The sequence below is a fragment of the Micrasema longulum genome, unplaced genomic scaffold, assembly GCF_059751315.1.
Source record: "Micrasema longulum isolate JH-2025_06_02 unplaced genomic scaffold, ASM5975131v1 h1tg000662l, whole genome shotgun sequence".
Taxonomy (NCBI): domain Eukaryota; kingdom Metazoa; phylum Arthropoda; class Insecta; order Trichoptera; family Brachycentridae; genus Micrasema; species Micrasema longulum.
Genome location: NW_028277858.1, coordinates 491,263 through 723,676, shown reverse-complemented (window position 1 = coordinate 723,676; position 232,414 = coordinate 491,263). Strand labels below are relative to the sequence as shown.

Below are 232,414 nucleotides of genomic sequence, written 5' to 3'. Positions count from 1 at the left end.
AATTACGAAGTCGTTATAATGGATACCAATATTTATCTGGGTTCAATGATAGTAAACAGAGGAGGGCGCGATGCTGAAATCGAGAAACGAAATGCTTTGGCTCGCTCTGCGATTGAAAAAAGTTTGTCAATGACTTATATAGTGTTACAAAGCTACAATAACAAAAATAGTCAAAACGATTTTTTTTCTATATTATGGTACGCCGCAGATACTTGGACCCTGAGAAAAATAGAACGAAGAAAGATCGACGCGTTCGAAATGTAGTGCTGGCGTAGAATGCTGCGGATACCATGGACACCCCATAAGACTAATGTGTCTATATTCCGAGAACTGCGTATTGAACAGAGTCTTTCTTACACTGTGCAAATCTCTGTTCTCAGGTACTTCGGCCACATTGCGAGACGAAGAGACAATATAGACAAATTAGGGGTACAAGGACGAGTCGAGGGAACTCGATATCGTGGAATAAGTCCTACCAGATGGACAGACTTCGTGACAGAAACAACTGGCGTCTCTCTTCAGGAAGTTGAAGATAGAAGCGGATGGAGGTGGACCGTAGCGAAGTGCTTTTCTCCCACCAACGTCAACGTGACCACAACTGCTCCGCCAAGAGCAAACGACTAAAAAGAAGAAGATCGAGTTTTTTATTATTATTATGCCGTGTGTCGTTCGCACTCTTTGCTGACGTTTTGTATCGCATTATGGCGTCCCTCGTCAGGGTTGGAAAAAATTTCGCTGAACAATATTTAGATATAATTACTAATTACCTCTTTGATCCAATGTTCGAAACAATCGAATCCTGCTCTACCGCAATTTCTTTTTTAAAGCACAAGTTGTTTACGACTTTTGAAAAATGCGACTTCAAAATTGAAATCTTTAAATGTGTATATGTATGTGTGTAATGCATGTATGTATCAATATGTGTAAACTAGTGAGTTTATATTTTATTTGTCTGTTCTTTCTATTAACTTGTAAATTATTATATAAGTATTAAAATGTAATTGCCATCAAGCTCCGAACGTGGTATGTACCCTTGTTAGCCGGGCAAAATTTCCAAAAAAATGTATATTTGATGAAACGAATAAATAAATCAAATAAAAAAAATAGTAATAATAAGAAATAAAATATTTTTTTTTGAAAAAATCAATAAAAAAGTTACACGTTATGACAATTTATAAGGGAACTGTTTTTTTTTATTTGTACGCGGTCTGACTTTTTATTTGTTTAATTATTAGAGTGTACACGGCACACGTGCCGTTTATAAACATAAATACATTTAACATAACAGTGTTCTATTACAAAATTATGAAATAATAATAGAATAACAATATAATACATACTCGTATTACACTGTTGTTTTATACATTATTCTATTTAATAACTTTGGCATTTTAATACTTGACATTCTTAGGTAAAAAAAAATATTTAAAAAATAAAATAATAAAAATAAAGATAACGCAGTATATTCGAAATAGCAAAATTCATAAATCATTGATTTGTTGGGATTGTTGCAATGCTTTCTTTATTTTCGTATTTTATGCCTGGATTATGGCACCAGAGCAGTGTTTTTTTTTTTACAAAATATAAATGTTTACCATCGGCGTGTCTATATTTTTTGTTTTTTTTTTGATAAATTGTATCTAACGGGAGCTATTACCATTTAAAACTCAAAAGAGCGTCTAGTTTTATCTGCCGTCTTCGGACGTACGGTACCTATACAAACGTGAATTTTGAAAAACGGAAAATGTACCGATACAGTAAATTTTTATTTTGATACTCTCTTTAAAATAAAACAAAATCAGTTCAGTTTTGGTGTGCGGAAAACGGTAAAACGATACCTCGATTTTAGTTAAGTATAATCAGTCTAACGTGCAATTGCCTTTTGCGCACAACATCGATAGATTTCCGGAAAAACTAAGTTCAAATTTTTATTCATCAAATTTCTCAAACCCGCGTATTCTTTTAAATTTTGAAGCACATTTCCTTTTTTTTACACTCAACCGACAGATGCGACGCCTACTTCCAAAACAAAAAAGGGTGGTCCGTTCGGGTACTTTCGGTCTCACTTCGGCTAAGTTCGTAAATCATTCATCAGCCGAGCGTGTTACCGCGAGGTTGTGTCGCTCGCCGTCTCGTTGTGCGCGTATTTCGATCGAGTGTTTACTAAAGTGCATTGTCCATTTTATCTTCGGATTAATTACAGGTATAAACGACCGAGTTTATTCATTCAAATATGTGTGCAACGCGGTTTTATTTTGATGTGATGGTTTGATTTGGTTGTATTTTGTTTGCGGTGAACGCCCGGCTGTCATCGCTCTACTAAAATCGATATGGAGTTGTATGTCGAAAGTGCTCTCGTATTTTTATGCCCTGCAAAATGTCAATCACATTAAACAATTTGATAAGAATATGGATGAATTGATCATGTTTCAATCTAGCGTTTTTGATTTACCCAGTTTACTTTCGTATTTTTTACATGTTTACAAAATACACATAAAAATATGAAGTTATTGGAAATATATGTTATGCATTTTAAATTCATTGATTTATGAATGCAATTTTTACGTAATTCTATATACCTACCTACTTATATTCTTTTAAAGTTGAAAATTTAATATGGTTGATATTTATTAGTTTTAATATCAAAACATTGCAACGGCGTGTTTCAAAGCATTGAATAATTAGTTTGATAATATATTTTTTATCCAAGTAATTATTAGCCAGCGAAATATTAATTCTATCCCATTATTGGACATCTGTATCAAACATGCTTTGCACAGCATGTGAAGCACGCCAAAAATAAAAATAACAAACTCTTGCAAATTTTAACCGTCGGCGTCGAATGGGTACACATTTGTTTTGATATAAAACCAGTTTAAGTTTGTCTAAAAATAATTATAGTGTAAGTGGATGTTTTAAAAAAACCTTACTTACTCGTTTTTATAAACCTGACTACAAAACACATTTTTACCAATCAATCATGTATGATTTAATAAATGTTGCTGTCATCTCTCTCGGAAATAAAATAAAAACCTCCAGTACATATGGGTCTAATTCATTTTCAGCGTCAACTTATTAATTCTTCTGTCAAAACGACGTAAAAAAAACACAACGTAAAAATATGTAAATACTTACCTACCTCTATATTTTAGGTAAATTTATTCGGAAATTGAATTGAAAAATATGTTCGCAAATTTAGTGGATGCTTCTGAATTCTAAACGATACAGCAAATCTTGGGTAAATTCAATGAAATACATTACTATACTTTGAACTATAAAAAAACTGTATCCAGGCGGATGAACACAGAATACAGTTCTGTGTATGAAATAGAACCAGACCCTGGACGATTGTTTTCGACACTGAATAAGGAAATCGAGTGGAGATAGGTCCGGTCCGCCGCGTTGTGAGGTGGTTGGCGCATTCGGTTACCATTTTTAGGTCCTGGCTTCGATTCTTGGCAGGGTGGACGTAAAATATTGATTAAGGTTGTTTAAACTGCAATATTTTATGTTCCTGAACTGGCCCCTCACGTAATATACGATCTAAATACACTGCATTTGGTTTACCAATGCTGTGCCCTATGCACCACTGGATGCGGAAAGGGGAATGGTGATGGTAATAATATTATTGACACTTATTACTAACGATAGTTAATAATATGTATGATAAAAACTAATGTACTGTAATTATTTGTATTTTGTATTTGTTGTTACGAATATTCATTATCTTTTGTTTAAATTAAAATGAGAATATCTATGAATGTAGAGGAAGCGAGAAATATATGCAAAGACAGAGTGAAATGGCTTTCTATCCTCTCTGCCTACCCGTACGGGGAAACGGCGTGATGGTTTGTTTTTGTTGTTTGTTCAAATTAATGATAAATAACAATTCCGAAACATGCAGCCATCGATATAATCGTAGTAACAATTTAGTTGTATAAATACGCTGTGAATTATGAGTCACGCCATTTTCATTTGGGGCAAAACTGTCGGGGTCTGAAATTAGGTGAAGTTTTCCTCCGAAGGGATGATCTACACTTACCCATTATCTAAATCGGAGGAAAACAATGTTCGAAAGCGGAGCGTATTATAATCGCGACGTTTATGTAAATGTGAAATGATTTGTACCTTTTTCGGTGTGAAGCTGTTTTCATTTCCACCATGTGCTTTTGTAAACCTTGAACCCGAAGGGCTCGCCCTCCCCAGCCCACGTGGGTCGCATTGCGCATGCGCGGGAGCGCTATAATAATTCCCCGTCACGTGTTGGCTTCCGAATGTTTATTCAGATATATAAGATTTTTCAGCACAATTACGTACATTTTACGAAGAATTTGTTTGATTCAGCACATTTCTCTTTGTAATGATAGTAAATAATATCATAACAAGTGCGATGCCTTTTAATAGTAGGATTTTATTATGATTTTTACTTACAACATACGTTTTCATCAGATGTATTAGTTATATTAGGGTTCACTTTTTTTATTTATTTGTTCATATAAAAATACATATTACAAAAAAATATATAACGTATCCCTAACTCTATGAGGCCAAGAGTCCTGTGTTGAGTTGGGATACAACATAATAGAAAGTGGAAGCAATGCTACAAATAAACATTATAGAATAAATATACATTTTAATAAACATATCGACAACACGCTTAATAGTACATATATATAAATCTATGCAATGTCTTGCAGCAGTCTCCTGCAATGGTCTCTCCCTTTAGACAAAATCCAAACTTGTACACTTTCGCTGAAAATGGCTTTCGTTTTAGAGAACTGAATATGTTCACCCGGGACACTGGACACTCTTGGGGCCACAAAAGAGATATTTCTCTGAGAGAAAGTCGTACGTGTTTTTAGTATTAAATAATTCAAATTATAGGAAAACCTCGTACGAGAATTCTGCTGGGATCTCGTCTTGCAACCGCATGACCAGAAATGTGTCAATGACTCTTTAAGAAAAGTCTAATATCCAGTACCTTCATAAATTGAAACAATGTCTCAGATGGGAAATTGGGAACAATGTCTCAAATGGGGGACATCGAAGTATCACTTTAAGAATTAAGTTTTGTACATTTATTAGGGGGTTCATGATAGACGCCGTGCAACCTCCCCAGCCCACTATACTATAGGTAGCTACTGACTGGAAAATAGCAAAATACACAGTTTAGAGAGTGCCAATGTCCAGAATGTTCCTAAATGAGTAGAATACGTGATACAGCTTTCTAAATAAAGCATACTTTCAAAACGTTAAGATACATATATACCTCGCTCATTGAATCCACTATATCTTACGGAGTGCGTGTCTAAGGTCTCACCTTCCAGTCTCATCTGGGTAAAATTTATTATATTTAGGTGAGACTGTTGAGGGGGATTGTACCGGATAGCATAATACGTGAGGCGAAACATATGGGCGAAGGTGTATATATATATATATATATTTTTTTTTTTTTTTTTTTTTTTTTTTTTTTTTTTTTTTTTTTTTTAATTCTGTAATGTCCTGCCGGTAAAACAACTTTGTGACTACAAATTGATTGTTGATCACTTTGTTAATCCGAAATATAAAAAAAGAGTTTCCCACACTCACAACACTAGATTAAAAACTAAGGGCTCCCTGCTTAAGACTTAGTGGGTAACAAATTCTTGTATGTATTTTTTTATTATAAAATAAACGCTGCTCTGCAGCACTGACACTGAAATATTAAATACTTTAGCTAAATATTACTACATATAGTAATATCTTTCTCCCGTTTTAAAATTTTTCTTGTTATATTATTTGAAAACCTTCGTACCTGTACAGGTACCTACCGTATCGTTAGTGACTTATTAGGTAGATATTATTATTTGTTAGAATTCTCTTTTAGTTTTTTTTTGTTGAAAATTTCATTTATAAAGGACTAACCCGCTAAACTTACATTGTAGAGGCTTGTCAGCATGTGGGAAAGAGAGGATATGGAAGGAATTTATAAAAAAAATACACCTCAACACCCAGACCAAATGAGAAAAAATCGTTCTTGAATTTTTCCTCGCAACTGGCGGGAATCGAACCCGCGACGCCAGTTTCACAGTTGGCTATCTAACCGACAGCGCGGCGCCAGTTCATTTGGAGTATTCCTCAATGTGTCATATCATTTTTTCTCATTAAGAGAGTCATGGGAATGCTCAGAATTATTTGCTCATTAGATTAGTTTTTTGTTCATAGGCATCTAATTTTAACAGGCACAAGCGTTCCTGCGTATACCATCAACCATTATTGAACTTTTTTGGAGTTTCATTAAAATATTTTTTTATAATAATAATTATTGAACTGTAGCCTTAGGCCACAGTTCGTTGACTAGTTAGTAACTTCTTACAGTGATCTTATTATTCATTTAAAATTAATAACGCTGGCGATTTCAATAATGGCTAAAAATGGCGGGTGTTTATTACAACGAAGAAATTGGGAAAACGTCTAAATGTTGAATCATCGGACTGTGTTTGATAAATATTGAGTATCTATACGTATAATCATGAAATAGGAAGGGAAGTCTTCGGGTTTGAGTTATGAGAAGGCACGTATATTGTCGAGGGGTTAATGCAGGAGGGGTGTCAACCTGCAGTATTTTTGTTTCCCTGTAAATACCTACAGTAAACTAGGGTAAAACTTTTGACACGCTCAAGTGGCCTTTCAGTTAAAGTAATGAAAAAGTTAATGCGTGGATTATAAAATTAACTCATTACATGTTTTAAAATTGCGCATATACATATTGTCTACCGTTATTTTATATACCTATAACAAACTAATTATAGGTTCAATTTTAAAAAATGATGTCTAAATGTTTATAGACAAACCTGCTAATCCCAGTTTTGTAATTACCAAAATACCCCATCTTGTCGTTTCAGCTTGATACATTTTCTTCCATATATAACATATATATATTTAGTTATACATGCCCTTCAGCACGTGGATTCTGGAAATATCATATTTTGCTCCATATTATATAATGTACATGTACACTTACACATATGCTTGTTATAACTATTCTTTCGTCACAGCTTTACATTAAGATGAATTAATTTTAGAAATCTTTTCAACATCTTCCTACTTGATTACCTACGCCTCACTTAGGTTTACGTTATTTTCTAAAGCCGTACATGGATATTCCCATATATAGTTAAGGTACATACATGTATATTTATATATCGAAGTGACGAAACTGTTTACTACTTAACCGAAATGAAATAAATGTCTCCATGTTTTACGGTTAGATTCTTACCAAAAGATAATTATTAAATTTGGCTAAATGATTTGACTAAAAGTAGTTTTACGGACTCTTGAATAAGATACCCACACGCTTCGAATTTACCCTCGAGCAGAATTTGATTGAATGAATTGAATACTCTTTTTTTTTGACAATAATTTCTACGTACCAGCATAAGAGTATTAAACACAGCAGATATCATGTCTTCCGAAAGGCCAGTTGCACACAATAAGTTTAAAGTTAAATAATAACTTTCAGTCAATAATCAAATAACCATACAAAATATAGCCCATTATACGTAGTTTCATTGTAATAGTTATCCTATACCTAATAAACTCACGCTTCACGCTCCTCTCTTCCTCCACTCCCCTGTTTTTCAGTTATTTCTCCCACAATATCAAATATTTTCATAAGTTATAATCAGTGCACGTTAGTGTTAGCTTCTAAAAGCATATGGTGAGGGCGTACAGTGGGATTTGCGTGTTAGTTTAATTGGTATCGTGACGAAGAGAGGATTACGTCTCGAAACCAGTAAACATAGAAAAGTCGTTAAGTGGTTATATGCAACTATTTACTAAGATTGCATAAATAATAATTATTCTGTTTTTGTCAAAATAGACGAAATAGGTTGTATGAAAAAAGAATGATAAAACAACCTGTTTTGACCATTTTGAGGAAAAACACATTTAGCTCTCAACATTTTCTGCCTCAATTTTTTTATGCAATCGCTCCAACTAGTCTAACCGTTTAAATGCCAGACAAATTTAACAGATTTTAAAATGATTTAGGGAAATAAAAATACTGTCAAAAGGGATCAATTTTATTAGAGGATATCATACGAAATCAAAAGTGGAATGGTCTCTCTTTATTTAAGGCAGTGTGTTAAATTGGTGGTAAAAAATAAATCCCGGCATTATTATGGACCAACACTTAACGTGGCAAGAACAGATTACTGAGATTGGGAAAAAGTTTTATCGTACCCTCCCATTCACTGAAAAGACTGAAATTAATTTTCTTCCAGGCACAACAAAAAAAAATCTCTCGCAATCTATTCTATTGTCTTCTCTGTGTTATGCTAATATTTGCTAGCTTGACGCCCATACGGAACTCATAGATCGTCTGGAGCGTTTGCAGAATTAAAGAAAAATGTTAAAAGTTCTTTTAAAAAACACGCACTATCCTGGATTCAAACTAAAGATATGAACTCTTTTTTTCTATGGTATATTTTGTAGCCCTTTAATAATAAGGAATATTTTTATGTTTTTTTATATTTTTCATTTCCTTTTTTAATTACTATAAAAAAATACCATATAATCTTTTACAGAATATTTTATTTTCTCTTTCTTATGTTACACAAAAATATTATAACCGCCTATTTATTATAGGAGCAAAAATTCATTAACATTTTCTTGTATACCCACGAACAGGCCATGCCTTTGTGGGATTTTCTTGTTTACTATTTTTTATTAATATGTATTTCATTGCTATGTTATTATCCTTTATTTTTGAATACTCTGTCTTACCTCTTATTTATATTTAAAAAAAAAACAAAAAAAATAAATTAAAAACAAATAAAAAAGCATCCGCTTTATTTTTCATCTCAAAAAGTATGACCACGTATCACCCCTTCATCATCACGATTATAATTTTTCAGCTATTCCTTTTCTGTTCAAGGTGCTAGACTTTGGAATTAGCTACATCTTCATATAAAAAATGCACCTTCTCTAGCCAACTTCAAAAAACGTCTGAAACATTACTATATATCGTTCGAACCCCGACCTCCCTTAATTTGATTGCTTTTTCAAATATATATTTTGATTCATTTTCATTCCTTGGTTCCTCTTTCTCTCTGCTTCCAAACTCTTCACCCGATTCCACTTTCCTCATCCTTTAATATGTATAACATAATGTACTTTTATTTAAGTTGATATGTGCAAGCCTTATCTCTCCATTAAAAAACTGCTGCTTTTAAAAAAATAATTGGTTTTTTTCATGCATATCTCTTGATATTAGTAAAAATAGTTTATTTGTATAATTTTTGACCAACTCTTCTTTGGACCAGTCTGTTTTTGGTCGGCTGGAAGATATTGCTTTTATTGATTTATTAAATATATTCTATATGTTTACTTGCAAATGTTCATATTACACTGTATGGTACAGTGTAATATGAACAGCAACAACGCGGAGCACGAGATATATCGCTTGTAGCGCAAAATACTAGTAGGTTGGCAATCAATATCTTTATTCCAGTTTTGGATTTTTTTCCTTCCTGTAGCAAAAGTAATCAAGATACACTGCGATTAGTGTACCAATGCAGTGCCCAATGCACCGTTAGATACGGAAAGGGAATGCTGATTATGAACCATGTGGCTGGGTACACCGTAAACCGTTTTCATATATACAAAGAGAATCGTTCTTCTAGTCAAAATATTGTAAAATTATTTATTTATCTATTTTATACTTTTACATTGTTTGTATTCTTTTTTTATACAGAATAATGTTCCTTCACTGGGATGTCCCGTGCCAAGGGAAACATTTTACAAAATGTGAAACATACCTAAGATTAGCTATTTAACAAAGTTAACATAATAATAACAATAAAAAAAAACGTAATTAATCCAATTAACCTAATTATAATTAACATAATGAACAATAAAAAACAAAAACATTCATAAAAAACATAACCAATTTTAAAAAATCATAAACAGTGCATACATTTTACATATTTGGCTTGATCCACTCGTCGATCCGTGCGCAACCCACCTCCACTATCCATTTCTTAATAGCAATTTTACATTGTGAGAACTTACTAATTGTCCTTATGAATAATGGTAGTAAATTGTACACTTCAACCGAGTAGTAGGTCAATCTTCTTTGACCGAAGGTTGTATTTATTTTTTTATTTTTTTGCAGCATCAGGGTGGAGTATCTAGTAACTCTTGTATTTGTAACGGAAGGTAGAGAATAATGTTTACGTGCGTATAGTAACAAAGTTATTATCAAATGTCCATCATCCAAATGCTAATCGTCTGCTTTTGTATAATTTTAATTTTGTTTATCATGTTTCAGTGATTTGGTGGATTGGTCTGTGAGACCAGGCCGCTAGTGGGGCCCTGCGCCTCGTGCCAGAGCAAGCCGTTGGTACAAAGAGCATTACCAATACCGTTCTGTGAAGTGCCAAGTGTTGTGCAGTGATCTCCCTCGAGTGTCGTGTGGTGGTAGCAATGTGGAACTGGAAGATGTGTGGGAGGAATGTGATGTGGCTGACTGCCTTCATAGTCGCAGCTATGATGGCCAATGGTAAGACCAATTTATTCGCATTGCCAATCCGTTAGTTAAATAAATACCTATATAATTAAAACACCTGTCATTTGAAGAGGTAAAAAAATATTTCCCGAAGCCATACTCGACGAGAAAAATATACGGAAAAAAACGTTTGAATTCGTTCTCGTTTCGAACGCACGATTTAGAGCAGGCGTCATTTTTGGTCTGAGTAGTCACGAGAGTCACAGTGTTCGTTCGTATGTATCGGAAACGAGAGTGAAATACGATTTTGATTGCGTTAGAGTGAGATAGATATATGGGATATTAATAATAAAACAATGGATACGAACCAACTTACGAAACGAAGGCATGCCTTGCTAAGGGGTGTATAGGGGGGGAAGGGGGGTAGTTTACTTAAATAATAGGGAAATATCACTTTTTTTACAATTTTAAATGACTTAGAGTGTATGAAATACTGTTAAGTTAAAAAAATATATATTCGTATTAGTAGCATAAAAAATATTATAAAATTCATAATTTTAAATTCCTGCCAAAACGGTCCATCGCATTGGTCACGCCTAAAATACGTCACGATTCGATTAGATTTTGAACTTTGTTTTTGACCGTTTAAATTTAAGTAGAACATCGTCACGAAGCTTGACGTCACAATTGTCAAGGTCAATCATGTCAGGTTTGGTAGCCACAATTTTTAACAATTTTCTTTTAAAAGTAATGTATGAAAACATTTCTCCATATTGATTTTGAAAATATAACTAATTTATCTAAATACAATTCACATATTTTTATTGGTACGTAATTTTTCCCTATTGTTAGATTTTTGTATAAAAAATGTCAGATAAAACTACCCATTTTGCACATTTTGATGAAAGTGCAACAATAATGTATTTAACTTTTAGCTTTTTTGATGTAATCGGCCATTAGTTGGCTAATCAGAATGATGACATTAATCAGACGAGCCGAACTTTGCGGCATAAATGATGACATCATACTTGATGTGTGTTCGCACGAAAGCTTATGTGTTATGGAGGTGCCTTCAAAATAACATAATTAAATAAAATACTTTTATAAAAATAAAATAAATAAAACAACTTTGTTTTTAACCACTAATTTATTATTATTATTTTTTTCCACCAAACGGTTTCAAAGCAAACAAGCTTCTTCGTCAAGGTTTACGTAACTAAAAAATAAGTGGTTAAAAACAAAGTTGTTTTATTAATTTTATTATAATGAAAGAAAGTTAGTTCTTAAAATATAAACTTTAAAATAATTTTAACTAAGGAATAAAGTAAGAGTATTTACCTTAATTTTTTTAATAAAAAATAAAAAAAACTTTAGTATAAGATAATGAAACATTGACAACATAGTGTTATTTTTTCTGATTTTCGCATACAATTTAATTTCCATAACATAAGAGCCATTTATCTCGTTTTATAATCTTAATGTGTAGAATTAACCGTACCTGTTTTGGTAGATACCTGCATGTTTTGCTTATTACATGTATCTACTTCTTTATTGTTAAATTTTCATGAGTCAGTAATTTTCTTCAGCTCAACTGATGAGTTATGTATTACTAATGTGCCACAGTAATCCCACGTTTGCGTGACTAAAACTTCTGAGTTAGGTCCATTTGAATACCCACAAACGAGAACGCTCGCGTAGAACTCAACTGAAAACGAACAACTTACGAAAATAAAAATTACCAGACAGCCATAATACAAGTCACAGCAGTTGTTTTAACGACTTAGTGATTAATGTGAGGGCATCGGTATAAACGTATAAACACAGCTTCACAGCGAGCTGCCAGATTCAATTCTTGCATGAAAAGGCGGGCTATGCTGATGTCGTCGTGCAATCTTCGTCCTCGACTGCAATTCTCTAATAATCAAATGAGATTTTATCGACGCCTGAATGTTTTCCCGCCAACACTGTTCACTACCGCAGTGACGTCACGGGAGGGCGTCCTACCACGCTGGAGTCACTGACATACCTCCAGACGTGGGTCTGCGTATTCTGTCTCCGTGTGCGAGAGGAATGTGAAGGAGAGAGCTATAATAAAGTCAGTTGCGGCAGCGATCGATAGAATCCGCCTGCAGGAAGCAGGAGACAGCCGCTGCTATTTTGAAATGGAACCAATTTAATATTGAATCGTGGGTGCGCTGAATTCATTCAGATACTACTCCTATAATCCGTGCTATATCGACAATAGCTAAATTGGCTAATTTAAAGGACAATGAACAAATGTCTTAACAATATCATAAGGATCTTACGAAATATACTCCCACCCTATGGTCTATTTTTCCTAACCGTATTATCTCTGAAAAGTACGTGGTTAATTTTAGGAGGAGACCTAACAAAGTCTTATAAAATCTGGCTGTATAAAATTTCATTTGAATTCAAATTTCAAGTGGCTCTATACAAATAAAAACGTGTAACACGTCGAGTGGACATATTTATCACACTGCTGGCATTGCAATGAAGTATTAATTATCTGTTTTTTAAACACTTGAAATATCTGCATTTCGATGTTAAAACTACAAATAATTAAGGACTGCTGACCCTTCTGTTTACCGAGATCATTTGATCATTAGATCATTAGACGTCACCAATGGGATCAACTTATATTAAAGTTGAACACACTTTCACTATTATCTAATTAAGTTTACTGTGGAATGGTACCCTTATGAAACGATATAATATACGAGTTGTTAAGTAGTGAGTAGCTATTATAGAACTCCTACTCTATTATGGTCAATCAATATACAAAATGTTCATTTAACCTCTGAACGACATGTCGTTAACAGCTTGAACTTGTTACATCTTTGTATTTGAAATGATGACATGACGTTTTTAGTGTTACAATTACAAAATTAGATTAGATTTACATAGAAAGTTGTACTTTTTAGCTGCTGTAAATTTAAATTTTATCAATTTTCTTGGTAATAATTGGCAAAGTACGACGTAGATACTGTCAGAAAATTTTCCTGAATGGCGAAACTGAAAACCTTTAATAGCGAGGTTCATGTAAATGTGCACCCCTTTCATTTGAAATATAATTTTCTTGATGATTTTCATAATATTAAGTCTTCAATTACTTTAACAGTTTATATTTTAATCAATCAAAGTTACATCTTTAATTTATAAAATGTATGTTTTTCTAACTGCGTTGTTGGAGGCTTACAGGATTAGCCGTTAAAACATATTTTACATGATATTTATTTACATAACTTTTAATATCATGTTAAAACGTATGATACTTATTTGATATGTTTTTGCTTGTCGTACTGCCATTAATTATTCATGATTGGTGTACTAATTAATACACCCGCATTTCCTTTACGCCCCAAAAACATAAACCGCCTTCTTACAAAAATGATGCACTCTCGCTTTATATAGGAATCGACACAAAGTGAGTTTACCTCCCGTTCCCCCTTTGCGCTATATTTAGCAACCTCTCCCTTTCTTCATTCTTTTCCCAAGAGGACTCGAAGAGTGAGCTTCAATGGATTCTCTGCACGTTCTAGTTAATTCTTCGTGAGAAATTGAACGACTCACATATTTCGGGTATGCATTTTGTTAACCGCACGATGAGCTGTAGATTAGATTTTTGATAGCTTCATTGATAGAGTTATGATAGCAGTTTATTTTCTCTTATGTATAGTGAAACTGCTAAAGGCATTGCTATTGATTGTTGGGCTTTTTGCCAAAATTGCTCCATACGAGCTGGTATACTTATGTACAATATAAACGAACCCAGACACGAGATAGATGTAAACTAAAAAGCGCAAGTTTCTTCACTTCTATAATTGAGTCGTTTTACCGCATCGTGCCGGTATCATATAGTTGAATCGTTGGGATTTTTCATGGTTATGAGTTTCTTATACTAGCATATTTATTATTATACCTACAGTCGTACAACTGTATGGTATAAAAATATAAACACGCAACCGTGCTACTAAAAACAAATCCAATGTTTATAATGGTTTTATAAGCATATGGTGTGACATAATATTTCATAGTGATTAATCAATTCATGGTTATTATTATCTAGGTACTTATATTGCTGTTGGTGTGCATAGAAAATGATTGCAAACGATTATTAGATTTATATAAGTTATGATATTGAAAATATATCCAAAACTGTTTATCATTAGGTTGGACCATGTTATTTTACGTTACCTACATTTTGCATACGATGGTATAATGTTCTCAAAAGCAAAATAAACCCATCGCCCGCCCACATATGCATTCTGATAAGTAATACCTTTACATTAAATAAAAATAATAATTAGGTTCATAATATTTCACTCTTATTAGCCTTATTACAGATTAGAGAATTGACTTGTTATCAGCTGACACTTGAATCGATTCGTCGCATCGGAAAATGATACTGTTTTATTTGTGATAAAATAATTATACTGCTGTAAATACGTTTGCCTTTGGGAAGGCAGCCCGTAATTTATGATTGATAGCATAAAAATAGTTTTAATTGTGTTATATTATAATACAAACTTTTGATATGAGATCAGTTCCTGAATGTTCAAGAGGATATTACACTCTTATTGTAAATGGCGCCGGATGTAGGCGATGCGCTTCTAGTCACCAGCACCACGCATATTAAATTCCGGCTTGCCTTTATGAATATTTTCTTGGCGTGCGGGAGCCTGGTGCGTATTAACGGTGTAATATTATTATGCTAGTCGTATTCCTTCAATCATTTTGTAAACTTTTCCACTGATTAAAATGAAACTAGCAATTTTGCCACGCTTTTCTAAATATTGATAATTTTATACCAGGAAGAAGGAGGAAGTTCAGTGGTTTTTTTATTTGTTAATAGACTATTAAACTAAGTCAAATTTTATTTATTTTTATTTTTATATATCGTATTATCAGCGCTACGATTTTTTAAAGTTTTGTATTTCTGAAATAAATCTGCGTGTAACGTCAGAGGTTCATTTCCGCTTATTTTCATTCAGTTCTTCCCATTGGTCCAGAAGCGACAAGCAGACCGGAAATCTTCCATAGCTCTCAGATCATAGGTTGATTCACATGAACCAGTGACGCCATTAAAAGTAGTGCGTTTTTATTAAAATATTTTTTATTCTTTTTTCCGTACATTTTCAAGAAACTTTGCCGTACAATTTAATGCTCTATTTTTTACCCCGCGCAAGAAGTAATTTTTTGTAATCAATTTCCCGTAGGACTGAAGTTCCTCATTAAACCAGTTAAATGTCATCGAGCTCGGGAGATCGCGAAAGCGATGATGCTGGTCACTAAGTATTATAAATGAGTGCATCACTCGTCTTTTGTTTCTATAATTCATTATAATGAACTTCCCCAAGAACTTTCACGAACAAATTTAAATGTTTAAATTAAAATGTTATTGCACATATTCATATATTCAGTAAAAGGAGTCGTTCGCAAATTACTGTTTACAAATTCGCTGATGAAACAAAGTACCAAGAAAGTTGGTGCAGTGTCTAATATACATAGAGGATGTTTAAACCCTTGCCTTGTTTTGTAATTAACTAGTTAAATACACACTCATGGGGCTAATTCGGAATCCTGTTAGTACTAGCACAAGCTTGTGCTCAGTGTTCACTTTACGCTAACTTCACAATACTTTCAACACTCAACTTTATGAAATTAAATATTCTAAATGATTTACGTTCTTGACGGTCGATTTAAGTTTTTTATTGAGGCATTTCAGATTGGTTATAAAAAAACAAGTCACTCCAGCTTACTCTGCAGCAATTATTCAAAGACTTCGATCGGACTTTGAATCGCCTGCACAAGCTGCGCTATTCAGCGCGAATCAAATATGTGATGTCATTAATTCACCTATTTTAAGTAAACTCACATTCAAGAACATCGATGTTTATTCTTCATTACTCAGAAATAGAATCTGGAAATTCAGCAAATCCCACCCGCACGAACTCGATTGCATAATTAAAATTGGTGCAGACATGAATTAGTCGAGTAATTAAGCCTATTGAAGAAATATTATGTAAAAAACACATTGTAATTCATATGTTGTAAGAATTGCGCAAGCCCACACCCCATCAAAATAATATGATGAGTTTGACATATTTATTTTCATGAAGCGGTTGGTTTTTGATTGCACGCTGACGTGTAGCGCTTATGGTAATGACCCCATGATTCAAATAATAGTTGTAATGTTGCTCGTTTGTACGGCTGAATGTTGGGATACAAATTTTGACGCGAACAGGCGTGACATCGTTTAGCGTTTCTCACCGAAAAGGGATTTATCAGCACCAAGGAAGAGACTAGTTGTGAGTCATTAGTCCACGCTGCTAATGGATGTTCCGTGCTAAACAATCATTACTACTTCCTGACACTTGACGAGAAGTAAAATTAGCTGGCAGTAGTTTGGTCCGTGACTATCGGACCGCGCCACCTGCTACCTGCTCCCGGCTGCGGCTCTCGGCTGGCTGCAAACTTCAATAATTGGTATTCTATTCATTATTCTATCCTCACCGTCCTTCGTGCGTTTTATCACAATAGATTACGACAAGCATTCATTGTTTAAGAAAAAAGTTTGATTATCTATTTAATCCTCATGGTATTATAATGATGTAACAGGGCCACTTCAAATATCAAAATTCGTTTTTTTTTTTGCTATTGTATTTCTGAAAAACTTAATCTAGATGTAAGCACTACTTTTTATGCTTATTAATTTACGATCATGTAATTTCTGCTGTTTTTTCTAATAAAATATTTACTTAAAAAAAAAATAAATTGCATTCTTATTTTGCAGCCATTTTTAACAAATTGTAAATAACTCATTATCATCATTATGGTATTCGGCCGAATACTGCGTACTATACGGCCGAATACAGGATACCAAATCATGAAAAAAGGACGCAAATATTACTAAAAAATTTATCTATTTTGATCACAAATTTAATCTATCAGTGGTAAGTTGTGATGAATGAAAACATTTTTTTCAGCATTTGTTTTTAGCAAACGATTGCGCTTTTCCTCATAAATACGAGTAATACCTCGCGAGATCTTGTTACACAGCAAACACACTCACACACGCCAGATTATTACCTTCACAACAGATCTCATAATATTCCCAAATACGCAATATTTTATTAAATGGTGCCATGATGTACAATGAACAAATAATGAATAATTATAAGGACTATTAGTAACACAATAATATAATAATCACATTTGGCTGGTTTATACAGCGTCATTTTTGTGAAAAAACACCTCAAGGGCGCTTTACAATTTAAGTGACATATTATATTGCCTGATTAAAAATTGAGGGTATGATAATCTAAAGAAGAGAGATTTTAGTTGGGATCTGAACTGACTGGGACTGCCGATGATTCGTAAGTTTGAAGGCAATCGGTTCCAGGCAGAGGGGCTGTCATCGGCAAAAGCACGATCTCCAAATCTAGTGTTTGGGGAGCGCCGGATTTCGGCAAGTTTTCCTCTTCCTGAATCAAATGCTGACCTGATGTAATAATGAACAAATAACACGTGTCGCGACATGATCTACAAATTAAACAGATACATACTAACATTCAGCCGCCGAATATTCGGTGCTTCGTGGCGAGAGCTTGGCCGGATATTCGGTTTTCGGCCTAATCACTATTCGTGGCATCTCTAGTTAGAACCTCGAAACCTCTGGTACGTAAGTACGTAAGTCCGCGACACCGCCACGGGACTACTTAATATTTATAGATTAAAGTTTTACATTAATAATAACTACATAAAACATTCCTTCGCAATTTACAATATATAATGGGTTAAAAAAAACTTTATGCAATATTTTAATTTCGGGTTTTTCTGTCTTCTTCTGGACCTAATGATTCTTACGGTATTAGTTTTTAAATTTTTAAATGGGTATTTAATATTAATTATTGGATCGGCATAAACTTTGTGGAATAACATGATTAAATATATAATTAATAAAACACTTTGTTTTTAGACCACTTTAGTTTATTTCAAAGCACTACTAGTTTCGGAAAGCCTAGATCCTTGCATCTACAGGTGTTATTCTAAACTAAGGGCGCGTCCATGGTTCGGGCCTAACGCGGTGGCGACAGCGGGTCGTTAATTTCAAACATACGAAAACGTATGAAAAACGCCACACATGGCCATAGTACGAGGCCTGTGGCGGGCGCGACAAATTAATTTTCGAGGCCTAAGCCTGTGGATGGAAGGACCTGTGTCTTCCGAATTTAGTAGTTCTTTGAAATAAATTCAAGTGGTCTAAAAACAAAGTGTTTTGTTATTTATATATTTAGTTTGCGTATTTCATATTAATGTAACCGGCATTCGAACGCGGTACTTGGTGGATAATCTAAAAAATGTATAAGCATATATTTTTATTGTAAAAACCATTGGATCTAACGGAAGCACACGTGTTTATATACCTTCACGTGTATCACTGCATCCATTGTTAAAAAAGTAATGGTTAATTCATGTACGCTTCAGAGGCTTCGTGATCAGTTCAAGATCGGTTGGACTTCTATGTGGATATTGTGGGGCAGTGACCTTTGGCTCAACTCCATATCCACCCCTGGCCAGCCAGAGTATCTTCACCCCCACCCCCACCCAGCACCCCTAGACGGCCCACCGGGATCTCTATTGCAATGAGCCAGATAAATATTTACCGGTGTTTGTTGATAGTCACCTTAAGTTTTCATTCGAAAAGTTGAATATTTGCATGAAATTTTATCGATAACATGATGTTCTGGAATTTGTACCATGGTCTATTTCAGACGACAGTAAAAATCCACATAAAACGATAAAATAACATGTGGTGGATTGCTATTTATTGTATTATACTTAAATATTTTTTTTTATTTATTTAGTGGCAGGCAAACGCACTAACCAGTACACAATGAGACTGACTAATCTCCACTCGATTTTATTTTTTTTACCAGGGAGTATGAAAATAAATTAATAAAGCGAAAATTGAAAATAATAAATAAGTATCCACCCACCCTTATTTTTCTGTCCCGTGTGGATAGGGACAATACGTGTGAAATAGGCCATTGACAGATTTCACATCAGTCCAGTCGTACAACTCAACACGACAAGGTAAAATTAAGATAAAAGTATTCAGAATTAGTACTGAAAAATATTAAATCAAAATGATTATAATTAATATTAGATTTTATTTTTAAATGCCTCCAACATTGAATGCAAGTATCTCAAGGTAAACTACAGTATCTCAAAAAACGCAACTTTTCAGGAAAGATAAATTAGTGATTTTATGTACTTTAAACATCTTGTATTTTTCAATGAGAGGCTTTAGAATAAATTTGTTTTCTAAAATATATTGAAACACATTACAAAAATACACATTTTTTTAATCTTTGGGAGTACTGTATGTTTTCTTACTGTCTTTAACCTCTAATTTGGCGTAGAGTTGCAATTAGAAGTTAATGAAAATTTGATTTCGACGTAGTAGTAATAACTCAATTTCATCATATTTGGAGTTACCGTAGTTTACCTCCCGCATGCAGAGTTTTTTATGTTGCTGGTAAGTTTTTCCTTGATGGCGACGAAATGATCGAGAATTAAGGTATCTTGCAACAGGCAATACGTGAACAAACGCACTACCCGATGAAATATGTAATGAAATGATAATGTACTGCGTAACTGGCAAAAGTAACAACATTTTTAGATGGTGTAAGTTCGACTTGATTATATCGGCAAACGTCGGCAAATCTCTTATCGTCCCTTTACAATCGACAGCCGGAGTCACTAGACATCTAAAAATAGTCATAGGCGGGAACCAAGAACCAAGAACCAACTACGTAGGTAACGAGTAACGAGGAGACCCGTAAAAGTACGGAGAACTTGAAATCGGAACTAATGCTAGGCACTCCTACTAGTACTACGTACTACTTACACTCTCGTTAGAGTTCATTTTCTGGATTCCACCTTAGAGCCGTAGATCTTTAACATGAATACCTAATACAAACTTAGGTAAGTTAACGATTTATGTGTAAATTTTTAAATGGATGCGTGGTTATACTTTTTTTCCATACAGACGTAATCCTGTATTTTTTACCTGGATTATGGCGGTAGAGCGATGATTTTTTTACACACTATAGATATATAACATTGGTGTGATCTTATCATTTGTTTTTTGTTGTCATTGATAAATTAATTTATTTAAATCTATAAGTCAAAGAATAGGTACTTTGGTGGAATTATTGCTAAAAGCGATATCTTCCCGCCAACCAAAAAAACGAACCGGTCAATAGAATAGTTGGTCGAAAATTTGTACTAAAAACCAAAATATAAACCTAAGTATTAAAAGATACATACATTAACAAACCTTAAAAATAACAGCTGTTTTTTAACCGAAATAAAAGTACATTTTGTTTTACAAATTAAAGCATGAGGAATGTGGAATCAGGTAATGAGTTTGGAAGGAGAGAGAAAGAGGAACCAAGGAAAGAAAGGGAATATTTTTATTTTTTTTACTAAAAAAACAATGATGTCAGGGAGGTTAGGGCTCTTAGGATATATGGTAATGTTTTAGGCGTTTCTTTTAAAGGAGCTCAGACCATCCAAAAACCTTTAAAAGCGCCCAGTTTTATCTGCCGTCCTCGGACGTACGATATTCAAATATTATAATTATTTTTGAAAAAAAAAAACAAAATATGCTGACCACAGATCATTGGTGCCGGCATTGAAAATTTCATTCTGATAACTTTCTTAAGAAAATAAATAAATATATAATTTAGTTTTCGGGTGCGAAAAACGTGAATACGAGACCTCGATTTTGACGATTTTTTATATTTTTATGCATAATCAGTCCGACGCGACGTGCTGTTGTCTTTTTCGCACAGTATTCAGGGAGGCATCTGCGAGAGATGTGATAGAAAAACTGTATTACAATGTGATATCTATTCATCAAACTGCTCTTCGCCGCATATCCTCTTATGTGTCGCACCAGAAAAGTTAAGTTAACCTTTAAGGTTCCAGCTTTTTTTTTCACAAGAGGAAACGCATTCATTATAACGTCTTCTAACCTAAAAATACTTTTTTTTTAAACACAGTTTGTATTTTCGTGAGAGAGAAGTAAAAACTTTACTTAAAGAACATATAATTTGCTTATTTTTTTTCACATGTTTTATTGTAGTTCTATGAAATGTGCATGTATCATGAGATTTTATAAGAAAATAGTAATACTCACAGTTTCTATTATGCAATCGCGAATTTATCGATCTGAGAAAAATGCATCAAATCCACTTCTTTTGGGTGTCAATTGACAACTGATGGAGCCGTATGCGTGATTTTGACAGTAAAAAATAGCCATAACTGTCACAAATCGGACACATATTTATTTATAGATAACAATCACGTTCTTATATTCTTTAACCCAAAAAGTGCATGACACCTGACACTAGATTATGGAGAAGTATTTTTTTGGATTGCAACATTCCTTGCATTGAGTATTGCGTTATCGTTGTACATATCGCTTATAATATAATTTTCTTTAGAACCGGTATGAAATGTGACAGCTAAAGCTTTCAATGCATACAATGCTGTATGGTATCGACTATCGACTGGCGTCACGTTTTGGCTGAAAAGTATCAACATTCTCCTCACGGTGCATTTCTACTGACAAAAGTATCATAACCGTCAGTCTGAGGTTTGAGCCTCATCGAATGGGGAAGTTCAGTGGTTTTTATTTATTTATTCCCTTTCCGCACCTAATGGTGCATAGGGCACTGCATTGGTACACCAATCGCAGCGTATCTTGATTATTTTTGCTACACACGAAATTATGATAAATATATTTTTATCAAGCAATCTTTAGTTTTGGTGGCACATATACCTTAAATTTATTCCTTTTTGCGAGTCTAACCAACAACTTTTTAGTTTAGCCGTATTTATATAATAAATTATATAAAAATATTAGTTATTATACAGGGTGTTCTTTAAACCCTGTCACATCCGAAACCACGATGATCAGTATGGACAAGAAGACATATTGGCATATTTAAAAAATATTTAGAACAAAGAAATTTAAAAAAAAAGAAATATAAAAAAAAACAAGTGGTTGCCTACTTCTGCAGGAGAGAAGTAAGGAGAGCGCGGCCGTATGTTGTCGGCGTATCAGACTCCCCCCTCCCCCCCTCGTTTTTTCACTGCAGAAGTAAGCAACCGTTTGCTTTTTTTGATATTTTATTTTTTAAAATTTTATTCGTTCCAAAAAAATATTTTAATGCGCCAATATGTCTTCTTGCTCTTACTGATCATCGTGGTTTCGGATGTGACAGGGTTTAATTAACACACTGTATATTATAATTACAGTGGAATCCCATCAAGAATTATTAATAAATAGCACAAATAGAACCTATCCGTATTCATGAAAAATATTCGTCTTTCGCCAATTTTCGCATTATATTTTTTACAAATTAGTTTAAAACTGAAGTTTCGAAAGAGGAAACTCCACCACGCCATCGAATTTCACAATAAAATCAGATATTTTGACAACTAATCATAATAAATATTCGCATATCTACGAAGTAAAATGAGCATTTCTAGATAACCTACTTACTGATCATTTAAAATGTTAGTATTTAAAAATATACTTGTTATCTTTTAACCTTTCTCCTCTTTTTGTTTTGTTACAACAACTAGTGAAATGTATAATCCGATTACATGAACTGCTGAAATGCTACACGCTACTGTTTATTAGTAAATATAACACTTCGAATGAACCTCTTTTTCCTTGTATACAAGCAGAAGCTCCTGCTTGTTTTGTTTGGAAACTTCATAAGAATTCGTTTGTTTTATTGCGTATGTACAGTATGTAGTTCAGAGTAACGTTTATCATTTCTTAAGATGGGTTAACCGCTGGGTATCCGGTTAGTCATTTCAACAAATTTTACATTTTACGTCAATCTAAATAATTTTAAGGGACGTATGCCATGTATACATTGTAATTTTTTTATTAGATATGGCATGCTATATTTGTATGCACCCAAAGACCCATTGCGGGAACTTCAGTGTGTTGCGTGTTGGCGCTCATAATTATTTTGTCAACGAACGTATTTGCCTGTTTGCAAAATTTGCAGCATTTTCGAGTACACATATACATTCATAATTATATTTTACTGACGTTTAATTTTCAGTACAACATTTAATAATTACGAATTTTTACAATCCGTCTTTTTGTAAACGTGTTTGCTTTATACAGTATTAAATGGGGTGTATTTGTCAATTGAATTACGAGTACCTATAGGTATGTTTAATATATATATTTATATATATATGGGAGTTGCATTATTTTTTACCTTGCTTATTATTTTTTACCTTGCTTATTACAAGGTTTATATTTTTTCAAAAAAGGATTTTTCTGCACTTAAATTATTAAAAAAATTTGCTTAATTTTTGGGATCAGGAAGGATATTATAAAGTGGGCCAATCCGGAACTTCTCAGCATTTGCTAGTGTGCCTATGGGTATGTTAACCGTCTTTTGAAAAATCACTTCTTCATATTAAATGTATTTCCTGCTTAACTTTTAATTTTAACTTTTAATTTTAATTTTTAATTTTAACTTTTAATTTCAACTCTTAATTTTTACTTATTCATATGTACATATACTACCTGCATCTCATTAATTATTGTTGGTTGTGAATTTTTACTAAGAAATATAAATGTTCATGGAAGCAGAGAGAGAGGGGAGGAAAGTAGAGTTGGAGCCATACAATGTCTTCTCCCTTTTATGTACTTTTTATATTTTCATATATTTATTTTTTTAGAATTTGATTATTTTTCCCCTCTCCTCTTGCATTCATAATAAACTAATGCGAAATCTGTAATTGGTCTTACTTTTTTCAATAGTTCTTTTTTACCTTGTATTTATATAAGGACTGTATGAAATCCTTAATAAATAAATAAATATTAATATATCGACGGTCCCCGCGTTATACTATTGAATCTGCATTTTGCGAGGTTTACAGAGAGCAAAAACAATATCAGATACTGTAATGTAGAATTGCCAGATACGTGTCTATTGTATTTTAATATAATACTCGATGTTGAAACAGTGTTTTATTTATTTATTGTTTACTTTTTAGCATAAAGACTTCACAAATTATTTACTATGCTCAATGTTTTTTTTTTTTGTAAATTTATTAATATAATTTTAAGTTGCTAATATTCCATGCGTCCATGAGCTTTGTAGCTGCAAGATGATTGGTAATCTTGCTTCAATATGCAAATGTTATTAACCATAAAACACTTGAATTTTAACAGTCCATGCGCTCAGTAGCTGCAAGACTTGTTATAATCTAATTCCTATTTTTAAGAAACGAGTTTTAAAAAAAATATTTTTTAAATTTTCATATCATTCAAACACTAAACTTGTCAAATTAAAACATAGTGTAAATGAGGGCTAGATTACTTATCGTCCATGCGCTCTGTAGCTGCTAGACGTGATGGGATATTTATTCATTGTACAGCGCCCTTGAGGTGATTTTGACCGGTTTCAAAGCCACACAAGCTACTTTGGTCGGTAGAAAAAAAAAGCTGATAAAATCAAAGTTGTTTTTTTTCATTTAAATTATTTATTGACAATTCTTGATGGAATTCCATTCAAATGATGTAATAACTTATATTTACATATACGTTATTAATTTAAAAAATACTTGGTACACTTCCACTTATTTATTTTGACCAATTAGTTGTTTTATATTTATATAATTATATTTAATACATCCAGCATGTTATCAAAGCACATTTTTACTTTTGCTTTTTTTGTTAGCGTTATTAATGAAGTTTCATTGAACTCCAGTTTTTTATAATACTTTGATGATAAGATAAATATCATAAAAACTCCCACGCGTTGTTTTAAAAGTTTGTTGTGTAACGTACCCAGACAAAAATAAGATGTAAACAAAAAAGTCTATAAATAGTTAAAACAATAACGTTATAGGATTTTGGTTTAAGACTGGATAACACGAAGTAAATAGGAAATAAATAAAATAATTAAAAACATCTACAGGGTGTTCTTTAAACCCTGTCACATCCGAAACCACGATGATCAGTATGAGCAAGAAGACATATTGGAACATTAAAATAAATTTTTAGAACGAATAAAATGTAAAAAAAAAAAATATTTAAAAAAACAAATGGTTGCTAACTTCTGCAGGGTAGAAACGAGGAGGGGGGAGGGGGGAGTCTGACTCACCGTTACCACGCGGCCGCACCCCCCTCGCTTCTCCTCTGCAGAAGTAAGCAGCCATTTGTTATTTTTAATATTTTATTTTTACAAATTTTCTTCGTTCTAAATATTTTTTTTAAATATGCCAATATGTCTTCCTTGCCCATACTGATCATCGTGGTTTCGGATGTGACAGGGTTTAAAGAACACCCTGTATAATTCACTACGTAGGATTTATCATTTGACAAATTTAATGACATACTTACCTTATCCGGGTAACTTTTGTCATCATCATCCAGTTTTTTTTCTGTCCTTTTTTTACCGGGTCACGCGTTACTGAATTTATTTGGTGTCGAGTGTATTGATATACTGCTTTAAATTGACACAAGTTTATAGAGTACTTATTGTGAACTTGCCGGTAATTGTTATAATTAATTATTCTCAGAAAATACGGTTAATAAAAATATTCGTGTAGGTCGGGCGCTCGATGTCCAGGCTGCGGCGGCAGATGTCGTAGATGGCCTCGTTGTCGAACATGAAGGCGCAATCGGAGTGCTCGAGGGTCACGTGGGTGGTGAGGGTGGAGTTGTAGGGCTCGACGATGGCCATCGAGACCTGCGGCGCGGGGTAGATGGCGAATTCCAGCTTCGACTTTTTGTCGTAGTCCTCGGAGAGGCGCTCCATCAGCAGGGACGTGAATCCGGATCCGGTGCCTCCGCCGAACGAGTGAAAGATTAAGAACCCTTGGAGTCCAGTGCATTGGTCGGCCAGTTTGCGAATTCTGTCGAGTACGAGGTCTACGATCTCTTTACCGACTGTGTAGTGACCGCGCGCGTAGTTATTGGCGGCGTCTTCTTTCCCGGTGATGAGCTGCTCCGGGTGAAAGAGCTGGCGGTATGTCCCGGTCCTGACCTCGTCCACCACGGTGGGCTCGAGGTCCACGAAGACCGCGCGGGGCACGAACAATGAACAAAATGAATACGTATTTAGTTCTTCCTAGAATGTCACAAATTGTGAAAACAAAGTAACGTCATTCCGTCGCGCCGCACAAAAACTTAAAAAATAGCGTACGAACAATAATCAAATGACTATTCAGTAAAAAGGGTCAAAACATTTCCACCAAAGACCTTTCCAACTTTTAAACTTTTCGGCTTTGCGTCAAATCCCAGAGCAGTAAGCCGCGGCGAAAACAAAAACTAGAATAATTAAAAAAATAATGGCTTATTGAATATTTTATTTCGACAATTTATTACTTGCATGTGCAATGGATCCCTCGTTAAAACGATAATTATAATACATGTACCTAGATTGTATAATTATGGTTTCCGTTAATATTAAAATTATAAAAAGGTGAATAATATTACTTTGGTATATTATACCGGAATTAAACTTCGAATCAAAACATAAAACACTATCTTAAATTAGCTGTGTAGGGTATGCCGGATGTTATGAGGAATAAACATTTAGGTGCTCAGGCCTTCTGAAACAGTGGGTCTCTACTGGACATGGTAGTCATAAAGCGCTCAAATTGATTATGTTTGAAATTGAGAGTTCCACCAGAAATGGCCGGTTTCGGGTCACGGTCTGGCACCCGAAACTGCTGTGAGCTGTGACTCGTCACATCACACACCGAGCGGACTAGTCACTAGTCACTGGACACATGTGTCATTTAACCGCGAGATAACAGTGCTGGATGAGCGAGGAATAAAAAAACTTTATTTCAAATGAGAAAATATTTTTCAAATTGCACCGTACCTACCTGAAATTTTTAACAAGGATATTTTTGGCGAGTTTTTTTGGTCCCAAATCAGTTTGGTAAGTGGCCACTTGAACCAACCAATGACATTTCATTTAAGTTTTGCCAAAAAGAAAATAAGAGGCAGAACTCTTACGCTCTGGAACGACCGGTATTTACGTGAAACTACTGGACAGGCAACTAAAATATTTTTTTCAACAATCTTTCATGCTTTTGATTTCAAGAAAACGCAGCAAGTTGGCTACGAACTGACTCAAACCTTTACAGGCCACGGATGTTTTATGAGCTATCTTCACCGTTTCAAGCTCTCAGAAATCATTAGCTGTCCATGTGATGATGAGACGCCCCAAGATGTCCCACATCTGTTGATGCATTGTCCCATTTTCAGCTTAGAGCGAATGCTGCTGGAGGCGCGATGCAGAAGTTTCGATGAGGATCTAGAAGATATCGTAACAGTATTAAGTCATAAGGACTTTTCGCATGAGGTCATATCATACATGGTAAAAATAGTAAAGGTGATTGTTAAAATAAATAAAAATAGGACACAAAATGCCGAACGCTCTCAAAGTGGGACGGAAGATCTGTTGATGACTGTCAATAGTCCGGATTCTCCTGTATGAGTTTCCACTACCAGATTCTCACCCTATAGTTAAAAAATTAGAAGTAACATACCTTTTGCAGTTAAAATAAGCCTTGTATATAACTGTAGCTGCTCGTCAAACTATTATTGACAGTTCAATTCCATAAATTAAAAAAATACTTACTTGTTTATTTTTATTACCTTATGCTTGTTTTTTATTTTTTACTATTATATCAAATTGCATTGTAGTATTGGCAAATACGCATTTCATAGATACATATTTTTATTTCTTATTTTTGCGTGATAATATATGCTTGCTTGTTTATTAATTTAACTTAAAAATGTCTTTCTTGCCTACCGTAACACTTTATTTATTTTTATTTGTTTATAAATTTGTATAAACCATTTTATTTTTTTTATTACACTTCGACCGGTTTCGAGGTTACTGCCTCATCGTCAGGAATTTAACGATGAGGTAGTAACCTCGTAGTTAAATTCCTGACGATGAGGTAGTAAACTCGAAACCGGTCGAAGTATAATAAAAAAATTAAAGTGGTTTATACAAATTTATAAACAAATAAGTGTAAAATGTCATACCACAAAGTGAAAAAATGTTTTTGATAACAATAATACTTGATTTATTGTTTGCTTTACAGAATTTATTTCATAATTAACTTTGCTGGACATGTTTAAGTAAGTTTTTAAAATTGACATGTTATTTATTATATTTTAAAAGCAATGAAATCCGGCACTCATTAATCTGGATAGTATAATTTTTACTGTATTCATATTTATTTGGATGGCCGGTATCTAATATACATCTTAGAATATGAATATTTTTTGTGTTTTTATTTGAACGGGGCTCATTATCTAATGTTTCGAGGAATGGGTGTATATTTGTCACCGAGGTCACTGTAATATATATTGCCAATATGGTGGTATCTTTACCAATATATATTTTGGGGCAGTTAGTCTGTAATACATATTGATATTGTTTTGATTAAAAATCTTTTTAATTTTTTTTTTTATTCAATATTGAATTAATTAAATCAATAAGTCATTTCGGCTCTGTATTTAACATCGCTATCTGCTGCCGGTGGTCAAGCATGACACTTGATCTGAGTTAATTTTTACCAACTAAATAATGATGATGTAGAAGCCACTATGGAGTGTTTGCACACTGCGATGCCATATTATTATTACCACCATTGAGGTTTTTGTTACCATAAACATGAAAAATAAGATATGTACGCAGAATATTAATCACATACATTATATAGTAAGGAAGCTTGCGTAGCAGGTGCATAAATTCCACATTATTTTAGTATATCTTTGTAATGTTAACTTTTAAAATTTGTCATTCATCCGGCAATGGATATTTCTAAAAGTTTCATTAACCTAGCTGAATAAATGAATGTCAGTACTACGTCGGAAATATGTATTTTTCGTTAACTAGTCAATTGTTTTTTTCTCAAAACTATGATATTATTGCTTAGTTCTTTTTACCACCAAGCGACGTTTTGTGTGGTATATTCTTTATTTTTTTTTTGAAGTTCATCAAGGATACATAAAAAACTTACAATTTGTAACTTAGAATTGCGCTGTCCTAGTTCATGTATGTTCAATAGACCATTTTTAGAAAATTGAGTTATAAATGCCAATACCTATGTTCAGTATCTTATTACGCGTCCATGTAGCTCAAGAATTATTTTTTCCGTTATTAAATAGTATTTTCAGCATTTTTTGAGTGCCAATCTCCACTTACTGATTTTACTTTAAAAACAAATTAAATGTCTAGTAAAATTTGCATAGGGCAGCGATTGGTTTTATTCTTCATAAACTCGTATATCCTCAATTACAGAACTCCACCATCTTTCATAAATTATATGAAATAAGTGTGCAGCTCGATTAAATCAATCAATATTGTTTTGACAAATTACAACAGGGGTGGAGAATACCTTAAATAAGGGAATATAGAAGTCTAGGCATTTACAAGGCTTATGACCTATGTGAAATAATTCAGTCAGATGAATCTCTTCACTACAATAAAGGTTTCATCTCTTTAACTTCACTAAAATCAACAAATGGAAGAGTGGAAGAAATATGGGTGTTCAAACATAGGCAAAATGGTGAATGTTACACTGTGTGTAAAGTGGCCACTTAAACCAGCCAATGACAGTTCATAAGCCCTGTAAATGCCTAGACTTCCATATTCTGTACTGTATGTTTCCTAAATAAAAGAAAAAAAAATAAAATTAAAAAAAATCACTTATTTAAGGTATTCTCCATCCCTGTTGTAATTTGTTAATCTTAATGACTCCCGAGGGGGTGAAATCCAGTTTTTTGTCTACAAACATTTGGACAAACTCAAATATTTTAATTTTGTTTTGATTACTTATTATTTTATTTTTTGTATTGTTTAAATGGTTGCCTTATGTGGTTAATACATCTAATTGGATGGCAGGCCTAATTATGTATTCTCTTTCTTCATCATTCCCTTTCCGCACATAATGGTGCATAGGGCACTGCATTGGTACACCAATCGCAGCGTATCTTGATCATTTTTGTCACATGAATGTAAGATGATCAGTCTTACGCTTCAGGTACCAGTCCAGGGACTTTAAAATATTCTTGTGTGAAAACACTATTGTAAATAAATAATTTGTATCAACCATGTCGGAAATCGAACCCAAGACCTCTTGCATGGAAAATTTTCGGATTTGCGTTGCTGAAAAGCTTTGGGAGACTCTGATTTATATAAATATTCACGTAGACCTTTTCTTGCGTATAAAGTTCGTCCTTGATAGCACAATCACATTTATACCTGTAAAATTGATTTTAAACTGGTTCATGCAAATTGTACATAAATACGTCATTTTTTATGTCATTCATAAAATGTATCTTCTCACACACATTTACAAATACTAAGTATTTTAATCATGACTATAAATGAACAATAAATTAACTTTTTAATGTGGAATAAAGTATTGTCTTGCTTCGTTTTATTTCTTACGTAATATTTCCCTCGTAAAAGTTTCTATCAAATAAGTATTTTAGGTCAAATACACGAATACATACCTTACCTACAAGCATACCTCAGTTATTTCTGCATAATGTATTATGTATGTCCATTCGTCCATTGTGTTAGGATCTGTAGATCTACCTGCAAGGAGCATTCATCTCTCGCACACCTGGCGTTCTTCGCTTTTTTATATTATATTGTTGTATCGCAGATCCTATTTTTTTATTACCTACCTCTTCTGTCTTCTTCTCATACTTACTACCTAATATGCAGAATAAAATTCGACAAATTTTTAACGATAATAAAAAAAAAACTTTTAAAGAATATTTTATTTTGTCTTTCTTATGTTACACAAACATATTATAACTGTCCATTATTTATTATAGGAGCAAAAATTCATTAACATTTTCTTGCATACCCACGAACAGGCCATGCCTTTGTGGGATTTTTTTGTTTACTATTATTATGTATTTCATTGCTACGTAATTATGCTTTTTTTATTACTCTGTTTTATCGCTTATGTTTATTGTAAAAAAACAAAAAATTTTTTTTTTTTTTTTTTTAATTAAACTTTTCATTTAAATAACAAAATATGAACAAAACCTTTTGAAAGTAGTTATATACATGTATATCAAGGTATGAACTTATTTAACAACTTGCCTCACGAACTAAACAATTTTATTAACGCCTTAACGAAATTCAAGCTAAAGTTAAAAATATATATTTTTTTATTTTTACATTTTTAATTTTTATTCTTTATTCGGATAACCAACAACTACATTTATCATATATAAAAAAAAAACAAATAAGCCAGTTACAGGTTTTCACAAGTAGCAACACAGTTAATTGCAGTCCTTAAAATATGGCTCGATTAGAATGACAGCTGTCAAACTAATTTCATTAGTGAAGGGAAATTACTGATCACTGATCAAATCGATTTTATCAGTTATTTCATGCAATTATGAAACTCTGTTTCCGAAACTTGATATAAAAAACGTAAAAACAACCCTGTTATAGTGTGTTTAACACAATGGGACCGCGGCCCGGATTACTTTATGGATAGTTTAAGATAATAAAATAACAATAAGGCAATATTTCTTGATGGAATTAAAGAAGTCTGAAGTCTGAAATTCTCGATACACCTAAAGCGTGATAGTTTTTTTGTTTTTGCCGTCTCGTTCGTCCGATTCATCTGTTTACGGCCGTCACGGCCGCGGCCGTTCATCCTTCCGTATTCCGTACAGACTACCGAAAGCACGTGAACGGAAATCCAAACACTCTCTTATAATATTCGAGACTAAGCCAAGCCACTATACCAAATTATTATCTAATATATTTTACATTCTACTGTTGTGAAAGCCAGGGGCGCGAATTGCTTTTATTGCTAGTCGGTTACGTAGTGCTTCACACTTCATATTCATAGTATAGTAAGTATGCAAAAATAATTAAATTGATGAAAACTAAGGTAAAATAAAATGTCAAAACGTAATTTGAGAAGGGAATATAACATAGATAATATGTAGGGCTAGGCATTTCGTCACGTTGGGAAACAAGGTTCTATCTAACAAAATATGTTTTTTTACTTTAAACTTTTATTATATTTATATTTAAATATCGGTTCTATCTGCATCAAAATTTTAGAGAAAAACAAAATCAATCCTTAATTATTATTAAGTTCATTAAGACAATATTTTACCGGTTTCTAGACGTACCTGCATGCCGTGTTGGTTTTATATTTTTGTGCTACAACTATGATGAAGGCGTATAGTGGGTTTTGGTTGGTTTAATCGGCGTCCTGGCGAAGAGACGGGTACGTTTCGAAACCGGTAGACATAGAAAAGTCGGGAAGTGGTTATATACAAATATTGAATAACATTTAGTAAAATGTTTGACCACAAACTTAATGCTTTAAATATTAATAAAATACTGTATCCTCGCTGGGGCAACCCGTGCCGAGGACACTTGACAATGTACTTTTTTCTTTACGAATAAGAATATAGATAGAAAACTTAATATTGATACAAATAGAAAATTTACAAAATTTCAAAACAATTTTTGAATTTTTTATTTTATTTAACTTTTTGTACATAATGTTAATTGTACATTGGCGGGCTTTTTGCCAAATGGCAATTTCTACCAACCAATTAATAGAATAAAAGTTTTAGTTTTATTATTCAAATAAAAATATATTCAATAGAAAATAAAGATAAAGAAATTTAAAAATATAAATGAATGTATTTGTGTATAAATTACCTTAAATCAATACCATTACTCAATGGGAAAAGGAAAAAAGGGGAAAGAGGAAAGGAGGAGAGATTAAGGAAGAGAAAGGAGATGTTTCTTCAGACGTGATTTAAACAGAGATAATGTTGTAACATTTTCTTTCTTATGTTACACAAAAATTATAACTGTCCATTATTTACTATAGGAGCAAAAATTCATTAACATTTTCTTGTATACCCACGAACATGCCATGCCTTTGTGGGATTTTTTGTTTACTATTTTTACTATTAATATGTATTTCATTGCTATGTAATTATGCTTTATTTTTTTAATACTCTGTTTTATCACTTATGTTTATTGTAAAAAAACAAAAAAAATAAAAATAAAAACAATCCTTGATGGTGGATGGAAGATGAAAGTTAGAGAAGAAAGAGGAATTCTGAATGGGTATTAAAAGAGTGCTTGAGAATTAAAACGAAGAGGTAAACCATGAACTGATAAGCGTTGAAATTTTTCACGCAGGTGTATAGGAGCGTTAGGACTATGAAGTACATTGAACAGAAGAGAAAGGGAGTGATAGTCTCTCCGCTGTCTAATTTTGAGACATTTCAGTTGCCTACGATAATCAGAAATGTGGTCATATTTCCTAAGACCAAAAATATACCATATGCATGTATTCTGAAGTCGTTCAAGTTTATCGAGTTGCTCACAGCTTAAATCAGTCATGGAAACATCAGCGTAATCTAGAATGGGTAGTAGTAATGCTTGTACCAGAGTGCATTTAGTTTTAATGGGTAAGAATTTTTGCAACCTTCTTATGAGTGTAGACTGAAAAATTTAACTAAAAAATTTTACCCATTGTTTTAAAATCCGATACACATTTTTTGCTCTATCTACCTATGTATTTTATTAAATTGGTTCATCATAACATCTTAAAAACTAATATTAACATTTGATTACATCTTATTAAAATATATATATTTTTAAGAACGCGTTTAGCCTTTATGTATGTTTCTGAAGCCTATACATGTAAGCATGTTACTGGACCTTCGTTTTCTATATTTTCAAGTCATTGCACGCCCTTGGTAGAAGCCGAGGATAAAGGAGAAGCACATCCGTCCCAACCTCTTCCTCCTCTGTCAAGATTCAATCAACCGCTTCCTTAATAGAAGTGCCGATCATTATGTCTCAAATTTGTATTGTCATTTCTGTAATGCTATCAGATGATTGTCCCATTCGAGTATCATTAAAATTAATAATCAATTACATTGACAATCCATAAATTAATTTGAATTTTATTTTGACACGAATCGACTCCTTAATTGCGACGATATTTTATTTTCATTAAAGATCTGTATTGTTTTTTATGTTTATCACCTGAATAGCTACTAAGTGCCTGAAATTGTTTTCCTTTAAACACATATATATTTTTAATGAATAACTGTCATTGTCGTTATTGTTTCAAAACTTTGAAATAAATTCTTCACATTTTTTAAATAAAAGACACAGCTTTAAATAATAATGTACACAAAATTCAAAAACAAGGCAAGGACAAAAACGATTTATGAATCAGGAACTTAAACTATACAAAGTGTTTTATTTACCCAATGAAATATAAAAAAAAGATTTTGCCTTTGAATTGAAGTAGTTTCTAATAAACAATATAAAAAAAATGATAAAATTAACACTATTAACGAATTACATTCATGTATAATTCGTAAGCCGCGTAAGGTAGGTTCGATAACGATAATTCAACCATGATGGAGGTCCCGGGTTCGATTTCTAACATTATCTATTTTTATTTATTTATTTTATTATTATTTAAAAAAAACATGTAATCATTAACAAGATATTATACTCCCAGTGGTGGTATTCTGGATCTTCTCTACCCCCTAGAAAGTAATTAATTTGAAGATTTTAATTTTTTGAATGCGACGACACTTTGCTTTATATAATGGCCACACTGATGATTAAACGTTAAATGGTGTATAAAACTGCTTCAAAAACGGAAATAAAACTAATACGGTTTGGTCAATTCAACCTAATTAACCAGTTTTTTGGGCAATGCTTAAGGTCGCAAAAATGATCTAAATGAAAATCATCATGTTTGATTTCACGTGTTCATGTTTTTTGACGTTTAATCACCAGTAGGCAATATGAAGCAAAAATTAGTCGCATTGAAAAAATAAATATCCCCAAATAAACCACTCTCTAGGGGATAGAGAAGATTCATAATTGCACCCTAGGGCCCCGATTACAATTGGAAGTTACCATTTATCTTCAATTTTATCTACAAAGTAAAATTTAGTTTTCTGTATGAAAAGCAGAATATGCATACAATTTTTTCTCCTAAACATGTTCAATAAAAGGTTACCGACGAATATACTTTAAATGTTCATGCAAATATACTCATTTTCGTACACACATATCGGTTTTTCTTTATAGACAGTCGTAGATAACTATGTTAACTTCGCATTGTAATCGGGGCCCTAGAGTTAGATAAAACTTAAGAGTTATTTGGGGCGGGACATAAGAGAAAACATTTTTGTGGTCATCATATTATCAGTTAATACAATCCAAAATAGTAAGAAAACATAACATTAAAAACATAAAGCGTAGTATTATACACTATCTATATAAACTGTATTAATAACTATGACTATAAAAGAGATTTTGTAATTTATTGTAATTGCTACCCTTTTAGATTTGCTATTCAACTTTTCGTTTTTTAGTTCATTGGTCAGCTTATTAAATTGGGAATGGCCAATATTTTCCAGAGACTTTTTGCCGAACTTCGTTGAGCGAAATTTAGATACATGAAGATTTTTTGAATTTCGTGTATTGTGGTTGTGAATATCATGATTAAATGTGTATTTTAAATTTGTGTGAGCAGAAAAGTTAATGATATTCAAAACAGTGTTGGTGATGTCATGCAGTGCCATTGCCTTGAAAGGAAGTATTTTTGTCCGTCGGTGAATATGTAACGGATGATCGAAATACAAAACAAAACAAATATGTATTTGGTGTTCAGGTGCAGTTCCCTATGCAATATTGGGTGCAGAAAGGGGAATAACGAAATATGACATAATTATTTTTCTTCATCATTCATTTAAAGTTTTGTATTCAGAGATCTTTCAACTTTCAAGAGAGATGGGAAAAAAATAATACCCCAGGGTTACAATATTAATATTGATAATTTGAATATAAATTCTGTGGACGAAATAAAGTATCTCGGGGTCTACTTGGATAGATATTTGAATTTCAAAACAGATTCTCAATATGTAACAAAAAAAAATCATTTATGGGCAGATTACGAAATGTAATAGATATTTTATTTTATTTATTTAATAGCATAATTATACATTTTTACAATTTAAAAAAAAAATCACTTGTTATATTTTTACTAAAACTAAAATCCCACCAAGCCACTTTTTGTAGCTTGTTGGTGAAGATTATATTTATACTGACTAAATAATATTATTTACATTTATAAAAACAATGAATAACAGATAAAAATTAACAGCCGGAGAGATCAGAATAAACATGTTTATACAAATAATAATATATAAATTTATTTTTTAAATACAAGAAAATATATGAAAAATTAAAATATTTACACCTAAGCTACTAAAAAGTAGTATTCATATATATAAAAATTAGTATTCATTTATATAAAAAGTAGTATTCATATATATAAAAAGTAGTATTCATATATATAAAACAATAATATGTCCACACATAAATTACTGTTCTTCTATTCTTTTTTATGTAATGAAGGAGAAATTAAAAATGTACAAATTATTCAAAATAAGGCGATGAGGATTAAACTCAAAATAAATATCTATTTTAATGTAGAAAGAATGCACAAAGAAATTGGTTTGCTCACAGAAAAGCAAAAAATTAAATATAATATAGCAATTTTTATACACAAAATAATTAAGGGGATGAATTAAATAAAAACAATAATAAAATTTAACCAACAATGTCATACATATGAAACAAGGGGTAAAATACGATAAGATTACCAATAAGGAGAAAAACATAATCTCAAAACTCATTGTACAAGGGATTGAAGCTGTACAATTAGTTACCTGAAGAAATAAAGGAAATAGATAAAATCGAAATATTTAAAATTAATTTGAAAAAAATATGTAATTGAAAATTTTTGATTAAAAGTTGTAATATTATTAAAAGTTTATATTAGTTCTTAAGATGTTATGAACTAACTTAATAAAGCATAAATAAATAAAATAGAGATGAGGAATCTCTTTGAAAATTGAATAGGGTAAGCGTAAAACCACCTCTAGAACCAATAATTTATATCAACCATGTCAGGAATCGAACCCAAGAGCATGGTAGGTGAACGCGCCAAACATTATACGAAACGGACTTATCCCTACTCGATTTCCTTTTTCAGGATATTTACCTGACAGTTAAGTAGGCATCGTGTCAAAATCACTCGTACATGATTCGGGTTCTATTTCGTACACAGAACTGTATTCATCATCCGCCTGCACATGGAAAAATCATGTACTGTATGCAATTTATTGATTTAATAAAACGTTTTGATATTACGAAACTTGAAAACCTTCACTCAGCAAAACAACTGTAGTATTCGATAGTAAACTGAGCTTCGAGAAAACCCACGTACGATAATTTGCATCGATTTTCGAAATAATATCAAAGTATAATATTATTATTATTATTCGGAAGACGCCAAAAGTTTTTAAGGATTTCAGATCTTTTTTCGATTTTGACAGGTATATGAGATCGCGGCTGCGCTGCGCAGCTGTCACTATCGGTCCAATGAGATGTCGAGATTTCAAACATCTGTTGCTTTGTACTCGCTACTGATTGGTCCGTACGCTTTCCTGCGCGTACGAACAGGTGGCGATATGATGCACTAAAATCTCTTCCCACTATTAAAATAACTTATACTTGCAACTTGTTATATTCATCTCGTGGGAGTAGTAAACAAAGTGAAATACAATATCGGTATAACCTTGTGTCTATAAGGACGCTATCTATAATACTACACTTTGGAAATACGAGAGGTGGTAAAAGCTGTGCATTTGTCTATTTTAATTATCCCAATAAATTATTGTTCTACCTGCCAATGCCCAATAATACTAATGTTATAGAATTGATTCTTGATTTATAGTATATCCGTATCATAATCTTTATTTTATTGCCACTAATAAAATATGCATAATAGTTGAATATCGACATTAAAGTTTTTGATTTAAAAATAAATAATAACTTAAGATACAATGCGTGTAATAGAAAAGATTGAGCTCGCAACCGGCCTAGGAATTGTTGGATCAACTTTTAACACGATGCGTGTTGTCCGAAACTATATTCTATAATCGGTCAAAACGAAATGCCGATTATTTAACTTTTGTCGGAATGTATAATGCCAGTACTTCTACATTAGTGCGAATCCTGGCACCTTACCAAACCTCGAAACACCAAACTTCTGAGTGTTGAGAGTTAAATACGAGAATATCAGACAAATACCATATACAACTTTCTAAAACAAGACAAGGACAATCAAGACTAATGAACCAGGGACTGAAATTATACAATAAACTACCAGACAAAACTAAACAAAAGACTCAGACAAACTTTTCAAAAGATGTAAAAAATATTATTTTGAACAACAGAGTATAAATGAAAAATGTATATATTATTTTATGTAAAATGGATGTAATAATCCGTAAGGGTTAAATTTTCAAATAAAAAAAAAGCTCGAGCAGAATATTAGGCATATGGTGGTTCGATTTAATAACTAACAATGAAGTCCGCGAACGGACGCAGCAGCCTGCTATATCTAGCGTTTTGAGGGTGCGGCAGTGGACCTGGCTTGGACACGTACGGCGGATGCCTCAGCCTCAGGAGAGCCTTACTCCGAGTTGCCTCTTCTTCACACCTGCAGACTGCCGTCCTGGAAGGCCGGCGATCTTTCGGCTTTATTCGACGGAACTAAGGGACGCGGGATTGACGTGAGAGGAGGCGAGAGTGCTGGCTAGCGATAGGGTGTCCTGGAGCCTGGAGGCGTTTGGTGTAATCCAAATGCTCAACTTTAGCGCGGATGTAGAAAAAGAAGAATGTTTATTGAATAATATACCTACCTAGTTCCCGTTACTTTTCATGAATTCTCATTTCCAAAAATGCGTTAACTTTTCATAATCGATATTTCCTTTAAAATGATCCTATCTTATTAATTAAATTATCCGAGTTAATGTTGTCCCTCTTTTCAATCCGTGCCTCATGCCCGAGGATGGTAATTTCGCCTGACTCAGACATGGCTCATCTGTGGACAGTTTCCCTCCATCCGGGACGGTCTTGTGCTCTTCTGTAGGCATTCGTCAGTGATTCTAATAATCCAGTGACTAAGCCGCTCCTCTCCATCTTGCCGGTTAAAGTCCACGCGACCTTGTCCCTTCGACACTTCCCAGGAGGATAGTTTTCTCCAAAATATCAGTTCCCCCTGGAAATATGTGAAAAGAAATTTTACCTACCATTGTACTCGTATCTTTATATATATAATTCCTCTGTACGTGTGATGTCACCGTACTCCTCCTAAACGACTTAACCGATTTACGTGCGGTTTTCAGAGAAATATAGATCTTTGCGCTGTGCGTGTTCGTAGATATTAAAATCTTTAATCGAATGTGTAAAAAAGGAGTTAGGAGCTTAAACGTTTTATTCATCGATCTACCAGGGTTGCATTCGAGGAGAATGCATTTGCAAAAAAATGGAAAGATGTTGTTTTTTGTGTATAAAAAAAGTTTGTCTTTAAATATTTACAAACAGCATTTGTTTTTTGTGGATCTCAATCAGATTCTTTCCCTAAATTCTTTATAATTTCTACCCATTTATTAATTGCTATTGGTTTTTTTGATTTTTTTATTCAGTACCTACCTGCTAATACATTTTTCATTAAAATTAATTCCAAAATACATTTCAAAAGGCACGCAGTACTTACCTACTAACATATTTTTTTAAATAAACATTGTGTGAAGGGATATCCATTTACTGTAGAATATCCAACATAAAATTTTAATGTATTTTGATTTCGGTGTTAAGTAATGAATAAATAGTTTTTTTTACAAAACGCTTCTTTAAAAAGGTCAAGTTTAATTTTTTTAGACGATTTATGCGTTATTCCTCATCAACCCACATGTGCCTCCGTGCCTCCGTGCCTGTGCATCCCGTGCCTGAGCTCTGTCCACTCGTGTCGGGAACTTGCAAGTTCACCCGGTTCTCACGGTGACTTGACACTTGACTCGTACAGTATACAAAGTATGTATTGTAGGCACTCCAGTGGAATCGTCCCTCATGCATCAGTAATCATAGCATTTACCCGTGGATCAGGTGCCAAATGAAGGTATACTTACATAGCATTATGCATGTCGCGATTGAAAGGCGTGCACCACACGTGAAGACACGATATAACCCGATATTACCCATGTATTGCGTGCGGCGTAATAAGTTTTCTATTTACATTGCAAAAGCTCATAGTTCTTTAATAAATTTGATACAATTTCACCAAAATGTTAAGTTAATTTGATTTATATGAAGTTGTATATCTATTTATACTTTTACATTGTTTGTATTCTATTTTTTATGTAGAATAATGTTCCCTCACTGGGGTGTCCCGTGCCGAGGGAAACATTTTACAAAATGTGAAACATGCCTTAAATTAGTTATTTAACAAAGTTAACATGATTATAATAATAATAAAAATACGTAATTAATCTAATCAACCTAATTATCATTAACATAATGAGCAATATAAACTAAAATAATCATAACTAACATAACCAATAGAACAAATTTCATAAACAGTACACACATTTTATCTATTTGGATTGACATATTTACCATGTGATCAGTTTTAAGGTTTTTTTGCATCACGAGTCAGGAGTCCCAATTACAGTCAATATTACAACACATAACACCCAGAGAAAATTCATATTATTATTTTTGTGTTTCCACCGGAAGCAAGCGACTAAACCACGGAGGCCGCTAAAGGTTCTAAACTAGGGCAAGTACCTACTTCGTCATAGTAACATAAAATAGGGTGTGCGGTCTATGCTAATAGTATATAAAGGGTCCTATGTATGCATATCGCTAGCTCAAAGCAACAGTGAGAAATCCCTGAAGAACATTTTCTCAGATAATCGAACTTTGAGGTGTGCAAAGGGTCTGACTGAATTAAATTATTTGAAGTAGATTATGAATACTATATTTTCACATAGGTTTACTATCTAACTTCAGCATTTTATTGTCTGAAAGCATTCATTTATATATTTTTTAACATATCAGTATGCGTATCTTGTTTTGCCGAATATCAATTATTGTTCTAGTGTTCTCTTTCTGAGCTTTAAAAATCAATATAATGTCATGCAGAAAGCTCAGAATAGGGAAACGAGGATAATATTGAGATGTGGCAGATATTTTTCATAAATAGTCTACATTTGAAACCGCCATTGATAGCGTTTTAGTTTTCTGACTTTTATCAAATTTTTCACAATAACTTCGTGATAGGCAAATTTTGGCAGCTAACTTTTATAAATGTTTTTTATGAATACCTAGTCTACAAAATAACATTAAATGTAAAGCACGGGGAGACGTGGGTGACTGTCAAAAGTCTCAATGAACTTTTTTTTTTTTTTTTTTAATATTATTTTATTGCATAATTATTTCAATGTATATATGTATAAAGAAATAAATTTAATGTTTTAGTAGTTTTATGATGTTTCAAAGATAAGCTATTCATAAATAATACTTTATATCTATTCATCTAAAGTTTAATAAGAAATTAACTTTTAAAGTGATGAAGTGAACAGATTTAAAATGGTATCCGTAAAAAATACAGTTTGTGGCATAAAAAAAGGTATTATACTTACTTAATTTAAAATTCTAACATTATTTTATAGTTTGACTCCTAAACTATTTAAAAAATATATTGAAATGTGTCAGTAGCAACATTGGTAAAAACCACTTATGGTATGCCGTTGTTCTACCATTTTCCATAGTGCGGCGACATACATACATGATGGCTAACCATCACGAGATGAACTTCAAAGTTAGGTTTATTTAGTACAATTAAATGGGCAAATGTAATATTAAAAGGATACGAAAAAAGTATACCCAGTGTACTGATTTTTATATTGCATATAATACTATCGACGGTGGAAAGACAAACATTCCTTTGCGACAAAAACTAATGAAACTTTAATTGGCTCCTCTGTAAAGTTGCTACATGTCGCTTAGGAAATTTTACCTTTGCACCATCGTTATAGTCTACAACACAATAATTGTGTTGTGGAATTATTCCTTGCTACCCATATTAGAAGCGCTTTCAGTCTATAACGATTGCCTTCCTCTGCATACTGATTTTACTCGATTGAATACACACAAGACAAAATAGACTTGTTATATCGTTGCTACTGATTTTCAAGACGTGTTTAAAATTTCATATCATGCTAACATTTCTCGCCACTAGTTTTTTTTAGTTTTATGATGTCATTACTATGTCGGTTATAGGTCAATAGATGCATATGTGACTTCACTGTTTTGTTCGTAAAACAAGTTTTATTCTCATCTTAAGTTATTTTGATGGGAATTAATTATGTGCATAAGACTAAATGTATTATAATTTAAGCGTATAAATTAAGAAAACTACAAACCTTTATATAACTACATTTATTAGACTAATTTTCTTTTTGATTTTTGTGTACAAGTATTTATTGTATAATGACAATAACAATAATAAAAAAATCATTATTTAATTGTTTTCATAAAATATTGTACAAGAAACAATTGATTACCTACATACTTTAGTGCTCTAATTTACGTACGTAGATATGCTTATTTACTGGAAGTTTTTAATTACTTTTAATTATTGCATTTATTATCTTTACAATAAATACACGACTTCGGGAGTCGGGACAGATGAGTCGAAAAGTAAAATAAATAATAGTTGTTAAAATAATTGATAAGTGTTATGTGAAATACTGTCGAATAATATGACATTTTTGAAATGCATGTTTATTTATTTATTATTTTATTTTATTTATTAACATTTATTGGGCCTCAAGTCTCAACTCCACGAGACTAAAGTCATGTGTTAGGTTGGGACAAATACCACAAAATAAAACAAAACAAAAAAAAACTCTTCTAAAAATACATTTGGATAGTTTCCTTTTGAGATTGGGACCATACATAAGTAGGTATATAAATAAACGGTTTTTTGTTGAATTATTGTCTTAATCTAGAAACAAGGTAACTTGGTAATTTTAAAACCTTGAATTTATAATGCTCGGCGTTACTCACATTATGCAAAATTTGTAAAGTACAATACGTTTTTACTGCAGGTAGATTTTTGTTTTTTAAGTTAGTTTTGAAATATAGGTATAAATATATTGTGGCCGCGGATATTTAGTCAACCATCTACCCAAGTCCCATGCAACATATCCATAATTTATTTAACAATTGTAGTCAGCATTACTTAACTGTATGGGAAAATTATAATTGAGAGAATAAGAAAGGTGACGAAAGATACAGTGCGGGACGTGCAATGATTCTTCACGAGTGGACGTGGATGCACGGATCAAATATTTGCGCTACGAATGCTAACGGAGAAGTTTTTAGCGATAAGTCAGAAACTATTCTGCGCATTTGTTGATTTGCAAAAAGCGTATGATAAAGTAGATAGACTAAAATTTTGGGGCATGTAGGAAAAGTATGGAGTAAACAATAAATTTATACGAACAGTATCATCTCTCTATGAGGAGAGTCCAGCGTGTGTAAGAGTTAATGGGGGATTCACATCTTGGTTTGCGATCTCCAAAGGCGTGAAACAGGGATGTGTAATGTCACAGTGGTTGTTTAATCTATATACATGGACAATTCTACGAAAGATATAGAATGTATGGGCGTTGGAGCGAAAATGAATAATTTTACCGTAAGCTGCTTGTTGTACGCTGATGATACAGTTCTTTTGGCAAGCAGCAACGAGGATTTACAACAGTCTCTAGAATATATAATGTATGCCTGGAGAGCGAATTGGTGATGAACGAAAGTAAGTAAAAAGTTATGGTATTTAAAACGGGAAGTGAGTAAACAACGAGTGTCTTGAATAAGTTGAAGAATATGTGTATCTGGGAATAATCACTTGATCCTCAACACATAGAAAACTTAAACAAATACAAATTTCGGACAAAGGGATTTTCAGTATTATTCAATTAAAATCTATAACCTACTTCCACTATCTATTAAAACAATTAGTAATGAGAAAATGTATCAAAAGGCTATAAAACAATGGATAGTGGAGCTAGGTAGAAGTAAAATGGATTGTCTCATTCGCCCATACCAATGCTGATTCAACTGCTCCACAACTGTACAGCTTATGTTAGGTTTTTGTTATTTTCATTGTGTGTTTTGTAATATAAATAATAAAGATGTACATAAATACCTTGTTTTTAAAATTATCTGAATATTTGTTAATTATGTTTGTTTTTTAAGTTAGTCTTCTTTGTTTATTCTCAAATGTAATGTCAAAAAACTAAATTGTTAAGTGTCCTCGGCACGGGAAACCCCAGTGAGGTCACATTATTTTTATTATTAATTATAGTTTGTAAGCGAAAAGTATGAATAAATAAATAAATCTGTTTTCAAGAGATGGAAGAGAAAAAAAAGATGTCGAAAGGAGAGTGAATGCGGGCAACAAAACAAACGGCGCACTAAGCACAGTAATTGCTAATAAAAATATGTCAATCGAAGCAAAACTGACAGCGCACAGCGGAGTTTTAGTCCCAATACTTATGTATGAAAGTCGAGTGAACGCGGTCGGAATGTGATCTCTTAGACGGATGTGTGGGAAATCAATGTATGCCAGGGTTACGAATAATGAAGAGAGGGTGAAAATCCGAGTCAGGTATAATTGATGAGATCAAAAAAGGGTCTCTGAGATGGTTTGATCATGTAGAACGAACGGATGACGTAAGAATGCTAAAATAGGTATATATATATATGGGAAGAATGAACGGTAACATGGGACGAGGATGACCAAGACGTGGCATGATCGGATAAACCAAAATCTCAAGTCTGGTCATGTCAAAAGCAGGCAGACCGAAGGGCATGTACGACAAGGTGTATGAATGTAAAAGAGGCTAGAAATGCAAGCCAGGATAGACGTGTATGACGGTGAATTCTCTCTGCCTACCCTTACGGGGAAATGGCGTGATGGTAGTAGTAGTAGTCAGCATTACTTTACGGGTTATTTAACACATTACGAACGTGAATTGTGAATATCGGTCAGAATAACATTACCAACGAAAAGTTAATTAGTATAAAGCAGATAGCTGGTAAACTGCCGATGTGTACAGAAAAATATGTTCACGTAGTATGCGCAACCTAGATTCAGCAAGCGAATTACCCTATTAATGGGTGAATCCTAAAATTTCCTATTGTCCACCATATTTCATGAATTCCTAAAACATATACCTAAAAGTGCTCTATGTGATGTTTTGATGCAGTGATTTTAATAAGTATGTTGGATGCTCGATACCTTCGACCTCGGGACTGTACACAAGGCCTGCCCTCTCGCGATACGCGTGTTCGAAGAAAACAGGGAACGTTTGATTTTAGGTAAACTAATTGACGTTATGGTTATGAGTGTCAATCCTGGAATTAATGACTTACGATTTCCTCTCTTTGGCACTGGTCCAGAAAAACACTGTTATCGTTTGCACTGGTCACTTTTAACGTTTCCTTGTATGTTGGTGATTCGAAATCACTGTCACGCTCGCGGTACGGTTTTCGTTCTTGTCTTTTATTGTTGTGTTGTCACGCGTTGCTTTCTTGACTCGCCGTCAGGGAGGAGTAGGTACATTGGGATTCAAAACGAGGACCACCGGAATCAAAGGAAGGAATGGCTTGACACTTGAATAAAAGATAATGAATCCGAAACAAAGTATGATTGTTAATACAGTAAAACTACAATTATCTGATTCAATAAGTGCCAGACGTCCGGATATGCAGAAATGCGAATAGTTGGATTAACCATTAAATTAAGGCAATGTTTTGAAAGAAAACGCAAAAACTACTCAGAGATCACTTTTTCATTGCTTTTAAAATAAAACAGCTTGGAATCACATTAGAAACTTACTTAAACATGTCCAGCAATGTTATTGTTTTGACGAAGAAACTCGTTTATGAGCTTGTTGCTAATTATTTTAATAACTCTTACTGATAACGATCCCGATATTTGGCAATCTGGATCACTGGAGTTCGGATAAACGGTGTATATTTTTGATATAACGGATTTATCATATTACTGCTTTAATACATTATTTTACAACTATTAGTAATTTGTATTTTCTTTCGATTTTCCAGACATTTTTCTATGTAACTTTATAGGTATTTAGGAGTATAAATTAGTAATTGCAGTAAAAAAAATAGGTTTTTACTAGAGAATATGGATATTTTAAGTGTTTAATTAGACTATCAATCCTCTGCATCACCTTTTGAATCGGCATAAATGAATAAACGGGAATGCTGAAACTCGAAAACGGTCTGGGTGCAGGTGCGAGAGGATAAATATGGCGCATTATTCACAAAACCATATTTGGCCAAGAAAATTTCCAAGAAGTAGACCTCCTTCGGAATTCACACCGCGATTTCATTCCAATTCCCGATCAGCTTAATAATTAAAATGACAGTTGAATTCTCGTTAATTCAGCAAAATAGTATAATTTGCATATGCATTTTGTACCATAATGGATGCATTAAGAAAATAGAAAACGGGATGGCTGAAAATAGACTAACACTTAATCCATCTAAAACGGAACAACTATGGATGGCTTCAGCCAGACGACAGAATTTGATTCAGGATACGGCACTACTTGATGTAAGGAGTACCGCTTTACCCACCGTTAAACTACTGGGAGTCATCCTTAATTCTGACCTTTCTCTTGACGCTCAAATTAGTAGAACGATAAGTTCTTGCTTTTACCAGCTGAGACAGATTAAATGCATACGCAAAAATGTGCCAGTTGATGCCGCCCGTCAATTAATAAATGCGTTTGTAGTGTCTAGAGTAGATTATTGTAATGGTATCTACGCAGGTCTACCGATGAATAAAATGACTCCCCTACAGGCTGTATTAAATGCCGCAGCGAGACTTATTTTTGGAATCTCTAAATTCAGTCATATCACTCCACTACTTCGGGAATTGCACTGGCTACGTTTTCCACAGAGGGTGGAATACAAACTCTGTTGGCTTATGTATAAGTCACTGCACAACTCTGCTCCAGAATATCTAAGGGAACTCTGTATTCCAGATGAACTAGCTGACAGACGTCTTACGCTTAGATCAGCTACATCTACGTCGAAAGGAAAAGTTATTATACCTCTACGCAAACAGCGCACTAAATTCGGCGAACGTGCATTTGCGGTCGCAGGTCCTACGGCATGGAATGCTCTCCCAGCAGAAATCCGAAACTGTGAGAGTGAAGTGATGTTTCGGAAGAAACTTAATACCCACTTGTTCTCTAAATCATTTGAATAAATTCTTAGCATGTGGTGGAAAAGTAGTATGAAAAAGTACATTATTTTTCTTAAATTAAAAAGTTAAAGTTAAAATTAAATTTATATCTTTATATAATCACTTTGTAAAGCACCCTTGAGGTATTATATTACAAAAATGGCGCTATATAAGTTATCCATAATTATTATTATTATTAGTACCTTATCATTGCCATTAATTTCATAGAGAACTGCCACATGAAGATGGAGAATTCCTAACCATGATGATTAATCTTTTTTCTTCTCTGTTTTTATCAAAAACAATTCTTAAATAAGAAGAATAAGTTATATGTTAACATTATTTTATCCTTATAATATGTAAAACATTCAATGGCATTTTGTTTGTAGATAATCATAAAATAAGATTCTGTGGAATCATTTCCACACCTCACATAAAATACAACGTGAGTCACAGAGCCAACTTGATGACTAAATAGGACTTAAAGAAGAAAATGATGGTACATTGTCACCCTAATAGGAACGGTCTTTGGATTATTGTATTCATAATTCGTATAAGTACTCGTAGGTGTGTCGCTAGAGATGAATCAAGATTAAACGTCGCAGTAGATATTATTATGTTGAAAACGGCTTACTGTCCTACAAATTATTCATCATCACCTTTACCCTACCTTTATCTGCACCTGATGGTGCGTAGGGCACTGCAGTAGTAAAAAAATGTAGCGTGTCTTGATTTAATTAATTTTTAAGATTTGTCGACTATAATTGGTAATATTAAGTGATACATTATTATAAAAATAAAACTTTGTTATTAGTGTTACACGATTTAAAAAAAAAAAATTTTTTTACAAGAACACTACTATAGTTTCGGGAGAGCACTCATTCCATCGACGGGTGATATGGGAGGAGTGCTTTCCCGAAACTATATTAGTTTTTAAATATTTTTTTATTGAAAAATTTTATATAAGCATTCTTTTGAAAAATTATTTAATTCCCGTCAAACTGCAAAAGCAGTTTTTCTGCAGGGAAAAATAACACCAGTGACACTACTCAAAATATTTTTTTTTGCATAGTCACTCTTTTTATAAAAGTGTGATATGTCTTTTGTTATTATGGATAAATTATTAAGCGCCAAAATTTATAAATATTGATTTTAATTTGTATTTTAAAAAATTTTAATTGAAAACAAAACTTTTTTAGGGACATGCGTACAACAATATTCATTTACAGACGTATTTTTATTTTAAACTATAATATTATTTACAAAAGCAGGATAAAAATTATAAAATTATAAATTATGTAATTAAGGATAAAATTATAAACAGAAAATTGTCGCAAAAAATAAATAAATTATTATTAACTTCCTTCTATATTCTAAGCTATTATAAGTATAAAAAAGTACATATTGTACATAATATGATACAAGGTAAAAAGTTGGAAGTATTAAGAATTACAAATAATATGTAAAACAGCTTAAAAGTATGTAATTAAGTATTAAAAACTACATATAACTATATTATAAAAATTAAAAGGTTAGGAAATTAATTCAAAATTATCTATACACAATACAATCTATAAGGAAATACAAAAGTTAAAAAATTTCATGTATGTACATAATACGAGCTAAAAGAGTATGAGATGAAATGTTTAAAATTACATACATAATACAGTTAAAAATAATGAAAAAGTTTAAAAATACAAGCTAAAAGTTTATGAAAAGAATATTAAAATTACATATATATATAATTAATAAAAGCTAAACAAGTAAAAAAAGCATAAAAATCATTTAAATGTAATAAAAATGACATATACAAGCTAGAACGGTGAAATGTTAAAAGTTATATACTTAAGATGCGCATTTTCTGGATCAACTAATATTATTTATTCGAAGTATTTCTAAAAAAAATAATTCTTCAATTCGCACGTCCAGTTTCTGTATTTTGAAATTGGTACTTTTAATCTTTGTGGCAATTTATTAAATTCTTTGAAGCCTATGTATTCTACCAAACTTCGAAGACTTCTCAGGTCCAATATAAATGTTATTTTTTGATCGAGTACTGTACAGGTGGATGTCGCTATTGACAGCGGGCTTTATAGTTACCGTGCATTGAGTCGAATTGTAAATGATAGTGCTAGTTATCTCGAAATAGCGAAGCATGCTAAAAGGCATATTTTTTTGTTTCAAAATAAATGTCACTTGCGGTAAGTGAAACACATTTCTGATCGCTCTATTCATAACATGCACCCCCGATTTCTTTTAACAATGGAAAACTAATATAGCGCATCCGAGATCCTAATTAACCAAGGCCCTAAGAGCCGATTAACTGAGGCCCGTAGGACCGATTTAATAAGGCCAAACGGACATATTTATTAAGGCCCGCAAGGCTGGTTAAATGAGGCCCGTACGGTCGACTTTACAAGCGTGCAACAGTCGGCGATAGCTGACTGTTATTATTATAATAAATGACAGATTCTTTGCTATTTCATTTTAATCGCTTACTATTCGAACTTTTTGCGTTTTTAATATTTTTTTTGGTTATTTAATTTATCATATTTGTAAATTTTGTGTTGTTTTTAGTAGCATCATTTTGAGGACAGATTCTTCTTTATTACATTTAAATTGCTCCGAGCAGCAAAAAAATAAATTGTGAGGCCCAAATGGTCGATATTTTAAGGTTCCTGAGATTCTAATCAACTTAGGCCCGAAGGGCCGAATTTCCTTGCATCTAACAGTCTTTTAAAACAATACCTACCGCATATCCATGTAAATTAAAAAAATGTTTACATTTCATTCCAACAAAGTAAAGTTAGTTATTTAATAATATTACTTTTTATCTTTAATTTAAAATTTATTATAACAGATATAGGAATAATTGTACAGAAGGGAATAATATGAAAGTCCAGGCATTTACAGGGCTTATGATTTGTCATTGCTTGTTTTGAGTGACCACTTTACACACCGCGTAACATTTACCATTTTGTCTCTTATAAAATGATTTGAACCTTTGTTGATTCAATAAAATACTCCGTCTTTTATACGGTTGTTGGGCTTTGTTTACACCTCTCTTTTCCCGTATGTCCCCTTCCTGAAACACTCGACTTGAGAACAATAAATGGAGCGTGTATTGTTTAAACACCACTTGTCTGTAGGTCTGTACTGGCACTCCACTGGTATATTATGGTGGGTATATGGACTTTGGAACTTGTAAATAATGTGTTTTTAAAATAAAACAAACAACGCTTTTATTCCTTTGAACACCGTCCTGCTTAACAGCATACCTATTTGGTTTTCTGATCCTTTAGCATGTCACGCGTTTGTTTCGTTTGTTCGTTCGTATTCCACATAACTATCGTTATCAATGGCCATGTGGCCATATATGAAGCAATCTGTAGTTTCATGCAAAAAAAACGCAAATTAACCACTCTACTTTATTTATTTATTTATTATGGATAACTTATATAGCGCCATTTTCGTAATAAAATACCTCAAGGGCGCTTTACATGGTGATTCTACTGTTAAGTTAATTTAATTGAAGCTTTAAATTTGTAATTTGATTAAAATAATTTATTTTGTTGTCACGTGCTACGGATTTATTCAAATGATTTAGAGAACAAGTGGGTTTCAAGTTTTTTCCGAAACATCACTTCACTTTCACAGCCTCGCACCTCTGCTGGGAGAGCATTCCATGCCATAGGGCCTGCGACCGCAAATGCGCGCTCACCAAATTTAGTGCGCTGTTTGCGTAGAGGTATAATAACTTTTCCTCTCGCCGTAGACGTAGCTGATCTAAGCGTGAGACGCCTGTCAGCTAGTTCATCTGGAATGCATAGTTCCCTTAGATATTCCGGAGCCGAGTTGTGCAGTGACTTATACATAAGCCAACAGAGTTTGTATTCGACCCTCTGTGGAAAACGTAGCCAGTGTAGTTCCCGAAGTAGTGGAGTGATATGACTGAACTTAGAGATTCCGAAAATAAGTCTCGCTGCGGCATTCAATACAGATTGTAGGCGAGTCATTTTGTTCATTGGTAGACCTGCATAGATACCATTACAATAATCGACTCTAGACACTACAAACGCATTTATTAATTGACGGGCGGCATCAACCGGCAAATTTTTGCGTATGCATTTAATTTGTCTCAGCTGGTAGAAGCATGAACTTATCGTTCTACTAATTTGAGCGTCAAGAGATAGGTCAGAATTGAGTAAAACTCCCAGTAGTTTAACGGTGGGTAAAACGGCACTCCCTACATTGGGTAGAGCCGTATCCTGGATCAAATTCTGTCGTCTGGCTGAAGCCACCCACAGTTGTTCAGTTTTTGATGGGTTTAATGTTAGTCTGTTTTCAGCCATCCAGTTTCCTATTTTCTTGATGCATCCATCAATTAAATTGACAAGCACACTTCTCTCGCCTGGTTTGCAATAAAAATAAATCTGCGTATCATCTGCATAGCAGTGCGACCACAATCCACATTCTTTGATAATGTTCTCTATATCTTTAGTGTAAAGGAGATAGAGAAGTGGTCCGAGTACTGACCCTTGAGGCACTCCTGTAGACACCCGAAAGTTGGTTGAGCTTTTACCCTGGAACACGACTGCATATTCTCTTTTATTAAGATATGAACTGAACCACATATGTGCCTGATCACGGATACCATAAGTTTTCTCCAGACGTTCAAGCAAAATATTATGGTCTACAGTATCAAATGCAGCACTCATGTCCAGAAGAGCCATCAACACCAGATTACCAGAGTCCACCGACGTTATAATGTCAGACAGTACTCTTATCACTCCCGTCTCCGTGGAATGAAAACGTCGGTATGCCGATTGCCTTACCGAAAATAAAGAATTCCGCTCGATATAGTTAACGAGCCTGTGAGAAACTATTTTTTCTAGTATTTTTGATACGATGGGAAGATTTGAAATAGGGCGAAAACTGGAAAGATCTTCCACATCTAGTTGGGAATTTTTTAAAAGTGGAGTTACATTTGCTTTTTTTATGGCTCTCGGAACAATGCTGCGCTCCATGGATGTATTAAATAAATCTGTTAAAAATGGAGCTAATACGTTAATGCATTTTTTCAAAAGCCATGTTGGCATCGGATCTAATATACATTGTTTGTTGGGTAATGCCGCAACAATTTTTTTAACCTCATTTATAGACGTTGGTTCAAATTTACTGAATTTTTGAAGGGCATTATCTAAAATTACAGGTTTTTTCGCTGAACTACACGCCAGTCTGATTTTTTCGACTTTATTTGTAAAAAAGTCGGCAAAATCAGTGGCAGTAGCGCTTGTGTTAGATGTCTCTGCTATACAGTCACCACGAACAGATTGAAGGCTTCGCCAGAGTTGTTTTGGAGACTTTTTCTGTTCAGTGATTTTCTCCCCACAGTTCAGTTCAGTTCAGTTTTTTCTACCCCCACGAGAAGATTCATAATAGCACCTAAGATGTTCTGAAATCTTTATTATTGACGTACAATATGTTATACCACGATTCGCATTTCTAGTGTTATGTTTTAGACATAATTGAATTTAAATAATATTTCGTGTTTCAGCTTTCGCCGAGGACGAAACAGTGGGGCCGATCTTCGTGAAGGAGCCCCCGAACAGGATCGACTTCTCCAATACTACCGGAGCCGTGGTAGAGTGCCGCGCGAGGGGATCTCCGGCTCCGGACCTCATCTGGGTGCGGGGTGATGGAAGCGCTGTTGGGGACGTGCCTGGACTACGACAGGTATACTGTTTTAAAATAATTGAAGACATTTGAATAATATACATTATCGCAATGAGGAACTCCAGCCCTACGGGAAATTGTATACAAAAAATGTTTTCTTACTCGCGATAAAAATTAGAGCATTAAATTGTACGGCAAAGTTTCTTGAAAATGTACGAAAAAAATATTTGCATAAAAACGTACTACTTTGAACGACGTCACTAGTTCACATATGGGATGGAAGGAGTCTCGGACGTGCATAGTCGCTCAATAGAAATTGTACAGAAAAGTATTATTAAGATCATGTACAAAAAACATAGACTATTTCCTAGTAATGGACTATACGTAGAGAGCGGACTCCTTAGTTTTAGAAAATTATGTATATTAATTTTAGTGCCTAAAATATGTTTACTTAAATAGAGAATTATTTAGCAATAATTTAAATCGGAATAGCAGCAGATCCGATAGTGTACTGTCAGTTCCAGGATGCAGAACTAATTTCGCACAGAGGCACTTTTACATATTGGTCCAAGATCCTTCGTTCTTCTACCTAAGGAATTACAAAACATGAAAACACTGATACCGTTTAAAGTAGGTTTGAGGTCTTGGATTAGCATGGAAGGAATAGATAGACACCTTCTTTTAAAAAAATAAAAATATTAATAAATTTCATAAAAGGTACATGTTTAAAAAAAATTCTATTCAGATCTACTTTAATGCATTTAGTAAATGTTATCATTGTAACACTCCAAAAAAGAGACTAATTCTTGTGCTTGGAAAGTGACTTACACTGTTGTAGTTGTTTTTTTATAAGAGTTTATATAATTTTGAATATACGAGTATATGGGAAAAAAATAAAAACAGAATATATAAAGAAAAAAACATAAAATAATAATACATTCATACCAGTTAACATTTAATGCAGTTTTTACACGTGTTCACAAAATTTCTTTAGATTTATTTGTTGATATATTATTTTTATTTGTTTTTAGTTCATTGGGGGAGATTATTATATTTTTTTACACCTTTGAAGACAAAGCTATTTTGACCATGACTTGTTTGGAATTTAGGAATTTTAATATTATTTTTGTATCAGAGTGACTTATTCATCTCAAATTATTTTATTTTTTCTTGTTTATAAATTTGTATAATGGAATTTAATTTATAAAGAGTGGCTACTGTATAAACCTTAAATATGTTATAAAGACTTTCCGTATTAAAATGAAAAATAAAATACATACTGCAAATAAATCCGGCTTTTGTTCTATCAGCATATGTTAATCTTGTTTTTTTTCTTCTTTTTTTTTCATGGTTATGTCATACCATATTTATTTTCTATAAACCTATGAATCAATACAAAAGGAATGGCCCACTCTCAGACGCTGAAGTCTTTGTGGACATTTTTTCCATATTATGTTATAGCTTAATTTTAAGATGTATTTTTTAAAGTATATTTTTGTCATTAAAATTCTATGTAAATATATGTATGGAAAATAAACAAATAAAATACATATATGAAACAACCAATGATAAGATAGTTATGGAAGATTTCCGCTTTAGCGGATTAATTAATTAGTGTACTGTCGGTTCCAGGATGCAGAACTAAGTTCGCACAGAGACACTCTTTCCATGTTGGTCCAAGATCTTTTAATCTCCTACCCAAGGAAATACAAAATATAGAATCCCTTCCAAAGTTTAAAGCGGCTTTGAGGACTTGGATCAGCATGGAAAATACAGATATACACCTATTGTGAAAGAGTCGTACAACAGCATATTCTAAACGTTGATGTCTTAATTACATTATTTATGTCATTTTCCTGTTATTTCTGTATGATTTTTAATGGCATTGTCATATATGTGTTTGTATACCAAAAAATTCACCAAAAACAATAAAAAAGGAATGGCCCACGCTCAGACATTTAAGTCTTTGTGGGCATTTTTTCCAAATTTAAGGCTATGTTTATTTTTAGAATATGTATTTTTTCTCTTTTTCTCTTCTAATAAAATCTGAAGAGAACTTGAGAAGTAAAACATCACACGCGCAGTAATTTCATAAATACAAAACTTTTAAAAATTCATATTTCATTCATATAAAATTCATTCAAAAGAATTCATACATATGTTTTTTTTTTGGCTTGGTTTAATACTCTATTCAGAAATATAAAAAACCACTGAACCTACTCATTCAACTGTCTATAGGTTATGATTGAAAATATTGTTAAAAACTGTTTCCTTTTTATTGGACTTAGTGTCCAGGCTGTCCCATCGATGGGACTAAGATGACTCGCGGATCACAGGTCTGAGGTTCGAACCCCGCTCCATTACATCGGTTAACTACGGCAATATTGTTAATCGAATAGAACGCAAATATTATTTTTTTTAAATGTGAATACTACTAGTAAAAGGAAATCCATCCCTCGAAGTTAATTGAGACTGTATGTGTACATTGTGTAGTCATCATGATTCTCTTTCCGACAACATATAATTTGAAAAAACATGGCGAAGTCCCTTGTTCTTTTTCTTCCAACCGAATTAATACTTTTACTACTACTTATATCACGCTCAAACGAAGAGAGGATAGAGAAATGATGATTAAAGCTTTGTATCCAAAGGCCTGACCGCCTGCCTCATTTTTTCTTTACACCGCATTACATTTTTTGATTTATTCATGCGTTTAAAAATTAAAATTCCTAAAAATATGTTCAGATTATCCAACTTCTGAGAATAAATAATTGTAATCTTTCAGATCTTTATGTTTTATGTTTTGATCGTGAATATGGTTTGGCTTCAGTGATTAAAGTTTGTATTATACAGATCTGATTTTGACTCACAAAATATTATTGTGTAGTGTAAAACACACATTTTATGATGCCTTGTACATGCGAATGGATTCCTATGAGGGAACATTATCTTTGATGTAGAAAAAATAATACATGCATTGTGTATGAATAAATAAATATAATGCGGAATTTCAGCCCTACGGGAAATTGGATACCAAAAATAGTTTTTTACGCGCGGTAAAAATTAGAGCCTACGGCAAAGTTTCTTGAAAATGGACGAAAAAAACATTATAATATAATTTTATTAAAAATAACTACTTTGAATGACATCACTAGTTCATATGAAACAGCCAATGATAAGAGAGTTATGGAAGATTTCCGGTTTACTTACCGTCAGCGGACCAATCGGCAGAACTGACCGAGAAGAAGCGGAAGAGAACTTGAGACGTAACACGCGGAGTCATTTCAGAAATAAAAAACTTTAAAAAATCATAGCGCATATAATGAGATTCTTAAAAATTAAAAAAAAAATGTATTTTTGTCTTATTTTAGTAGTCTATTAACATTGGTTTTTTTAAACCACTGAACTTCCTCATTGAAACAGAGAGTTAAAAGGTTTTTGGGAAAGGAATATGGAATTCTAGGCATTTATAGAGCTATCATTCGTTGGTTTAAGTGGCCACTTTACACGCTGTGTAACATTCACTATGTTTAAACATCTACATTTCTTCAAGTCTTCTTGTATACAAACATTTGGACATACTTTAGATATTGTTGATTTCCAGATTGTCTACAGGATTTTTTATTTAGAATTCTGTAATGTAATACAGCCATAATACTGCGTTCTTAGATGTTGACATTAGTTAGTCGGGAATGTGTGTCGGCCGGTATACTAGGAAAACATATTTCACGCATGTTTTTTGGGTTATTCATCAGATATTCTTCGTTCTACGAAGCTTTTGTAAATAACTTATGAGATAAACGAAACACGTCCGTGATATACAATAAGCGGTTCTATTATAAATGCATTTATGTAAGAAAGCCCTTACAGTTATCTACATCTAAAGAGTACGCGTTTTGTTAACAATGTCAAGAATGTTACCTATTGTCCTTATAAATTTTAATGAATCGTAAATACAAAGTTTTTTTTTTCTCTTGACATACCGATAAATATTATTTTAAAGTCATCGACATCATTACTTGCTTTATCTTCGAAAACTTTTATTTTATTTTGTTTAAGAAACTAACAGTTTACGTTTTAGCAATAAAGGAATATTGCATAATAATTTTGATGAAAATATAACTAAAATGTATTATTTTCGGGGTAGTTTAATTATTTTGTTTATAAACCAACGACAGCTTACGTCTCAATATGCATCTTTTAGTTTTAAAATATTGAAATGCAACCAAATTTTTTTATTGATATTTTTACTAAAATCATTGAACTACGGAAAATTATCAAATCGTCGTTATCGTAGGACAACGACGGAAGTGCGAAAAATGCAACATTAACTTTCTTTTATATTTGATCTTAAAAAGGCTTTATAAAGGCTTTACAGGTTTGAAAAAATATATATAACTAAACCAAGTATCAAAGTATATACTTATAAACTTATTTATTTATTTTATTTTATAAACATAAACGGCAAATCTTCATTTTACAAATATTTATAATATTAACATATTTAACTTAATTTTTTTTTTTTTTAAACATGAATTTCTTTATACCCAAGATTTATACAAGATTTTTATTATATTTAAAATGAGAAACATGCTTGGTGTTAAAAATTATTGAAGGGGGGTGCATTTAAAAATGATAAGGTTTAAAAAGTGGAGAGTTGAAAAATACACACATTTAATGATTTTTTTAAAAATAATTTCTTAAAAATACTATTAAATACAGTGTAGTGTAAGAGTCACTAAGGCCCTTTTCGCACATGCCACGCCAATCCACCCGGCGCGGTAATTTTACTGGGTTCACCCTACAAAAGCGTTGTGTATGCTTTTGTAGGGTGAACCAGCCAATGACAGGTCATAAGCCCTGTAAATGCCTAGACTTCTTTTTTCCCTTCTATAAAATGTTTTTCATCTCTGTTGTGATATATTGTGTAATACTTGATTTATAAAATCAATGTCTATTGGCCTTCCTGAATAAATATAATAAGACAAAAACAGACTAAACATCGGGGATTAAAAAAGTTCACAAATTACCTACATTGAACAAGAATTGTAAGAAACATGAATTTTCCTATAGTTTTTTTACGGATTTTTGTAACCTACTTATTTAATATTCAATAATCCGGACAAAGTTTCTATGTAGTACAGACTACAGACAGTATGTACAAAGGTTGAACAATAATGACAATGTGTTCTATAGACCTCACGGTACGTAGCACTAAAGACATGCGGTAGAAGATAATGGATGTTGAAGAAATGTTCCGTATGATATGCTACCTGGTCTTAAACAAACATATTTTGACTAATAATAAAAATAATACGAGTTCGTCTACAACGTGGTGTGTGGCAAGAAACTCCGATGATTCAAAAATAACATTTGTTGTAACGGTCGCTTAATCCGTAACAATAGTATCACCCCTATTAAAAGAATACCACAATGTTATGATAATATTTCTATTTTCTGTCAGGGCGGATGAAGTATAGTGAAACCTCTCATTTCGAGAATATTCGTTCCAGAATCTCACTCGTTAGCGAAACAATTTTTTCCCATGTAAATCTATGTAAAATACAATAATGCGTTCAATGCCGAAAAAATATTTTTTATAATATTTTCAACGTTTTTTTAATATTTTTTTTATTATCTACAAAATAGTATTAAATTAAAGTCCTGCTGAGTTGCATACATACAACTCGTCAGCAGGTTCTTATAAATTGCATCGATTATTCACACTTAACCTACATTTATTATTAAATTAACCTATATTATACTTAGCAATTGTTAAGGAGCGCAACAACCTGGAATACGATTTCGATTTGCAAAAAAAATCGAAATAACGAGTTTATTATTTATGACAAATAATAATAAAATAAATACTAAAAAGCTGTCTAGATAACGTTACCGTTTCGTAGACACTCCCTTTGAAGCATTTACATAATATCTTCTTAATTTTGTTTTTTACCTTGTTCTTGAGGATAGTGCAAATCGTTGATGTAGACCGACTGTATGTGCGCGCTAGATCAGCCACGATCACACCTCGTTCTCGCTTTTCTATGATTTTACGCTTCATGTCTACAGTTCCTTTTAATCTCTTATGGCTGTCTTCTTGTGGCCTTTTCTTCAGGGACATTTTTAAGAGGGTTATTAAACTTTGCACAAAAAAAATACAAATAATGTCTGAACATAAGTTTGGAAAAATGTGTGATCCCATGCGACTCTAACGTGCTAACGGAAAGAGTGCTAACTAGAGACTGACGAACTGGCACGGAAGTCCCGGCTCACAAGTGAGTGTCGTGAAGATGGGACTTCTCCTTTCTGCGTCACTCGTTACACGAAATATCGCTCGGTAAGAGAGCATTTTTTTCAAAATCTGTTTTGCTTGTTATGAGAGGTGCTCGTTATTAAAGGTTACACTGTATACTACAGTTCTGTAGAACCCTGAACGAATGTTTTTGACTCGATGACTACTCTTAGGTAAGAATCCCGAAAAAGAAAATCGAGTGTAGATAAATCCGCCTCGTAGAGTAGCGGTCGGCGCGTTCGCCTATCATGCTTGTGACCCTGGGATCAATTCCTGGTAGGGTAGAATTAAAATATTTGTTTATAAAGTGGTTGTACACTACAATTCAATGTTCCTGGGCTGGTACCCGGAGCGTTAGACTGATCATTTTACCTTCAATGAAAAAAAAATTACCCAGATGCGCTGCAATTGAAATACCAGTACATTGGTCTATCCACCCCAATCCACAAATTTGGATTAACAACTAATCGCCGCGCCGCCGCCTGCATCGCTTTCTCGAGTTAGATTTTTTGTATCACTCGTCTTTCATTTCTATAATAAATAACAAAATACTTCTACCGAGAATTTTCACTAATAAACTTGAAATTAAAGTAATTTTATTTTTTCTTTATAAATAAAATGTTCGGAAACGATTGACATTCACCTTCTACGCAACAAAAAAACGTTTCCTCGCTTTCTTGAAACTTCTTGATTTTTATTTTTTATCATCATAAAAATAAACATATGTCGGCCTCTTGGTGTAGTAGTCAGCGCGCTTGCCTACTATTCAAGAGGTCTCGGGTTCGGTAAAAAAAATGTTTAAAGGGGGTTTTCACACTAGAATATTTCATAGTCCCTGGACTGGTACCTGAAGCGTAAGACTTATCATCTTACCTTCATGTGACGAAAATGATCAAGATATGCTGCGATTGGTGTTCCAATGCAGTGCCCTATGCACCATTGGGTGCGGAAAGGGAATGGTGATGATGAGATAAACATAAATGTAGGTTATATAAGATGTATAAGCGATAGCTCTTTTTTTTACTGTGTCACTGCGTAAATACTCGGACAAAAAAAAACTTATTTTAAATACACAAAAGAATATTGATAGTTCAATCTCTTGAAAAATTCATTCAGTTTTTTTTTTCAAATGCTTCTTTTGTTTACAAAATACTGTTATAATTACTCTGTTCAGTTTGTGTATAAAAGAGAAATAAAAAATACAAATTAATAAAAAATAATATTATGTAGGTAATTAATTTTAATGATATTTGATCAAAATAGCGTGACTAGGGAAGATAGGGAAAACATCGTCGTAATTTGTTATAATGTTCACTAATAAAAAACATGATGGTGGAAGCTGTAATTTATTATATTTTTAGTTACAAAGCTCTGGTAGTAAAAACAACAGTTCTTTGACCTCACTTCAAGATGCAGTGATATAAGATATTATGTATACACAAAAAGGGTCATAGAGATAAGCTCTCTGTCATAAAGATTACATCACATTGTTATCTTGCATTTTCTTTGTTTTAGAAGGAATTCCTTTACAATGTTTGTATTGGTGAATTATGAGGCAACTCCTTTAAATTTGATAGAAAATGGCGACTAGAATTTTTTCAATGCAGTTGTTACTTTACAGATCTACAAAGCATAACAATTAATGTTATCATAACAATCCTCCTTTCCGAACCCTGTGGTACATAGGGCACTGCACGGGTAAACCAAATACAGCGTATTACGATCATCTGTTACGTAAAAGTAAGGCGATTAGTTTTACGCTTCAGGTCCCCGATTCCAATGGAAAGTTAACAATTATCTTCAATGTTATCTTTTTTAAATTATTTATTATTATTTTTTATTTATTTTTATTTATTGGGGATATCAACAGTAATACATGTAACAAAAATATAACAAATAAAATATACAGAGAATAAAACCAATGACAGATATCCACAGAAATACATTAAATACACGTACAATACATACTAGTGTGTTTGTGTGAGTGTAAGTGAGTGAGAGGGTGGGTGAGTAAGTGTTATATTGGAATGAGGGTGGACATTATCATATTATCATATTTATCATATTATCAACGTTGATAAATTACCTGGTCCATGAAGAAGTATGGAAATTGAAAAAATAATATTTTCAGGCGTTGCCTAGTATGTAGGTGAAATAATTCAATTAGATGAATCTCACCCGCATAAATAAAGGTTTCAGCTCTTTAACTTCACAAACATCAACAGATGAAAGAATTGAAGGAATATAGATGTTCAAATATAGGCAGAATGGTGAATGTTACACAGTGTGTAAAGTGGCCACTTAAACCAGCCATTGACAGGTCATAAGCCCTGTAGATGCCTGGACTTCTATATTACCTTCTCTTAAATGTTCTTCATCTCTGTTGTAATATGTTAATATAAACAGCTCCCCAGGGAGTTGAATCCAGTCCTTGTCTACAAAAATTTGGACAAACTCAAAATATTGTTGATAATAGCATCACTTAAACGTCACTGTCCTTGGATTTTCATTATTTATTATTGAAGAATCGAATAATTTAGATTCAGAATTGAATTTATAATCGATATTGTTTATTTTAAAACAAGTTTTAAGCGTGCAAAAATGTATTATTTTTGAGTATAATATATGTATATGCGAAGTCCCAGCACTGGATTTATACTCGTATATTATTTAAAAACATAATCGCAGATTTCTAATATAAATAATTAAATACTGTTTACAAATGAATCCAAGTTTTTACCACATAATGTCAAACCTGTTTTTTATACAAATAGTAATATTGGTAGATTATTGCTTAATATCAAATATAAAAATAGTTCATTAACAATCCAGGTTTGAATTTATTTCAACAGAGGGGGAAAACATTTTTGAGAAAGGAATATGGAAGTATAGGCATTTACAGGGCTTATGACCTGTCATTAGCTGGCTTATGACCTGTCATTGGCTGGTCATTAGCATAAAACCTTTATCACGTGGGTGAGATTCATCCGGCTGGACCAATTCACCTACTAGGCAACGCCTGAAAATAAATATAAACAACTTCCTAGGGAGGAAATCCAGCCAGTCTGCAAGCATTTGGACATAATCAAACATTGTTGAATTACTACCTGGTAAAAGAAGAAGTATAAAAATTGGAAAATTGTTTTCAGGTGTTGCCTAGTAGGTGAATTGGTTCAGCCGGATGAATCTCACCCACGTGATAAAGGTTTTAGCTCTTTTACTTCGCAAAAGTCAACAGATGGAAGAGTTGAAGAAATGTGGATGTTCAAACATGTACAGAATGGTGAATGTTACACAGTGTGTAAAGTGGCCACTTAAACCAGCCAATGACAGGTCATAAGCCCTGTAAATACCTAGACTTCCATATTCCTTTCTCAAAAATGTTTTCCCTCTCTGTTGAAATAAATTTAAATATGAACAACTCCCTAGGGAGGAAATCCAGCCGGTCTGCAAGCATTTGGACATAATCAAACATTGTTGAACAATGCAGGTGTTTACCAATTAATATGCAATTCTTGTATTTCTGTTTACGTTGGAAAAACAAAAAGAAATTTTGATATTCGTGTTAAAGAACACGCGAGGTGTCTTCACAGTAACAATTTCTCCGAATTCGCAAATCACCGTATCAGTTTTAATTGACTTTTAATTAACTTACTTACAAATAATAAAGCATTAAACATAAGTAATATGAAAATATTTTACATTAGAAAAGCTTTAAAAAATATTGTTCCTTTGGTCAATTATCAAACAACCTTTCAATACAGCCCATTATACGATGTTCCATTGAAACGGTCACTCTATACCTAATAAACACACGCCCTTCCCTTCATCCCCTCCCTCTTTTTTAAACTATTTCTCCCACAAAATCAAACATTTTCATAACCTAATCAGTGCATGTAAGGGTTGCCTACTAAAATGCATGGCATGTTGGTTTTATATTTTTGTGAACGTGTATAGTGGGTTTGATCGGTGTTCTGACGAAGAGACGGGTACGTATCGAAACCGGTAGACATAGAAAAGTAGCTAAGTGGTTATATACAAATATTTAATAACATTTAGTAAGTAAATAATCATTTGTTGGGAAGCACTTGGTGATGTCATTACAGATAGATATATAAATGGCCTTCTGAAATTTGATTTCTGAACCATTAATTAAATATTGTTAGTCGGTATTTTCGTATGAAAAATAATCCAGTATTTTTTTATATTCGTAAAGCTCTCCCTCAATTCCATCATTGTATTCAGAACCCCTTAGCATTATTACGACAATATTGTACATTTTGCTATTTCTGCGGTAATTTCTTTGTTATTTAGGGTGAGCCATGCACAATGCATGTAGTTATAACCGGTTTTCATTAAAATGATATGCCACGATCAGAGGGAGAGTGAAACGATTCATATTCGTACGTCTTTTAATTTTTTTAAACGCACTCAATCCAAAAATTTACAATATGTTTTATTGCGTAGGTATATAAGTGATATAATATTAACATTTTGTTTGGTGATATAATATCAACATTATGGATTCAAACTAAAGATATGAACTCTTTCTTTCTATGCTATATTTTGTTGCCCTTTATAATAAGGAATATTTTTGTGTTCTTTTTATATTTTTTATTTCCTTTTTTAATTACTATAAAAAAATAACAAAGAATCTTTTACAGAACATTTTATTTTTTCTTTCTTATGTTACAAAAAATATTATAACTGTTTATTATTTATTATAGGAGAAAAATTCATTAACATTTTCTTGTATCCCACAAACAGGCCATGCCTTTGTGGGATTTTTTTGTTGACTATTTTTACTATTAATATGTCTTTCATTGCTATGTAATTATGCTTTATTTTTTGAACGCTCTGTTTTACCTCTCATGTTTATTGTAAAAAAACAAAAGTAAAAATAAATAAATAATAATAATAACGATGCTTCATTTTTAATGAAGCAGGTTGCCCCTGTTTAGAGAGGGAAAACAAAAATATAATACGTTTTATTGCAAGAATGAATGACTATATAGGTCAAGGGTGGGGATACATGGGTTCAACGAGAGCCACAGTCTGGGTTTTCATTTTCATCCATTATATAAAGAGCTACACCATTTTTCTCATGTATATATTATATTATTTCGGTAGTCAGGTGGCAGAACCATCTGTAATTTTCAAAAATGTTCAGAAGAGCTGAAATAAGACTCATTTTCAAGACTTAATTCAGAAACTAAAGTACTTTAGTGCTACTTTTGAAAAATAAATTAAAATTTTAAATGATGATGTTGTTTTTTTTAACTAAGCGTATTTACTGAAATATTTATTTAAACTTTTGAAAAATAAAAAATTACAAATGGTCCCTTCTACCACCTGACTACCGATTTAATGCATTAATTTCAATTTATTTACATATTCTATACAAATCTTAATTGTGATATAAAGTATCAAAAATATATCCCTAAAATTTGGTGTTAAATTTGTTACAGCCGTTCGCAGCAATGAGTAATTTCAGTGAATTTTTTCAATTTTTTATTTGTTAATAGACTAAACCAAGCCAAATTAAAAAAAAAATGTACCTGCCGTATTATCAGCGCTATAATTTTTTTAAGTTTTGTGATTTTTAAATTACTCCGCCTGTGACGTATATCGAGCCATAATCGACAGAACAACGTAGGTGATATTTTTGGCGAGTTGCGTTTTTTAAAGGAAAAGTGTTCCTTATTGCCTCCTTCACAAGAGTTAAAAACATCATAGCTGTATAAAATTCACCTGCCACATTTATGTATATTTATTTTTATTTATTAAAAGAAAACAACAGCAATAATAACTACAAAAATACAATATTTACAAATAAATCAAAATTATAGGCCAATTATAATTTTATATGTATTACTCCGCATCATTCCACTCGTTAAAAAAATAAATACATATGTGTTGACCAGGCGCGTGCGGTGACTTTTATCAGTAAGAATCCTAAGTGAAGCATGTGGACATCACCAGACGCTTCCGGGAGACCTTATCGTTAGCCAGCACTCTCGCCTCTTCCTTAGTTCCGCCGAACAAAGCTGAAAGATCGCCATCGATGGTCTTCCAGGACGGTCCCCGTAAGTATGCAAAGGAGATAACAATATAAACAATAAACATCAAAACACCTAAAACAAGACCCGAGACAATCGTTCATAAATTTGGGCCAAGTGTCAATAATGCGCTACTTCAAACTTTATGATAAACGTTATTAGAGTCGTTTTTTCTTTGCATTATACAAGTTGGATGCTTCTTATCTCTCCGAGTCTCCGAGAAATCTAAAACCTTATGAACCTAAAGCGCACGCGCGAAAATTTGGACAAATGCTATGGAAACTAGACGCAACTCGACAAGCAGCATCCCGCGTATAGAAGATATTGTTTGAATCGTGTGTGCCCGAACGTTCTCAGTGAGAATTTTAGGAATACATATTTGAAGGTTTTATTTCGCATTTATAATGTTTTTTTTGTAAAGTTCATATTATTTTTTTAAATTTCAAGGGATGCGCCGCATCCTCAGTATCTATAGACGGAACGCGCCTGGTGTTGACATATTATTTTTAAGCTAAGCAAAATAACGTAACCGACGACAATGTAGGCGGTTACGCTAGCTCGCACCACTAGGCCGCCGTTATAGGCAAAGGTATTTAAAAGATTTGGATGTCATTTCAGTATTGGCAGTAACCAACCATTATAAATCCCATTTACTGAATTATTAAAGAAAATATATATGGAACAAAAATTAAAAAAAAAACATTCTCCCGCACAATTCACTATTTGTTGCTTACGTTATACGTTGTTCTGTCGATTATGTCTCGATATTAAAAAAATCATAAAACATTGTAGGAAATTATTTGTAAGAACTTACATACTAGCTATTTATTTTTACGTAACATTTTAGGCCAATCACTGCTTGTTGTAAGTATTCTACATTCCGATGAATAGAATAATTATCATTTAATTAATCATACAGCTGTGTCATTTCATCTGTTTAATTAAAATGCATTAACTGGTCTACTTTGAAAATACCTATTATATTATTCAATTGGTATATTAGGTATCGTTTTGTTATTTCAGTGATTTTTTTCGTAAAATGCATCTGTTAGCTGTTTTTTTATAAATTTCTGTCAATCCATATTACATTGATTTTTGTCATAAGCATTTTTTTCTACAAAAGATTTTAGCAAGTTTTTTTTTATATTATAACAATTTAATATTATATATCAACGAGGAACTTTAGCCCCACGGAAAATTTGATACAATAAATGTTTTCTTGCGCGCGTTAAAAATTGGAGCATTAAATTGTACGGCAAAGTTTCCTGAATTTGTGCGAAAAAATAATAAAAACTACTTTGAATGACGTCACTGGTTCATATGGATGAACCCATGATATGAGAGTTATGGAAGATTTCCGGTTTGCTTGCCGTGGATGGACCAATAGGAAGAACTGTTCGAGAATAAGTGTAAAAGAACCTATGACATCACATGCGGAGTTATTTCACAAATACAAAACTAAAAAAAATCGTTACATAAAAAAAATGGAAGTGATTCTAAACGAAAATATGAAACTAATATTATTCATAGATGGCGCTTATATATTTTTTTATTGAAAATGACATTTTTACGTTTATTTTCAATGGAAATTTTACAAAACTTGGTTTGCGGAAATTTTACACTATATTCATTATAACAAATATAATAGATTTATAATTTAGGCCCTTTTTACAAAATGGTGTACAAAACAAAAAATAAAATAAGCTAATTTTTGTTTTGTACGTTAGCGTGTTTTCATACGTACGGGGCTCTCCTTTTAAATGTCAGTAGAACTCACCGATGAGAACTTGTAACGTCACGGGCTGGGTAATTTAAAAATATACAAAACTCATTGAAATTGAAATATATTTTTTAAATCTTTGTCTTAGTTTGATCGTCTTTTAACGAATAAAATATAAATTAAACCGCCGAACTTTCTCATTCGTAGTTATATGAGTAAGCATCATTGATTGAAAGTTCAACGATAAAAATCCCTCTTGTGGCGATTATACCTATCTTGATTTTATGATTAAAACTTTAATTTTTTTTTCTAGGTTCTTCCAAACGGAAATTTGGTGTTCCCACCTTTCCGAGCTGAGGATTACCGCCAAGAAGTTCACGCTCAGATTTATATCTGCCTTGCACGAAGCTCCATGGGTTCTATACACTCTAGGGATGTTAACGTCAGAGCAGGTAAAAACTATAATTCGATCCATTTAAATGGGAACATTTCCAGTCAACGAATCAATGTGTAGATTTCACGGGAATATTTCCAGTTTAAAAATGACAAAATTGGATATAGCCTAAGTTTAAAAATTTCAACACGTGAATATTTCCAGATAAAAATTCTTAAATCGGGAACCCCAAATAACAAAAGTTTAATCTTGGGAATATCTTTAGTTACTAAATATGTTTGCATTGGGATTTATCTCAAAATGACTTTTAATGAAAATTTTAAAATGTAAAGCGGTGTATTATGTTGCGAAAGAGTATTTTACTTTTTCCTTTATTCGTAACAGGTAGTATCAACGCTTTCAAATTGATAACATGAATACATATTCATTTATCCACTAATGAACAGAGAATAAAAAAAAGTGTACTTATTTTGTAGTGGAAAAAGTGTAATATTTTCTCATAAAATTATTCTGACTGATCAATTTGCAAGACAATGCAGACGCATAGTAATATTATACGATTACTTTCTATTGGAACATGCCTCTACTGCATTATTTCCTATTTTTTATAATACTGCCATTGTTTCTCCGCAGCTCACTTTTGTTTCAGGTCGCCTCAGGTCATTATCGCCATTGTTGTATTATTTATTATTGAATATGTTGTTCTGATCATTTTATTGTTGAATAGTTGTATCCCAGCACTACGATACGGACGTGAATAAAGAATATGCCATAACCGGAAACAGCGCAATTTTGAAATGCCAAGTTCCATCATTTGTGGCAGACTTTGTTACTGTTTTATCTTGGCATACGGATAAAAATGAAGATATTTATCCGGGAGATAACTTCGGTCTGTTTTTATTTTATTTATATCCATAAATTTCCCATCTCCCGTCACTAAATCCTATCCACACTATGTTAAATCCTTAAATTTTAATAAACCCGAATTAAAGCAAATTATTTATTTATCAGTCGTCCAGCAATTCTACGAAGCTGAAGTGAACAACGAGTATGTGATCCGAGGTAACGCTGCCGTCCTGAAATGTTCCATTCCTTCATTTGTGGCAGATTTTGTATCAGTATCGTCGTGGCAGGATAACTCCGGGAATATATTCTCTATGGATTCTGATTCTACTTCTACAGATGGTACCTAATAATACGGGTTATATTCTTTAATCCTTTCATCCTTACCTTTTCCGCGTCCCACGTCCCACTTCGATTTATCTGCTAAATTTTCATTCAAATCCTTTAGTTGTAAACCAGTACTACGAGGCAGAAGTGGTATCGGAATATGTGATTCGTGGCAATACAGCAGTTCTGAAATGCAACATACCATCGTTTGTAGCTGATTTTGTGAAAGTCGAAGCTTGGGTTGGATCAGACGCCTCGGAGTATTTACCTTCGCAGGATATTGGTAACGCACCGACGATGGCTAATTTGATATTCCCATTCCTCGTATCCTTTCCACAACTTCCGATCATATTATATATTTTATTCGAATTTCGCAGTTGTCAACCAGTTCTACGAAGCGGAAATTATGACTGAATATGTTATTAAAGGAAACACGGCTGTACTGAAGTGTTCCATACCTTCGTTTGTTGCTGATTTTGTAAAAGTAGAGTCTTGGATTGACGAAATAGGCCAAATACTTACGGTATCTGACGATCTTGGTAACGATGAATTCAAATATACATTGTTATTCCTCAACTCCTTTCCGCTTTCAGCCTGATTCCTCATCCGTTCACCTTTAAACATCAATTATTATTGTATTATTTCAGTGGTTTCGCAGTTTTTCGTTACCGAAGCGGAGAACGAATACGTGATCAGGGGAAACGCCGCTGTCATGAAATGTAAAATACCTTCATTCGTGGCAGATTTTGTTTACGTGGAATCTTGGATTTCAAGCTCTAATGAAATTTATTCTAGATCAAATTCCGAAACAGATTATGGTAATTTTTGTCGTTTAAAACACTCCCAATCCTATCCTGTTTCCAAAAATCCTATTATTTCAGGAGTAGGGTAAATATCCTCTGTTTCTGATGTTTAGCTTAGATGTTTTACTATATTTTTGTATTATGAATCGCAGTTGTTGCCCAATCATACGAGGCCGAGGCGGATAACGAGTACGTTATTCGAGGGAATGCGGCTATAATGAAATGTGAGGTGCCGAGTTTTGTCTCGGACTTTGTCAGTGTCGAGATGTGGACTGATTCCCAGGGGGGCTCTTATTATCCTGGCTCTGATTATGGTAACACACGTACACCCACCATCACTCCCCGCTTCCCCCCCAAGACCATCCTTATTTGGTTTTGTTTTAGCGTTAGTTGATAGGGCAGTAATAAATAAGTACATAAATTATTATTAATTTATTTAGCCGTTCACCAGTTCTACGAAGCGCGTGTTAACGACGAGTTTGTCCTGCGCGGTAACACGGGACTACTCAAGTGCATCGTTCCCTCCTTCGTGGCAGACTTTGTTCAAGTTACTAGCTGGCAAACAAACGATGGTTCTGTCTTTGTGGCTAACGCCACTAATGCTGATGATGGTAACATGTGAAACAATTGAAATTACAAATCCACAGTCCATTCCGATCTCCCATTCCACGTGCGTTTTCCCCCCTTTTTAAATAATGAGCTCTTCAAATATTAACGAATTTATTTTGTGTTATAGTTGTTCATCAAACATACGAACCTCGCGTGATAGACGAGTATGTCTTGCGAGGTAACACGGCCATAGTGAAATGTATGATACCATCTTTCGTGGCCGATTATGTCCAAGTAGTAGAGTGGATCATGAGTGACGGGGAATCTTATAGTTCTTCTGCCACGCACGATGGCGAACCCGATGATGGTAATACGACCACAGAGATTTTCTTCGCCCCTCCTTACACTCCCCTTCCTTCCTTATTCAGTTTTGTTCGGGTTTTTAAAAGATAGGGACTTTTTAAAGATAGATATTTTAATCAGCCTTTATTTTGCGCTTTTGCAGCCGTGAACCAATATTACGAAGCGCAGGTGTACGATCTTTTCGTTATCAAGGGAAACGCCGCAGTTTTTAAATGTCACATCCCATCTTTCGTCAGCGATCACGTGGAAATTATATCCTGGCAGGATACTGCCGGAGGAGAATATGCTAATCCTCCAGATTACGGTACACGCTGGTTGCAATTTAAAAATAAAACTATCCATCCTATAATCACTTCCTATTATCCCTTTTCGGCAACCTATATTATTTGGATATGTGATCTGAAAACGCTATATTAGATTCAACATTCTTAAAAACAACTAACGTATAAAACGTACATGTAAAAATGTTTCGTTTTACCTACGATAGTCATTAATAAATTATTAATCTTGGTGTTCGTAGGTATTGTAAAAAAATGGATGCCTATATTTTTTACTTGCTTTATATATGGGATTTTTCGTGGTTTAATAAACGGTTATTTTTTTAAAGCGTTCTAGTTCCGAAATATTTGTTTTTCAGTGGTCGCTCAGTCATACGCTGTAAGCTTAATGGAAGAGTATGTTTTGAGAGGAAATGCAGCCATCTTGAAATGCCATATTCCCAGTTTTGTCGCTGATTATGTTGCTGTGGTCTCTTGGATTGAGAGCGAAGGGGATGTTTCTAAGGAAATCTTTCCGGACCCCAAAGCAGATCCCAATGGTTCATTGATTTTATCTATTTTCTAAATTACGAATATCCCTTTCTTCCCATTTTCTCAACACGTCTAATTTTCGAGCAAAATAGTTCAGTATTATTTATTATTATGGGGTTGTCAAAGAACTTGCATATTCTTTTATCTTCTTGTCTTCAGGTTCTAGATGCATGGTATGAAATTTTGGAAAGGCAAAAAAATCGTCGTTTTTTTCGCATCAAGAAAAAATAATTGCGACTCCATCCAATTTATATCGATTTTTACTTTCTCCGATATCATTTTACATCGCATTTGATTAAAATACACAATTAATACTTACCAACTTATATAATCATTCTGAAGCAGAATTACATTATTTTTACTCTGGTTTGTTTAATACTATTTAGTAGGGAGACAGATACTTTGTAAATGGTAAAGCTTGTGTTATAAAAAAAATAAATGGAATATGAGAAAAAGGCTTTTGGCTTTTATGTTTTTCAATCGTTTTATAATGTAGGTACCTATAGGGATTATCATTTCAAATGGAAAATAATGGGTTGCGTGTTTTGAATTTTTTCAATGAATAAAAGTAGCAACTAGCGAATATTTCGTGCGACTTTTTGAAATAAATATAGGATTGTTTTTATACAAACTCCCTGAAACTTATCCAATAATTATGTTTTTTCCTTTCGATCCATAGGCTTTACGGCCTACCTAATTCCTGTATCCTTTCTACCTTTAGTTTATAAGTGCATGATAATGAAATATTTAAGATGATACTATGTTTATTTGGACAAGTGATTAAGTTTCATCAATTATAATAATGCTTTGCAAACTCTTACACTTGATATATTATAAAATGATGAGTAGAGAGTTAGGTATTGACGTATTGTCAGTGTGGAGGTGGAGTCTGATGGAGTTAGGCACATGTACGGAAATATGTACTATGACGCGTTTTTTGTATAAAAGTGGTACGATGCATTCGAAATTAACTACGAATCTTTAAAAGAACATATATTAAAAAATCTTCTCATCGACATTTTAAATTATATATTTATTGTTACTCTAAACTATAAGGTACATAATCAATACCTTTAGAAGTGTCATAAAAGTTTGAATTGGCTTTTAAATAATGTAAAACGATTATTCAAAAAGTTCAAACAAGAAATCTTGTACTTATTGGATTTCGTAAAATAAAATTTACTGTAAAACTTTTTCGTGAATCACTGAAAAAAAAATCTAACATAATCAATTGATACAATAAAATCATGTTTCCATTTGACAATTCGAACTTACGGCCCACCCCGAATATAATCAGTCTACTAAAAATAAACTACCTCATTTAATGATTTGAATCTAAGAAAATATTTTTAAATGTCACTAGTCCAAATAACATACTTTTATAATAATATTTTTCAAATAAATAAGCTATTTAAAGTAAATATTTTCATTACATTCAAATGAATTATATAATAACACAATTTTTCTACGCCATGAATACTAATTATTGTTTTTTTCTTCAGAGGGAAAATATTTGGTACTACCATCAGGAGAATTGCATATTCGAGATGTTGGCCCGGAAGACGGTTACAAGTCTTACCAATGTCGTACTAGACACAGGCTTACCGGGGAAACTAGGCTAAGTGCCACTAAAGGAAGACTCGTCATCACAGGTGAGATCTATTTTCAACTACCCACACTGATCTTCTTTATTTTTGTGCAGTAATTGCTAAAACTGACCAAGGACAAACAACTTAAAATAATCCATAAAATGACCCAACACTCCTCTAACAGTAGTAACAGTTTCAATCAATGACTTCTAATTAATCGATGGCATTTCGATTCGTGGGCAATTGCCTTTCTTTCATTTACTCTCTAACGGACTTTCGTCATAATCATAAAAATTCCATCGTGTTTTATGAGAGAATTCTCTAAATATACTGCAACTGTGAAAAACAACAGATTTTTTGTTTTATTTCATAAATAAAATCCAATTTAGTGTCTATTTATTACGCGTCAGTGGTGTCGACAGCGTAACGCATTTGTATAAAAACTATATAGACACATTTAAATTAACAGTAAATCGTGTTCTTAAATACTTCGAGGCATAGATAGATCTGTATAAATATGGAAAAATATCTTGAGAGGTCTGAGGTTCAAATCCCACTTTAGCACAACTGGTTTCCCATTTCTAACATAGTTAATTATTTGCAGTGAGTTTTTCCTCTTGTAAGCTTATTTCTTAAAAATTATCTTATTGTCTGAATTCTTCTTTTATCCAGCTTTCCAGAATTTTACATCAAACTTGTTGCAGTTGAACATTAGTACCGATATTTTTTAAAATCTAATTAATAACTAAAACTCAACACTGGCAAAATATACTCTTATTGGTATGTCTGCCAAAAAAAATAACAAAAAAGTCTTACATTAAAATTGACTTAAGAAAATCGATGCTTAGTGTTGATTTAAAAATTAAAATGTTTTTTTTTTTGTGCAGCAAATGAGAAAATTATTTATAATTTATTTTCGCAACAAAAAATAAAAATTTAGTTCAATTACGATTATTTTACATCTTTTTAAAAAATATATATTTATTACCTATTGTCTTGGTCAGTTTTAGGTTATTGCTAATCAAACATGTTTTTGTGATGAATGCATTTACAAAATTATTTTTTTCCTTTTTCTTACATTAATTACTGTTAAATTACATTAATGATTGAAATAACTGAATTATAATTAAATCAGGTAAATGCCTTTTGATCATTTTGACATTTGGTAAATGTTCAGATTTAAGAATAGTTTTTATAAGCACTTCTACTGCATATTTTGCATTTTTTTCACCCATTTAGTTTTATATATGTAGCTATACATGGACATTTTGAATAATAAAAGTCTACGTACTAGGTACTTAATTAAAAATTTTATAATTTATTTTTAAATTAATAATAAACACAAAACTCATTTTATCTTTGTTAAATAATCACACAATTCTGTACACTTTGCATTCCTTGTTTAGCTGAACATTTACCTTTATTTTATTGTTGAAATACTTACGATTTTTATACATTTTGTATTGGGCACATTTCACACAATATATGAATTAATAAAATAACATTAAACTGAATTATTCGTGAATCTACATTGTGTTTTGCCCAATATATTTTTTAAATGTAAATCAAATTTATTTATGAAAGTTAAGACATTTGCTGCATAAATTTGTAAAAGACTTTAACATCAAATTTATAGAAATTCTATACAAGACATACTTCTAAATAATGTACCATTCAAATATTATCAGCAGATGTGATGATTTTCATTTTTGAATTAAACATACCTTTAAATCCTGAGATTGCGGACTAATAAAATACTATACTGTAGATATTTTCATAGGATCAATGTTTTTAAATTAAGTAGATATGTATTTGTAGAACAAATTATTAAACGCCAATAAATCATTTTAGTATTTAATTAGTCCGCAATTTCTTCTGAATAAACAAACGTTGCCTGAATGTTGGGATAGGGTACCCTGCAAAATTGACATAATTATGTACAAGTATTCTTAAAATAATACTTTTAAACAAAGGCCTTCTGTCTAAGATAAACTCATCAAACTAATTTGCTATACTTATTCAAATAGAATACGAAGAAAACAATACAATCCTTTTCTCCTTTTGAACATAATCCTTTTCATACAAATAAAAGTAGTCAATGTTAATTGGTCAGTCTCCTCGGTGAAGTTTGTGGTTCTGGAAACTTCCTAGTCCCTTGATTTAGATAAAGGTAAGTGTATTTTTCATATTAATATGGCTTTATTTTACCCTCTCCCAACATTTGAACAGAACCAGTTGGCCGAGTTCCCCCGAAATTTCCCAACGCACAAACAACAAGTGGCTTTCGTAGCCGAATCTCTGACAATGTCACCTTACTGTGCCCGGCTCAGGCTTTCCCAGTGCCCATGTCTCGGTAAGCCTCGCCATTACTTTTTTCATCTTTCTATTGAGTTAGAGACTCTCACCCCATCTCTTGGAAAAGGGTTTTACGGTCTCGGTACGTTGTTAATTTTTATATTTATTACTCTACCCTAGAACCAATGGGCCGAGTTTCTCCGAAGTTTGCTTCTGTTTTGACGGGAACAATGTTCAGTGCAAAGGTAACGGATCCGTTCACATTACTGTGCCCAGCGCAAGCGTATCCTGTACCAGCATTCAGGTATAAACTTTTTAACAATGTAGTTTACAGTAAGCTCCACGTGTACAGAAATGACATATATTTCTCAAATAGAAAAATATTTTTGTCTAAATTATTTACATATTTTATCCCTTTAAATTTCTATTATATTTTCTTCATAGAATAAGAAATATTTGCATTTTTATGATCTATGAATATCCAACACTAGCCGCGAGATCACAACCCGGCTCAGATATAATCGTAAATTCTTTTCTGCAGAAAAATAGTTTTTTCACTACCTCGATTTTTACACAGAACCAATGGGAAGAGTTTCACCCAAATTTCCAACTATGGAACGAGGACGCCTGTTTGATTTCCCCTTTAATTCAAGTGTAACACTTATGTGTCCAGCACAAGCATTCCCTATTCCCGCATTCAGGTAAGAATAGTTAGTTGTTGCTCCTAAATTCATAACTTATTCTCCAGAACCTGTTGGCAGAGTTCCTCCAAAATTCGCCTCAGTATTAAAAACTAGTGGATTTGATACCAAAATTGGTGAAGGCTTAAGTATTCAATGTCCGGCACAAGCTTTTCCTGTTCCAGCGTATAGGTAAGTTGATTTTTAAAAATTTACCATCTAGAAGGTTCAGCGCTCTCTAATGCGAAAAATCTGGTAAGCATAAAATCAATGAAATTGAAATTATAAGAAATAAACATTTATTATGCCATAACAAGACAATAGAAATGATCCATCATGATTTCCTCTAGAACCGGTTGGCAGAGTTCCACCTAAATTTCCCACTGGCGACACAAGTAGAGCATTTCGCAGCTTCCAAAATGAAAGCCTAACTCTCTTATGCCCCGCCCAAGCGTTTCCAGTTCCAGCATTCAGGTAGCGTTATATAAATTATTTGTCATATTTTGGGTACATTAAAGAAGAATTATCTTTTGACCAATAGAACCGATGGGTAGAGTTTCACCAAAATTTCCATCCGTCGAAGTTGGAAGAAGCTATGTTTACGATTACAGTAAGAGTGTAACTTTACTGTGTCCTGCGCAAGCTTATCCTGTTCCAGCATATCGGTAAAAAATACTTTATTATTTATAGTTGAAATATGTTTTGAATCCCAACATTTTGAGTTACGTTAAAGACAATTTGCTACATAATAAGTTAAAAATAATTATGTTTAGAACCTGTTGGAAGAGTATCCCCAAAGTTTCCTACAATGGACAGAACTCGAGGATTCGATATAGCGATAGCCAGCAGTCTCACTCTTTTATGCCCAGCACAGGCGTACCCGGTACCAATGTTTAGGTAGAGTAAAATGCGAGTCTCAAATTTACTTTATTACTTTATTCAGAACCTATTGGTAGAGTGCCACCAAAATTTCCTACTGGGGATAAAAGTAGAACATTTGACTCTGTCGGCGGCAGTAGCTTAACCTTGCTTTGTCCATCTCAGGCATATCCTGTACCAGCATTCAGGTATTATATCTCAAATATTTATCTTAAGATATATTTATCCATGTATTGGTTTTATATTATGAATAGAACCTGTTAGCAGTGCGGCTCCTAAAGTCCCGTCAAGAATTATTGACTTAATAGAACATCCGGCAAAATACAGCATTCCTCTTTTATGCATTGCTCAAGCTTTTCCAGTTCCGGTTTTTAGGTAAATATCTGCAATTTTACTATTGCAGTTAGCTTTAATCCTCTTCCATGCGAAGTATTTTTGTTTTATTAATTGCACTATATTTCTTTCTTAACCGCAGAACCCGTTGGTTCGAAATCCCCATCATTCACATCAGACTCCAAACTTGCGTGGTTTGTTAAGAACATTAATCAAGGATTTGCACTATTGTGTCCAGCTCAAGGTTTTCCTGTTCCACTATTTAGGTAATTTCTTAACATAGTACCAAACATAATGTCAACCTCCTTGGGATGTTTCTACAGTATGAAAATGGCAATGGATATTAGAAGTTGAAGACAATATTATTGCTATTTCAGAACCGGTAGGCCTAAAATCTCCAACTTTTTCAACAGACTTCAAACTTGCGTGGTTTGTTAAGATCATACATCAAGGATTTGCGTTACTGTGTCCAGCCCAGGGTTTCCCTGTTCCACTATTTAGGTAATGTTTTACTGTAATTGTAATAACTAATGCACCGAGTGAATCCCACAAACAAAGAAATGGAAACAGATTATTTAGAGGTTGAAGCTAATTATGCTATTTCAGAACCAGTAGGACTGAAATCGCCATCATTTTCTACTGATGATAAGCTAGCGTGGTTTGTGAGGAGTGAAAAACAAGGATTTGCTTTGCTTTGTCCCGCCCAAGGATTCCCTGTCCCTTTATTTAGGTAACGTCATTAAGCACATTCTTAAGTATTAACTTCTAAACTTATAGAACCAGTTGGCTCAAAATCACCCACATTTTCAACTGACAATAAGTTTTCATGGTTTATGAGACATTCTGGTCAAAATTTTGCGATACTTTGTCCTGCTCAAGGATTTCCAGTACCCTTATTCAGGTAACTATAAAATTTTCCCATGCCTTTTTATTTATAACATATTTAAATTTATTTTCTATAGAGCCAGTTGGTACAAAATCACCCACATTTTCGAGTGATGTAATGTTTTCGGGAATATCTAGAAATCTGGGATATGGTTTTTCCTTATTATGTCAAGCCCAAGCATTTCCAGTTCCATTATTCAGGTTAGTCTGTTTTATGCTCTATTCCAAATTGTGTAAATATGTGAGCATTTCTTAAAATCTTTTTCACCACTAACCAGAACCTGTGGGGGGCAAGGCACCTACCCTATCCAGCGATGTAAAGCGCTCGTGGATAGAAAGGCAACTTGGTTTGACGTTTGCATTATTTTGCCCGGCTCAAGCATTCCCTGTTCCTTCATTCAGGTAATCATTACTCGGTGATGTTTAAGTAATTGTTTTCTCACTTTTCTATAGAACCGATTGGTGCTAAGGCTCCGACATTCTCGCTGGAATTTAAAAGTACGGCTTTGTCGAAAGAATTCGGGCATAATTTTGTTTTGCTTTGTCAAGCTCAGGGATATCCCGTTCCATCTTTCAGGTGATATTTGCACTATTATAAAAATTGAATGAAATAAATAAAAAATATTGGGTCAATTGTGAAATTTAAAACAGAACCTGTAACTGCACGGGCTCCAGCATTTCCATCTGCCGCCACCTCCTATTCTCAAATGATCGCTGCTTTCGGCGGCATGTCCCTTTTGTGTCAAGCCCAGGGATTTCCTCAACCAGTCTTTAGGTGTGCATATTTTTAAAATTGTAATCTCATTAATATCCAATTTACAATGATATAATTATTTCCGTGTTGTTAAATTGTATCAAAGAATATGTAACTTGTATCAAAAATACATTGCATATTATGTTTCATCGAGTTCATACAATTTATTCATACACTAGAATTTAGATTTACATCCTTTATAAGGAGGTGGCAGTTAAAGTTTGATATTTAATAAGATGATATGTTTGAACTGTTGTCTTATAGCTGAAAACTCTCATTTAGCAATATTAAAGATAAGTTATACAATAGACAATATTCTGGGTTTTTGTAGAACCCGTTGGTGTTAAAATGCCAACTTTTTCATCCGAGTCCAAAGGCAGCATTTTTATTAAAGACCAAGGGCAAAGCTTTGCATTGTTATGTCAAGCGCAGGCCTTACCCATCCCCATATTTAGGTAAGAAATGTTATACTTATGTTTACACTTCAAATATTTACCATTATTCTTAAATCAACCAACAGAGCCTATGGGATCCAAAAAACCAGCATTTTCAAGTATTTCTTCATCTTTTTCATACACTTTTGAGTCAAAGTCGGGATTAAACCTCTTATGCCAAGCACAAGCCTTTCCTGTTCCTGCATTTAGGTAAGACGTGTCAATATTTTACAATACAACCAATTTTTATTTACCTCTTTCGGCGGCCTCAATATCCCAATCTTTTGTTAACGTTTGTTTTGTCATTTTTTCAATCGACTCATTCAACGATGTTCATTACATTTTTATTCAGAGCCGGTTGGAGCTAAGGCACCGACTTTTTCCACTGACTCCTCTCTTTCTCGAATAAGGCGTTTAGAAGGGCAGAGTTTCGGTATGTTGTGCCCGGCTCAAGCGTTTCCTGTCCCTTTATTCAGGCAAGTTAAGGACATGAGAACTCATTATAAAATATTTTTGCCCCAGAACCAATTGGAGTTAGAATACCGACATTTTCCACTGAATCTATGGGAAGTATTTTTCGTAAGTCATTTGGCCAGGGATTCGCTCTTCTGTGCCAAGCTCAAGGATTTCCTACCCCATCATTTAGGCAAGTTGTTTTTTTCTTGTTTCTTCTAGAGTTTTCTTTAATATTTTATTTCTTTAGAGCCAATGGGTTCAAAGGCCCCCACTTTCTCTACTGATGCCGCAAGTATAACATTTATACGGTCTGTGAATACTGGATTTGGTTTATTATGTCAGGCACAAGGTTTTCCAGTTCCATTATTCAGGCAAGCACTCATCGCAATATCTTAAATAAATTACTTTTTTCAAATAGAACCTGTAGGAGCTAAGAAACCAACATTTTCTACCGATTCTAAAAGCATTACTTTTGAGCGTTCTGTGGGACAAAGTTTTGGTTTACTTTGTCAAGCTCAAGCGTTTCCCGTTCCATTATTCAGGTAATTACAATATGCATAAATATTCTCATTTTGTTGACAAATGGGATATTCTACTCCTACATTCAGGCAAGATAGGAAAATACTAAAGTCTAAGTACCATAAATAAATTTATTTAGAGCCCATGGGGTCTAAAGCTCCAGCATTTTCCACTGATGCCACAAGTATTGCTTTCCTTCGTTCCGTGAAGACCGGTTTTGGATTATTATGTCAAGCGCAAGGGTTTCCCCTTCCACTATTCAGGCAAGTAGAATGGAATTTTTTGATACTCTAGAACGACAATATTTATCTATTTACATACAGAACCAGTAGGAGCAAAGGCACCAACATTTTCTACGGATTCTAAAAGTAGTACTTTTGTTCGCTCCATCGGCCAAAGCTTTGGGTTGTTATGCCAAGCACAGTCTTTTCCAGTTCCTTTATTCAGGCAAGTCTTTTTATTAATTTTCAAATATATTGTTTTATTTCACTGATATTCACAATGCAGTAAATATTCAACCAGCAATACAAGTGTAATTTTATTGAAAAAAGTAAAATAGGAAGCTCTTTTGCAGGCTGCTTTCTCACTTCATACAAGTATACCTAATACCTTCAGTATTATATCGAATTCTCCATCTGTTTTCTTCAGTGGTTATATTCTTGTTTTCAGAACCTACAAATAATATTGCTCCTAAGATTGTGGGTGAGAAGTCTCTAGGAAAGGTCATGTCCGCAAAGCGCTCTAGTAATATCTATATGTTGTGTCAGGTTATTGGATACCCTTCACCTATTTATAGGTTTGTGCAATATTATTATCCCGTGTTTAGCAGGGTACCTTCTCCTATACTTTAGTCCAATTATGGTATTATATGTCAGTGTTCGTCTTTGCAAATTTTCACACCCTGTATTGCAGAACCTACAAATAACATTGCTCCTAAAGCCCTCGGTGATAAGTATGAAGGTGGAAAGCTTATGAGTCCACGACTAGGAGAACAGGTTTTTATGATGTGTCAAGTTGTTGGCTATCCTTCTCCTATTTTCAGGTTTGTATAGCTTTTTAGATTGTAATGTCCAGTTTTTTTGTGCGCTTAATATTAGTATTTATGATTGCTTTGTGAAGTTCAAACTTAAAAGTATTTTATCCCAACATTTGGTATATAATGAAAAATTGTTTTCTTCCAACCGTGTGATTTTACATGGGATTTTCTTTTTCACAGAACCTACAAATAATATTGCCCCGAAAAAACAATTGGGTGATGTTTTTCAAGGGTGGAAAATTATAAGTACTCCTCGATCAAAAACAGTTTACTTAACTTGCGAAGTGGTTAGTTATCCGGCCCCGTTATTTAGGTTCGAAGAGTTTCTTTTAATTGCCTGTTTGTTTTTTCTCCTTCCTAAAACCATTTGCAATAATGCACATTATTGAATATAGTTGAAATTATTGTTTTGAAGGTAAGTTAATAAACAAATACCAAATTTAATAAACAGCTCTAGAAGGCGTAATCAATTGCTTCTTATTTTGTCTATCAAAATTCTATATGAATCCCAACATTCAGGCTGATATTGTTTATGTTCATTGTCTTCATGCAAAGTCTTGCATTCCCGTAAAATTGAATAGAATTGGTAGTGTTTTGTCATTGCAGAACCAACAGGTAGAACTGCTCCTAAGATAACTGGTGACGGTCTTAATAAAAACGTTGGTCACAATGCGACTCCTCTTGTTATGTTATGCGACGCTCAAGCTTTCCCTGCCCCAAATATGAGGTACAACATGCACTTTCCTTGTGGGATATAGTTTTGTATTTTTAAATGATCTTCATTTTCATTCACCTCTCCTTTTAATTTGAATAACTCCGATAATTTTAAATGAACATACTTATTCGTATACTGTACCACCTCCTTAATACTACTTGTATCATCAACCTGTGTTTCCTGAAAGATATCTCACGCATTCATCTAATCATCAAATATATTATTCAAGTAATTTAAGAAAAATCTTATTTAAAATGTTGTTTTATTAGATTTTCATAATACATAAACATGATTTCTTTAAACAAAACATTGTGTGGTGTGTTACAGACACTACCGTGTGATTTGATGAAGGCGTGATGATGTCTCTTCCCTCTGTAGACCCTTGAGCTCACCCCTCGGTAAGTGAACGGGTGGTGCTTTAAGCTTTTTGCCATTTTAAATTGATTTAGAAATCTCTTGGTGAAAGATTTTTCGGCATCATTTAACAAATTCCTTCCCTTTTTTGTTAGAGACATTTTAAATCACAAGTTTTCCCCATTATCGTTATGGTGCTTCTAACCCGCTCACTGCTGTTTATTTATTTATCACATATTTGATGTTTGTTTTGTAAACTGGTAAGTATGTTTATGTTACTCACTTTTAATTGACATAGCTGCCGTATTAAGTCTAAAAATAAGTAGTTTACTGTATATGTCATTTATAGTAAGCTTCTTTAACCTAAATGCTAGCTTTTTTCTGCAACCTTCTCAACATTCAAGGCGCCGTTTCTTAATAGTAGAGCAGAATAAAATAAGTTTTCCGTTTTATATGTATAAAAAGAGCCAACTAGTAGTGTGGGTCCTTCTTTGACCGGTGGTCGTCTGCAGGACGTTGTTATGAATCTGGGATCACCTGGAACTATCCTGAGTTTGAGTCAAGCATTTCCTGTTCCGAGCTTCAGGTATTTATGTCTCAAAACTTGGGGATAAATTCATGGGTTCAAAAATAATTTTAATATATTTTTCACGGTACTCTCCAACATTCAGGTGTGTATTATTTATAAATATTTTATTATTATTAATTGGTATTTTAAAGAACCAACCAGCAGTGTTCCACCTAAATTATCCGGAGATCGTCTTCAAGAACTGTCAATAATGGTAAAAGCTCCAGGGCCAATTTTATGTCTTAGCCAAGGGTTTCCTGTACCGAGTTTCAGGTAAAAAAAATACACAAACACGTAACTTTTTTGTTTTATAAAAGTAATGCTGTAAAAATTATTTACAATTTAAAACCAGATCGATTTTTATTTTATAATGGTAGCATATTACCAATCCTGTAATCTAATCTAAATTAATTGCAACAAAGAGGGAGAATATTTTTGTGACGGGATTATGGAACTCCTGGCATTCACTATGTAACATTCACCATTCTGCCTATGTTGAAACATCCATATTTTCTCAGCCTGTCTACAAAAATTTAGGCATACTGAATTTTTTTTTAAAGTTTTTAATTTAAGCTATGTGTTTGTTTATTTTTACCAAATACCTAGTAATACATTTTGGACAAAGTGGGGTACTTAGGTATGTATTGGATTTTTTTTGTGATGTGAAAACCTTTTATGTCAGAAAAAATAAGCAATAAATTAATTTGCCCTTCAGTAAACTTTCATTTATAAGTAAAAATATTTTATATTGAATTATAAAGCTTTTATTCTAAAAGTAAAGTTGGATTACAGTCCACAATTTATATTCAAGAACTTAAATTTATATTCAGTACCTTCACAAATAATTCAAATACAATTTTTAAATTAGGAAAATCGGTAGATGGAATTAAATGTGTATTTCTTTTGTTTCAGATGGTATAAGTTTATCGAAGGAACATCCAGAAAACAACCCGTTACTTTGGATGACCGAGTAAAACAAGTCTCGGGAACCTTGATTATTAAAGAAGCCTTAGTCGATGATTCTGGAAAATATCTTTGTGTTGTCAATAATTCGGTTGGAGGTTAGTCATATTTATATGATATTTTCACTATTTATTGTTATATGTATATCGCAACAGAGACAGAAAACATTGTAGAGAAGAGAATATGGAAGTCTAGGCATTTACAGGGCTCATCATCTGTCATTAGCTGGTTTAAGTAGCCACTTTACACACTGTTTTAGTCACTATTCTGCCTATGCTAACTCTCAAATGAATGTTTAGGAAACCACTGTATGACAGGGTTACGAATGACAAAATCAGGTGAGAGTGCAAATCTGAAAGAATGGTAAAACCTCAGATCCTGCCTTTTCGCTCTATTGCATAGAACAATAACATTCCAAATTTTTGGTTTAACAACAAACGTGTAACGGACGGTTTTGGTTTTTGCTCGCAATTCTCGACCTAAATACCTTCAGCCCGTTATATTGCTGTAAACTGTAGCTAACTTCGTGATTGATAATCATAGAATGGTTCGTGTCCATATTGACGACTATAAGCAGGTGGTGTATTATTACTCTGAGGGTATTAGTACTCAGATATATATGGCAACATAGGACGAGGACGACCAAGAGAGACGTGGCATGATCAGATAAACCAAAATCTTAAGTCTGGTCATGATAGAAACAGACACATCCGAAGCGCATGTATGACAATATGTATAAATGTGGAAGAAACTAGGAGAGTATGTCAGGATAGACGTGTGTGGCGGTCCATCCTCTCTGTCTACCCCTACGGAGAAATGGCGTCATAGTAGTAGTAGTAGCATATGCTAGAACATTAATATTTCTTCAATTCTTCCAAACATCGAGACACACTCAAAATATTCCTACTTTGAGGTTAGATTCTTTATTAAAGAATGTGTTTTTAATTCATTAATTAATAAATTTTAATGATACATACTTCATTTAATTAAAAATGTAGTCTTCTTCTTCTTCTTCATTGTCTTGCTCAATGCTGAGCGTCATGGTCTGTTGGGATGTCAGGCTCTAGGTATATGATACACCTGCATTTCTACCGATTCCGAGCCGAGTTAAGGACAGTGTTTAATAAGTATTTCGTTAGTTCCTTTATTTGCTCAGTCGATCTTATAGGAGGCCATCTATTCGTAACATACAAATATAGTATTCTGTAGTTTAAGTTTTTTAAATTTAATTACATTTTTTTTTGCGTTTAGGTGAATCCGTTGAGACTGTTCTTACCGTGACTGCGCCATTAAAAACAACAATTGAACCTGCTACCCAAACTGTTGACTTTGGAAGACCAGCTCTATTCACGTGCCGATTTGAAGGGAATCCAATCAAAACAATCAACTGGCTGAAGGATGGAAAGGACATTAACCATCATGATGCTATTCTTCGGTATAATGACTTTAATTTTTGATAAACAAATGCCTTTGCTTATAAAAAAATATGTCCTCTTAAAACCCTGCAATATCAAACCTTTGTTTTGCAATTTTGTTATTGTGGATTGAAATATTTCTTAGTATTTTATGTGAAAATTAATAATGTAATTAATAATGTACGCATTCCTTCTTGCGACTCATATTTTTTTTAAACTTTTATTTTATTTATTTTTCAAAAATATTTACAAAATATTCTTAAATTAAAGTCCTGCTGAGTTGCATACATACAACTCGTCAGCAACATACAACTCGTCAGTGTATTTATGTCCTTGATTACAAATTCATCAGAAATACTAAAACTTTAAATTTAATTACTTTTTACTTTTAGTATAGCTGTTTCTTTTCTAAACATTCAACGTTATTGTTTTAAAAGTATTATTATGTAATGGAGAATAGATATATTTATATAAGGTAGCAAACTGATAAATTCATCACACTATTTTTTACACAAAAATTATTGAATATCTAACAAGTCTTTTTATCTAAACTTCAGAATTGATTCCGTGAAGAAAGAAGACAAAGGAATGTACCAGTGTTTTATCAGGAATGATCAAGAAAGTGCAGGAGCCAGTGCAGAACTTAAACTTGGAGGAAGATGTATGTTATCCATTATTATTTTCATCAAGATTTTTAAAACAGTATTTTAAGAAATATATTTTTACAGAATGAATGTGATTTTAGTCGAACCACCTCAGATCCGTCACAGTTTTGGAGAAAGGACACTGAACCCAGGACCCGCTGTTGAGTTGAAATGTATTGCTTCTGGAAATCCTACACCCGAACTGTCCTGGGAACTTGATGGACGTCGGCTTCAGAATACAGAGAGATTCCAGGTACTATACTAATCAACTAATATTAGTATATTGTCGTTTCGCCGGCAATATCTGTTGCGTGAATCTGGGATCTTTGATCCGTGAGTCCACGACACTAGCCACGGGATCACAAGCCGATTGCTGGCTCGATGACGATGTAACCACTTAATAATGACTTTTTAATGTTTACCTGTTTTGAGATGCACCTGTCTCTTCTTCAGGGCTATCACCACATTAAAATGTAAATACTAAAATATGCCATTTTTTGATGCATTGTTTGTGTAAAATAGGAGATTTCACACAAAATTTAAGTTTTGCAAGGAGATCGGGGGATTTCATTTTATCCTCTATTAATTTATACTATGTTAGGTCAACTTGCCCATCACATATCGCGTACCACATCTGAGGACTTAAGTCTCCTTGGCAGAACCCACATACGAGGAAAAGTTGCAAACAATACAATAGCAGTTAGTCAAACATAAGTCTCCTATTTTGAAGAGAGTTGATTCTATGGTACTGCATACTTTTACTATAGTTAGCGAAGTCAAGGTTCAACCGGTAATCAACCTGTTTAAAAAAATTTATGTTGTATCTATTTTTTAAGGTTGGCCAATATGTGACCGTTGATGGAAATGTGGTCTCTCATTTAAATATCTCTTCTATTCACACAAATGATGGTGGTTTGTACAAGTGCATCGCTACTAGCAAGGTAAAAAATATTTTTTAAATATTTATTTTGATGTCTTTTGTAACTATATACATGTAATATTGTTGTGTTATTTGATTGGTGGTAATAGTCATAACTAACTTTTCTATGTGTTGATTGTTTGATCATTAGTTATAGTTAAAAGTCAGAAGTAATACTCAATGAAAATGAAAAAAGAATAAAAATTTGTATTAACCTTGTGTGGCTATGTTGTCACATGAGTCTAAATAGAATACAAAACTTAATACACATATCTCTCTTATTTTTAAAGTCATATTTTGCTATACCAGTCCTAAATGTTGTGATTATTTTTATAAATTATAGTAAATATATTAAACACTTGTGTCATTGTCACTTACTAACGTGTCTGGCTGGATCAAACCCTGCTACTCCAATATGCGGCTACGGATATCGCCTTGTCATTTGTCACAATAAGGTCTCCAGGAGTGCAGCTTTCTCCCATGAGCGGGCATGTCAGTAGGCGACTGTCGTCCCGGGTCGCACCGCAGTCACACAGGATGCCATTACCAAAGAGGTACCTCCCCACCTTTGGAGATTCATACATATTATGTATATTGGGTTTTTTAAAAATATATAGCTGTATTTCAAAATATCTTGTCCTTTTCTTACTCTTACACGACATTACAGCAACATTTACATAGAGATTTTTTAGCATAGTCTTAATTGAATACGTTTTCAAAATTTAAAACTATTAAATACTTCTGATTTTTAACTAGGTATTAATTGTGATCAAACGGATCAATCAGTCAGCTCTAAGGGCCGTTACCATTTTAAAGTAGGTATGTAAATATGGCTTCAAAGCATCCCTTTTTAAAATTATTTTTACTGTCTTAAATTAGGTTGGAAATGCAGCACATTCTGGTCGAGTAAATGTGTATGGTCTTCCATTCATACGCAAAATGGACAAACACTCCATAGTAGCCGGTGATACCCTCATTGTGCACTGCCCTGTTGCCGGTTATCCGATTGATTCCATCGTCTGGGAGAGGGACAACAGAGTACTGCCGATCAACCGAAAGCAGAAAGTATTCCCCAACGGAACCCTCATCATCGAGAATGTGGAAAGGACAAGTGACCAAGCGACCTATACCTGTGTTGCCAAGAATGTTAAAGGATACAGCGTTCGTGAATCTCTCGAAGTCAAAGTAATGGGTAAGTTGTTGTATTCCATTTATTCCTTGAAAATTTCAGAGAAACTAGTTTCATGGTGTATTGTAAAGTAAAGAATTATGTGGTTTGATACCCCTTTTTGAATTTTTTGAATATTCAAAAAGTATATTTGCATCAGCCTCGTGGTGTAATGGTCAGCACGTTTGCCTACCATGCAAGAGGTCTCGGGTTTGATTCCCGACATGGTTAATATGAAATATTAATTATTATTATATAAGCGTGTTTTTACAGTAGAATATTTCATAGTCCCTGGATTGGTACCTTAAGCGTAAGACTGATCATCTTACCTTCATGTAACAAAAATGATTAAGATACGCTGTGATTGGTGTACATATGCAGTGCCCTATGCACCATTAGGTGCGAAAAGGGAATGATGATGATATTTGCATTCTCTTTGACTTTTTATCTGTTTATGGCAGGCAAATGAAAAAAATAGTTTTGAGTGAGAAATAGAACCAGAACCCTGCACAAGTGTTTTCCACTCGATGGCTATTCAGTAAAAATCCTGAAAAGGGAAATCGAGTAGAGATAAGATAAAATGGACTAGCACCTGAAGTGTAAGATTGATCATCTTAGTACACTGCTGGTTGGTAATAGCAAAATGATGATGATGTCTTTTTAAAACAAAGCAGTTGTTTCAAAAAAATTTTTTTAGTAAAATGCAATTTCAAATAATGTTTACTGCGCATTAAAAAATTTAAAGCAAATATGTATTGATGAATTCTTAGTTTCAAAACAGATTGCTGAATAGTCAAAATATTTTGTTAGTATAAAAATAGAATTAAAATTGTCTATTCGTATTTGAATTTGATTATTATGTTTTTTAACAGGTAATTTTGATAAGAAAAATGTCTAACCAGAGGATCTTCTGTTCGTGTGACTTATGTTTTTAAACTTTTCTATTTCAGTGTCCATATTTGAATTTTTTGATAACCAGGACTTTTAACATCTTTTCAGCATTTTCAGTTAGTGGATTTTTCTATATTGAAGTGCATATGTGTTTTTTTGTCTTTTTTACAGTTTGAATAGTTGAAATTGATACTGCGATAATGTTTCAACAAAATTATGTCCCGCCAAAAGTGTATGAATTAGTATACATTTTCACCCCCTACCAATCCAAACGTAGTTTATTATAATTAAGTAGTAAATATATAACCGAAATTCACAGAAACCTGTTCAAATTAAATTATTTTTGTACTAGTCCCCCCTCAAATTATACCATTTGAGTTTGGTTCGGATCCCGTGGATGCGGGTGATATGACCACTGTGCAATGTGCAGTTAGCAAAGGAGATATGCCTGTAGACATATCTTGGAGCTTGAATGGAGTCACTATCAGCCAAAACAACATTCCCGGAATTGTAATAACAAAAATGAACAAAAAAGTGTCTGCCCTTAGTATTGATTCTGTAAAGGCGGAACACCGGGGAAATTATGTTTGCGCTGTGAAGAATATTGCTGGAACTGCCAACCAGTCGGCTATTTTAGATGTCAACGGTAGATCCAAATAGTTTTTATTCTTCCACATGTAGTTCAGTGTTTTTTGTACTTCGTAAAATTTAATACTTCTATAATTTAAATCCCGACATCCCTTAGTTTCTCCTCAGGTAATGCCTTTTTCTTTTGGAGAAGAGGCATCTAATGCCGGTGACATGGCAGCTGTGCAGTGCATGCTAACTAAAGGCGACATGCCGATTGATATAACTTGGATGCACAATGGGGACGTATTGAAATCTGCAACTAATGGCGTTACTGTTGTTAAAATGAGTCAAAGACTGAGTAGCCTCAGTATAGAATCAGTGACAGCAGCTCATCGAGGAGTGTATACTTGTGTTGCTAAAAATATCGCTGGCTATTCAAATTACTCGGCAGAACTATCTGTTAATGGTACCTTGTCATCACCTTTATAGATAGTGAATTTATTATTTTTATTTTATATGAATTCCTTTCTTTACTGTGGCATCATTTATGTATCTATGGTAAAAATGTTCTAAATCCCAAAATATCTAGAGCATTTCAAGTATTTATTGACACAATTTTTTTATTTTTAATATGAATACATTTTTATTTTGTAATAGTACCCCCATCTATTCACCACTTCGATTTCGGAGATGATCCTATCAATTCTGGTGACACAGTTTCTGTTCAGTGTACAGTAAAAGGTGACTTGCCTCTTTCCATTCAGTGGTTGATGGAGAATACTCCATTAAAACACGGAGACATAGGAATATCGATCAATAAAATCAGTCAAAGAATTTCAACATTAAGTGTTGATTATGTAAAAGCTGAGCACAGGTCCTCGTATACTTGTGTTGCTTCAAATGCTGCCGGGCAAGCTAATTATTCCGCCAACTTGGCAGTCAACGGTATAGTACAAATTTATTGTGGTTAAAAAATTAATTACTTTATGTTACATACCCAATTTTTATTTATTCCCTCCTTTATACCTACACTTATCAATACATATCTTATATTATGGTTTATTTATTTAGTTGCTCCACAAATCAACCCCTTTAATTTTGGTGATGAGACGTTAAATGCCGGTGAAACTGTTTCTTTGACATGCACCGTCAGTAAAGGCGATTTACCTTTGGACATTTATTGGGCTTTGAATGGCAATAATATATCTACTGGAGATAGTATAACAATTGTAAGGACAGGGAAAAGAATTTCTATTCTGAGTGTAGATTCGGTTCAAGCGATTCACAAAGGAAGCTATACGTGTATTGCCAGCAATGCAGCTGGCAAATCAGATCATACAGCGCATCTATATGTCAACGGTAGTATGACTTTGGATGTATAATAGTTGGTGCTTTTTTCTGTTTTGGTTTACATTGTACATTATTATATTTTTCCTTTAAAACAAATGTAGTCGAGTTTTCAGTATTTAATTTGTACTATTTGTATACTTAGTTGGTCCACAAATCATGCCTTTTAACTTTGGTGACGAACCTGCAAATCCCGGCGATATGGTATCCCTTCAGTGCACAGTTAGTAAGGGAGACTTGCCCTTGGAAATTTTCTGGTACTTGAATGGAATCAAAATTAATAAGCAGCATGATGGAATTTCCATTATAAGAACAAGCAATCGAGTAAATACATTAAGTATTGAATCAATCAAAGCGGAACACGGGGGCCTGTTTGCTTGCATCGCATCCAACAAGGCTGGTTCTGTTAATCACACATCAGTGTTGGTAGTTAATGGTACAAAGTGTCTACAGTTTTTCATATGTATTTTAGTTTTATTTATTTCTTTAAATTATTTGTATTTCCCATCCCTTCTTTCTTAAAGTTTCACCCCAGATGACACCATTTGATTTTGGTGAAGAAATACTCAACGCTGGAGATACAGTATCACTAACATGTACAGTCAGCAAGGGTGATCTCCCACTTGACATTACATGGGAATTAAATGGTCAGGTATTGACTACTGGCAATGGAATCATGATAGCGAGAAGTAGTAAAAGAATTTCAATGCTTAGCATTGATGCAGTGCAGGCAATGCACCGAGGGAATTATACATGCTTGGCGAAAAATGAAGCAGGAATGGTTTCACACACGACACATCTTAATGTTAATGGTATTCAATACTTTCAGTGGGATAGATATACTAAATGGTTTTTTATTTTATCATAAAACTTATGTATCTAATTATTATATTTTGATAAATCTGTTATTAATCCCTCCAGTTGCCCCACAAATCATTCCTTTTGACTTCGGCACTGAACCGGTGAATGCGCTCGAAATGGTACTAGTAACATGTACGGTCAGCAAAGGTGACCTTCCTATTGAAATAGGTTGGTTTCGTGGTAATAACAGAATTCTGAATGGTCAGAATGGTGTTTCCATTGCTACATCGAAACGTTCGAGTCAACTTAGCATTGAAAGCGTAGCTCATGATAATCAAGGCTTGTACACGTGCATTGTCAAAAATGTTGCTGGTTCCGTAAATCATTCAGCAGAACTTTCCGTTAATGGTATTTTTCCACATTTGTACTATAGACAATATATAAGTAGTAAAATTATTTTTTACATTATTATATTAGTTTCCTCAATTGTACCTTCTCCTCTGCAAATTTGGCGGGACATCTATGATTGGCAATATAACATATAACTCGAAATTATGATTTGTTAAACCTTTGTTAAAATAATTTATTCTGCGAATAGCATTAAACATCGCCATATTACCTTTTATTTGATGTATTTACTTAATAAAAAAACGAACACCGGAATATACATATTTACGTACCTACACTGTAATCGAACTGACGTTATTATTCACAGTCGCCCCCATCATATCACCCTTTGAGTTTGACGAATCAGTTTTCTATGGTGAATCAGTTCAAATAAATTGCCATATTCCTAAGGGTGATAAACCACTTGCACTTACATGGAATTTTCACGGAAGAGAAATGTCTTCCCACCTTGGTATATCCACAACTAAGGTGGGGGACCGCTCTTCCGTTCTCACGATCTCTTCCGTTATGGCGGGACACAGCGGTACCTACACGTGTACTGCCACTAATTCTGTTGGCACCGCCAGCTACACGGCCTCCTTAAACGTTCAGGGTATATTATTGCACACTTCTGGCTTTTATATTATTTATTATATGCTTTTATTATTTGAGTTATATTTTATTTGCATGACTTTGTTTTAAAAAGTTGAATTATTTTTTTCTTCAAAACCTGCATTATAGGGAAACGTTTTTTTACGCTCGTACCGAATGACAACTTTGACATCATATTTTTTGTTAGTATTGCCACACATAGTCCCATTCGAGCTGGAGGACATGGTTTATTCCGGAGAGTCTGTACAACTCCAGTGTCATGTATCCAAAGGGGATATGCCCCTACATATTTCTTGGAATTTTCACGGAAGAGAATTGTCATCTCACCTGGGTATAACGACAATGAAGGCGGGGGATCGAACATCTTTGCTAAGCATTTCCTCAGTAACAGCAGCTCATAGTGGAATCTACACCTGCACAGCGACCAACAAGGCTGGTACCTCCACACACTCTGCCACGGTCCATGTCAATGGTACATCACACTTAGGCGTCACTTCCTTACTTGACTAACCCAGGCTTTGTTAACTGCACTTGCACGCTTCTCACGTTCTTATATTTCATATTATATGTATTGAATTTTATTATCACTTCATCAGCAATATTTATCACATTTTCGTATCACAGTTGCACCTTATATCGTCCCATTTGAAGCTGATGGGTCTGTGTTTGCTGGGGAGTCTGTGCAGTTAAACTGTCACGTATCAAAAGGCGATACGCCAATAGACATTTCATGGAATTTCCATGGTCGTGAAATGTCATCACATTTAGGAATAACAACTACGAAAATGGGTGATCGAACATCATTTTTATCAATATCAACCGTTACTGCTGGCCACAGTGGAAACTACACTTGCATTGCTAAAAATAGAGCGGGGTTTATCAGTTACACAACCTCATTACATGTGAATGGTACAAGTATTTTGCATATGTTTTAGTAATAATGTTTTAGTTGTTTATTTTTATTAAATTTTCCTTTAGTTAAAGATTATGTTTATGAAGAAACCTTCTGTGATCCTGTTATTTACATGCACCTTATATATTTTCTACAGTTGCACCAAACATATTACCATTCGACATAGATCAGGCTTTGTTTTCTGGGGAATCCATACAGCTTTCCTGTCATATTTCTAAGGGCGATATTCCGCTTGACATATCTTGGAACTTTCATGGTTTGGAGGTATCGTCTAATTTGGGAATCACTACCACCAAATTGGGAAGTAGAACGTCTATTTTAACAATTTCTTCAATTACTGGAAAACATAGTGGAAATTATACTTGTGTCGCTAAAAATAATGCTGGAACAGCGACTTACTCGACAACTTTACAAGTCCATGGTAGTCATCTTATTATCGTTGCGTGCACTCTTTTGATTTTTTTTTTATCAATATGTTTTTATTTTTGTTGTAATGGTCTTTATATTCCTCCCCAGTTGCCCCCCACATAATGCCCTTTGAATTAGATGAATCTGTTTTCTCTGGAGAGTCAGTACAAATGACTTGTCATATTACGAAAGGAGATACACCGATCGATATCTCTTGGAACTTTCATGGCCAAGAAATGTCAACACATTTAGGCATCACTACTACCAAAGTTGGCGACAGAACATCGTTTCTTGCAATTTCACCAGTAATGGGAAGCCATAGTGGAAATTACACGTGTATCGCTAGAAATGTTGCTGGAATTGCTACATATACTACAACACTTCGTGTTATTGGTATTTTTGCATACTAAGTATTATTGCCACAATATCCTTTATGCTTCCTAATATTCATACGAATTTATTGTAGTAAATACTACCTGATTGTGTACTTGTTGATTGGTTCTTCTATATTTTGCATGGGTCAGAATAATAAATTCCAATAACAACTAATGCTTTGAAGCACTCATTGCTTTGAGATACCTACCTGAACAAACATTATATATTTTTACATCTAAAATATACCCCCACAACATATCTCCAAGAATATAGAAATTATAAATTATTTAGTTAACCTTGCATCATTATTGTCATTTCTGCAGTTGCTCCTTACATAACTCCATTTCAACTGGATGAAGCTGTTTTTGCGGGAGAATCTATTCAACTCAACTGTTTTGTCTCAAAGGGGGATAGCCCCCTCAATATTAAATGGGTTTTCAATGATGATGTGAACTTGGGAAATGTCAATATAGTCACAGCTAAAGTCAATGATAAAACATCTTTACTCACCATTTATTCCGTAACTGGGAGACACAGTGGAAATTACACTTGTATTGCATCTAATGCGGCTGGAGTAACTCACCACACGGCTTACCTTCATGTTAATGGTATTTGCACTCCCAAAATGTTATCAATCCTGAACAAGCTTTATTTATTTTTTGCATTGCCTTTCCCCCGGTTAAAGTAATTTTGGTTTTTGATGATGCAGTTCCACCCACATTGCAACCCTTTTCTTTTGGAGAGAAAGCCCTTAACCCCGGTCAAGTGGTAACTCAACCTTGCTCGGTGATAGAAGGTGACCGTCCTCTCAAACTATTCTGGCTCTTTAATCACGAAGCAATTAAACCACATTTGGGCATTACCGTTATTAATATCGGAGATCGTAGTGCTATTCTCAGTATAGGATCTGTGTCAGATACACACGCCGGGTTTTACACGTGCAAGGCAGAAAACTCTGCAGGAAAAGCTCATTTTTCTTCAGAATTGATCGTCAATGGTATTTTTTTAAATTCATTATTTCAAATTTTCATAGAATTTTATTTCTTTAATTTTTATTAAATATTGATTTGTTCCACTGCAAATTCCCAATCCTCGAGCGGAAAAATATTGTTTTAATCATATGACATTCTTTTTTTATCTATACATAAGAGTATTGAGGTATAACGATGATGCTTTTAGAGAATTCTCTAATTATTTTCCAAAAATAAAACCATACAGTATTATTTAAATAAGATTATTATTAAAAAAAGAGCAATTCCTGCCTCGTTACATGGCTTACCCAGTGAGTCAGGTAATTAGGAGATAAAATGATTTTTATAAATAAAATTAAATATTTCGTGATATTTTATCCTTCATTCGATTAGTCAGACATAATTAATTGGTACAAAATGATCCAATGTTTTTTTACATTTTTATGGTCAGGTCTTCCTAATTTCGACTTAATTGATTTAACAATATTTTGAGTTGAATCCAGTCCTTGTCTACAAAAATTTGGACAAACTCAAAATATTGTTGATAAATTACCTGATCCATGAAGAAGTATAGAAATTGAAAAAATAACATTTTCAGGCGTTGCCTAGTATGTAGGTGAAATAATTCAATTAGATGAATCTCACCCGCATAAATAAAGGTTTCAGCTCTTTAACTTCACAAACATCAACAGATGAACGAATTGAAGGAATATAGATGTTCAAATATAGGCAGAATGGTGAATGTTACACAGTGTGTAAAGTGGCTACTTAAACCAGCCATTGACAGGTCATAAGCCCTGTAGATGCCTAGACTTCTATATTACCTTTTCTTAAATGTTCTTCATCTCTGTTGTAATATGTTAATTGAATCAAAATGAATTGGAATTTATACGACATTAAACTATATGATATATTTTACTACTGTCTTCTGGAAAAATTAACTTCACTGTGTTATATTCCACAGTTCCTCCAAAAATTGTTCATTTTACTTTTGGCGATGATCCTTCACATCTCGGAGAGTATGTTCAAGCAGCTTGTACCGTAACTCACGGTGACCTACCGATTAGTATCACTTGGAGTATAAATAACAACATTATATCTTCTCGAAACTCTGCATATTCTATATCTAATTCTAAAAGAAGTAGCATATTGGTAGTTGACGCTGTTACTGCTAACCACGCTGGAAATTATACATGTGTTAGTGAAAATAAGGCTGGCAAGGCATCTTACACAGCTGTTCTTATTGTTAATGGTTTGTTTATTTCAATCGATAGATTTTAGACTCAAAAGAGTTTTTTTTATTTAATGCCACTAGTTTCTTACATTAATTTATTTTCGATGTTTTTTTTTCTTTAGTTCCTCCTAAAATAGCTCCATTTACGGCGGGAACTGATCCGGCTTTTCTTGGGGATTATTTTACACTTCAATGTTCAATTACCCACGGAGACCAGCCCATCAATATTTATTGGTTGATCAATAGTCACGCCATCACTAAAACTTCCGGCGTAAATATTAATCAAATGAGTTCAAGGAGCAGTGTCCTTCTTATTGATTCTATAACAGCTGATCATGCGGGCAACTACACTTGTGTCGGAAAAAATAAGGCTGGTCTAGCGATGCACTCGACACACTTAATAGTAAATGGTTTGAATTCTTCCTTAAAATTTTCAGTAATCATTTTTATGTTTTTTTTTCATAGTTCCTCCATTGATAGTACCTTTTACATTTGGTGATGTTGCATTCAATCCCGGAGATGCCGTTCAGGTTAACTGCCTCGCCACTAAGGGAGATGCTCCCTTAGATATATCGTGGACATTCAGTAGTGACATAATGGACTCATCACTTCCCAAGGATATTATAACTACTCCCTTGGGTCCTCGCTCTAGTGTTCTGATGATAAATGCAGTTACAGCCAATCATCAGGGGAATTATACGTGCATAGTCAAAAATGTCGCTGGGAGAGCAGAACTTGCTGCAACTCTTGTTGTAAATGGCATGTGTTCTATTTAATTAACACGACCCTGATACAATATTATCAACTCATAACCAATATATTATATACCTAATTAACGTCACTATATGATTTTGTATTCAACCAGCACATAATCAATTGCTGATATACTAATATTTATAATTTCTTTGAGCACCGAACATCACGGGAACACCACTACGATAATTCAAGCATGTTATTTTCTCTATCGTCGGAAAACTTTTAATAATGGGGTTTTATTTCCAGTCCGTCCTCGTATTGTACCATTTGAATTTGAATCTCCGATTTTCGCGGGCCAAGCTGCCCAAGTCACTTGTCTAGTTTCTGAAGGCGATCTTCCTATGGACATCAGTTGGAGCTTTCAAGCTTCTCACTCCGGTTCGCAGAACGGAATCACAACCAATAAAATAGGAAACAAAGCTAGTTTACTCTTGGTAGATCCTGCCAACTGGGGGCACAGTGGAAATTACACCTGTTCTGTGAAAAATCCTATTGGGGTTGTAAATTATACTGCCAGTCTGGAAATTCACGGTATTTATTTCTTGAGAAATATTCGTGATATCCCAAGAATCTGTATGGCTTAGCAATGCATGATAAAATTATTTTTGTTTTTTAAACTAGGTTCTTTGATAAAGTCGAGCAGACTGATGCTGAAAAATGACTTTTAAATTAGATTCCTTAAATAAATGCAAACCAAAACATCCATGCTAAGTAGTGTATATTAACCCCCTTCTTGTCTACTCCAGTTTTGCCAGAAATAGAACCATTTAGTTTCCACGCACAAGGAGTAAATGGTGGAGCGAGTGCGCGCGTGATGTGTACTATTCTGGTGGGCGATCTTCCCTTAAAGATTTACTGGTTAAAGAATGAAGAAATCATCCCGGCTCATTTCAAAGTGACGCAACGCGTTGACGATTTTACTTCAATCCTGTCATTGAGACAGGTGAGCTTGCTCGATGCGGGAAATTACACTTGTGTCGCTTCCAACGAAGCTGGAGAGTTCCGCTATTCTGCCATATTAAAAGTTAAGGGTTCGTTTCATGACAGCTTCTTTGCTTAATTTATCGCACCTATTATGTGATTTTAATTTTCGTTCACTGGTAGCTTTATGTGAATAATCATTATGCTTTGGAATTATGTCTAACCTTCGCAGAGTTGCCTCAAACACAACCGATGTCTTTTACGTCCGAATACGCATCTGAGGGAGATTACGCGCAACTGACGTGTATCGTTACTAAGGGGGATCTCCCGTTAAAATTTGACTGGTTACTGAACGGTAACCAGATCGCAACTTCCTCGGGGATAAGCATAGTGAGCGTTGGCCAGCAGACAAGCTTACTAATGGTTCAGAGTGTGACTTCGCGCCACGCTGGTAGCTATGTGTGTCGGGTTTCCAACCCGGCTGGCCATTCTATTTCTACTGCTTCACTAGTCGTGAAGGGTAAAATCTTTTATCTCCTTCATTAATTTATAGATGTTTCTTTCAAAATTTGATTTCCTTTGGTTATTGTTTTTTTTTAATTATAAAAAAATTGTATTTGAATCAGAAAATCCACACCAAATTTTTTGGATTAATTTAAAATATCACCAAAATTCTAATGCGGTTTTTTGCCAGCAAAACATATTCTTAGTACTGTTGACTTTACATGCTACTCATATGATGTCAGGGTTTCCTCCTACTCCCATTCCTTTATTTTATGTTCATATTTGTATATTTAATGCTTGCATGCAATTTGTCTATTAACTAACCTTAGTGTTTAGTAGATCTTTATTTTCTATACACGTAACTCTACATAATTATTTTTGTCTCTTTGTGTCAGTTCATAGACAATAGCTTTTTATTTTTATCATTTCATTCCCATTTTTGTTAATCCCTTATTTATCTTTTGGTTAAATTTGTTTACGTTGGTGTATGTATTGCAAATAAAACTATGGAAACAAAATATTTTTAAAAAAATTACATAGTATGCAAACTTTTAAAACACTTCTAATTTTGTCATTGATATTTTTAAAATTATTCTTGGCCCAGCTTAGCTTACTTTGCCATTGAGAGTTAAGCAAGAAACGTAATATTATAAAGAAATGAAATATAAATATCTAAATATTAATATTAACCAATTCAACAAACACTATATAATGCCTATGAGCTTATTCTGGAAAATTTCATCCAATAATATTTTGAAAGTATTGCTTTGCTTGTTGCCAAAAGTATAATTTTATTTTCAAGTTTTATTTGCAAATTGGTTTTTTGATGTTTTGCAACACATGGAGGGTTATCGATTTATTTTCAAAGAATAATTTAAAGACTAATGTTTGATGTATATGCAAATATTTTAACAATCAATAGCCCTTCATAATTGTAGTAGTTAAAAAATTGATAGCTAGATCAGGAATTTAAAGAAATTTATTAAAACCTCCACTTATCTTTGAAATACATACTTTATAAATTAAAAAAAAAACTTAACTTGGATCTTTATGTGTATTGTTTTCAATTAAATCTGCTTTTTAACTTTGTATATTTAAAAAATATCTATTTATTTTCATGAAATAATATTTTTTCTTTTTTTTTTTTTTTACACATTTAAAATTATTTTGATTTACACATTTAAAATTATTTTTGAAAAGTTAACTTAGTTTTAAATCATTAGAAATAGACTAGGGAAACAACTAAAGATATTGATTGATTCAGTTAATCACATTAAAATAATTACTCAATTAAATATGTTCATATAAAACCCGATTTGTTAATAATGACTTTAACATAAAAGTCACAAATAAAAAATAAAAATTCTACTTGAATCAGTGAATATTTTTAATTATGAATGAAACAATCTGTTGAAAAATATGTTTTCTACAGCATGATTATATGTTGCAGTTCCCCCTCGTTGGATTCTTGAACCAACTGATAAAGCTTTTGCTCAGGGTTCTGATGCCCAAGTAGAATGTAAGGCTGATGGCTTTCCGAGGCCTCAAGTTACATGGAAGAGGGCCGAAGGTATATTGTCATTGTATTGACAGATTTAATCAAAATAATAAGTTACCGACTCCAAAACATTACTACATTTACTAAAAACAAACGTTAATATTGCAGGAGACACGCCTGGCGATTACAAAGACCTTAAACCGAATAATACAAATATTAAAGTTGAAGATGGTACATTGTCTATTTCGAATATCCAAAAAACAAACGAAGGCTATTATTTATGTGAAGCTGTCAACGGAATAGGATCTGGTTTATCTGCAGTAATATTGATTAGTGTACAAGGTCTGTTTTTTTGTTTATGTTGCTCGTAAATATAGATTACTATTAATAATGAAATGTATATAATATAAAAAAGAAATATTTATATATATAAATTGCAGCCCCTCCCCAGTTTGATATTAAACAAAGGAATCAGACAGCTCGTCGCAGTGAGCCGGCTGTATTGCAATGTGAAGCTCTCGGAGAAAAGCCTATCGGAATCTTGTGGAACATGAACAACAAACGTCTGGACCCCAAGAGTGACAGCCGTTACACTATCCGAGAAGAAATCCTACCCGGAGGAGTACGATCTGACCTTTCAATCAAGAGGACTGAACGTGGAGACAGCGCTCTATTTACATGTGTCGCTACAAATGCATTTGGTTCCGATGATACAAGCATCAATATGATCATTCAAGGTGGGTTCGTTCACTCTCCTCATAATATTCAAATAAGTTGTGTCATTGAAAACAAAGAAATGATAATGAGCTTTCAATCTAGAACCCCCTTTAATTTTACACAAATTATTTAGATTTTATGAAATGTATCAATTTTAATATTTTATAAAAATTCAATTACCAATTATATTTATTAGCAAATTATTTTCTTTTACCATTGAAATATAAAATATGTTGTTTCTTTTCATTCAAACTTCTTAAAACACCCACTTACAAAACTTATTTCTTTAAAACTAATTGTTGATATTGTTTGTAGATGTAGTTTGACAAGACAGATCAGATGTCGCCTTAATTATAATCATTGTTAGTAATCACTGGAAGTTTAGGATGTTTATGTGTGGTGTAATGGTCGGCATATTTGCCTACCATGCAAGAGATCTCAGGTTTGATTCCCGACATGGTTGATATGAAATCTTTATTTAAAATGGTGTTTTCACACTAGAATATTTCATAGTCCCTGGACTGTTACCTGAAGCGTAGGACTGATCATCTTACCTTCATGTAACAAAAATGATCAAGATACGCTACAATTGGTGTACCAATGCAGTGCCCTATGCACCATTAGGTGCGGTAAGGGAATGATGATGATGTGGGTTACACATACACTAAAGCTTTGAAATATTATTATTTTTATGTCATACCACAAATATGCCTTTTTTCTTATTTTTTAAAAAATATTTTTTTTATTTATGAAGGTAAATATGAACAGAAAATATAAAAGGAATAATAATGAAACCCACTAATAATAATAATGATTATCTTATTATTTTGAATGTAATTTATTACAGAGGTACCTGAAGCAGCTTATGGGCTCAAGGTTCTGGACAAATCTGGACGTACTGTGCAGCTATCGTGGGCGGCTCCATATGATGGAAACTCTCCCATCAAGAAGTACCTGATTGAATATAAGAGATCTAAGGGTTCTTGGGAAAAGGATATTGACCGGGTACTCGTTCCTGGAAGTACAACTGAAGCCGGAGTGTTTAGCTTGCATCCTGCTACCACCTACCATTTGAGAATTGTGGCTGAAAATGAACTTGGAACCTCGGAGCCTTCTGACACAGTTACCATCATCACTGCTGAAGAACGTAAGAATTCGCAATATACAATTTAAATTCTCGAATTACTGTCTTAAATGTCAGAGTCTTTGATTAAGAAAATATACACACGTGAATACCATATTATTTTACAAAATAAAATAAAAACATTAAATAATATTTGTCCCATCTTGTGTAATAATGAAGTTCAAAGATTTTTCAATTGATTCTCATAAATCATTCAAATTAGTCTGTAAAATTTCTTGGTGGTGTTAGTTTAATTCTTTAATACACTTAGTTTATAGATCAACAACCTATTTTATCACTCTTGTGACATCTTCATACTAGTATGGGTTTTGAGAAGTCAAAACTACATGGGCTGTGAAATTTAAGTTTGTAGTTTGTGTGAGAGTCTTATAATATTAATCTTATGAAAACAAGCAGTAGCATATTTGACAAAATCCCCTTATTGATAATAATTTCTCTGAAAAAGAAATATTTTGCGGAATGTTACAGAATATACTTTTAATTAATAAGCTTCATTAAATATTATGATATATGTATGTGATATGTATAATGTTAAAAGTTCAAATGATATTTTGATATATTTTAGTACTAATACGTGAACGTTGATAATTTTTCATTATTTTACTTAGTTTTTTATGGTTTGATTCTTGTCACCAGCCCCATCTGCTCCTCCTACTGACCTGAAGGTAGAAGCATTGGATCAACACAGCTTGAAGGTCACATGGAAACCTCCCCCACCTCAAGACTGGAATGGTGATATTCAGGGGTAAGTAATATAATTAGCTGTATTATAAAATAAGTAACTATTATTGTTGAATGGATGAGTATTGAATATAATAATGGCGTGATTATTTTACATGACCGTCCTTTATTGAAAGTCAAGATTGATAATTATTGTTAAAAGAGGATATTATATTATGTTATTATAATGTTTTATTTTTCTTCCACAGATACTATGTTGGCTACAAGCTCTCTTCCAGCGACAAGGCATATGTATTTGAGACTGTTGATATTTCAAAAGAAACCGGCAAAGAGCATCATTTGCAAATTGGAAACTTGAAGTAAGATTTTATTTTTTGACACCTGAGTAGTGTTTTATTTATGTTTTATATACTGATTAATGTATATGAGATCATATTCACTATGGAAATTGTTTTGCAGGACTTACACTCAGTATTCTGTGGTTGCACAGTCATTTAATAAGATGGGCCCTGGACCAATATCTGAAGAGATGAAGGCATACACAGCTGAAGGAGTTCCAAACGCGCCTCCTCATGATGCCCTATGCACCACCCTCACGGCCCAGACCATTCGAGTTTCCTGGGTTAGCCCACCACTTGCTTCTGCTAACGGAGTCATTAAAGGGTACAAGGTTATCTATGGGCCCAGTGACAGCTGGTATGGTAAGTATTTAAGTTATAATATCAAAATACCATAGAATATGCAATTTGAACCTCTATTGAACCTATGTATTTCTTTTGTAGATGAGAAGTCCAAGGATACAAAAATCACTTCTAGCAGCGAAACTATATTGCACGGATTGAAGAAATACACCAACTATTCCATGGAAGTTTTGGCTACCACATCTGGAGGGGACGGTGTACGATCCACTCCTATCCATTGCCAGACTGAACAAGATGGTAAGATTTAATTTTATAAAATTTTACTGAAATTATCGCAATTGATAACATTGTTTATTCTTTAATTTATTGTAAACCTTTTCTCACAGTACCTGAAGCGCCTACAGCTGTGAAAGCCCTCGTTATGAGTCTGGATGCCATTCTTGTATCGTGGAGAGCCCCAACTCAACCAAACGGCATTGTAACTCACTACACTGTTTATACTCAAATGCAAGGATCTGAACCACTCAGCACCAAAGTATGTATTGTATAAAAACATCACTTCTGTTTTATTTTCAAACAAATCTTTCGATGTTCCGACAGTTATATATCGATTTTAGGTACCTGCCTTGCAAATGAGCTATTCTGCAACGGAGTTGAAGGCTTCCCGTTATGACTTCTGGGTTACAGCTTCCACAGTAATTGGCGAAGGACAACCTTCACCCACCGTATCTACTAGCCCAAATACCAAAGGTAAATGTTGATTATTTAAAAAATAAATAAATAAAAATAAAAGGTATATGTATAACACTAATTATTTGTTACCGTTTTGTAGTTCCTGCGAAGGTTGCATCATTTGATGATTCGTTCACAGCTTCATACAAAGAAGATGTCAAACTCCCGTGCTTGGCTGTAGGAGTTCCCCCACCCACTATTACATGGAAGGTAACTTCAGGAGATTTATACAATCTATAACCTTATTTACATTTTGTAACAAGTTCCTCTAAATATATTTTCTTTATTAATCTCCAGGTAAAAGGTGCACCTCTGGAAACATCAGATCGAGTTCGTCAGTTGCCAGAAGGATCTCTATTGATTGCAGGAGTTGCAAGGGACGATGCTGGGGACTACACATGTCTGGTTGAAAACCAATTCGGAACTGATACTGTTACACATAAACTCACTGTTCATGGTAAGATAATCAAATTTAAAAACTCGATCTTACACCTACTTGTTTTGAATTAATTTAAGTAAATATCTTGTAAATTTTAATAATATCTTTATAATTCACATTCATTTCAACCAAGGCTTGTTTAAGATTACACTTGTTAGTAATTTCTTTGCTATTTCATTAAAAAAATCATATGTCATCATATGTCATGCTGTGAGTCAATTTTCCCTATAAGTAGCACAATGGACAACTTTCCAGTGACAAAAAACACTTATTGTGATTTTAAGTTTTTGTTTTCATTGTAGGCATAATAAAATTAATGCATAACAGTAATGTTACATACAAAGCGGTTGATTCACAGCGATGATTCATGTGATTCGTAGTAATGAAATCCTTAGAGCTCTTTACTGTGCCATAGCTAAAATGACTGTGAATATGTTATGTAGGTTGGTTTGAATAATATAATACTGTATTATTTTAGCTCCACCATTCCCCCCGGCTGTAGCTCTGTCATCCAGCAGTGTATCTTCACTTTCTCTCCGACTTCGTCCGGTTAATGGTACTCCTATTCACGGATATACTATCCACTACAAGCAAGAATTTGGAGACTGGGAAACTGTTCCGGTATTAAAAATAATATTATTTTTAGACGTACGGTACGATGCTGATTTGGTCTGGATTAAAATAATGTTTACTTATAATTCCTGTAATTTTTAGGTATCAAGCCAGGCAACCACTTACACACTAGAAAATTTGTACTGCGGATCTAGATATCAAGTTTATGTAACTGCTTACAATAGGTGAGGTGTTATTTAATGTTTGTTACAGATATTTTGATATTTTTAATGATTCTGTTTGAAATATTTTTTTCTGTTTAGTATTGGAACCGGTGAAGCCAGCGACGTTCTTAATGCTCGTACTCGTGGATCTAAGCCTATTGTACCTAGAGCTGCCGATTTCATGGAAGTAGCAAGTGGAAGTGTAACTCTTCACCTTAAGCAATGGCAAGATGGAGGATGCCCCATGACTCATTTCGTTGTTGAAAACAAAAAGAAGTAAATATTGGTTTCTAAATCTCTTTTTGTTAGTTAGACTAGTTTAGAATTAATATATATTTTTTTTTAGGGGTGCCGCTGAATGGAATCAAATCTCTAACAGTGTGAAACCCGGAGGCAACTTTGTAGTTTTAGATTTAGAGCCAGCTACTTGGTATCTTCTGCGGATTACAGCTCACAACAACGCTGGTTTTAACGTAGCTGAATATGAATTTGCCACATTAACTGTCACTGGAGGTTAGTATATATGATTTAATGAGAGCACATACTTGTTTTATGATAATACATTTTTAAAAAATGCAAATCTTGAGCTGTACGATTGATATCTTTTGTATTTTAATATATATGTTTTTTTTCAATATTAAGTTTTGAATCAAATGTTATAAAACTTGAATAATGTTTTCTATACCATGCAACCGTACCTGAATAAATTCATTTTCATTAACCGCAAGCATTATTATTTGGAATAGACCCTTTATATCCATTTGTATCTTGGATCCAGGTGTCGCTCGAAATTAAAATGTTTTCGCATATTTAGTTAATGCGGTGTGAATGAATTTCAGGTACGGTTGCACCGGCCCGCGATGCACCTTCCTTGACAACAGAAGAGACAATTCGGCTTCTCCTTTCCAACCTTAACCTCGTAGTGCCCGTCGTGGCGGCCGTCTTGGTCATCATAATAGCTATTGTGGTGATTTGCGTCGTGCGAGGCGGGCGGGATTCAGGCAAAGGTTAGACAAAATATTAGTTATATTTAACTTTATTCAGGTACTATTGCTCCTCTTCCCGGAGGTGGGATCGTGGGGCTCGCTGAAGGACAGATTCCTGTCTGGCTAAAGGCGTGGCTGGAACCGGAAGTGCTGGTCCCGATCCTGGCCACTATTGTGGTGCTGGTGGTAGGAATAGTGGTGATCTGTGTGACTCTTGCGAGGAGACATCAGCCCCACCGACTGCGAGGTCAGAAGGACGTGTACTGTATGTATGCTGTCGCATGGCGCCTGCGAGCTTTTTCTTCCTTTATTCATCATATCATACATTCATCTATGAGAATATTCATATCGAATTTCAATAACTTTGTTTTAGGTACCTATTTACTTTTTGTGAATAATTAAGGATTCAATTTTTCTTTTATTTGTCAATTATTGCATATGGGATCATGATATAAATATTCTCATTACATTGTTTTATTGAAAGAGATTAATATGATGCAAAATTTTATTTAACCAAGTGTTTTTATACATCAGAAATACCTAAATAGTTAAAATAAAATTTTAAGAATATTCGACATATATATTCAGATTATTTATCTGATAAATTCACATTTACGTTTTTAATTGATATACAATATTAATTTTGCAACATATTCAAGAGCACTTATTTACTTATTTTAAAGTAAATCATACTATTTGAATGAAGATTATAGCAAAATGAAAACTCAAAATTATGCTTTTTAAAATGTATTATTTGATGTACCAAATTTTCCTATTCAGCTTTAAATCACAATTTGTTATTTAAAAATTCATATACATAATCCATTTTAATACGTGATAGAATTACATAGGTATCATTTGATTCATATGTATTTTAAAACGTTTTAACCTGCTTATATTCTTTAACAAATATTTTCTAACAGTTGCTATTACTGACCATTAATAAAAAATTTTAAAGTAAAAAAATACAAAATCTTAAAAAAATAATGAATAATGAGTGCTCACTAGTCTCTTGAAAGTCATTAACATTTTAAATTTCTGTGTTTAACATTTCAATTTTCTATATGTTAGTTGGTTTAATAAATTAACTAAACTTATTTATAATCCAGACTACTAGAGACTACCAGTAATAATATCATAGGGTGAAAACATTACTTCAAAATAAAGATTTAGATTTAGAATATAGAAAGTTTAGAAAATACAACCTTTTCAACTTAGTTTTATTATATTTAAAACTGAATTGAATCAATAAATTAATGTAGAACACAAAAAAACTCAAGCATAATTCTCAAATAAAAAAAAACGCACATTGGTGTACATGAAATGTATATGCTGATAGATTTATTTTTTAAAAATTTGTTGTTTATACTATAGCTACAAAATATTTTTTTTTCTTACTCCGTATGAAATTTTTGAAAGAACAATCTATAGAGAAAAATAACAAGTTTACTTCTGATAAGTTGGTTGAGTGACATCTGGTATGGAAGCGTAGTGCAATTTTATTTAGGCGAATGGGTTCCAACAAAGCAATTCAAAGCGTTGAATGATTTTTTATTAGAAAGGAATATTATAAATCCTTTTGAAAATCAGCATGATGAGCAAATGAACATTTTTACATATTTCCAAAGTATACATTAGAGATATTTTTACCATTCAGTTTTATATGACCATTTTTATTTTTTAAGTGTTTTTCTCTTCATCCATCATAACTGTTTTGCCGCATTTAACCCTTTTTCATTGTCACTAAATTAATGTTTAACCATTTTTAACATAAAAAATATTTAACATTTTTAATTTGTAAATAACCTTTCTGTTTAATGTGGTTTACATTGAAATAGTGTTTTGTTGGTGTTCCTATATTGTTTTAGTAAACTCCGTATACAGTAGGTACTAGATTTGATACTCTTCATAAACATTTTTAATATCGTAAATTGATTTAAATCTCAAATAGTGTTTATTTCAAGTAGTTTTACATTTATAGATTAATAGGTATAATTATTTTAAAAATTCTAGTTATTTAAATAATTTCAGTTACAAAACTGTATGTTGAATGGAAATATATCTAAATTAATAATTAAATTTTATATTATTATACATTTTTTTAATATGATGAATAATAATAGATAATCTAAAGTGTTAATGTGCTTTGAGGATTTTTATTTTAATCTGTGTGTTTATTATAATATTTGCAATTATGGGGAACAGGAAACCAAAATGATATAAACAGACTACAACGACATCAAAGTAAAATATTGAAGCTAGTATATGACATATGAAAGAACTCTTTAAAAAAACTAAACAATTAAATGTCAATGAGCTTTTTCAACTAGAATCTTAAAAATTTATTCGTAAGTTAGCCACTGATATCATTGTAGACAAAGAACTAAAACTTGAAAAAAATTGTAATAAACATGGACACAATAAAATAATATCAGAACAATATCACATACAACATTCCAAAACGGACAATCCAGACTAATAAATCAGGGACTAAAATTATACAATAAACTACCAGATAAAACTAAACAAAAAACTCAGATAAACTTTTCAAAAGATGTAAAAAATATTATTATCAACAACAGAGTATGAATAAAAAATTATATATATTTTTTGCAAAATGAATATAATACATTATCCGTAAGGTTTAGTTAAAAGATAAAATAAATAAAAAATATGCACCATGAATTAAAAATGAAATTTTACAAATTAATTACCTAATAATGTTAGTAAAGTTCTCTTATTCTGACGTATTGCTATAAAACATAGCATTATTAAATACTTCAACTCTATAAATTTTGCTTGCGCGAAATTATAAAAGCTCTGAGTAAAACATGAGATTTTCATTTTTAGGGAAAAAATAATCGCCCTTGAAGTGATCACTCACGAAAACGGCGCTATAAAAATTGTCAAAATTTATTATTGTAATACAGAATAAACAGTGTGTGAATAATGAACTGATAAAGTAATACCATCTATGAAAATATGTAATGTTTTTTTTTGGATTATATGTGGATGCAATCCAGTGATTAAATTATTCAAATATTTTTTTTTGTGTCGTCTTTGACTGAAATTCTGATTGTGATGGACTTCAGATGATGTAGTGTACAACCAATCTATGATGAACCCATCGGGAACTTTGGACAAGAGGAACCAGTCCTTGCGAGATGAGTTGGGATACATCGCTCCTCCAAACCGCAAACTGCCTCCCGTACCCGGATCTAACTACAACACTTGTGATAGAATCAAGCGCGGAGCTGTCATTAGTAAGCTGCTTATAATTACCTACTTTAAATTCCTTACTCATTAAAGCATTTTCAACAGTTGAATATAAAAATCTAAAAAGGTTTCATAGAAATTGCCTAAAATGTAAGCAAAATTTTATTGAATCTATTTCTGAACAGACCTTTATTTACACATAGCAGATGTTAAAATTAGAATTCATAATCAAACCGGTTTGTGGTCCTGTGGTAGCATTATGGACTCGCGAATTAAAGGTCCGAGATTCAAGTCGCACTTTACCACAACTAGATTCCCATTTTTCCACCACAACTTATTTTTAACTTTTAGGAAATGGTCTGAAATAATAAAAACTAAGACAGCCCCCTTAGTGCAATGGTTAAGACTCGGAGGGTCCCGGGTTAAATTCCCAGTGAGATTACAAAAAAACGATGTGGTTTTTCTCAAGCCTTGGTGTTCCTCACGACGTTATTCGGGGGTTTAGGATCACAGAGGGGTAACTACAAAAACTCGAATTGTGAGTTAAGGTCAGTTTCAGTAACGCCATAATCGTATTTTCTGAGTTTCATAGGATCAAAATCTATATTTTACTTGTGTTTATCACAAAACCATATTTTTGTAGTAAACCTACTTGTGATCCTAAATCCTGAAATATGATTATGGCATCACTGAAACTAAGCTTAACTCACCACATACAGTTTTGTAGTTACCCCTTTGTGATCTTAAAACCCCTGAGTTGGGTCTTCTGGCCTGTTGTGGTGTGAAAAAAAGTCATATTGTGATCCTGTAATCACATTAATGATAAAAAATCTTATTACGTAATGACAAAGTGATATGTTTATTATAAATATAATCTTATAAAAATCATATTTCCTATAGGTACTGAAATTTCTTATGTGCCTTAAATAATGTAGGTACTCAACAAGGAGCTTTAAAATCATATTTTCTACTTATAACTGCCATAACAAAATAGTAAACATAATATGCATCTAATAATGTATGTTACTAAATTACTGTATTTATTATTTTTTATATTCTATTATAAAATTATTTATGTGAATGTATGCACTCGAAAATAATTATAGATTATATTACTAACACAATTATATCACTAAATTATAAAAAAAATAGTTATATTGTTTGTAAAACTAAACTATTTAGTATAAATATTGTTGACCGAGTATTACACAAATGTGAAAATAGTCAGCTGATTTTTTTCACTACCTACTTTCTTCAAAACAGTAGTTCATATAGTATTATTTACAAGTAGTTAATGGCCAACTAACAATGTATGATGGACCACAAAAAGTAAGGTAACATGCATGCTGCATAAATTACATTGCTCTGTAAATGCCTAGACTTCCATATTCTCTTTCTAAAATGTTCTCCATCTCTGTTGTAATTTGTTAGTGTTATTACATTTAGTTTTTTATTATTTTATTACCAAACTAATATTAAAACTATTTTTATTGTATTTTATTTACATATTATTGAGTTGTATTATTGACCAAATCGTCGGGATTGTAGAACAACGACGGATGTGCAAAAATGCGACACTGACATTCTTTTATATTTGATATTGAAAAAGTTATATGAAGGCTTTTTTTCCAGGTTTGAAAAAAATATTTTATATAACTAGCCCAAGTGCCAAATGGAATACTTTTGTACTTATCAAGTTTTGACAAAAAAAAAAAAAAATTGAAACTGCTCTCACGTAAAGTTGAAGAAAATCACATGCGCCGTTGTTCTATGATCTCATTGAATCGAAAGGAACATTATGTATGTAGATATAATATTGCTTTTCATCTTCCGATGTAGGTAGTCAGTATGTATTTTTATAATGAGAATTTAGAATGCACTGATTTCAAATAACAAAAAAAATTGGTAAAAATAATTTATTCTGCGTGATCTTAAGTCAGAATTTTATTCCTAAATATACAACCTAAATAACTTATCTCATTTACAAATTGAAAACAGAAACCAGTTGTATTACCATTAGCAAAAAAAAAGCAAGTTGCATATTAAATAGAGTATTTGATAGATTCCATTGACATTTAACTAAACTTCATTACCTACTTTGATGTTTATTAATTGCTGAAATTAATTTATGTTGATATAATAATGCATAAACATAATAATATACGTGTGATTTTTTTTTATCCAATCTAGTATAAATATTATAAACATAATTATATTAGTTTAATTTTTTCTCTATATACTCCTAAATTTAATATCACACTGCCTATTTTTAACACAATTGCTATGCCCATTGCTTTTATCAATAAATAATGTTGCAAATTTTTTAATAGAGAACAATCTTGTTAAAATTTTATTTGACCAAAAGCAACTGGCATAGAATTGTTTGCTACTTCCAAACGGTGGTCAGTAAGTGGCATATTAATATTATGTATCTGCAGTGCTTTTTTGTTGTGATAAAACACAAAAGTTTTGTTTAAAATTGGAAAAAGTTGTCATTTTGGTTCATTTCAAGACAAAAAAGCACTGTATATCTCGTATACATATTTGGTTGTTGTGTTGCCTGTTATTTAGTTTTTGTTGCTCTGATAATTGTGGCATTAGGTAACTCTATGAGATCTCCTCACTCTACTTGGGACCCCAGGAGACATCAGTATGAAGATCTTCGCAGTTCTGGAAGGAATATGAGGAAAGGACCTGGTGATTGTAGACCAGGTGATGCTTATCATTTCCCATTTGCAGATATGTTATATTATTTATTAAAAAAAATATTTATTAACATAATTTATTTAACAAAAACAAATGTGCATATAGAAATTGCAAAACATTTTTTCCAAAGCCTTATAAGATTATCAAAATACTTTAAATTTTAATGCTTCTATTTTATACATAACCATTACACCTGGAAAATCATATTTTCATACATATAGGTAAGTGAAATTGAATGTTCTGAAGTAATATTGATTTATTTGTAAAATAATATACAATCACGCTTTGATGTTATTCTGTCATATTAGAACTCATCATGATCATCATCATTCATTATTTATAATTGTCATAGTTTGTGTTACACCCTTTTTATGATTGTTTTTTATTTTATTAAAAGCTGACTATTTTTGCAATATGAAATTTACACATATCATATAACAAAAAATCTTGTATTGTTTAAACCCATTTTAAATTATTCATTTTTATCAGTGGTCTGTTGCAAGAACTTACCATTTATTTATGTTATTTATTCATACAAATACAAACATATTATAAAAAAAATACAATAATAACGTATCCCAAACTCTATGAGGCCAAGGGCCCTGAGTTGAGTTGGGATACAACATAATGGAAAGTAGAAGCACGTACACATAATGAAATAATAGCAAAAATAAAATATTACTACTTAAACATACATATAATTTAAAGGGCATCTGGAATACACGCTTAATAGTACATAAATGTATGCAATATCTCGCAGCAGTCTCCTGCAATGTAAAAAAAGTTAATTTTCGTAACTATATAAGTATATTCAAGAAAAAAAATTTTTTTTATAAAAAAATGTTTTGTTGAATAGAAATTTATCACAATGTAAAAAGTGTATTTTTGTTGTCACGATTCTTTTACATATATTTTTTTACAATAATTAAATTTAATGTTTATAAGTTTCATAAAATGCAACGTTGCATAATACGTATGTATTATGCAACAATATAATATAATAGAATACATAACAATATCTTAAAATAATATTATGTTTATTTTAGTAAGTTCTTGCAGAAAACTGACAGTATATAATGCTTTTAAAAAATGTACTCTTGATTAACCTATGTGATATAACAGCAGGTATGGAAGATGAGATTTGCCCGTACGCTACTTTCCACCTCCTTGGTTTCCGAGAGGAAATGGACCCTGCCAAGGCTGGCCTGAACTTCCAAACATTCCCCCATGGTAATGGAATGCCCCATGCTGGCACCATGGGCCCCACACACCATAACTCTCACAATATTCACTCTCGCTCAGGATCCCAAAGCATGGTAAATGATCCACAACATAGTTTGACAGTCATTCATTTTAAATTTCATCAACTGTCGTAGAAAAATTAAACTTCGTTTAACATCATATTTCAAGATAAAATTATTTTTTGAGTCTTTCATATCTACATAAGTATGTATTATATTTAATAACAATGGCTGATTCTTCACATTAGTTAAGAACATAAAATTGGTTCGTATATTTAATTTACGGATTTATCAACATTTTATTTTCCAGCCACGACAGAATAATCGCTATGCTCGTAAGAATTCCCAAGGCGGTAATAGCTCCATATATACACCTGCCCCCGAATATGACGATCCAGCCAACTGCGCAGAAGAAGATCAATATGTGAGATTTTCCACTTTCTCTTTTCACAATTTAGTGTAAAGAAGACAAGTATAAAATTATCTTTTACTTTATCTTACATGTTGTGTTTGGTAGGTTTGTAGCTATTAAAAAAAATTCTTAATCTTTGTACGTGAGCCTAAACTCAAATTTTTTTTTCTACCATTTTATAATTATTTCAATTAACAAACTTGCACTTGCGTTTAAAGTTCAGTACATTCAAATCTTTAATAAACGTAACAAAAAGTTTTTGTATAAATAATTCAAAAGTGCGTACTTATACAAGCAAATATTGTATGTTTACTTGGTTCATTGACAAGCACTAACACATTAATATAGGTTTATTAAACATTAAAATGCAGTGTAAACACATATAAGTTTGAAATACTTGATGATTAAAGAAATATTAAAGAAAGGGCCTGTGAGCATAATATATTCACTTTTAATTTTTGGAAAATTCAAAAATTATTTCTTGTCAGTGTTAAAGTTTTTTAAAATGCTAAAAAAATATGTTTTATTGATAAAATAACTTATATTTAAATATAAAGTTACAAATTAAAAATACTTGGTACACTTCCACTTATTTATTTGACCAATTAGCGCTTTCACCCTCTAATGGGCATCTTCAGACTGGTGTTTGTAATGTAATGTAATCTATTTATTTTAGATAGTTATACAAATAAAATTTGAACAACTAGTTATACCTTAACTAATAAACAATAGATATACAAAAATAATTTTAAAAACAAAACTTTGTTATAAAATCCTAATGCTTTCCTATGACATTCTATCTATCTATATGGATGTTTGTTTTTAACAAAAATCATCGCTATCCCACGAAACGATGCGATAGACCCAGCATCCCTAATCTCTTGATTTCAAAAAGAAGAGATCCACAGTCACTTAAATATTATAAACACTCTAAAATACATTGTGTGAGCATGAAAGATATTCAAGAATTTATGTTAAGAGATTAAAATTTAAACTCTTAATTATCTTATAATGGATAACTTATGTAGGTGTAAATTTTGTAATAAAATTCCTCAAGGGCAATATTGATTTTAATTTGGAAAAACATTTTGTCATAATAGGTTTTAAGTTTTTTCCAAAGCATCACTTCACTCACATATTCACATTTCCGCCAGGAGAGCATCAAATGACATAAGGACTACGACCTCAAATGCATGTTCACCGAATTTAGTGCACTATTACCACTTATCACTTTTTCTATTACTGTAAACATAGCTGACCTACGTGTACGACGTTTGTCGGCTAGTTCATCTGGAATGCATAGTTCTTTCAGATATTTCGGAGGAGAGTTGTGCAGTGACTTATACATAAGCCAACAGAGTTTGAGTTGAGAGTGGAAAATGTTGCTAGCATAATTCCCAAAGAAGTGGAGTGATATGACTGAACTTAGATTTAATATATCTTTGATGAAATCTTCTTCTTGTTTCTCTCGACTGCTGAATATAGGCCTCTTCCCAATTTTTCCATGTTTTTCTGTACTGGGCACTCTGTTTCCTTGTTTTATGAAATGGTACAATGTATTCTCAGCGCAACCGTTATTCCCGTCCCGCATATGGCCGCGCTGGAGGACCTGAGTATGATGACCCCGCATCCTGCGCTCCTGAGGATGATCAATACACCGGACAATATGGCACCCCCTATGAACACTATGGATCCAGACCTAGCTTCGGTAATTATGGAAAGATGAGAGATATTCTAATATTTATATTTAAATCGATCAGTATTATGAAAATAAGACACACATAAATAAAATGATTTAGTTGTAATGAAAATGTTTTACATTTTTAAAGTATCTCGATGTTAGTCACATACTCGAAAACCATACTTAAATATTATGATAGACACTAAAAATGTGTGCTGAAAAATTTGGTGATGTGAAAAATCTGAATAATATTAGTGATGTTTTAAAATCAACAAATTGTTTTCTTCCATATAATTGGGTGAAATTAGATCAGTTGTGCATTTTTCAAATAGACATAAAAAATAAGCCTTAATCAAATGTAAATTGTATAAGTAATATACCATATGCTTACATTTAATACTAGGATGGACATAGGCATCATGAGTCTTTTAATGAATGCACTAGATTATTATGTATAAGTAGAGAATATCAATGAAAATAATAATGTTTGTAGCCGGTTCTGGTCGTAATTTGAGTGCATCTCCCGAGCCTCCTCCCCCCCCACCCCGCAACCAGCACCCCACTCCAGGCGGCGACCCCAACGGTTCTTCTTTTAATGACTCCAAGGACTCCAACGAAATCTCTGAAGCCGAGTGCGATCAGCCACGAGCACTCTCAGGTAACAAAAGAGCTAATCCAGCACAGGTAGCGAGAGGGTAAAAGGAATTCGTGTTAGCTTAGTCAACAAATCAATTTTAATTCAAAATACTTTGCGAAATTCACTAATTTATCGCGAAAATAGGTGTTAATATTTTGATAATTGAACCTACTAAGATAGTTGAACTAACTGTAGTTGGAGTAAAAATAATTTTCTCACATAATATTTCATACAAGATTGAATAAGTTTATTTTGTTGTATTAATAGAAAATATTTTTCCTAACTAAAGGTGCAAAGCAATTTTTTTGAGTGCAAATAGTTCATTAAATTATTATTATCCATTGATTTTTTACCAAATTAATTATGGATTAGATATTACAGTTGAAAATAAGACTTTTTAAGTCCTAAAAAATATGATGATGAAAACAAACTTAATTGAAACCTGCTTTTAGTATAGGTATTTCCATTTTTGTAATCATTTTGGAAAGGTTCATTCCATTCTTGTCATTTGAAAATATAAATTCACCTCAAACTCGAAACATCTCACATTGGAAAAGTTATATTTTATACTACAAAATTGTTATTTTCCTAAGTTTTGAATTATTATTCTTTATCACAATAAGATAAAGATTTAGTCAGAATTAGATTCAATAAACTTTTAGTATTGTATGCGATTGATGCTTGTAGATATTATTCATATTGAATATATTCAAATAATTTAATATGTTTTTGTTGCAAGTGGCTTGACTTGCTAACTTGCTTGTTAAGCTTATTATTTATTGCCTGATGAATTTTATTTATATTTATTTTAATCAGCCATTGTCAAATCCCTTAAACATAAATATTTAAGGCAAATCAATGGTTTGTTTGTATACGCTTCCAATAAATTTCAATTTGTGTTGTCGATATGAATTTGCTACAAATGATAGCAAATTTCACTATAATTTTACAAGAAAAGTTTATACCGCTTTATTAATATTAATAATTAACATCATACATTTACAAAAATATAATTGGACTTTCCTCTGTGTGATTGACTTTATTATGCTAATGATTTATCTGTTTATGTTTATATTAACTAATTACACATGTTATGAGAAAATACTTTACATTTTCAAAATTTACACTACTCAACTCAACACATCTTTTTTTTATCAATAACATTTATGTGCTTTTATTTACATTTTCTAAAATAATATATTATGATTTCTATTGGGAAATATTACTATCATAAAATGAATGTGCCTAGGAGTTTATGTGTTTGTGACTAAATGCATGATTTTATATATAGGCATGGATTAAGTAAGTGTACATCCATAAACATATATTTTTGATTGTTTTTTCTTTTTATTTACTTAATCCGTGCTCAGTGTTGAGTTCTATTTTCTATTGGAGCAATGTTTTGTGCTGTGAATTACGTATTTATAATAGTGGATGATTGAAAATAATGAAATTTGAAAAATTGAAAATAATATTGTTTGTTTTATTTTGCTTCTTGTGACAGTGATAATAGCTTTTTTTTCTATTGGCAATGAAGTTTTACTTCACATTATTATTTTAAAATTGTATACGAGGGTTGATTGACAATATTATAATATAAAGCAAACGCATGGGAGTCTTCCTGGAATGATACTTTACAGAATGTTGACTATCAATCAACCTTTGTTGCAGCTACATATCTCAAAATGGTTGCTTTGAGGAAAAAAAAATATTTTAAAATAAATTACGTAATATTACATTTCCATAGCTTTAGCAATTTATCAACATTATAAATTTGATTTGATTCTCTCTGTAGGTCAGGCAGTATGCAGATTAGTAAATATTTTGAGGAAATGTAATTTATACTGTTGCTAATTTGCTGAGGCAAAAGAATATTGATTTAGTGAATTGAATGCTATGATTATTATTAGTATTGTAATAAAATGTATTTTGTGATGTTGTAATTTTACAGTAAGAGCGCACAATCCCAAGGATGGCATGACCACCGAGGAAATGCGAAAACTCATTGAAAGGTCAGTCAATATTGACAACCTTTCTTACATTTCTTTCTTTGCTTTATCTAATGTCGCGATAAGATTGTCTTTCCGATTGTACATCATCATCATCATTTCCCTATCCGCGCCCAGTGGTGAATAGGGCTTTGTATTGGTACTCCAATTGCAGAAGGTAATACATTCACTTAAAGGACCAATGTGTCAAATGGATTTTTTGAGGATTATTCATTCTACATACTTTTGAAAATCACTTTTGAACTAAAATATGCAACACTTGGAATTGAAAATTACCTGTTATTTTATTATTTGATAAAAGAATCGTATGTGTAATAATCAAAGTCTAAATATTTCACATTAAGACCAATTTTATACTGTTCACTGTTTTACAAGAAAATAACATTAATTAATGACGTTGGGTAAAGCAAAATATTATTTATTATACATAACTTTCCTTAGAAATTTGACTACACAAAATAAAACAAAAGATGGCCGTATAGTAAAAACATGCAGTAAAATTTTACTTGATTTTAGAGCATAAAAATAAAACTTTATCTTGTTTAATAGCGATTCGTGGAAAGTTTTGTGTATAATAACTATTGGTGTGTGTAGTTACATAATTTATTACTTATTTTAATCATATTTGTCATCTTTTATTATCTTTGGTTCCATGACAAACCTTTTCAAGGAAACCGTAAGTCTAAGTGTTGCATGCCGTAAATAACCGCTTATATTTCCCCGATGCTTTTAAGTTCTTTTATATTTTCTTTTACCATTACATATAAATATATCTAATAATTTACATGAATTAATTTTATTTGTTTCACTAACCCGCCTTAATGTCTATTCTGTATTCTATGATATGTTTTTACATATACCTACACAACGCCAGTAGCGATACAATAGGCATGACATAGTAAATATATCCAGATATATATATTTTCACCAAATCTTAATATAATTGTATTATTTCAAACTGTAACCAATCCTCCATTTATTTTGCCAATGTAATTAAGCAAACAAGTTATTAAAGCTAAATGTATAGCCCCTAGGCCAATCGGTAGATCTAAATTATCAAATACATATTGGAGAAATACTAATCTATCAATTGACCTTCCATTAGATCACTGGCTTGGTAGAAGAGACACTCGCAGTTCACAGGATAGTACGTGCAGTAATGTTGAGAAAATGTCCTTGTATTGTGATATTAATGTTTGCAGAAACGAAGCAACAAACCCCCACCAACAATTCCAAAGCAGCGGGGGACTCACAACCTACGATACTGTGGCAGTGTAATCTGTAAGAGAAGAATCTTCCTCTACACCCCCGCCATACAAGACCTGCGCTCTTTACAATTTACCCGTCAACAGGAATGTTTAACATTCTGTTGAAAATGCCACATTATTTAGGTATTATTTATAATAATTTGCTAGTTTTGTTTATGGCCGTTCTCGCATGATCTTTCCGAATATAATTTGAATTTCAGTTAGTAATTATCGCTGGTATTATAAGATATACCTATAACCATTTTGAAATACTATTCTAGTCTCTCTAAACGTTAATATTAACTACATCTATATGTAGTGCAATCATCATTGTATCGATGTATTCACTCTAGTAAACTATTAATGAGTATTAACCATTCTATATTAATGGTATCGTAGTGATGTAATGTAATAATTCTTGTCTGCCAATATGAAGCTGTACTTGTTCCCTGCGAGATGTGTTATGATATTCGAGATGGTTGTGTATGGCTTTCCAAAAGCGAAATTTTGTTATTTAACTATTGTTTTATGGTTAGTTAGCTTTATTTGTACTCATTTGACAAGTGGCATTATACATCAGTAAAAGCGCAACTCGTACTGAAAGTTGTGCCATACTTTGTGTTGTATATTTTAAAAGAGATAAGTGAATGTAATTTTATTTCCTACCCTATTTTATTTTAAGATTTTATATGCCATTGTATATTTGTTCTCAGGTGCTTATTTTGATGAGTGTGAAGGGTAATTGTATAAAGATGAAGTGGCCAAAATAACTTTATTATTTTCAAATCTCTGAGTAAAATCATTAAAAGTGTTAGAATGACTTCAGATTTTACTTTTGGGAATGCTCAGTATGTTTAATTGAAAAATTTCCTACGTAAAAATGAAGTTTTTTGTTTTTCAAATTAGTAAATATTTTGGCCAAATCATTGTAAAACAATTTGTGTAAAAATTAGGAAAGGGTAGTATGATATTTATCTTCCGGGATAGGGATTTTAAAATCATAATAACATATATGAATACGATTAATAGCTGCAAACTTGTACGATAATGTAAGTCCGCTTAATTTACACAAATATAATACTTCTCTTGTTTTCTTTGTACAAATTGAGCTCAACATTAAATATGTGATATTTTCATTCAACTAGAGAATTGTGTCACTTTTGATTTATTTACCAAATCACAAGTTGCTGATTTGTGACTCTATTCAGTAATTCTCCATTATGTTTATTGTCTCGGTATTTTGGATATTGTTTTACATATAAAATTAAGAATAATATACGTAGAAACTATCTTACTCTATATAAACTTTGTAGCTTATGTATAGTAAATAAAGGTGTAACTGGATTATACATTTGAAAAACTCACTCCCATTTGTTTTCAGTTACAATATTGAAATAGATTTTTCTACTAACCATTATTGACGAGTTACGTTTGTTATTACAAACTAATATTGCATTTATATGAAAATGTATTTGAACATTAGCCTTTTGAGGTTGCAAAAGCATTTTTTGATTAATGCTTACCATATTTATAATACTATTATAGTTTAAAACAAAATATTCATCTAGGTTAAGGAATTAGGAGTTATTACGACATCTGGTCAAGATGCATGCGAGAATATTTGTATAGAAGTAAAAGAAATCCTCAAGTCCCCATTGGGTGAAGTAGTGATGTGGATGCGGTACTTCCCAAGTCCGTCACAATATAAGAAGTCTGAATGAATTGCTCTTTCATAACTAGCTTGTTGTTAATACCTTGGAAGTACGAGATGAGGTTTATATTTAATCCCTAATCACTTTATTCATATTTTAATCTCTTACATAGCGACATTAGCTAAGATATTAATATTGTATGTCATAAAATATACTATGTATGTCAAATATACACAAATAAATGTTTTTCAATGAGTGTTTTGTCGTAGATAATTTAAGGAGCTTGCTATTTCATGTGTATTTTGAGTCTATATTTATGACCTTTGTATATTGTTTCTTGTTCCTTAATAGTTACGTTGCTATTGATATTAATATTGAGGGGTTTAATTTAACCTTTTCATTTCACTTTGGATACAAACATGAATATATCGATCCGCACTATGTAATGGTTCAATAGATGAAATCTCACTACCTCGACAGATTTCTACCTAAACCCCCCTGTAATTTGTACTGCATCAACTAGAGTCACTGTTTGTCTGAATGTGATTAACCTTTTATGCAATTTGTACCAAAGTGTTTTTGTAATTTTATTTGTCAATAAATCAATCAAATAACTAGATCGTTTTATTTAATTTACAAAAGAAAAAAACATTGCAATATTGGATTTAGGTGGTACAAAAATGTGCTCAGTGGAATGGTGAGGACTGCAAAGGCAATGAAAACGTATTTTAAGTTAATAAACGATAATATATTTTATTTGATGTACGCTATGGATTTACAGTTGACATGTTGAAAAATTTTAGATTGTTTTTACGCTGTAGCTTTGATGATTTCCTCAGCGACTTCTACGGCGATTGCTGCTTCAGCTTTGGCCTAAAACAAACATATATTACATGAGAAACTATCTGGATGTAATGAGGACCATGATTCGACAAAAAAAGATTTGTTATAGAAACATTTACAAACACGCATACATACTTATAAATCGACCTATGATATAGCCAAAATATCATAACCGTCAAAAACGATATTTTGCAGAAGATTTTTTTCTTCTTAATTTAATAATTATTAAATTAAGGAATAAACTTTGAGAACCAAATTTTACTTTGTACATTTATTGTATTGATATCATTAACTTATTACAAAAATACTACTTGGGAGATAAAAGGCGGTTACGTTCTTTTGCCCATACATTTTTGTTAACCTTTGTTGCTAATGAAGTTTCGCTCACCATAAGAAAAGTATAATAACAATATTCAGCCATTATTAACTATGTTTATTATCATCATTTCCCTTTCTGGACCCAGCGGTGCACAGGGCACTACATTGGTAAACCAAATGCAGCTTTTTTTCTAATATCTATTACATGAAGCTAATGTGATCAGTCTTACGCTTTATGTCTTACATCCAGGAACAATAAAATATTGCAGTTTGAGCTACTTTTAACATCAATATTTCACATCCACCCAGGACCTCAAGAATAGTAGGCAGTCGGGCCAACCACTTTACAACGAGGGAGAGTTATCTCCACTCGATTTCCTTATTCAGGGTTTTCACCCGAGAAGCAGCGATCGAGTTGAAAACTTTCTAGCGGGGTTTTGGTTCTATTTCACACAGAGAACTGTATTTTTTTATCTGCCTGGATACAGACAAAATTATGTTTTCTTTACAATAAAACGCTGTACGATGATTGTACGCATAGGTACATATCGAGAGGGGGTTAGTGGTGGAATTGCTTATATTTGTCCTATTCTTATTACGCGTGATAGTAAAAATCTACCTGACAATAAAATAACAGAGGCTGGATTCATATTTATTGAATTATGAATATTTTTATTTATTTGGCAGGCAAACACATTGAGTAAACCATGGGGTCGATTAAAATTCACTGTGTATTTTTGTAGGGTTTTCACCTTTAGAGTGATGTATTATTTATTTAGTGAAGGTGAAAATAGTGGTGACTATTAACATTAATATTAACAAAATAAAAAATTAAAATCACCCATATCAATCATCCCTAATTTTACTGTGTTGTGTAGATTTGAAAGATACAGACATTTAAATTTTGACAACTTTGTTTTAAGGCTGTAGTCGGGTAAAACGAACGCAAAATTAGGAAATTATACGATTTTGCCATTTTAAAATGAATGTTTTTTAAAAATCGCGCAATAAAAAATAAAAAAAAATCATATATCAGATAAAAACAATATTTTTTATAGGTATTCCTATCAAAAAATGTGCTTAAAAGTTTTATATAACTAAAATATAATTACTTTTAGACCGGTAGATTACGCCATTTCAAATTTAGACTGAGCTTATGAATCTGGGATCTCAATAAAGACAAAGTATTGAACTAAAATTTATTATAATGGTTTGAAGATAATAAATTTAACAAGGAAGTGGCCGCGGCAGAATCTTAGTTTTTTGTTTTTGAAAAGAAATATAAGCATTTTAAATCACATAAATTTTTGTAAAATTTTCCTTTATTTCTATGTAAAATTATGCAATCGGTAATACCATAAAAAATTAAAAATTATCGAAATAGTTTATTTAAAACCTTTTTTTATAGAATTGTATTTTTTAATTTTTTTAATACCATAATTCTAGTTGTAATATTAAATTTTAAACAATATCTTATTTGGGTTTTTACTACATTCAGACCGGCCCTTTGGCGGCCACAGACGGACGTGTTTTCTGTGCTCTACATTTTAATGCTTTTTAAAACTTGAACTTATTTTGAAGCACTATTATACTTAATCATGTTATTCCACAAACTTAATGCTGATTCGATGAATAATATAAATAGACCTTTGTCAGATTTGGTCAAAGAGAGAAAGTATACCTAAATATTTAAATTTTCAGATTATTTCCTAAAAGTCGTAAATAACATGTGCTGGAAAATGGAAATCGAGTTGTGGTAGAGTGGGATTTAAACCTCGGACCTTTGGCCCGCGAGTCCACAATACTACCACTGGACCACAACCCGGTTCGTTCTTGTTATGCATATATTTAATTAAGCGTCATTAATAATCCCACATCTTTTTTTGTCAATGGAGCGTTTTGACATAAATATCTGGAGCATAAAGCCTCAGATAAACTTTATTCGATCTACAACACAAACTAGAAAACCATAAGGTATACATATACTTATTGAACTAAAATTTCATCAAATAATACAGAATATGTGCGTTTTATTAATAGAATATAAAAGAAATATGACAAAAATGTTCTTTGACAACGGTTCTTGCTGAGTATCGTAAGCGACACAATGTGCATTTAAAATAATTTTACTGATCCTTATGTTTTGCCTAGTCAACATTGTAGATCACTGTAATTTACGATAGGGTCAAAAAATCAATATTGTGTGTAATATTTTTTGTAATTATCAAATTGAGGCGGTGCGTCTAGTCATTTAGGGCGCTTGCGATAAATAAACACTATTCGAGCCAAATTGTCGGTTACGATGTTTTGGTGATCATGGCTCGATATATACATTTGACAAAGAAGCACAATAAAAAAATAAAATACAAATTGTCATCTTGGTGGTGAAAAGAATAGTATGCATTTATCTCTTTTTCAACAGGTTTTTACGAAACGTTTTCTTTCAAAATCAGTAGTATATAAGTACGGTATTTAATATTTCACAGTTTCATTAATCCAGCTTAATAAGTGTCAATATTATGACAGAAAGATGTATTTTTTGCCAACTAATGTCAACTAAACATATTACAACAGAGATGAAGAACACTTTAGATAAGGGAATATAGAAGTCTAGGCATCTACAGGGCTTATGACCTGTCATTGACTGGTTTAAGTGGCCACTTAACACACCGTGTAACTTCATCTCTGTTGTAATACGTTAATATTTTTCATAACTATACAACAAGAGGATCTAAAAATATAAGACTGGAAAAGAAATGAAAAGCAATGTCGCAGAACTGCCTTATGTACAGGGGAATAAAGTTATTTGAAAAAAGCCAGAAAGCATAAAACATGAAAATAGTGCAAATATATTTAAAATAAAATGTAAAGACTGGGTTATTTATATCATAATTGGTGAATACACATAAGTTAATAGATAAGTGTACATATAAAAGAACAGTTTGAATATTAGGATAGTAAGTAAAATTAGGATAGTAAGTGTAGAATAGTAATAAATAATGTTAGAATAAGTATAGATTTCAATATTGTGCTGTACATATTATATTAGACTATGTTTATCATAGAAATAAATAAAAAAATAATGATATTAACAGCTCCCTAGGGGGTTAAACCCAGCCCTTGCCTACAAAAATTTTGAATGAACTCAAAAATATTGTCAGTGTCAACCAAACAGTTTTTTTAAATCATGATATTGTGGCTCAGTTTTTGTCACCACTAAGATGACAAAATATCTGTTTCTAGAAAAGTTAAAGATTCTTATTTGTTTAAAATATTTAACGTGTTTTCATTGGCTTGTTTCAATCATATGATGTCGATATAAGTAGGTAGAACATACTGAAGTAAGATACAGATAGTATATAAGTTAAGTATACCGTCTCGATACAGACAGATGAAGAACACGTTCATAATCGAGGCACTGGAATAAAACAGTAGATGGCCTTTAAAGACTTTATTCGCAATTTGACATTTTGTTGCTCTAAACATTCAATTGTCTCGTGAGCTGCATGTGCACTTGCATTATCTTGGTAGAGGATGATTCGTCATTCGGGGTTGGTTTTTTGAAGCTCAGCGATGACTTCCGGCAAGGAAATGGGTGTATACCAATCGGCAGTAACAGTTCTTTGGTCTTGCAGAGGAATTGTTGCTACATGACCTGCTTTTGAAAAAAATGACGCAACCATCTTGTTGGGACACACTTCGAGAACGGATGACTTATGTCGACTTTTCTTCACTTTGGAACATCCAAATAGACGGTTGGCGTTTATTTTCGGGTTCATTCTACGGTTGTCTTTGCGATTGGTATACACTCATTTATTTATACAAATATTATACAATTTATTGTTTTTATATTCATATTCTGATTTGTAATAAATTAAATCCGTGGTAAGTTGGAACATAACTCAATTTTTTAAAATACTTTTTTAAAAGTAGACCTTTTAATGGAAAAATCATGAAATCTGAGATTAAAAGTAATGGCAACCCAAAATTGTGTACTTAGGTACACAGGTCATGCTTAGGCATGGTCGAAATGGATGACTTATGAACACAGAAATAGATAAAGTTTGTAAACTTACAATATCTGTTGACGCTTGGTTTAGTTCTTGTTGAGCTTTAGAGAGGGCATCTTGAGCTGCTGAACGATCGATACTTTCTACAGGGTGAGCTTCTTCAGCCAATACCTGCAATTACAATTCAGGGTTAATTAATGTTACTTTTTAAAAATATGATGTTAAGTAGCTACATAGCTTCTTCTTTACTTTTATCTTTGGTAGGGGCTCAGAGGTACAATTACCTGAACAGAAGAATCTTCATTGATGGTAACTGTTCCTGATGAAACGAAGATTTTGTTTACTTTGCCATCATTTTCATATACCGTGACAATACCTGGCTTCAAGACAGCTGTAAACACAATATAAATACATTATTGTGAGATTTTATGAATGTTTTTTCAAAAAATATGGGTTAATATAATAACACCTATCAAAAGAAGAAAATACCTATAAAATAAGTTAGTGAAGCATGTAGTTACTAATTTAAAAAATATATATATATCTACCTACACATACTGAAATTTTACTAAGAAATATGAATACAAACAATAAACTTTAAAAGGAACTATAGATTTTTCAAATTATTATTTTTTTAAATTGTAATTTGACGAATCGTAACTATTATATTTCTTTAAACAAATAAATATTTGTATTCATATGATCAATTAATCTTTTTTCTTATTTGTCCATTTTTAAAATGTTAACATTCTATAATTACAAAAAATGGCTGAATTTATAGTAAAGCAAAAACCTTACCAAGGGTAGGCACGTGTTTCGGAAGAATACCAAAAGCTCCACTGAATGAGGGAACATCAACTTGCTTTACATTCGCGTTGTCATAAAATACCTGAAAAGAAAACCGCATAGTTAATCAATGTTTTTAAAACTATCTAGAGCCTGACTACAAAAGGGATATAATATTAGAATAGAATAGATGATTCTAAAAGGTGTAAAATGATTTAAGTAGTTTAAATATTAAAAATATTTGCTTAATATCAACACTAGTCCAGATGACGTATGTCCCAAACTCAAAAAGTACAAGTATTCAAAAGGCCATGAAAGTTTATAAAGTTAAATTTGATAAGTATTTCATTACATTTCACCATTAATGGCTTTAGTAATAAGTAGTGGTCGAGATCTGTCAATATAACTTAATAGAAATATTAGTTGAATTTCTTCGACTTCGAAACTTATTCTCAATTGAAAATGACAGTTTACGAGCCAAATTCTCATAATTTGCGGGAGGTTTTAATTTTTTGCTTCAATAAGAAGAAATCTGCAGTCGAGGCTCATCAAACACTCTCAAATACTAATGGTAAGGGCAGTATTAGTGAAAGAACATGTTGTGAGTGGTTTTTACACTTCAAGAACGGTGATTTTCACATCAATGACCGCCATAGCGGTGGAAAAGAGAAGATTTTCGAAGATGCAAAATTGGAGGCATTACTTGATGAAGACTCGTGTCAAAGTCAAGAAGAATTAGAACGATCATTGGGAGTAACTCAACAAGCAATTTCAAAGCTCTTCAAAACCATGGGAATGATTCAGAAGCGAGGAAATTGAAAGACAAACGGCCACAATACAGTGAGAGACACGATAAAGTGATTTTGCAGCATGTCCCATGTTGAGAAAGTGGTCAAGACATACTCGGAAACGTTGAAATGGTAAGTCTTAACCGGAAACGGAAACTCGGAAACGTTGAATCGGTAACCGCACCCGCCACAGTCTCCAGACATTGCTCCCTCAGACTATAACTTGTTTCCATCAATGACACAAAGCCTTGTTGACCAGCATTCCGGTTTTATGAAGAAGTAAACAATTGTATCGATTCGTTGATCGCTCCAAAAGATGACCGTTTTTTTCAACACGGGATTCGTACACTGCCCGAAAGATGGGAGAAAGTAGTGGCTGGCGATGGACAATACTTTGAATCATAAATGTAAAACGGGTTTTTACAATATGGCCTCAATTTAAAAAAAAAAAAAAAAAGCAGTGGAAGTGAAATTGTAAATCTATGTACAATTTTTAGGATTAAAAATGAGCACATACAAAACGGCTCGCAGTTGGTGTCACATCATTTTGACATCAAACGTCGTGCCCGCCAAGTGCACTTCTAGCAAATATTGCGCACAAGTATGGTGCGATAACGTAATACGAGCCGTTTGTCCTATAGGGCGCGAAATGTTTTGATTTTAGGTAATTCAAAATATGCGTATTTTAAAAATTAGAAAATTTATCCGATGTCGTGTAGAAAAACTATTACAGGTGCAATTGTAAATTTTGCTCATTTAAAGAAATTTTAAAATGCAAAAATACACTATTGTGTCACGGTTGCGACCATTTCTGTTTTGCATGACTCTTGCGAAGCCGTTTTTTTTTTCACTACTCCTACGTAGTACTCTTATTCATCCGTGTTTCTACACGGATGAATAAGAGTAGGTTTGAGTCCATTCAAAACAGACGTCGCCGTCCAAATGCCCTAGGATTATCGGGTGTTACGATACGAGTAGCATCAGAGTAGATATCTAAGTGGACTCGGATCGTGTCAATGCGGCTTTAGTACACCGAAACAAGATATTTATTATAAAAAGTATTTATTGAAGCATAATGACAATAATGTTAATATTTTGATACTATTAAGGAAATCTATAAGAATTCTAACACCTATTTCAGCAGGTTTCACACTCTGAAAAGCACTGTGAGAACAAAACATTTACAACAGATAACAATCTTTGGACTCATTTAGCAATGAAATATGTTTCTCTTACTTGATTGGCAGCAGCAAAGGTAAAGGACATTTCATCGGCGTATCCACGACTTTGGAGGGCACGAAAAGCCCCAACACGCCCTGCCAATAACCGAGCTCCGCGAATTGTGAACGCCATTATCAATCTGCAATAAAAACAAATCGACTTAGCATTTTGATAACTTTGTGCAATAAGATTCAATGGTTATCACTATGGTGGAAAAAAATGACAACTGTAGACAAAATCAATAAATTCAGGAACTGACAATAACAAATATTGTTACAAACATAATAATGAGTAGAAAAATGAACCATTCAAAATTTATGCTACTATGATAGGATTACATTAAAAACATATTAAAAGATTAAATACATGCCTAGAAACTTTTTGTAAATCGTTATGTAATACAAATTTAAGGTTATGTTTTGCCCATAGACAGGAATAAAAAATATTCAACTAGTTATAAATTGAAGACTTTACAAAGAGGTTGAGAATAAAAACACATTTTTTAGTTACGAAATATAAAATAACCTACCAAATCGAAAATAGCCCGGTTGACAGAAAGATGGAGAATGAATTGTGAAGATAGTTGCAAATGACAACCCGCAACTCAAGGTAACCAACGAAAGGAAATAAAATCCAGTGCTGTAAATGGATTAAGTTAATTTGAGTTCAGTACTTACTTATGCAGCAAAAATTAGGACCACATTTTTTTTAAAGGGTGATGACGTCACATCATACGTTACAAGTCCTACTGCATACTAAGCTATCATGTGAATTTTTTTCAGGTGGTTTTTTTTAAATTTCAAAAAATTTCACAAGTTATTTAAATCGCGTATATACCTACATACAACAAGTATTGTTGAAAGGCGTTAAGTGAAAATATAATTTGATAGGTGCGTTTTTTTAACAACGTTTATATACTTTATAAGGTATTGTCATATTTCCATGTTTTTTTTTTCATCCTTGACGTACATTGCCAACAGTTTGACCGCCTTTTTTTACCTAACGGGTGTGGAATTAACATAGGATGACGAAAAGGAGTTGGCTAGCGGCAGATAAGCTTACAGGTAATTTATGGACCCAGTAAAGTAAAGGTGCATAAAGCACTGTGTTGGTACTCTAATTGCAGTGTATCTAGATTCTTTCTGTTACAGGAGGTAAGGCAATCAGTCTTACGTTTCAGGAGCCAGTCCAGGAACTATGAAATACTGCAGCGTAGAATCACCTTTTACAAATAGTTCACGTCCACCCTGCCAGTATTTGAACCCTGGACCTCAAGAATCGTAGAAGAAAGCGTCAACTACTACACAATATAACTATCAATGTATAGAGATAAGATTTAAAAACAAGCGCATGTAAAGCGTCTCGTGAGTCACGTTACTTGGACGTTACACGTCATTAATATTTATTTATTTAACTCAATATATAATACAAATACCTACATAGTTTACAAAAAATGTTTATACAATAGGCACATTTAATAACATTTCCTTTTTATTTATGGATGTAGCCACTCCATTAGCCCACAGGCACGTTCCGGAGTGTGAGTGTATTTTATATGTATATATTTATTAAATTAAATTGGTATATTAAATTGTCTTTAACATTACGCATTGTATGTGTACCTCTTAACTTAAATCAATAAGTAATTTAATGTTATTTCTTCTTTTACATATTATTTATCAGAAAACATTCAATATTAAAGTTTTTGTAAAAGGAGATCAAGAGATATAAATAGTTTGTATTGAAAAACTGAATCCTATTCGATCACGTAAATGTCACCCATTTTGTTTGTTTACATGGGAACTCACGTAAAAAAACACATACAGTAATGATTGATATCAAACTTTCGATAGTGTTCATTTAATCTATATACGAGTGTATACTCAATATAGCAAAACATTGCTGGGTTTAGTTCGTAGTTACTAAGTTAAAATTCCTGTAGCGCACATTGAAGAACTGATACATATAAAGTGTGTAACAAGTTTATGTATCTTTAATTATGTTCACTTTATTATCATATCAACATTTTTAATCGATCAACAATATAATAAAAATCCCTCTCCTCCACTCCTTTACTCTATTTCCTTATCTCTAACCTTCTTGCTCTATTTTTCTCTTGTCTTTTGTTATATATTATTTTTTCTCTTCACTGTGTAACATGTCTCTTACTTGTACTATTAATCTGTGATGTCTCTCATTATATTTGTGGAAATTGACGTAAATAGTGAGAAAACAAATCTACGAATTTTTTGTTTTTAATAAAATTGTTTAATAAACTTTTTATTTTTTACGTCTCGGAGAAACAGATGTAATCGACATCATATTTACACGGGTTTGCAGGATATTCCTCTCAATTAAACTGGAATTGAATAAAATTAAATGAATTGACAAATCTTACATTTTTGTCTGTACTATTTTTATGTTACAACAGTTGTTTTCCTAAATAAATAAAAAATATATACATATTTATAAATTATACGTGTAACATACCAACGAGCCAAAAAGCGCTAAAAATAAACAAATTTACTCATTAAATTCATGCCTTTTATTTAATTGCGTATTTTAATGAACAATTATTTAAATGAACTCGTTAAAAGCGCCTATTTAAATAATTTCCGATTTCAGCCGAAACTAAAACAGAAGCCGAAATTAGGTTTCGGTTTTGGTTTTGGCTGAAAATCTTATTTTGGTCAATCACTAGTAGTTATATACTAATATTGATAAGACAATATTTTAAAGAACTAAAACTACTTATTAAATAAACATTATTGGATAAATACAAAGTATAGATAAATATAATAATGAAAATACGTATTTTTAGTTCCATTCTACTTTTATTTATAATTTTCACCAGTGACTGGGTTTATTATACTAACAATACATGTCGCTTGAACATAAATGATAAAGAAATATACATAATAAAAACTAATAATAATAATACACAAGAATATAATTCATACGTGTACCAATTATATGAACACTTTTCACAGATAGTCATGTATTTATTGGTGATTACATATGTATATTTCTCTAAAAATCTCTTACTACACTATTTTATGTAAACATTTATTTTTCTGTTAAAAATTTACGTAGCATTTTAAATTCCTAATTTATAAACTAGTTTTTTCGTTATTTTAAAACTTTTAAATTAAATTCCATATAAATTTGTATCGCACAAATGAAAAGATAAATAAATCATTTATGTAAATATCGGACTTGGAAATAAGCTTGTAATATTATTATATTTCCAAATGTTATCTGCACCTGTCTACCAGTTGTCAGAATTAGGCCAATAACCCACGGTAAAAGGTAAATCACTTGCACTTTTATTAGACACACTAAAAAACATCACGTTCATTAAGCTTATTATAATCGTAGGTAGGTATATTGGCATTCACTCTCTTGAAAATGGAAGCCAAGAAACGTGGATTTTATTTTTTTAAATACCAAAAAGTTGTAAGTACCTACATTTACTTAATATTGAAGTATTTTTATATGCATAAATTATCTTACCACTGTGATATTCACCAGTTTGAAAATGATCGTTAGATGGCGAAAGAGCTAATTGGTTAAATAAATAAGTGGAAGCGTCCAAGTAATTTTAATTTATAACTTACTAGCTTTTATCCGCGGCTTCGCGCACGTGGTATAAGAAAGAAATTATTTAGGTAATTAATTACTTGTGTCGTTTACCAATAAGAATTTTCCCGATGGAATGATATATTTTATCGGGATTAAATGTAGCTTGGCATAGAATTAACCAGGAGCATAGAATCATATTTGAATACACCGGACTGTGGACCGAAAAACCCCCCCACTTTGCCTCAATTTCACCGCGCGCATGCGTGAAGTCACCGCGTAATGTTGCCAGATCGTGAAAAATACAATAATAACACAAATATAAGATTATTATATTTATATGTATTTCTTAATTTCTCTAACATTGTATTGTACACGCAAAAACATTGATTGACAAAACAAGTAGACAAAGTAAAGGGTCATTTAATAAAAGTAATTGAATTAATGAACTTTGAACTAAAAAAATAAACAAATTTTATTTGACATAAAACGGATATTTTTGTGTCATATTAAATAATATTTGATGTTTTAAAGATAATGTCGGTCAAATGTCCGCCACGGCGTAGTTTAATCCGAGAGGTCTAATTTTCGTTAGTTCTCTCATTACGCGGACAGGCGCCGTAGTGCAGTTGGTTAGACGGCCAACTGTGAAACTGGCGTCGCAGGTTCGATTCCCGTCAGTTGCAAGAAAGAAATCCGAATAAGATTTTTTTCTCAATTGGTCTGAGTGTTTTTGGTGTATTTTTCATTACCTCTTTCCATATCCCCTCTATCCCACCTGCTGACAAGCCTCAAAATAGAGGCTTAGCGGGTTATTCCTTTTAAAAAAATAGATGGCCAAAGTAGAGTAAAAATTTGACTACCCCAACAACACTAACAAAATGTCCATTTTGTTTTCTTTGACAATCTGACAGGTGGATTTTTTATTTTTTTAAATAATGCATTTGCTACTTACATATGCATTTACACATGAAATGTGATCCCATCCTGTTTCTTTTTGATCCCCGTAGTATTTCTACACTTTAAAACGACACAACACGGCATAGTTGAATTCAAATCTGGAGTTGTGTACTGAGCGACGTAATGATCAAAACGTAGAACAACTCCATAAGGAGTAGTTTAGTTGCCTTCTGTTTGATGCGCGTATGCGGTTTCTGGACTATTTTTAATTCTATGTAGCTTGGTCTTACAACTATCGCTATGAAAGACATACGATTATCCGTTAGTTTATGGTGACGTAGCATCGTTATTCTGTTTGTTATAAAACCAAAACGAAAAGCAAACCCAACTAACTATTATTCTCTACCTTCCATAACTCCTTTCACAAATACAATAGTTACTGGATACTCCACCCTGATGCTGCAAAAACAATTAAAAATCCATACAACTTTCGGTCAAAGAGAATCAGCCTACTACTCGGTTTAAATGTACAATTTACTTCCATTATCCATAAGGACAATTAATAAGTAATCACAATATAAAATTGCTATTAAGAAATGGATAGTGGAGGTGGGTTGCGCACGGATCGATGAGTGGATCAAGCCAAATAGGTAAAAATTTGTGTACTGTTTATGAAATTTGGTCTACAGGTCTATATCATTTTCGTTTTTATTGCTTATTACGTTAATTAAATTAATTACGTTTTTATTTTATTATTATTATGTTAACTTTGTTAAATAACTAATTTAAGGCATGTTTTACTTATTGTAAAATGTTGCCCCCGGCACGGGACACCCCAGTGAAGGAACATTATTATGTATAAAAAAAAATAATACCAACATTATAAAGTATAAATAAATAAATAAACCAAAAATAATATATTTTTTTTTAAAGCAAGCCAATGAGGAACTTCAGCCCTGCGGGAAATTAGATTAAAAAAATGTTTTCTTGCGAACGGTAAAAATTGAAGCATTAAATTGTACTGTAAAATTTCTTAAAAATGTACGAAAAAAAAAAGCACTACTTTGAATGACGTCACTGGTTCATATGAACCATCCAATGATATGAGAGCTTTGAAGGATATCCGGTTTGGTCACCGTAAATGAACCAATCGGAAGAACTGTCATAAAACAACCTCTGACGTCACACGCGGAGCTATTTCAGAAATACAAAACATTACAAAATCATAGCGCTGATAATACAATATAGAAAATAAAATTGGCTTAGTTTAATATTCTATTAACAAATAAAATAATAAAAAAAGACATTGAACTTCTTCATTATTGAAGTTCGAAGAGTTCATTTCAAAATAATTCTTGTTGAAATCCTCGTACTTATTTTCAAATAATATTGCTTATTGTTGATATACTTGTGCTATATATTTTTCTCATCGTACCCTTTTCAAAATTTAATGAAAATTAATTAATTATTTATTTAACATTTTATGCACGTATACAATTTACATACATGGCCGGGTATATTTCCTTAAGGTAATTTCTTCCGACCAAGTCAAACCGTTCAGTTTGAGAAAATTACAAGTGCATGGTCATATTATAGGTAAAGAATTTTATTATTTTATACAAAATTTAAAACGAACTAAAAATTTACACTGTACTATGAAGAGAGGAGAGGGGATGGGAGGGAAAGAAAAAGGAGAAACGATCAACTCAAACGTTTAGATAATGACATTTCAATTTGGGATGAAAAATAAGTATCCTATTTTACTTTTCACCTCTCCGCCTATCCCTATGCAAAAAAATATGTCAATCGGTTGCTGAAGGAAACAAAAACAAACACACTTTCGCACTTATAATATTAGTATGGATGGATATTAAAATATAAGTTATTATGTACATAATTCCAATGGATTTCTATCAAGAATAAATTGTCAATAATTAACATGAACCGATTTTCAAGGGTTGTTCAAACTACAATATTTAATTGTTTTGGACTGGCACCTGAAGCGTAAGACTGATCGCATTACTTTTATGTAACATATGATCGAGATGTACTGCATTTGATTTACCAATGCAGTGCCTCATGGACCCAGTGGTCTGGGTGCGGAAATGGATGGTGAATATAATCTTTATCTCATGAGTATATTCAGGTAAATTTGTGGTTTTTCTTCATGATACTACTACTAGTACCTACGTACCTAATTGAAATGAAAAGTTTCCAGCTTGTATACTCGTTTCAAAGGCCTTGATTGCAATAGGAAATAATAATTACCCACAACTGAATCACACCGTAAAACTACGGGATAAGAGATATTTAAATCGTATCAAATTGAAGTCTTCATGCATTCAATTTATTCAACTATAATTAATGAAAGGATTTATCTGCAACCTTCAAAAATCTCTTTATTTTTAATAAAAGACTCCCGGCACGTTTTGAGGTCTTTAATAAATCATACACATAGTTTTTAGAATGACTAACTTTGAAGACAGTATATTATATCAACGTTCATCAAATGAGGATCATCGATCAAATTGTCTGAAAATAACGAGACAAATAATAATGGCGTATAACATTGTACATACAAAATATAATGTGATGTAAGTTTTAAGTATTAGTTATATATGATATTTGAGCGTGGTGACTGTCAGCCTATACAAGAGCCGGAGCGTTTTTTTTAGCTTTTATAGATAGTTTTTGAAATAATATTTTACACAATAAAACGTCAATTATCAAAAAATATTCGACCCGATAAACTATCAACTAATAGTTTCCCATCGGGAGCTCAGACATTAGTTTGAAATATTATTAAATATGAGAATACAGACAAAATATTGTAGAAGTAAGAAGTAAGTACAAAATAATAAACAAGTATATTTTATGGTTTTGATGCCTTTAAAAGAAAAATTGTACCCATAAAAAACCATTAAAAAATATTACAGAATAAACATATCCGTATATATTACGTTTTTGATATTTAAAAAATGAAAAATAGTACCTACTCTAAACTGCAACTAAAACAAAATAAGTAAATAACAACAACAACATCAACAAACCATCTCGCCGTCTCTTTGTAGTGGTAGACAGAGAGGATAGAACGCCACAACACTCTATTCCATATCATTATGTCTTTCCATACAGACTTCGCTTCCTCTACATTAATACATCTTATCATAAAAATAAAAGCACAAAAAACTATATTTAAGAATAAACATTTACATATTATGATTTTGATGCTTTAAAATAAAATAATATTCAAAACTTCAACTAAAACAAGATATGGAATTTTTAAAAATACGTCACAAAAATTAATTAAATTAATATCTGCAGAAAATATTTTAAAATTAAATAGTTAGTACTGATAAATGAAGGAAATTAGGAAAATAGAGAAGGAAAAAGGTGATAATTATAAAAAGAAATAATATATTGACATAATATGCACGTAAAAAAAACAAAAACCCAGTTTGCCAACCGAAACGCGCGTTTTACAGCATTAAAAAAACAGTAGATTGGCAGTTGGAAATAAAGACGTAAAAAGTAAAAATAAAAGCAGGGAATAAAAAAAAAAACATTGTAAAACAAATCACAATAACGTACAATATTTTGTATTTTATATGTAGTATGTACCAAGGGCGAATTGTCCATATAATCGATTACGCGCAGCTTACCATTAATTTGACTGTCAATAATAATGTTTTATAGGAGTTTTAATTTTGGAAAAATAAACATTTTTTACAAATTAACGTCACGTTAAATATCTTTCTCAAAAAATAAATATAAACATCTAAAAGCGCATCCAGTGCATAGCCCGTTCCCAATATTCCCAGTGAATTGCCGATTACTGCTGCTTATTGCTCCATACAAAATGTATACTGTATTTTAACATCGCAAAAGCAGTCGGTGTTCTTTTCCTTCTTGAGTATGCTCGAAAATTACATATATTATTTGAGATTATTATTTATTTTGTAAACGAATTTAAACTGTATTTATTAAATGGTATGTATTAAATAAGCATGTTAGATTGTTCTTAGAATTTTGACACGGAACCTAACCCTTTACCTTCCATTATGTTTGTGTTCATTTTACGCCGATTTTTTTACGCCAGTGTCTCTCGCAACGGAACCCCGGCGTAAAACGACGTTTACCTGTATTTTTGTTATAATTATTTTTTTATACATTTTATTTTCATAAACTTTTGCACGTACGAACTGTATTAAAATAATAAAGAATATACCTACATATTTCGCTAAGTTATTAATTGTTGTTTAGGTGTATGGTAATAATTGTATGAATGAAAAATAATGAGGTATTTTGTCTTCTGTTGTCAAGGCGAAGCGGAGAGATGAAGTTGTTTTCACACAAAACCATAGAAAAAGAAGCCGTGTATATGGTTTATTAATTACATGTATGTATGCATTGCATGCACGTTACACAAATTATAAAAAAAAATACAGCTTACCCATAAAAAAAGTCACCCTTCGCCTCTGAGTACTGGTGGATTTTTGAAAGCTGGCGCGTGCGCTATACTTACACATACGCATTGTGTAGTATCCGTGAATAAGCCCATGGTATGACATCACACGGCATACGCATTATGAAAATAATCTCCTGTCTCTCTCGCGCTCAGACGCGCTTATGAGCGTGACATAGACAACTATTGCTTTGTTAGTTGCTAATGATATGTTAATGAAAAATACACAGGATGCTTCTGCGTTCGTCTGAATTTTGCTGCGATTCTTAATAGTAAAAATATAATAATATGTACGAGTATTAAGTTATGGATAAAAAACACTAGTTTATAAATATGTAGGTATTTCATTAAATCAAATCATGAATAGGTCGATTTTGTAGTGATGACGCTATCGCAAAACTTACACAAAAACATTTTGATTTGATGATTTTAATAATCTTGATGTTGTAAAAAATCTCTTTTGGATTAGAGCGAAAAAAAAACAATTACTTAAAAAAATGTCATATATTTACGAGTATTTATTTTTAAACAAGCGTGTTTTTTATTTAATATTTTGTGTGCATCATAATAATAATAAATAGTGTTATTAAAATGCACAGTACAAAATATATCGGAAAAAATATGTACACAGGCTTATTAATAAACAATAAGTCTTGTTATTTATATACTTAAAACAATCTACACGATTTCGCATTCAAGTTCTTGAGTAATTTACTTTTAAAAAAAACATTTTGAAAAATTTAAATTGCCCCTTGTTCTCGGAAGGACTATAATTAGTAAAATGCAACATTAAAAAAATATTTGAAAAATAAAAAATTATTTAGTTATTCATTCAAAATTGCAAAATTAAATATTTATTTACTTATTAAGGCTTTTTAGGCTATGCCCGTGTCAAGCCACAATAAATAACAATAAAAATACATAGTAAAATTAATTAGATCAAATTATAATGACATAGAATCACAATCTAGAAAAAAAGGTAAATGTTATAAATAATCAAATTCCAAAAAATACAATGGAAAAAAGATAATCAGAAATAATTTTTAAAATATAAATTATACAAATTAAGAATCACACATAATCAAATATACAAAATAGTGGTATCATTAAAATCAACAAAATAATAGTAAAATATAGTAGTATTAAAAAAATAATACAAAATTAGAGCATGATTTAAATCAACAGAAAAAGAATATACATACATAAAAGCATAATTGAAATGATAATTGAGTTATGTTTTCTAGAAATTCACTCAATTATATTATATATGAAATATAAGGAATAGGAGCAATAAATCATATGCCAAATAATAGTACGTACTAAATTAAATTATACAAAAAATACATAATAAGAATGAAACAAAGTATAATGAAACAAAGTATTTTAGAAAATGAATATTACATTTTCTTAACCCATTGTATTTTTTTTCATTTACGCCTCTCTCTAATCCAACACCGAATTAAAAAAAAGATAGCACATTTGGTTAAAATTTAAAATATTTTTTTTAAAATCAACATCCCATAGATTTTTAATGCGTTAGTGTGAGTTTTCTGAACGCGCCAGTTTAAGTTAAACCACCAGTATGTACTAAAGGAATTATTTAAAAAATATTATTAGTTTTTTATACTTTGAAAATTATTTACGTTCACCTCTAATGAATGCAGGGTCTCAAACTGAAATTACAGGATGACTATTTACGATCATTCTGTTGATATTTTTTTTGTAGCAATAATAATAACAATAATAAAAAAATAATACTATGTTGTAGTGTATAGTGCGGCACTGCTATGTTATGAATAATTCTACTTTATTTCATGTATCATGTATCACATAGCGCGGTGTTTAGTGATACAATCTACAAAACTCATCACACAAATACAATAGCAGGGCATAAGAAAGAAAATATTTTTTTAAAAGGGATATATCTTTTAGAGCCTTTTTCTATTGAAATCGCCATGTTGTGTCAATATATGGAAAGGCGGATTTAGTTATTTTGTTACGTACCATTTTTTATCGCAAAAAAGATACGGATCGAGGCGGATGGTAGTTGTATGTTCGTGTTAATAAACCCATAATAATTATAATCTTTATTTTAATAAGTGGTTACTCACATACGTTTTTTCCTTTACAATTTGGGCACGTTTTATGAAATCATGTTTTAATCCATTTGATTGTCGTGACATATAAATATTAACGCCATAATAATTGTGTTGCGAGTGTCAAATAAAATTATAAATCATGATTTCACAAATAGTACATAATATTTAAGACAAATACGCGATTTAGTCTCTATTTTATGTCTCTCCATTAAGGTATAAATTAGAAAAAAAACTTAAGATTTTAATTAACTTTAAACTATCGATCCCCCTGAACTAATTAATGATAATTCATTAGTGTGAATTTAATTAGTAAAAACATTATCTGTTCGAAGGACAATCGGTGATTAGATGATTTTTTTTTTTTTTTAATGACTGGTTGGGTGCCCTTGATTTTTAAATTTTATAACGTAATGCTCCTTATCTAGTTCGCGACAAACACAAGCAGCGCGTTTTTATATTGACAAATCTAGTACTAATTATTATATTGACTAGCCTATTCAGACTACATAATCTTGGCAATGAATTTAGCTCTATTGATATATTTTCTTGTTCAATATCAAAATTTAAAGAAAGGCTTTTATTAAAGGTAAAATAATTCATTGGGTCATTTAGCAATTTTGTGCTCGAGTCCCATTATTGTTTTTTTTGGTTTTATCTTATATGTATATATATATAATTCCTCTATACGTGTGATGTCACTGTACTCTTCCTAAACGGCTTAACCGATTTACGTGTGGTTTTCAGATAAATATAGATCTTTGCGCTGTGCGTGTTCGTAGATATTGAAATCTTCAATCAAATATGTAAAAAAAAAGTTAGGAGCATAAATGTTTTATTCATCGATCTACCAGGGTTGCATTCAAGGAGAATGCATTTGCAAAAAAATGGAAAGATATTGTTTTTTTGTTCATAAAAAAAGTTTGTTTTTGAATGTTTACAAATAGCATTTGTTTTTTGTGGATCTCAATCAGATTCTTTCCTTAAATTCCTTATGATTTCTACACATTTATTTCTTTTTATCGGGTTTATGGTAACACTAAAATTAAATTAAATTCAATAAATTTAAAAAAACCGTATTCCTACATAAGTACACCCCTTTGTTGGTGAGACGACCGGAGTTTGAAGTTTGCAAAAAGAATGCCATATTTGAAAAAATATTTATTTTATGTTTTGGAATTCAACTATAAACAAGTACCTAGGTACCTACTAATCAATGAAAAGTATTTTTCCAAGCAGGCAAGTCAACGTTCGGGCAGGACAACGTCTGTCGGGTATGCTAGTGTAAAATATAATTATAAAAACATTATTCAATTTAAGTATGTAGCAGAGGCGGATTAACTGTCAACAGGCCTTTTAAACATTTTAAGCGCATTTGAACATTAGAACATTTAAGAACATTACTTTTCAATTTACAAGTTGATCTCCAGCGGTAACGAGTTGTGACTGTTGACCTGACCATTAGTATAATATTACGATGACATGTTACTTTGTTGTCATTTACCTAAACTGAATTATTAACTGTTGGGTGTCGTGAATAGATTATCTAAACATGGACGAACTTTCGTCCAGACGTCTAACAAAATACTTATAATAAATAATCATTACTTTTGACTTATTTTAAAATTTGTTACATTGATGTTTTTTTAATTATTTTTATTAAAAATTACCGCCTTTTATTGTACACAGTAATACAAAATAAAAAATACCTACTACATTGGCACACGTGATGATAAAATTAAAATAAAACAAAGTACATTAATAACTATAAACTATACAAACCAAATACAATTAGAAAATAAAATGAAAATGTAAAAAAAAGAGGAGATACAAAATACGCTTGTATATGAAGAGAAAACTAAACACAATTAAAGCAAACTTAAAGTAAAGTGAGATTCTAGACATTTTTTGATTTGTGAATCACCCGTGTTAAAAATATATAAACAAGATTCCCAAGTTTATTAGCAGTTGCCTTGTACGTCTTTGAAGTAGGGTAGACTGGGAACGGTTGTTCCAGGGTACGGCTGTGACAGTCGTCGTATTAGCGAAACTATAAGGAATAGCGGGAAGGGTGCAAGGGGAGTGAAAAACGAAGTGCCCGTCTGAACGTTTTCCACAATATTATGTCAGCCATCGCGCGACACTAATGTCTGCAGAGGCCGACATGACTTTTTTGCAGTAAAAAGTAAATTAGTTGTTATATGTGTACAGATAGAGTAATGAGTGTTTTTTTTGTTTTAAGTTTAACATTAATAGTTAAATAACAGTTATTAGTTTGTACGTAAAGTATTTTTGTATTGTCATTGGTCGCGCCACTTACCCGTTAGCAGTAGCACGCTCAAAAATTGCTGATTCGTTGGATGCGTTATCCTTTGTTCACTTTACCACAGAACCCTAAATACAATGATTGCAATTCCTACCTTATTCTGGGTTCTGGCACCTCTATTGCTGTTACTTCTTTCGCAGCAGTCAGGATCAGATATTACCTTGATGTCAGGGAGAAGGGGCACTTGACGAATTATACACACAGTAGATTTAATACTTATTGATGGCAAAATATATTTTTTAGCAATCGCGATGACAATATGAGAAATCACATGTGCACACGGTCGGTTCAGTAGTTGTTCTGGCACCGGAACAATATAGGTACCCACGGTAGGAAAAATGCAACATCTTAACCGGGGTCCCGTAGGTAGTAAACAAATCCGAACGCCCCATCCCAGCAAATGTGGTAGACATATAATATATATATCAATGTGTGCACATGTGGCGTAACCATTCATGGCGGTTGTTTTTTTGAGAAGGAGTGCATTGGGCACTGTCACAACCGCCCCTGGGGTGTGGTCGGTTGTGACATTTTTGAGTTTTTTTTCTAATTTGCTCCTATGAGTTAACCACTGTATTTAGGAACTGTACACTTTTCTATATAAAACTCCTTCCTTTCAGCTAATTGGCATGCACACAAAATTATGGGTGACCAAATGAAAATTGTCACAACCGTACCAAGTCTACCCTACATGAAACCTTGTTCATCGCACAATTTCTGGGCAATCAAACAGAGAGTCGACTATTTTATATAGTAACATTAAAGTCCGTATTAATATTGTGGGTTCTTATGATTGTTCTTTGTGTCAAGGTGGATAAAGAATACAGTTTTGTAAGTGAAATAGAACAAGAACCTTAGAGGAGAACATATTCAATTGAAAAGAAAATAAACGACATTAAACATAGAAGTCTTTCAGATGATATTGATATCGTGTTTCCGGATAAAAACAACAAAGAAAAGAGTGCTCAGATATCTAAACATCTATTCACCACTCAATAATACGATAATTTTAGTATCGTTGTTTGTTTCTGATAGACCCAAAGCAATTACGAAGATAGGAAAAACCCCAGCGAACTGGTAGAACCAAAATTAGTAAGTAAAATTCCCTTTCAACAAATTTTAGTAAACGCAAATCGAGACTTAATCGATGACCCGAAAGCTTTTATTGTTACCCAATGTGTTTTGATTGGTCCGTCGGGAAGTGGAACATAATGGATTTTCATAATACATTTACAAGTCTGAGAACATGATTACCCTGGATTTGCGAGCAACGTGACTTTTACTTTCGTTATGTCCAAAATAATAGTCATTGGCAAACTTGGCCGTTTTGTGCAGAATCGATTTCAGAAAAGGCTATGATTTCAACCTCACGTCGATGTTCATTTTTGTGTTTAAAAATTAATAATAGCATCTGACGGTAGTTGACATCTACATTTTAAATGAAATTTGACATAAAGGCTTTACTTTCCAAAATAATTGAACAAGAACAATATATGCATACAAGGGATAAAGGTTATTTTATTTGAAATTTATTTATGAACCATTACGGGTTATTACATTCACAATACGAAAATATTATATCATTTTATATTTATATTCTGTTGTTGATGATTATATTTTTTCCCCTTTTGAAAAGTTTGTTTGAGTCTTTTGTTTAGTTTTGTCTGGTAGTTTATTGTATAATTTGAGTTCTTGATTGTCCTTGTCATGTTTTGAAATGTTGTATGTGGTGTTGTTCTGAAATTCTTGTATTATTTCCATATTTATTACAATTTTTTTCCAGGTTTAGTTCTTTGTCTACAATAATATCAGTGGCTAACTTATGAATAAATTTTAAAGGTTCTTGTTGAAATAGTTCATTCACATTTAATTGTTTTTTTTTAAGTTCTTTAGTTGGTGTTAGATAAGGGAGGTCATATACTAGCTTCAATATTTTATTTTGCTGTCATTGTAGTCTGTTTATGTCATTTTGGTTTCCTGTTCCCTATAGTTGTTGCATAACACATATTTTAGAATTGACATAGGCTTCATACATAAGATATTTTTCCGTTTTCGGAACAAAATTTTTGATTTTTGGAAAAAGACTCTATAATGTTGCATTAAATTATTGGTGTAAGCTGTCCATGTCAATTGTCTGTCTATTGTTAGATGTTAGTTAAATACTGGAAATTAAGTGATAATTGAATGTAAATAAAAACTATTTTAAATTATGTAAAATAGTACAGGCTATTTTTATTAAGCAGGTTACTTTTTTTATTTTTTTAAAAGGAATAACCCGCTAAGCCTCTATTAAGAGGCTTTTCAGCAGGTAGGATAGAGAGGATATGGAAAAAGGTAATAAAAAATACACCACAACACCCAGACCGATTGAGAAAAAAATAATTTTTGGATTTTTTTCTTGCAACTGGCGGGAATCGAACCCGCGACGCCAGTTTCACAGTTAGCGGTCTTATTAACTGTGTCACAGCGCCTGTCGTATATTATATAACTGAAGTACTATTTTATGATAGAGAAAATCCAAAAGAAGTTTCTGAGATATCTCTACATGAGAGAGTGTGGGTATTATCCTCGGCTCTACCCGACCGAGTTTCTCCAGGGTATGCTTGGCTACAACAGTTCAGAGACTAGAAGGAATGTGTATTTGACTACACATTTTTATCGATTGTTGCGCGGTATGATAATTCTGAGATTATGATGAGCATTGGTTTGTATGTTCCTGATAATTACCTAAGACAGCGTCAGAATAGTTTGTTTAATATTCCAATATACAGGACCAACCTGCCTATGGTTATGCCTGTTGGAAGGACTACCGCTATGCTGAACAACATCGCTCTGGATATTGATCTGTTCCATGTATTCGAAGGGGGTTTCCGGAGCAGGATTTCCTTACTATTTTGACATGAGTCTCTTTCAAGAATTTTTTTATTTTTTGTAATATGCACGTATTGAATATATGTTTTTAATGTATGTGTTATATTTAAAATAAACGAATTGAATTGAATATTCATACGTTTAATATTTAGACTTAATGTCCCAGAGGTTTAAAAACTTAAAAACGTTTTATCTCTAAACTTCCTTTTTGACATTCATCCTTTATATCCTGTACCCTTCAAATGTATAAAAGTGAAACAAAATTTCTAAAAAAAATGTCCAACCGGAAAGTCTCTACACTTGTGATACTTAAATCCATACATTTTGAATAACCAGTGACCAGTTTCATAGCTTTTGCAACAAGTCTCGAAGATGTAGATTGTGCAGTGCAGATGATAAAACACTTTTAAATTTTCCATGTGAATATGATGCTTTATATCACAAAATAAGCCGCATCTTCGGAGGACCAATGGTTAAACCTGAAGATGTTAGAGCGCTCGCCTCCTACCGAATAGCCCGTTACTTAATGACTTTGGCTTGGAGGGATTTAGCAATATGAGTACAGTGTACTCAGTACACTCGCCCAGGTTGCAGTGACGCCAGGAGCTTATATCTAGCACTAACCTAATTTTTTTAGAAAAATAGTTACCGGCCTTTTATTTATATAATTCCTACGCATACACCCTATAATTATTTTTTATGAAAGCCTTGATGCAACTGTATTATTTAATTAATAAGTTATTTTCATATATCGAAAATAACGTTCAAAACATATTTAATATTTTAAGCGGATTTTGATACTTCTAATGATACTCGTACATCTTTTATGGATGCGAATCCTGGCACCTTACCAAAACTTTTAAAATCCAAACTTCTGAGTTTTGGGTTGGTATATGATAAGCGTATAGACATATTTATTATATTTTAAAAGGGTTAAAAAAATGTTTTTAATATCAAAGTTTTATTTCTTTTACATTATGGCGGAGGGTTGAACGCGCGTCTAAGGAAACCTACCTATTACTACATACTCGTAACATTACAGAGTATGAAACAAATCAAAATATTACCACCACCAAAAGAGTTTAAACAAATGCATAATCTATTGTTGCTCGTAAACAAAAGAAAAAAATCACATCTCTTGAGACATCACTTTAGATCATAACAATGCTCACAAAATAATTTTCTTCTAGCTAAGGTCAAATTAAATTGAGACAAATTAGAGACAACACATTTAAAGTGTATAGGCTGTTCAGTATATGGTAATTAAATAACAGTCCGTGATTAATTAAATTTTGTTATGATCGCTATAAAATAATTAAATTGGTTTTTTGGTGTCCGAAAACGCCCGTTGTTTAGATAAATCTGAATCCGCGGGCGACCTTTCACATCATCCGAAAATTACTAAACTGTTGATTACATCTAATGACTTTTTTTTATTTTTACACATATACATTATTATGATAATTGAGGGTATAAGAAGCAAATTTAGAAATCTCCACCAAAACGGAAAACTAGTTATTGATGCCAAAATAAACTATACATAAAAACCTACCCACCTACAAATAGCGTAACTCAAAACCGTCTCTAAATCTTGTAAAAACAGATTTCAATTCAATATATGACACCGCAAAATGTCAGCATTCTCCATTGAGTTGGTAAAGCATAATTAGAAATCTTACTATTCTTTTTTTAAAGTTTTTCGCAAATATCTCAGTAACTCCTTCAATGGAGATTTTTCAGTTTGCTTCTAATACCGGTTGAGTTATCTATCAAAAAAGTTATTTTGTCTCGTTAAATGAAATTCTAGTGTTAGTCTACAAACATTTGAACATACTCAAAATATTGTCTACTGTAGGTATATTGATGTTAGGAAATCAAAGAGATTCAAGGAGCATGCAAATTTAAACTAGATTGGAGGTTCAACGTATTAGAATGGTATTTAAAGAATTGAACTAATGTTAAAAGTTTTCTTTGTTCGGTTATCGTTTTTGAAAGTAGAAGATCACTTGGGAATGGTGTTTACCTTTGAGCAAAATTACTTTTTGATAGGAAATGAATCAACAAACCATTAGTTGTAATTGTTTTACATCGTAGACGAGTTAATCTTTGGATTTAGTTTAACTTAGTCGGAAACCAACCGAAGAGTTTGGTTTTAGATTGTTTTTAGCACCTTCACGTAATTATAAACTTCACAAAATATGATGTATACTATAATTTATACGGTAGATGAGAATTACACTGATTAGATATATTTGTAATCTTTCAACTTATGCTAGTGGGCAAGGCAAAGGGACAACGTGGACCTGGCAGAAGGCAAACGTCTTGGAGTGAACCGGAATTAAGTGTGTGGAGTTGTTCCGGGAGCTTAAAACAGAGAGGCCTTTTTAGAAGTGATTGCCAACGGCGGGAACCCTGAGAGAACAAAAGAAGAAGATACTTTTTACAGTGTGTTTATACATTTTATTGTATTCAATTGTAATTGAAAGTAATAAAAAAAATATAAATGTGACGCTTCCGTGGTGTAATGGCTAAGAAATTTGACTCACTAACAGAACACAAAATCTTAACATGATTTTTCTCGAGACTTGGTGTTCTGTGCTGTAATTCACTTTAACAGGTCATTTTTCATTACCGAATATGTTTATTATACGTAGCTGTACGGGAGCGAATGATGGACTTGGAAAAACAGGGATGAAAGTAGGCTAAATGCTGTCGAAATACGATCTCTCAGGCGAATGTGTGGTAAAACTATGTACGACAGGTGCACAAATGTTGAGATCCGTACATTATGTAAGGCTGAGACAAGCATTATCGACAAAATCAAGAAAGGAGCTCTGCGATGGTTTGGACATGTAGAACGAATGGACAGCGAAAGAACGGCTAAGAATATTTACAATGCGAATGTTGATGGATGCAGACATAGAGGAAGACCGAGAAAGACATGGCATGACCAAATCCAACAAATACTTCAAGATGTACATGTCAAAAGTCGGAATAATCGGCGCGCGTGCATGAGAAGATGTATGAATGTAGAGGAAGCGAGATATGTATTCAAAGATAGAGTGTTGTGGCGTTCTACCCTTACGGAGAAACGGCGTGATGGTTTGTTGCTGTTGTTGCTATAGTTATTTAGTTTAAGGGGCGAAAATTAAGAACATGAAGATTTCCAACTTTCACTCTTCATGTAAACATTATATTTAACTAGTACCTGTATTATTCAGTTACTAGTTAAATATGATATTACGTAACTATAAAAAGTTAACAAATTAAACCATGTCATTAAAAAAATAATGGCGCATCTTCGCAAAAAACATGGGTTTATAATTCACTCGATACGTGGTTCCCAGTGATCATCTTGACTTATGTCTCACAACATATATCATGTTTTGATGTAAAGACAATTCAATAAAAAGACTTCGCGATTTTGAGTTGTATGTAAAGCTACAAAAAATTAAATCAATGATTTAAAACGTTCAGTGCGGTAATCGACTATGTAAGTACAGGCAGGTATTCGCGCTGTCACTCTCTTAATGCGGAAAATGACAAATAATCAGCTATACATATCTATCGTTCTTTGCATGAAACGATTAATCAGGATATTGTTAAGAGTTTTTCAACCTCTTTAAAATGGCGGAGAACATCGAAATCAGTTACTCTTGCAGATAAAATCGTGGCCTCTCGAATCACAATACTTCGCGATAGGGACTTCAAGGCTGCCGGAACATCGATTATCCGCAAAAAGGATTATCTCTTTAATTCAACACCGCTGCCCAATAAATTAAATAATCCACGGTGGCTAATCACGTCATGTCAGAGGTTGATCGAGAAAAAATTGCCAAGCCATATCGCGCAGAATTAATGGTTTCAAATTGTTTCGTAAATTCTTAGAACTGGTATTGTTTTTGTAATTGGATACATTTTAGGTTCCCGTCAATGATGAAATATTTTATTTTAGAATTCCACATGATTATATTCATTACACATTACAAGATGAATATTTATTGCCTAGATTTGCAAAATCCCACAAAAACTAGGGTTTTTTTAAAATTTAATCGAGGAAGGTATTATAGGCGGTATTTTTAAAATTTGAAATGTCGAAAAATAAATAATACGAGCAATCAATATTATTTTGTTAGTTACAGGCGAGTAAGGCGTTTTAGATATACCTATAATTGGTTAGAGTATTGTTGCATTGGGGAGGCACTAATAAATCAATATTAAAACCTCTCGAATCTGCTCAAAAATCAATAATTAAAATAATTTTAAAAAAGCCCTTCAGGTACTCCAGCGTCAATTTATTTGAGGAATTTGAGATCTTAGATATAAGGCAATTATATATTTTTAGAATAATAATGTTTGAGAAAGCAAATTATTCTATCGAATCCCAAAAGGAACACTCCTACACTACCAGAAGCCAAACTAGAGGATGGGTCATGGGGTCTACCACAAATTCTGAATTTGGGAAAAGAAATTTCAGGTTTCTGGGCCCCAAAATATTCAATTTTTTACCCAAAAATTGCAAAACCATGACCCGGATTCAATTAAATAAATTAGTAAAGAATTGGTTACTGGGTTTAGGTAGAGAAAAATTGGAAAATATACTCAAAAACTTTTAAAAAGAATAAATGTTATAAATTAACTAGAAGTAAGTATTGTTTTTGGTTATTTTGCATAAAAATGTCTGCCTTAAAACAGATTGTACCTAGTTAGGCAGATATACATGATCCAGAGAAATATATTACCCAAGGGTGTATGTAGTAGCTAAAGTAATTGTTATTTATGTCAACAAACCGTAATTATTATTAGTACTTGTTCTTGTAGAAATCAATCATTTAAAAAAAACTAATTTCAAGTTAATATTTAAAACATAAAAAATTAATTATTTCAATGCTTAAATAGTATTTATTCGATTTAACTTTACCTAGAACGAAATAAATATAATATATGTTTGTCTCACAGAAAACTCATAGTAAAAGGTAAACAAGCAGTGGAGGTAAACTAAATTAAAATTGAAGATATGAAATTCAAAAAATATTTTTAAAAAATTGTTGCTACAAGAGGGAACACATTTTTGGGAGTATGGAAGTCTAGGCATTAACAGGGCTGATGACCCGCCAATGGCCGGTTTGTGTGGTCATTTTACACATTGTATAACTTTCACCATTCTGCCTATGTTTAAACATCCACATTTTCTCAACTCTTCGATCTGTTGACTTTTGCGAAGTGAAAGAGCTGAAACCTTTATCGCGTGGGTGAGATTCATTCGGTTGAACCAATTCACCTACTACGTGCCCAGACTAAAAAATGTTTTCCCCTCTGTAAACTGTCTGCAAACATTTAGACACACTGAAAACCTCGTTAAAATAAAAATTTCCCGATTCTTGATAGGAAGACCCTTGGTCTTTAAAACGGTTTTCAATTGGAAGAAGTAACGAGATCCCATATACATAATAATATATATGGTTATTTTTAATTTATGTTTACCTACCAACTACCAACCCTTTGTCCTAAAAAGTAATGGTATTTTTTTGCTCATAATGTTTTATGCTTATTCAAAAGGGTGGTATAACAAAACGCACGTTTATGTCAGCTAAAACAATATTTAATGATCAAAAATGTTGATTAATTAATTTTATTTATTAAAAACCTCATAATGATTATACTAACTGTGAGCCTTTGTTGAACCCAGAAGTCTTTTCCATTCTCGTCAGTCTACTGCTTTTATTTATTTATTTCAAATTACATTTGTGTTCATATTCACTTACCTATTTGGCTTTTAAGGCTGTGCTTGTAATTGTAAATAATTAGCAACAACAAAATTTAAAGAAACTTCAAATACATAATAATTACAAATAATATGATTTAAAAAAATACTATGTGATACATTCATTTTTTTCTTAAATAAAACAAAGACACACGGTTAAATGGCGGACTTATTGCCACCAGCAATTTCTTACAGTCTGACGAAAAACCAAATAATAAAAAGAGTAAAAATTTTTTTTTAACAGAAAATGAAATAATTGTAAATCAATGAAAAAGTTAAGAAAATACAAACAGTAAAAACATTATATTAGTTGGGGTGTCTATTGCTTACGTTAATTGACATTGAATACATTTTAATTTATTTAATTCCATCTTCCAAATATTCATTTATACTCTAGTAACACTTTTAACAGCCTTGAAAAAAAATTTAAAACAAACCTTTTCTTTAATTTTTTTGGGAAGCTTATTACATATTTTTACTTCCATGCAAATAGACCTTCTTTGTAAGAACGATTGTTTCGTCAATTGGATTTTTAATTGACTTTTATTTATGGTGTTGTGAGTGGCTTCTTTCTTGTGTACTAAAATATTCGTACAATATAAATAATTGTTTATATAACCCTAACTTTGTCAACCTCGTGGAGCAGTGGTTAGCGCGTTTGCCTACCTTGCAAGAGGTCTCGGGTTCAATTCTTGGTATGTTAACATGAAATATTGATTTAAAAAGGTGTATTTACATCGTAATATTTCATAATCCCTGGACTGGAACCTGAACCGCAAGACTAATCATCTTACTTTCATGTAACAAAAAATATCAAGATAAGCTGCGATCCGTGTACCAATGAAGTGCTCTATGCACCTTAGATGCGGAAAGGGGAATGATGATGATGATAGCCCCAACGGATTTTTATAACTATAAATAAATCATGTGACACAGCAGCATCAAAATTAAAGATAATATCAAAACTGCCTTCGGTTTTTTAAAATTAATAGCGTTCCTGATTAAAACATTTACACGGAAACTTATGTAATCGGTTTGCAAATAAAATGACACGAAAGCCTTGTTAAATAATGAATGGAAGTTTAACATTTACGAACAAGTCGATATTTACTTAACAATATATTGTAATATATTATGTTTTATTAATGTGTTATTTAGATAATCATCTGTAAGTTAAAATGTTTGAACTTATTGGTTTGAAGAGGTTTTCTCTAGCAGACGAGAAAGGTTTAGTTAATTAATTAATAAATCTTGTTTTATTTGTGTTTAGCGTACACCTTGAAATTTCGATATTGGTATTTTAAAGCTTTTTTAGTCTGATAAAATCTAAGGAAATCATACGATTTTCCCATCTTAAAACGCCCTTCTTTCAAAATCACGCAATTAAAGAAAATTATTTAATAAACAACAGGTAAACATAATTATTTTCTAAGACATTTCTGATAAAATAGTAAAAAGTGTACTAAAATATACTTACTTTTCGACCTGCAGATTACGCTTCTCGCAATATAGACTAAACGTAGGTACATTATTACTCATATCAAAACAAAGTATTTGAGTAAAATTTATTACAATAATTTGAAAATAATAAATTGAACATGGAAGTTATTAAAGAAAAAAAAAATGGTTCCTAAAAAAAATAAAAGTATTTTACATCGGACAAATTTCATATCATTTTTCTTAAATTCCAGGTTAAATTAAGCCTTTTGTAAGCGTAAATTAAAAATAAAAAAAATCAGTTCATCATCATTCCCTTTCCGCACCTAATGGTGCATTGGGCACTGCATTGGTACACCAATCGCAGCGTATCTTGATCATTTTTGTTACAAGAGGGCAAGATGTTCAGTCTTACGCTTCAGGTACCAGTCCAGGGACAATGAAATATTAAAGTGTAAAACACCTTTTGAAATAAATATTTCAGGCCAACCATGCCGGGAATCGAACCCGAGACCTTTTGCATGGAGGCAAATGCGCTGAACAATTACACCACGAGGCCGACATTTTTGTACAAACCTTTTTATATTTATAAACCATATTATGTTTTTATTTTTACTAAATTTCAAAAGCATCTTTTAAGCAAAACTTCAATATTTTTATCGGCTATTCAACGGTAATAATTATTTTTTTATCACATTACAGCCTTTATAATATTACCGTAATTTACTTACTTCTAACAATATTTACTTTCCCAAATACCCCCTAAGTATTCTTTCATCATTATTACCTTTGCGCACGCACCTAATGGTGTATAGGGTATTGCATTGGTAAGATAAATCAATTATTCCATCGTGTAAAATAAAACTTAATGTTTATTTTCGATCCTCTTTATCAAAAAAGTACCGAGACGTTTTCGATGTAATAATTTTCTGTAAGACCACATTTAGAAAGCCTTTAGACTCTTATTGTCTCTTTCAGATAGGCACCATGTCTCGTAGCCGTACATTAAGACACTCTATACTTAGGAAAAAGGGTATAATGATAAAACAAAATATTTAATTAGTTTGGTACATAAATGGGCATTGTTTACGTTGTGTGTCTTGTAAATACTAACAATGAACTATGAACTTACACGTGTCAGTGTACTGTCACGGACTAACGGATCAAAGGCCCGAGGTTCGAACTCCGCTCTACCATAACCATAACTTGATTGTCTTTTTTCTAATAGTGAGTTATTTACAACTCTTTGACAATGCCCCCAAAAATTTAAACATTTGAGTGAATCATAAAAACGATTTTTTTTTATTTCTTTTTTTTCTAAAATGACGTAGGTGTAAGTATTTATTCAAATATCCGAAATCTTTAATGCGTTTCTTTCCATAAACTGAATATTACGCCTTGGAAACCGGCTATGTGCCTTTATTTCACTAAATACGTTTTTTACGCCAAAAATTGCAAACAAATATTTTTTACCAAACGTATCAATTATTTTCATAAAAATATTACAGTTAAAGTAATCATAAAAAATCAATGTTTCCAGACATTTCTATTCAAGGGCGCGATGTTTATTGTTTCTCCTAAACGTTTTTAAAAAAAACACAAAGCCAATTTCCTAGGCGCAACAACGATAATGTATAAAAGTTTTAAACTTCTTTTGACTTTAAATTACATTATGTCAAACTAAAGTAGTTAATCCAACACGCTCAGATAATGTACGGGTGCGACAACCTTTTAAAATTAAAATGATTGTTTTATTTTATTTATACAAATTTATTGTTGTATTGGTTATAAGGCCGAATTATTTAGTATGTACTGTTACATGTTTGATAATTCGGCCCTTCGAGGCTCATTTAATCGTCTCTCTCGGCCTCATTTCATCAATCGTAATTGAAGCATTTACCGTATTGCTTAGATATAATACAGTTTTCTAAACATAATACACAACAAGGTTTTAAGAAAAATCTTTTTAAAAGTCACTCTGTTTCAGATCTATTCAAAGTACCTAATATCCTAACGATGTACGGACAGCGAAGTCACCTGTTCATAGGACCAAGTGTCTTCAACGGCTTGCCGCAGGAATCAAAAAATAAATATATAGAAACAAAAAATGCATTATGAACCGATCTGAGCAATTAGTGGCATACTTAATTTATAATAAATTGTATTGAATACCTACTGACTCGACTAAAAAATAGTAATTCCTGACTCGATGCATGGCTTCCTAGTGAGGCAAGTAATAAGGAAATATCATGCTTTTTTTGAATTTTTAAAGAAAAAAGGATCTATAAAATACTGTAACTGTAAATTTTGTAATTTTGAATTCCCGCAAAAACGGTCATTGCATTGGCCACGCCCCTAATACGTCACGATTCATGTTCATTTTTAACATTATTCCAAAGCATTCAATTTTTTATAGAATACCGTCATGAATTTTGACGACACAACTATTGATGCCAAACATGTCGCGTTTTTCAAGTGACATATTTTTGTATATTTCCTTTTTCAAAGTTATACAAAAACATTTCTCTACAATATCCATATTGATTTTGGAAATACAATAATTTATTCTAAACCCATTTCGTATATTTTCATCTGTATTCGTATGACGTAATATTTCCCTATTAGGAAATACAATGATTTTTTAAAAATAAAACAAAAATTTAAAAAAAAGATCTGTGTTTGAAATAGAATCAACCCTAGACGAGCGTTTTAGGCTCTTTGGCTTCAAAGAATAGATAAGTTTGCTTTAAAGTAACGTAATTGGCGCGTACGTCCACCATGTTTGAGGTCCCGGGTTCGATTTCTGGCAGCGGGGATGTAAAATATATATTTTCATGGACTGACCCATGAAGCGTTGTAATAAAATTGAACCAGGTAAGGTGCGATTGGAGTACTAACGCAGTGGCGGATAGGGAAATGAAAATAAACTTTTAACTATTTTATTTATTATAACAATTTTATATACTTACAGTACTTATATGTTCTTTCGCTGTCCATTCGCTCTACATGTCCGAACCAACGCAAAGCCCCTTTCTTGATTTTGTCGATAACGCTTATCTTGGCCGTACGTAATGTCTGAATCTCGACATTTACATGATATTATCTCCAGCATTGTTTATTCGGTTATTTACCATGCAATAGTTGTCAACACCTGTATATGAATATAAATATGTACATCACACGCTGCGGTGACCTTGAAGTAACCAATAAGGAAATGACCATCTCACAGTTTTGGAAAACGTCGATCGTGACCTGGGACTCCGCTAGTGCAAATGGACGCCATACGTTTTGCAGAAAATCCTTCAAATGACTAATTACAGCTCATTCACGATCAAGAAAAAACCCTCTTGTATTTCTCTGGCAAATTGATTTTTTACTCCATATGTGATGATTATATTGTATATTACAACGTTACATACATTATTCATGCTAAATGAGACTTTGGTACCTACCCATGATGAAAAAAATAGCATTAGCGTCAAGAATTCATAGTTAACTAACAAGAGCAAAATGAAAACGAGATGCTAAAGAGCACATAATATTTTATCAAATAGTACTCTTGATGGATGATAAGCTTTTATTTAGAGATCACTTAAATACAATTGTGGATAAGGCGTATAGACTTCTAGGGTTTATCTTACGAATCTCCAAGCCATTCTCATCACCAAATACACTCAAACTTCTTTACTATACTTATGTGCGTAGTCAACTCGAATTCGCTTCATTAGTATGGTCCCTCAGTATAATGTATATGTTAATCAAATTGAAAACATTCAAAAGAAATTTATAAGGATCCTGGAATATCGTTTTGGCAACATTGAAAATGATTACGGCGCATCTTTGATTAATTTTAATATGGAATCACTACAAAAAAGGCGCCTTACATCTGATTTAATTTTTCTTTTCAAAATTCTAAATAATATGGTTGATTCGCCGTATCTTTTACAAAATATTGGTTTCCGTTGTCCTCTTCGCTATACCAGATTAAATTCCCTTTTTTAATTCATTCATTAGACGTACTTGTAGAAATTATAATGGACTAAGAATTGATGTAGACATTTTTAACTGGACGTTTTAACCGCATTTATACAAAAGATTTCTTCATGGGGTCGATTATTTGGGATAGTTGCTGAATGTGCATCTTGAGTGGTTTATGCTATATATGTGTGCCGCATGTAATGTAATGTATATGTGTGTGTATGTTTTATATGTGCGTTCATGTGTGTGTGCGTGGATAGCTCGGAGTGTGCATTCGGTATTTTTATTTATTTTAATTTATTACCTCCATGGAAGACGCAAATTTTAACAAGTATTCTTTTCTCACTTGAAATTCTTATTTATTTATTTTTTTTGTCACATTTAATGTTTATATCTTTTGCATAATTTATGAAAACATAATTAGTCTTATTATGTTAAAAAAATGTTTTTAATACTTATTATGTATGACTGTATGTTTTCTGAATAAAATAAAATAAAATCATCAATAAAATAAAATCAATAAAATTTATCAATAAAATAAAATCAAAAAATAAAATCTCTTTCTCTTATATCACTCAAATTACATACATTAATATTATTATTATAAATTAAATTTCTCTTTTGAAATTTTGTATTACTACTAAAATCGCTTTAATGAAATTTTATCGACTTCTCTTTGTTTAAAATCTTTTCCTTATATTGCTTTTTCAAAATTTAAAGATTACTCGCTATACTTGTTATTCCTTCTTTATTTTTTATTTTTTCTCTGCTGCCATTGGCATGTTTTAATACTTTTAAACTACTTTTAATTACTTATAATATATATGTTAATAAAATCAATATATTGCTGCTCTTACTATAATGTGTCATTATTTTGAAAATGTTTTTTAAATTGACCTAAATTTAAATTTACTGTCTTATATTTCACTTAAAGATTCTTCTTATCGTTTCTTTGAATCCCTTAAAATAAATATGTGTTTATGTTTTTCCTTTTTTAAAAAAAATGTTATTACTATTTTATTTTATTTTTACATCTGAGCATGTTTTTCATTCTTTATTTCCATTCTTAATTCTTAATTACTCTTACAAATTTTCTTCATTTTTAATATTATTTCCATTTGTAAATACTCACTACAAACTACAAACCTTAAAATATATTTTTTTCACTTAAATTTTAATTTTTAAACAACTTTCATTTATGTTTTCTTTTTCCTTCTCTTTTTTATACTTTCATAATTAACCTTACATTTAATTGCTTTTTAATATGGAAACTTCACTGGTCCATTAGAATTAAGTCCAATTGTGTAAAATATTAAACTTTGTAACTGTACTGTATGTTTCCTGAATAAAAGAAAATAAAAAAAATAAAAAATAAAATGGGAGAAATTTTTTAATGAGGAAGTTTAGTGTTTTTTAAAATTATATTTTCACTCTAAGTCACTAGTAAGTTATCGTCGGTGAGTTGTCTTGACTGGACAACCATTCTACCATTGGTTGATTCGGAAGAACTTGTGACGTAGTTTAAAATTAGTCAATAATTCATAGCATCTTCAACGTACACTGCGCAAATATAGCGTGCAGCGTTGGTAGCTGTATTCTCTCGATTGAACGCGAAGAGAAAGAGGTGTCGAAAATGCTCAATTTCATCAACTTGACATTAAAAACAATCACAATATCTCGTAGAGTACAAATTTTTATTTGGAATGGCGTATAACCTTTAGCATTTTTTTACGGTTAGTGCTCATTTTTAAATTTGAAGAAAATGGATACAAGTTATTTTAACACTTAATGTGTACTTTATACTATATTTCAATCGATAATAATAAACAATACATTCTGTATATTGTGGTACGTACGAGTAAACATTGTAAATTATTATAATATAGCTACAATAAAACGCTATTTTTTTTTTAAGTTGTCCATAACTGTAAATCTCATGTTAACTCTCATTAAAATACGCACGGATATTGAAACACATTTAATAATATTATTGCAGTAATAATCAATATTCAGAGTAGATTATTTTATAATATCGATCAGGTCATGTAATTAAATAACTCTATGTTGGCATTTTAATTAATGGTATGAAAATGACCCAAAATCGTAAATTAGTTCAAATCAACCACAAAAAGAAAGTGAAATTAATTAGACTAATTAAAATAATGATTATAGTATGCTAATTGGTATTAATTTAAACAGAACACGAAGATGCTGCGGTAAGTGTTTTGTGGTTATTTATTTTATTTTATTACATCAGAAATATTTATTGATGTGTGTAACATCGTAATATAAAAAAAGATCAGAATTGATTCATGCGCTTTCGGTGCAAAAATTGTATTTTTTAATCGGCATCTGGTAACGTTGCCCGTCTAAACATGGGTAAAAAAGACTAAGAGTTTTTCCAATTACATTAAATTATGTGAAAATATGGATATACTAATTACGGAAAATTGTGAAGGCAATAAAAAAATTTAATGGTATATTTTACATACACAAATATTATTTATCGTATTGAGTGGTATTAAACTTAAGAAAAATTGAAAACAAATAAACAAATGTTTTCAAAAACAAATTACAAATTAGTGTAAGTTGTGAACTCACGGATCAAAGATCCGAGGTTCGCAATCCGTTTTTTATTACCATTTAAACATAAAATTTTACATTTATACAAAGTTGCTTGACTGTCTAACTAGGGTTATTTGCCCAGTTTTAAGACAGTAAAAAATAGACACATAATAATTACATAAAATAAATAAATAAGGGTAGTAGACATAGTAAAAAAATAGTGAAAAACGCAGTGAAATACGTTGTAAGAAAACAAAGTAAAAAAACATGCTTAAAAAATGTAGTAAATGCACCGTAAATCTTATTTAACAACCTAGTAAGAAACACAGTAAAATGCATAGTCAAAGACAAAAAATATATTGTAAATATGAATAGCAAAAAACACAGTAAAATATTCAGTAAAAATAAAAAAAAATTACGTATAAATGTATATATAGTAAAGAACATAATAAAAAAACATAGTAAAAACAAGAGGCTGACTAGGCGTATCCACGCCTCATGGTCTCTTTATAAGGCACTTTTCTTTGTTCTTCATGTCTCCATGGCGTGCACTGCAGGATGTTGCTCTTATGTCTTACAAAATATAAAGTATTATATTAAATATAAAATGATGGCTTGATTCATCGGTCGTTGCTCTATTTCAGGTGAAATTATTGCACGTCTGTGTGTCACGATCAACGGACTATGAACCACACATAAATAACTACTTTCTCTGTCTCTTCGTCAAGACACTAATTACACAAATATGCAAATCCCATTATTCACATTCACGATAGTAGTTTGCAAGAAAATATATAGCCAACGTGATGATAGGACACATGCTATTTGAAGCTAACAGTAACGTGCACCAAACGTTTAATCTTGTTGTAATAATAGTTGAAAAAAAGGGATTTGCATGTTAGTGTAATTAGTGTCGGGTACGCCTGGAAACCAGTAGAGATATAAAAGTCGACTTACCGATTTTATAATTACTTCATTAATTTGAATTACGAGTATTTTATAACTTATATTTAAATATAAGTTATCAATTTAAATTTTTTGGTGCACTTGGGAATAAAACCAGAACCCCCAGACAAGTGTTTGCGACTCGATGACAACTCTCAAGTAAAAATCATGAAACAGGGAATCTAGTTTGAGGTCCCGGGTTGGATTCTTGTAAGCAGATGTAAAATATTTGTTTTAAAGGCGTATTTGCAATGCAGTATTTCGGTGTTTCTGGACTGTCACCTGAAACCTTAGACTGATCATCTTACCACACCAGATAAAAGAATTGAAGGAATATGGATGTTCAATCATAGACAACAGAATGGTGAATGCTACACAGCGTGTAAACTGGCCACTTAAACAAGCTAATGTCCCTGAAAATACCTAGACTTCTAAAATATGTTATTAATTTCTATTGTGATATTATACTAACAAAATATTTTATTTATGCACAGAAATTTATCACGTGTAGGGAATTTAGCGTGATGGATCACGTGACTCGCATGTACACTAATTTACTATTTCTGGCCCAAAAGCCTGCACAAGGTATAAGAGTGAGATTTGAAAGGGTCAAGGTAACTATGTATTTCATATAACCAACTTCGACAATATAATCACGCAACTGTACTTTCAATACTTGGAGAGTAACTCAACAATGTTTAAGTATGTCCAAATGCTCGCAGACTGGCTGGATTTCCTCCCTAGGGTGTTATTCATATTTAAATTTATTGCAACAGAGAGGGAAAACCTTTTTGAGAAGGGAATATGGAAGTCTAGGCATTTACAGGGCTTATGACCTGTCGTTGGCTGGTTTAAGTGGCCACTTTACACCCTGTGTAACATTCACCATTCTGCCGATGTTTGAACATCCACATTTCCTCAACTCTTCCATCTGTTGACTTTTGTGAAGTAAAAGAGCTGAAACCTTTATCACGTGGGTGAGATTCACCCGGCTGAACCAAATCACCTATCGCCTACTAGGCAATGCCAGAAAACAATTTTTCAATTTTTATACTTCTTCTTTTACCAGGTAGTAATTCAACAATGTTTGATTATGTCCAAATGCTTGCAGACTGCCTGGATTTCCTCCTTAGGGAGTTGTTCATATTTAAATTTATTTCAACAGAGAGGGAATTTTTTTTTGAGAAGGAATATGAAGGTCGTATGCCCTGTAAATGCCTAGACTTCCATATTCCCTTCTCTAAAATATGTTTCCTCTCTGTTGCAATAAATTAAAAGCTTAGAGAGTATTTTCAGTAAGATATTTTTATTTTGTTTAATTTCTTTTCATTTGTTTGTGTTATTTGCATCCAACAATTTTGCTGATTTATTTTTAAGGTAGTTTATTACATTATTAGATAGATTTTGGTGTTTCCAGAATATTTTGTAGTCCCCGGACTGGTACCTGAAGCGTAAGACTGATCATCTAACCTTCTTGTAACAAAAATGATCAGGATACGCTGCGACTGGTGTATAAATGCAGTGCTCTTTGTACTATTAGATGTGGAAAAGGAATGACAATAAACGGTTGCATAAAGTATTTTTTTTATTTTATGTATTTTTGTATAATTCAATTTAGTACGTACTATTATTTGGCATATGATTTATTGCTCCTATTTTTTATATTTCTTTAAAGTATTGAGTGAGTTTCTAGAAAACATATCTCAATTATGTTTTTATATATATATATATATATTCTTTTCTGTTGATTTCAATGATACTCTTATTTTGTTTTTTTTTAATACAACTATATTTACTATTATTTTGTTGATTTTAATGATACCATTATTTTGTATTTTTGATTATGTGTGATTCTTAATTTGTATAATTTATATTCTAAAAATGATTTCTGATTATCCTTTTTGCATTGTATTCTTTGGAATTTTATTATTTATTACATTTACCTTTTTTTTTAGATTGTTATTCTATGTCATTATAATTTGATTTAATTAATTTTACTATGTATTTTTATTGTTATTTATTGTGGCTTGACACGGGCATAGCCTAAAAAGCCTTAATGAGTTCATTAATATTTAAACTAGTGTAATTTTGAATGAAAAAATAAATAAAGTATGAAAGACACAGGAACAGTGGGTTAACTTGGTTATTGATATAATGAACGATTTAAAAAAAATTCAACCCCTTAAAATTTCATAAAATGTAAATTGTATATAAATAATATTTGCAGAATAATCCGAATAACTTGTCGTCTTTACCTTATCCGCATCAGTGGTGCATAGGGCACTCCGATTGCATCGTATCTAGATCATTTTAGTTACATAGAAGGAACGGTGATCTGATTTACAAAATAACTATAAAAGTATCAATGTCTTTACTTTACGCAAGTATTTTTGCTTTATTAGAGATGTAACAGCGGATAAAGATAAAATTATTGTATGTAAATTGATTGCAAGACATTATTTTGCTCATGAAAAAAAAACAATTTGGAATGAAGTAAAAAGGTGGATTTAAAAATAATTTTCACAGAGGAAATGTTAAGCAAGTGTATGCCATTGCTCGTTACCGGATACATTTTTTTCATGTTTCCGGCGCATTTAATAAAATGTAATGCCTGCAGTTTTATCTCGAAAGATTTGTTGTTACATAAAAACATGATCATGTGTCATTGATACATCTTGCTGACTGAGACATTTAAACTGTTTTATTCCAATAATGTTTTAAGTATGTCCACATGCTTGTAGACAGGCAAGATTTCCTCTCTAGGAAGTTATTCAGATCTCATTTTATTGTAACAGAGAGGAAATTTTTTTTTAGAAGGGAATATGGAAGTCTAGGCATTTATAGGACCAGTCATTATAACCGGTGTAAGTAGCCACTTTACGCACTTTGTAACATTTACCATTCTGCCTATGTTTAAAATCCACATTTCCCCAACTCTTCCACCTGTTGATTTTTGTGGAGTAAAAGAGCTGAAACCTTTATAATGTGCGTGAGATTCATCCGACTGAACCAATTCACCTGCTAGGCAACGCCTGAAAACAATTTTCAAATTTCTATTCATCTTCTTACACCAGTAAGTTTAATCAACTAAAATGTTTTTAGTATGTCTAAATGTTTGTAGACAGGCTGGATATCCTCCCAAGGTAGTTATTAAGATCTAAATTTATTGCAACAGAGAGGGAAACATTTTAGAGAAGGGATGACAGGCCGTCTAAATCCCTAGACTTTCACTTTACCTTTTCAAAAATGTTTTCCTTCTATGTTGCAATAAACTCGGCCTCGTAATGTAGCGGTCAGCATATTTGCCTTCCATAAAGAGGTCTCGGATTCATTTCCCGACATGGTTGACGTGAAATATTTATTTAAAAAGGTGTTTTTACGCTAGAATATTATTTCATAGTCCCTGGACTGGAACCTGAAGCGTAAGACTGATCATCTTACCTTAATGTACAAAATGATCAAGGTACGCTTCGATTGGTGTGCCAATGCAGTGCCTTTTGCACCGTTTGGTGCGGAAAGGGAATGATGATGATGTTGCAATAAATTTATTTTATTTTAATCTAATATCCCTAAAAATATTGGCGTGAGTTTCAAATGACAATTTTTTGTACAAAGGGATTATTATTTATTTTGTAAGTTAAATCAGGAAAGTTGAATAGGATTGTGGTCGAATCAGAGGTCCGAGGTTCAAACCCCACTCTACCCCAACTTGATTTCCATTTTCTAATTGCGAGTTATTTACAACTTTTAATTTGTTAAAAAGAGAGGATTTTTTTTTGAGAAGGGAACATGGAAGTCTAGGCATTTACTGGGCTTATGACCTGTCTTTGGCTGGTTTACTTCCATATTCCCTTCTCAAAAATGTTTTCCCTCTCCGTTTCAACAAATTCATATATGAATAACTCCCTAGGGAAGAAATCCAGCCAGTCTGCAAGCATTTGAATGTACTCAAAACATTGTTGTATTTACAACTTGTTGAAAATGGCCCCAAAATTCAAATATTTGGGTAAATCGTCCACTCCCCACTCTACCCCAACTTGATTTCCATTTTCTAATTGCGAGTTATTTACAACTTTTAATTTGTTAAAAAGAGAGGAATTTTTTTTGAGAAGGGAACATGGAAGTCTAGGCATTTACTGGGCTTATGACCTGTCTTTGGCTGGTTTACTTCCATATTCCCTTCTCAAAAATGTTTTCCCTCTCCGTTACAACAAATTCATATATGAATAACTCCCTAGGGAAGAAATCCAGCCAGTCTGCAAGCATTTGAATGTACTCAAAACATTGTTGTATTTACAACTTGTTGAAAATGGCCCCAAAATTCAAATATTTGGGTAAATCGTAAGAACGAAAATGTTTCTTTTTCCTAAAACTGAAAACTAAAATAATAAAATCAATAAATACATTTTTATGAAAATTTATTATTGTGAGCAACGTACTGAGTTTTGAGAACGGGTGTCTTATAAGAATGTTGTTTGACTTTGTAAGAAATGAAAACATAAAAAAATGGACAAATAATCTTGCAAACTCCGATGACAACTGGCATTAAACTGAGGCGATCTTTTTTAGGTTCAATTTAAAACTACAAGACACGAATCTAACTTGGGAGGATACATAAAAGCTGACAGCTGACTAAAAGGCCTAGAGCCTGTTTGCGGGTACCATACGCTCCAACTAGGGAGCGAACGATAATGATGAATATATTTTTGGCCAAGACAATCAATATTAGCCATGTAGAAGCCTACATGTCTTATATTGATTGTATATACGGATATATATGTATAAATATTATTTTTTTTGTTTAAATTCTTTACAAGTAATTTACAATTTGTATTTTAGTTCTTATATCCATATTATTTTCTTCTGTACTATGCAAAGTTTCACTTTTTATTTTGCGTTGCAGCATGCTTTTTTTTGTTTTTACACGTATAAAAAAAAAAGAAAAAAACTGTTTATTTTTTAAATGATTACTTGCTATGTTTGTACTTACCTGTATAATTTTTGTAAATGCCCCTAATAAATAAATATGTATTGAACATACGTGTCTGTCATCATCATCGTTTTCTTATCCACACCTTGTGGTGCATAGGGAACTGTTTATAAAAAATGTGTCTTTTGTCTTTTGTCAGTTTCATTTTTATTTAAAAAAAATCCAATTAAGCGAAAATTTAATATTTATTTACAATCGAACCGTGAAAATAACAAAACATAGAAACTTAAATAGCTTTTATCGTACCTCTTACTGCAGTATTGTCGATTCGAGATTAATCAAATACACATGATCAGCACAATCACCATATTCTGGTTTCACAGCATGACAGCGAAGGGATTTTATTTCATTTCACTTATTTTATTTATTACAGTGTTTTAGTTCCAAATTGAGACATATCATCTAATACATGAAGTCTTACGCTTCAGGGGACTATAAAACATACGGTAAAATTTGATATTTCATGTCGATTTGGCCAGAAATCGAACCCAGAACCTCAGGCATAGCTAGCTAATCCTTAAAAAACGCACCGCGATGTATAATGATATTTCGATTTCTACTGAAGACACCAGACTGAGTGGGTCACAGAAAGCAAAATCATGTATGTACATATATCTGTGATTTTGCTTTATATACATTTAAAAAATAAAAAATAACGGTTCAATTTAGTACTGTAAAGCAACGTCAATTAATTAAAAGAGTTAATATATATACTCGTATATATCTGTACCTCAGAGGCAGACGCAAATGCAAACGTCAAATATTCAACAAGAGACCAAAGAATCTACTTTCTCTAAAAGATTTCTAATAATTTATGGCATAAATTATATGGCGGTCTCCATGGTGTAGTGGTCAAGACGCTTGACTCACGGACGGTTCCGGGTTCGATTCCAGATGAGAACACAAAAATTGAAATAAAATTTTTCTTAAGCCTGGGTGTTCTGTGATGTAATTCACCACTGTAATTGAGCCTCCGGGCCTGTTTTGGTCCAAAAATAAATAAATAATAATAATAAATTTATATTTTCAGTATCTTAATACATTGGTTCTTACACATTAAGACTTACGTTTCTTCAAAATCGATGGACACAATCATAAACTGGATACGAAAATCGAAATGTCATTTCATAAAATTCTGGATTTGCATCCATCTGCCTCTGAGGTACATATATATACGAGTATATATGTCAACTCGTTTAATTAATTTGCGTTGCTTTACAGTACTAAATTGAACCGTAAAAAAATGAATGCAAGAAATGACAAATAGTGAAAAATGATGGTTGAACGTGCCAACCACTACACCACAGGACAATCTATGAACATTTATATGAAGGTGATAAAGATGTGATATTTTTATGTATGTACCGTACCTACTACTATCTAATTGCATCTTTCAAATGTACATCTTTATATGTACATTACCATTAATAATAATTACAATTAAAGTGCTGGATCATTTTAGTTTTACAACATTTAAAGTAAATAGACACAAGGTTACGTCCATTAATCACTCGGATAGAAGTTAGAACATATATACAAGTAAATGTACATTAATCTAGCGTCAGAAGACACGAATGGTTCTCAAAGTAGTCTTCGTGGTCCCGTGGTAATATTAACGACTAACGGATCAGAGGTCCGCGGTTCGAATTTCGCTCTACCATAATTAATTTCCTGTTTTTTTAATAGTGGATTATTTGCTTTTTATTCGTTTTTTTATTTATTATGAGTACATGCGTTCTTATAATTTACACAAATATTTTAATTTCGGGGGCTATTTTCAAAGAATTGTAAATTCAATACATCACCAACAGAAAACGGGAATTATGTTGGGGTAGAGTGGGGTTCGAACCTCGGATCTCTGGTCCGTAAGTCCGCGACCCTAGCCACGGGATTACAACCCGAAAGGGATATTATTTTTCAAAGTCATCCTAACAAGAAATATTAAGAAGAAACTAGTCTACGGGGCGAAAATGTTTGGAAAACCTCTGACAGACGCGAATGTTTCTATCTCCATTAACCATTAATGGTGAACGGTGATATAATTATTTTCTTTCAACATTAGGTTTGTTCAGTGTCAGTTTGATGCATTAGCCCCGTTTGGCAAGTTCATCTGCGGACCGTATAATCGCATAAATCTTTCACGGATCGATAATTTGACAGCGATGTTTGCAAACATTTTGGCATAAATGATGAACTGTTTTTACATTGTATGGGCTTACAAAATTTGTAATTAATTTGTTTTATATTCAGGAGAGACAAATCAGCTATAATACGATTTAAATTAAAGTTTATTCACGGTAGAACGTGTTTTTGACAAAATACATGTATTTGATGCGTGACGTTTTTGACGATCAATTGTCTCTATCAAATAAATATCAGACCGTTCACGATCCTGATATTAAATTTATTGAAATAGATACAAAATGGACAGTAAGGCTTATTAAGGTCATTGATTGGTTTCAGATTTCACTTTACACACTGCTTAACATTCTCTATTCAGTCTATTATATTCATATATTCAGAATTATTTTACTAACTGGAAAGAGATATATGACGACAGAAAATGTTTTTCAATTTTAAAAAATATTTATGGGTCACCCCTCGGGAGTTATCAAGATTAATGTTTACTGCAACAGAGACGGGAAATATTTTAAAGGAGGTGAAACAGACGTCTAGGAATTTTTGGGGATTATGATCTGCCATGACCTACGACAGGCTTTTCAGTGACTGCAGCTAACAACCTAGCCGAGTCTAGTTTAGGGAAAACTACTAGAGGAATTTAAGCTTACAGAGTTGAAGCTAGAGGTGTCGATCGCGATCTATAGCACTCAATGAATGAATTACAGACGAACAGAAAAGCCAGAAACATTACTATGTATTATTGGAACCCTAAGCTCTTTTACTAAGTTTATATGTGCAAGTTTATCTTCCCATTAAAAATCAGCTGCTATTTTTATTAATTAGGTTTATTCATAATACGTATCTTCGATATATATTTTATTTAGTACAAATTTTTAAACAAATCTTCTTTTGACCAGTATCATTTTTGATAAGACATTGCTTTTAACAATAAGCGCTAAAGTCCTTGTTCTCTGAGCTTGAAGATTTCAATAAATTATATTATATCTAAATTTATTTTTAAAAGTTTAGTTCGTCAATTGAATCGGGTTGTGGTCCCGTGGCTAGTGTCTTGGACTCACTGATCGAAGGTCCGTGGTTCGAATCCCACTCTACCCCAACTTGATTCCCATTTTCTAATAGTGAGTTATATATAACTCGTTGAAAAGATGGCCCTCAAAATGAAATATTTGCGTAAATTATAAGAACGCAAATATTTATTTAAAAAAAAAAACCTTAAAAAAAAGTACCGATTTACGTTCTTACAAATATTTAATTTTGAAGGACATTTTCAAAATGGCAGAGTTGTAAATAAATCACTATAAGAAAATGGGAATCAAGTTGGGGTAGAGTGGATTTCGAACCGTGAGTCCCAAACACTAGCCACGGGATCACAACCCGATTCATTGCATTTTATTGAAAATGAAAACAGTGAAAATATCGTCTTCAAGATTTTCACAGCATTATTGTGGTCACTTGTGGTTAAAAAAAATACTTAATACAATTGTTTACCAGGATGTTTTCATACTTAATTGTATGTATTTTATATTTTTCGAGTTATTTATTTATTAATTCATTACAACATAATATAAATATTACATAAAATAATAACTTATCCCCATATTTATAAGACAAAAAGCCTAGCGTTCAATCAGGAAGACACAATGGAAAGAAAATCATTAAAATGTATTTAAAAATGCAAAAATAAATATTGTAACATAAATAACAATTCATATCGTAATCTGAAAACAAATGCAGCGCTATGACTCGTCCACCATATAATCATTGTTTAAAATAAATTAGTTTAGGCAATTTCTCGCAGGAGTCTCCTACAATGGTCTCTTCCTCTAAACAAAATCAAATCTATAAAATAATTACTCTAGAATAAATTGGGTTATATTCGCGCACAGGAATTTGAGCCTTATTATCGTGGTATCAACGCCAAATCAGAGTAATTTTCGTCTGTCGAAATTTGACGAATTGCTACCACAGTAATTAAATCCCCTTTGACTGAAAGAACGGATATTCAAATCGAAAAAGTTTAGACTTCAATTTAATTGTTTGAAGGACGTGTTAACCGTTTTTACTTATTACTCTATGATATATGTGCAATGTGGTGAGAGTTAAATAATATTTCATTTCAAGACAATTCTCTCTATATTCGTATTATTCATACAATATTTACCTAACAATATATTTTTTCAATGAGTTACGAGAGACGAGAGACGAGAGAGAGAGAGAGAAAGTATAATATACTCTTAGCCTGTATGTTTGTATTTTTTTACTATTACAATATTAAAATCTCAAATGATTTTTTTAAATGAAATACATGAATATTTTAAATTGACTTAGATTTTTATTATAACTCAGGAATTTTTTTATTTGCAAACAACATTTAATTGAGTACAAGGATATATTTTTAAATGGCAAAAAATCAAATTGTTTTTTGCATTGCGAAAATAATTTAGTTATACCCAAAATAACATAACATATCGTCGTTGCGCCGGCAATATCAATAAATATATATATATATCTTTATATTTTTTTTGTATTTTTAATTTCTAATTATGATTACACAATTTTATTTCAACAAAATAAACTTAAATATTATTTAAAAAAAAAAAACTTATTTATTCCTTTTTGGTATCAATTTAAAAAATGTAAAAAAATCCCTTAAAATTGTTTAAAATATCACTTAACATAGCCGGCGCAACGACAGTGTCTTTTGTTAATATAATTATTATGGATAACTTATTTAGCGCTAAAATTCATTAATATTTTTTTAAATTTGTATTATGGATAATTATATTAATCCTAATTAACAAAGGTCCTAAGAGCCTATCAATTGAGGCCCGTAGGGCTGATTTAATAAAACCATCACAACATATTTATTAGTGAAGCCGATTTAATAAGCCCTAGAGTACAGATTCATTAAGGCCCTCATGGCCGATTCATTAAGGCCCTAAAGGTCGAATTTACTAACATGTAACAGTCGGCGACAGCTGACTGTTATTATTTTAAATAAAAGGTTTTTCACTTTCTAATTTTATTCGCTTACTACTTTCGGAGATATTTAATAAAAACAATATTTTGAGTTTGTCCAAGTTTTTTGTAGACAAGGACTGGATTCAAGTCCCTGGGGAGCTGTTTATATTAACATATTACAACAGAGATTGTTGGTAAATCCACCTGGTCCATGAAGAAGTATAGAAATTAAAAAAAAAAACATTTTCAGGCGTTGCCAAGTTTGTAGGTAAAATAATTCAATTACACGAATACCTAAATAAAGGTTTCGGCTCTTTACTTCACAAACATCAACATATGTAAGAATTGAAGGAATATAGATTTTCAAATATGGGCAGAATGGTGAATGTTACACAGTGTGTAAAGTGGCCACTTAAACCAGCCACTGACAGGTCATAAGCCCTGTAGATGCCTAGACTTCTATATTACCCTCTCTTAAATGTTCTTCATCTCGATTGTAATAAGTTAATATTTAATATGCGTATCTGATAATTTTGTGTGGTTTTGGTGGCATTATTTTAAGTTAGAGATTCCTCTTTACTACATTAAGGGCTTTACTCATAAACTTGCTATAAAATTACGCCTTAGTATATAGTGGTAGAATAAAGATGGTATCCATCCTTATTCTACCACTATGCATAGGCGTAAATTTATACCAGGCTAATAGGTAAGGCCCTAAGACTGCTCCGAACAGCAAAAAATAAATTCTGAGGCCCAAAGGGCCGATAAAATTAGGTTTTCGAGACTGTAACCAAACGAGGCCCGAAGGACTGAATTTCTTAGTATGTAACAGTGAGCAATAGCCAACTGTTGCCGGCTGGGTTCGAATTAATAATATTCCATTTGAAGATGGCTTTTGTTTCGGAGAACTCAATATGTTCTTCCAGGATATTGAATACTCTTGGGACCACAAAATAACATTTTCTTTGTGCAAAAGTCGTACGTGTTTTCAGTACTAAATCATTTAAATTGTGGGTAAATCTTGTACTAGCATTCTGCTGAGATCTCTTATAGTCGTATGACCTGAAATGCATCATGACGCCTTTATAAACCTCGGTCTAATATTCAGTAACTTCATGAATTTGAATAGTGTCTCATTTGGGAAAGTTGGGGGACATCGAAGCATCAGTAATTTAAGTACATATTAACTTTTGTATTAGAGGGGTTATGATGGATGGGGTGCAGCTATTCCCAATAACATTGATTAGTATTTTTTTATAATTAAATTATATGGAAACTTTTAATTTAATATTGTAAATGGAGAAACGTTAGTAAGTCTTTTTACTTTCTCATTGTAACCCGGCCTCCGTGGTGTAGTTTCATTTTTAATTTTTTTTTTTTTGCACCACAACATGCCAGGAGGCCCAATTACAGTGGTGAATTACATTACAGAACAACCAGGCTTGAGAAAAATCACATTTTAATTTTTGTGTTCTCACCGGGAATCGAACCCGGAACCTTCCGTGCGTGAGTCAAGCGTCTTGACCACTACACCACGGAGGCCGCCGTAATTAGGCCTTTTGGCCTGTTGTGGTGCAAAAAAAAAAAATGTAAAATGTAAAAATGTAAAAAAAAATGTCACTGCTAAATGTATTTTTTTATTCAATTATTTGAGTTGGTTTTTCGTGTAAATCAAATGTTTGATTTTGCTTGTTCTCTTTATATTAATGTGCTCGAATGAAACTATCCACCGGCCATCTAGCGGCCAAACCTCGCTTTCAAATCAGCAAATTATGCTGCCGCAACATGTAGGTACTATATTATTTTTGTATATTATTCGTCCATACTCAACTTTTTCATCTTCTTCAGCCTTATCCTCTCCACTTCTGGATAAAGGCCTCTTCCAATCGCCTCCATTCCTTCCTATCACCCGCTTTCATCATCCACGTTTTACCGGCAATAGAGGCAATGTCGTCGACCCATCTTTTCTGTGGCCTTCCAACACTTCTTTTGTTTGCCCATGGTCTCCACTTTATTATTCTGGGTGTCCACCTGCCATCATTTTGTCTCGCCAAGTGTCCTGCCCACTGCCATTTCAATTTCGCTGCACGATCCATGATATCCACGACTCCGGTTCGGCGCCTTATTTCTTCATTCTTACTCCGCCTCTTAGACATACCTAAATTGAGACTTGTGTTTCAGTAAATCGGTAAAAATAATCGGGTTGTGGTCCCGTGGCTAGTGTCTCGGACTTACGGCTAATAGGTCAATGGTTCGAATACCACTCTACCCCAACTTGATTCCCATTTTCTAATAGTGAGTTATTCAAAACTCGTTAAAAATGGCACTCAAAATGAAATATTTGGGTAAATCATAAGAACGCAAATATTTCTTTTAACTATAAAAAAAATGTATTTAAAAAACAATTTGTGAATGAATGAAGATATTTTCTTAAAATAAAAATAATGCTTAAAGACTGGTGTTGACTGATCGTGTTTCGAATAATGTAGCTTTATTTTTAAATAATACATGTGGCATACAAAAATATTCCTTCACTTTGATAATGAATTTTGATATCACAATTTCTAAAAAAACCGTGAAATAAAAATACGATTAAAGATTATTAATTTGTTAGGTACCCTAAACAAAAAACGCTACATGCCATATATTTCAGAAGATACCTTATACATGTTAACGATTAAAAACGAAAGTTGCATGGTTGATAAGAAATATTATTACGTGTGCAGTTTTTCTGTTAGTTCAAATGTTATCAATGAACACTATTCTACTTATATAGACTTTGCCGTGACAGTTATTTCCTATGGTTAAAAAAACGTAACAATTACGTACACTAAAAAACCAGAACAAAAAACACTGTGCATTTATCTTAAAATCTAGATTCCTATCATTCTGTGTTGCTAGATAGCCAAAACCGATTTGTTTTAATAACTATTGCGGAATGAATATAATTTATTGTGTGGCAACACAGAATAAAAGTATTTCCCGCCAAATATTGCACCAGCACATAAGATTAGCAGAGCAAGATAAAGTAGGTGTTATTTTATTGTTAATGGAAGAATGAATCCTTTATATCCATTTAACTTCGTAACATAATGATGTGAATGACTTTGACTGAAAAATGACTGTCATTTGATTCAGATGATAAATGGGTGTTTTTAATAGGCTCTAGTATTATAAATATATTTCTACTTATTTTTTACGTAATAGCTGTAAAAATCCCGAATAAAATTAAGTAAATTATAATTTTTTATCAAAAATTCTCAAGTACATATTTTTTCAAATTATTTTGATTTCAATGTTTTCAATTTCTTTTATTTCTTCATGTAACGTATTGTACAGCTTCAACCCAATATAAAATTAGTTCCAAGACTGCTTTTCTCCCCATTGGTAATCTTATCTTTTTTTATCCCTAGTTTCATTTGTAAGATATTCTTGGTAAAATTTAATTATATTTTTTAGTTGATTTATCCCTTTAATTATTTTATTTATAAAAATAGCAATTTTTTTTGTTGCTTTATTGTGAGTAAGCCAATTTTTGTGCATCTACATTAGATTACATATGAGTTGATAAATATCAAACGCAGGTATGTCTACAACGAAAATCACAGTGTCCACGTGGACCTACTAGCTTCTGAATTGAAATAGAGTTTTATTCTAATAATGAGGACATGTTTTAATTTAAACAACACTGAGATGATCATACTTTTTTTCTGCACATTTTGCTAAACAATATATAAAAAAAATTGAGTGGACATACTGGCGTTTAATATTTATTAACTCATATTTCTTTTGAGTATAATCCACATCGCCTTACTTATTTATTAATTTATTGCAATCTCTATATTTTATTTTCTAAATTTATTGCATAAAATTAGTAAACATACTGAATAACAGGGAATCTATATAAAACCAATTAATGTAAAACGAAAACGGAGTGTTCTCTGTTTATGATAGTCTCCATCTAACATGGCACAGCCTGTTCTAAGATGGAGATTTTTTATCTTTAGAGCGTAAGTAGTCCTATACTAATAAAACAATAACATAAACAAGAAAAACTAAAACTAAAACTACTTTATTATAAATGCCTAGCTAATCAGATTTAAGAAATTAAACATCATTATTATACAAATATAAAGTATATATATGTGCCAAAAATACATGTTACATAAACATAAATAAAAGAGTATAATATATAATAAAACAAATATAAAGCAATGAAATACATAAAAATATAAATAATATGTGTACCAATTATATAAAGTACTACGTTTATTGATTTACACATATTTAAAAAAAAAACTCTCGCTACACTATTTATATGTGCAGCTATTTTTATTTTAAAATTTGTTTTACAATTTGCGCCTTTTATATTTGGCAATAAATCATTAAATATTTTTGGAGTAATTACATTGTACTGCTTTTTACCAAAGGCGGTTGATACAAATGGGACAATACAGTTAATTTGTGTTGCTGAACGAGTGTTCTGTTGGGTTCTAAAGGAATTTGTAAACTTAAATGTAGAGGAAGAGAGGTATGTATGCAAAGATAGAGTGATATGGCGTTCTATCCTCTCTGCCTACCCCTACAGGGAAACGGCGTGATAGTTTGTTTGTTTTGTATATTTTTAATTTCCCCTTCATTACATAAAAAAAGAATGGAAGAACAGTAATGTATGTGTGGACATATGATTGTTTTATAAATAAGAAGACTACTCTTTATATCTATTACATTTCTTAATCTTCCCATAAAAGTTTATGTTTTTATTTTTTTAGTTAACGAATGTTTGTTTATTTAAAACTGCAAGTAGGTAGCATAACGAGCATAAACAAGGTAAAAAGTAAATAAAGTCATAATTGTATCATTTTACGACCTTCGTAATTTTTATAGACTTACACCTCTTACTGACCTTTAGTGATTCAGTATTTTAAAATCAGTGTATTCTCGAAACGACCTTCCCAAATCTGCTGTACTCAATAATTATCTGTGGTCTGGACTCCGCGTTCAAACCAATGACAGGCATAATAATATGGGTACCAAAAGATGGCACAGGGTCCTGACCTCAAACTATAAAAAGGCAGACTCAAATTGTAAGATTACCTCGTTAAGAAATATAATATTATCTTCATAGAACCAGACGCAAAATTTAAGTAGGAGAACTCATGTTTTTTATTTATTTACAATTTTTGTATTTATAACAAGTACGAGGTTTGATCAGGCTTAAAAGAAGTACATTCTGGGGAGCTGTCATTTTTATATAACACTGCTAATTACTATTCAGTATTTTGAGAAGTTTGACACAGTTTGGTTCAATACTTCACTGTCCTTGGAATGGTAATAAAGCATAAGACTGATCACCTTACCTTCCATGTAACGAAAATTATCCAGATACGCTGCGATTGGAGTGCTAATGCAGTACCCTATGCGGATAGTGAAGTGACAACAAAATTAATTATTTTAATTAAATTACAAATTTAAAAGCTTCAATTAAATTAACTTAACAATAGAATCACCATGTAAAGCGCCCTTGAGGTATTTTATTACGAAAATGGCGCTATATAAGTTATCCACAATAACAATAACAAATGATTAAAATAATATTACATGGCCATGATGCTAGAGCTAAAGAAAAAATCAGACTCCCATTTAGAAAAAAAGCCATGTCGAAAAATTCAATTTTATAATACGCACTACAAAAATATTGTGGGAAAAACATTTATTCAGTAAAAAAAAAACGAAATTCAAACTTAGGGTTAAGACGTATATGTTTAACAGTTTATCAACAATATTTTGAGTCTACCCAAATTTTTGTAGACTAGAACTGGATTTAACCCCCCGGGAGTAAATAATGTATTACAACAGAGATGAATAGCATTGAATAACATTTTATGAAAAGGAATATAGAAGTCTAGGCATTTACACAACCTGATTTACATGACCTGCCATTGGCTGGTTTAAATAGTCACATTGTGTAACATCCACAATTGTACCTATTTTAGAACATCTATGTTCCTTTAATTCTTCCATCTGTTGATGTGTAAAGCTAAAGAGCTGAAACCTTTATTGATGCGGGCGACATTCTAGACCTCTATATTTCCTTCTATAAAATGTTTTTCATCTCTGTTATAACATATTAAGTTTATAAATGATTTAAATATACAATTAATTATAAGAGTGCAAATACAAATATGTTTATGTTTTCCTAATTCCAGATGCAGAATAAAATAAATAAACAGTAAGCGTAAGGTGACCTCCGTGGTGTAATGGCTTAGATACTTGACCCACGCGCCGAAGGTTCCGGGTTTGACTCCCGGTGAGAACATAGAAATTAATCGTGATTTTTTCTCAAGCTTGGGCGATTTTTAGTGTAATTCGGGCTTCTGGCCAGTTCTAGTGCAAAAAAAGGTCTACCCTGTATAAATACTTGTACACCTGAAAATATTCCTATACCCAGTCTGCAAATTATATTTCAAAAAGTCTGTCTTCATTCCTCGCATCAACTGACAGCTTATTGAAAATTTTTGGTCTATGATGGTTAAAGCTATTTTGAGCCAAAGACATGTATGCCAGGAACCATTAGTTCCTTTTTATATTTCTTTTATTTAGTTACATAGATGAGTGTTATGGTTTCATAGCACTTTAGATTTTTATTTGACTATTTTTGATTTTTTATACAATTAACTCCCAGGGAGCTTTTACAATACAGAGTTGCTTATAAAATACAAAATAAACTTTACAAACAATAATAGGTTGCAGTTATGCTTTCTAAACAAAGGTTAAATAATGTCTAACTCATACTGTATCCACAAAGCTTCTTCAGGCCTCTTTGTCACCCGCGTGTCTTTTAAAGACTGGTCTGCGTCAAGTAATCTAGGAGTACATAATATATACTTTTTTACATTTACATTTTTTTTTTTTTGCAACACAACAGGCCAGGAGGCCTAATTACAGTGGTGAATTACATCACAGAGCACCCAGGCTTGAGAAAAATCACATGTTAATTTTTGTGTTCTCACCGGGAATCGAACCCGGAACCTTCCGTGCGTGAGTCAAGCGTCTTGACCATTACACCACGGAGGCCGCCGTTCATTGGATTGAAGATGTTCAGGACAGAGAGAACCACGATATTACAGCTCTGCTGTCTCCCAAAGGTTCTGCGTATTTTTATTATTTCCACATTCATTACAAAGTCAAACTAACGCAAGCCAGAATTTTTCTTAGGCCCCTTATTATTTTCGATGTTTTCAGCCTGTGTTGTTTTACAAAATCACAAGATTCCGTGTAAGTTAACGAATGATCTATGGTTAAAAATAAAAACTCGGCTGTCACTGGGCAGTTCCGAAGCTAAAATAAAAGGTCAGCTTATTCAGAAGATAAAAGAATTTCTCAATAATAAATTATTAAATTAACGTTTTAAATGTCATTGCAATGATCCGAAAGTACACAAAATATTAAAGTTCTTGTCAGTACGAACGATTGTAATAAACTTAACATTATTGGGAAAATATAATACATATCGTAAAAATCTAACCTTTTCTCCCCGAATCGATGTTTTTCGCGTTTGTGATTTGAAAAAATATTAAATCTATCAGGTTCCGAGGTTTAATTTTAGTGTTTTGGAGAGTGAAAATATTTTAAAAATAAAAGAAATACATTTAAATATAAAGTACGTACATAATGATCATCACATTTTCCTATTACAAATGTGCATGGGGCACCGCATTGACACTTTGACGAAAGGTGATCGCTTCAGGTCGTAGTCCAGGAACAGTGAAATATTGCAGTGTGAAACCACCTGTAAAACTAGTATTTTAAGTCCATCCTGCCATGAATCGAACCCAGCTCCACTACACCATGTTCACTATTGCTGTAGCACGGATACCGTTTATCGTGTAAATGTTGGTTAGCTATAAACTTTAGACTGTTTATATAACACTAAACTTCACTTTGTACAAAATATGCTGACGCAGGATGTGATAAAGATTTATTAGAGACACAACTTTTCACATGTGACTTGCTCACAGGACGGTAGAAACACAAAAATTTGAAATAGGAAGGATTTGGGTAGGAACGGGGTATTTACAGTCTTATATGAGTTGCTTGTATAGAAAATGTAAATTCAGTTCTTAACACCGCGTGTGACGTCAGAGGTTCATTTCCGCTTAGTCCAAGAACTCTTCCTATTGGTTCATCCACGGAAAAGAAACCGGAAATCTTCCATAGGTTGATTCATATGAACCAGTGACGTCATTCAAAATAGTTAAGCGTTTTAATTAAAATGTTTTTTTTAATTTTTTTCGTACGCTTTCAGGAAACTTTGCGTTACAATTAAATATTCCAATTTTAACCGCGCGTAAGAAAACATTTACTGTATCCGATTTCCCGTTGGGCCCAAGTTTAAACTTCAAGTTCCTCATTGCTGCGATGAAGATAAGAAGAAGAAGAATGAATAGATGTAATGTATTTAAATTTAAACTCGTTATTTAACAAAATACTCTTATTTAATTTGATAACTTTTCGTAGATTTTTCGCCATTAACACAGTGCGGGACGAAAATGGATTGGCACGAGTTAGCTCAGAAGTCTTACATGCTAATCGTGTTTTTAAATCTATCGTATATCATTATTTTATTGCCGTTGTTTGTCAGAGTCAGGTCCTCCCCTTACGGGGGTGGTATTCGGATCCTCTGCCTCTGACCACCCAAGGAGTCCTTCTTTAACCAAAATCGTTCTATTATTGTAAATATCCGTGTTTTTACTTATTTTTTGTGTAATTTATGTTTGTTATGTTACTATAGTTTGAAGAAAATGTTTTTGTATATTTGGATTCGTCAATTTATGTGAATTGTTTGTTAACATATTTTTTTGAATAAAAAAAACAGAGGCATTGAGGGGATCCTGAGTGGGGACGACGTGTTGGCCTCTGTCCATACGTCCTCCTCCCCCCTCCTTAATCTGCATAGAGTTTGTATTCCTTAGGAATATTTTTAATAACTTTCCTCTATGCGCAGCTGACAGAGAGTCCCCCAGGACTCTATAACAGCTGCGGGTGGATGGTGGGCTTAAGAGTCTCCCCTCAATGCCGTTGTTTGTCTTTGCAACATGTTTTTATGTTATTTTTGTGCAGTTTCTTGTGCATATGTTTTTTCATATAACTGTCGTAATTGGTTTAGGATGTATCTTTATATATATAATTCCTCTCTACGTGTGATGTCACTGAACTCCTTCTAAACGGCTTAACCGATTAACGTGAGGTTTTTAGAGAAACATAGATCTTTGCGCTGTGTGTGTTCGTAGATATTAAAACCTTCAATATTATGTGTAAAAAAGAAGTAAAGAGCATAAATGTTTTATTCATCGATCTACCAGGGTTGCATTCGAGGAAAATAATGCATTGACAAAAAAATGGAAAGATTTTGTTTTTTGTGTATAAAAAAGTTTGTTTTTGAATGTTTACAAACAGCATTTGTTTTTTTGTGGATCTCAATCAGATTTTTTCCGTAAATTCCTTATAATTTCTCCTCCTACATTTCTTTTTACTGGATTATTGGTAATACTAAAATAAAATTGAATTAACTACATTTTTAAAAATCGTATTCCCACATAAGTACACCCGTCTGTTGATGAGAAGACCGGATTTTGACGTTTGCAAAAAGAATACCATATTTGAAAAAAAAAATATTTTATGTTTTGGAATTACACCATAAACAAGTACGTTCTTAAATTTAATATTTGAATATTAACAATTTTTAGTTTTGGAATTCAATCACAAACAAGTACCCAGGTACCTACTTATCAATAAAAAGTCTTTTTCCAAGGCAAGCCGACGTTCGGGCAGGACAACGTCTGTCGGGTCAGCTAGTATGTAATAAATAAATAACTGTTGGAGAAAACTCTGTTACAGAGGGTTAATAAGCACGTCGCGTCGTCTTGAAATTGGTTTGAAACGAAACCAATGGTGTAATAATTATATGGTTGCAACCATCATGTTAGATACAGTATTATATATTTACGTATGAATTACTGTTGATCGCACATTAATTTGTAAACAGAGCAACATAACCTATTATCGTCAAATTTTGGGTTCAATGAATTTTGCACCATTATTTGTAACATTATGGAAATATAGAAGTATGTAAAAATAATCAATAGGTAACATATTTCAATCAGAGGTGCCGAGAGGCAGAAGAACTCAAGCGACATTTAAACAATTTTTGGTAAAATTACCTCCAAGCATTTTCGAGTTTTATTTATTTATTTAATTCACATAAACGCCCGGAGGGTTTTTACAAGTATGGTACAAAGATAAAATATATAAAGTAGGAAATAAAATATACCATACGGTACATTCAAATACACATTCCTAGATATGACTAGTAAGAATATAGATATACATAAATATTGTAAGCATTTTAAATTAATCAATATATCCAGTAAGAAAAACTTAAAAATAAAAGTATTGCTATTTTAATACACAGTTGTAAGCCGGTAGAAAATTAAATTATTTACATGCTTTAAAATGTTTAACATCTGTGAAGAAGAAGTAAGCAAAAATTATGCAAATAAGGAAAAAAAAAGAACTAGATTTAAGTATCTAAAAGAAACAATCAACAATCCCAAAATAAATTTTAATTTAAAATTAATTAACTAATTAAATAAATTGACACAATTTAACCAATTAATTAAACAATTATTTAAAATAAAAAAAACTTTTGCTTTTTAAATAAAGTGGCTACAACTACAGTTAGTGTTATAATTTTTTTTAACTTATGTGTATGTGTATAATGGAAATGAACTAAACTATGTTTAAATCGGGTTGTAGTCCTGTGTCTAGTGTCTCAGACTCACGGACCATTGGTCCGTGGTTCGAATCCCACTCTACTCCAACTTTATTTCCATTTTATAATAGTGAGTTATTTACAACTCGTTGAAAATGGCCCTTAAAATGAAGTATTTGGGTAAATCATAAGAACGCAAATATTTATTTTTAAAAAAATTTAAAAAACTGATAGCTCATAGAAATTTGGCAGTTATGTTTCTCTGGCATATTTTTTTGTGGATCTTTAATTTTTAAAAACATATTTTTTACATTTTTTTCTGTTTACTTAGCTTCCAGCATTACTATTGGAGTTTGAGTAAGTGAATCTAACTACATACTCGGATTAAATTTATTTATTATTTACGCCCACATGTCAGGTAAAAAGTTATAAGTTAATATGAACCCGGGTCTAATAAATATGCATCTATATATACATATATATATATATATATATATATATATAATCTTTTTTTAAAGTATCGAATTACATTATGATTTATAGATATACATAAATAAAGATAAAATATTACATAAAAGTAGGTAGGTTAAATATTTCAAATAAAAATAAAATAAAACACAGTAACAGTTTATTATTACAGGTATATAACAGGTATTATTACAGTGTATGTAAGTAAAATATAAAAATCAGTGATTTTTACAGTATTCGAATAATAAAAATTATTTTGATTTTATCGCCGTAAGATTTTTTTATCTGACAATAGAAAATGAAATATACTTGTTTCCGAGCCGGTGTAATCATCCGATTGGAGAATTTACAAAATAATTCGGTCTACCAGACGCTATAACAAAGGTAGATTGAGATCTTGTACATCTATTTGGTACTTAGATACTTATCGGTCTCATTAAATCAGGGACGTCTAGTGTGCTATTCGTCGTTTTATAAAAATTGATTGTGTCATTAAGAATTTATGTCAAATATCTTTTAAGCTTCTATGGCTTCCAGCACCTCAAATATCATCTTCATCATCATCATTCCGCTCCGTGGTTGGAGCATACAGTGTCCACAAAGGGCCTCCAGGCATCCCAGAGTCGGGTTCGCGTCCCGTAGTTCTGACATAAACGGTCAGCAGCGGACATCCAGGACGTCAACAACCTGATGTTTTGTAAAGTAGGCAAGCGTGGTGAAGGCTCTCAGGAGGCATCCGCAGTATATGACCCAGCCAACCGTATCGCCTTCAGTTAAACATCAAATGTCATTCACAATGCAATTCATTGAGTGTAAATATAAGTTTTGTCCGTTTTTTTCTAAATTTCAAATAGAGCACCATTTTTTTTTTAAAAATGGCAAAAGTTAAACGTCGTTTGAAAGGAAATTTTCTACTCCACATGATATTCTGTTTGCTTTTACGTAACATATATTATTTTCTTTGATTATAAGCCTTCAAAATGGAATGTCAAGTAGACGAAAGTGAGCATTTTCGACACTTATTTCTGTTCGCGTTCAATCGAGGAAATAAAGATGCCAAAGCTGCTGGCGATATTTTTGCAGTGTGTGGTGAAGATGCTATGAATTATTAACTTATTTGTTGTAAAATATATTTTTTTATTCAAGGGGCATTAACAACAAAAAAAATCATGCGAACATACTCAAAAATAAAACACAAAATGCAGAGAAAAAATATGTGAAATTAGTTAGGAAAGTTAGAAAGTTGGAAAAATTAGAAAATAAATCATAAAAAGTTGTACAAAGTAAAAAAAATAAAATAAAAGTAAACAAGAAATAAAAAGGTTAGCAAAAAATACAAGTATTTAAATTCATGATATAAATTCTGTAAAGCAAACAAAGTAAATAAAGTATTACGGTAAGACAGAAAGAAAAATACGAAATGCTTAAATGCAATTTCATATTACAGCAAAAAAAAACGAGTATAAAAAATATAAAAAAACAAGTAACAGAAAATGGAGACACAAAATGATAAAGTATGTGATTAAATAATTAAATAAAAAAAAAGTAAATAAAATATTTTAACTAGTAAATAAATTAAACTATAAGTTAAAACACTTAAACATTTTGAAAAAAAAAAGAAAAGTAAAAAAAAGCAAATTTAAAAGAAAACGAATACATACATGGTGAGTTTTCCATAATGAAGGAGAATACATTATTGACTAATTTTTTGTGTAACAAAAGTTGTGACCTTTTTTTTCCAAATTAGGAGACCAAGAGGATATAACAATTAATTTTGTTAATAATATATTCTTCTTCATTTTCTATTTTTTTTTTACTTTTAAAGCTCATTTTTAAATATGGAATAAAACAGACACAACTTATGTTAACATCCATATTACAGCATATAAAATTATGTTATGCAACAAAATGAAATACGATTAATTCGTAAATATTCACTCACCTCTTTGATTTATAGGCATTACTTTCTTTACACTCATTCGTTTATATCGTTTCTTAATTTTATACGCAGACATAATATTATATATTGGTAACAATTTCATTTGGTTATTTTACCTAACATTTACATGATACTTTAACCGTTCTTGTAAGGATCAAATCGATTTTGACGAAGCATAGAATTGTATCAGTGTTATTCTGAATCAGGTAGAAAAATTTAAGTAATATTGTTTTACACAGAAATAATCTTGCAAAGTAGGTAGGTGATATTGTTTACAAATGTACCGTGTGTGAACCGCAATATATAATATTATTATGCATATATTACACACAGGCGCGGGTTGGTTGTTTGGTATCCGAGGAAATCTCATTAATTTCACAGAATTGTCAGAAATATATATTTGGCCATTGTGTTTCCAAAACATATTGTTTTGTGTTAGAGGCTACTTCTCAATGAAAAAATACGAGCTGTTTTGTTGTATTTTGACATCATAATTAATTGAAATATCCATATTTGTTAATGTGTTTGCGTAAATACTCGCATTTCAAGGAATTAAGGCCAATCATAACAGAAACTGTTTTTGCTATTTCTTCATCATTTTAGTTTATAACCACAAAATTGTAATTTTTAAAGAATGAAAACTTTCAATCGAAGAATGAAAATGAATTTTATAAAACACTGTCTTGCTATTAGTAAACATAAAAAAAAACAAGAAGATAAGAAGCAATTTTACAAAATGTGTTGCTTTGTTATTACGTTAATCCTTTATAGCATCATGTGACAATAAATTCTGTTACAAACCAATTCAGTGCTTACAAAATCCAAAATATACACCAAAGTTCATTTTAAATCAATGTTACACCACGGGTACATACTATTCAATGCAAATAAAGTTTTTTTTGTCATAAACAGATCCCGTTGGTTGCTAAAAAGGTCATTTGAGATTTTCTCGCCGTGAAACTAACAGGGACGCGCATTTAAAATACTTTTTAAATGATAAAAAAAATATTTGTGGGGCTTTTCTTTATTTATTATTTACCTACATGATTACATTATTTTTTTACAAATATTTTTTTTATATTACAAGACTCACCAAGCCAATTTGTCTTGGCTTGGTTAGGCTTGTCGGTGAAGATCCTTTACATAAAAACATATTATATGATCACACTAAATAATTGTATTACTACTTACTTAACTATAAGGAGCAAATATATATATATTGTAAAGTTATATTTTGAAATATGTAAAAAATGCAAAAAATAAGTACACGATATCGCAATTATAAGATAGAAAATAAATAAAAAACCGGAATACTAATATTTAAAACAGAAGTATGTACATATTTAATAGGTACCTACAAAGCCTATAAAAAAGACATTACTCCTTATATTTCTATATCTATATCTATATCTATATCTATATCTATATCTATATCTATATCTATATCTATATCTATATCTATATCTATATCTATATCTATATCTATATCTATATCTATATCTATATCTATATCTATATCTATATCTATATCTATATCTATATCTATATCTATATCTATATCTATATCTATATCTATATCTATATCTATATCTATATCTATATCTATATCTATATCTATATCTATATCTATATCTATATCTATATCTATATCTATATCTATATCTATATCTATATCTATATCTATATCTATATCTATATCTATATCCATATCTTTATCTGTATATATATATATATATATATATATACATATTTGGGTAATTTATATAGCGCCGTTTTTGTGAAAATCACCCCAAGGGTGCTCTATATCTATACATATAAATACATATACACATATCAGTTTGTAAGCAAAATATTTTTTTTAAATATTTCATATTTCTTTGACGATTGAGAATACTTGGAGGCATTTTAACATAGTGAACTAAATGAGGGTATTGGAAGCAAACATATAAATCCCCACCAAAAACGGAAAATCAGTTATTGATGGCAAAATAAACTATACATAAAAACCTACCTACCTAAATAATAGCGTAATTCGAAACTATCTATCTCTAAACCTTGCAAAAACAGATTTTAATTATACTACTTTAATTATACCGCAAACTTAGCATTCTCCATTGAGTTAGTAAAGCATGATTAGAAATCTCACAATTCTTTTTTCAAAGTTTTTGCTTCCATGGAGATTTTTAAGTTTGCTTTTAATACCCTCAAATACCACTTTCTTATTTTAAAATGAAAATTTAAAAAAAATAAAAAAATACGTGTTTCATTATTTCCAGAAAGCTATCAAGACGTCCGGTATTTTCTTATTTTTAAGAAGTTGAGTTATAAAGCGTTAAGCGAAATTATCAAAGTGAGTACTTACCGATAAGCACTTCTGTCTAATTAGACATTGTATAGAAAATACTAGTAATAATAACGAAATGAAGAGACACAGAAATAGACGAAAAAAACATTATTGGATAGAAGCGATTGTGTTAATTAATTAAAAAATAATTATCCGAAGGTCGTCATCATGATGAACAGGAAATAGAGGAAATATAGCGATGTAATTTATTTTGTATTATTTTATTTATTTCAATGTAGTTCCTTCACTTTTAAGTGTTATTTAAAGAAACAAGTTATTTTTATTATTTTAATTTCATACACTTAAATGATGTCACATCAATAACTGATAATTCATTAATCACAACAACAAAAAAAACTTCAGTTTTGTAATTTCAATCATAGTTGAAGTGTTTCATATTATATAAGCACACGTTGATACAATGCAAGTTTTGTTTCCTTGTAACCCTGAACCCGCAGTATTCAATTAAGTATATTTTCGGTTGATTTACCTTTAATAACAGGAACCATATTTCTAAAGTTAACTGGTCCAAGAACCTTGGCTTCTGCTCTTGAAAATGTATGTTCACCATATAATATTGTTCAATGAGAATAACAGCATACGCTTTAGTATTTTTTTTAATACGTCTGTAAATAAAACTGTTGACATGTTTTCACTAAAATCTTTAATTCACTCTTAATTCATTATTTCATGCGCCCGAACTACTGATCTTTATGAAATAAAATATCCCAAAAAGAAATCTAAGACAAAATGTACTTTTTCATACTTAAAACTATTGAACTAATAATAGTTTCCACGCCGCCTTGACTTGATTTCTCAGGTCTGCCAACAAATATCCCAGTCTTGATTTGTTTGATTTCAGGTTGAATTCTTTCATACGATCACTGAATCCAATTCAACTTAAATCATTTCTTTCCCTCTTCCATTCCCACCCAGGCTAATTTTGTTCCCCTCTTTCTTAATGAAATATCAATAGTTTTCTCTATATTCTTTGTATTTTTTACTATTATATATGATATTGCGTCTTTTTTTTATATCGTATAATGTAGATCATTCTAGTAAATACCCGCTATACGTCAGGAGCGAATCGTCTTAATAAGATAGTATGCAAAGCTTACCATTATATTTAACTTTCGATAATAATGTTTTATAGTAACCATGTTTGTGGGAAAATAAATAAAATAATGATTTATGTTCAAAGCATTAAGTTTGCCAAATCACGTATATATAAATTAAAATATCTTCCTGCATCTTTATCACGTGGACCCAGCGAGCCAATCTCGTAGTAAGGAAGCGGCGCGCCATAAAATTCTACAGGTCTTTAAAGATCAAAAGTAAAGTTCTGATAAAAGAGTTTGTAGCATCAGTGAAGCTGCGAATGTATAATTGAAAAAAAGTTATGAGAGTAGCATGAAGCGTTAGAGTCGCCGAATTTGCCTGACCTCTCATACATTTGCTCTCCAGTTTTATTATTTATGCTACATATTACGTCCTCTTCGAAACTTTACCGATACGACTTCTATGATCATAAAGCCATAGTTTGTCTCCGGTAACTGGTAAAGTTTTTAACACGATTACTGATTACCAGGTGTGTACAAAGACATGTTCAGATTGTCGTGAAAAGATCTTGAGTTAATATCTTTTAAATTAAACGAATGTTTTACACGTTATGTTATACTTTGTTCTTAAGGTGCTTACACTGTCTACAAACACACGATATTAAATTGGCGTCGACACGTGACGATCGTCAAATGTTAAGCACATCAGGGCCCCGATTACTATGGGAATAGAAGAGTTATCTTCGACTGTCTATAAAGAAAAACCGTTATTTGTATACGAAAATGAGTATATTTGCATTAACATTTATAATATCTTCGTCAATAACTTACAATTGAACATGTATAGAAGGAAAAAATATTTTTTTTTCATACAGAAAACTGAATTTTACTTTGTAGATAAAATTCAAGGCAAATGTTTTTTTTCCATTGTAATCATGGCCCTGATAGCAATTCGCGACATTTATCAGCGACAAATGACAATCTTTAAATGCATGTCTGTAGGCAACTCTTTTATTATTCCCTCGCTTTAGGTACACTACATACACTTGCGTAGGAATTATAAGAAATTGCTCTACAATATACCAATCATACACTGTTAGAAATAGACAAAAAAAAACATTCATAAACCAATGCGTACTTTAATTCTGTGATGCAAGTAATTCAAGAACAACAAGAACAAATCTGTCCGTCCGTACGGCAGTGGCGAATGGAGATTTTAAATTACCTGGTCCATGAAGAAGTATAGAAATTGAAAAAATAATATTTTCAGGCGTTGCCTAGTATGTAGGTGAAATAATTCAATTTGATGAATCTCACCCGCATAAATAAAGGTTTCAGCTCTTTAACTTCACAAACATCAACAGACGAAAGAATTGAAGGAATATAGATGTTCAAATATAGGCAGAATGGTGAATGTTACACAGTGTGTAAAGTGGCCACTTAAACCAGTCATTGACAGGTCATAAGCCCTGTAGATGCCTGGACTTCTATATTACCTTCTCTTACATGTTCTTCATCTCTGTTGTAATATGTAAATATCATATATTTGCACCTACATAGGAGGTACAGACATAATATAATGTAAGTAATATATACTATAAATTGATATTTTTCTGTGGTTCTGTGTGATACAACAACTCTCATTTATGAAATCAACTCAAACGATGTAACTTTGTGATATATTATATTAAATAGATACATTATCCATTACTTAAATACATTTTTTTTTTTAAATAAAAAAAAAAATACCAATTCAATTGAAATGTCAACTGGCCGAATTGTTCTAGTAATTAATAGTGCTAAAAACGGCCGCGTGGAGCACTGTATGTCCTGCAATATGACGCATGAAAGTAATTATGGTCTTATGTCAAAAGTACCATCTCAAAGAAAAATAATCCTTAAGAAACAATGTTTGAAATACTGTTTTCCAAATCAAGAATCTTCAAATAATTTGTGTAATCTGCAAGTTTAATCTAGGAGAAAAAACCTGCACTGGGGTTAATACATTCAAAATAAAGTATATTTATTTGTACGAAAAAATAAGCTGGAAAAATCGGCTAGTTTCTTGGCTCACCGCAGGCGCTGGGCGCGCTTTATAAAAAAAATATTTATATTAGTATAAAAATACAAACGGTGGAAATGATTTAAAATAAATGTTAATTATTTATTTGTTTTTCTGTAAATAAAGTTACAATAAAACATTATTATGGTTAGTCAAATATAATGGTAAGCTGTGCATAATCGTTTCTATACACGGTTCGCCCCTGCCGTACGGTCTACTTTATCGACCACGTATACACCCATACGTTGATTGCATGGTCCGATTATATCTAATACTCTTAATTGATGCGAATTTCTAAAAAAATAATCGCCAACAGTAAACGTAAATAATACCAAATCGATTTACAAACAATTCAGAAATTACAATATTCAAATCAATTATAATATGTAATAATGGAGTCGTTAACGTTATTTTTACTGGAACATGTATAGTTATGAAATTTATTTGAAACCACGTATTATATTAATAGTGATTCTTAAAGAAATATACTATTCGTGCAATTAACGCCAACTAATTCATTTATATATTAAATTTAGGCAAATTAATAGCGAGTGAAAGGACCCGCCAGCCTCAAAAGCCGATCAGTTTAATCACACATTTTTTACCAACATCGCATCCGTTAGACATGTTGGTACATATTGTAAAATCGGTTAAATTATGCTAACAAAATACTCGCAATGAACGAACTTTGAAAAAATAATATCCAGTGAGAAGTATTTTAATGTCAATTTTGTATTATTTCTCTTTATTAAAATTTATGTAAGTATAAATAAATAAGGTTGGTATATTATGATAATTGTAAAAACGTATAAAAGCAATAGCATATAATACATAGTAAAAACAAATCCAATAAGGAAATACAAATTAGAATTTGCTAAAATTATGTTGAAGATGGAAAAAACAAGAAGATTATCTAGCTGAGAATGTAATTTACCTTTCTGATCATGATCATCACTTCGCGATTATGAGTCTTGGCATCAATAGGGCTTATAGCCTGTCACTGGTTTTTTTTGTTAGAAATATTTTAATAGCCATGTTAGAAAATGGAATACAAGTTGCGGTAGAGCGGGGTTTGCACCTTAGACCTCCTGGGCTGGTATTAGAGATAAGATAAGTATAAGTATAAGAGATCGCTGTTTTAGGGTGTATTTACCACGTAGGAATGCGCAGGATTATTAAATGATAAAGTAAATAATATGAGGTTCTATTAAATAATAATAATAATAAGTCTTTATTAAACATAATATACAATGTCATACATACACAAATAATAACAAACGTATACATAGTTAAATGGCGGACGTATTGCCACTTACAATTTATTACAGTATAACCAAAACTAAATAATAAAAAAAATACGAATTAAAAAATTGAAAATTAAATAGATTTAAAAAAAAAGTACTATGTTAATGTTTGAACATCGGTATTTCCGATTAACGAGTAATTATAATTAACACAAAACATTAAAAAAACTAATCCAAATTGAAGAAACCAAAAGAATAAAGTAGTAACATTTTTTATATTTATTTCCCTTCCGCACCTAATGGTGCATAGGGCACTGCATTGGTACACCGATCACAGAGAATCTTGATCATTTTTGTAACATGAAGTTAAGACGATCAGTCTTACGCTTCAGGTACCAGTCCTGCGAATATGAAATCTTCTAGTGTGAAAACACTCTTTTAAATAAATATTTCATATCAACCATTTCAGGAATTGAACCCACAACCCTTCGCGTGGCAGGCAAACGCTCTGACCATTACACTACGGGGCTGACTAATAATAATAGTAATAAATAAATTTACTATTATTAATAAAACAAAAATTAACAAACCTGCTTGTGATTTGTAAAACTAACTCCTCGTCTTAAAACGAATATCTTAATCCATTTGATTGGTCAAGTATTTGTACGATAGTTATTAAAAATATAATTATTTACATATTTTTGCAGCCCTAATATACCTACATTGTATTTTTAATGGATTTGATAGTAAAAATATGTACAAATACAATATAATGTATTTTAGACCTACCTTATACCATGTTATGATAATAATAAAATATGTTTTAAATTGTTTTAAGCACTAAATTTGTGATTTTCCATGTTAAATTATATTATAACTACGTATTTTATTCATGTAAAATCGCTAAAACAAATATAATATGCCAACCGGTTTTAGAACATGACTGTTCCTTTGTCAATGCTTAAAAATAAACCAACACTAAATATGTTAAATCTTACCAAATAACAAGTATTCACCTAAATACATCATCAATCTGTTATCGTATTTTTAATTGTTTACGTGAGGCGACAAATTCTCAAAAAAATAAACAGGGGTAGGTTGTAGAAATTAAAATCGGATCGGATGATATTTCAAATTATTAAACATTTTTAGTAAAAGAACTGTATAACACGTCTGGCTAACTTTCAAATATATTTTTTGCTTTAGTTCATACATTACATAAAGTACAAGCACTAGAAAATTGAGTAAATACAATATCGTTAGTTACACGGGTTGATAAGCACCAATTTTACAGATTGAGAGGCGGTCGAGTTATTGTTCAAAACACGGCGTTGATTTATGATTCCGGATGGCCCGGGCGAAGGATCACATGGGGCCTTACTTATAAATCGTATAGCTAAAAGTATTACTCATAAATTTCGCATAGAGTTAAACTCAGTTTCAATCTGGGATAGCGACCATAGAAACTTATACCTGCACATTATGTGGTATAACGCTGGAATAAGCACGCGATTTGTCAAAATTCATATTTTTTGGTAATCAAAATGGATACATTAACAGATTTTTTTCAATTTTACACAATTTCGAAGTCCTTCGACCTTCTCAATGCGATTCAAGTGATCTTTAATAATTTGTATCTTGTAATATCTGAAATGTTATATGTTTGTATATGTTTTAATTAATTGTGATAAAAAAAGAAACACGAACAAACTAAAGAACTCGTTTTTACCTTCTCCTCTTCTTCCCAATTTTGATTTCTTTTTCTAATGGTTTTCATGTTTTCCATTACACTGACAGTAGTCTCGATTCGACTTTGACATTTGTTTTTGTTTGTTGTTATAAAAGTTACTGCGCACGCGCACATATCAGTGTTGACTGTTTAAAAAAAATAATCATGAAATAACCTGTGAATTGTTATTCTAGGTAATAAATATCTTTATAAGTAAACTTTTTTTATATCGGTTATAAATAGTTAAATCGGGTATAGTTATTTCTTAATGTAAATCAGATATAAGGACATCTAATAAGTAAAGCCCATGGTGTTTAGACGGCCGAACGATCTCTTCTTAGTAATATGATGTCTCGCACCGTATTCAGAAGTTACCGAAAGGGCCTAACAGCCAGCATTCGAACTTCTCTGAGTAGGTACCCGGGATCAACTACTATGATCTGGAGTAATCAAATTATATGTCTAACCAAGAAACCCAGTTGTGCCAAATGAGGCAAACGACTAGGTTAGCAAGAGTTGATAGTATAATATGACCGTACTGGGTGAGAGGCAAGGCGTAACCTACTACCAAAGAGTTCCAGATAAGGAATACAAGCTGGTTAGCTAGGAGAGCCCTGAGTAGATGTCATTACCAAAAAGTACCAAGAAGATAGGTAAGCAGAAAGGTTAGACGACGACCCGGATTACTCTGCCTTCTAGAGCTAGAAATCCGCCTTATAAAGGACAAAATTAAGGGGAATGACAAATTTAGGGGTCTTGAGGGGCATGTGGTAATCGTGGGTGGCTGAGGGATGTCGGAAGGGCATCGCGTTGGAATGCGAGAGTCTGCAAACCTACTGCACATGTTAGAGGAGATGTAAATACGTAACTATGTTGTACAAGTAGGAAAGCAATATGCGAAAAAATGTATTGAAATAAAAGCGCGTGCTATAAATGTTATTGAAATATTCTATTCAGTTATTAATTTCGGGAAGATTTTGAAATATTTAAGGATTGCCGGTCGGCATATTCCTCATCCTTTAGTATGTATAACATATTGATATGTGCAAGTCTTATCTCCCCATTAAACAAAAAACTGTTCCTTGGAATTAATTAGGTTTTTTTATGTTTGTTTCGTTTGATATATATTTTCGTTTTTTAATACAAATTTTTACCAACTCATTTTTGACCGATCTGTTTTTTGGTTGACTGGAAGATATTGCTAAAAGCAATAAGTCCACCAAAGTACTTAATTTTTGTACTTGACGATCTAAATAAGTATTAACTGAATACGCTGTTATAATACAATTTTACACAATTTGCATTTGACGTGGTCAAATTTTAATTTGAACGACTAATATAAATGTAAATAATATTAAGATAATTATTATAAATTACTTAATTCATTATGAATAATTTATTATTTAATACCAGTTATTATCATAATGGTGTTATTTTACAGCAACTACATGGGTAATTAATTAATTATTTTTTTACATCAACAATAATAACGATCTAGGTACCGGAAGACTTTTCGATTCATCATAATTTATGAAATTTTCTCACGGATTTTACATAAAATGCACTATGTTTAATGCCAGGTATATAATAAGGTTAATCCACTATTTTATCCAAATGAATGCTAACTTATTAAATAATCCTTAATACTTAATTGATAATGCGGCATCATCATGAAACCATTATCCGTACCCGATGGATCATCTGAACGTAGTTATGCAGAAAGCAGCCTGTCCACAAATTCGGAAATTTAAGATATTGGTGTTATCGGGTACAGAAAAGTCAATGCGAAGCTCTGCTAAAAACAGCCAGGCTGCTTTCACACAAAAAATGTAATAATCACCTTCTGAAAATTATTTTGATCACAAAAACGACATTACTCAATTTCCAGAAAACACCTACAGCACTAGAATTTTTTTACGGTATAGATGGTGATAGGAAGATCAATACCTCTAGAAATGTAGTTCTCTTAAGTGAATTAAAGTGGACAAATATATAAGTATTTTAATAAATATTATTAAATATTTGTATATAACCTCTTACCGACTTTTATATGTCTACCGGTTTCAAGACGTACCCGACTCTTTGTCAGAACACTAATTAAACCAACATGCAAAACCCACTATACACCTTCACCATAGTTGTTGCACAAAAATATAAAACTAATACAACATGCCTTTTAATAAGCATATGCACTGATTAGGACAAACATGCGTTGATTAAGTTATGAAAATATTCTGTTGTTTGAGAATTAATGAAAAAAGTAGAGGGAATGCAGGGAGGAGGTAAGCTTAATAGGTTCAATATGGTGACCATTACAGTGGAACATCGTATAAAGGACTATATTAGAAGTTTGTTTGAATCTTGATCAAAGGAACATTATTTTTTAAAGCTTTCCTAATGTGAAATATTTCCATATTATTTACTTTTAACCCTTTATTATTTGTATGTAAGATTTTAACTCCTGTATTTTTATTAAAGTCCTGATTTAAATTGATAAGGTGATTTGCGAATTCAGAGAAATTATTATTGTGAAGACACCTCATATGTTCTTTAACACACAAGCTAACCCCTCCCTCCATCCCCTCAACTTTTTTCATTAATTCTCAAACAACATAATATTTTCATAATTTAATCAGTGCATGTTTGTCCAAATCAGTGCATGTGCTTATTAAAATGCATGTCGTGTTGGTTTTATATGTATGTGGAACAACTATGGTGAAGGTGTATAGTGGGTTTTGCATGTTGGTTTGCATGTTGGTTTAATTGGTGTCCTGACCAAGAGACGGGTACGTCTCTAAACCGGTAGACATAGAAAAGTCGGTAAGTGGTTATATAGAAATATTTAATAACATTAAGTAAAATGTTTGACTACAAAGTTAATGCTTTAAATATTAATAATAAGTATTTAAATTTAATAAACTTACTAATTTAAAAATACGTGTAGGAAAAAAAACATATTTTAATACAGAATGTCACCTCATACATTCTAAGTTTGAATGAGGTTTTTATTTATTTATTTATACTTTTACAATATTTGTATTATTTTTTCTATACAGAATAATGTTCCCTCACTGGGGTGGGGTGTCCCGTGCTGAGAGAAACATTTTACAATAAGTAGAACATGCCTTAAATTAGTTATTTAACAAAGTTAACATAATAATAAAATAAATAATCTAATTAACGAGCAATAATAACTAAAATAATCATAAAAAAACATAACCAATTTGTAAGACCTGTAAACCAAATTTCATAAACCGCACATAAATGTTTACCTATTTAGCTCGATCCACTCATCGATCCGTGCGCAACCCAACCCCACTATCCATTTCTTAATAGCAATTATATATTGTTAGTACTTACTAATTGTCCTTATGGATAATGGAAGTAGATTGTACACTTGATTGATTGAATATTAGATCTGTCCGTTTTCTGGAAAATGCATATTTTAGGTAATGTAGTGAGCCCGACTTGAAAAAATCACAAAAGTTCCATTAACACTTAATGAAATTATTTTGAAAGCTTTTATAAGTGAATCAAATAATTCTTTACAATTAAGTCCCTCATATAAATGTTTAAAAACATGTTTAATATTTAATGACACACCATACATCAGAATTTTACTAGGGCTGGCTGTTTTCTGCAAAATACACATTTTGGGTTGTGTGGTCAGCCAGACTTTAAAAAATGATCGAAATTGGTCAAATACATGGTTCAATTTCAAACTCAAAAACATTCCAACTGTTGTGTAAATTTTATTATCTCAGTTTCACTTCTCTGTGGCTGGCTGCTTTTAACATAATTACGTTCATCTGCTAGAGAAAGATGTGGTAGTCACGTGGTCAGTCTTACACATTAGGTGCCGGTTCGGGAACAGTGAAATATTACATTATAAAAACCATCTTATAAACTAATATTTTATGTCAAACCTCCCCGGAATTGAAGCTTTATAATCAAAGTATGGTAAGCGTACGTGACAACCACTAACTAGGAAGACTTTTCTCCACTCGTTACATTTTTACCCGTGGTGGTATTCTGAATCTTCTCCACCCCCTAGATAGTGATTAATTTGAAGTTTTTTTTTTTTAATGCGACAACACTTTGCTTCATATAATGGCCACACTGATGATTAACGTCAGATGGTATATAAAACTGCTTCAGAAACGGTTTGAATAAAAGTAATGCGGTTTGGTCAATTCAACCTAATTAAGTGTTTTGGGTAATGCTTAAGGTCACAATAATAGTCTAAATGAAAATCATCATGTTCGATTTCACGTGTTCATATTTTTTGACGTTAAATCATCAGTGTGGCCATATATAAAGCAAAAATTAAACGCATGGAAAAAATAAATCTCCACAAATTAACCACTCTCTGGGGGATCGAGAAGATTTATGATTGCACCCTTGAGAGTTCTCTCGAGTTATCAACACTCGTCAAGATTATGGTTCTATTTCACACAGAGAACTGTATTCTTCACTGTCCAGATAAAGATTAAAATTTACGCCTTGTTTTATTATGAATAACATAACTTTTCTGTCTGTTAAAAAATATATTTTAAAGATTTTAAATAAATAACTTAACGTTTTTTTTCCTCGCCTTCTGCAAAGTTAATTACTTTTAGTGTTTTGACAAAACTGTTTGGTTATTACATGAAAAAATGAAAAGTTTTACATTAAAAAAAAATCAATTTTATTTTAATATATTGAATAATAACCACAATTCACAAAATGAGATAAATATATATAAAAAATTCATTATACTAGGCACATACAATTTTATTTTAAAAACTATTAATTTATTTTTAAAACACAATCTGGATTGTCACTTCCAGTTCGTAGATATATGTATACCATAGGGTACGGGTGCCCTCGATAGCTATCGATGTACTTACCTTGAAGATACAGGGTCGATAATGTATCTTGTCAATCACTCAGGAGAATTCTTCGTCAACTAAACTATCATAGTGAAGGTATGAGTTCTGTGTCGTCCGATCGTAATCGCCCCCAGATTATAAAATATATTAAAAAAATAATTCACAAAAAACTCGTTTACTGCGCCGTTGAACAGGCAATTTGTATACCACTTTAGCGCCTGTTTTAGGCAATTCTCGGTGCAATATTTTAAGTAAGGCAATAAGTCCAAATTACCGATTTCATACGATCGTGAAAAATCTACACGGCTCGATAAAATCACATAGGGTGGATTGATTTTTTTTTGTATTTTAATATTTTAATGATTGTTTTTATTTATTTAATATCAGGCAAACGCACTTACTAGTACATCATGAAGCTGACTAAATCTTCATTAGATTTCTTTTTGCAGTATTTAACTTGAGAGTAACCACTAAATAAAAGTTATTTACAACTCGTTAAAAATGGCCCTCAAAAATAAATATTTGCGTAAATTATAAGAACGCAAATATTTCTTTTCCCAAAAAATAAAAATTATTTAAATGTATAATACATAATCCACCCTAAATTTACTATGTCGTGTGGATTTGTACAACCGGTGTGAAAACGGCAAATATTTGTTCACAAGTCGTACTTGATTTAACCCTAATGGGTCTTAATAGACCGTTTGCGTTAAAATGTTATTCAAATATTTAAAAAAAGGTTGTACGAAAATAATTGGAAAAACCACCCGTTTTCCACCCATTTCTCTTCATCTCGTCATATTATAGTGTGGATATTTACTTATTTTTTTTTCAAATTTTGTATAAAATTCTGTATTCCTAGAACATGTCCATGTACTTGTGATTTTCTCAAACTGAACGGTTTGGGTAGGTAGGAAAATTTCCCTTAAAGCAATATCTCCGCCCTTATACGAGTACGTACACATATAAAGTGTTAAATAAATAAACACTATTAATTCAACCATAACCTTTTTTAGTAATACTTTTTTGGGTATAATTAGCGTTAAGCAGTTGTAACATTGACAGTTGTTTCAACTGGGATGGAAAACTATTTTTAATAACGAGATTTATCATTTATTAAAAAGGCTGCATAAAAAATATGGAAGAGTAGAAGAAGTCTAAAAAAATTATAAAGAGAGAACGAGGAACAATACACGGTATGCAAAGTTATCACTGTAACCAGTTAATGAGATATCATAAGTTCGTAAGTACCTGAGATTTATTATTTATACGCCCAGTAGGTATTTATAAGGACAGCATGCATTACATGATAGAAAAAATATATATATTATATGGTAATATCATCATTGATCGCGCTACTTAGCCCGCTAGCAGATGAACGCTCGAATTTCTGGTTCACGGAATGCGTTATCCTTTATTTGCTTTGCCACAGAACCCTAAATACAATGACTGCAATTACCTACCTCATTCTGGGTTCTGGCACCTTTATTGTCTGGAACTTCTGACGCAGTATTTAGGATCAGAAAGGAGGTACACTTGATGATTACACAACACAGTGGATTTATTTTATTGATCGCAAAATATGTTCTTTGCGATCGCAGTGAGAATATAAAAAGCACATGTACATACGATCAGTTAAGTTGTTATTCTGGGGCCGGCACAGTATCGGTACCCACTGTAGGCAAATGCAACATCTTAACCAGGGCCCCGTAGGTAGCAAATAAATTTGAACGCCTGATCCTAGTAATTGTGCTATGTATATAGGTATGTGCACATTGAGTTGATGTGGCGTAACCAATCATTATCATTCTCTTTCCGCACCCAAGGGTGCATAGGGCACTGCGTTGACACACCAATCGTAGCGTTCCTTGAACATTTTTGTTACATGAAGGTAAGATGATCAGTATCACGCTTCAGGTACCAGTCCAGGGACTAAAAAACCCTCTATAAATATTTCATATCAACCATGTCGGGAATCGAACCCGAGACCTTTTGCATGGATGGCAAACGCGCTGACCATTACACCACGAGGCCGACTATATGGTAATAAGTACAAGAATAAAGGCAAAACCAATGATATATCAAACATTAAGGAAGATTATCATCATCATCATCATTCCATATCTGCTCCCTAGTTGGAGCATATAGTGTCCACGAAGAGCCTCCATGCATCTCTATCGGCTGCCAGCTTCTGTGTGTCCTCCTAAGTCAGGTTTGCGCCCCATAGTTCTGACATAAACTGCTGATGAACAGTCAGCAGCAGACGTCCAGAGGTGCTATTCTGAACCACTCTCGTGGCACGAGAAAACCGTTTTTCTCGTGTATTTTGTATGTAAATACACGAGATAATACGGCCACGAGAGCGTTTGAAATACCAGCCTAGAACGTCCAGAATATTGAGAACCTTATGCCTTGCGTAAATTTTATCTCAGGTTTATATTCCTGTTTAAAGGAGAGTCTCTAACCGTTTTTTTTAATGTGTTTACAAAGTATAATACACATTAATTATATTCCCAGGAGTTACTGTAACTCAATTTCTATAACTGAGTTACTAACTCGGGACTAAAAGATTTTTTTTAAGGCACGTATTCAAAACAATAAAGAAACAAAGCAAGTTTAACATCTTTATTTGACATCTTCATAAAAATATCACAAAATTTAACCAAAAAACTTTTCTTGCAGGAACAAAATAAATAAATAAAAACGCTTTCCTATTTCATCGTCTTATCTAATTTTAAAAAAGGCGAGGCTAGGCGTTGAATAGTAAATTGAATTTTATACCCTATTTTAAAAAAAAATCGTTAAAGTTTACATTCGTAAAACTAAAATCTCACAAGATATGTGTTAAAAAAAGCTTCGAATTTTTTCACGAAAACGCATTACATAAATCATCGTGAAGTAAAAAATTTAATACAAAATAAAATAAATCTTTTAATTCAGTAAAATACACATTTCTTTCTCTTGTTTTTGTGTAAATTGTGTGTTGTGTAATTGTGTAACTCATTATTAACATCATTAAAAAAAAAGATCTTATAAAATGTACAACGAATTTCAATATCATATAAAAAATTAAGAAGTGTTTTACGTCCATGTATCTACGTAAAAAGTGTCAATTAAAAAAAAATCATTTAAGTTTTATACAATGAAATAAAATAATTACTGTGGGCATTAAGTAGAGTGATTCAATTTGCACCAAGTTAATATGGTAAAAAAACGTTGAATACTTAGTAAAAACATTCTTAAAAAGGAATTTTAAAAAATACAATGATTGATTATTGTAATAATTATCAGTGGTAATGTAATTTTGCTCTTTAATCTATTAAATTACTTTGCGTTTCCTGTTTCTGAACGAGTTTTTTTTTCCAAATCACAGTGAAAAGGATTCCAGTATACTATAGTAAATGTTAGTTCTGTAAAAAATTAAACCACCTTTTAAACATTTTGTGAAATATGAAAAACCGTCTAAATTATTTTGGTTTGATATAAAATAATAAGTGAAAACCTGCTTGATGTATGCTGATGATGCAGTTCTGTTAGCAAGCAGCAACGAGAATTTGCAAAAATAGTCTCTAGAATGAATGATGTATGCCTGGAGAGCGAATTGGCGATGAATGGAAGTAAGTCAAAAGTGATGGTATTTGAAAGGGGAAGTGAGGTTACTGACTGCATAATAAAAGGAAACAACGAATGTCTTGAACAAGAAGAAGAATTTTTGTATCTGGGAAGCATGTTTTCAAGAGATGGAAGGGTAGAAAAAGATGTTGAAAGGAGAGTGAATGCGGGTAACGAAATGAACGGCGCACTAAGCACAGTAATTGCAAATAAAAATATGTCAACCAAAGCTAAATTGGCAGTGCACAACGGAGTTTTGGTCCCAACACTTATGTGTGTAAGTGAAACATGAAGCTAGCAGAGGGAGGATGAAAGCCGAGTGAACGCGGTTGGAATGCGATCTCTTCGACGAATGTGTGGAAAATCAATGTATGACAGGGTTACGAATGATGAAATCAGGCGAGAGTGTAAATCTGAGTCAAGTATAATTGATAAGATTAAGAAAGGGTCTCTGAGATGGTTTGGTCATGTAGAACGAATGGACGACGAAAAAGAATGGTAAAACAAATATATATGGCAAAAATGAACGTTAACGTGAGACGAGGACGACCAAGGAAGACGTGGCATGATCAGATAAACCAAAATCTTATGTCTGGTCATGGCAAAAGAAGACAGAACCGAAGGGCATGTATGACCAGATGTATGAATGTGGAAGAAGCTAGGAATGTATGCCAGGATAGACGTGTGTGGCGGTTTCTCTCTGCCTAGTAGTAGTAGTGAAAATGTGTATATTAATATAAGTGAACGTGCAAAATAACAGTATGCATATTATAAATTAGAACAATGCGTGCATTAAATAATGTTAGAATAAGTAAACAAGTATATTGTGTTGTATTTTAAATAATTCGATTGATCATAGAACTTAATAAATATAATAATAAAAATAAAACAAATCAATTCGGAACTTTTTCTTTATAAAATGCTACAATGATTAATTAAAACTTTATTCTGATTTTTTTTAAAGTTGGTATTTGAATCATCTGTACAAAAATACTCGTGATAACTTTGAACTTAGGCAAATATGAAAGTAGTAAAAAATTGAGAAATATTGATATGAATCAACCAAAATATATAAAATAAAATGAGTATATTATTACGTTAAAAAAATTTAACGAAAAAAAAACTGTATAAAAAAATATATCAAAATTGCGATAGAGACGTCATAAGAGCAAAATTTTCTGTTACTATTTTTATTATCGTTTTACTTATTACTGTTCATTGTTTTATTATTAATTATATATATGTACGCGAAAGTATGTCCATTTGTGTATGCATATATGTTCATGTGTGTATGTATGTGTATATATATATATATATATATATATGCATGTTTATGTGTGTATATGTATGTATGTATGTGTGTGTTTGTATATGTATGTATGTATATATATATATATATATATGGATGTGTGTGTGTATGTATATCTATGTATGCTGTATGTGTACATTTACCTACATATACATTTTTATTTCTTTTTTCATTGTTTTATATTTACTAACTATTTCTTCTTCTTCTCTCCCTTCCCTTTTTTCCCATCCCACTTCCTTCCACCCCTAGCGAACTGTACATTTTGTTTTTTATAATATTTTTGTTCCTATATGAAACCCATAATTGGTCTTGTTATTTGTTGTTATTCTTTATGTGTTGATTATTACCATGACTCTATTGGTTTCCAAAATAAATAAATAAACAAAATAAAATTGACCGCAACAGATTTTGCTGTAATAAAAACTGATTTTCTATAACAATAAAGTACGGAACTACTGGTATTTAAGTATTCCAAGCACTTCTTAGAGAAGACAAGTCTCAAAGAAGGTACATCAAAACAGTTAAAATTTACGATATCAGAATTACTATTCATTCGCAGTGCTTTATGCGTCATGTAAGTTTAGGAATAATTAGCAGTAACATTGCAAATTCGTAATGAAATATGATTAGCATTAACAAATGATGATAACTTTAATTGCAAGTGTAACAAAAATAGCTCGTAGTAATGTTACAATAAAATAAAATTGGTTTCGAAGAGTCTGAGAGGTCGATGCGGGGCCGCAGCCAGCAGTAGATACGCCGGGGCAGGCTTCGCCCGCCCTGGCCGCTAGTCAAAACTTGCTTCTGAGCAAAATATACGTATTATTATTTTAAGAATATTTGGTTCAAATTCCAGACGAAATTAATAATTTGTCATAATTTAACTATGATCATCGACGGCGTCCACGTTATACATAGGGTGCCTTTTAAGTTTTTAATTGTTAAAACAGTAACAGTAACAGGTAAAAAATGGACCGAGTAGTTTGTTCATAGTGAGAGCATTTGAAACAGCAATTTTGCGAAAATAAATCATTTTACGTGAAGGTTTTTTCGTTGGATGTTTTTCGGCGATTTTGGAAAAGGCCTAACTCAACACTCAACACCAATGCTTAGAATCGCTTAAATAAAATGGCAGAAAATACGGTTTACAACCGATTTGCAGAATTTCGCCGTGGCCGTACTTCCGTCAGTGACGAATTTTGTAAATAAAAAGCTACTGTGAAAACGTGGTTTCAGTGTAATGCCTAAGTACGAATAAAATTAACGAAAAATGATCATGATCATATGCGGAAAATTTCTGCATCCCCTGATTTTTTTGGCTTACCCTGACAACGCCGTTTGACTATGGTCCTGGGTTGATATTAGCTCATAGATGGCCAACATATCTTTTTGTTTGAAGTCTGAAGTGAATGTAACGACTTTTTTTCTAAAAATATTGTTTTAATTTTTCTTATTTATATAATATAGGTACATTAGTTAGGTGCGTTTAGTTTACGATGTCAGTAGTTATGTATGTACTCGTATGTTCACTATTATAATTTTGTACCTTTTAAATTATTTTTATATAACTTTTTTCTTTTCTTATTATTTTAATTTAAATTAATCTTATTTCTATTTACTTTATTTTTATAACTGTATATGTGTATTTATTTTATTTGCAACTTCTAAATGCCTAACAATTGTATATTGCTTTTATTTTGATACCGATAATGTACTTAATCAATAGCTTACACCACTATGGAAAAATTTTATTGAATGTTTTCACAATTTTCGTTTATATGTATTCTTATTTTCTGTATACAATATATGTAAAAACTACTGTTTTTTTTCCCAAATAAAAATAAACAAATAAATTACATAAAAATTATTGTGTTCAGGCTAGTAAAATAATATATTTTTGACTGTTTTAGAAATACTTACCCTAGTTGTTAGACAGTCAAAATAACTTGATATTAATGCTGTATTTTTATGGGATAAATAAATAGTAGTTTTAAATTTAAAAAAGCATTTGGCAGAAGCGCAGTATTTGTTATTTAGTGTACTTGTGCGATGACTTAAAAACAGCAAAATGGTCAATAACTACATATTTTTACGGGAAAAAAATTTAGTCAAGTGAAAAAGAGACCAAAAATCCCGGAAGTCGAAAATGGGTGTCAACTTTTTTGTAACGAAACCTTCTCAAAATATTATAGGAATTGAAGTTATCAATAGCGCCTAAAATGATATGCCATTTTCATTACATTAGCACGCTAGTGAGTTTAAAAAAATGCATTAATTTCCATCAAAGTCAGATCACGTAACATTATTACAACATAACCCCTTGTACTGTTGTGGTTTAGTTTTCTAGATCTAAAATAGTGACTAAACATGACTACGATGCGATGGCGACTTGGTTTTCTGCATAATGTAACATGTATTTCGGTAATTTGTCATAGACATAATATGTATAGACTGTAGACAAATGCGGGAAACGTTTGAAGCATTTGACAGAACACTATTCAATATCTGAACTTCATAATCCTATTCAAGTTTACGCATTATATGAATTTAAGATTTGAATGTCATTTTTTCTGCGGCCCTGACCAGAATTTTGTGGAAAATAATGCTTTTCAAGAAATATTTTTTAAGACAACGCAAAAAGGCAAAACATTTATCTTGATATATTCTATAAAAAAAATTAAAAGATTAACCAACACAAAAATTAAAACAATTTGTTTGCTTGTTAGAAAAAGCGTGATTGTACAGAATTTTTGTTATCATCCTGGAATTTGTTTGTGTGATTTTTGGGAAGAAAATCAAATGGATTGGCAAAGTTTGATTAGCAGGAAGACTCTTCCTTAGTACTATTTTATTTTATTTATATTTTAAAAACCACGGAATATTGTTTTTTTTAGTTTTGAGGTTAAAACATGAAAAACATGCTAATTTCTAGAGATTACAATGTTTAAAAAATAATACTTTTGGCACTGCAGTTGCCGGATCATCTTTTTCGGCAAAAGAAAGGTGAAAATTAAAAGTAGACATTTTAATTCTTGCAACTTACATGTTACTATCATTTATCAATAGCACTTTACATAACATGTTTTTGCATTTAAAAAAATAATTTTTTTACTCTTGAGATTTACCGAAACACGTTGCTATAGAGCGAGGTTTGAACCTCGGAACTCCGGAACTGGAATCCGCGACTAATCAAATTCAGATTTTTGTACAAAAATATTTCCTTTACTTTGTTCCAAAAAAGGAAAAAAAAAATTCATGTATGAAGCCTATGTAAAAACTCAAATATGTTATATGCAACTACTATGGGGAACAGGAAATCAAAATGACATAAACAGACTACAAAGACAGCAAAATAAAACATTAAAGTTAGCATATGACTTACCCTATCTAACAGCAACTAAAGAACTTTTAAAACAAACTAAACAATTAAATGTAACTGAACTCTTTAAACTACAATCCTTAAAATTTATTCGTAAATTAGCCACTGACGTAATTGTAGATGAAGAATTAAAACCTGAAAAAAACTGTAGTAAACATGAACAGACTACGAGAATATCAGAAAAATATCATATACAACCTTTTAAAACAAGAAAAGGACAATCGAGACTAATAAACCATGGACTGAAATTATACAATACACTACCAGACAAAACTAAACAAAAGACTCAGGCAACCTTTACAAAAGATGTTAACAATATTATTATTAACAGTATGTTAAAATGCATGTTAAAATTGAAAATAAAATTTTTAATAAAAAAAAAAAGTAAAATTTAAAACCTGCCTACACATTTATCAAATATAATATATTTCTCTTGCTTTTACTTGGTAACAAATCTGTTATATTAGCGCTTCTTAGCTTTCAATTTCAGTTTCAGATAAGCTTCATTTTGAATCTTCGATAACCCTTAATTTAAGTGTTTCAGATAACAACAAAAATGTTTTATCTAGTGAAAGTTCTTATGATAATAATGTTCTAAATATTCGTTCTCACACTATTGTTAGTGTCCGGTCTTATCGTCATCACTAACAGGTTCCTGAAATTAAATAACGTTATTATGTAACATTAAGTTAACATAAAATGCACTATAATTGTTATTAATGAAATCTGCAATGTCTCAGAATTTTCATGTTCAATTTTAAGCTTTTTGAGTACGTATTATGTAAATTTGTGGAGGAGAATCAATTACTTATCTTATTCATTCATATTGTTATTCCAGTGAAGAAATAATCATTTAAAAGGCTGCTAGGTGCTCGGTTGACAAAATAAAACTTGACTTGATATAAAATAAGTCCTTAAATAAATATTATCAAGTTATGGTAGAGCGGGGTTCGAACTTAGGACATCTGATCTGTAATCCGCGATACTACTTTGGAACCATTACCAGACTCTTATTTGCTTATTATTTTCCATTGATAATATATCGTCATCGTTTCCCTATTCGCATCCATTGGTGCATAGGGCACAGCATTGGTACACCAAATGTAACGTATCTTGATCATTTGTCTTTTTTTAATAAGGTAATTTAACAAGATACACACTTGAAATCACACAATTTGTAGATATTTAAAAAAAAACTTAAATAATATACAATAAAATACAATATAAGTTGTACATGTGAGCTTGTTAAGATTTATTCCTAAGAGATTATTTATAAAAATTGGGAGAGTATCATGAAATATGTCAATTTTGTTATTTCGGCCGTATATGTTATATTCCCGACACATGTGGGCCAAAGGTGTGTGGTATGTTCCATTGCTTGAAAATAAAGGCAGTTTAAATATGTCCTGAAGTCTGAGTATTCTCAATCCCGCATTTATTTGTATTTTATTGAGGAGGTTAGTATCTACTTTAAAGTTGAATATTTTGTAAATAATTTTCATGTCAAAACGCAGCGTTTTGCCAAGGAATCAAAATAAAAAAGAGTTTGAACTTGCTCGTAATTTAATTTTAAAATGTAAAGGTAAGGTGATCAGTTTTACGCTGCAAGTGCCAGTTCAGGGACAGTGAAATATTGCAGCGTTCAAAATAATATTTCCGCCTTTCAAAATAATATTTCATATCGACTTTCCCAGGAATCGAACCCGGAACCACAAGCATGATAGGCAACCGCTACACTACGAGGTGGACTTCTCTTCACTCTTTTTCGTTTTCCAGTATTTTTGCCTGAGCAGCTAACAGTCAAAAGCGCTCGTCCGGAATTCTGGTTCTTTTTTACATCCAGAACTGTATTCTTCATTCGCCTAGACGCAGACCAAATATAAGGCAAATGAAAACATTAAATATCATGTTTGATTTAAAACATAATAACTAAGCAATTTATATTCATGCGCAACTATAGAAAATATAATAATGGCACCCTCTTGCATTTCCTTGCTATTAGAACGATCTAGACGCGATGGCGATGGCCAAAACTAAAGCATTACTTTTTTGATGTAATTTTAAATTTAGAGAGGCTTCTCCATACAATACGCAGAGATGGTGCGACCTCCGATTCTCCCGCCAAATCCCAACTCGCCATAGTATAAAAGTACCAAACATTTTTCAGTACGGCATCATTCGCAGTTTAGGATTTTAACTACGAACATGAAGGTAAATCAAATCTTATCAATTTGATATATTTTGCTTTAAACTAGATTCACCTCTCCAACAATATCGTAGTTGAGTGCAGTGATAATCATATTTTCAAAAGTGTCCAAAAACTAAAGATTTAATTAAATTTTTAAATCCTTCCAGTTAGTTTGTTTTGAATTGAATTAAACAAAAAATATAGGGTAGAGAATCAACGCATTACTTCCTTATATTTTTTTTTATTTAACGATTAAACAAAGTTCGTGAATAAGTGTTTGAAATTTGCCTGAATTCCGGGTATTTTAATTGAGTAATCATTTTTGTGAATTGAATGAAAGTGAATTTTCATAAATACTGTACGCCAGCTTCAAATAAAAATTCACTAATGATAAAACATCATTTTTGAAAAAGAGGCATTTGAAGTTCATGTATAAAGTACAAACATTATTACTATTTTATTTATTAAAAGGACCTACGCTATAAAATAATACAAATAAATTAAACAGTAATAAAAGTAACTTCAAATGTTTCCATTTCTTAATTTAAGTTTTGTAGTTGGCGAATTTTTCCTCGAGGGTGGCGACAATTGAACATTATAAGAACATTTTTTTTAAAATAAGATCAGTTATTTATATTAATATTTTAAAGCTTGAAATAATATTACGTTCGTGTATAACTCTTACATTAAAATAAATAGTAAGGTAAATCGGTATGAAATTATAAGAACAATGAGTAAAATAATACGAGTACTTTATGTTATTGATTATTTCCGCACAGAGTTATAATTGTTATATGGATAATTATAAAAAAATAATATCGTGATGCACTTACAGTATAATATCTCCCATCTCGTGTTATCAAATTATCGTTTACTGACCTTTTCTTAGTTAACAAACCTTCACTTTTGGTCACTTAGTGTTCACGCTACTTAGAATCGAGTAATGGATTTTTTAATGCGAGCTCTTAGTGATTTCATCGTTTCATGACTCCATAGAACAACCTTTTGTAACATTTCATAATTTGACCGAAGTTCGGAGGTATGGGTACATTTTACTATAAATGTAAATAGTAATCAATATTCCCTTATTTGCTCCTGTCCGCACTTAATGGTGTACGGGGTACCGCATTTATAAACAAATTACAGTATGGGTATTTCGATCTTTCATTACACGAAGACAAAATAATTAGTCTCACATTTAAGGTGCAATATTACAATATCAAGCAATATTACAGCGAAAACAAATATTATATCGACTGTACGGAATCGAACCCGAGACTTATGCGTGGTAGCTAAATGAAACTAATACATCGCAAGGCAGACACGGCGTAACGCAACATAATATTATGTAGATATAATTTTGGCTTATTTGTAAATATTGTTTTTTTTTGTAATGGCTGTTGTTTTTTAAAAATAAATAACAATAAAAGTGATATAAAAGAGAATACTATCCTTGTAGATTATTGTAGTTTTATAGTAAGGATTTTTTCTAGGTATTTGTTTGCTTATTGGCGCTGGCAGCGGCCGTTAATGCCGGAGGACACGGGTGGTCCAGCGGCGGCGGCGGCGGTGGCGGATACGGCGGCGGCGGATTCGGAGGCGGCGGCTTCGGAGGCAGCGGATTCGGCGGTGGCTACAAGAGCGGCGGCGGCGGCGGATTCGGAGGTGGAAGCTACGGAGGCGGCAGAAGCCTAGGAGGCTTCGGCGGTAGCCACGGGGGCGGCCTCGGCGGAGGCGGATTCGGAGGTGGATACAAGAGCGGCGGCGGCGGCGGATACAGCGGCGGCGGATACAGCGGCGGCAGTCTGGGCGGATTCGGCGGCGGCGGTCATGGCGGATTCGGCGGCGGTTACAAGAGCGGCGGCGGCGGCGGATTCGGAGGCGGCAGCATCGGAGGATTCGGAGGCGGATACAAGAGCGGTGGCGGTGGCGGTGGATTCGGAGGACACGGAGGCGGCGGATTCGGAGGAATCGGAGGCGGCGGACTCGGAGGATACAGCGGTGGCGGACATGGAGGCGGGTTCGGAGGACTGAGCGGCGGACACGGCGGTGGCGGATTCGGAGGCATCGGAGGATACAGCGGCGGAGGCGGAGGCGGACTCGGAGGTGGATACGGAGGCGGATTCGGAGGTGGCAAGAGCGGAGGTGGATGGCAAAAGGGAGGGTGGTAAGAGGTAAGATCACATCTCATTATGCTAACTCCTAAAAAACATAACATTTTCAAAATAGGTATCATTGTTTGCAGCCCCGGTGATACACTGACGAAGACACTTGTCTCGTGAATTTTCCGGGTTTGATTCCCCGTGAGATCACAAAAATAAATGCGTATACTATATAAAACGCGATTGCCTTATGCGCTTTTGATTGTTCGAATATTATCATTATTTTAAAACATCGCAGTAAACGATTAATTTAATAATCTCCTCAGAAATAACATTGATTGTTAAGAACTAGTAATTCTAATGTAACAGGATATACGCGAAATGCCCGCCATTGTGTGCCATTAGACGTGTCTAAAGATCTACTTATGTTTCCGTCAATACGGGTACCGATTTCGCTAGCGTTACACAACACCATCGTGTATTCCTATTGGATAATTGCTGGCTTGAAGCTGCAATAAGTCAATCATTCATATTTAGATTACGTCACATTAAAATTTGATTTCATTTAGTGTTTTTTTGCAAAAACAAAACAACTTTATTGTAATATATATTTTATGGTGGCATTATTTTTGTTATAGTTTGACGATATGACATCAACTCTCATCATCTGCACCAGACTTGGCTGTTCAACCTAAAAAATATCACAAATCCAAAAATCCAAATACCTTCAAAACAAAACCTGCTGTATATATCACATTTTATAATAAAGTGAATGATTTCTATCCTTGATACATTTTTGTATTTTAGTTCATACCCCTGATATATTTTTTAAATCTGAATCAATGGTAATAATTATGACGTATACTGATTTCCAATACCCGCCCTTCGTAAGCCATATTCTCAAGTGTTTAAATGTTCAAATTTGATATGTAATGTTTACGATAGGTACGGGTTTGGGGATAAAAAAAGCAATGCACACATAATATGATTCTTTGGGAACAACGACAGTTCACAGTCATATTATTTTTATCAGAGATATCAAATTTGTATCCTTGACTTAGGGCACACAAAAAAAGAATGAGAAATACGTTTTTTAAAAAAAGACTTGTGACCATTATAATTCAAAAAATCTATTCAGAGATAGCAGTTGGGCCGAAAGTTTGAATTAATTCCTCCAAATAAAAAATAATAAAAAAACGACAGATTTCAATGACACTCTTTTAATAAAATATATTAAATCGTTGTTTCCAATGCAAGGCAAGACAGTACAACTTAAAATAGTATAGACTAAAATTATCGTCAAGTATAGGTTCCAAAAATTATAGAATTATTCCTCAAAATAGTTTTTTCATAATTTCACCAAGAAAAGTGTTGCTATAAAAATTTATACATTATTTTCTATTTAGTATTTAAAGAGTTAATATAAAAAGTAAGCAAACACATTTGTACCAACCCTTCTGAAAGCAAATACTTAACGGATGAAACATTTATTCATTCGTAATAAAAAAAAAAATGTATATTGAGACAAAAGAGAAAGGAAGGAGAGATTAAGGAAGATAAAGGAGGAGTGAGGAAGGCTAATGAAGAAGAAGAAAAAAGTCCCAACTTCATGGGACCAAAGCCCAGCGTTGAGTTGGGACGAATAACATACATTGAAATTTTAAATTAAGATAAATAAAAACATAAACTATTGATTGATTTGGTGTTTATTTAAACTTATAATATAAGAAATCAAACACTGATTTGAGTCTACTGAACACTTTATTTTATTTTTACAAATATAAAAATGAAAATTTCGCGAGAATTGTTGGCCGAAAGAAGAGACACGGGAATGTTGCAGAAAACGAGATGCCCTGGGACACTATATTAAAGTACTGCATTCCGAATTAACCTATAAATAACATTAATTTCAATTTGATATTTTAGACCACGATATACGAAATAATATTAAAATTCAATCTAAATACCACAATTATCTAAAGTTATATAACTATAAAGCTTCATTAATTATCTCACAATACATACATGTATGTCAATAAATACTTACTTTGTTATATTTTTTCCGAAATTCAAATATAAATACCTAAATTCCCCATTACCTATTAAATACTTAGCCTTACCCTTAACTATTGGTTTTTCCCTCAATTATGATTAATGTACATGCTATAGTTCATAAGATTGTTTTTATTTTTTACTTAAGTACCTTGAATTATATAACTATAATTTATTTTATAAATTTATTGCATAAAATTAGTAAACATATTTAATAACAGGGAATCTATATAAAACTAATTAATATAAAATGAAAACAAAGTTTTCACTGTTTATGATATTCTCCATCTAACATGGCTCAGCCTGTTCTAACATGGAGATTTTTTTATCTTTTAGAGGACATTCAATCCATCTAATCTTCACATTCATTTGAAAATACCCTAACAAGGCGAAACAATTGTCACGAAATTTTTGTTTTTATATTTGTAAAAATAAAATAAAGTGTTCAGTAGACTCAAATCAGTGTTTGATTTATTATACTATAAGAACAAACTATACCTACCAATTATTTAAAACCAAAACATGAATTAATTCTTCAGGTTTTTAAAATTTTAAAAGTTATAATATTTCCCTTAGCCACGCGTAAAGGTGCATAGGCCAATGTTCTTGGTATTGGTACTCTGATCGCAGAGGATCTTGATAATTAGTTTTATATAATACATGAAGGCAAGTCTTGCCTAATATGAACTATTTTGTGTCAAGTGTACCGGAAATCGACCTTAGACATTATGTGTAGCACGCAAACGCGCTAGGGAAGGACATAAATATTGAAATATTCACAAGAGCATGTTTTTATGTTTTTTTTTTTTTTGAAAAAAAGAAATATTTGCGTTCTTATGATTTACCCAAATATTTAATTTTGAGGGCCATTTTCAACGAGTTGTAAATAACTCACTATTAGAAAATGGAATCGAGTTGGGGTAGAGTGGGATTCGAACCACAGACCTTCGGTCCGCCGTGAGTCCGAGACACTAGCCACAGGACCACAACCCGATTTTATGTTAGAAATAAATATGTTATACTTAAAAAAAAACACAATAATTGTGCAGCCCATTTTTATTGTAGTTATAAATAAATGCAGTGCAACAATATTACTAAATATAAATATGTAGATACAATATAATATTTTTTTATCAGATCTATACTTACTATCACAATATATGCATGTGATGAGGGATTATAATAAATATTACTATCCCCTAATAATGACTTATGGCCGAAAACAAATCAGAATGAGGCTTTCTGTGATGAAAACAATTTAATATTCATAAATGACAATTACGAAAGCAATATCCCGCTAACCATCACCTTAAATAATGGCACAATCATACAAAATATCTGTGGCTTGAATCTGTAAGGGCAAATGTCGTAAATCGTAATATCGCGGGAGAGTAATTATTCTGAAATTTTGTGGCTGCTTGACGTCTTTGATAAAAAATATTAATAAAAAAAAAAACACTACAACACATGTATGTGTGTATAAAATAGTTAAATATACAAGTATTTCAATTGACATCCACCCTCCACAAAATGGTGGCAAGAAAAATATGAAATCTGACATTGGCCCTTCTAGATTCAAGACACAGATATAATCATTTCAATATTGAACAATACCATTAGATTTTAGTAATAAGTCTCACAGTTTTATATGTTTTTCAAAAACACATAGTAAGAATAATATTCTACATTAAATTCTTTGGTTGCGGCAGCAAAATTAGATAACTTTGTTTTAATTTAATATGACTTAAAAAAAATTCAAGATTCCTCTGCTAGGCTAATGGAACGTGAAGAATACAACTATGTGGTTTAAAAGTTGAGATCAAAGTTTTCAAATTAACAACAAAAAAAACTTCAAAAGTTTACCGAATCCAAATCACAACTTTTTTATTACTGTGTTAAAAAAATTCTTTGAATTGCCTTTACGTCATATTTTTCAAAACATTCAAATAAGTTGAATTTCTTGTGACTCTTACTAAGTTGATTTCACATTGATGATGTCAAAATCCTAGTTTTCAGTTATTTAATCTTAATTTTGTGTTGAAGAAACAAAACGCTTTAATTTTGTCTAAATACTAATAATAGGGAACAGTACAAGTTCACAGTACAATTGATTATGTATTAAGCTCTTTGCAGATATGCCTATAAAAGCTATCATAATTATATTTTGATTTGTTAATTCAATCTAATCATATTATTTAATAATGGCATTTCTGGAACGGATTATGGTTCATTTGAATGAGGCACTATAATTTGTTTTATAAAAATAATTAATACAATAGCTACATTCAAGCCATTTTCAAAATTAAGTTTAAAAATGAAAAAAATGCAAAAACACTAGCCTATGGAACTGAATTAATGATTATAAATACAATACTAAAATATGATATTTTTTCTGGCACATTACTTCGTATATTTTTATTGTAAATCCACGACCAGTTTTAAAATTATAAATAGCTGTTAACAAATATATCGAATATATCGAAAACCAACTTTAATTTTCTATAAGAAAGTTGTAATAAGAATTATTTGCTTACGATTTAAAATTATAATCATTGCTATTATTAATCACCACTGACAAAACGTCATATAGTTAATGATGAAATTTCTTATTTTTCGAATTATCTTTTTAATTTGTTTGTCTATAGACATCCACAATTCATTGCACTGCTGGTATAATTTTGAAAGGTAGAAAATAGTATGGTAGCAAAGATAATATGTATACAGTGTCAAATCTATTTAGGATTTATAGATTTAGAAAAAAAATGGTAAAACTAGATAGATTAGTAAAAATGTACACAATATTTATATGGTTAATAGGTACATATAATTCAGTATTGTAGCCTGCGAACTAGGATCAACCTGCCTCTAGTGAAGTCAGATTGGAAAGCTAATGATATCAAAAATAACATAACCAAATAATTTTCTCGACTTCTCAAATCTAACACTGCTCATTAAAGTATATTTTTTTGTATATGTAGTTCCGCAGAGACTATCGCTGTATTACATATGTACATTTATAATTCTTTATCTTCTATCTTTATATGGTGATTATATCTTAAGATTTCTAAAAAAGTTAAAAGTTATAGTGTAGATATAAGTATTTTGTGGTTGAATAAATGAAAATTGAAATTAGACAGGGCTTGTCGTTGTTTTTCTTAACAATGTATTAAAATCATTTACTGAAATATCAATCAACATTCCCAATAGTTCAATTATTAAAAAAATTAACATAAATCTGTCTTCTATATAAAAACTGAATCGTTAAAAACTTACATAAAATTTTGTGAAGGAGTCATATCAAATAATTTTTATTTTTAAACAGATTAAACGCTTTTAAGGTGTAATTAACATTATTTAAATGACATTTTAACTTTTATTTGATAATATAGATCAGGGTTTCCCAATGTTTTTCAGCAACGAACTTCGCAAATGTGAATTTTTTATGGAACACATTGTTCAGCTTATTCATAATAGTAAAAATTGTTATTATTTATTTTGTAATTATAACAATTCATACAAAAATATCATCATCATTTCCTTTCCACACAGAATGGTGCACAGGGCTCTGTATTATTACACCAATCGCAGTGTATCTTGATCATTTTTTTGTAACATAAAGGTAAGATTACGCCTCAGATGCCAGTCCCGTGACGTGTAAAAACAACTTTTAAAATAAATATTTTATGTCAACCATGCTGGGAATCGAAACCAGGAACTCTCGCTTGGTAGGCATACGCCGTAACCACTACTACGAGACTGACATTAAAATATGAGTAAATAAAACTCTCGATGACTCGGACGATTTTAAGTTCTTGAATTGCAAATCTTTTTGATATTGTTGTTTTGCCTTTGTTTGTCTTTGCTAAATAGTTTTATGTTATTTTTGTTCAGTTTCTTGCATTTATGTTTCTTCATGTAACTGTTGTAATTGGCTTGGGCCATATATATAATAAATAAATAAATATCAGGCACTTGGTGAATTGAATTCTTACATCTATCTGTTGTGGCATCAAACCTGTTTCTGCACTTTGACTTTGTTGCAGCATGATTAGAAAATCCCACTTCGCATAAATAGGCTGTAGAAAACAGAAATGAAACAATGATAGCTTGTTTTTACACATTGGTTTTCAATTAACTCTTCCTGCGGTGGTATTCTGAACAGCTCTTGCGACCATAGAAAACACTTTTATCTTGTGTATTTAGATACAAAATACACGAGACAAAAGTTTTTTCTACGGCCACGAGAGCGTTTGGAATGTCGGCCCAGGTATCATTTAATTTTTGTTTCAAGTCAGAGTCACTGATTAAATCAATTAGATTTTCATAATCACCTGTGCTTAAGCCTCCTTTATCTGTCACAGAAAATGAATTCCGAACACAGAAATCGTCCTTACTTGTTTTAGGAAAATATTCCAAAAGAGTTGTGTTCATATAGAATTACTCCAATTTTGTGTGGAATACCTATTTAGGCTCTCTGGAACACTGGTGTTCCACAAAACATAGTTTGGGAAACCCTGATTTATATGGTAGACAAATAGTAACAGTTGAAAATCCTGTTAATTTCTACCCTAAAATACAGAATTTATAATTAGGTTCTGTGGGTAGTCACCACTTTCAACGAATTTGTTTTAATGTGGTAATTATTATAAAAAATAAATATGATGGTAAGATATGACAAGAATTAAATTTTATTTACATACTATATTACTTTAATATTGGATAAGTAAAGCCAGCCCCTAGAACTATACAAAGTCAGAATATGGCCATCACTGCACCATTATTACATACGATTATCTACCGAGCCTTAATATTCTTACAATGTTGCAAGAAATATTATTATATACAACAATATAAAATGTGATAAGCTCATCGGATTTTGCACAAAATAATTTGTATTAATTTGAAATACTTCACTACATTCTAGTTTTTTTGAATGCATTATTTTTTATAGGAATGCTTAAAGTATAAATAAAGGCAATAACTTATTTTGTAGGGCACTTAATTGGTACACTAATTACAGCATCATCCTGATCATTAATTTTACTAAGGTAAGATGATCAGTCTTCTAATTCGAGCTTATCTGAATTAAGAAAACTGCAAAAACCATACACAAAACTTTATGCTTTACAATTTTTTTGCAGATTTGCAGCCTTCAGAGTTCGACTCGTGATTTGCTTTCAAAATGAAATTGTTTTCATTTAAAAGTATTTATATACTTTAAAGCAAATATATTATTTTTGAAAACTTTATAATTTCACTAGCAAACTTAAACATACTTGAAACCGACTGCTTATTTTTTACTTTAATTGAAGCTTCACAAACATTAAAAAAGCATTTCTTTTATGGCAGTGAAGCTTCAATTTTGTTGTAATATTTGTTGGAATAATACATGTAAACAAGACTGAGCTAATATTTAAAATATAAAAAAATGCCGTAAGTTCCAATAAATAAATAAAAATATATAATGATCTGAAAGTTTAAAAAATAAAATAATAATTGTAAAAAAGTTGATGTTCCATAAGATGTTATCATCAGTCAATATTACTAAACAAAATCATACATTTAAATTTTAGGTATTAAAACTTCAATAATGAAATACACAATAAAAATCGCAGTTTTTTTTGTATCACAATAATATTCTAATAATATTCTAATAAAAAGACCGAAAATTGTTAACACAAAAAAAAGTTAATCAAATTTTCTGCCATTTTCGAATAAAAAATATGGAATAACATAAAAAGTAAATAATATTCATAGTTGCAATCTTTATATCACATTTTTTACTAAAAGTAATCGAGATTCAATGTTTTCAAGGCATTATAATGGCATTTATTACAACCCGTCACATCGTCTGTTTATTTAATTTTGATTAAAGAGCTGCTTAAATTTAGACACAGTAACTGATTTACAAACTATTTAACGCTTCAGTTAAGGATTTCTCTATTAGTCATAAATCATTATCATATAAAACATCTCTGAGTTGACGAGTCAAGTAAAACCTGTCATTTGTGTTTCCAGAACACCTGCTAGCAAAATCATCACTATTTAGGGAATAAATCATAGCTCCTCCAAATCTGAAATCTTTCACATACCTTCCTTTCGCCATAATGCTTTCCTTGTTTTCATAGGAGACCCACTCGTGATCTTTATAAAGAAATGGAGAGAAGGTCCGGTTGTCGTAAGAGATGGTGACATCTGGATTGCTGTTGATAAAATCACAAAGGTCAGCATAGTCCACGAAGCCGAAGTTACCCAATTTCCCGTGTCCACTAGCGGGACTGCCTATCAAAGCGTTTTCGCTATTCACCAAGCTGAAAGAGTGACCGTAGGTCGGAAGCCCGACCACAATCTTATTTCTGTCCATGCCTCCATTCATCCATAAATGCGCAGAGTAGTTTATGTTCAGCGATGCCATGTAGAGAAAATCTTCGCTTCTTTTAAACAAAGGAGAGTTTAATCCCGTAAAAGGCGTGTATTTTGTATAGAAGTGGAAATCGTAAGTCATCAGATTAATGTAATCGGCATACTGATTGATCTCGCCAATATCGTACGCCGCATTTACTATCTGTTCGGGAGCAGCGACAGCCAGAGTCAGTAAATAATCTCTTTTCTCTCGCACATATTCTGACCTTATTTCGTGCAATAATTGGCTAAAGTGTTGTCTCTGTCTTCCTCCCGAAAAGATTTGGACGTTATTATTGCTATATCTCTCCGATATTACAGGAAATTCCCAGTCGAGGTCCACACCGTCGAGCTTGTACGACCTCAATATAGCTTTGAGAGATCTGATGAACACCTTCCTGGAGGCGTGGGTCACTACCATATCGGAGAACCCTCCGGCGGACGCGCCTCCCACAGATAATAAAAACTTCAGGGCAGAATTACAACTCTTTAACTTAACGAGTCTCGGGATTATTATTTTCATAGTATCAGACAAGAAAATGGAGTTATTGTGAATCTGTGCAAAGCCCACATTTATATGAGTACATAAATTACAATCAATGTTTTCTGGCATTAAGTCACTAGTATCATTCGGAGTGGTCGGGAAATTGTAATAGCACACAAGCTTCGCAAGAGCACCATCGTTTAAATTATCAATAATGTCGAGTTGCGAATTACATAATTTACACGGCGCTTTTTTGTTCAAGTTTTGATCAAAAGAGTACAACTCCGCGCGGCTCATAAAACGCCCATCTTTTATGGCAGTGTAATTTTTGTTGGAATCATAAATTAAAGGAAATATTAGTGGTGAAATTATTATTATAAGTACGATGAGGGCTACTAGATATAAACATAACGATATTTTAAACCGCTTCGGACCGTTTTTCGTATCTTGTAATAAATTGTACTTAGCACTCGGAACTGGAATCGTCATTTTATTGTATATTGTTAATACTTCGAACTTGAATCGTCATTTACAAAATAAACACAATGTGATACAATAATACCAATATTAAATGTCAATGTCAAATTAAGTGACAGTACAAGTCATAGAAGAGTATTATGTTTGTTCAGGTTGTCAATAGACAAAAAAAATAGAATTGATTATGACACGAAGTGTTGCCTTATGTGTATGATTTTACCGTTCACTAATCTGACTAATCTGCATTCTCATTTCACACAAGGCAACACGTTCAAAATGTAATATGGCTGTCATTTGGCTGTCATTATCAAAGTGTAAATACTGTTTTTTATATTATTTTATATGGTAGGATTTGTGTTTATTTACATTTATTATGTTCCACTGTTCATTTATTTTGACTATATTTAATTGATAAAGTGTTTTCAGATTGATAATGGAAATCGACCATAAGATGGATCAATATGAGAAACAACTTTATACATTATTTGCGAGTTATGATTCTGCCCTTAACGGAAGCCTTAGTCGGGAAGCTCTTGAGAAACTGTGTAATACGCTGCAGTTAGAAAATCGAGGCCGTCAATTGATCGAGTTGTTGTCAAAGGATTCCAATGAATTATGTGTCACTTTTCCAATGTTTCGAGATGGCCTTTTAACTGTTTTAGGAAATGAATCCAACGAATCATCGGTAAAGAAACTAGATAAAAGTGAATTAAATAGCGGCGAAGATTCGTCAGGAAGAGAAGTTTCGCCTAAGTTTATATTTGGATCAAAAAAATACGGTCGTCGATCTAAGCCGTCCAGAAGTAGCGATTCTGCCGATTATATTTCTGATATAGTAAACGAAACTGAGAATTCATCAGTGGAAGCGTTTGATCCGGAAATAAAAAATTCATCCGTGACACCTATAGAGAGGCATTTCGGGAACAAGAAACGAAAAAGTAACAAATTAAAGAGAAGTCTTTCTTTTTCTGGTCACAGAATTAGCGATAATATTGACTCCACATCCAACAGTGTCTTATCTAGAGCAAATAAACAGTTGAGTTTGTCTAAAACTGAACATTTTGACACAGTTCCACCTCTACCATATCAGGTAACAACAAGAGATACTAGCAACACCCAAAGTGTTTTAGGAATTTTAGATTGTAATAGCAATACCCAACATTGTACTATACAGCCCATTTGTTTCGAAACCATTATTAAAAATACCGATGCCAAAGGTTTAGATAGTTGCCTGCAGACAATGGCCAATAATGAGATGATTAATGTGCCGTCTCAAAGGGATAGTGAAGATTTAGTGACCTCGGAGACTGTCATGGAGCTCTGGGAAGCTGCGGGAATACCGCAAGCGCATCAACTGCTGTGTGACCTCGGCTTCAGTGACCGTGACGCCAATCTCTCCGAACTCGTTTTAGTTTTGGAGGAAGAAATACAGGGAATGTTAAACAATTTACAAGAAAACTTTTCTGCATCTTTGATAACATTATTTCAAGCGGTGCTGTGCCTTTATCAATATGAAAAAAAGTCTCTGAAATTATCTCTCAGCCACACGTATGCTGAAAGAGATAAACTAAGAACAGATTTGACGGATGCTAATCAGAGAGCGATCTTACTTGCCCACGAAGTTGATGATAATCACGCCAAAATGGAAAATGCTGCCAAGCACACTTTCAAGCAGCTGGAACAGAAACATTCCGAAATAGTCAAACTGATCTCTGGACAATTTGCATCGGAGAAAGAGCAATTTACTTCTACTATATCTCTACTAGATAATAAGATCGCATTAATGGAATCTGAAGAATCAAAGCTTAAGTCTCAAATATTGCAACTGAGCGACGAAAATATCAGGTTAGAAAAAGAGTTTAATGGTGCCCAAGAACAAATATACGAGTTGTTGGAAATTAAAACGCAACTTTCCAAAGATATAAAATTATTAATGCAAGACCAGCATAATACGCAAGATAGTATCGGTAAAGAAAATGAATTATCAAGTCTCGAAAATCAGATTGACAAATTGCAAAAAGAAAATATTGTCTTGAACGACAAAAATGATGAACTGTGTGCGGAGTTAGAAATAATGAAATCAGCTGATAAATCCAAATTTGTTGAAAATAATTATTCTGACATGACACAATGCAATGTTTCAAAAAATGAATTGAATTTTAATGGCGATAAAAGTGACGAACAGGGTATTGTTTCATTTAAAATCTCTGATTTAAGTAACTCTGAAGAAAATCATAAATATTACGACAAAAAGAAATATCAGTGCGATTTGTCGTCATTTGAAAGCAATACTTTTAATAAAAGCAGCACTGAAAGCTCATTAAATGTAAGCATAGATAATGGACGAAACTCTCTGGATACATTATTTTGTATAAAACAGCTGACACCTGAAAATGTGGAAGAGTTGATTACTATTTTTAAGGTAAACATTTCTTTTTGATTTGACTTGACGAACTTGTGGTCCCGTGGCAGTGTTGCAGACTCACGGATCAGAGGTCTGAGGTTCGAACCCCAACTTGATTTTCCAATTTCTAATCGTGAGTTATTGACAACTCATTGAAAATGGCCACCAAAATTAAAATATTTGGATAAATCATAAGAACGATAAACCTGTTAAATGGAAAGTTAAATATCACTGCTATTGTTCTTGGTTATCTTTATTTATTGGTGTCTATCTGTATATATTTGATATCCAAATTTGTTCTTATCTGTTTAATAGATACTCATTCTATCTGTTTATCAGATACTCATTATATCTGTTTATCAGATACTCATTCGCTGCTGATAGTTTTTACCCTTAACTATACTCTAAACACTAACTCGTAAATCAAATTCAATGTTATTAATTCTTACATCTACTGTCCTGTTTTCAAAAGTATTTTATGTGACACATTTTATTTTTATTTACAGGCTACATCCAACACTGTTTCTGGATTCTTTGTTCAAAGTCAAATTAAACACTTTTATGTGGGCTTGTATTTATTAATAAGAAGAATCATGGATGATATAAAGACAATAATGGATCGTAATAACCCTCTGGAATCAAATAATTTAATAACTGTGGTAAAAAACCTGGTTACTGAATTATGTAACATTCACATTGAAGATCAGTTTTTATTAATATCTTTGACCAATTCGGAAAATCAGCACTGTGCATCGACAGACAAAGTTAATCATCAAAAACAACATTCAGATGAATCACAATTTAAAACTGCACTTAATAATTCTGATTTTTTGCGGTCGCAATTAATCGATCTCGAACAGAAATTAAAAAATTTAAGCTCTGAATTAGATAAAGAACGTCTTCAAAGTAAAGAGCAAAAAACAAATGATACGGAAAAATACAGTGAGCTTGAATCAAATATGGAATTGCTAAAAAATGAGTATGATAAATGTGAAGATTACTGGGCATCTAAATTAAATGAAGAAAGAGATATTTTTGACCAAGAACAAAAAATAACAGATGAAAAATTTGCTGAGTTACTTAGTAAATTATCAGAATATGAAGAGCAGTTAACCTTGCAAGATGGTAAAAATGATAGGTTCGATGGTCCACTATCTACCATTGAAGAGACATATAACTTGGAAAAACAGTTTACCGATCTTGAGGATGAGTTTGAAGAATTCAAAGATAAGGCTGAACAAGAGTTAGAAATGAAAAATAGTGAAATTAGTCAATTAAAAGAACAAATAGAGCAATTAGAAAATTCTAAGGTTTGTACATGCAGACATGAAAATATATCGATGTCTCACTCAAATATTTCAGATACAGAACACAATTTATTAGCTGCTAATGTATGTGAAAAAGAATATAAAAAAGATAATCCTTGTATCATAAATGGCTCTTCAGATAGCCAACAATCTACAGAACTATATACAGGGGAAAATGCTATCGAAAAAATTAGTTCTCCCATAGATTACTTGTGGAATCAGAGCACAATTTCTTCACCCTTACCAAATCGAGGCAATGTGGATATTGCAAGAGATTATCGTAATCCAGCCTTCTTCAAACAGCAATCATCAGTGCAAGATGGTGACTATACTGTAGAATCTCCTCCTGAACACATTTCTAATGGTATAATGCCGATACAAAAACCTACTTCTTCAATGGTCAAACCTTCTCAAGCTTGTCAGACGAATAATGGCAAATATTTTAACGATAAGAAAATAGTGTATTGCTCTGACCTCGAGGAAGAATTACAAGGGAGACGTAAAGAAGTACAACAACTGGAAGCTACCCGCGCTCGACTCGATGCTGAAGTGCGTAACTTGAATATGCAGAGATCTAACCCACAGAATCAAGTGGTAATTATAAAAAATATTATTTCTCTCAAATCTGGGAATGCCGATGCTGGAAATGTTATCAATATTAAATTATAAAATATGTCATGGAAAATTTTAAGAATTTGATCTAATATTTCATCCAAAAGTTTATGCAGCTTTTCATAATTACTTTGAAGATATGGGAGTTAAAACAAAAATACATGGGTTTTTCCTATACATTTAAAAAATATTTATATGTTTGTTTTACAGGGGGCAGCTGCCTTGAAAGCTGTGGCCTTAGAAAATTACTGTCGACAACTTCAAACCGCTCTCAGACAGCAACACTCATATGCCGAAGCAGTAATGCAGCGTAAGTTTTTCGTTCAAAACATATAATATTTCATTTATAATTCATAAACTTAAGATTGATAACATTGTTATCAGAGTATTAAATTATTATTCACTTTTGATCGCTTCTCGAAGATGTTTCAATGATTTACGTCAATATAATGATATCATATTAGTTTATCAAATAAGATTATCAGTTTATCAAACAAGAAACTTTTTTTTTCTTAATTAGAAAACAAAATTTACATGCCAGTACCAAAAGTAAGCTAATGTGCTGAAAAAAGTGCATTTTTTTTTTATCATCAATCTGCATTATATTAAAATCTTAATCACAGTTCATATGATCATAAAAAAGATAATATTTGTGATGTTCACCCATATCAGGTGATTAAAATTTTTACAGTATTTTATATACACCTTTATTTTTTTATCCGATACATATTTTATGCTTATTAGTTTTACTATTCTCCGATATTATTTAAATGGCCTTCAAAAATCTACGTAATTTGAAAAATGATATGAAATATAATTTTCATACGTAATGGTTTATTTTCATTTTTTTTTTATTTATTTAACTTTTTGTACATAATGTTATTTGTATATTGGCGGGCTTATTGCCAAATGGCAATTTCTTCCAACCAACAAATAAAATAAAAGTTTTATTTTTATAATTCAAGTTACAAAACATATTCAATAGAAAAAAAAATATTAAAAAGCTAAAGGTATATAAAAATAGAAATAAACATATTTGTTTATAAATTACCTTAAATCAAAACTATTACTCAATGGGAAAAAGGAAAAAAAAGGAAAGAGGAAAAAGGAAAGGAGGAGAGATTAAGGAAGAGAGAGGAGATGTTTCTTCAGACGTGATTTAAACAGAGATAATGTAGTAACATCTTTGATGGTGCATGGGAGATGATTTCACAGTCGAGCCGCATGGACACTATATGAGTTAGAGAAGAAAAAGGAATTGTGGATGGGTATTAAGAGAGTGCCTTGAGAATTAGAACGAAGAGGTAAACCATGAACTGATAAGCGTTTAAATTTTTCACGCAGCTATATAGGAGTGTTAGGACTATGAAGTACATTGAACAGAAGTGAGAGGAAGTGATAGTCTCTCCGCTGTCTAATTTTTTTTCTAGTGATACTGAATTTGTTACCTGTTCACTTGTTAGTTCAAGGCTAATTATATGATTACCAATAATTATTGATGTATCAATGCAAAGAAAGTTAGGTGTGATGGAGATTGGAAATTGTAGTGGGAATTTTAATAAGTTCTCGCTGTTTTTTCGTGAAAATAAATGCTTTATTTAAAAAAATAGTAAAGAACATGTCTTTGAAAGTATTGTCCATTGTTAGTGACTACTTTCTCCCATCTTTCTGGCAGTGTACGAATGTCATCTCGAAAGAACGACTTATCTTTTAAGGATATCCACGAATTGAGCCATTTTTTAACATCTTCATATGAATGGAAGTGCTGCTTAGCCAGGTCATGAGTCATCGACTGGAACAAGTGATAATTGAAAAGAGCATTGTCTGGTGAATTAGTCGGGTGGGTTAGGACTTCCGATTTGAGTTTTTACTGCACCCAGATGATTATGGTGCAGAGCAGAGATTATGATTTTTTTTCTTTTAATGTAATGCAGTAAAATTCCCCGGAAATACTTATTTGGCACGAAAACCAACATCTTTAATGCTATGAAAAACAATGCTGTTTACACTTCGGCGAAATAACATACTGTCTTTTCAAGCCAAATGTTGAGCTTCACAACGAAGTTGGCTGTAGTATTGCTCGACATAAAAAGGCTAAGATAACACCATGTGTCGGGAAACAGCGAGAAATTATTCTAGTCCCTATTATATCCACCGTTAAATACAAAATGAAGATCTCTGTATAAGCGGCGAATGTTGTATGACTTTTTTTATAGCATTTGTAAATATGTACAAGTTAACTGATAATTTTGAGTATTTATTCTGTCTGGTTATTCCGATTGGAAGAGCGTCAGGTAGCTGAATATTATCACTTTGGAGATTGACATATTTCACATTAGTGAAACTAAGTGTAAGAGGCAAATACTCTTTCTATTAGAGTATTATATTTTAATAAGGTTGAACCATTGCTCAAGGGTTCCTGATTTGATATGTTGTCTCAATATAACGGCCTAAATATTTTGTTATTTGTAATGTTACTTGGTAAAATAAATTAATGGAAATAAGTCATTATAAGAAGATTTAGTCACCACTGTGTCCAAAAGTTTAAACTGAGACAAATTGGTTTAAACAACATATTAGACTTACTCAAAATATTGTTTATAAAACCAACTGGTCTTAGAATGTGGAAATTAGATGTATGGAGAATGGCGGATGTTACGCAGTGTGTCGAGTGGCCATTTCGAGGCTTGCATATTCCCTTGTTCTTCACCTCTGTTGCGTTATAATATGTTTGTTGACCAATTGGTTTGTTTTTTACGAATAATATTTTGATCAACAGAGAGTATAGCAGCTCATCGTAGTGAAGTTGGTGTTCTTCGCCAACGTTTAGCAGCCTCCGACTTGCTGGTTCGAGACTTGTTTGTTGAAAACTGTCAACTAGCTCGCAGTCTCACAACTTCAATAACCAAGTAACAACAATATTATTATGTAACCCAAAAATATTTAAAAAATTTACGTTTGTATTATAATATCCTCTTTCTCACTTCCAATACTTTGGAATACCAAATATAGTGTAAATTGTCATTTATTTATTTAAAATCATATGTACCCTAAGATTATTTTCACATTTACTAAAAATATTCGCTCATCTAGTTAATATTTGACAAAGATTTGTGTAATTTATGTAAAATATTTATGTGTACATTATAAAGAGAATATTTTTTTAAAGAAATTGTATTTTCAATACATTATATTAATTTAATAATTGTAAATACACAACGATCAATACATTAACATAGATTTTGTGTCTTACCATAAAACTGATAACAATATTGTTTGATCGATGGTGATTAAACAAAATCATCATTCAGTTAATGGCTATTGTATAGTCTACTAAATTACCTGTGGCCTGAAATCATTCTACCTCTATTTTTTTGCAATTAGTCAACTATGATTACAATTATTATTGCTTTATCTTGCAGTTGAAATAAAAGGATAACATATACATAACATGCATTTCTTCACTGTGCATATTCTAGAAAGAAAAAATAAATATTACGAAGATCAATTTAATCAAATGTATTATTATGATACACTACTCAAATTTGTCTCAAAATAAGTTATTTTAGCGTTATATAATAATTCTTGTGATCTTAAAAGAAATTATAATAAAATTCTTGAAGCAATTTTCACATTTAAGTGATTTACCATAATTTAACTCATGACTGGGGTAAATTTTATGCAAAGTAACAACTGATAAATAATTGACCAAAATATTATATTGTTTACAAATCAAAATATTTATATTCTGGTATCAATTTTGAAGTAATCACATATCTATATATCTTGAGGGATATAACACCTTATTAGTGCATATTTCTTTGTTTTTTCTAAGATAAAAACGTGTAGAAATTATCACTATAATGGTAAACTCATTTTTTCCTCGGGTATTTCAGTTTGTGAATTATTATTCTGCAGGAAATTACTTAGTCATAATTGATAAGCTATGTTCACAGAATGCCTACTCTATATTATATTATTTATGTCCGTTTCACATAGGCAGCTAGTGTTTAATTGACATAGACAATACAAATTACACTTTAATTCTTTAGTCACCAAACTGGTTTTATTTTATTGAGGCTTTAATATTAGTACCTGACTAATGTTTTGTTGATCCCATACAGTTGTAAAATATGTCATGCCAACATGATGAAACAATGCCGGCGATAATTATGTTTTTTTAAAAAGGAATAACAGGGGAGGTTAAACCAAATTAATATACGATAGCTTAAAATATTAAAATGTATTATTATTTTCAAACATTAAGATTACTGTCAAGTAACACTGGCGAAAAATAAATTTTAATGAGATTTATATGTAATTTTGTACATATTTCCTGAATCACATATGTGGAAATAATAACCACATAATAGGACTGTTTTTATTTGTTGTGTTGTTGTACATCTGTTGTATATTTGCGTATGATCACGAAATCTGTTTACTTAATTACTGTTTTACCTAATAGCATTATTAAATTGGTTCATTTGGCTTCCTCTATTATTCCTTTGAAGATTGACATCAATGTTAGGAACATAAATTAATGTTGATTACCTCAGCTACAAATTTTATAAATGTATCAATCTTTTAATCATATAGCCTAAAATTTAATAAGTAAAAGTAATCAACACTGGCATAAAATAAAAATAATTTTAAAAGCATGTACTAACCAAGAATAAGTAAATAATTTATTTAAATGCTCATCTAACCCTAGCAACACGATAAGTATTTTTAGGTTTATGTTTTATTTATTTTATAAAGGTAAATTGTTATTTTGATTATTTATCTTTATTTGCCTTTCTTTACTAAGCTCATAACACTAGTCTAGTAAAAATATTTCACCTCCAGATACAAAATATTAAAAAGTGTTTACTGTAAGTAAATATATAAATATGTGTAGTAATTTTTGTGTTCACTTTGTAATGCGTAGTTTTCACTCGGGAGAATTGATAAGCTCTTTGCAGCCTGTATTTCAAATTCTCCGAATTCTTAAAATATTTTTTATTGTACTTCAAATATTTAATATGCCTCTATGATTTGATAGTTATTTTTGATTTGTATAAAAAGCCAGTTGACTTACCATTTTTTATGTTTCAAATCAAACTAGGCTGTTAGATTATTTTTGGCCAATATGCATAACTTAAAACTGTTTTTGTTCTTGTTTTACAGTGATATTTTTTCTAATGAAACATAGTTTTTTACATTATATACAGTATTTTTTAAAATAAAAATCATAAGAAACCTAATGATGTTAATGAATTCGTTATATATTTTAATTTAAATGTTCAATTAACTTTCGTCCGATGTCAAGATTATTTCCAAAATGGTTTTTATAAACTGAATGTTTGTTCTGGCGGAGTTCGAAGTATACTTTGATTTGTAAAAGTAACAGTAAAACATTATCTATTAGTGTCATTTTACCATGTCAAAATAAAATCATTGATAGATTGCTTATAGTTGAACCCCCGCCAGTACATCGGTTTTGTTTTTGAGTGACTATACCGTGTTGAAAGCTGTTATATGTTTATTTTAAATCTTGATAATTGAAATCCTCTTCTTATCTTTATAGTAAAAGTTTCTTTAAATACATATTTTTATTTTATTCATGTACTATTTCTTTGTCAAGCAGATAAAATATCCAACCAGACTAGAGACATAAAGATAGTCTTGCCATTTAAAAAAACAAAATATAAATGTCATTGAGTTGTTTCACCAATCGCTAAGATTGTTTTTAAAACATAGAAACATTGATATTGTATTGACCAATGCTATTTAAGTCTCGTTATCGCATATAGATCATATTCTTAATACTAATTAGTTTGTTCATCGATTATTTTTTTATCAAAAAATTCTGACTTTTTAAATTTTGTAACTTTCTTATTATGCGTTTGTATATGTGTATCTTTATTTATTATAAATAATTTACAACATAACTGTAAACATTATTTGCGCGAAATCAATTGATGCCTATTTTGTCTGCCTAATCTGTGAACTTTTCAATCCATTGTTATAGTAAATTTAACGTTCTTTCTCCTTTTAGATAGGTATGTAGGTAGATACTTCAACTTGATTTTTGATATAAGTATTTAGTCAAATATTCCACATTCCCTTACTAACTTATGAAATAAGAAGAGTTCATATTTCCATAGTTATTATTGAATTAAAATATACAAATCAATACATTGTTAAATGAATATTATATAAAAGGAAATGTACTTGTATATTCATTTTACCAAATAGATATCCTCTGTTGTCACCATCTCTATCTTGCTTCAATTTTTTTTTTTTTGTATTGAACCAACTTATTGTTTTTACCTATTTTTTTTCATTTACAATAAAAAGTACTTAAATGTACTTTTAATTTGAATTATTTCGCTACTAATCACTCAATATTCATGTTTTCCAATAAATATATGACTAGAAATACATAGTACTTTAATATCTGCCATATAATATAGGCGAATTGTCGCTGTTATGAAATTACAATAACTGACTTTTTTTTGCTGTTTTTTTGTTTAAAAAATAATTTTTGTAATTTAAAAAAGAAAAGATTATTCTGATTAGCAACTCATAATATGTCTGATGTTGCAAAACTGTCTTAATGTATTTAAATCAAGAGTGTCGACTGATATGTATGTGGAATTGTACTTTTGGGATGAGTAAGATGATGTTCTAAGATTTACAAAGCAGCAATTGTTCAAAATATATTTATTTTTTTATATTGACACATACGTGCGACTGACCCCATGTTTATGTGTCTTTGTTGAGCCTTCTTCCTGAAGCCACCTAAAGCATTAGCAAGAAAATTGTTAATAATGCCCAATCTCAATACATATGTCAATCAGTATATTGAAAATGTAATTTTTTTTTGTAAGCATTTCAGAAAGTGTCCCAAAATGTAAATTATTTTACCTTTTAAAAATTCAAAATCGCAACTTCACATACTTCTTACATGGTGCTTTATTATTGCAAACAATTAATTGACTGCACAGATTTAAATGTTTAACTCACTCCTTTATATGAAAAGACATTTGTAATATTTGTATACTGTTATTGTTATTGGAATTTGTAAGTCCAATTGAGTATAAATAAAATAATAAAGCTTTTCCTAATGTGTATTATTGATTGCATAATCTGGTGATCTAATATAAGTATATTTTTAAAGACAACTTCAATGACATAATAAAATAAATAGCCACATTATTCCTATACGAGCTAAATCTATACATGATACAGGAAACTGTTAGGTGTAGCATACACATTATGGGAATCGGTGAGATGAGATGGTCTGGCGCAGGTATTCAACGTCATGAAAAGGGTACAATATACTATTCTGGAAGTGACCCACAAGATAAACACCATAGGAATGGTGTCGGAATATTTGTTACAAAAGAGTACACCAAGTTTGTTAAGAACTTCATATCTGTGAACGACAGAATTATGCTGCTGCAAATCAGCTGCCAGCCATTCAACATTAATATCATTCAGGTGTACGCCCCAACATCTAAAGGAAGGTACGATGACGTCGTTGAAGTGTTTTACGATGCCATCCAAAGTGTCCTTAACTCGGTAAAAGGAGACGAAATCACACTTGTTATTGGTGACTTTAATGCCAAAGTAGGTGAGGGTCGAAGATCGACTATGGATAAGAGGAGATAGATTATATGAATTCTGCCAGTGCACTGAAATGGTCATTACAAATACATGGTTCAAACTGCCCAAGCGCAGACTCTATACATGGAAAGCACCAATGGACATCAGAGATAACCTTCCACCAGTTAGAAACCAAATCGACTATATACTTATTAATAATAGATTTTAAAACTGTGTTATACGTGCTGCAACTTATCCAGGAGCTGACATTGGTTCTGACCATAGCCTACTCGTAGCGGATATCCAACTTAAGTTGAAAGAATTTAAAACAACATCCGAACAATCAGATAGACTTGACTAAACTGCAGAATCCTTTTGTCAAACAAAGAGTGAAGTCCGATTTAAACCAGAAATTGTACTACCTCAGTAAAAAGTATTCCTTAATAAAACAGAGAAAACTCGCATATCTGAGCCATATCATCCTTGGAAGCAAATATGCGCTTCTATAGCTAATTATGATGGGGAAGATCGAAGGAAAGCATGGAGTTAGAAGGCGACAGATGTCCTAGCTGAGAAATATCCGCGACTGGACGGGAGTGCGCGGGGTTGAGGCGCTGTTCCAGTTGGCACAGGACCGGAATGCCTACTCTAGAGTGATCGCCAACCTTGGGGAGACCTTATATGGCACAGAAAGAAGAAGAAGAGCTACATCTAATGTATAGCAAATATGTATTGCATTGCCCTCAATAATTTGAAAAATAAGATACAGCAAATCACAATACACATGCAAGAAGGAGATTTCCTTAATTCATGTCTATTTCTGTGTAATTTGTTATCATAGAAATGGCACTACAGACAGTTGTCAAAATTTTGAAAAAAGTGCTTAAAAAAATATATATAACAAATTATCCACTATTTCCATAAATTGCATTGTATGTACGAATAAAACAATATATCTGTTTCGCTTTTCACAGTTGCAGTGCAAAAAAACATATTTTCATCACACGATGGCATATTTCTGAATAGCATTACATCTGCTTATGATAGAAGTCCGTTAGAGACTGAAGGCATGGAAGCCACGAAATGAAATGCCAATTTTATTTATATGGGATGACTTTTTTTTTCTATGACATCTTTTTACATATGGAAGGAATGCTACTCCAAAAAGATTTACTCCATTTTGAGATTAGAAAAAAACTTTTTTTTTATTAAAAGGAGTTTTTGGAAAAAATGAATTAGGATTTTTTTTAAAGTTTACCATGAGGAATATTCCTCTGAAGTTTCGCATTCTGGCCCTAAAAAACGTGTATAATATATATTACATTATTTTATTTTATTTTAGAAACCTATATTTTACAACTAGATAATGAAATGAAATATAAAAATCTCAATCCAAAGGTGGAATAATTCAAAACTTTGGTAATAAATTTTTTATTTATTTTTCAAAATCAACAACACTTCCATCGTTAAATAAATACAAAAACAACATAATGTATCTGACAAATAAATATACTATGGTGTACCTACGATATATAAATATATGGTATTAAATACCAATTTCATTAGGTAACTATATTCAAATATATATTGTTTAATTAAAAATAAAACCCAGATTAAAAATCTGTTTCATAGGA

General features: G+C 32.0%; 7 protein-coding genes and 1 pseudogene across 9 annotated transcripts; 5 read left to right on the top strand and 3 right to left on the bottom strand.

Moving 5' to 3' along the window:
• Positions 1-2,067: 2,067 nt before the first annotated feature.
• On the top strand, positions 2,068-122,002 carry Dscam1 (Down syndrome cell adhesion molecule 1). 2 transcript variants are annotated; one of them, XM_088229311.1, is made up of 39 exons: positions 2,068-2,203; positions 10,313-10,543; positions 53,397-53,575; positions 67,903-68,041; positions 68,711-68,872; positions 73,180-73,329; positions 77,015-77,138; positions 84,087-84,235; positions 85,389-85,572; positions 86,110-86,213; positions 86,298-86,449; positions 87,033-87,137; positions 87,995-88,307; positions 93,079-93,363; positions 100,424-100,543; positions 100,640-100,813; positions 100,912-101,208; positions 102,036-102,335; positions 102,969-103,077; positions 103,262-103,372; positions 103,473-103,714; positions 103,796-103,951; positions 104,041-104,189; positions 104,272-104,404; positions 104,487-104,596; positions 104,684-104,843; positions 105,304-105,446; positions 105,540-105,622; positions 105,701-105,877; positions 105,948-106,114; positions 106,646-106,852; positions 109,680-109,850; positions 112,405-112,515; positions 113,632-113,825; positions 114,061-114,174; positions 115,729-115,870; positions 116,337-116,501; positions 118,432-118,492; positions 119,692-122,002. In XM_088229311.1, the coding sequence occupies exons 2-39, from the start codon at positions 10,468-10,470 to the stop codon at positions 119,765-119,767; spliced, it is 5,994 nt and encodes a 1,997-aa protein (XP_088085437.1). In that variant the 5' UTR covers positions 2,068-2,203; positions 10,313-10,467; the 3' UTR covers positions 119,768-122,002. The 2 variants fall into 2 exon arrangements, with proteins under 2 accessions (XP_088085437.1, XP_088085438.1); XM_088229312.1 differs by lacking the exons at positions 2,068-2,203; positions 10,313-10,543; positions 53,397-53,575; ... (1 more) ...; positions 77,015-77,138; positions 93,079-93,363 and adding exons at positions 68,995-69,168; positions 91,616-91,903.
• LOC148279859 (tubulin alpha-1 chain-like) lies at positions 18,983-32,777 on the bottom strand (annotated as a pseudogene).
• LOC148279858 (cell adhesion molecule Dscam1-like) lies at positions 94,728-97,568 on the top strand. The gene is given in 4 exon segments (XM_088229291.1): positions 94,728-94,731; positions 94,911-95,222; positions 95,225-95,584; positions 97,258-97,568. Coding segments are annotated over 4 exon segments (987 nt in total).
• A 112-nt stretch (positions 122,003-122,114) lies between the features above and the next one.
• ATPsyndelta (ATP synthase, delta subunit) lies at positions 122,115-129,929 on the bottom strand. Of its 2 annotated transcripts, none has more exons than XM_088229314.1 (6): positions 129,725-129,929; positions 129,370-129,493; positions 127,358-127,448; positions 126,844-126,950; positions 126,626-126,730; positions 122,115-122,261 (listed from the first exon to the last, which is right to left on the bottom strand). In XM_088229314.1, the coding sequence occupies exons 2-6, from the start codon at positions 129,484-129,486 to the stop codon at positions 122,199-122,201; spliced, it is 483 nt and encodes a 160-aa protein (XP_088085440.1). In that variant the 5' UTR covers positions 129,487-129,493; positions 129,725-129,929; the 3' UTR covers positions 122,115-122,198. The 2 variants fall into 2 exon arrangements, with proteins under 2 accessions (XP_088085440.1, XP_088085439.1); XM_088229313.1 differs by having other exon boundaries at positions 129,884-129,929.
• A 77,412-nt stretch (positions 129,930-207,341) lies between these two features.
• Positions 207,342-210,245, top strand: LOC148279855 (uncharacterized). The gene is made up of 3 exons (XM_088229310.1): positions 207,342-207,373; positions 208,844-209,524; positions 210,091-210,245. Exons 1-2 carry the CDS (start codon positions 207,368-207,370, stop codon positions 209,519-209,521), a joined length of 684 nt encoding a protein of 227 aa, XP_088085436.1. The 5' UTR covers positions 207,342-207,367; the 3' UTR covers positions 209,522-209,524; positions 210,091-210,245.
• A 7,058-nt stretch (positions 210,246-217,303) lies between these two features.
• On the bottom strand, positions 217,304-218,879 carry Cht11 (chitinase-3-like protein). The gene has a single exon (XM_088229309.1). The coding sequence runs from the start codon at positions 218,877-218,879 to the stop codon at positions 217,452-217,454; it is 1,428 nt and encodes a 475-aa protein (XP_088085435.1). The 3' UTR covers positions 217,304-217,451.
• A 100-nt stretch (positions 218,880-218,979) lies between these two features.
• On the top strand, positions 218,980-226,683 carry Nin (blastoderm-specific gene 25D). The gene is made up of 5 exons (XM_088229308.1): positions 218,980-219,212; positions 219,294-221,289; positions 221,778-223,172; positions 223,401-223,500; positions 225,970-226,683. The coding sequence occupies exons 2-5, from the start codon at positions 219,301-219,303 to the stop codon at positions 226,101-226,103; spliced, it is 3,618 nt and encodes a 1,205-aa protein (XP_088085434.1). The 5' UTR covers positions 218,980-219,212; positions 219,294-219,300; the 3' UTR covers positions 226,104-226,683.
• Positions 226,684-230,450: 3,767 nt separating this feature from the next.
• On the top strand, positions 230,451-230,846 carry LOC148279852 (protein CFDP2-like). Its single transcript, XM_088229283.1, has one exon. It carries the CDS (start codon positions 230,451-230,453, stop codon positions 230,844-230,846), a length of 396 nt encoding a protein of 131 aa, XP_088085409.1.
• The last annotated feature ends 1,568 nt before the right edge of the window (positions 230,847-232,414 follow it).

Bases quoted from the DNA above. Each gene is read 5' to 3' on its own strand.
- LOC148279852 (XM_088229283.1), top strand. From the start codon at position 230,451: ATGGGAATCGGTGAGATGAGATGGTCTGGCGCAGGTATTCAACGTCAT.
- Cht11 (XM_088229309.1), bottom strand. From the start codon at position 218,879: ATGACGATTCCAGTTCCGAGTGCTAAGTACAATTTATTACAAGATACG.
- Dscam1 (XM_088229311.1), top strand. From the start codon at position 10,468: ATGTGGAACTGGAAGATGTGTGGGAGGAATGTGATGTGGCTGACTGCC. The intron at 100,814-100,911 runs GTCTGTTTTTTT...TATAAATTGCAG, and splicing joins AATATTGATTAGTGTACAAG to CCCCTCCCCAGTTTGATATT. The intron at 118,493-119,691 runs GTCAGTCAATAT...TAATGTTTGCAG, and splicing joins ATGCGAAAACTCATTGAAAG to AAACGAAGCAACAAACCCCC.
- ATPsyndelta (XM_088229314.1), bottom strand. From the start codon at position 129,486: ATGGCGTTCACAATTCGCGGAGCTCGGTTATTGGCAGGGCGTGTTGGG. The intron at 127,449-129,369 runs GTAAGAGAAACA...TTTTCTTTTCAG, and splicing joins CCTTTGCTGCTGCCAATCAA to GTATTTTATGACAACGCGAA. The intron at 126,951-127,357 runs GTAAGGTTTTTG...TTGTGTTTACAG, and splicing joins GAAACACGTGCCTACCCTTG to CTGTCTTGAAGCCAGGTATT.
- Nin (XM_088229308.1), top strand. From the start codon at position 219,301: ATGGAAATCGACCATAAGATGGATCAATATGAGAAACAACTTTATACA. The intron at 223,173-223,400 runs GTAATTATAAAA...TTTGTTTTACAG, and splicing joins CTAACCCACAGAATCAAGTG to GGGGCAGCTGCCTTGAAAGC. The intron at 223,501-225,969 runs GTAAGTTTTTCG...TTTGATCAACAG, and splicing joins TGCCGAAGCAGTAATGCAGC to AGAGTATAGCAGCTCATCGT.